The sequence below is a fragment of the Carassius gibelio genome, chromosome A5 (assembly GCF_023724105.1).
Source record: "Carassius gibelio isolate Cgi1373 ecotype wild population from Czech Republic chromosome A5, carGib1.2-hapl.c, whole genome shotgun sequence".
Taxonomy (NCBI): domain Eukaryota; kingdom Metazoa; phylum Chordata; class Actinopteri; order Cypriniformes; family Cyprinidae; genus Carassius; species Carassius gibelio.
In genome coordinates, this window is record NC_068375.1 from 31,178,031 (window position 1) to 31,445,461 (window position 267,431).

Here is a 267,431-nt window from a genome sequence, read left to right on the forward strand (position 1 = left end):
CAAGGGAATTGACCCCTTTGTGAGAAATAAATATATATCCAATATTTCTTAATGAACATTCTAATGTTATGATGCTTAAGCTCACTTTTTACTTACAGAGTATTTATTTTAGGCTAATTTATCTTTCTTTCTAACACATTCAAGCAGCTGAATATTGGCATAAAAAAAAAGTTTTTTCAAATGTTATCAAAAAGATAAAAAGATTTTAGATTTTTTAAATGAATGACATGTTAAGACTAATGGGTAGAGTATGAAATGGTCTGAAACAGACTCTGTAGTAGAGGTCTTCACGGGTCAAAAAATTCGTGCCCGAACCCGACAGAGACCCGTAATGTACTACACCGAACCGACCCGGACCCGTCTATTATTTCAAAAGCTGGACCCGGACCCGTGTAGATCCGAGAAATGCCTACCCGGACCCGACCCGGACCCGTATATTATTTGAAATCTGGACCCGAACCCGCCGGGAAGACACAGACCCGACTGGACCCGACGTTCACATATTCCACCTTAAATTGCTTTTACAAGTCAATAAACATGTTGCGAAGAATACAGTTTTTTGTCTTACCTAATTTAAAGAGTCGTAGTCTCTCTTCCTTGTAGCTGACTGCCTGTGATGCATTACAATCCTCCGACAAGAAAGTTATTCATGTTATTCCTCTTCATTTATAATATTATAAAAATGGGAGAAAATGTAAAACGCGGTTTGGCGGTCGAAGTGTCCCTCACTGCTTGCCATAGAAACATGAAATGCACTCGAGACTGCACATGCGTGCTAGCTGTATCAACCTAAAATGCTTTAATGCAATTTGAGCGTCATAGAAAACATTCATGTGACACTTCACCTCAGATTGTGTTGCTGATTTGAAATATATTAAACATGAGTGTGTCAAGTCTGCAAGCATTAATACCGTGCGTGCACTTGTATTAACTCTGAGTCTGCGAGCGAGAGAGAGAGAGATCACTTTTTTGGCTCACTCAGTTACAAAAAACACAAGCAGTCTTTGATCACGGCCGGATGTTCTCTGAGTCCGATGACTCCGATCGCACGGGTATTACACACAATGTTAAACAGACCCGGGACCCGAGGTAATAGATTCGGACCCGACCCGGACCCGGCTGATGATTTAAAATATAGACCCGAACCCGTACGGGTCCCGGGTCGGGTCCGGGGTCGACGGGTCTCGGGTGCACTGTGAAGACCTCTACTCTGTAGTCAGAGATGTATAGTAACGAAGTAGAACTACTTCACTACTGTACTTAAGTACTAAAAGGCGGTATCTGTACTTTACTAGAGTATTATTTTTTTCTCCTACTTCCACTTTTACTTCGGTACATATTTTCGCTGAGTTTAATACTTTTACTCCGATATTTTTTTTTATGTGCTGCATCGTTACTCGTTACAATTATAATAATGTTACGAATCATTCCATTACAAACCACTGCCAGAACTGTAGATGGCATGTTTGATGAAGCTGGCACATCATTGAGCGAATCAAGCGAGACTGCGCGTGATGACTGAACTGCTGTGAAGAGAGAGATGAACACCGAGCCGAGCCAGATAATGACTCGTTCACGAGTCAAGAACCGGTTGCATCGGTTTTCGGATGACCAGTAACGTTAGTTCTTTCTGACAGTTCGATTCAATAAACCAGTTGAAGAAAACAGTTCACCGATTCTTTTGCGCTCGATGCAATGGCGTCATTGGCGTTGACTGCACCTGGGCTCATAACATTAACACAGAATCAGTTCAGAATCAATCACCAAAAGAATCAGTTCGGTTCCAGACGCTCTGTGTGTCGGTTTGCTTCACGCTAAATCACACATGCGCAGTATCATCAGCTCCTCGGTTCACGAATCGAGATATTGGTTACTCCGGGATATTGGTTTGTTTTAACTCAGAGGGAGTGTCAGACACATTAAACAAGTTAACAGCTTAATTCATCTGTGGATTAATGCGTATTGGAGACGCGAACTGTTTAAAACGATTCAGTTCGATTTGGTGGACTGTTTAAAAAAGATCCGGTTACATCGAATGATTCGTTCGCGAACCAGATATCACAAACTGCTTTGTTTTTAACTGTCTTACAACAGACACGGAAGAGAAGACAATGCTGAATAAAGTCTAGTTTTTGCTATTTTTGGACCAAAATGTATTTTCGATGCTTCAAAAAATTCTAAATGACCCTCTGATGTATTACGGGTTTGAAACAACATGAGGGTAAGTTATTAATGACATAATTTTGCAAATTGGGCTAACTAACCCTAGTAACCGTTTTTTGTTTACAAGAAGTTACAGTCAAAGGAATTGTGATTGTCCTTTAGGTTAATCATTTGAAATAGTAAAAAGAATATGTTCAAACTTTTGACTACTTTCTTTAATAGCTACATAACACAATACTTCTACTTTTACTTTCAGTACTTGAGTAGTAAATTTTAAAATAGACTACTTGCAATACTTAAGTACAACATTTTTTGAATACTTTAGTACTTCTACTTAAGTGTGGTGCTTAAAGAGCACTTCTGCTTCTACTCAAGTCACTTTTTTGATAGAGCACTTGTACTTTTACTCAAGTATGGTTCTCTAGTACTTTATACATCTCTGTCTGTAGTCCTCTACATTTAAAACTACATGTCAGTATAAAGTCCTGTTCACACCACCAGCAAAGCAATGCACCAGTTTTAATACTGCTTCGCTGCTACATTCCTAGTTCCCTGGTGCCCTATAGTTACAGTGTAGAACAACATTTCAGGTGTCTGTAATGAGTTTTTATATTACTCTTATTGAGCATTAATGAGCTCAGGTCACTTTGTTGCTGTTATAAGTGGTGTGTATGAGGCTTGAGGGATATTACTGTTGGCTTCAGAGTGTTTTGTGTGATGATGCATTTAAAACCTTGTGAAAGATGCAACATGTTGGAAAATGTGTTTACTGTATGTATATGATTTACTTTGACCTTGGCTGATCACTGTGTACTCCCGTTGAGTCATTGATATACATATTGATGTCCAAACACAACAGATTTGTTTCCATTAAGTCTTAGAGCATATTGATCCCCCAGTGCAAGCAAACACACACACACACACACACACACACACACACACTAATACCACCAAATTCCAATTATTCATGTTTAGGTCGGCTACTGTATGAAATTTAATACACACACATGCACACTTGTTTGTTTTATGATGGAGACCTTATATTGACATTGTTCTTACAAAGCTAATTATAGCTATTTTTTGTCCCCTGACTTGACCCTGACTTGCCCCGTTTTGCATTTTTATTAAAATCATTACAGGTTTAGTAATCATCTTGTTTTGCATTGGCTGGTACCCACATTGGATTTTGGGTTTTACTAAGCTTGTGGAGATATTTGGTCCCTGACTTGGCCCGAACTGTGAGAAAAGCAAGAGCCCTTATAATAACCGCTCAAGCACACCGAAACGCATGAAGGAAATCTCTCTCTCTCAATAACTGCAATATTATTTTGAAATAGCTTGAGGTACTTTTCCAATAACATGTGTTATTGTAGATATTTATCTAACTAGGCCGCAAAACATATTCCTAAACGATTATTGGCAGTGTTCATCCAGGGCAGCGGTGGTGTTATTAGGAAATCAGTCACACTCTGTGGATGTTTCCTCGGAGCGCGCTCTGGTTGTACTGAGATTGTGCTCGCAGCGTCGGCCGCTCCCGTCGGTAGACACGCGCCACCCGTTCCCAATTCCTGCCGCCACACCCCCTTTCTCACGATCGAAAAAATGGTACGTCCCGGTGATGCCGAATGTGTCAGACAGTGAAAAATTTGCGAAGACTTGAATTTGAATCCTAATCGTTCAGAATGCGACGCTCCCTCCGCATGCGAGTGTGCTTGTGTGTATGAGCTGCCGCATCCCGTTTCACTCAGCATCCGCTCTCGAGCGTTTCCCGGTAACTGAGCACCGCGCTCCCGCAGCCTTACCGGAGCCACCGTGTCTCTGACCGAGGCGCTCTGCTTTCTGAAGGATAAACGCCAGAATTCGGTGTCGGAGTCTTTTCCCACATATCTACCAGAGATTCAATTATCTATCCGGGGATTTTACACTGAATCATGCTCAACAGTGACGAAGGTAAGCAGCAGAAGCCCGGTAAACATGACCGGTTCTCCATAACTGCGTGTGTTTGTGGGTGTTTTCTCGTAACGTATACGCTGAATACAGACGTGAATTCAGTTTCTCAAAGGAATGACCGCGGTCCGTTGTGTAATAAATGCTTCCCTTTTCTTTAAGGAAACCGTTAACAAACAGAGCTCCCGTTAGTAGGCGGCTGAGAAAAAGCTCGGTCATTTTTCCCCCCTGCGCAGCACATCTGTGTAACTGATCCGAGGCTCTCCCAGCCCAGACATCCACAAAAAGGCAGTCGTTAAAAGGTTCCCGCAGTGAGACTTTCTCGTCTTTACAGGCGAGCTTTCCCGCCGTCACCGTCACCGCGAGCAGATCATTCTTGACAGTATCGACTCGGCGCGAGACACCAATTACCCGCTGCTTGTGAACTTGACTGACTGAATGCGACCTTTACGGTCTTTTACTCTTTAATTGTGATATATATTTCTACGTGTTATGTTCGAGAAAATAGCAGACGGATCTGAACGAGTGTGAGGGATTTCACCGAGAAATATGCATACGGTCCGGGTCACCTGCACTTCTGGGCAATATTGTACTGGTAAATATTTAAATTTCACGGGATTTTCTCAATCACAGTCCACTTCACCAGCTGTTCGAATACAGTGTTCTTCATGTGTTGTTCTCCGCTTCCCTGTTAGTGTCTGTGAGTGAATAATGCACATCTGTGCATTATTCACTCCTCCGGTAACATGAAGAGAGTTGGTAGGGAGTTTAAGTGCCATGCTTTTGATTCATTTTTTATTATTATACCAGAGAACAACGAGGGACAAAAGACGATCTGTTTCATACTGTAGTAATTATAATAAATGCTCATTTAGTGTTCTAGATATTATAGGTGAAAATGAGAGGGCGCTCCCCAAATTTACACACACACACACACACATTAACAAATGTTTTAATTTTAATGAAATAAGATTAATTCAATTTATAAGGTTATTTGTTTGTATTGCTTCATGCTTTTAATTTTAGTTTGTATCCCTTTACAAATTTAAATATTTTTTTTTCTTTGAAATTTTGCCTATACTCTCAGTTTGGGATACAGAAACCACACACACAAATTATACATTTATTTGCATATGTAAATAATGTAGTAGTCAATTTAATGTTATTATGTCTTTCCTTAAAGAGGAATTGTAGCCTATGCATTAAAACTCACAACACTAGGGGGAAATATTTTAATGCATATTTAGAGGCAGCTTTCAGCACATTATACAAGTTATCTTCAAAAGAACATCATTAAGTGCTACAATTTGTCTAATTAATGTATATTGCTCTCTATTTACTTGCTGAGGTAAACTGATGTATACTCACGACAGTTAATATTTTTTTTATATTTTAGACAGTTTGTTAGCTGCAAATAGTTGGAAGTAAACAAGATATGTTTGCTACTATTGCCCATCACTGAACATCACATACAATTAGGCTAAGTGTGTGATTGTGTGTATATATTTAAAAACAGCGTGTGAGTTATGGAGGTATAATATGTAATGTTTGGCTTGGTGCCTGTGCATTAGTGAATAAGATTTATTTATTTAACACAAATCCAAGCTGGGTTACAGATATCGCAGTCCTGCTCTATCACTAATGTGCCGTCAAGTAAGACACCCCAGGTTGCTTCAGGCACATTATCTCAGCAAGTGGTTAAGAGTAAGTTGTGAAAAGCAAGTGCTAAATTGCAGCTATGAACATGCAGTATTTGTGTTGAATTTATTCGGGGTTGATATGTCAGTCTGCTGTAGGTGAATTAGCCTAAAGACCTCTTCTAGAATCTCGTTGTTATGCAAAAAATATCTTAGAAATGCAAAACCTGACACCACCTACTTTATCAGCAAATGCCACTGAATTGAATGTAAAATGCCTTATTATTTAGCCACCTTTTCTCTCATGACCTTTTAATTAATGTATATGGCTGCCCATATTTTAGGAATTTCCATTACCAACGATAACGGATATTAAGAGTTGTGAGTTTGACTCTGACTCGAAGGCCTTGCATTCTGTACTAGGATCTAATTTCTTTATTTTGTGTGGATCGTTGGGATCGGGATCATTAATCCAGAAGGTTTTAGATTTATTGACATATTTCTTGATGACTAATTTAGACCTTAATGCTATGGTATATTTGGCATCAGATGTTTGCGTTACTCATATTCTCATCTAAAGTATGTCTAAAAATATATGCTACAGTACACCTTTCTTTTCCCCTTCCCTCTGTCCCTGTCTATGTCTCTCTCTCCTTATGATGTCGAAGTTTAACAGTGACGGTAGCTACCCACGCTGGCATTAACCCCCTGCTATCCCTCACCCTCTTCTAACAATAGAGGTAAAGACCCGGAGGGGTTCCTGCCTGCTCTCCCACTCTCAGCAAATGCTACAGTACTGTGTTCTGCTTTCATTAACGCCATACTCACTGGGAGAGAGTGAATACTGAGAGTTCTTAGCTTTCTGACAGGCTCCACCGGCTTGGGAGGCTAATACATCATAGGCTTGCAGCTACTGCAGCCCAGGGGTACTATTGTTCGACGTTTAACATTTATTAACCGACATTTTTAGAAAAAAATTACTTGTTGCAATAGTAATCAATTGATTTTCAGTTGAAAATAACTGTTATCTAAACAATGCTGAATACATATTTTAACAATGGTTGGCCAATAGGTCTATATCGTAATGGCCAATATATCTTTCGATTTATCAGCCAATGTGCAGAAACGCAAGAGCACCCATTCTTTGTCTTCATTAATTTACTGTCTTGCCCAAAAGTTCTGTCTAATAATAGAAAGGTAAACGCTGTAAAAAAGCTGTGTACTTTTTTGCAATTTCAAATTTTCCTTTCTCTTTGGAGTGTTACAAGCTATTTGTGCATACCTAAAAATGCAAAAACTAAAGTCTCAACCAAAGAGATATTCTTTAAAAAGTTAAGTTAGGACTCGTCCACGCCCTTCAAAAATACTTCGTTTAAACAGGCCCCCGCCTGTCTACATCACTGTGTGGGAAGATTTGCATTACACCAGCCAAATTTTCATGCAAAGAAAGAAGGCCTAACTTTAATTCTCGCTGTAGTATTGTTGTTGCCATCGCCATGTCGTAGAGACGCTGTGTGTTTTGTTGTGAAAGCGAAACTACTTTGTTTGGCCTCCCAAAAGAGGATGATATCCCTTTTGTCATGCCTAGAGCTGATCTGTGCTGGTCACTGAGGAAATACATCAACTTTGCCTTGTGGATCGCCAGATCGGCTTTCACCATAGATGAAGTGGAGTCCAGCCTGTCACATGTGGTTGCCGCAAGCCCATTGGCCACTCCATCGTCGAATTCGCAGCCGCACCGTTCTCAAGGGCACCAGCTGTTCCTCAATCTAGCTTGCCGGCCTGCCATTCACTAAACCCCACCGTGTGTGATGCTGCGTGTTTCGTTGTGAAAGCAAAACTACTTTGTTTGGTCTTTCAAAAGAGGACACAACTAGCAATCAGTGGTTAAGTTGTTTTTACAACAATGTTCCAGAGCCAAATAGTCAGATGTGTGCAGCGCATTTTATGGAGGACTGTTTCCTGAAGCCGAAGAGTAGCCTATAATCACAGCATCAAAATATGTTAAGGGTGTAATATTTCCATCACATGAGGTATTCAGCCAATCACAACTCACTGGATTGCTGGCCAATCAGCATAGACATCACTTTTCTGAAAAAATTAGCTTTGTAAAAATTGACGCATTTCAGAGAGCCAAATAGTAGAAACAATAATGTACATTATCTGGTAAAAAATTATGTTTTTTTTAACCTTAAACCACATAAACACAGAACACAGCATGCATACTGAATTGTCTTTCGTGTCTTGCTTAAATGATTTAAAATCACATTAATTTTTTAATTAGTCTTAGAAACGTGCAAATGATAAACCTTTGTGACAACGCAGCAGTGGCTCAATGGGCCAGTGACAAACTTGTCAACTGTCTCAAGCATCTTTCATGTTGCCCCAAGGCCATCGGGCAATCTTTATCATCCAGCCCTTCTGAAAAATTGTAATTCATGTAGAGTTTGGTGAATTCATCTGAAGAGTGCATGAGAGTGTGGCCTGTGCATGTGAAAGGTCCAAGCTGTGTTAATTGGATGTGGACTGAAGAGTTCAGCTGTCACTTAGACAGTTGACACACATGACTGAGCAACTTCAAACTAGGGCTGTGCAGTTTGGACAAAAAAATACGGTCACAATTTTTTATCATTATTTTGATTTCAATTTTAATCACAATTTTGACAATATTCACTTTGGTGTTTATGAATTTGAACCTTTATCAAAGGAAAACCAATTAGAGCTATATGAAAAAGCTGTTGGTTAACAGTTGAAGTAGTTGGGGGCACTATATTCTTGCATAAATGATAATGGTACGTTTTCTCCCCCATAGAAAATCATTATGAAGATGTTCTTAATTCATTAAGAGAATTATATTAAAAGACCAAATTAAATGCAAACTTTATTAATAAAACATACTATCTACAGGAAAGAAGATAAACCCAGAAGAAGAACATAAACTTTAAAGTTTCATGTTAGCGTTTTCTTTATAATGGATTTCTATGGTTGAAAAAAATGCTTAATGTTAAAAATATTGTCTTTCCATTTGGATTATGAATAAGGGTGCTCCGATCAGGATTTTTGAGGCCGATCACTGATCGCCAATCACAGAAAGCAGTATTTGCCGATATGATCACTGATACCAATCTTTTTAAAGCCTTCTTTTTATCATTTAACTATATATACTGATACTCAAATCAGGATTTTTAGACATTTATTCAGGGCCTGAATTTTATTTTTGAAAATGGGGGGAATTCCCCTCTTAAATGACTCTTGTGAGATGGGAAGCAGCACGGACTGTAGTTTCACAGAAGAGTCCACAACTGATCCGTGGCTGTTTAGCACAAACACAACATTTATCCATTATTATGAATTCAAATCCAAACATTGCCACTGAAAATGATTTTTCAGCCATGCAATTTTTTTTTTACACAGTACAGTAATACAATCTTTAACAGATGTTTAAACACAATTATTATGTAATTACTAGATGTTTACTGAAAACAATGTGCTGTTACTTTATTCAGTGCTTGCAGTGCAGCTATATACTCGGTCCAGAAATTATCTCTGCACTGTTGCAGACGCACCAGTCATGGAACGCACTGCTGGACCACAACCGTGTGCAGAGAATGCTTTAACCTGTTAACATGGGTGCAAAAAAAAAATAAAACGCACCGCAAATGGAGTAATGTTGAACCTGTGTGCATGATTCAGTCACGCTGTTTGTTAAGTTACATCTCACACAAGGTTTTCAAATGACTTATGTTATGTTAAGTTATGTAATGAAGAAATATCACATTATTATAATTATTTCAGCTGCGCCGGACAGAGACTGAGATGGCGCCGCAGCATGTCATGCCAAACCTCTCACAGAATTTTTTTGAGATCTGGATTTTTAGAGACTGCCGATCAATCATCCCAAAGTGATTATCGGTGTATAGCAGTCAGTAGCCGATCAATCGGAGCACCCCTAATTACATTTATCTAAGAGAAATATGTGAGAAAATCCCTGTTTGTTGTGTTAGGGCATTAATCCAAGTTAACCGTTCTTCACGTTAAACATTTTAGAATTTCCCTGATTTGATGTGTTGTGGTGTTCTACTTGCAAATGACCTTTTCTACTGTATATCTAAAATATTTTCACTAGAGGATAGATAAGATATGTTCATTTAGCATTTAATCTCTCTGTTCTTCATAAGCTATGTTCTTTGAGTAAGATGTGCTCATTTAGCTTTTAGTTATTGTTTTATTTGCATAGCTGCAACTATGTAAGTATGGCAGTGAATACCATACTACTGCCCTCTGACCGTCAGAAACTGCTGGTTTTGTTAAGTCATGTAGTGTCACAAGGGGAAATATACTGGACCTCATTACAGATTAGCCACCATCGTCAACTGGCCTCAGCTTTGACATTAGCATGTTAGCACTACTCCCTCATGTCTGGATTAATACTGTACTGGAAACAGGGGATTAAGCAGCATTTACCCAGCCTAGATCTGCCAGTCACACAGCCGGTAATTATACCAGCAGAGTGTCTTTTGCATAATACTTCAGTGCAGTTTAAAGCGCAGATGAGCAATAACCAGGGGACCAACCGCCCGTGTGTTTTGCTGCATATATCTAAATACTTCAAGGTTATTTGGGCTTTATTAAGGTTAGAAAAGGCAGTGTATTCAGCATGGTGGAGTACAAATTTTGGTTTTAAAAATAGGTTCAAACCTATTATTACACTAATAGCTCTTTTTAAGAGTAATTCTCTTCGGCAGGATGTTTATTTGCTTGTAGTAGTAGGTTGAAAGGATAAATTAGTATTTTATATGGATTAAAAAAAACTCAGCAATGGCAATATTTTTTTGTTTAGAGCTTAAGTATTTTTTTCATTTTCAAATGATATTTTAAAAATAATATGGTTTGGGAGGAAGATCTGGGAGTTGAGTTCTCTGACGATATTTGGGATAAGTGACTGGCTACAATACAGGTCTGCTCAGTTAACAGCAAACACCTACTGATCCAGTTCACGGTTGTTTGTCGTTTGCATTACACTAAAACCATGCTGCATAAAATGTTCCCCTCTGTTTCACCAATGTGTGACCGGTGCAAGGTGTCAGATACATCCTCTCATGCTTTCTGGTTTTGCCCTTTATTGTCTGGGCTTTGGTCAAGCATATTTGCCTGGTACATTGAAAAAATTTCTGTTGTTGGGGGTTCATTTCTGGGCCATTTGGACAAGCCAATCATTCAACCAGCCCCTAGTGGCTCCTCAGATTAAAGCTGTACATCTTTCTGGGCACATTGACTGACTGTTTTGCAGGTTTTTACTATGGTACTTCTGGCTACTAAACTAAATATTTATTGTCATTATCATTATAATTTTTTTGTTACTTTATTAGTATATATTTACATTTTTTTATTTCCGCTTGTGTAGTCTGGGACAGTGTTGTTTGTCTGTTCTGTGTTTATTTTTGAAAACGCTTATAATAAAGTAGTTGGAGTTAATGCAAGGCATTAACTCCAGAGGGGCAGGGGAGTAGTGGTGTTATGAGGGCACTCGAACAAGGGCTCATCCCAATGCACGCCACTGCTTATACTCTCTTTCCTTTGTAAGCCCCTCCGGCTTTTATGCCATTCAGATAGATTGTAGTCTTTCTTTCTTAGGAGGGTGGTAATTTTCACAGTCTTGACCACCTCCTTCTCATCCCCAATCTTATTCTTTCTGTTTCTTCATATGCCTCTTCTGCCCCTCTGTTTTTTTTTTCTCACTCCTTTCTCTCTGTACTTCCTTTTAGTTGCCAGCATTAAAGCTTGGAACTGATAGTCACATATTATCCCTGAGATTCTATAGAACACTGCGATGTCGGAATAGGTGAAGTGTTTTATCATACAGCATTGTAGCTTGGCTTTGGTGGTGACTGTTAATCACACGATACGTTCCAGTTGCTCGGTAGTGCCCTATGAACTGGACTACACAGGCTGTTAATCTTGACATCTTAAGTGGGATATCACCTGACATTTTAGCTGGAGTATATGTTAAGTCCAAAGACACTACTAACAGCATAAGATGTGTACTTCAATAAATGACATTAGTTTCGATGCATCACATTTGTTCCACACAATGTTTTATTCAGCTTAATTGACCTTGAGTGGTTTTATAGGCAGTTATGCATGTGTATAAAGCACACAAGATACAGTGTGTGACTGCGTCTGTGCCATTATGATAACATTATGATAATGTTTATACACATAAGCATTAAGAAAACACAGTGCACTCTAACTATTACCATCTGTTTTCATATCACTGTCTAAAGTAGGGATGCATGAAATATGAGTAACATATTGGATTCAGCCAAAATTAAAGATGTTTATTTATTTGTCGGCATAGGTTGATACTGAATAATTTTACCCTTTAGATTAATCTTTGAAAGCACTTGCAATTTAATAAAATTGTTATATATAGTCTTTAGTAAATTCTTGTGATTCCTAAATTCACCTGTAGAATTTTTTTCTCAGTTTCAGTTTTTTGTTGTTATTATTATTATAGTAGCCATTTATTGGTCTCTAGCCATAACCTGAAATTATAAATTAATTAATTATATTACGTATAGCTTACATTATATATGGTGTGACATTTTAAACTAATTTAAATATATAACACATTCATTTATTATTATATATTTGAATTTTTTTGTTTTATATCATATTTATTTTTTGTATATGATAACATTATACATTATTTAAAATATGCAAAACCCTACTATACATTATAAAAACCCTAATCTACATAACTTATTTATTTGTTTGATACTGAGGGCTTTCTAAATGAAGCATTGTATAGTTCTGAAGACTTTAGAGGAGACTGATGTCATACTGCATGCAGAATTCTCAGAACTCCAGAATGCACAGTCTCTATATAGTTTCTTTTTTCTTTTTTTTGTTGATTTTGATTTGTTGATTTTTTTTAAGAGTAGGCTGAATTACTTATCTTGTTCAATTAAACTAATGAATAATAGGAACTGTCTTCCTCTGAAAATAAGCTCTAGAAGTGTGTTATAAATGAGGTTTCTGAGGCACACTCATGAAGTCTCCGATAAGTGGGTTTGAGAAGCATGGACCCTCATCATTCTCAATGTCTTCCACCAATATGTGAATAATGTGGATAAGATTGAGCATGTAGAACATGTCTCAGCAATGACCAGATTGACTGAGCGGCCGCACTCCGTTGAATGATTATATTCATGTTTTTAGATTTTTCACTCCTAGATATTTGATATGCATGAAAAACCAAAACACATTATATTTTACGTGATTGAAAGCAAATATTCTCTGTCTACGCTGCTTTATCCTCCAGCACAAACATTATGTGTGAAATGTGAATAATATTTATCGTATGTCACTGGAGATGGTAAAAATGCTTTTTCTATTGGTTTAACCTTCTGTGCGTTTTAACCTTAGCATGTTAATGTATTTCGTATTGTGCACTCTGTTTTTGATAGTTGGCAAATTGGAAACAGTAATGTATCCCTCTATCTACGTCTGTAAAATTACACATTTCAATAGGACTGAAAAGGCATAATATGTTGGTAAAAAAGCGTCGTCTCACTCTATAGGTCAAGCCACACTTTTCCATCTATTTTAAAAAGGTTATGCTGCCTTTCAGCACAATGGGTAAAAAAGAGGCATTGTCCAGCTCGAGTACCCATAACAGCACCTAGCAGACATGGCCGTACAGCTTGATTTAATGACACATCTTACATTTTAGGTTTAGAGTTATTAACATACTGATGAGACATTTTGGAATATATTCTTATTCTAATCAGCTGACTCATTTGCAAAGGAAGAAACATCATACAGCAGGGTACCGGGGTTGGTTACTTGTCATTTAGCAGACGCTTTTATCCAAAGCAGCATAAAACATGCTAATTTTAGGGGTGTCCTGGGGTCAGGTGTCTCGCTCAAGGGCACCACATTGATGATGGGCACAGTAACTTTCCGGAGTGAAGCTGTCCCCTGCGGTGTGAACCTGTAACCCATCTACAGTAAGCAGGTTGTCCAGCACAGTGGAGAGGTGACAGGAAATCATAGGAAGTTGTGAGAGGATTTTATCTGGAAGTGACAAAAGCTGAATTGAACCCTTCAGGTAGTCTATTTGACAATCATTTCAGATTGTTAATGACACACCAGGAGTCTTCAGGGGGTCCTTGACAGATTAAGAAGTTGTTCAGCTTTAATTAAACCTCATTTTGTTCCAAAACCAGTATTAAAAATGTTCTTCTACTTATTCTTCTATAATTCACTGAGGTCCAGTGTTGTTTTGGACCCTTTCATTGTATGCACAAAAAACATGAAATCAGTATGTGTGTGTTAAAAAAAAAATTAACGCCTGCAGATTTCGAACAAAATGTAGGGTGAATATATAATACTTAAATTCACTCAGCTCACAATGTGATGCTATTCACAGTAATGATTGTATGATTATATATATATATATGATTATATATATATTTGATTATTTTCAACAAAATTAGATTGAAGATTAAATTAAAGGTTGTAATTTTATTTCTGCTTGGACAAAATTCTGCAAATGTCTTTTTGAAATTGAAATATGAAAAATAACAAAAATAAATAGAAATTTTGAAACATATCCCAAATAAAATAAATAAATAATACAAATAAAATGTAAACAAACTAAGGCTTTAACTGTGCTCTTTACCGTATTTTTCGGACTATAAGTCACACCTGAATATAAGTCGCATCAGTCCAAAAATACGTCATGACGAGGAAAAAAACATATGTAAGTCTTACTGGACTATAAGTCGCATTTATTTAGAACCAAGAACCAAGAGAAAACATTACCGTCTACAGCAGCGCAAGTGCGACTTATAGTCCGGAAAATACAGTATATATAAAATTATAAAGTTTTATTTAGTTTTATTATTAAATTATAAATTTCATCAAGTTCCAAACAAAGATGCTGAATACATGCAGCATGAGCAGTTTTTATTCTAAAATAAATTGTATCATTTGAAATGAAAATAAAAAAACAGAATGGTCTGACTTAAATTTTGTGAAATTATGCAACAAAAAACATCTGCACGAAACAAAAACAGTGATTCAGTCAAAAAGAGGGACTGAATAAAAATACTAATTCACTCTCTGACAGCAGGTGGCGCTTATGGAACACCAGCAATACAGCATTTCCTTGGAGACCAGATTGAAACTTTTCTAAAGACAGTCTTTTTCCCTATACATTCATATAAAATCCTACACCCAAATGTATCACGATTTGTTTAAACATCTTAAATGGTTTGAATCTTCACATAGGCTATTTGTATGGCCCGCGGTGCATCGTTACATCCCTAATGACAAGATAAACAAAGCTAATTTTAAGAAGCTTCTCTGTTCCTCCCGCAATAAAAAGTGTACTTAAAATGTACAAGTATATGACTCATCATAATTATTATTGGCCTCCCAATGTACGTGTCATTATAAAGTATGTAAATGCATTAATATAGTACTATATATTCTTTTGAAATCTAGTTTAGTGTGCATAACTAAACTGATATTTCAGTAATTTTTCACTGTGATTATTAATATTAAAATCCTTGATGATTTTCTTAGCTGATGCTCACACTTGTTATTCTCTAATGCAGAGCATTTGCTGTAACAACCATCTCTTAAAGAAAGCTCTCTGGCTACATTGATGAAGCCCATGGAGTGATTAATCAAGCACATGGGCAGTGTTTTGTCACAACACAGTCATCTAATCTGAAGTTCTTGAGACAAACTATAATTTAAGTATTTTATGGGTTTTAGTGTGGTAAGATGATTAGGCGTTTGGGAAAGAGTTTGCTATCAGTGAGACAGCTTTTAAAAGGGGCCCTGCCAGGCTGTCAGCTGTGCCACTGCAGGTCCCATGTTAACCTATAATAAGGGCACTTGAGTGGTTCACCTCAAGGCCAGACTCCAACCGGCCACCTGTTGTGGAATGATTAGGGGTAATTGCAAGTGTGAGTGTGTGTTTAAAGAAGTGTTAAGCCTGTAAAGCCCTCACCTAATCACCTGTAACTGCTTAGCAAAAGATCTATGACTGATTTGTGTGTGAGATCCAAAGCCCCGTAGACCTGATCTGATTCCACTGCCATTCTGTTTCCCTTCAATGCTTCTGACATGGGTTCTGTTAAGAAGCATAGCCCTACGCCGGAAATAAAGCCGTCTGGACCATAAGAAATATTTTATTACAGTTCCTCTCATTTAATTTGGTTCATTTCCTCAAGCTAAACGTAGTTTTCCCAATGCACTTACAAATATCTGTTTGATTCCATCTCATAAATTTGCATTGCTACTGCATGCTTAATGCAAACCCTGTGTTTTAAAGACACTTCTGTACTGGGTCCCATTGAATTAATGTGACCCAACAAAAATGACACCCTTAGTTTCTATGACAATGACATCAGTAGCGATGTCACAGGAATCAAGCTGAGAAAATGCAAACATCTGAATAATTCAACAAGTCATCTCACCGCACTGAATCAGAGGGGTCTCCAATGAAAAGTGTTTTTCATCAGGGGGAAAAACACATGAAAAATGAGGGTTCTTGAAAGAGAAAATATAAAACCATCTCACTGAAACATTGTTCACTTCATTTCGTCGCTGACCTCATAAAGCTGCTCATTTAAATTAAATATTTCATATTATTTAATAGATATATATTTTCACATTCTGCTGCATAATTAATGAAGAAGTACTCTTTTTGTCTTCATCCAGCATGAGTATTTTGGAGGAGTGTGGTTGCTTTGAAATATCACGTTGTGAAATTCTATTAGCCTATGAATTTTTGTCAGAGCCACTATTTGCATGCTTGACAGTAAGTGTTTTTGTTGTTGTAGAAATCATTATGGATGTGTGCTGGGAAGGATGAGAAGCACATTGGGGTCATGGTGGAAACGCTGCGGAGAGGTGTTTATTTAGTATTAAGAGACCGATCAGACTGAAGAGGTTTTGGAGTAGCCGATGGGTCAGTATCTATCGTGCTAGAGTGCACTGATAGTGCTCTACGGGAGCTCCTTGTGTGTCTGTACACTCATCTGGAGTTCTCTAGGAGATGGGGGCTGAGGAGGCGGAACATGAATTTGGAGTGTCTCAGAGAGACCTTTTATTTGGATGCTTCAGCTTAAACCTCATCTGTTTCTGTTGGTTTGGAGGATAGGGAAGAGAGAAGCATTACTTGTCTTCCTGTGTAGCCTTAGCCTGGCATGAATCGACTCCAGCTGTGCCGCATGTCCAGTCTTCAGCTGTGTGTTGAGGTGCTGTCCAAGGTGCTAATTGAGTGTGTGTCCTAAGAGCTCCCTGATTGGTGCACAGAGGGCTTGCTTTAACACAACTTTCTTCTGACTACAGTCAGTGTAAGTAGCTCTGCGTAAAACAGTTAGGGATGCACCATATTAGTTATTGGCTGGTTTTAGAGTTTTTAAAAATACTTCTGTTCAGCAAGGATGAACTAAACTGTAAACATGAAAGTAAAGAGTAAAGACTTTCGCATTACTTAAAAAAATCAACTAAATGTCGATCTAATGTACTTTTGAAGAACAGTTGTAGAAGCATTTTTATTATTAATGATAAATACATAAATAACATTATTTCTGAAGGATCATGTGACACAGAAGAAAGGAGTAATGTCTGTTGAAAATTCAGCTTTGCCATCATAATCATCATAATCATTAAAAAAATGATGATACATTATAATAGTTCATTAGACCTAACTGCCAGTAGCTCTGCATAACTGATGAAACAACTAGGGATGTACCCTATCATATCATTTTCAAATTGTAGCTAATAATATTTTAAGTTATTTTAAATTGCAATAATACTTCACAATATTACTGTTTTACTGTAGTTTTGATCAAATAAACGCAGCCTTGGTTAGCATAAGACTTCTTTCAAAATATATATATATTTTTAACTGTAGTATATAAGTACTGTTTGATACTGATTATATATTGGCTTGTATTAATATTTAATTGTATGTGACTATTTACCATATTTTGACATTTAAGGTACTTTGGCTCCATCTAAGACATGCTAATAATTTGACAAAACTGTTAAATGTAATCTTTAGCAAATCCCAAAATGAATAACCATATTTCATGTTAAGTCTGAGTCCACTTTGTTGAGTTCAAGTCCTTAAGTTTGAATGGGAGACGTTTATTAAAGTCATAGTTACTTATTTATCTTTCATATGGATTTGACTGTACTCAGAAACATTTCAGAGACTATGTCAAGTTTAAGCACAAGTCCTCCTGAGTGCATCTGATTCAGAATTAATTTATAATTGCAGTCTGCGTCCAAGTACCCCAACTCTACTGTACAAGATAACATAGTGATGCCTGACTTTATTAGTAGCATTTAAAATAATTGGTTTTCGTTTTAATTTCAGTCCAAATGGTATATCATTTTAATATCAACCATTTATTAACCATAACGTGAAAAAAGTAGTAGCTTATCAGCCAGAATTCAATTAATATTGGTGCATCTCTAGAAATAACGAGTTCAAGAATGAAAATGTTCATCTTCTTTAATACTAGAGAACGCTAAAGGGAGAAACAGAGAGAGAAAAGCAAATTCAGTCTCATAAAGAGAGACCTTTTTAGGCTGACACGAGCTTTTTATACAAATGAAACTGTCTACAGCATTTAGTTTTAAATGCGTTTCATTATATTACTTTAAATTGAGTTTTTTTTTTTTTTTTCTCAGAGTGTCCACTGGGATAAAAAGGATGAAAATTATGTTTCTCCAAAATGACTCTAAGCTCAATTTGGTTTCCACACTTGCATCATAAAATCACTCCAGCTTATGAAATTATCGACATATTTATTCCGAACCTCATGAGATCAAGGCTGAGCGGACAATACTGTAAGTTAGATCTGAAATTCAATCTTAATTGAATTGGCTCATTATGAGAAATTCAGCAACATTATGCTACATGCACAGAGAAGTTATTCACAAATGTGAAATGTGGCTTACACATGTTTAGAAGGTTAAAAACTCTTAAATTTGAACCACTCTCTGGCTTCTCAGTAACACATGAACGGCTGAATTTATAAAAGCGAAATGTCTAAGCCTGTGATTTGTAGAGGTTGTACATGGTTACCAGTCCATCATATAAGCAGAAGCACATTACATGTGAAAAGGGAGGAAAAATGTGCCATTTGCTGCAGGTGGTGGTAAATATAGCTTATATTTAAACATTTGAAAACATCCAAGGTGTCAAACAGGAGCGTTTCTAAAGGTGATTTACGCATTAGAAATATGAGGTCCCTCGTCTTCCTGCCTCTGTCAGTGACTTTTGTCGCAGGGTCTTTTAGATCAATGCAGAACTGTGAAACTCAACAAAGACAAATTATGGAAAGGGATCTCATTTGCGATACGCCGCGAGGAGGGGAACTTCATTTATGAGCAGAATTAATAAACGCATTTGGAATTTGAATCGGAACGTCCCCACGGGCTCTGGATTCTAAACATTCCATTAGTTCGCCGGAATGCTGTTGCTCTCAGATAAACGGACTCAGCTGCAGCCGAGTTTATTTATTCTTGTCCACCAGCCTGTAGAGATACGCTGCTCAGAGGAGGTGCTCTGGTTGCAACATTAGTATGCAGGTCCAGCACGATTGGGCTGGCGATTAGCTTAGTAGTTACCGATCCACACCGGTAATGTGGCGAATGGAGGTTCAGTCCCAGGTGAGTGTGATTCATGAACTGGAGAGTTACTGAGATCACAGTGCTGCCCTATTACCATCGAGCCCTTGAGCAGGACACTGAACCCCGGGATACTCCAGAGGCACTGTCCCTGCAATTAGTGTACTGTCACTTCGGATAAAAACCTTGAGTTAATGGTCCAGGTAGATGGTCCGACATGAGCAACGCAACTGACTTGTAACTGAGATTCCCACTCTGGGTAAAAGGAGCGGGAGAATATTTTAGATGAATGATTAAACAACACAGTGGTGCAAGTTTGTTGTTTTCACTGTTAAAAGCGTGCGAGATGCATTGGGGTGGTGCGTGTTGTATTGAATTTTTTTTTTTGCCTGTAGGCATATGCAGTTGCTGTGTTTTTTGTTCTTCTCTAAAGACTCATAATTTTGTATGTTTGTATTCTCATGTTGATGTCATTTGTACGTTTGGTGGTTGGGATTGTTTGTGTAGGTATGTATGCAACCTCCTACTGTTTTTTGCTCATCTTAACCAGTCTCCTGGGAATAACTTGATCACTTGTCTCTCCCTTCTTTTGCCGTTTCTCTCTCTCTGTGTCTTTCTGAAATGCTAATTTATTCTCTCACTCGATCTTTCATTCTGTCAGAGTGGGTGCGTAGGTAGGAGAAATGGCTTCTCGGGGAGAGGGGATAAACGCTGGTCTGAGATCAGTAAAATGGAGGGAGCTGGTAATGAGAGCGACTTTCATATGCTGCCGAGACCTGCTGTGTGTAGCTTGTTTTTTGTTTCTTTTATTGACACATTGAAAGTTTTACAAAAGCAGACTTCACCGGTGCCGCAGATAAGCTTTTCTTCCAACACGGAAATTCACTCCACAATAGTGTTTTGTGATTTGTTTAGCCTGGTTTCAAAAATTCACTACTGTGCCAGGACGGCAGCAGTTTTGGGGCGGAGTTTCATTAGGGCGATTGATTATTTCTGAGCAACAGAGCAGGAGTTCATAGCTGAATAAATGCCAGGCTGAAAGAGGCTGTCCCAGTCTGTCCTCAAGCATAACGGTCACCTCAGATTCCTCATCTGATGAAGGAGAATTGAGTTTGAAGGATGGTTTTCTAGAGAAGGCAGATGTGATGTATATGTCACCCCGTCCTTTAATTAGTCAGCAAAGACAAAGACATTACTGCTGCACTCCTCCATTCTCTCTAGTCTTGGTGAGAGTCAATTCAAAACAAGTAATGAAAGAACAATTGAGAAAGAAATGAAAAGGCATTGACACAGAAATGGCGAGAACCGACGATCAGAGAGAAAGAGAGAGTGTCATAGGGAGAGAGAATGTGTGAGAGAGAAAAAGCTTTTCAGGTTGACCGTGACAAGGTGAGAGATAATGATAGAATCCAAACCCTAGAGAGAAGGGTGTGTGTGTGTGTATGTGGTGTCGGGGCTGAAATTCATCATCATGGGTCAGGTGTGTATGACCTAGTCGTTCTTTTGTCTTGAAGGCTCCCATTGAAAACAGGGATTGAGGAAAGTTAAGGGCAAAGCACACAGCCAACAGGTCAATCTCTCTCACCACGCGTACAGATTCTGACCGTTTTCCAGTGTTTGTGGCTTGTTATGGTTGTCGATTATGTTGTGTTTTGTGCTCGCTCAAGCGAGGGAGTGGAACTTAGAGCATAGAGACACTGAATACAGAGGAAGAGATGGATTTGGCTCTGAGTCAAAACTCTTAACTGTTTTTTAACTCACTTAGACAAGCATGTCTGTTTAAAATGTATTTAGTCTGATCTCTTTGGAAACCTTTTAATAACAATTGTACTTTAAACTACGCATGCATTTTAATAAGGCCTGGATTGTATTATTTATATTGAATATTATTTTGTTGGCAATATAACATTTACTAGTATCATAAAATTTTGCTATCGTTTTTAGTGTGTTTCTTGTTTAAATTAATGACCATTCAATGCCAATGGGTTTGTTTCAGATCCATTCCTATTTTTATGACTCATGAGTATAAGAGTATGAAGATATATTTTAATAATATTGTTAATTTAAACTTGTCTTTTATGTGAATCAGTGCTTTTGAACTGTTTAAATGATTCTTTTCAAAAATGATTCAAAAATTAATTTGCATCATCACTAAGAGGTGACGTGTAACATTTTACGCACCTTAAAATGTATATGTGGTTTAGTACAATGTACAGTATGTGCATGTCATGCCATTCATTAAGAATAAATTATATTGTGCGTTTGACAACAGCACAGAACTTTTTATCACTGTAATTCATTCTTTTACTATTTTAGTTCTTGTGTTAAGCTGTTTAGACTACCTTCATATTTCTGAAATGATTATTGAACATAACTGTTTCATAGTAAATATAGCAGATCTGTCATAGCATTAGTGTTATGACTTAAAAATCAGTTAGTGTTATGACTTAATAATCAGTGTATAATTTTATTATGAATAATTGTACTGTAATATGAATGAATAATTGAACTGTAAATAGACTGCATTTATAATGCTTTTTAATTAGCATAGTGCAGTACAAATACAAACTATCAACTTCCAGTTTCATTTGTTATATAATCTTATCATGCACTTTATACTTTTTCAAGTTTTCTGTGTAATTATTAATGTTTCAACCCAATCAGCACAGCAGGCTCTGTTTTCTGGGAGCTTTGTCATTTAGCAAATCACTCTGTTGACATCACCTGCTGAATGAGAGTGTAAAGATGGAGATCACTCCGCAGCAACAGCTAATAAAAAATGTGCAAAAGTCAGCCCCAGGGAGCATGAGAGTTTCCTCCCAGCATTCTCTGACTACAGGTGTATGTCCCCACCTGCCTTTTAAAAATGAGGCCACTCCAATGCAAACGGGGCAGAAAAAGCATTGTCTCTGTCTGAAGTGGCCACATAATTTTAGGTCTGGGTTGCGACGGCTATTTGCATACCGCTTGGAATCAAATTGGCACAAGTGATGCGATCGGTTCTCTGGCAGAAATGAGATTTGCATGTTTTGCACTTATTTACTCTTGAACATTATCAGCGGGCCAATGAAGGAAATTGGCTTTTTATTATTGCAAAGATTTACGTATTTATGTCATTAGAAGCAAAACACCTGCAAACTCTTCTGTTCGCAGTCGCAGTGAAGAAGAAGAGAGAGGGGGAAAAAAAGGAGAAGGGGGAGAGAATGATTTTCTCCTCATGCTCCTTATCAGCACTGAAGCGTTACGTTCAGCCCACCGAGAGACAGACAGCAAGAATAGTCTAATTAAGTCTCTTAGTGATCAAAAAGTGTGCGACTGTCTCGAGTGTGAATGACTCACGCACATCAACACACACTCTCTCTTGTCACTTCATCTGTGGCTTTCGTTAGTTAGCCCTAACAAATTTGCATTGTCTAGATATTGCCTTTTAAAGCTGCCTAATATGAGCACAGTGTGGGTGTGTCTGTGTGTTTGTGTGTGTGAGCATAGACTCCTACGTTTTTACCTTGTCAGCAGTTCCTCAATTGGAAGCAAAAAATCCTATTTGTCTGTTGCTCATCAGGGAACTCTGTATGTGTATGTGCATGACACACATTACATCCCTTTCATGTGAGAATCAGCGTGAATGCCTTCCGAATGATAAGAGGCCGACATCCGGTGATTGAAGAGGAATGTGGCACAAATGGAGCCGCATGTCCCTCTGACCAGAAATAAAAGAAAGCCACACAACACCATTGAAGCTTGCCCTCCAAACATACAAGTATACACATTTACATACCTTTCAGACATATTTTTTCTTTCTGTGCTCTCCCCCGCTGCTACTACAAACTAGCACACATACTCAAAAGACAGTATAAAATGTGTTCCCCACTCTGTATTTATTCTAATTCAAAAATAATGATGCCAGCATATATCATTGGGTACTAGGCACAAACACACATACATATCATTATGCGTTGGCCTAGTTCTGATCATAATGTTTGGCTGGTGATGAATGCTGAATTCTCTGTTTACAGGATTAGTCCTGTAGGGGGGTTATGTAGATACATGACTGACTGTCCTTGTGGGTATGAATGTGTGAAAGTGTGTGCCACTTAAATGATAAGTGATTAAACAAAATAGCCAAACAAATAGATGTGCCTCATCTGGCAAGAGTGTGTGTGTGCCTGTGTATTTTTACAGCATGCCTATAACTTAATATATATATACATATATATATATATATATATATATATATATATATATATATATATATATATGCTCGGTTTCTTTTTATTTATTTTTTCACGGTTTGGTTTGTTTCACAGTTTTAGAGTCACAGTTTTCGGTACAGTTCAGTATGTGCTATGCTTATGGAAAAACTATACTTTCTAATATATAAAAAAAAGAATATTCTATCCAACTACAAGAAACAGCACAAATAAATACATCAGAGTAAAGTTACAAACAATAAACAGTGATTCTCGTTTTTTTTTAGGCAGGTCTAGCATAAGTTTTTAGGTACAGAAATTGAATAAAGTAATCAAATGTAAAACATCATTGCATATTGGACTGTAAAAATTAGATTATTCTTTATTAAAGTTTATTTTTTATTCTTTATTTACTTTATTATAAGCCTTTTACCATATTTTTTTTGAGTATAAGTCGCATCAGTCCAAAAATACATCATGATGAGGAAAAAAAAACGTATATAAGTCGCACCGGACTATAAGTCGCATTTATTTAGAACCAAGAACCAAGAGAAAACATTACCATCTACAGTCGCGAGAGCGATCTATGATATCAAGTGTAGACTACAGAAGCACTGAGCAGCATAGAGCGCCCTCTCGTGGCTGTAGACGTTAATGTTTTCTCTTGGTTCATTTCTCTCGGTGCATGTCAATTAATTTTGATAAATAAGTCGCAACTGACTATAAGTCACAGGACAAGCCAAACTATGAAAAAAAGTGCAACTTATAGTCCGGAAAATACGGTAATTAAGAGCAGTGAGTGATTTCTTTGTTGTTGCTTTTCGATTAAGATAAAGACAGTCACTTTAAGAGAATGCAGTAAGCCTGTGTTCAGCCAGCTATGTCTGCTGTACTATACTTACCAAGACAGGCATTTTGACATAGTTCTTGTGTGAATTTGTCCATTTAAACACAATACTTCAGAGAGAGCTTAATATTTGCGCACGTTCTGAGGTGCGGGTTTGCACACTTTGGGTGTGTGGTGAACCGAACGGTTTGGCTTTTTTTTCAGCGAACCATGCCACCCCTAGACAGTAGTACAAATTACAGTTTTTACACCTAGATGTGAAAATACTAAATATTATTAGATTATGTTAAATGTATATGTAATGCGCGCATACATATATTCTGTAGTACATATTTACATACAAGGAATACATTCTTGAAATAAAGACTAGGGAAAAAACTGAATGCAACGTAGCCTATATACACTGAGTTTAAGTAAATTTTTTGTGACAGGCTTAATTTGTTCAGAGAAAGGAAACTCAAATGGCAGAAAGCAACATCCTATTTGTTTTCTTTATTTTACAAAAGCACAGTGTTTTGTTTTCATTGTGAGTGTTTACAAATAAAAGCAGACCTTTATACAGTAATGCATTATTAATAAGACAATACGTGTTTAAAGTTGATTCTGTTGGTATAAGGAAGCAGTTGAAGTGATCGCGCCGGCACACACACACACGTCCACACACACAACACATCAGCTCCAGCATGGCTAACTTGACAGCATAGTTGGAACAAAACTGGACAAAATTATAGGATACAACAATCTGTATTATTTTCTTTTTTATATTTATGTCCTTTTCCATCTCTCATTATGTTTCTATTAGGGGTGCTCCGATCACGATCGGCTGATCGTTAATGCGCATCTCATCAGTAAAGCCGGTTTTCTAATCAGCAGTTAATTCCATCAGGTGCGTGATTTCACATAGAGCAGCTGTTACTACACAGAGCCGTTGTTAACTGAGAAGATGAACCAAAAAACGCTGAAAATGAAGTGGATTTGCGCATATTCTCTATTAACAACGGCTCTGTATAGTAACAGCTGCTCTATGTGAAATCACGCACCTGATGGAATTAACCGCTGATTAGAAAACCGGCTTTACTGATGAGATGCGCATTAACGATCGGCCGATCGTGATCGGAGCACCCCTAGTGTCTATGTGTTTGTTTGTGCTTTCACTTAGTGCTGTGTGATATGGACAAAAAAAAAACCTATCGTGATTTCTTTGATCAATTTTGCGATATCGGTTTTAATCACAATTTTGACACTCACAGACATGCTTTAGAGTCATAAATGCATTCAGTATGAATTTGAAACATATTTACGAAAGAAAATCAGTAAGAGCTTTATCAAAAAGTTGTAACATGTCTCTAGAACAGACATAAGTCAAAATAATCACCAAGTAATGGTGTGACAAAATGTATAGACATCTGGCAAAAAAAAAAAAAAAAAATCCTGTGTCCTGTTTTTGCCATGCATTGGTCATAGAGCATATTGTAGCTGTGCTTCAGGTGTTTGTTGCACCAGGTTCACACGTACTCCATCTGCAGTGCGTATAAAGTATGTGTATGTGGAGCAGAAGCAGCAGTGAGAGCAAAGGAAATCCATGTACAAGCGGAATTTCTCTGCTTGTACACGGATTTCCTTTGCTCCCCATAAAACCAGACTTAAAACGTGTCTCTCCTCTTGCTAAAACTGTGTCCTGTGCACTCACAATTCTCTCTATGCTCATGCACTAGATATTAATTATTTTTGCACCTTTCTATTTTAACCTTTTTGCATCTTTTACCACGTGCAGTGATCTGTTAACATTGTCTATGGTGTATATTTTTTCTTAGCCCGAGTGTGCATTCTGATTGCTTCGGATAGAAGCTATACTGCGGAAAGACTGGGCCACGGAAAATCATGCTTGTATCTTATAGCTATTTAGAAATCGTGCTTTTATGCAAATTTTATGACGATTTAGATTAATTAGTCTTACTTTCACTTGATTCTTTTTGTCAGATTATAGGATTCATAGTTCATAATCTCGGTTTGCAGCATCAATTCCTGTGAAGGGATCTTTCTTTTGTATTTAAAAACCTGTCTTACTGCCTTCTGTCCCTCTCTTTCTGTCTCACTCTCTTCTTCTCTCCCTACATTCGTGATTAACCCTTATGCTCAGCAAACTCAAACACCTACACTCTCCATATGTGTTCAGCTCACTCTCCACTGGATATCAATTTATTTTAGTTCAGGCTTTATTGAATACTGGTGTAATGTCTTTTGAACACTGGAGTAGTTTTTACCCAAAAATAATGTTGCATAAACAATTTATTGCGTATAAAAAGGAATAATAAAATATTTTCTGATAAACTGAATGATAAACTCTTTCTCTTACACACATACACACACACACACACACTTAAAAAGAGAAACATTTGTTTTGAGCCTGAGCAGACCTGACAGTTTTTGAAGGACAAGCTTTTAGCTCTCATATCACTCACTCACACACGGACATCAGCTAAATGGGACTGTGAGCCACTGCAGTGTGTGTGTGTGCGTGTGTGTGTGTGTGTGTGTGTGTGTGTGTGTGTGTGTGTGTGTGTGTGGCGGAGTGTTTTCACTTGATTCGCAGGCCAAAATTAGAAACACTTCAGAAAAGCCCTCAAGAATGAGCACACCCAGATACTTTAGCCTAACAGGATAGAGAGAGAGAGAGAGAGAGAGAGAGAGAGAGATGGGGTGGTGAGGTGACAAAAAGCATTTAGATACACAAGAGTATTGAATACCATTAGTGTGTGTGTGTGTGTTTGTGTGTGAGAGAGAGAGAGAAAGAGAGAGAGAGAGATGGGTAAGTATGGTTGGAGAGGTAATGAATGTGAACATATGAATACAGGATACCTTTACGCTGCGTAATATCACTGCGGCTGCTGCACCCATGGTATGGCAGCATAGCTCCTTGATTATTACAGTGGAATGAAAGTATCGTTCCTAACTTCCCTAATTTTTAATTTTCTGTAGGTCTTAGTACATGATGCAACTACAGAAGAGACAAAATATTGAAACTCTTTGGTCATTTTTGAGCGAGATGCTTACGTTCTAATCAGATTCAATGATCTATGCTAAAATTCCTACTACCAGACCTGGAGATCGAATGTTTAATTCTAGGGGAGTTTAAAAATTTGTGTTCCTTTAACATGTTGTCTACATGATAACAAATAATGCAAGGAGCTAAAGATAAAATTCAACACCTCCTATATAATTGCATGTTACTCATGAAGAAAAACAGACTGGATGTGTGCAAGACATATGACAACATTTATAGGATGCATTGAAGTGGAGCCCAAACTACACTCAAGGGCCAAGTGATGCTGACATAGTTATGGTTTGTGATATTGGCACAGATTCTGTGTGTAATAAACTTTTTTTTTTTTGACTACATATAGTTCTCAAGTAAAAAAATAAAAAAAATAAATTGAAGTTTAGTTCCCACTTTAAGTGAACCTTAGTTGCCAGGACATTTACAAGATGGATTAAAATGCTAATAATAAACACACGGCAGTATGACTGAAATTTTAAAGTATTTATATATATGCATATATATGTACTAAAAATGTTTAAATATATAGCGCATTTTATGCATAAACAGCATAAATAAAAGTATATATGTATGCATATGCATATATATTAGGGGTGTAACGATACGCTTATTCGTATTGAACAGTTCGGTACGAGGCTTTCGGTTCGGTACGCGGTACGCATTATGTACCGAACGGTTCGTTGGACTAATTAATTATATTTGGGGGAAAGAAAAAAGGGAAATATAATGATATGCGTTCAACAAGGTAGCCCAATAACCCAAACGACGTAACAGGCAACGCCCCTGACACCCCCGAAGAAGAAAAAAAACACCAACTTATATGTTTATGTTAGGCTACTCAGTCAGGAGCAGTTCATGCACGGTACGCGGTGGCCAATGCGTTTAACAGACCAGAAATAGATGATCCTCCAATAACCAACAGGTCTGGTGTTTGGGTGCACTTTGGATTCCCTGTAAGCCATGGTGATGGTAAGAGAGTGCTGGATAAAAAAACAACGGTATGTCGCATCTACATAGGGTACACCAGCGAAAAACAAACAAACAAAAAAACACCAGCGGGAATACTTGAAACATGTCAACTCATTTACGCCGACATCACCTTAGTGTGTCAGTATCTGGGAAAAGACGAAAAAAAGGAGAAACATACACGCAACAAACTATCCCCGCAGCATTTAGGCAGACATTTCCAACGGATTTAAACAGGGCAAAATACATCACCACGGCGATTGGTAGGCTTCATTTACGTTATAGCCGCGGATATGAGACCTTACTATTTACCATTCATTCTATCATCAACCATTATAGCTTACAGGGAATCCAAAGTGCACCCAAAAACCAGACCTTTTGGTTATTGGAGGATCTTCTTTTTCTGGTCTGTTAAACGTATTAGACATTTTGCAACGAGCCTTCAGCGCGTACTGAGTGAGCGAGCGCCTATAGTGGAAAACGCAGGTTTTAAGAACATGCTTAATGTAATTGAGCCCTGTTACAATATTCCTTCACGAGCCCATTCCAGCCAGATATATATATATATATATATGTGTATGTGTGTGTGTGTATATATATATATATATATATATATATATATATATATATATATATATATATACTTGTATTTATGCTGTTTATGCATAAAATGCGCTATATATTTAAACTTTTTTAGTACATCCATTATTTATTTTTATTTTATGTCTTAAATAAAAATAAAAATAAAACTATTAATGTGTGTACTGTGTATTGATGTGGCTTTCACAAACCTAAGTTACATAACATTTGCTTTATTTTGAGAGAGACATATTTTGGTCAGACTGGTTCAGACTTTTTGAGTGATTCATTAAAAGTACCTCAGTGTACATTCAAAATGCCACTTCAGCATTGGATGCCTTTTGAAATTTCAAATCTTGCTGTATGTCTGACACATTAAATATTTGAAGTATTAAATATTAAATTAAGTATTAAATATTTAACAAAAATATCCATGCTCTGTGTTTTCATTTGAAATCTATGTGCGTATGTGTCAGACTTTGGCTGTTGCATCACATCATGCTGAATATAAAACACACAAACAGCAATATTATTTTACTCTTGCTGACCAAATTGATGAAAGAAAAACTGTGTAGTATTGCATGTTTAATATGGCTTATCAAGTTAATATCAAGTTTTCTCAAAGCCATCTAGATGACAGAAAGGCAGAATGCGTCCTGCACGTGTGTGTGTTTGCATGCTTGACAGCTGTTACTGCCCTGGACTGAAATTCACCGTGTGCAGTGTTGGAGTAAATTGCTGTCTGATGAATCTGACTTCAAGATACTGCGATAAATCACTTTGTTGCCAATCAGAAAAGGCTCTTTTTGACACTCTGTTTATCCTTGTCTCTTCATTGTATTCATGATTGATCATTGGTGTCAGTGTTGAATGTCTCAGCCACCTATTTCATGTCCATGTTTCCTTGTTGGTTTGGCTGCCAGGACACCAGCTATATTGCAGCCAACAGATCACCAGCCAGAGGCTTGGAACTTGAGAAAACCAGTGTTCATCAGATGCCCAGTGATTGGTCTGTGAACAATCCACTAGAGAGTATCCTCACCCCACATCCTCTTTACTCTGCTGTGTTGTTCAGTGCACATAACCAGGTCATGTGTTAATCACATAACTGTGAGAAAGTAAGCACATAGTGGAGTCAATAGAGCTGGTTAGAAGCTCATCTTTTGACAGTAGACAACTAAAGGTTTTAGACAGAGTATTTAATATTTTAGGGAAATTTAAATCAAATCAAATCAAATCTTATCACATTCTCAAACTATTTAATACCTTTGTGAACAAGCTATAACAGAGCTTCAACAGCTGCTGTAGGTAACGGCACCCACTGCCAACTTAGCAGACTAGGTTTTTGAAAAATCTTTAGCTAAAGTAAATGCATAGATTTGTCATTGTCAACAATGTGAGATGGTTTTCTTTTTTTTTTCCTCTTTGCATTTTTAAGTAGCCATACTCTTTGGCTATTTAATGTAGGCATGATTCTCATGATCTTGAAAATCTTAGAAATATCAGTAAATTTGAATATTTTGCCTTTCAAGGGTGGTCAATTTTGCATGGAAATGTACTCTGTGTGAATGTTTCTGGTTATGTTCAAATTTGTGCTCTATATGTAATAGTCACATGGATATCATGGATGTTTATTGGCCTAAAGAGGTGGAATTTTTATGTTTTAAATGCTTTCTGACTGTAATCAGTTTCTGTACTTGCTGCAAAATCAGATTTTTTTGTTTGCAAACAAATCTTTCCAGATGACTGGGTAAAAAGTTTAACTGTGCACAATACAAATACAATGAAATTGGAGACTATAGTGAGAGGAACAGTGATTTGTATGAAAACAGTAAAGGAAATAGATGTGAATGTATGTTTCGTAAGTAGAGGGAATGGCCATCCATTTCCTTAGCCCCTCCTCCAGTATTGGTATCCATGGTGATGATCATTGTCATATATGACCCCAAAGATGTCTGACTAGCATCAGGTTTAAGTAGAATGTGTGTGTTTAACATTTTGGGAGCACTGAGAAATGCCACTAGCAAGAAATATTCTTAGCTGACCTGCGCTTGACTTTCATGTTTATGGACTCTGTTTGTGTGTGTGTGTGCATGCGCTGTCAGCTTTTATTTTAGGCAGTATCAGGGCTTTGACACGTTTGTGCAGTTGCTCAGGTCAAGAGCTTTCTCTTGCTGCAGATCTGATTCTCCTCTCAAGAAATTGGGTGTGTGTGTGTGTGGGAGAGAATCGTTCAGTGCAGAAAGTGACTCTGGCAATAGAGAGAGATGGATGAGGGAATGTCAGCTCTTGCTGTGTGTGTGTGTGTGTGTGTGTGTGTGAGTGAGACTGTTTTAGAGAGAATCAGCGCAGGAAGTCTGCACTGATAATCTGAAGATGGATGAATGAATATTATCCACTGTGTGTGTGTGAAAGAAAATATATGTCTCTACGGGCTGCTTGTGATATTGTAAGATTCCCAGCAGTCAAATCATGCTAATGTTATTGTTAAAAATATTTAGAAGCAATTATTTTTACATTTTCAAACATGTGTATTAGTGTGTCTTTGTGATATTCACATGCCACTTGATTGCTACTGCCCCACTCTAGATTATTATCTTTAATTAAATGAAACCTAATTCTGTTCAGATTTATTTGTAAACCATATTTTGCACAAATGATGCAATACAAAAACATTAATGTGCCAGTTAGCAAACATAAGAGATTCAAAGTAAGGTTGGTGCATAATTAATCAGGATGTACTGTAACTATAGAACAGTTAAAGAATACAATACATACATTACTTTACATTACCTTACATTACTTACATTAATTTTGTATTTTGCCAATCAAGAAGACATGCACATACAGCCAGACCAAAAGTTTGGACACACCTTCTCATTCAAAGAGTTTTCTTTATTTTCATGACTATGAAAATTGTAGAGTCACACTGAAGGCATCAAGGGCTATTTGACCAAGAAGAAGAGTGATGGGGTGCTGCGTCAGATGACCTGGCCTCCACAGTCACCGGACCTGAACCCAATCCAGATGGTTTAGGGGTTAGCTGGACCACAGACAGAAGGCAAAAGGGCCAACAAGTGCTAAGAATCTCTTCCTTCAAGACTGTTTGAAGATCATTTCAGGTGACTACCTCTTGAAGCTCATCAAGAGAATGCCAAGAGTGTGCAAAGCAGTAATCAAAGCAAAAGGTGGCTACTTTGAAGAACCTACAATATGACATATTTTCAGTTGTTTCACACTTTTTTGTTATGTATATAATGCCGTATCTAATTCCACACGTGTTAATTCATAGTTTTGATGCCTTCAGTGTGAATCATCATGAAAATAAAGAAAACTCTTTGAATGAGAAGGTGTGTCCAAATTTTGGTCTGTACTGTACATCAAAAATATAAATAATGCAGCAGTTAACCCATATGTAATAAATGCATAAAATAAAGTTTATAAATAAAAAAATAAGCCAAAGGAATAAAGAAAACCATTTTGTTTTTAAAGAAAACAAAATCAGAGTTTAGCTCCAACTTGCCTCAACACATCTGCCTGGAAGTTTCTAGTATGCCTAGTAAGATCTTAATTAGCTGTTTCAGATGTGTTTAATTGGGATTGGGGCTAAACTCTCTAAAAAAGGACACCAGGCAACCCTTTTATTTGTATGACCATCACATGCAAAAAATGTCTTGAAGGGTTATTTCACTCAAAAATTAAAATAAGATCCATAAATTACTCACCCTGAAGTCATCCTAGGGGGTATATGATTTTCTTCTTTCAGACGAATCCAGTGAGAGTTATTTAAAAAATTGTCTTTGATCTTTCAAGCTGTTTGATGCCACTCAGCGGGTGTTGCACTGCATCAGTCCAAGAGAAGTTTAATAAAAAGTGCATCCATGTTACATATTCATGTATTTGTGATTTGTTTGTTCTATGTTATGATCTGTTTGTCCTCTATGGGGTGAGTATGTTGTGCCTTTGTTTTACTAGGGACTGATTGCCAACACCAATCCATAAAAAAAGTGTCTCACACGGCTCCGGGGGATGAATGAAGGCCTTCTGTAGCGAGTCAATGTGTTTTTGTAAGAACAATATCCATATTCAAAATGTAATTATCACTTGAATCTAGCTTGCGCCCCCTGTTGTAAACGAAGCAGTTCCGGGGGAATGACGTATGAGGTCAGCTTTATGCATGCACCGCTCAGAAGTGACGCACATGTAATGCAGGGGAGAGATCAAAACAAAACAATACAAAATACAAGTACAATACAAGTACAAAACGAGGATGTGTAAAGAATGTTGGAGGATTTCGATAGAAGCCAAGAGGAGACTGGGTTTCCTTTGCTAAAGTAAGGCAACTTTGCTTCCTTTGCTCCTGTTAACAAACCTTGCTTTACACGAGACTCACCGGTATGCGCAGTGTTGACCCCATACGTCATCCGCCAATCTTTTTAATAATTCTGACTGGATTCGTCTGAAAGAAGAAAGTCATTTACAGCTAGGTTGATTCAGGGTGAGTAATTTATGGCCTAATTAAAATTTTTGGGTAAACTTACCGTTTAAGCTTAAGCTGTTCACTTCCCTTTTCCGTTTCTTTATTTTCCTTGATGTCTAATTTTCTCACTTCTGTTTATTTGTGTGTGTGATTTTATTTTATTATAATTATTATTATTTTGGCTATTTATCTTGTACCTGTCATTTCTTTACAAGCAGGTCTACTCTTATGACGAGAACTGTCTCCACCTTGTTGCAAAACAGCAACCTCATTGTAATTTGTTTGCACAGAAACTAAATTATTTTAGTAAAGTTCAGAGTATTTACTCTAAAATACTGAACACATTATTGCATTATTATGTTATATATTTTCTGGTATTGCCTGCTCTAGCTCCCTCCAACTATATTTAATACTTATATAAATAACTAATATATATAAATAACTAATACTTATATAAATAACTAAATGAACAAAGACAAAAATACAGTAGCGTATTTACAGATGAAACTGACCTGCACTTGAAGCCCTGAACATATCATTATTTTGCTACATTTCGCTGCTGCTTCTGGCTGCTTTCTCTCCTTTCTCGAGTCCAGCGCAATATTGATTCCTCTGTTCGTATCTAAACCTTTTGGCGGAAGCATGGAACAAACGTGAGTAGAATCGTAGCACTGCCGTCAAGACTAACCGATACATGATTTATTATCGAACATCAAACTCAGTAAAGACCACTCTGGTATGTGGCAGGCAATGATATAAAGTAATAATAATATAAATAAATAAAAACTGGGCAGTGGGCCAAATCAGACGCCAGGCCACTGGGAATTCAGGCCACTGGGCCAGTCTGAGTCTGGACCAGAGAGATCCGTTTGAAACGATCCTCGCAAGCTTATTAGATATGGATTTAGGTGCAAGCCCATTAAGGGATCTGTACACCGGTAACAGAAATTTGAAATCAATCCTAAAATTTACGAGTGGCCAGTGAAGGGACTTGAATAAGACATTTGTAATGTGTGCTTTCATTCTGGTCTCTGTCAGTGTTCGTGCTGCAGCATTAATTTGTAGTCTAGCCGGGCGTTCTGGGGAAGAGCAGACAAGAGAGCATTGCAGCAGTCCAGGCATGCATCAATCTCTCAGCATCTGCTGGAGAGACAAGCGCTTGGACTGTTTCTTAGCTGATAAAAAGCAGTTTAAGTTGCCTGTCGGATGTAGACCTCAAAATTCACATTTGTGCACAATGATACGCATAGTATTTAAACATGAGACTTCGTATTCAAGAGAGGATTTTTGCATTGTAGACAGTTTAATCCCCCCCCCCTCCCCCCCTTTATCCCTTGCTTTGCGAAGAGTCCTTCGATTTTCTCTTTGTTTAGCTGGGGAAAGTTCAGTGGCACAGAGTGTTTATACTGTCCATACATTGATCCATCTCCACATTGAGCTGTCCAAACATTAACACATAAACCAATCTGATTATATGGATAAAGTGATTGGGTGATACAAAGATGCACAGTTGTTTATCAGCAGCAGGAGTATGAAAATCTATCCAGAGTTATAAAACTCTGGATAGATTTGTGTTCCTGTGGTTGAGTGTTCCTGTGGCTCAGTGGAAGAGCATTGTGTTAGCAGTGCAAAAGGTTGTGGGTTCAATTCCCAGGGAACACGTTAGGTAAAAAACGTGTAGCCTGAATGTACTGTAAGTCCCTTTGGATAAAAGCGTCTGCCAAATGCATAAGTTTAAAAGTTTAAGCTAGTTTCAACACCCTGAGAGACAAATATAATCATTTAAACCACAAGCTAAAAAATCTCTAAAACCTGATCCCATAAGAAAATATAGTGATACCATTAGATATATGCTCTCAATGGTAAATGTGACTTTAACCTCCACTGTCCAAGTGAGTGTAAACAGTGTTTCAGGAGAGGAAAAGTTCTTTACAGTTGGCAGCCATTACTCCAGTCTTCAGTGTCACATGAAATCATTCTGTTATGCTGATTTTATTTTTCAGGATGCTTTGATTAATAGAAGGTTCAAAAGAGCAGCATTTATATCTGAAATGGAAATCTTTTGTAAAAATTTAAATGTCCTTATTGTCATGCATCGTTGCAGAATTATAGTATGTATTTCTATTATTTATATTGTTATTCCTTATTTTTCAGTATCTGATGGGTGCAGAATGAAATTGATACCTTTTATTTTTTAAATCTGCTTTAGAGAAAACAATAACCTTTGAATTACAAATAATAATAAAAATAAACACTGGTTAGATGGTGCCTGAAATTTTTATTTTTATTTTGCTGTTATGGAAGAGTAAGCAGACAGAATAGGCAATCATATCCAATACTGGCCAATTCCAGGAAAAATACATATTGTTATATGTTCCATTCATCATCTGTTTTATTTATTTATTCATTCATTTTCTTTGAAAATAAGTAAAACATTGCACTTCTTTTTAAAGGCTTGGGAGGGCTTTACTTTTCCTCTGTTAATGGATTATACATAGAACCAACACACTCACCTGAAGCACCTATGATGAAACATCAATGTTTTATATAATATTTCCAACTCAAGAACTATGTATGGAAATATGGTTCCTAATAAGGAGGAGCATTTTGTTTCTGACCCAGTATGGTGTTGCAGAGAACCACTTGAGATCTTTTATTCTTACTTGTTGCTCAATGATAAAGGAAGATTGCTCCAAACATAAACTGTGTAGACTGGAGCACAAACCCAATGAGGCACACAGTTGTGCATACTGCACGTGACCAATGTTTGTGTCCCCTCTCGGTGGTTTGTTCTCCTACACTGTAATCATTATAATCATCTGATTACAAATACTTATTCAGCACTCCCATAAGAACCATCCCCATCTGTCTACTTCAAGTGTACATGTGTGTTTACTTTTGTTTATTCCTGCACAGATTTAACAGTGGCCTTATACCCTCTTTACATGTTACAGTAAGATCTGTTTTGATCAAAAACGGTAGTAATATTGTTCGATCTGCTTCCTCTGCTAGACTTCACATGAGTCTCATGACAGCAGAGCGAGAGAGACAGATAAAAGGAGTGTTCATCACCACTGCTATTAACTAACAGATTATTAATTGTGTTTGCATGTGAAGACATTGCCTCGAGTCTGAAAGTCACCACCGACTCCAATTGGCAGTTGCTCTGGCATGACATCCAATCAGCAGGCAGCCTGCCAGAGACTGACAGGGATTTAACTCGCATACCCCTCCCACATCACTTAGTCATGTCGTGCATTTCCACATCAGCTAATTAGTAACCCATTACCAAAGCAATACAGAGTATACACACTAACGAGAATTTGATGGTAATATTTAACTTCTATTACATCAGCGTCAGCTTGTGAGCGACTTTCTTTGTCTGTTTCCCTCCTGTCTGCTTCTCACAAAGTCTTTAACCTGTCTGGCCATTTCATGAGCGCCTACTATCCTTCTTCGTTTCTTCATCTGTCTACTCTCATCCTTCCCTCTTTCATTTTTCAGCCATGTTTCTCCCTGTACGTTCTATCAGTTCTCTTTCATCCCGTTCCACCTCTCTTTTTCATCTGTCTCCTTTCTCTTTCGCTCTGTCTAACCGCATCTTGTTTTCCAGTGGCCCTCCCCTACCTGTGCACTTCTCTGTTGAATGCCAAATGTCCCTTTCAGGCTCAAAGGTCATTGAAAGGTCGTGGTCAGCGTTTAGATTCTGGGAAGTAAAAGCTGAAAGGGAGCTGTGCTCTCTGGAGAGAAAGAAAGAGCGAGAGAAATAGAGAGAGAGAGAAAGAGAGAGAGATTGTGTCAGTGCTAGAGCACTGAATAAGATGAATGCAGGGCAATTCAAGCATGATCATGTCTGACTCCAATATTAGTTTCCTTTATACACAAATATTATAAAATGAAATAGAACCATCAAGAACAACAACAATGAAATTACAATAATAATAATAATAAAAAATAAAAGAATAACACATAGGTGCAATATGTTGCCGGTGTATTTTGAGTGTTTTTTTTCCCCCACAGAAAGGTTTTTTTTTTTGGTTTGTTTTTGTTTTATGCTGGAGTGATGTTACTGGTCTAGGCCTACAAAACTCACTAATTGATCATGGAAGTCCTTTGATATTTTCATCATTGATGATCATTTACATTATGGTTATTATTGAATATTGTTTTCAGTATCCATTTTTTTTTTTTTTGCATTCCTAATAATCTAGATTGGTCATGAAAAACCAATAATGGTTAATTTCTAATTAAAGGAGCTCCATATGATGGTTACAACATCATTAAAGCCAATTTGTTAGTTATCATTTTGTTTTCCTTCTTTTGAAGAACTGAATGCATTAAAATTGGATGTACAGTACTACAATGTCATAGGAATCAATATAGATTTATTTAGAGTGAAGTTTCAGCTAATTCAGAATGTAAGATTGATTGGGTTAACCACATCAACAAAAAATGAATCTATTATTGACTGGTGTACTGTATAGTGAGACAAGTTAATTTCATGATTTAATTGGCTTTATTACCAGACAGTTGTATAACTCTTTTTTTTCCCCTATCCTTTCACCCTTTTATCTTCTCTCTTTTCCTCTATCTAAGCATCTCTTTATCTCTTCATCTCACCCTACATCTATCATTCTCTCAATCTCTCCCTCTTCTCTTTCATTTGTCCTCTGAGACCTTCTCTCTTTTTCTTGGTGGTCGATGAATGTTTGGCTAAAACATGGGGGCGGTTTTGGAAAGTGTTTCTGTTTTGTTTTGTCCTTCATGCCTCTTTAAATGTCTACTGAGCAGCCGTTTTTTTTTCAAGCTGTTTTCTTGTATCGTGTTACAAAATTTGCACTAGTGAAATGAAAATTATAGTACATTTGAACTGCTAGTTGTTTTCTGTTTCATCACCTCTATTCTGTTTTTTTTTGTTCTTTGTGTGTGTGTGTGTGTGTGTGTGTGCAGTGTGCTTTGAGTGAGTTTTTGAGATTACCGAGTGTGTGATATTGTGAAAGTAAGGAGAGATGGAAGAGAAGCTGTACCAATCTCTGGCACGGCCCCACCCCGGCCTGGAGCTCAGTTACTCCAGCTCATCTGAGGAAGAGGACGGCACTGACCTTCATCACAAACACTACAGAGAGGCGCACACCCACACCGATTATGAGCCTGACCGCAGATTCACCTACAACAGCCACAAAGTCCGCAGGAAACCCTTGGAGCAGCCCCAGAAAGGTAAGAACTTCTGTTTGTGTCTGTGTGTGTGTGTGTGTCAGGATTGTAGGCCATTCATAATAGAATGATGAATGAAATGAAATAAATAAATCTTTTTTTAAACTCTTTTGCGATTAAAACTCTTTCGCAATCAAAATATGAGTGTACTATAGTAGGAAAAGAATGTAAAAAGTGTTTTTAATTATTTCAATTAATAACTGTATAGTATTCGGTATCACATGATCCTTCAGAAATCATTCTAATATGCTCATTTGGTGTTCAAGAAACATTTCTTATTGTTATGAATGAATTTTAAAAACGTAATAATTTTGGGGAAACCAGGATACATTTTTTTTTCTGAATTTTTTGATGAAGAGAAATTGTAAAAGTACGGCATTTAGATGAAATAGAAATATTTAGTGATTCTAAATTACTTTTGATCAATTCACTGTATACATTCCGAATAAACTTTTTTTTTTCAAATAATCTTTCTGTTAACTAGAAAACCGTAGTTTGTAAAGAGATTATGGCAATAACAAAAAAAAATGTAAATAAAAAAGACTAGTAATGTCTTATTTTGAATTTTAAAAACAAGATTAGGAATAGAATTGTTGCAGTATATAGTTGAATTTTATATTTACAGTAGCTTAATTAATATATTGTAATATACTCAAATAGCGTTTAATGGATGTCAAACTAAATTTCAACAAGGATATGTGTGCGTGCTTCCTTGTGTCTGTGCGAGAGACACATAATTAATGTTCCTCTACAGTTAGTAGACGGGCACTGGAGCTGTTATCATGAGCATCCGACATTGCATAAAAAGATGCATTATCTAAAGGAGATTATAATTTCCAGAGTTGTTTTGTTTGATGTTGTTGATATTTTCTTTAATGAAAGTGATTATATGGTGTGATTCCTTAGTGAGGAACAGGATTCTTTGAAAACACTCACTGGTAATTGAAATGAGCCATCAACAGACACACACACACACACACACACCAAACATCAAACACTGTTGTCATTAAATAATAATGGGATGCATGTTTTACTTTTGAATAATGATTAACAATTTAAATTTTAAAGGAATTGTAATAATATAATTTATTTCACCCTTTATTTTTCTGTCTTTGATTTTCTACATTCATGGAGGCAATTTTGCTGGTCTGAGTCCCAAGGGTGAACTATTTTTCTACTAATTAAAGGATTCCCCGCAACCAAAGAACATACACAAGCAATGTTCCCTTTCATTTGTATTCTTGCTGAATAGAACTTACTTCTGCAGGACCCTCTGGCCACCTGAAAATATACATTAAGGGTATATATTTATTGTATATATTTATAAAAAAAAAACATCTAAATTACACTAATAATATTTTTTAAAACTCATAATTATTATCTATTACATTAATATGTATTATGTACATTATTAAATATGTATGATTAAATTATATATAATTAATAAAAATATATACTTAATAATAAATGATGTTATTCAGATGGCATACATATTTTTGTTGGCATGTTTTCTCAAAATAAAATAAATAGATAAATAAAATAAAAGACAGAAAAATAATGCATGGCCTCTGTGTGTTTCCTTTTGCAAATTATCAACTCCACACACAGCATTTCTCGAAGCTTCATGCTCATACTGGAGAATTTTTTTTTTTTTAAATAAGTAAAAAATTATATATATATATATATATATATATATATATATATATATATATATATATATATATATATATATATATATATATATATATATATATATATATATATATATATGGATCTGCCCATCTCCCCATCTGTTGAAATGCTGCCCATTCATTTAGCAGTGATTCAAAAAAATTGTCAAGTTGCTTTAAAATACTTTTAGAGCTTCTCAGCTGTATGGGTCCAACATCAGGATAGATAGATATGTACATACATACGTACAATATATACACATATATGCATATATTATACAAAGGGCGGTGGTTGAGCAGGTTACAGTGAGGCTCTTTGTTTCCTCAATGGAATTATTCAAATGGTACATGCAGAACAAAACATTCCGTTCCAGTTACCACGGAAACAGCTTTACAAAGAGAGCGATGGATAGAGAGAGAGAGAGAGATGGAACTGGAGACAGAGCGAGAGAAAGGAGGAGAAATAAAGACAGATTTAAAGAAAGGTCTTTCACCAATTCCTCTTTCCTGGGCTTTTTCATCCATGTCTGCTCGTGGACGAGTGTGTATGTGTGTGTGGGTCAGGCCGAGAAGCAGGGGGTCATGTTCTCATTGAAGGACGGAGAAGTGCATCGTGGGCAATTAGTACTGAGATGATTAGAGCAGGGAGAGCAGTGAGTGGGGTCGCCACGGAGACAGGAGTCAGAGAGGTAGAGGAGAGGATTCTTAAGGACACTTGAGTAAAGAGCTCGCTTCTCACACACACACACACAGGTCTGAAAAATCACACTTCTTGTACACACACTAACAGCTGCACACTTCCAAAAAAAAATATCAAGAGCCCATAACCTTTACCTGAACAAATGAAGAGAAGAGATGAGAAAAAAGAATATATGAGGGGAAGAGAAGAGATTAAATGAAGGGACAAAATTAAGAATGAAAAGATGGATTGAGAGAAAAGAGAGAAAGAGATTTTAGTGTGCTATGTGTATACACTTGCTCAAAATGCAAAGTTCCCTAAGTAGTCCAAAAAGACAAGTCAGGATATGATAAGATGAGAAGAGAAGTAAAGAGGAAGAGACAGGATGAAAAAAAGAATGAATGACAACAAGGTTTTTTGTTTTGTTTCTGTTTAAAAAATTATGTATGCTAGAATTATTATTATTATTATAAATAAATTCACACTTTTTTTTCAGAAAGAATGCATTAATCAAAATATATATAAACTGTAAATTAAAGAAATATCTCACTGACCCCAAACCTTTAAACTGTATTGTATGACTGTCATTGAATGTTATCAATGCTATGGCAATCTAAAACATATTTTTCTAATGCCAGTAAAGCTACTACGGAGAATCTTCAGAGAATGTAGTTAGAGTGTGTATGCTAGAATAATGTACTGTAAGTGTAAAAATGAGAGCGAAAAATAGTGCTAGTTCACACACACATTGAGGTTCTGTGTATGTGTGTGCATGTGTGTGTAAACCCATATGTCTCCTACACTCTCTGAGATTCATGTGGGAATTTAAATGGTTTTCACATTTTTTGCGGTTAAAAGCAGAGCTCTTTGTTGTTAAATATTTATTTGAGGTTTTATAAGCCATTCTCCATCTCTGAAGAGAGAACTAAATTGTTTCTCAGCCAGCCGAGAGAAATCACAGCAGTCGGTACACAACTCCAGCTCTGAACTTTAATCCACTAGCCTGTGTGTGTGTGTGTGTATTAAAACTTTTACATTTCATTAATTCATTCCTTTCTCTTTTCTGATTTTCACAGATTTCTCTGACCTCTCCAAGACCGGGTTCCCTGATTTCCAGACAGAGCTTCATGCGGCCAATCAGGACCTTGCTTACCCTAGAGGCGTGTCTGCTGGTGTCCCTTCCGATCCCGAATCTGAGGGCGGAGCCTCCCCTGACCACGCCCTGCGTTTGTGGATGCAGGAAGTAAAGTCAGAGCACAGTTCCTGCCTGTCGAGCCGAGCGAACTCTGTCCTGTCCCTCACCGATACGGAACAAGAGCGCAAGTCTGAGCCAGAGAACGGTACAAGATTATTTTATATTATTACATATTATATTTTAACACAGTTTTTTTTTGTAGGTCAGCCAGATTATGGTGGTGGTGATGATGATGATGATGTTCAAAAATATTTAATTCTTTGTGCATGCATGTGTGCGGGTTACTCTATAGAGTGCTCTCATCAGTGTATGACTTTACAATTTTAATGAGAGTTGCCGCAGAGGGAGATACACACGCAGTTAAACAGACTTCCTAGTATTGCTGCACACACACACACACACACACACACACCATTTTCTCTATGCTACTCAGTGATGCAATATTTATGCGGCGCACTAATAACTACTTCGGTCTGTAAACTACACTCCATTATCTCGCACTCATATTCACACACACATATTAAGGTTATGTTATTGTTAAACACACTTTGCATAAGGTTGTATTTGTTTGACTTCTGCGGGAGCAGACCATTGTCTTGGTGATGATTTGGTACATCTGGTCATGTAGCACTTTCATCTCTCAACACAAAAGGTTCTTACTTCTCTAGATCTAGAGTTTCCTCCACAATCCTTCCTCACACCTCAAGGTTGGTGCTTGTAGTGTTTTTTAGTCTTAACTGTAGTACTTGACTCGGATCCACTATCTACTTTTTTGCTCTACATCTCTCTTCCACGCACGTAATGTATGCACTGTCTTATCAAAGTCGCTTTGATAAGAAAGCGCCTGCCGAGAATATAAATTCAAATGTGATCGCCGACAGTATGATAATGCTCAAACAGTGTTATATCAATTAGTTAAGCACTAAAAAAAAAGAAAAAAAAGTTAAGTGCTAAATACTTGTCATATCAATGTTTTTTCAAAATATCTTTTACTGCGTTTCTCATAAAAAAAGAAGAGTCACACAGGTTTAGAATGACATTAAGTGAATAACAGAACTTTCATATTAGGGTGAATTCTCAGAATTGACTTTGCCGATTCATTTTTCGTCCAATTACAACAAATCATACATCATTCTGAAAGTCTTTTAATGGAGAATTTATACTTATAGAACAAAATTAACTAATTTATGAAAATTTGCTCATTGTTACTCCTTTTGCCAGCACAGGTCACATATAGTTATTTTAGCTGGAAATAAGGTTGTTTTAAAAAAAACACTATATATGAACAGAGAAAAAAAAAAGAATATCAAGCTTATTGAAAACAAGTAAACAGTATTAAAATAAGAATGAACAAATAATCTAGTAACAAACGATAGTACAAATAAACACAATAGAAAACAGATACAGATCGATGCGTGTGCACAGAAATCATGCACCTCCAAATTGAGTTTTCTTATTTGTGTCTTCTTAGACTTGCATGGATAAAAATCACATGAAAGTTTAAACTGGTTGGGCTTAAAAATACATCAAAATGATACATTTTCATAACTGTGCAGCACTGCAGCATCACATGAGCAAAACTTCAATAGAGACAATTCAAAATGTATAACAGAGTCAAATTTTTACAGTATTTTGCCCACCCTTGTCTGCATGGATTTGTTCCTGAATGTGTCACAATACAGGCTTTACAAAAAAGCAAAAAAAAACCCAAACAAACACCTATAATAGGGCAGTGCCCACTATTTTAGACCAGAGGTTAACCAATTATAACTGATTTGCAAATGCTAAACAAAATGCATTGAAAAAGGGAACCTTGACTAATGCTATAAAAGCACAAAAAAGTTACATGATATTGCCCCTTAAGAAAGCATTGGCATATTGAATTCCTTTTTTTTTTTTCATCTAGACTTACATTGGCCTCAGAGAATCTTTTCAGTGAATCATGTTTGGCTTCCTTCTGAGTGGGCAGCGACCATGCTCTCTCGCTCTCGCACAGAAAGATGGATGTGGTATGGATATCATCTTTGTGTCCAGAGAGATCTAATTAATTTCTCCTGATCCAATAGATGCAAATGAAAATTAATTACAAAGGCTGGACAAGCGTATTAAGGCCAATCTGCATTGTGTGCACATCTTTGTGTGTGTGTAACAGGTAGGAGAAGTGAGCTTTCTTCATTTAAATATCTTAAAATCCGGGATCAGTTCATATGGTTTTTAATATCAAGCTTCTCCATCGATGATGTCATTAAATGCGCTGTGAAGCCAATTACACAGTTTATCATGAGGTGTAGATAAGCAAGGGGAAGCAGAGTAAAAATGGTTCCTCTTCTCTAAAAAAATAATAAACCAGGAAAGCACGTATGCATATATTCAGAAATTCTCGAATGTTTGCTTGCTGTATACTGTAGATTTGAGATAGCCTTTATAAGAGCTCCCAGCACCTGTGATCCTGGGTCTCTTGAGATCGCCAACCGTCGCAGGTGCTAAAAGAGTCTTTTCCTGTCGGGTGCCACGAGGTCCCTCGTCTCAGCACAGACTCCCGCCTTCACAGTTCAGCCAGTGTCATGGCTCCAGAGCCGATAAATGCCGCAGTTCATCTTCAGATGACGGCAGACTGCCGATTACACACCCGCAGTAAATTCATTATCATGCTAAAGGTTTTTAATTTACAGAGTCTTGAAATGGTAAAATGAGATTATAATGAAAGTCAAAGGTGACTGAATTGAGACAGACGTGCGGCGGTGAAAGCAGGGTCTGTGATTATCAGACAATAATACAATTAATTCAATGACTGTCTGGAGGAATTGAAAAACTATACATCTGCAGTACAAATTGAGCAAGAGGGAACAGCCGTTCACCACACTTTCTTTTAAGATGGTATGTGTTTCTTGTGAGAGATAGATTAGCTCATGTAACAGTCAATCCTCAAGACGGCAGTGTGTAAATGCATTGGGCTTTCAAGTCTCAAAGCAGGCACTCTTGTGTCTTACCAACACTGTCATTCCACAACATTTGTGTGTGTGTCTGCCTCTGATAGCCTGTGTGTGTGTTGTTGTGTGCAACTTTAACTGTAATTATTTTTCACTATACTATACTAACAGAACAGTTGTTCTGCCATAGTGTTTACTCACAGCAACACACACAAACACACACATCTCAGCAAAGTGAATGTATATCTATACGCCGTCCACGTAACTATACCCCCCACACCACAGTCACACCTCCCCTCTGTATTGAATTATGACTCCCACTAATGCATATGAATACAGAAAACACGGATATATTTCCTTTCTCTTTCTCTCTTTCCATCTTCTCATTTGATAGCATGCCTTTATTTCATATTCAGATAGAAATATGCTTTTATTTGTTCAGTTCTTTAATTAATTAATTTTTTATATTCAATTATTTATTTATTTTGCTTTATCCTCTGAGAAGAAAGTGTCCGAGGTACAAATTTGAATAAAATTAAATCTCTCCCTTCCTCCCTCTCTCTCATCCTTGCTCCCTCACACTCTCTGCCTTGCAGTAAGATTACGCCATTAATTCTTTATGCTTGTAGGTGGCATAGATTCCGGATCTGAAATGATGGATTTTCACCTATGAATTAATTTCATCTGTCATTTAAAGTTCAGCCATCAGAGCTGTCGAACCATCGGATAGCTAGATAGCTAGATAGCTAGATAGATAGATAGATAGATAGATAGATAGATAGATAGATGGATGGATGGATGGATAGATAGATAGATGGGTGGGGCAAGAGTTTACGGTTGCAAAGATGATGTACGTTTTCCTGTTCCTCAGAGAGATGGATGATAAAATTCTTTTGATTTGCGCTACATGCATATATTTAAGAGGTAAGAGTTGCTGTCTTATTATGAATGCATTTATTAGATGCTTTTAAAATGTCTATAGCTCTTTATGTACAGTAGCAGCAGAAATGTGTGTCAAACTAGAAAATTTAGAAAATATATTTTCTATAACTGGAAAGATAGTCTAAGTGGCACCATCTGACGCGGCTGACATTATTAATCTATATGCCCTTCAGAGGAGCAGGAAATGGATCTTTTTTTCTCTCTCTCTCTTTCTGAACATTCTGGGTCACTTGCCCCAGAAGCACTCATAAAAGCAACAGATGAGAATATGTGGGTTACAAGGTGACCACGATGGTAAGAAATCTATAACTGCTAAAGTCAAAGGCCCATTAATAAAATACTAATAAACAGCTGTATTGCTCATAGTTAAGTCGTGTAGGTGCTTATTATTAATGATGGATTGAACTCTTCCTTAGTGTTTCTTTCTTTCTTTCTTTTTTTTTTTAGCTCCAAGCAATGATGAGGCCTGCAGCAGACAATCTAACATTCCAGTCTGGAGAATAATCTCTTGGACATGCAGAGATTTATGAGAGGGCTAAATTCTGAGAACCATTAAAAGGATTTTTGAATAGAATGGATGGTGGCATACGTACAGTTAATCATCTGGGCTTGTAACACAATTACCAGTGAGTTAAAAAAAAGAGGAAAAAAGAGAGCGAGAGAACAGAATGATTTAAAAATGAAAATTGTTTAAAATCAAATTTTCAAAGAACAATCCGTGTTTCTTACATAAGACTAACCGCATAAGGGCAGATTACCTGGCTCTTTCCGATTTTGACATTAAGGAGATTTCTGTTTTTCATCCCTTAGTATTATAGACTACTCTGAATTTAATATAGCAAAAACACAGAATAGGTGGGTTAGTGTACAATAATGAAGGCACTAAGTAGTTTTCTTGTACAGAAACTAGCACTTTAGGTAAGCTTATTTATATACATGAAGAAGGAGGATGACAAAACCACTACTCTTAGTCGCAACACCAAATGTGCCTAATCGGATGCCGTTCAAGCTGTCCAAACATGTACTCATGCATTTATTTGCTCTGGTGTGCCGGGCCACAGTTAATGCAGTTTCCCCTCACACATATACATCAAGACTATTACCTTGTTCAGAAAAACAGTGGAATTGTGAAAGTTTGATAGGTGTTTTTCTAGCCTGGAGGCCTGTCTGAGCTCAACCGAATCTTTAATGATTAAAAACAGAAGAATGAGTTGAACTTTCAGTGTGTGTGTTTGTAGCACTGCACCTCTTCAACCTATTAATTGAACACATGTGGTTTCTAGCAGTCCTTCCTCTCTGTTTTAATGATATCTTTCCTAATGACACTGCCTTTAATCATCCGGCACCCGTAATTATCTTTTAGAACACGTTCGCCGCTCAAACTTTTATGCTGAGAGTATTTGCTGAGCAAAAGAGCGTTATTATTATAGTGGAGATATGCAGCTGTGAACTATTTTAGAAACCGTGTTTCAGTACCTGTGTAATTTGGATGATGTTTACACGGCCGACCCGTCTTCTTGAAGTCTCATTTAGTGTCAGTTTTAATGAGGTTTTTGCAGATTTAATCTCGAGTACAGTCTCTGAAACAATCCCTTTTGAACTGTTCTCTTCCACATGCGTGTAGGTGTGCTGAAGAGCGGTGCGATGAGACATTTTAAAATTACTCCTGTCATTTCAGAAGCAGGAAATGTAATAAATCGTGAGGAGAAAATGGATAAGATTTTCTCTCTCTTTTTCTCTCTCTCCCTCTGTCACACATATGTGTGTGTCTGTATGTTTTAAGACACCATTTTTAAAAATGCTCTCTTTATTCCCTCACACAATCTGTTTATCTGTGTTTCTCTCCGCATCGTCCCTCTGCTCTGCATTCTGTCCATTTCCATTCAGACACCGCTTAGTTATCTCTCATCCTCTTCCTCTTATTCTATCCTTTCCCTCTTAGCATCTGCCACTGGTACAGTTTGTACTTTTTACATTATCATTTTTTACTCTCCCCGAGGCACCTTTTTTTTGTGTCTTTCTGCTTTTCTCTCACTCTCTGCGTTCCTTTCAGTGTTACGATGTGTTTTACTGGCATGACAAATCATGGCATGTTTGTTTTGCCAAAGCACTCGTTAGTATAAAGAACAATGCAAAAGGCAATATTAGGGGGAATGATAACGGTAATAAATAAGTGAGATGTATATGTGTGGATATGAATAAATATACATAATAATATGAAAAAAACAAACATAACATTAGTAAATGAGACTTATACATATGAGTGAATATGAATCAAGATAAAGTAAGAGGCAGATTATTCACTCTAGACCCATGGCAGGCAGAAGACAGAGCACTGGTAGGTGGGAGTCTTTCATTGTTAGGCAGGTTGTCAGCTCTTGAGACCCCTCTTCTCTATTTCTGCCTCTTTTTCTTTTAACGCGTGTGATGCATACACTACATGTCTGCTCTATATGCATGACTTTGTCCATTTGTACAGGGATGTGTGTGTAATATTATACTGTTTCCATATGGCTTCATGACATTAGTTAAGGAATTGGTGTTATTTCCCTTGATATTACAATTGTCTTTTTCAATTTATACAATTTACCTTAAAATAAATGTATTTTGTTGGGTGACTACATTCTATATATGCTATATTATTTTTAAAGGCAACATTAACAAAACCAGATAAGAACTCTGTTATATAATTATTTTTTTTACATACATTAGTAATTAAAATGCTAGTGCTCTTCCACTCTTCCACTAATCACTGAAGCTGTCATTCATTTGTCTTTACACAGATCAACATTACACATGCTGTTTGAGTTTTGCTGGTCAGTTTGAGCTCACTGACCATCCATGCCTTGAGTTTGGGACTCCTGCTAATGTTCCTATTATTATAACCTAAGCTATGTGCTCCACATTAAACCTCTAATTTACTCTGTTTGTACTTGCTGATTATACTGGAAGCATTTTGACATGTTTCTGGCTGGCAGTGTGCTGTGTACGTATATTTGCCTAGTTGGGATGCAGAAGAACAGTTAGCCCATGGTTCAATGTATACTTAATTTGTTTTAACCACAATTTTCAGGTATGGTTCTGATGGTCAATTTTGTATACTGGAGAAAAGCAACGATTATCATATTTCTATTTCAAATTTCTTTTGAGAGAATTTATATGTTTCTTATTTTTACCTAAAATAGGATGGATGGCAATTAATTAGGATGGCAAATAGTCTGTTTCATTCATACTGGAAGCTGGAGGGTGACCTATAGCAGAAAATCCAGATACCTGTATGCATTACAGGAGTAATAGAACTGACATTCCAGGAAATCCCAAATATGGACAGGCATCCAGCTATTGCTGCAGCTGAACAATAATTAAAAGAAAAAGATAGAAAAGTTCTGAATGATGAAACATGAAGACAATAAACACTCAAATGCAACCATATATAGTTTATGTGTGTTCTTCAAGCCATCTCTGGTATTACAAAGTATATTTGTAATTCATTTCTAATTGACATAGGCTTTTTTACAGCATAGCATATATTTTTTGCCTCATTCATCTGTGTAAGAATCTGATCACAAAAGGGAGTCATTTTAGACACTTGACTAATTTAAGATGCTGTTGGCAGCTTTTTGAGCATTTTAAATGGGTGTAGGGAAGTCTGTAGTAGAGATCACTGTTTTTGATGCGCTGTTCATCTTAGTGAAGCAGTGTACCACAAGAAAAGCGGAAGTGACAAAATCAAACAACGATGGCTCTTCTAATTTTACAACTTGCCTGAACATTCTAAAATGCAAATATTTTCAGTACAACATAGCCAGCTGGAACAAAGAAAGTGAAGACCAACTGATGAACATTGATAAAATTAAAAATTGTAAGAAGTGCTGCTTTGTTTGTTATATCACAGTCCTAGTTTTGGTTTCACTTCTTGGAATATGAATGTAGGCTACTGTTACCTCGTGGTATTGGTATAGACAGTTCCTCCTTTATAAAACGCAGAACTTGTGATATTTGGCCGTTGGCTATAGAGCATCACAGTCCTGCCCACAGCTGGTGCCGGAAGTAAAAATAAAATGCAATTTCTGCATTGACATTTGGGGTATAAGCCATAAAAACGTAACCATACATGGTAGACTTAAAACCAGCTACGGCTGTACTAAGCGATAGTATATGCTCATATAAACGCCAAAGGTTCATGGGGCACTAACCTTGTTTTGATATAAATGCCTTTTATTCACGATGTCTTGGCTAAGTACTTCATTACCCACAATCCTGAACAATCCCACAATCCCACAGTGATGCATCTGATTGGTGGAGCTCGTGTGTAACCGTCTGGTTAAACCCCGTGAAGGTCCGTGAAGACTGAAGATCATTAATAAAAAAATAAAATAAAGTAAAAACCTGTGTTGCGTTTTTGCACGGTAGATTATCAGTGCAACCATGATCTCCTTGGCTGCCATAAGAGTTTTGCAGGGAGGTTGGTAACTTTAGTTAGCATTATCATCCACTTTAGCTAGGCTACTGTAGCCTTCATATGGTATGAGTCATATCAAGCATTTGCCACTGTCAAAACAATATTTAGCCTAGGCATACCTTTTTGTGCATTTACTGAACATTTGTGTAATGGCAACGACATGTGGTGACGACTGAGCGGTGATTGCAGTCAGGTACAAAGCACTGCACCATGTTGCTGACGTTATCATTAACCACTTTCACAGACGCACACAATATAAAGTACACGATGATAAATATACAAATCAATACACAATACCTATATAAAACACTATTTATTTACACGATTAATACTGAAAGAACTGCTATAACTGCACATTCACTATATAAAATAAAATTCACTGTTTATGGGATGAGTAGTTCCTGCGCTCGAAATGAAAATATGTACACAGTCTTGTACCTTTGACTTTTTTTGGATTTTCTCATAATTTTTTCACTCGAAATTATATGTTATATGCTTATGAGTTCAGCCGTAGCTGGTTATCCTCACACATGCTCTAAAACTCTTTAGATACGGATTTCTCCAAAAGTCAATGGGAGAAATGAATGGGAAATTTACTTCCGGCACCAGAGCTCTCTCGGACTGTGGGCGGGACTGTGATGCTCTATAGTCTGCAGTGTGTTCAAGCACAGGTTTTTGGCCCTGATGTAGGCGACACGAGGCAACAACACAGTTGTCTTTGATGTCATTTTGGTGTGTCATGGTGCTTTAGCGTAATTTAAACCCCTCTGATTCACCACTGCATTCAAGAGCATAAGGCATGACTATAATTGGTTACAGTGTTTAACTGCAAAAAATCACTTAAATGAAACATTTTAAAATATCAAGAGTAGACTCAAATGGAATAGTGCACTTGACATTTTCATGAAAGTCTTAAGTATGACAGCCTAAATTGCATTCTTTTTTTGGATTAATTATCCAGTTCTTTGATTTAATGAAAGAAAAGTTTTGCCATCATTAAAGCTTCAAATCCTGTGATTTCAATGCATTTCAATGAGCAGCTATGTTATATACTTACCTCCCTATTGCTGGTTGTGCCATTTCGCTTCTGCTGCTTGTGAGTGTCCTCACTTGCTAAATCAAACATGTGGGAGTTGGATGTTATATACAGTATAGCACCATACAGTATAGGTCTAGTTAATCAAGTCCTTCCAATAGTAAAAATAAATCCAATCAAATGCACCCTGCTGCTTAGTGTATTGGAAAGTATAATTGTGTTATAATCTGGGATTTAAGATATTTATTGTCATTGAAAGAATCTTACCTTTAGACAACCTAAACATTTCATACTGATAAGTTTCAACTATTTAAGACACATAAATACAAAGTGCGGTGAAAATCATTTTTGGGGAATTATACACTCAGATTTGGGAAAGGCTAGCATGAGAGCCCAGTTCATCTCTACATTTGTGAATATTTGTTTTCCACAGCGTAATGCAGCTCTCCTGTGTAATGGGCTGTGTCAAATTTCCCTTCACAAAACTCTTGAAAGACAGAAGTTCATCATCTTTGATTCTCTCTCTTCATCCCTTTTCAAACGCACTTTCATTCCTTTTATTTTCACTGGTTTCCCTTAAGGACTTCACAGCATCTTTTTCTTTTTTCTATTTTGTAAACCTATTGCTTTTCACTCTTAAAATGATTTTTCACACAAAAATAAAGACTCTGTCATAATTTACTTACCCTCATGTTGTCTCCTTGAAGAAGGGCAGTGGTTCTCAACCATTTTAACTCAAAGTCCCCTTGTTCTATGCCACAGAATGCCACTAGTTTTGTTTTCAAATCTTATTTTAACCTGTGTGTACTTCTATTTTCTGTAATTTATACAATTAATACATTTCAGTATTCCATAAAACAAAACTCAGTTCTACACAGTATTTTAGAGCTCTATTTTAGTAAATATAGCAAATAAATAAAGTAATCATGCTCCCTGTTTGAGAAGCTCTAACCAGTGAGAATATCCGATGAAAGTGGATGGGGACTAGAGCCTGCCACCAAGGACAAAAAGCACAACAAAAGCACCATAAAAGTATTCTATACTACAGTTTATTATATTTGCACTATATTTCAAGTTTTATGAAGCTGTATGAGAGCTTTGTGGGATGTACAGACTGAAATTTAATGTTAAGATTTTATTCACTTGTTCGACACACATGGTCATCATTCCCTTTCATTGTAAGGAAAATAGCAGTTTGCTCTAAAAAAAAAAACACAGACACAAAAAAACCACCTATCCCAGTTTGAAAATGCCCAATAATTCAGATTTAATTTTGATTACATTTTAATTTTGCGTTATAGAGATGAGTGAAAGTCATACAGGTTCAAGAAGACATGAGAGTGAATAAATGGCCATAGTGCACTTCATTTTTGGGTGCACTATCCCTTTAAAGACACATCACTGGTGAGTCATTGTTTTAACATTCTAAAGTTGTCACTTTACCTATTCTGTCCATCTTTTCTCATTTTCTTCTTCCTTATCGGAACATTATCCCTTCTTCCTTTAGCCTTCACTTTTTGCTCCGTCTGTCACTGTACTTGGAAGGACATTTGATGGAGAAAATCTTCCCTTTCACAGAGAGAGAGACAGAACACGTGTTCCCATTGTTTTGATCACAGAAAACACGCGCAGTGTCTACTCCGTACAGCTGACACTTAAAGGAGGGAGAGAGAGGGAGAGGCACCATGGCCCAGATTTAACTCTGGCTTCCTTCCATAGCAGATACTTGGCAAGGCGGTCCATTCTTGAACACACACACAGGCATACCCACACGTGTGTGTGTTATGTCAGTCCAACTCCAGCAACTAGAGCTGAAGATCTTTGCCCGAACCCGATGGGACCTGTCGGGACCCGACAGGTTCGGTCGGGTTCGGGCTTAATTTCTATCATTTTACGCGGGCTCGGGCCGGGCTCAGGCTTGCGCTCCGGCTTGCTCGGGTCCTGTCGGGCCTAACTTTTATGGCCAGATTACAGCTCTACCAACAACACTTTCCTAAAGGCTTTTTCATCTTGTGCATTAATATCATCACACTGTGGTCTGGAGGATATTCAGCACGAAACATTAGCACATGTGGCCAGCGGGTGTTGTGAGGCATGTGACCGAGCATCTCCTAATGGAGCTATTATTCTAAATATCAGCATCATCACTGCTGCTTCTTCCCTATTTTTCCTTTTCTCACCATTTTTAATGATGCAACAGGAGATATCAAAGATGCATTAAACTGTCCACAGCACTGGAAAAAGAACCAGTGAGCATGATCACACTTCCTTGGTTTTAAATCACACTTGATTTAAATTTGCTGCTGGGCTTTGTGAGAGTTCAACTTCTGACCCAAAGTGCCTTATAAATAAACATGACTCGACATGACTTCAGGTCATTATTGGCAGTGAGTGTGTGCACACGCATGAGGAGGCTGTTAGTTACGTCGCACATTTCCATAGTAGGGATGTGCCGATACTTCCAGGATGTGACATGTTAAGTGTGTAACATGCTGCCAAGATTCATGCTAGAAGATTCATGTTTATGCTGTCAGTGTGGTAGACAATTCTAACACGCACACAACTGGCTCATCAAGAGTAAACTTATTACTGTTATTAAAATAAATAAATAAATATCTTTTTTAAATTGGATTTCCATGTAACCCATGCACAACAGTAACTGTTTGTCTGCCCGTCTATGCTTTTTTCAAACTAATAAAGTTTATTTATTAAAAGCTATTGAAGTTTGAAGGAAACATTTCTAATTCCTTTCAAAAATGATGTTTTATCTATCCCTCGTTAGTCCAAAACATAAATACTGGGGCTGTCAATCAATTACAGTGTTTAATTGATTTCATTTTCAGTTCCAAGAACACAGTTTAATTAAGCCTGTACTACAAAAGGCAGTGGTTCACTGATGGATTCATATTTCACATGTTGAGCTTTGATGATGTATAAATTCCACCATACAAAGAAGGACAATTACTTTACTTTTGTTCAATGTCCTGTCTGGGTTTCATTTATAAATTAATTACCCATAAAATGGTTCTCCATCATTTCCAGATTTACGGGTGCTCCACTGGGGACCTTTGTCTGTTTGCGCTCTCCTATCAGCTCCAATCAGCCCTGCAGGTCCTGATCAGTCTTTAGAAATCACACAGAACTGAATGAAACAGCTATAACGTCAAATTGAATAGATGTTAATGGTATTAAGAATAGTTTTAAATATATTTAACGAATCACATGCATTAACACGTTAACATTGACAGTCCTAATAAATATAGAATCTTTCTCCAAAAAGAAACCGCCAACAGTGCTCCATTCTTACAGTCTCCTACAATTATTTTGACTGCTTTTTTTTTTCCTAATCATATTACTCTCACTACAGCTTGGTTGCCAATGAGAAGCTGCTTTGTTGGATATTGTGATGGGCACATTGTGTGGGCTATCCAGCGAATCATTTTTCGAAAATAGATTTTATTTTATTTTTTCATAATTGATGCCAAATGCATGTTCTGATAACAGACAGCTGAGGGCACGTCCTCCTGTGGAACTTGCCTGCAGCACAAACGTGAACTGTTACTAGGGGAGAGAGGTGGCATCCCCCCGCCCCATGGGGACAGATGCCACGCATAAAACCTCTCAGGCACTTGGCAGGGCTCTATGTGCTACTCAACTGAAAAAACGAAGTATATGAATATTTAGCAACCGATGAGTAGAAGGAAGAAGAAATAGGAAAGGAGACTCAGAAAGCCCAGTATACCGCTCTCCCACACATGCCAGACTTGAACACAACCACTCCCAGCATGCAACAGAAAGACAGCACAAGAGAGAGAGTCATTATATATTCATGTGTAAATCCTTTCCTGAGGCTTGTTAATCCTATTGTGTTAATTGATTGATGGTTTGATTAATTAATGTCAGGGGTAAGTATTTGGCCGATGTGTTATGTTAGAGAGAGAAAAGAAAAGACCTCACACAGTGTGTCAGGTATTTATTGTATGTATGTGTGTAATTTGGTTGTTTATTTAGTTTTTTAGTTTTTTTATGTCAGCAGTGTTTAGATGAATGTTTATAGTATTCATACATGTGTATGTTTCTGTTTATATACACACACATCATATTTTCATACATTATCTATCTATCTATCTATCTATGTTTTTTCATTGATAATGGACATGTTAGTGAGACAGTTTTCATATTTTATTCCTTAATTGTTTTTTTCTGACAGTTGCACTTCACATCATACATTTTTATTAACTTATTACATTTATTGTTGTAATAATATTAACAAGATCACAATTTAATTAGTAAATAAAACTGCATTACACCGAGCGAGTTTATTTGTGTAGATTATGAGTGTGTGCAATAATAAATCATAATTTATTATCCATTATTTAGGGTTCTTTTTAAATGTACATTGGTGTGTGTGTGTGTGTGTCTGTGTGTGTGTGTGTAAAGACTGAAATATGGCAGGAAGGGGGTTGCACTTCACATCATAAATTAAGTGACTGTGAAAGGCCAAGTGCATTATTTAGCTCAAACTCCACAGCAATTAATAAGTTTTAACGCTCTCTGACATGACTTCTTTACCTTTGCCACTCTCTCTCTCCTGTTGGTTAATCATTAAGGACTGTCATAATTTCACTGTGTGTGTGTGTGTGTTTTGGCAGTGTTGTCGGAGAGGTGCTTTGAAGGTAATGTGAAAGGGAACGGTGTAGCTTGGGTTTTAAAGAGCTGATTTGAAGGATGGTGGTTGGATTTACTAAAAATATTCCTTTTTTTATTTTTATTTTTTCAACAACATGAGCTTAGAATCTTTGCCGGCGTTCAACAAGCTCAAGTGACTCATCCTCATAGCTTATGAACTTATTTGCATCGTAATGTTTTAAATATGCCAGACAGACTAAGACATAAACACACAAATTATTCACTTCTTGCTTTTATACAGTAACTCACCCAAAAGAAAGAAATCTTTACACACACTGGTTTCCATCAAAATCATTTTAGTCAGTCACCGAAGATGCAGATGTGCTTTCCAGAGTAATTACAAAGCGATTTCCTGTTATTTCCTTTTTCTTTAAAAGTACATTTTTTGCCACTTTACTTGATGTGTTCCTTTTAAACCATTAAAGGTCATTATTGTCAAAGGGGAAATCACACAAAATAACCAGACCAGCGCTTTCACTCAAACTATATCATCTGTCAATTTTAGTAAAAAAAAAAAGTGAGTACAAAGGTTATTTGACAAACCATGATTGTGTAATTCTCTCCCGAGGTTCAGAAAAACTCCTCCATGCACATTCGCATGCAAGCGTGGGTGAGTGTATGTCAGCGCCCGTCCCATCTCTATTAGAGCGGGGTCTTTATAATGCATGTCATTTTCCTGTCACCTCATTAAATGTCCTGTCATTAAAGTGTGTCACTTTATCTGCCATTACGCCACACACACACAAGCACAGATTTCTCCCAGAACTCCTCCAGGTCACCCTGCTGTAGGATGTCATTGTGATAAGGTGTTTTGACACTGCACCTGATGCATATGTATGTCGCACAACTGACAGCTCAGAGTCGGTAACCACCGTTGGCTTTGTTTCCTAGTGAATACACTTGCAACTTAATCACTCACACTGAGATTTTTTTGAGGTCACGTTTGCGAGTCGCCAACAAGGAGCTGTTTTATAAGCACCATGAAATAAACAATGTCTGGGATGAGCTAAGGTAACCCAGAAAAATATGTTACCTCAGTAACAAGATGTAGGTCAGCGGGGTAACTGTGCATATGTTATGAATCGGGCTACCATGCGCAACAAGTGAGGGCATCTTTGCTATCTATGTTCACATCTGTTAGGCTTTCTCAAAAGATGTCACAAGAGAGAGAGAGGAATTAATCACCCCATCCATTATTCCCCTTTGTCCATCCTCTCTCACTCTCTCTCTCTCACACACACACACACACACACACACACACACATACTCAACATTCTGTCCTTCAGATTGGGGGGGCGTCACCTGCCCTGAAGCATTATGGGAGACTCTTGGGGTTGGGGTGTGTGGAGGAGGTTGAAATGGTTTGTTTGGAATACTTAATATGACTGAAACACACACACACACACACACACACACACACACACACAAACACACACTTTCTTTCAAGCAGATTTGTAAATAGCTTGCGAATTGATCTGTGTGTTCCCACATACATTTTTCATCTCTCATTTTTCATCCCTGTGGGTGTTTGTGTCTGTCCACATGTGCATGTGTGTTTGTGTTTGATTGATGCCTCCCGAGGTGGGTGAGTTAGTCATGCAACTAATTAATGGATTAGCTTGTGAATTGAAGGCTGGACTGGTGTATACCACACACGTGCACATATACATAGATGAGAGAAATGGCGTTAAAGAATGCTGAATTTAATGATAGAGGAAGGGTTGGAGAAGGAAGACATAGGGTGGCGGGTATAACAAGCTCTTGGACCATCAAGATTTCTTTTCCAGAGACATTTAGAGTTCTACATATGGCAGGGAAGCGAATAACTGGCAGAAGATTTACTGTATGTGCTGTGTGTGCGCATGTGTGTGCGCGCGTGTGATAAAGTCTGTTGTAAATAGACTGTGTCGTATCTGATAAGCTCAATGAATAGAGCACTATAAAACAGAGCAATGAATCTATCCAGAAATTTATAGACATGCGTGCACACACAAACACACACATACATATTTTCCCTCTTTCATTCTTTTTTTTTTAGTTCATTTACTCTCTTGAGCTCAGGATCGTTTTTCAGTGAGGGATCTGCCTATAATTGGAGCAGAAATGTTTTTTGGACAAACAAGGACAAACAACTGCAACAGTAAGGGAAGGAAAAAATGGATGGATAGACAGATACAAGGTGTGAAAATAAAGCACAGGGCTGATGTAGATAAAATAGGAGGGATGTCCAGTTGTAAAGTTTTATTGTGGGAGAGTTTGGACGGCAAAGGTCCCTCCAGGGGCCTCCTGCTCCAGCGGCCGGTTGTTAGACTGCATAAAAACAGATGTGACTTAAGCATAAAAGAAGAGCAGCTGAGTGAGAATGATCCAGCAGGCATGTGGGTAGTTGATATATCAGCACGTATAAAACCAAGGTAGACCTTATCTCCGAGGTACCATGGTGGCAGTGGGAGAGCATCTATAAGGTTTCACGGCAGAAGTCACGGCGGTAAAGGTAGAGTCAAAGACTATCACAGAGGGATCAGAGAATGATTCACAGCAGCAGCAGATGTGGTGCCGAAACCCATCGCAGACACCCTGCACTGGGATTCACAGCAGATGTTTCTTTGTTTAGCAGTTTTCCACGAGTTGTTAATATGCCAGAGCCTCAAGTGTGAAATTTAGATTTTTTTGTGGTGTGCGCAGATCAGTGGTGTCAATCAATCCGAAAATAATTAAATAGAAAACAATCATTGCAAGTACGTTTACATTTAATTACAAAAATTTCCCCACAAGGTGCTATATTTGCAGGGTGTGGTATGTGTTTGTATGTGTGTGTTTTATGATGTGTGAACAAGACCAGCTGGTAAGGGTAAACAAAGATAAAAGCTCAGTTAAAGCCAGCGGTGCGCCCTTGAAATGTGTCCCTGTTGAGCCTGACTGAGAGGAAGAGAGAGAGAATTGAATGTTACACTTCATGAAATAAAGTAATAAAGAAAATAAATCATCTACTTGTTTTTTTTTTTTTTTTACAATTCTGTTTTTTGACTTTTGAAATACTAGTAACTAATGATAAAAATCTGTTAATTTACTTCAGTGTCATTAAAATTTTAAATAAACTCTTAAATAAACAGCAGGGCTGGTTGCATTTCTCTATTCAGTCACTTACAAAATTTTCTGTTAGTCACACAATGCAGTAGAATGCAGGCAGACATTATGCAAACGTGTTACTTTGTGACGTAGAGCCATAACAGAATAAGATTCAAATTCCTGACGACTTGTTTATGCGATCACTAGCCGCCACTTTTTTTGACAATAACTTTATTTATCGTACACTGTAGCAGTGGTGTGTGTTCACTTCTCACTGCTGTGTGTGTGCACTTGGATGGGTTAAATGCAGAGCACCAATTCTGAGTATGGGCTACTATACGACTTTCACTTCATTAAGTTACTGCTTGATTTTTACCATACATTTCTGCCATATGTACATCAACTTGAGATAATCACTAGTGATAAGCTATTGCTAAATATAATGTAGAAACATAAACATTGTGAAAAGCGGTATACAAATTTGAATTGAATGTCAAAATCTTGACCCCACGAATAGTTATTGTATGCTATCTGCGAGATTTTTGCATTGTAGTTTTATAGTTTACAAATATATATATATATTTATTTATTTGAAACTCTGATTTTAGAAGCCTGTTGTTATGATAAGTTATGATGAAAAAAAATGCAGAATTTATATGTTGAAAGTCTAGTAACAGATTATTAAAAAATATATGGCAGAGTCTTGGGATTAAGCCATCGATTCAAGTTTTAAATGGGGGTATAATTTCAAGCACACAATCCGTCTTGTGGCGTGTAAAGTGAAACGAGGGATGTTTGTCAGAATTTGCCTCGGATCTATCGAACATGTGTCATAATAAGGTGTCCTCTCTGACAGATGAAGATTTGAGGATGTGAGGGTGGTGGAGGGTGTCATGTATCTGAGGAGACGGCTGTGGGGTCGAGATGGAACTGTGAATTTCCATAAGTGAAACAGATTGATTTTCTTAAAGTCATTTTGTAGTAAGAGGGATATTTAATAACAGTTTTATGGCTATAAGGTTTCCACCGTCTCTCTCATGCACACACACATTACCTCGCATTATTTTTTGATAACTTGATCCTCTCTTGGTTTTTGTATCGGTTCGGAGAGAGCATTGCATAATAAGAGCTAGAGAGGAAGGATTAGATAGTTCTAGAGAAAGGTGCAGAGCGCTTATAGGGCGAGGATGAATTATATAGCTCTGTATTCAGGTGTCTTCAGTGCAATCAGTGTCATACACACGTTTAAATAAGTGTGTGTATGTTTGCCACTTTCAGTCAAAGGTTTCTGCACTGGATTATGAGGGCCAAGCTCTGTTGCCATGGAGACAGCCAGGTTAATGGTCCTTTGCTGTGTGCGTTCATGAGTGCGTGTCTGTTTGATTTTATGTATTAGTGCTTATGTGTGTTAGTCCAACGTGAACGCTGGGTTTTCTCTGTTTATGTCTGTTTTTATGTTAGCAGCAGTTTTACCGTTGCTCTGTTCGTGACACTGCATCTCAAAAAGACAGGGTTGAAGAAACAATTGTGACACTGACACCAACCTAGCGACACACACACACACACACAACACACAAAACTTCACATTAGCTCTGCACCTCGGCAAGACTGATCATAGTGTTGTCTCATTATTGTGACGTTCATTATGTATGTGTGTATGATTGGGCAGTCTTTTATTTTGTCATTAGGAATGCTGTATATATATATATATATATATATATATATATATATATATATATATATATATATATATATATATATATATATATATATATATATATACAGCATTCCTAATGACAAAATATATATATATATATATATTTTTTTTTTTATGCATTAAAAAAAAGATCTGTAGTTGATGTTAAAAGCTCTTTTCATAGAAATCGGATGTGTTTCTTTCAGTAGTATGTGTCGGATGGACTATCATACGCTAGCTCTGTGTGGATGTAATGATAGCTGTGCCAGCTGTATGCTTTCATGCATAAAAGTGAGCAGTTTAAGTGAATTATTTTGGAGGGGGTATGGGTTTACTTAATCTTGACTAACGATAGTCTGAAATGCATAATGGATAAATAATCAGCCATAGGGGTTAATTTTCATATTCTGTCTTAATTCCATTTGGTTCTGATCTACTTTTAAAGTATTACTCCTTTTTTAATCTCAGGACTACAGATGATCACAGTATGTGTATTATTATTCATACAAAAATGCTGTAGGCCTTTTCAAAAGCTGTTTCAGACTATGTGCACAAACCCTTTGATTTTTCTTGTTTAATAGCCAATGGGATGATAAACTGGTTATAACTGAAGCTGCATTGTTGTTGTTCCATGGAATATCTAACCAGCATTCTTTTTTATTATGAAGTTTGTCTTATTTTCATTTAAACTGTATATTTTTTTTCTAAATTAATAGCCACACAACTTCCATACTCTGTTATGATTTCTACATTCTCTTGTCGCATATAAAATTATTGAAATAACCTTTTGTGTAATAAAAATAATGTCTATATGTCTAGAATGTCCAGAGATAGACAGATGGGTAGACAGAACATAGATAGATGTGTGTATTTGTGCGTGCTGGTGTATAAGAAGGAAATGTCTCTGTGTTTTATTCGCCGCTGGATCGATGAAGGATGGTGCTTTGATTACATTATCTTCAGAGGTCTATTCCCATTCAAACCAATGTGCATTTACACTGTCTATAACATCATACATTCTCATAGATCAGAGACTTAATTTAATCAACAAATCCAATCTAAATCAATGCTGTTCGCTCTCAACTCCACAGCCAAGTGAAATACAGTGCACAGTTCTAAGTGCATTAGATAATGGAGAAGTGATTTCAGGAAGAGAGAGGTGTTTGCTGGGTGATCTTAAATCAAGTGCACAGTTTTGGGAGGTTTGTGTGTGTGTGTGCGTGCGTGCGTGTGTGTGTGTGTGTGTGTGTGTGGATTCCCAAAGTTCTACCACCATGCTTCTTGCGGCTTTTGCCCACAATCACATCAGCTCTGTGGCTTTGCATTAGAAAGTGCAAAATAGTTTATAAAGAGTGTTAATTTGAGTGGATTTTATCTAGTTTCTGAGGTGATGGAGGGAGTAAAAGACCTCTTATGTAATGTAATCCTTGAGCTTTAAGAGTGAAGTTTCCTAATTGAATTTATTTTGGCTGCTCTCTTTGTGTCTGGGTCCATTCATTCAGATTGAAATTTAGAGCTTTGTGTGGACATATGTGTGTGTTTTATGTGCATCTTTGCCAAATCTCCAAATAGAAAGTGTTCTTCTCAGATTAGGAAGTAATTTTGGTTCTCAGAAGAGATTGGGTGAAAGGCATGAAATGAAGGGACAAAAAGGGAAGGGAAAAAAATAACAAAGAGAGAATCTCTAGCTCACTAAAACAGATAGATAAAGTCAAGTTAAGTCAAGTCACCTTTATTTATATAGCGCTTTAAACAAAATACATTGCGTCAAATCACCTGAACAACATTCATTAGGAAAACAGTGTGTCAAACAGTGTGTCAATAATGCAAAATGACAGTTAATAAACCCACTGAGAGCAAAATGGAATTAGAAGGGAAGGAACAGACGCTTTTGTACGTGTGTGTGTGTGTGAGTATATCCTTTTTTTTCAGCAGGGTTAGTTCAGCAGAAGGTATAAGACCCTAAGCTTCATTTTAAATGAAAGGGAAGATAAAATGATGGGAAAACGCAGCATGTGTCCAGGTGATGCAACATCAGATGGAGTTTCTCTGTGGTGTCAGATGCAGACACTTGTGGACGCTTGTTCTGATGCTTTTATGGACCATTCAGCTTGTTGTAATTCAAGCTTTAAGCTTAAGTATCTAAGTAGAATGTGTTGTTTTGCAAAGATAATAAGACCACTGAAAGAAAAAAGTTTAAGTAACAACACTTGAAGCCTATGCGAATTATGCGGTTTCAAGATAATTGTTATAAAGATAAGCTATATAAATAATTACATATTTAATGTCTGAATTCTTTATATATAGTAATATATTTGTCTTAATATGCTTATAATGTTGTAATGTAGTTCTTGGGGTATATACTGTGTATAATGTAGTACTTGCATCTTTCAGCAAATATTAGTAATAAATTCTACTTTCGATAACGCATTTCTCAGGTTATGTTTCCCATGAATAAAAGAAAAGTATTTGCTTTAGTAATTTTAATCATATTTAGTTGTAGGCTTCAATTGTTGAGCTCAACAAATGTGCCCAGTGGGCTAATGTTTGTTTACAAACTTGAGTCTTTATGTGTTTTAGAAAGGATGATAAAACTTCCTTAGTATGACAATTTTATGGAATGATCAAACAATTAATTGATTATCAATTTAACACATTAGGTAAAACTTTGATATTGTATGATTTTTATTGTTGGATAGACGAGTGGTGGGACAGGCCAAAATCACAGGTTTCACAATCACAAAACTAATTTCATTTCAAGCTTTGATAATCTTTAGTCAGTCTTTTTGTTAGATAATAGTTTATATAGCATATTTAAGAAAAAGTAAAGGAAAAAGATGCCAATTTGTACCCTGTTCGTAGCCATTTTCAGTACCTATTTGTGGATTCATATTTAAAGAGTTTAATGCAGTACAATGCACATGATAACACATTCAATAACTCAGCAAATTGGATGCTGATTATGTGTTATAATGCATTATACTTTTATATACATTATAAATGAGGCCATACAAATGATTACAAGCTGTAGGGCATTAAAATGCATAAAGAATAGCTGCAAAGTGAAGTGTTACTAAAGGTTTTTTGAGTTTGACAAGAAAATAGAGTCTGTACAAGAAACGGGAGAAGGATTTTTAAAAGGATCCATTTCTCTCTCAGGAAATGGACACTTCGAAGACTATCATTAAATATTATAATTAAATCTCTTTTTCATTTCTTTTCCTATCAAGATCTACCTTCCAGCCCTGTGGCTCAGTTCACCTTTCGACCACTGCCCCCTCCGCCTCCCCCACCCCACGCTTGCACCTGCGCCCGTCCAGCACCGGCCCCCCTTCCAGAGCTGGTGCAGAGGAGCACGCTTCCCGCTCGATGCCAGCCACTGGACTCCGGGAACAAAGCTGGACAGGATGACAACGGGCAGACGCACAATACCTGGGCACTGAACAGCAACATACCACTAGAGACAAGGTGAAAATATAAACGCGTACATTTGTTTTTCTATAGAAGTGGGGTCGATTCGATTGAGGTAATGATTTTTTCTTTTTTTTACGTGTAAGTCCCTTAAAACTACATAACCTTCCTAAATTTACATTTAGTGTTTTTTGAGGCCATTATCCTCAGTTCTTCATTGAAATCTAAATTTGGCCCTTAACAGACTTAAGTTAGGAAAGTTTCCAAAGAAACCCCCAACTGATTTTTAAAGTTAAGCGTGATGATAAAATATACACAGGAATGACTAATTCTTCAAGACAAAGAGAACGTGCATGAGTTGAGTATGTGTTTGTCTGTGAACGACAGATGGAGAGATATTATGATGATGATGGTGATGATGATGATGAAGATGAAGATTGAGGGTTGATCTACTCTTCTGAAAGAGAGAAATGGGAGAGTAAATAAATGATGAAGGATAGACGTGTCTGCTTTGAGGGAGGAAATGAAGCTGTCTTGCTGGGTTGATTGTCTTACATGCACACAAACCCCAAAGATATTGATGAAAATGAAAGCTGTGTGCGCGTGCATACATATGAGCGTGTGAATGTCGGCTTTTCTAGATTTCCAGCAAGGTGAATTTGGCAGTAGCGGTCAAACTTATTTTGATTGAGAAGTTGAGCAAACAAGCGTAGCTGTGTCACATATCCGCTCTGATGCTGACAGCTGTTATGTACCTGGAGAGATGTTTATTGTTTTATGAAGATTTGCCGTGTTGGTCAAGCATGTAGTTTTCTTTGTCATATTGTGATTTAATAAAGCCACCATTATCCAAATCCAGCTGCCTCCTAACAACAACTATTAACAGATTTCAAGTGCTCTGAACTACACTAAGCACTGCAGCACCTTTTCAAAACTCACCGCAAGCAGCAGGCAGCAATGACATGTTTATGCTTGCAGCTATTAGAGGAATGCTGGGTAACTTAACCCTTATGTATTTTTCCAGCAGCTCCAGTCCTGTTTTTCAAACATCACTTAATGCTGTTGAAAGGAGAATGAAGCGTCTGAATGAAGCCAGCAGTAGGAGTGTAGAAATGTAACCTTACACTTTGAGTTGACATGGCCACACACTTTGGATTGAAGCGGGGCACGGAGTGGATGTCACCCATTCAGATGTTTCCTTTGAGATTTTGGGGGTTAAGGAAAAGCAGATTTACCAATTTTGTAGAGTGGCTCGAAAAATCCTGCCAACTGAATGGAAAGTCCTCAGGTTAAAGGGTTTTCTGAGAGATCCGGCTCTTGGCGAGCGCTGGATGACATTGGCGGTGAATCGAGAACGTGTCATCGTCATGGTGATGTCTATACCTGCCGACATGTTGCTCTCTCCCAAATGAACATTCTCAGGTAAATCTGGATCAATAGACCAACATTAACACACAGAGATAAATCACTCCCATCAGCAAATTATTATTCCAACCACTGGCTGATTCAGTCACCACACACTCTATATGTACTGTGTACTGTATATAGTATACATTACGGTACACTATATAGTGAATGATATCAAATTATTTAGCATCATTCCCATGCAAATGTGCCCAGTTGATTTTTAAATGAAACATCCCAAAAAGTTGTCCAATTATTGTACCTAAATTTCTAATGTAGAAAAAAATTATTGTTGTGTATGACTTACACCTACTACTGTACTCAAATTTGTTTTTGATGTGCATGACCTTTGATATTTTTCACATAAACATATATATTGATGATGTTTGTATAAATATATTTAATAATATATAATATACAGTATATTAAAATATTAAATAATTAAATGTTTTCAAATATAATATAAAAAAATTTATATTCAAATATTTATGTTTATCAAGTCAAGTTGAGGCTTGCAGACAGTGGAAATGTGTGGTGATCACTGGCTGGCGTAAAACATTTTTTTTGTCTTTTCGTGCATAAGCCACCGAGAGACTACCATGTTATTTCAGTCTGAGATTTTTTGTCAGTCTTACAGTTTTCTGTGCATATGTCATGTTTCATAGTTTTTTAAAAGTGCTTTAAAAACAAGCCCCACGCTGGCCATGTAAATTCAAGGCTCTGAGGTTTCAGTGAGAAAAGCAGCCAGTGCAAATCTGATCTCTATAACTGTGATCCTCCGCGTTCACACCTGCTCTTTTCTTTCACTCTCTTCTCTTTGTTTTCTGAGTGTTAATTGTTACTTATTTATTCTACAGTAAATAAAGACAGGATTAGTTCTGCATGTCTAAGTGTGAAATTAACTTTCTCTTTTTAATGGCTGAGGTAAACTGTAATTTTTCTCTCAGTCTCAAGCCTCATTTTACCATTGCATGCTCATTTAAACGCTCCTTTCAGGGTTTTGTACGGCATCCCTGTAAGACAATATAAACAAATAACCAGAACTTGCTTGTGTGGTTCTGGGTGTATTGTGTATGGAATCGACTCGTCTTTAGTACTTGACATGTATTTAACCCTGAAACAGTATCTGCACTTTGCGTTTTTTTCTTTACATTTCGACATTTGTATTCTGTAGCTGACTGCTTTGGTTATTTAGTCGCTTTGGCTGAAAATATATTTTATCACTGTAAATTTAATGTATTCATTTCATGAAATTAATTAGATAAAAATAATGTTTACTTTTTTTTACAGACTGGGCACTGACAGGTTGGATTTTGCTAAACAAATAGATATGGGGAACATACAGACAATATATTGACATATAATGGCACTTCTTGCAATGCCACAACAATATTTTTCATTAGGATATATCTAATAAATTGTAATAGATCTAATTAATTATCCAATCTGCACATAATGTATTCAGTTTGATTAAAACTGTTCATCTGCTATCAGCCATAATTGTACTTTTATATAAAGTGCTTTTGTGAGTCTCCGTTTGCGAGCAGGGTTTTGCTAACTTTGTAGGGCCCAAATGTACCCGGAAATATAGTAAAACCTGAAACGACCTATTTTGTGGGGACCTTTGGGAACACACAACAGGGAAAACAACCCCATAAATGGGCTAAACAATGTTTCTGTAAAAATAGAAAAATGCCAGAAGCTGTGTGTTGGGGGTACGGTTTTGTTTTGGGTGTACTAATTAGTTTAATTTAAAGAACAACAGACTTGTGTGTGTGTGTGTGTGTGTGTGTGTGTGTGTGTGTGTGTCTGCGTGTCTGTGTGTGTGTGTTCAGTCTTTCACCGTAATCTTCAATCCATATCGATGTCATCATGCCTTTTTTTTTAGTCTCATCAGCATATGAACTTGTTAAATGTGTTTAGACTGATCTGTTTTTCAATGATTTTGTTCCTTTTTATTGATTGACCCTTTGTGTGTTTAGAAGAGTTGCACACATTTACCCTGGTCCAGCTTTAGCTGATGTTGCAAAGAGATCAATTTGAATCAGTTGACAATCATGTGTATCTTGGGAATTTGAAGATGTCTTCTGTTGCCTTTGGGCTTTTAACCTAAAAGCTGTAACCAATTTCCCCATGGCTATCTGTCAATCTGTCTGTCATCGTGATGACACGACTAAACGGCCATGTTTCTGCGCCCGTGTGCCTCACAGACGAACCGGTCTAGCTGCATGTCGGAATAAAAAAGAGAACTTTTGATCTTAAAATGAAAAAATAACTACAAGGGCTTTAAGAACTCGGGGAACTAACATGACATGAAGCAGTGGCAGCAGTCCTGCATCTAAAACTTCTTCAAGCTACTTTTTTGTATAATTCTTATGAAATTCTTATGTGTGCAGTTTTTATGATCACATATTATTTAAGAGACTAAGAAGTACACCTAAAATATTGCCCATATGCATTTAGGTATATTTCAATCTTAAATCTTAACATTAAAAAGTTGTTGTTTTTTTACTATTATTATTAATTCTGTTTTTATTTAGTAACTGCCCTTCCATTGTAAAATTACTTAGTGCATGACAACACCTCTGAGTAAATTGTTTTTAAGCAGGCACCCTTTAATTACTCTAAGAATGGACTCCTCTGTGTAATTAATATCATAATTAATCTAAAGGATGTTATCTAATAATGGCTCATTAATCTCTTGTGCTAAATATCTGTAATTAAATGCACGTGAGTGCAAATGACTCCAATTAGTAAACGAAGCAAGTCAGAGTGATCAGACACTCCGATTGCACCTCTCTCTTCTTTTCTCACCATCTTGCTCTCTCTATCTCTCTTTGACTCCGTCTTCCAGGTGTAATTTTAGATATTCATAAAGAAATTGATTGACGGATCAAATAGCACATAACACATTGATTTCTTTTCTTTACAGGCACTTCTTGTTCAAGCATAGTTCAGGTTCATCTGCCATCTTCAATGCGGCCAATCAGAATTACCCTCTGACGTCCAGCACGGTGTATTCGCCGCCTCCAAGGCCTCTACCCAGAACCACCCTCTCCAGACCGCTCTTCTCATTCAGCAAACCCTACCGCTGCTGTAACTGGAAATGTACGGCTTTGAGCGCCAGCGCAATTACGCTGACTCTCGCTCTTCTGCTGACGTACATCATCGGTGAGTGTCATATCTCTCCGCCTCAGTGTCTCTCTCTCTTTCTCTCCCTCTCTCTGTCCATGGCTGCTGTCATGCTGGTCGGGGTCATATAGAATTAGCAGAACTCACACTGTGAAAAACTCTATTAGAGAGATGAATATTTATGAACGAGGGATTAGGGAGAATGAGAAATGAAAGAGTAAATATCCCACAAGGCCATTCAGAGGTTAATGGTGTTAAAGTTTTGTTTAGCCAAGTCACCGTATGCGTGTGTGAAAGAGAGAGAGGTGCTTTTGCACCTTTAGTGTACTGACTTCATTTTGTCTGGCTTTCACCCGCTCACAGGCATTTCTCTTGAAAATCTCAGTAAAACATGATGTGTGTTTTACAGAAAAACATTAGGGTAAAAGGTTTCATCCATTAACGCTTGAAAGGCTGCAGTTAATAAAGTCTCTGGTCAGAAGTTCACACGGAAGCCTCTTAAACAGTGATCGTGTCTGGGAGTGTGTTTCTCGCTAATGAAACGAGGACATCTGCGATTCCCAAACACTTTATAATGATTTCTTGTGAATCTGACATTTGTGATGTTAACTTCTGTCGTGCATTGTGTATATCTGTTCCATTTGGAATTATAGCTTTCAACAGAACAACTCATATTTTTTGTTTCTTTGTTTTTTAATATACAATAACAAAGCACAAATGGAATTATTATTATTATCATCAATGATGAAAACAGTTGTACTGTCTAATGTTTTTTGTGAAAACCATGATATTTCTTTTTAGGATTTCTTGATAAATTAGACAAAACATTTATTTGAATTTAGAAATATTTTGTTGCATTATAACTGCTTTACTGTGCCTTCTTATTAGTTTAATGCATTCTTGTTGAAAAAAGTATCAATTTCTTAAAAACAAAATTTAAATAGTATATTATTATTATTATTATTATTAACAGTTGAATATTGAACATACAAGTAAATGTTGGTTTGCCTACATTCTGCAAATGATGTTAATTTATTTAATTTTATCATAAATATTTTTCTTATTATTATTATAATAGTAAATGAGTCATATGTTATTCACAGCTTTAAATTATTATTTATTTTTCTGTCATGACAACTTTACCTTCATGATAACACATTTTTAATATTTGGGTGAACTATTTCATTAATTATGCCAGAGAACCCGTTTGCTGGATGTGTGTGAGTGTGTGCACACTTGTGCTCTGGAGATGTGCCGTTAATGATCGTATGGTCATCTTTCACCCCATCGTTAGTGGCACTCTGTCTAAACAGATGCGATTCGTCTGCTTTGTCTCTTGACTTTCATTCTTATCTAACAATCTAAATGTGTTCTCAGTTCATTTTCTGGGTAAATGAAGGGAAGCTAAGGGATAAAGGGATTAAAGATAAAGAGGAACATAAAGAACGAATGAATCTGCATTATCTTCACATGCTGAACAAAAACTTTTGTCCTGTCGAGTGAAAGCATCACTGATGAGAAGAAAAAGATCCATAAAACATGGTAACTGAAAACGTGATGTGCCCATGCTGAAGTCTAATTTAATTGGTCAGTAGGCGTATCATAAATAAACCTGTCTGAAGTGTCCCATTGTCTTTTAGGTTAATGCTAGGGTTGGGTTAAGGTTAGCATCAGGGCAGTGTAATTCTCCACTAAATCTTCTGGAATACTCCTTTAAACATGTTATAAATTGTAAAAATGTTGGAGCGGAGACTAATACACTTTGTTGTATAACTAAAAGCATTAGAAAATATATATTTAAAAAATTAAATGGGAAGTGAGATATGTGTTATTTTATGGATGATGGACTTTAAAGGAAGTTTAATGGAGTCAAACCATGCAAACTTTCAGCTGTATTCTGTTGGTGTGAATTCTTGTAAGGTATGATTAAATAATTATCATTAGAGAAAGAATGAGGGACAGTATCAAGTTCACTGTTTAGATTAAGGTACGATGTTTTAATAGAGTGTTTATCCTAAGAGAAGGCTTTTAATTTGTCTGTGTGTATGTTTAATTGAATGAGTTTAATGAGGCTGTATCGTCTGGCCTCACCACAATCTTTACTTTAACAAGCACACATAAGCTTCTAGACTTGCACCACACTATGAAGACATTAAGTAGGGTGTGAATGTGTGTGTGTGTGTGTTTTTGTTATGCACTAATTGAGTCAAGGACCCTGCAGGGACAGAGAGAGAGAGGCAATCAATAATTGTTGATGAAAATGTATCAAAGGCATTGAGTGAATCAGTGTGTGAGGCTTTTAGACTTTTAGACATTATACTTATTTTCCGAACATCATGATGCATTGCCCCATAATAACAGTGTGGTGCACAAAACATTTTATTATGTGTGAGTTTTTTGGTGTGTGTCAAAGGTAGCTGTCTGTGGGTGTGCATTACTCACTTTGGAGGGATAAATGGGAGGTGTTTTTGTATGAGTGCAATGACCCAGATAGCTAATAGTATCCAGGGAACTCAGTAAGATGGTTTCAGCCAGAAGAACCTTCATCTATCCAAACTAAGAATGTCAACAGAGAAGGTAAAATGTACTGCCACATCACCCGAGTTTTAATTATCCTGATGTATTGTGGTAAAGGGGCTTCAAAATCAGTCCGAAATTAAAGTTAATATTGAAATTGACAATATTAGTGATTTTTTTTTTGTGTGTGTGTGTCATAATTTAGTTTTACTTATAAGGAACCATTTTAAGCAGCCTTTTAGCAAAGCCTACATTACACTGTGACATGACAAAATGAAATGTTTTTCGTTTGTCATATTATATATGCACTAATAGGTATTGCTGAATAAAGGTGGGTGGTTATATGTTAATGTTTCTGCTATCACATTTAAGGATTTCAGGATGAGCCACTTTTACCACTGAATTTCAATATCTGGTATTTTTGAAGGAGGTTTTTGAGGAAGTTTTGAGCTCTAGAAGTTTCTTTATTTTTTGATCTTAGTACATTGATATTTTATTTCAAAATATAAAAGATAATTTGCGTGGCATTATAGGAGAAGGCGGGGCAGGACACGCACAACATTAAAAGCATAAAAAGGCCATGCAGCAGGAAGCAGTTGACATATGAGTTTGAGTGTGGGAGTAATTTTCTCTCTGCTGAATCTAGCAGCATCTGCTATATTATTCATTTTCACTTTATACACGCATCCTGTTCCTAATATTTCCTTATACCTGACATGTTTAGTACAGCAACCACATTATGTGATCTATTTGTGCACACATATGCATATACATATACACGTTTTTACTAGAGCCGTCAGTCTCAATTGAATTATTCAGTTCATTTTCAATGTCTTTCATCTTTCATAATAATGTAATATAATTTAATCATCCTCTGTGGAATTTTCACAGCAAATATAGATATATACAAGTAATTTTATTAATTAGTAACATTCCTACTGTAGTTTTCACGCACGCACATGCATAGACTTTTGCAATTTTACTAATTTGAATTTGTGAAAAGGGCTTCATAGCTTCAAAAGCAGTTGAAATGCATGTTTATAGATCATAATGTGTCTTTTATGATCAAAACACTAGATCAATGAAAAAAAACTCTCTAGAACCCACAACCCCCCACTCAGCAGTGGCTTTCTTCCATTCCATTATAACTGAAAATAAATCAAAAGGTTGCTTTTTGTGAATCTGTGTGTGTGTTTGCATGTTTGTTTCCAGAAGACGAAGACACACCCTTAGGCTAAGCAGTAGGGGTTTTGTAACTTGTTTAGAGAACCCATATACCCTTGCATTTGTATATGTGATTGTCTTTGTGAGTGAAAAAGCCAGTGCTCGCAGAGAGCTATCCAGATAAACTGCAGCTTCTGAAGTCTGTACTTAAGACAATTAAACAGGTTGAGAGGTGAAGCTGTTTTAAGGTCCTTTGGTTGAAGCTCATTTAGAGTGATTGGATGAATTTATTAATTTGTTAGTCTGCATGAGAACAAAGCTTTATCCCTGCTTCATATGCAGTATTTTTCCCCTGCATTGGGTACTTAATAAGGATGCACAATATTGCAATACTATATTGTATATTGTATATTGTTTTTGTTTTTTTTTACATTTAGATAAGCAATCTAAGTCATCTAAAGTTCACCTTTAAAAAACACTAATACTGTAATATCATTGTTAAATTTAATCTTTAGGGAATCTCAAAAAGAAAATCCTTTTTCACACAGTGTGTTATAGTACTGTGATCTCAATATTTACTTGGAGCGTGATTGATGGTAGTATCTTAATTTTATTATTTTATAAATATATTTAAACAAATGACTGTAGAATTTAACTGTCAGTCATTCACTGTTTATCAGCCATAACCTGAAAATAATTATCATCCTACTAACATCATCAGTGAGTTGTAATATAGATGTATGCCATCTTTTTACTTTACCCCTTTTTATGCTTTTCATCTATCATGTAGATGTTTGCATGAAACTGCAAATTTTACTCTGCTTTTAAGAATACAATTTGTTTTGTTGAAGCTTCTCCAATTTTTCCTTGGGAGACAATAAAAACAGACACAAATCGAGCACAGTGTTAGTTCAGTCAGGCCACGGAGGCAAGGCTGTGAACAGCTGATGCGGTCAGCTGTCAAATTTCTCCAATCACTACCATTCTCCTATTAGACACTGGACATATATATACATGGCACTACTGCTAGGTAAGTATGCTCAACGGCTCGCAACCCTCCCTCCCTCCCCATTATAAGCATGAGCACATTACTGCGCACCTTCTGGCTGTCGTCTTCTTTGTGTCAGATCACTAAGGCTTCCAAAATCTTAGCTGTTTAAACCTCACTGCGGAGAGACACCCATCTTCATAACCAGGCTACAGGATAGACATACCACTGCCACATCTACATGATTATCACTGTTTGCTTTAAAGACTTTATTAAAAGTCTTAATTGTTATGTATTTCTAAACTCATGGTTCCAGGGGGTTAATGTTAAAGCTTTTGTATGTTCAATTATTCTTGGAGCAAGAACCCCCATAAGGAACCATACCGCCAAAGATAAATTGTGTTCAATAAACTCAAGTAAACTTGCCAAAGTGGTTCCTGTCTGAAATGAGACAATTGTTTATATACCTGAAGGGTGTACAGCTATAACAAAATAATGAATAAAAATAAAGATTATTGAATTGCATAGCTTAGAACATTTAATCTGGAAAAATGACTGTAGATGAAAATGTTTGATTTCATATTGAAATCTCTAACTTTCCATTGCAGACTTTGGGAACTTGGTGAGTCTGGAGGCCAAGTGAGATGTTGTTTGAGATCTCTAGAGAAGAGACATATGAGATTACTAGGGTACTTTTTACTTTCTCTCCGAAGAAAAATCTCTGTCCTTTTGCTTTCCATTCTATCTAATAGCTGTCTAGGAGAAACAGTTGAGAGTTGAGATTTGAAAATTGCTCAGAAAAGAACAAGTGAGAGGGTAAGTGAGAGGGTAGAGAATGGAGAAGGCTTTTCATTAACAGTTGTGAGTTGTCTATTTGTTGTTGTTGTTGTTGTTTTAAGGTAGAGAGGGATTCAGCTCTTCTGATGGAGTCAGATGAAAAAGATTATTCCACCATCAAAGTACATTGAATGTGATGGTACGAGAGAGTCATTCTGCACCTCTCTATACTGGTAGTGGTATGACTCTCTCTCATCGACCTCAGATTTCTGGAGGGAACATTGATTTACAGAAGTGAGTGGAGGTAGGAGGGTGCAGATTCGGTGAGTGCCTTGCACTTGATGCAGGCAGTAACTGACAGCTAGTGGAGTGAGACAAAGAGAGACATAACATGTTATCTCTGGGGTTCATTGAAAACCAGATGCTCTGCCACATTCTGAATCATTAGCAGAGGTTTGACTGTGGCTGAAAGAGCATTAGAGTAGTCCAGTTGAGTGAGCTTTGGCAAGGATTTGGCAAGAGATTTCAGTTGCAATTTTTAATTAGAAGTGTAAGTTTTACTTGAGAGTGTAGAGTCTGCATAACTAAATGAAAAAATGTATGGAATCTGTACATCAAGCTGGAATAGAAGGTGTTTTATTATCAAAATAATCACACATCATCTTTTGATGCACCTTTTGACAAGCATTTCATCACCATTTCGCATATTTTTTCCTTTTATCTGCCAGTTTCTGCACGTTGCATGTGAAAACGAATGGGTGTATGCATTCGCAGATTAATTCCACTTCATTTGCATTCGTCAGTTCGTAGTCAGCTTTTATCAGCAGCAGTCACTTGTCATTTAGGCTCCTTTGAACCAGGGTGATGTACAGTGCTCTGGGTGCACAAACAGTCCTGCTGAAGAAACCATTAGTTTAGGATCCCTCCTGCTTTGCTTCTCACCCTAGGTCTGTATATGTTCGTGTTTCTGGCTCAGATAATTCAATACAAAGCTTTCACAGGCCTAAAATCATCAACAATGTATTGATGCTATTGTAATTTGGAGAATATCATCTGGGGCTGTGCAAAGACATCAATGTTGATGTGACAGGCATTGACAAGTAGTGTTGAAAAAAAAGACCAATAATTAACTTTTTTTGGTTTGTTTGTAATAATTAACCTTTTTTTTTTTTTTTTACCATTGTATCTAAATGTAGTGTATTCTATTTTGTGATTTCACTGAAACGGAGAGCATTTGAATGGAGAAATGAAGTATATATAAATTAAGTGTGTGTATTTATCTCAGCATCTTCAAATCAACAGTGACTTTATATTATCTGTCAACACCTTTGTAAATCAGACGTGAATGCTTTCCACATTTACTGAAAACAGAAATAGACTTCTGAGGTTATTTCAGTCTCAGTCATCCCCTTTTATCAGTTGTTAAAAAAAAAGCTAAAGTTGAAGTTATATTTGAAGTGTTAAACCGAAGTGTTGTTTTGTCTATCCTAAGAGACATAGGGTGATGTTGGGCCACAAGTAGTCCTCACAAAACATATTTAATTACTAAATGCTCTCCGTTCCATTGAAATCACAAAATAACATGCTCCACAGTTATTGATATTCATACTATAAATTGACTCACAGATGTAGTTTTCTTTTCTTTCTTTTTTTTTCATCAGTTGTCAGTCAAAAAAGATTCTAACTTGTGACTTCTCACACTTAAACCAGGTGTTTTCCTCTGAGCCAGATCAGCTCATTATCAGGTTGGGGTCTGAGCCCCTCCTAGAACTGAAACTCTAGAATAGCTCTACAATGGAGAAGGTGCAAGGTTCCCACCATGCACTGCATAAATAATAAATAAAATTGCATTTGCTTGCCAGTTTTATTTAAATTTGTATTATTGATTGTGTTGGGGACATGTTTGGTATGTAGATGTTTTGTGAATTCAGGCTTTGAGTTTCAGCTAATAATAATAATAATAATAATAATAATTCATTACATGTATATAGCGCTTTTCTAGGCACTCAAAGCGCTTACATAGTCAGGGGGTACCTCCTCATCCACCACCAGTGTGCAGCATCCACCTGGATGATGCGACGGCAGCCATATTGCGCCAGAACGCCCACCACACACCAGCTTACTGGTGGAGAGGAGACAGAGTGATGAAGCCAATCAGCAGATATGGGGACTGTTAGGAGGCCATGATGGTCAGAGGCCAAAGGGCGAATTGAGCCAGGATGCAGAGGTCACACCTCTATTCTTTTCAAAAGACATCCTGGGATTTTTAATGACCACAGAGAGTCAGGACCTCAGTTTAACGTCTCATCCGAAGGACGAGTTTGTATGCACAGACATCTGTTGTGGGCGTTCTTGGCAGTTTTTACAAGACTTTTTCATATTTTAGTGTTCATATCGATATCGGATTTATATTGTATCGATTGAAATTAAGAAATATATTGTGACATAAATTATAGTTTTAGTTAATTTTGAGACAAAAACAATGAAACCCATAAATGAGGCATTTGTTTTATCCAGTGGGGACATAACTACTGATTATAATGACTCATGCTGTTTTTTTACGCATTGCATATCATGCTGTGTAACCATAAAACCATGCTTTTATTTGTGATTGGAGAAACAAGTACTACTCTACGCTGCTCAAAACTCATGTTTGAATCATCAGTGGCAAATTATTTAACTTTGAAAACGTACTTACAGGCTGCGTTATTTGTCAGAATAGCTGGCATTATAGGCTACTTTCCCAGGAAACAGTTTTTGTCCTCCGTAAAATGGGCGTGGATGATTCTTAACTTTTATAAAGAATATCTTGTTAGGTTTAAATTTACTGTACATTGTCATTTTGCAGACTCTTTTATCCACAGCAATTTACAATTGGGGAATACATAAAGCAATTCTTCTTAAAGAGCCAAACAGACACAGGAAGTGCTTGTAATTTCAAGTTTTAGACATTGTTCAAATAAGTACAAGCAAGAAAGAGAAGGAATAAATAAATGATGAAGCCAAGTAGTTTCAAAAGAGATGAGTCAGTTGTTTAAGATAAGAAGTACTTTTCTCCCCCAATGCATATTTCTTGTAATATTTACATATTTTGAACAATTTTAAGCCAGAATACAATGACAGCAGATGTTAAATCATGCCAACATGATATTTAAAGTTTTGATGAATTATGATTCATTTAAAAATATTTATTTAGCCATTTTACATTTTATTTTTATTTTATTATGTTAAACGTTTCAGTGATTTAGTGAAACTGTCTTACATGGGAAAAGGAAGAGGGTGAAAATCTGATTGTCTGACAGCAGGGAAAATTTGACTAACAGTATTCTGTGTCATCAAATTCATTCTTTTTTTGCATTGTCACCTCCAAGTTTTCCCTAAATATGTTGAAAATTATAGATTTATACTGGCAATCATCTCAGTCCTTAAAGATAGGAAGGTTTTTTTTTTCTTTTCTTTAAGGAAAGTGAAAGTGTAAGTGATGTGACATACAGCCAAGTACGGTGACCCATACTCAGAATTCATGCTCTGCATTTAACCCATCCAAAGTACACACACACACAGCAGTGAACACACACACACACACACCGTGAACACACACCCGGCTATGTTCTCTCCTTAGTAAAAGGGAGTGTTTATCTTCCTGTCTGGAGGAGAAAGGCCTTATCATATTCTTAAAACATTTGTCTTGCCTCTTCATTTTAAAGTCAATGAGTTATCTTAGTTGGGCAAATTGTCGAGGTCAGGCTATGGTGGCGTCCTCTGGAAATACGACCCCGCAGACTGTTCATGCAAAGCATTTTTACATCTTCTCAACAAGCGACGATCAATTCACACAAACTCTCCCCACCTGTCATTGGCTGTAAGCCCCTCCCTCAGAGGCTGTCCGCCCAGCCTCATAACTGCTCTATTAATTTAACCTAAACTGCCCGTCTACAGCATTACTCATCTAAATAACATTTCCATCATCTCAGAACAGCAGCCGGATGTGAAAACGTCCACCTCCTGCCCGTTACATCCCCTAATTCAATATCTTCCAGACCATTCTCTGTAGATGTCCTGAGGGCGATCGGGTTTTTGCCCGGATGTGTAGCTTTTGACTTTTTTCAACATTGACTCACCGCCACAGTGGCCAGCTCACAAAAGCTCATTGTTCTCATTGACCGATAGCCAGGGCACACAATTAACGAATCCATTTCTTTTAGCCCAGCTTCCTAGCCGAGGATATTAACAAGCTGTGGAGTGACAGTAAACTCAGAGCTTAACTATTTCTCATTCTCAGGGCAATCTGCTATTCAGCATCAAGGTTAAAGCCAGCTTTGATGTATGTGGGACTTTTGTCCAGTGAACAGCTCTCAGTCCTTCCCTGTGAAATATGTCTCTTTGTCTTTCTCTTTATATATCTCTCTTTCTCTTTTTCTCATGCACACGCACACGTGAGCAACAGATGCTGTAGTCAATGTTGTATGTTTCCTGTCCGACGCTCAACAAATCATGTTAAAATCTGTTGATTTAACAAAGGTTTGATGAATGTCCTCCTTCTTGCTTTCTATTTCCAGTAGTCCATCTTGTCAAAAGAGAGAATGCGAAAAGTGGGGGAGAAGGGTCAGAGAGAAAAATGGCAGAGAGAGAAAGGGAGAGAGAGATTTTTCTCTTCATTAGTGGTTGTAAAGAGAGAACTAGCAGAGAGGTTAGAGGTTTTAAGGGATCAATGTTTGCTGTCCAAGGCTCTGAGTCCTGTAGGGGAAAGAAATGTGGCCTCCGTGGAATTTATGAGACCTTCCAGACGTGCACCTTTAAAGAGCTTTGTGATCCCGTGCACACACATGCACACAGGACAGCTCTCGCTAATGCGCACACACCTATAGAAAGCTTTGTGATGTCATCGATCCGTCTTTTCAATCAGTCTCACCCACCTCCTTTTTTTGTCCTGTGTGAAGCTCTGGTCTGTCCATATACAGTGTGTGTGTGTGTGTATGTATATATATCTCTCTTTTTTTTTCCAAACTGACAAGTAAACTATAATGAACTGGATAAATAATACATTTTTATGAACTTTTTAACAGGGGATGTTTGGCCACTTATTATTGTATTTTTTTTATTCCCCTGTAACACATTTTTCTTTGTTTTGTTTTTTTGTCACATAAAATTGTCTTTAACTTTTACCATGTTTAATTGGTTTACCCTTAGTTAAGAACTTAATTCTTAAAATATGAAAATCCCTCAAACACATACTGTACATATTGTTCTTGAACTTTATACAATTTAAAAAACTATACTTAAAAACTTTTTATTGTTACCACATTTTATTGTTTTACACTTGTCAAATACCCAGACTTTTACTCCTAAAATATGAAAATCCCTTATAAAATGATTATCTAAACATACTGAAATAATTGTAAAGCATTTGATGATTTTTATATTTTGCATCCTTTTTAACATTTAAACTATTATTATTATTATTATTATTATTATTATTATTATTATTATTGTATTTGTTTTTTTTTCTTCTTCTTCTTACTTTTATTTTGTGTCAGTTACAACACATTGACTGCTATCAGTCCCAGAACATAATTTGAGTGGTGGAAATGAAAAGATGACAGAATTCACTGGTGATGTATGTATATGCACTGTTATACTTCAGAAACATGTCCACAGTAAAGGATGTTAGACAGAGATCCCAAGTAAAGAAAAGGAAAGAAACAAAGTTTTTAAGCACCCCTGCAACCAGGAGAGATGCATGAGTGAGGATCTGAAGAGAGAAACAAGTGATTCTGAGTGTAGTTCAGAGAAATAATTCATGGAATATTGTTCATTAAATTGGCTGAGCAGATCGCAAGAGTGCAATATCTGTTGTCTTTTTCACATTTTGAGAGCAGAATAAAAAGAACAAGTTGTGATATCAGTGTCACATTAAAGTTACAAAGTGTTAAAATATTGTATGGATGGAAAAGAACTACACAGAAAATGTATATCCCAGACCATCAAAGTGATTATTTGTTATGCAACATCTGTATTAGTTTAGCCGTGCCAGAATCTGTCAGCTCTGACAGCTCCAAAACATGTTAATTTCAGACGTGAATGGGACCATCGAGTAACAACTTATGTCCATTCTTGTACTGAACTCTGGACCTTGTTCGTTTTTGTGTTAAAGCTGATCTGCAGTGCTTGGGGTGATCAGTCATTTAGCCAATGGCAGCTACTCTGTGTGTGTGTGTGTGTGAGAGAGAGAGAGAGAGAGAGAGAGATGAGGGCGAATAGGGGGAGATAAAGGAGAGGATCATGTAGATCCAGCTCCCCGCTGAGACACCAATCCCTCTTTATGGCTCGTAAAGACGCCTCCTCACGGCTGAGCCCGACGTGCACACACGCGCTTCCTATACGCCTGAGGAACGGGAGGGAATGAGAGGGAGAAGCTAGCTGGGAGAATAACCTGATTTTCACTCGCCGTTCCAGAACTTGTCTTCAGTATATCTTCTCACCTCATTTCCCTGATCGACTGAAAGCCCCCACACACACACACATGCACACGAGAGGAAGAGAGAGAGGGAAACTGCATGATGAGAGAGCTGGTATCGGGGGCCCTGAGGTGAGCGGAATGAGAGTTTGTCCTTTTTATTGGCTGTAATTAGGATGAGGTCATTACCATGTGCCAAAGGCCTTTCACTGCTGGGAGATCATAAAATGCCACCTGAGCGATTTATATTCCACTCCCAGAATCCTCTGCAGCGTTCCACACACATTCAAGAGATGAGGGGATAAGAGAAGACCTTAAATGTATGTGTGTGCATATACTTGTTCACATAAATGAAGAAAAAACAGTATTGTATGTAACACGTAATATACTGAATAATGTGTGACACAATATTCTAAAATCATTTTCGTTACACCGTAACATGCAATTTTATCTGTGTCAGGTATCATTAATCTATCTATCATTCTATATATCATTCTATTGTTCTTTTTATCATTCTGATGATCGTTCTGTCTGTCTATCTATCTATTCTGTTGTATCTATTATTATTATTATTATTATCTATTATTCAATTTATCTGTCATTCTATCATTCTGCAGTCGTTCATCTGCTGGGGTTGCCGTGGCATCTGAAGCGAGTGGAAGGAGAGCTCTATGAGAATGGTATGAGTAAAGATGATCAGCCTCTACCGGGAGCCGATTTCACCTTCACTCCCATCCACCTGCCAGGACTCAACATCACACAGCCAGGTGTGTGTGTGTGTGTGTGTGCTTCTTAAGTCATCTAACATAAGATTTCTATACAGTGTGATATCAATTCAGTGTTTCACACAGTCTGCCTAAATGTCAAGTCTTTTCCTAAAGCAGGAGCCAAGAAAGGATGTGTGTGTGTGTGTATGTGTATTCAATCAGAGTTTATTTGCTATTTAATTAATAGCTGGGTTTCCATCCGAAATTGCTAATTTAACTTACGTGCAAAACTGGAATGTAGCATAAAACATTTGCGAACAAGCATCGTTTCCATCCAACAAGTCAAAGAGAACAAAATCGTCACTTCCTGGTTAACTGGCACTATAATTCACTAACAAAAGTAGGAGAATATAATAATTTTCATATATAATAAATTACTCGCGCCTCAGAGCGAGCAGAGGAAACACAATAAACGTGGTCATTGCTTTCGGAGGTGGATGCTTTGGATGTTGGATGGTGGATGTTTAGGAACGCAGTCGTGTAAGACATTTCTGGGAGGCAGTTATACAGAAATACTTTGATGACAGACTTCACTTGTGCATTTCCGAATGACCATAACAATATTTCAGATGCTGTGGAATGAGATTGGTCTGCTGGTTAGTCAGGTTTTGCCTTCCCATCCCACAAAGTCACATGACTTTGTTGATGAGCTTGGAGGAATTTATTTGCAAAATGCATTTCCATCTCCCATTATTCGCCCTTTTTCAACCCTTTTTCGCGCAACTCAAAATCCATCTCAAGCAAACGCAATGCTCTACCACTGAGCCACAGAAACACTATGCAACAAAGATGAAGACATTTGTGTTTCTTAATATTTTTGTGAATTCTTTAATACATAGAACGTTCAAAAAACGCATTTATTTATTTATTGCTATATTAAGATGTATTTGTAAATGATGACAAATAAAAAAAACTACTTCCTTGTCTTCATTCGCTATTGTATTTCCTCTAAATATTTGCTCTATCAATATACCATTTTTTACTCTTAGTTCTTACACATTGTTATTTAAATAAAATATAGTCATATTTTTCTGGTAGTCGTATCTTAGGTAAAAAGATAAGACCATAGCCTTTAGTCCCCTTTGTTTCAGTGACTTCTAGCCAATGTCTTCATGTTATGATGCAATGATGTTCCCCTTGGAGCAACGTACCTCAGGTGTTAAGCGTCTTGCTCAAGGGCACAGTGGTAATAGTTCATGGATTGCCCTTGCAGGGCTCAGACCTACAATTTCTGTGGTTTTCTAGCACAGATCTTTGACCACTAGGCTGCACTACCCCAGTTTTTTTGTGCGTTTATGTATTAATGCACAGCTGTGTTTGTTCTGTCAAAACTAATGTAAATAACCTCACACCTGAGAGTCCCGCTACTCGATGCGGCAGGTGCCGTTTCACCTGAATTTGACTCTAGACAGCAGAGCTTTTAAAAGAGTCCTGCAGATCATCACTTTTGATTCACATCAACTGAGCCTCTGAAAAATATATCATTCTTTTTGACACTAAAGAAGATATGGAGACATCTGTGTTGATAGCATCAGAGGCAGGATTCATTCAAAAGCCCTCAGGCACTGTTTTTTGTACTTTTCACATCTACAAACTTTCTGTGACTGTCCATCAAAGAACCTGAGCTCGGTTGTCTTTAACAACTATCATCCTAAAGCTAAATTTAAGTGTAAGCTTTTGTCGTCTACTTGATTTAAGGGGATTATTTTTCATTTAAAAAAAAAAAAATCTGGTATTATTTATTCTGCCTTAAGTTGTTCCAAACCTGTATGACTTTCTGTCTTCTGTGTAGTGCAAAAGGTACATTTTTAAAGAATATCCTGACCACAGTGTTTTACATACTAAAAATGAATGAGGACTCGGCCAGTCAAGCTTCAATTTGACAAAAAAAAACACTGTAGAGTCACGTGTACACTATTTCAGTCTATTTCTCACTCAAAGCTATCATATGGAATGTAAGACTAGGAATATTATGAATGAGTCATATGGACCACTCTGATGAGACTTTAATGGTGCTTTTGTGTTCTTTTTGAAGCCTGAAAGCCTGTTCATTGTAAATGCATACAAAAGAGCAACCAGAATATCTTTGAATATGTCTGATTTTGTATTCCATGGAAGAAAGAAAGTCAGGTTTGGAACGACTTGAATACATGGCATAAACTAATACTTTAAAGCTTATGTTACAGATCCACATGCCAAACACTTGGTTCAATCTTTATATTTTATTTTATTTTTTTCTCTCTATAAATCAAGGTAATTGGATGCTTATGTTATTTTTTTATTTTTTATTTTTTATTGACAGATAAAGAGGTGATTCAGCGAGGCAGGGTGATCGAGAGGGGAGAGGTGGCTGTCGGGACACAGCTGGTCCAGGCCATTCCTCCTGGACTCTTCTGGAGATTTCACATTACGGTTCACCACCCCGAGTATGTGAAGTTCAACATCTCACTCACGCGGGATGCTCTGCTTGGCATCTACGGCAGGAGGAATATACCACCTACTCACACGCAGGTAATCACATGCAAACACAAATAGAAAAAATATAAAACAAGTTCTTTCTTTAAGAGAGCTGCACAATTTTTCATATGTTATTGTGTATTTACTGTATTTATAATATGACTGTCAATCTATTAAAACAATTATGTAAAAAAAAATTTAATTGCAAAGAAGAGCGCCTAAATGGAGATAATTTAAAGAGTTCCTTTGCCATGTTTGCCTTTGGCTTACTCAGTTGGGTTTTAAAAGACAATTAATATTAAGTAATATTATCGATTGACTGTCACACTCGAGAATAAAAATAAAACTTGAGCTGAGCTGGATAATGACACTAACTTTGCAAAAATCGACGCTGTTATTGAACTAATTTGAGGTGAATAAGGACACTGTAAAGCTGCTTCTAGCTGAACTGAACATTTCTTAATGGATGGACTTTGCACATTGACAGTTACTGAACTTTAGTGAAATAAAATTGGACTAAACTGAGCTGAATTATGACACTGTTGTCTTCTGTACAGCTGTTTTACAGCTGAAACTGAATTTATTTCATAATTGGTGAGATTTACTAAATAAATGTGAAGCTGCTTTGAAACAGTAAACCACTGAGTAGAAATGATGAAAGTGGCTTTTAAAATATATTCCCTATTTTATTTACAGATTATTAAACATTAATCCCCTGCATCTGTGTGAAGAATCTTGAGACCCCTGTGTTATGATTCCTTTGTGCTGCAATGTAAAAAATGTGCACAAATACATACATTTTACAGTACGTGCACTTACAGTGTACTTGCAGTGTATTAATCTAAAAAGTTCTGGTAATACAAGGTAACTGGTTTAGGGTTAGTACACAGTTATAACACAGTTATTGTAATTACTATATTAAGTACATAGTATGTACATGAGGAACAGGACTGTAAAATAAAGTGCTACTGAAATTAATTGATCAATAATTGTGTTGTTGTACGATGGCATGTGAGACAGAGAGATTGTGATTCTGCATGTTTGTATTGGTGTGTCAGACTTCTGCATCCATTCCCAGGTTTTGTCATGATTGCTCTTGTTGGTAAATGTTTTCGAAGTACATATTGTTATGAGTGGCGGATAACAAGAAGGATCAGGAGCGTATCTAACGAGGTGCTTCGGATGACCCCAACATACTAATTACATCTCATTATTCAGGATATCATCCGAGATTAACTGTTCACTTTGCTCAAGAAATTAGAGCCCGGTGTAATTCAATTTAAGGCTTCTCATTTTCACCTCATTTGCATACGCGCTTTCATGTGTAGGCGGAGGCATACCAAGAAGACTGGTTAATTGTTCCTGCTTAATGAAAAGCCTTCTTTTGTGTGTGCGTGTCAGAATAGAGATGTTTACGCTGCCACAGCTTCCGCGGTTCTACTTCAGTGTACGTGAGTGAGAGTTTGCGTGCGTGTGTGTGTGTGTGTGTGTGTTCACCGAGGCCTGACAGATCGCTACTGCACTGAGACTGTCAACTCCATTGTGGCTCCCACGATCGTTCCTCAGTTTCTCTGGCTGTCATTAAAAGCAGTGGGGCTCCGGTGCAACTGCTGCCCTGCTGGCTCCTGCCTGTCAGTGTGAGAGTCATTACAGTCGATAGGGTTTCAGTGCCTCCACTGCTTCCAGAGTGACTCCGGAGGAGGAGAGGGACTCATTATAGCCAGAGGGTTCTGTGGAGCCTCAGAGAACGCCGCTCATTGATGTTTCTGATGTTTGTAACAGCTCTGTCTAAACACTGCCAGTCCCCCCCCCCCCCCCAAATACAGACAGAAAGACACACGCGCCACATATCTTTTCCAGTTTCCTTGGAGATAGATACATCCCACTTACAGGATGGAAGTGACACAGTGGTGCGAGGTGATGAGACAGACGCTGAACACAGATATACTGATCGCAGGCTGAGTCAAATGAGCACAGATGGTGAGCTGTAAATGCCTGGATGTAAACGTCTCGTATTTGTAGTGATTCCTGACTTGATCTGGACTCTGTTTGTGTTACTGTGAGCGTGTCTGGCTGTGTTTGCTCAAACTACAGGCATGTTTCTGTGATGTGTGTGGATGTTGAGGCATGGGAAGGGGATCAGTCTTAGTTTATGCCCGCCGTTAACACATTAGTCATGGTAGGGAGCAAATACACATACACATGCTTAATACCATTAACAGTGAAACATTTACAGAGCCTTTCCACTGTTAGTGAAAGGAAACGCTACTGGTACTTGTCGTGCTCAGAACCCTTCAGCTGATCGTGTCATTTTTTTCATTTTCAGTGCTACAGATGTTTTATTTTATTTCTTAGCAGTACTAGTTTGAATTTACATTGTATGATTTATTCCTTTGTTTAAATTTGATTAGGTTCATTGCTACTTTCTTAGTTTACTCTGCAATGTTGCTGAATTTAATTAAATGTTCATGTTGCACTATAGATATTTGATTTGATTTGTTTACATAACTTTTTCACACTGTAGTTATACCTCATTTGAAGTTGTTAAATCTATTAGTCTATAACTACAAGAAGATAAGTGGGAAGCCATGGATTAACCCTGTGGAAACTTCCCACAGGTGCAGACAATGAGTATGTTTGGTATCATGCTTTAAAATTAATGTATCTTGAAATAGATTGCCGGTCATCGAGGCATTCAGAGGGTTTTCCAGACACACTGCCTAGATGAATGTAATGCAGCGTGGTTGTTTCCACTGTTGGGTGGATATATTTGCTTTTCTTTTTCCAGTTCTGTAGGATGCATGTTTTGGCAAGTAAGTATTGGACATATAAATAGGAGCTGGTTTTCTTTGTGGACTATGCCAAGGTTGGCAACATCAGAGACATAAAGTACAGAGTGATACTGAGACACAGAGCACCAAGTTATGGACGGTCAGTGCCAAGGGCATGAATTCAGCTGTCGATCTGTGCTATGTTCTTTTTAACACAATTAAGATTAGACACACAAGTAACTTTACTGTGTGCATGTCCTTTTTCTCCAGTTTGACTTTGTGAAGTTGCTGGATGGGAAACAGCTGATTAAGCAGGATTCGAGGAAAGTCAAAATTCCGAACCCTCCTCCGCGAAATCTGCTGGTGTCTCCTCTGCAGGAGACAGGCTTTGTGGAATACCTTGACGTAGGCACCTGGTACCTGGCCTTCTATAATGATGGTCGCAAGATGGAACAGGTTGTGGTGTACAGCACACCCATAGGTGAGAACACAACATTGATCGTTTTATTTTTTTTCCCTCTCATTTCAATTATTTTCTCTGTTTTTGTTGAAATCAGTACATAAAATAAATTGGTTCATGCCTTCAGAATTATTTAACTATGCAGTGAATTGTGTTGTGTTTGTGTGTTCAGAAACAATAGATGGTTGCTTCACTAACTGTAACGGTAACGGAGAGTGTGTCGCTGGACACTGTCACTGTTTTACTGGCTTCCTGGGGCCAGATTGTTTAAAAGGTACAACTGAGCACAATGAAACACATCATCATAATCACACAATGAAAGACTGTATTATCAAAATAAGATACATAATCACATAATAACACATAATATACACACAACCTGTCCTCCAACCAATACGCTTGTATAGGTCGTTTGTCCAAATCCCTGAAATACGACCCATCAGAGCATATACTACAATTGTGACCCTATCGGCAAAAGGTTTTTTTCATATTAATGTTTTGTACTCTTTTATTTGCCCTCTGGTTTGCGTTAGTGTAGCTCAGTTGGTAGATTATTGCGTTATATCTTGATATGTAATCATGCTATCATGGGTTCGATCCAAGGGAACAGATGTGCGCGAAAATGTATATGCTTAATAAATCATAATTTAGCATGATTTCTTTGAGGGTTAGGTTTAGGGGTGGGGTTAGGTGTGGTCATTTCGAACGAATAAGCCACCTACAGTAGTAAAATATGTAGGAAATACTGTGAGATCGGTGTAAAACGCCCACACATCGCATTTAAATAAACGTGCGTTTTGATTGGTAATGACGTTATACTTCAATTCATGACGAAAGACGCAACACGATACTGTCATTATTTTAAAATTTCACTTTAAAACGTAAATATAGGTCGTAATAAATGCTTGCACAAACGACCTATATGGTCGTTTTTTGTTGGAGGACAGGCTCTATACACAACATGATCACAGTTACTGTATGCACAAATACACAATATAATCACAATATATGTTATTATTACTCAACATTTTATCTGTACATTAAACATTAAACATCATTTAACAACATTGCTGTCGAACCAAGCCTAGAGGCATGTTCACACAAAGAACTATAATTATAACACTACATATGTTTTTAAAAAATAGCAAAAATCCACCTCACAACTATAATGATAACAGCACAGAGGAATGATATGATTGGAATCACTTGCAGAGCGATATGAAGCCAATCAGAATCCATCCTGCTTTATAGAGCTCAAGCATTTAAAGAGGCAGACGACGTAACTTCAGCAGGCTCTTTGAATAAACAGAACATTATTGTGCATTGGTGTGGACACTAATATAGTTATCGATACAGTCGTCTTTATCGTTTTCATTCTTAGTGTGAACAGGTCATTATTTTCACACAGTATTACAATCTTACAGTTACACAGTGTTACAAAGATCAGATTATTTCTTATTTTGTTTGTATATTTCAGATTCTTGCCCAGTGCTGTGTAGTGGTAATGGCGATTACGAGAAAGGTGTGTGTGTGTGTCACACTGGATGGAAGGGGGCGGAGTGTGAGGTGGAGGAAGGCCAGTGTATCGATCCCACCTGTTCAAACAATGGAGAATGTCTCAACGGAATCTGTGTGTGTGCTCCAGCTTTCAAGGGCGACAACTGTGAGCAAGGTAACCCCCCCCCCCCACACACACACTTTCATTAATTCATTTTCAGCTTTTGAAGGACTAGATTCATTTTTAGATAGAAAGACTGAGTTTGAAGCACAAATAACCCTCATCTGCAACATGACCATCATGCTGAGTACGAGTGTGTCTGGGTCTACGTAAAGAGCTACTAGTCTATCTCCACGGCTTGTTTATGATGAATGTCCTGTAATTGGATTTTAAACACACTTTCTCCCTTAACCATTAAGCTGAAAATTCATTGCCCCCATTTCAGTGATAGAGAGAGTTACAGAGAGAGTTACAGAGAGAGAGACTCAATTTAAACCCATGTAGATCCATCCACCAAATTAGCTTTTCCATCAGACACCTTCCCCATCTACACACACACACATACACACACACACACACACACACACACTGAAGTGAACATATTGTTGCTGCTGTAATTGGAATTTACATGTGTTTGTATCTTGTTCTTTTTTGCTATGCACTCTCTCTGACTGTGCTGTTTTCATGTTTCACCTCCTCTGCCTCTGTCTTAAGCACAATTCAGACAGAATTCATTTTCTAAATGACGTTTCAGTTAGGATTATTAACAGAAGATGCCCATTTCATTTACTGACGGACCGAATAGAGATGATTTAATCTAATTACAATATACATTGTTAAGGAAAACATTTAAATACACATCTGATTCTTTTACTACATTTACATTTATTCATTTAGCAATTGTATTACTGCTTCAACAAATATATATTGAGCACCAAAAACAGTTTAAACATTGATAGCAATAAGAACAATTATTTATAACTGAGCACCAATAATAATGATAATAGGAATAAATTGCATATATTTTATATATATGTAAAATGTATATGTAATTTATCATTCGATGTTGGGTATATGCCAACTGATTTTTGATATTTAATTGTACATTTTCTGTGTATCTTGGTTGTCATCTTGTGCTCAGTTTAAAAACAATAATAATTTATCAAGTGTTCAATTCAACCTTCATGAAATCTAAAATAAAAATACATTTTTGCACACACACCGTAGTGTTTAAATTAATGATTTGTTTTATTCAGTAATCATCAGCTTACCAGAACAACACTCAAGTGTAATTCCACCCAGATCGAATACAAAATGGTCCAAATCCATAATGAAGATGCACTAGGCAGCACAAGAAATTCAGCTGTAATTATGGTGTTTGACGTAGGTCAAAATATATGAGAAGTAGCGTTGTGAAAATAATAATATACTGCAATCACACGCTTTCCGAACCGGATGGGATTAGATGTCTCAGAGGTAATTTGCACTGAGTTGTGTGAAGAACAGTTATATTCGAACCGGATTAAAATCATGAAGTACAACAGTGAAGCCCCAATTTTCCAAACTTCCTCTGGGAAAACTAGTTCTGTAACACTTTAGAATAAGGTTCCATTAGTTAATGTTAGTTAATGTATTAATTAACATGAACAAACAATGAATAATACATTTATTACTGTATTTATTCATCTTCGTTAATGTTAGTTAATGAAAATGCAGTTATTCATTGTTAGTTCATGGTAATTCACAGTGCATTAACTAATGTTAACAAGCACAACTTTTGATTTAAATAATGCATTAGTAAATGTTGAAATTAACATGAACTAAGACTTATAAATGCTGTAGAAGGATAGTTCTTGCTTAGTTCATGTTAACGAAAGTAGTTAACTAACATTAACTAATGGAACCTTATTCTAAAGTGTTACCACTAGTTCTGTTTGCATGTGGCTTTATATGCACATACATCCTAAATGCACCTATAATTAATTGTTCATGGACAAATCTGTTATTTCTGTGTGTGTTTGATTGTGTGTGCGTGTATGTGATTGCAGTGGACTGCGTGGACCCGTTGTGCTCAGGTCGTGGTGTGTGTGTGCGCGGTGAGTGTGTGTGTTCCGCAGGCTGGGGAGGTGAGAGCTGTGAGACTGCACTTCCTGCCTGTAAAGAACATTGTTCAGGTCATGGAACGTACCAAGCCCAGACTGGGGTGTGTGTGTGTGAACAGGGATGGAGTGGTGAAGACTGTTCTGTGGGTGAGTAACAGTCAAAACACACAGACATGTGCAGGCTTTTTGCTTTCTTCATATCATTTTTAAGTCTAGTCTTGAAAGTGCTTTTTCATCCTCTGCTCATGCTTTTCTCTCTCTCAGAAGTCTCTGATTTGAGCTTGATTCAGTTACTATTGACTTCAAAACTCCAAATCCAGTTTTGCTCCTGTCTGACAGAGTAAAGCAGGGGCCTATGTGCAGTAGTATGGATCGGCTTTTAATTGTAATGTGATATATATTGCAAAAGGGGAATGTACTTTCTTTAATAGAGAGAAAACGGATTCGTTCTTATTGTCTGATTGATTGTGCATCTTCTAAATGAAACCTGCTAGACTGTAGCATTTCCTTGTGTTTTACAGATGGAGGGAGAGAATTGCAGTTAAATGCATGATATATACTGGGCACTTTCCATGAGTATGGTACACTTTGGTATCCAATTACTATTTTAAAAGCTTTAGAGGCCTAAATATCAATTTTTTTTCATGCAAGAACTTACATTGTGTTTAGCTAGTTGTAGAATTTCCCATCTCTTTCTACAGCGGGATAGGAGAACAACTAAATAATCTCACTTGATTTTTTCAGTAATGCCCTGCTGACTGCATTCATCAAACTCAACCATTTATCCCTGTTACTGTAAGTTACATAAGTATTTTTAGTTAATTTATGGGACCTAAACGTTTAATAATAACCACAAGCTACCATTTGGTCCTGAAATAACTTGCACCAACTGAGGGATAACATAATTTGCAATAAAACTTGTTTTTATTTAAAGTTGTATGTTTATTTAATTTTTATTGCTATAAAACTGAACAAACTGTAGTAAACATGTCCCAGATTTGACAAGGTTACAAGGCTGCAAAAATTGTAGACCTCATTTAAAATGAATAAGAAAAAAACAACTTTTGGGATATTTAGTCTGACCACTCCTGAGATTGACAATCGATATGTTCTGAAGGTTAAACCGTTCCTTTCACTGAACAATTTATTGCAAATGGAACTTCTTATTGTGTGAGCATTTTAGGGCCTATTTTTTACCCTGTTCATGGAATGTGCCACCAGTTTCGTCATTTCCTGGTTAACAATGATGATACTTAAATAAGAACACTTTTTTTATTGCAAAGAGATTGCTCATCTGGAAGATCGACAGGATTTTGTAACTCATTGCCTTTTGCCCACTAGCTAGAATATGAAAGCATTTATTAAATATTAGATTATCAAACTGCAATATTTATCAAAATGCATGAATATTACAGCATGAAACTGGCTGTTTCCATGACCGAGCAGTTAAATTGATAATGTGTATATTAATAAACATTCTGGTCTAATGCCCTTCCTGTCATTTCAAGACATTTATATCTCACGTGTGATTGAGCGGAAGAACTCTAGTCCGATGTGCTTTATGGAACTGCAAGGATAATTTGTTTTGAACGGTACGAGACGTAGAGGGCGATAGGAGTGAGAAAGACAGAGGAGAGGCTGTCGAAGCTCAATGCTCAGTGCTGCAGTTCCAGAGGAGAAAAGTGGCAGCTGATTTTACGTGACTTTTAAGATATGAAAATCTGTCATCTCAGTTTGACCTGTCACCAGTCCTGTAAGTACGCGTGAAGACAGAGCCATTCTGTCTGAGGGCCAGAGAGCAGAGATATCTTACTCGTTCAGGGAAATTGTTTTTGTCATGAAACCATGCTAAACTGTCTTGAATGCAAAACCACAGTAACAATTGGACAGTTTAGGCTGGTGTGATAAAGCAGGCTGTAGATGGAGAGGAGAGAATGTGTGTGAATTTCTCTTCTTTTTACAATTTTCCACATTGTACTCAAGAAAAAAAAATGTTGAACAAAATAAGTCATCTAGGAAAAATCTGATGAAATCAGGGGTCACCTATTTATGAGCTCTTATATACAGCAAAGAATATTGATTACTGTATATATAGTACTTTAAGCCAGTGTGCTCAGATTGTGTGCAATGCGCCAGACAGTCCAAACAGAATGAGTGAAAAAGTCCAAATAAGCAGTCCCTACTGGAGCAATGAAACAATCCGTGACGACTGGCAGCAGCCATGCCACAGATTGAGGAAAAAACGCTGGGACGTCAAGTGCAGAGCATGACCACACCACTAAATTCCTCCGTTCAAGATATAACCACTGCAGGAAGTGAGCTCTCAGCGGTCATGGAGCAGTGCAGAAGCCAGCTGTGAACCAGCATGATCCACCAACAACACACAGAAAATCACTGGATTGATTTCAAGAATGTCCATAAACTGTTTATTTAGGAAAAAATGGAGGAAAACAGACTAAAAGAATGACAACAAAAGTTCGACAGCTTTCATGTGAAGTGGCAAGATTTAATAAAAATGCAGTACTTTGTGCATGCAATAGGTGTCAGTATAGAATCCAAAGACCACTGTGATGAAGCAGCAGAAACATAAACAAAAATTGACCAAGTTTAGATTGTAATGAATAGTAATGATAGCAAATGTTTTTTTTCTCTCTGTTGAATTCTTTTATTTCAGAGCTTTGTCCCGTTCCCTGCAGCACCCATAGTGTGTGTGTTGCTGGGCGTTGCCAATGTGAGGAGGGGTGGGAGGGGACCACTTGTGACAAACAGGCATGCCATCCAATCTGTGAAGAACATGGAGAGTGCAGGGATGGACAGTGTGTCTGCCAGCCTGGTTGGGAGGGAGAGCACTGCACTATTGGTATGTTAGAGTGACACTAGCAATATTATGCTATTATATGACAATATTGGACAACATTAGATATACTATTATACATTTCAAAAGTTTGGAGTTAGTAAGATTTATTTTTATATATATATATATATATATATATATATATATATATATATATATATATATATATATATATATATATATATATATATATATATATATATATATATATATATATAAAATATTTTCTATCTTAGATTTTTTGTCTTGTTTCCCACCAAAATATCTAAAAGATTATTAAATTAAGAGGGATTTTCTAGATAGATAGATAGATAGATAGATAGATAGATAGATAGATAGATAGATAGATAGATAGATAGATAGATAGATAGATCCATCGAGAGATAGATAGATAGAGAGATACATCGAGAGATACATCGAGAGATAGATCGAGAGATAGATCGAGAGATAAGATGAGAGAGATGTAAGTGGAATCGTTGGCAGTAGTTTTAATGTGTAAAATTGTTTGTTTCTCACAATACTTTTTAGTTTTGTTCTTCATGTGAATAGACCTTAACACTGATGTTTTTTAAGTAACATCTCATTTTAGTCTTGAAATTTACCCGACATTTTGCCAACCCTTTGACAGGGGTGTGTCATTTTTGATTAACACATTAGCATAAAAAAAGAAAAATCTAAATTCTCACTGACAATCTTTTGAAATCATGCTGTAGACACTTTGTAAATATCTGATCTTGATGATATTTTTCCTTTTCAACCATTTTTAGCAGTCATTTGACAAGCATTGTGCATTTATCAACTAAGGTGGAGCTGTGTTTTTTTTTCTCTCTCTTGACTGTTAGATGATGATAAACTAAACAGTCTCTCTCTTTCTGCCCGTGTCTATCTCTTCCTCTTTTTACTTCTGTTTTCCTCCTCCGAGCCAAAGAGTGTTCCTTTAATTGTGGCGCTCATGATGAAAACAGTCTGTGAAACTCGGGGGACAAATATACGCTTAAGGCTGCAAACGACAGGGACACTTAAAAAAAAAACACCAATGCACATACACACTTGCAAAGAGCTTCTCTGAAGTAAGTCTCCAATGTAATGTCTCCTCTTTGTTCTCTCTGTCTTTCATTTTGTAACTCTTTTAGCAGCACATTACCTGGATCTGTTTGATAAAGGTAAGTGTATGTGTGATAGAGTGAATAGAGGAAGGAATAGATGACTTTGTGATGTCTTTTATCTGAACAATTTTACTCAAGGCCTGAAGAAAGGACACTGTGATTATTAATGTGCTCTCTCTCTCTCTCTCCCTTAGATGCATGTCCAGGGTTGTGTAACGGTAATGGACGCTGTACGCTGGAGCAGAGCGGTTGGCATTGTGTGTGCCAGTCAGGATGGAGCGGGCCAGGCTGTAATATTGTCATGGAAACTGAGTGCAATGACAGTAAAGATAATGACAACGGTAAAGAACCCTATAGAAGAGGATCTGTGTGGATGACAGATATAGCAGGGATGAATTTAGCTTAAGGTTAACAGACACATACTCACAAAGGTGTTGTTTTAACTAAGGATGACTAGCTTCACTACCGTTCAAAAGTTTAAGGTCAGTAAGATCAGGGTTTTTTTAAGAAATGTATTTTATTCAGCAGTGATGCATTTAAATTGATCAAAAGTGTCATTGAAGATATCTGTATTGTTCAACATTGATAATGAGAAATGTTTCTTGAGCATCAAATCAGCCAATCAGAATCATTTCTGAAGGATCATGTTACACAAGTTGCCATCACAGGAATAAAATAAAATTTTAAATAAATAAAAATAGCAAATGGATAGTTTGAATTGGTACTTTTACTATTTTTTATACTGAGTTCAGTTAGCTATATTTTTGGTGCAAAATTGTCCACAAAAGTTGGCTAAATCTTACAAAAACTCCCAATGGTGACAAATTAAATAAAAAAATAAACAGTATATTCAAAATTAACTGCTAAGAAGAATTGTAAAAATGGAAAAAAGGTAGATAAGTGTATATATATATATATATATAAACAATATGTCTAAAATACCCATGTCCTCTTTAAAGTGTGTAAGTAAACATGTGAGTGAGAGAGAGGTTTCTGGGTTATTCTCTCTGAGACTTTCTCCTGTGGGAGGTTAAAAACACAGATCCCCTTTAATGGAGCTGACAAATGAGATCATGCGCACACAGACACATGCAGGGCAAGGGCAAGCTGCATCAAGGCTACATGCCTCTGCATGTAAAGTGTGTATGTGTGTGTGTGTTTCAGATGGTCTCATGGACTGTGTCGACCCAGACTGTTGTAGTCAGCAGGTGTGTGTGAGCGCCCCGCTGTGCCAAGGCTCGCCTGACCCACGTGACATCATCCAGCAGAGCCACGCCCCTTTCGAGACACTGCCTTCACGTCAGTTCTTCGACCGTGTGCGATTCCTCATTGGTCGGGACACAACACACATACTTCCAGGAGACCTGCCATTTGACAGCAGGTGATAAACAGACACATGCAAATATTAGCGCATACTCAGACAACTCACATGCACTCATAATCTTAAATCAGCACTTGATTATGATCTCTCCCAGATACTCAAAGATTTGTTAGCATGATTGTGACCATATTTACATGCACATAATTTCCTGTTAAAACCGTGAAAGTTAATATATTATTATTATTTTATAATTGTTGTGTGATCGCACTGAAATTTTGGTAGAAGTAAAGGCAGACTGTGCAAAACCAACTACCTTTTTTTAGTTCAGACTTTGGTCACGATTGACAGCATTGACGGGCCATTTAAGGCACCAGCCCGCATCTGTTCTGACATCCTCATTCACATGCGAAATCGAAATGATATTGCACAAACCCAAGCATGCCCTTGTGTGCTAACGTTGCCAATGTTTTGGCTGGAAAAGGGGAAAAAACAAGGTCAGAGTGTCTTGAATTATTTGGGAGAAATAGATCATGGACTGCTCCTTTTTCAAAGTAATTTTGATAAACAATCATAAAATTATCTAGGTAATTCTAATTTCTGCTTATCAAATTTGTATATATATTTAAATATATATATAAAACTATCCCTTTTAACAAATATCTTACTAACCACCAATAAGCAGCAAATTATGAGTTTGTTGAGGCAAAAGTCATAGTTAATAGTGAGCATTGGTCCACAAAATAAAAAGTGTGACTTATGGCGGTTGGGGGCACAGTAATTAATTAGATGTGTACATGTGTTTAAAACAACCAAACAGTCTGAAGCTACGTGAAATGCAATAATGAACCTTCAATTATCCAAAAAGTAAGTGTTATGATATGGTGTTTTTTGGTCCATAAATATGTCCGTACACAGATGAATGCATTCAAGTGTTTCATTAATGTGTGTGAAGTTTTCCTCAGGCTCTCATATGCCGATACAGTAACAGCTAGCTGCTCTGAGCAGTTTGACTCACCCCCAAAATAATCTTCCAGAAGGATTTTTGCCGTCATCGTCTAGTTTGAGGAAGTTTAGAATCGATTGAAGCATGTATTGTATTTTTCTCTGATTACTGAAAAGAGAGTGCTCCTCTCTCAGTTTCGATCTCTCCTTATGGATCCTTTGGTTTCTCTTGCAATGTCTCTCTCTCTCTCTCTCTCTCTCTCTCTCTCTCTCTCTCTCTCTCTCTCGCTCTCTCTCTCTCTGTGCAGTCGAGTGTGTGTTATTCGAGGTCAGGTTCTGGCCTCTGATGGAACTCCTCTCGTTGGTGTGAACGTCACATTTCAGCATAACCCTGAATATGGATACACACTCAGCCGACAGGATGGCAGGTAACACACACTCTTATAGACTGTGTAAAGAAGGTCATGTAATAGAACATGCACTAAAATGCACTGAAGACACTGTATTAACCTCACCTGTATATTTCCTATTTATGAAGTGTACTGTATATGTTCTGCTTGTTGTATAGGGCCCATATATACTTTATACTCTGTTCTTTCTGTCCATTCAGAAGGAGGCAAAAGTCTCACAGTGCTAGTTGAATAGAAGAATTATTTGACATGGACTTCTTAGTATTAATATTTGCTTGTTTTTAAATAATTTACTATAAAAAGTTTATTTTCATATTTATATTGACTGATATTTTAAAAAGTAGACAGACACATGCACACACACACACAAATATATGTTAAAAAGTGTCTGCTGTGAGTAACAGCGTCATTCATTGTAACGGCAGTTTGGGCAAGTGTGCAGATAAACTCGCGATGTGTAACAGCTCCGGAAAAAAAGCGAGCGTTCTTTGATCGCTCTCTGTAGTTAAATCACAATTTAAATAACAGATTTGTTTCATGCTACTAAGAGAAACAACGTGAAGTTGATCGTTTAGTCACTGGCTTGATTCACTGATGCATAAACAGTATTAAATGATTTAGAAAGAAAGTGTGTGAACTTGAATGATTAGCTACCCATCAGAAATCACTGATCACAGATCAGGCATTAAGGAACACTGTTACTCACTGTTTGTGGCGGTGCTGTCGAATCCATATCATAAAAGTCTGTTTGTAACGCCTGTCGCCTGTGCTGACATTGCAACTGAATTATATGTAAATATTTGGGCAGGCAAAGCAGAGAAAGGGGAGGTAACAATTCTCGTTGCAACGTCACAACGAGGAGATTCAAGATCAGCCCGTTTGAGTTTCCATTTTCTCAAAGGCAGAGAAAGATAGAAAAATCTCGATTTACACCGATTCAAATTTCTAGAAACTTGGGGACCATATACAGGCTTGGGGATCTTGTATTAAACTTAAAAAACCTCAGAAAGTGAAATTTTCATGTCATAGGACCTTTAAGACTCCTGAAAAAAACAAATTATGGTTTCCACACAAATATTCAACAGTGCAACAGTTTTCAACAGAAAATAAAAATAAATGTTACCTGAGTACCAAATCAGCATATTGGAAAGAGTTTTGAAGGATTGTGACACATAAGAGTGGAGTAATGGCTGCTGAAAATTCAGCTTGAAAAAGCATTGAAATGGAAACGAGCTATATCAAATTTTAATTATATTTTACAATATTAAAATCTTTACTGTATTTTTTATCACATAAATGCAGCATTAATGAGCATAGGAGACTTCTTTTCATGTCATTAACCAATTTTACCAACCCCAAACTTATTATATATACATCATAGCATACATTATGTCCTGTCTTATGTATATCTACTGGATGGAAAAACTGTAAACCTTTGTTTCTAAGTGTGTTTGTATTTTGGTTTTTCCTGCTAGCTTTGATCTTCTGGCAGTGGGCGGAATCTCTGTGACTCTATTGTTCCAGCGAGCCCCGTTTTTGTCCCAGATTCGGTCTGTCTGGCTTCCCTGGAACCAATTCATTGTCCTGGACCGTGTTTTTATGGAAAGAGCCGAGTCCAAATCACCTGTCTGCGACTTGAAAAACCTGATCAGTCCACACGCCATTGTTCTCTCCGCCCCCCTCCCGCGATTCGCCGCTGACTGTGAGGACAGAGGAACTGTCCTACCCGAACTACAGGTGCAAGACACACTCACTCTGAGAAAACACTGGATGCAATATCTTAGCCACATACTGTGAAACCGTACCACTTGTATACTTCAACTCCATTTATGTGACACATGAAACTGTTTGCTTGCAGTGTTAGACCTGTAATAGCTGTTATACACTGCGAGCTGGTGCTAGAAAAAGAAGAATGTTCCTATTATAATCAACAAGGCATAAACACGGTGTAAAAATAAGATTTCTGCACTGTAGACATTTTTTTTAAATGATGAAGTGAGCATTCGCAAGAGTCCAAATCTCAGTTTCGTGAAACGGTGTAAACTTGACACCTTTGTTGATTATAATATGAGAACGTTCTAATATTGATGCGTTGCTCACTTCGAGTGTATAATTTACTGAACGGCTGAAGAAAACAGACTCTCTGAAGTTGACTGATTAAAGAAACGCCAAATAATTCAGGAACACAGTTCTCAGCTAAATTTAGATGTGTAGCCCACAGAAACAATATAACTTTCAGTCGCCCACACAAAATCAAGTGTTCTTATTTGTAGTATTAATAAATTGATTGCAATATCAAGGGAAATCAAGTTTTTTTTTTTTTTTTTTTCACACAGTCCTACTGCTTATGTAGAGCGTTTCAAAACAGTCCCTAATGAGAATTCATTTGAGTTAAGATGCTGTCTGGGCTGGAGGGCAGTAGCCTATGTAGGCAGTAGACAGCGAGACAGCTTACTCAGTTTTGGAACAAAGCTTTTGTGTGTCTGTAGGCTTATAGAACTACAGCCTGTGTTTATGGGACATTTATTTGGCAGCATTATGATCATTGGCTTGGGTTTTGTTCTGTATAGAAAGTGCATGCAGTAAATAGAAACACAATTAATTTCTCTCACTCTGACCGTGCCCCTGCCTAATTCATCTTTGTTCTTTGCGCCTGCATGTCTGCTTCTGTCTCTCTCTCTCTCTGAAGGCGGTCCAAGAGGAGGTGGTTATCCCTGCTACTATTCTGAAGTTAAGCTACCTCTCTTCCAGAGCTCCAGGCTATCGGTCTCTCCTGAGGGTGGTTCTGACCCATTCCACCCTCCCGTTGGGCTTGGCCAAAGTCCATCTGTCTGTGGCCGTCCAGGGTCGGCAGCTTCTGAAATCCTTTCCTGCAGCTCCAAACCTCATTTATGTTTTCTCTTGGAATAAAACCGACATCTATGGACAGCAGGTCACGGGGCTAGTGCAGGCACACGGTGAGGGTCTCTGTGCATGTGTGAGTCAAAGCTAAGTTTTTTTTATTTTGAAGATAAGCTTTCAAACACGATCAAAATTGACAGTAAAAGACATCTAAGATCTCTATTTTAAATAAATGCTGTTCTTTTGAATGCATGAACTTTCTGTTCATCAAAGAATCCTGACAAAAGTATCACATTTCACATAAAAATACTGAGCAGAACAACTTTTCAAAGTTGATAATAATAACAAATATTTCTTAAACACCTAATCGGTGTAATCAGAATGATTTCTGAAGGATCATGTGAAACTGAAGACCAGAGTAAATGCTGCTGACAAATCATCACAAGAATAAATTACATTTTAAAATATATTGAAATAGAAAACAGTTATTTTTAAATTTAGTTAAATGATTAAACCTACAAAGCTCACACTTATGTCCTGGATATATCAATGATGTAACTGACAACTGTTTGTCAAGTGTGCTTCCATTCAAACGGCACAAATCATTCGAACTTGGAATGTGTGACCCCTGGAAAATATAAGGAGCTAACTTGAATGTGGTTGTCATTGTCTTTTGTAACTTCATTTTGTATGAGCAACCATTTAGTGCTCCAAACAGGACTCACAACTTTATCCTTCTGTTGTACGATCGCAGCCCCACTTTCTCACTGTATCCCTTTCCGTTATTTCAAGATCCATCACAATGACAGCAATCAGACACTGCTGAGAGTCTGATTCCGTCATCTTTTGCTCATTGAAAAGACACTTACACTTACGTACTTACTGAATAATGCCTAAAAATGAGTAATTACTGGCTATTATGGAGGAAATTAACTCCTGTTTTAAAGTAATAATCAAACAGAATTAAACGCAAACATTTCACGGTTCTAATAAACAAATGTGTGAAATATGTGTGAACAGCTGATTATTTGTTTTCACAAATAGAAATTATTTATCCTCAAATTACAGGATGCTAATGTACTGCTTATAACGGTTTGACAGTAACATATTATTAAAAGGTAGAAAGACGATAAATAAACATCCTCATGACTCAGGATCTCTGCCTTGCAAATAGGCAACTATAATTATTGTTTAATAATAATTGTTATCTCTGTTTATGTTGACTACAGTTCAGGCATTGCTATTGTGAAGCACCTGACTAATTAAGTTCACAGTAACACCATGGCAACACAACTGTAACTGAAGCAAATATAATTCATCCACATATACTGTGGCAAACTGCTGCTCTCTTAACTCCGAGGATGGATTCAGCTCTTTAAACATTTTCCTATGACGTGACACATTTATAGAGTGAGATATTTATAGATGTTGTTCAGTTAGATACATTTTTAAATGATAAATAGCATCAAGATTTTATATATTAGCTCATATAAGTATAATTAATCTAGTAAAATGACTGTAATTATTGAATATACTTGGTAGTTTATGCATTCAAATTATGCAGTTTCACTTAAAAAAGAAAAATTACCAATGAAACTGTGTATGAGTTGGTAACTTTGTTTATTCTGATGATGGTGATGGTTTGTCTCTTTTGGGTCTTGATGATGATGATCATGATGTTATTTAATGGACTAAGTCTGGCATTTACATGTGTGTGTGTATGTGTGTGAATTAATGACAGTCTCTGTTGGATATGAGTATGAATCCTGTCTGGACGTTGTGCTCTGGGAGAAGAGAGTCGCTCAGCTGCAGGGCTTTGAGCTGATGCCCTCAAACCTGGGCGGATGGACACTGAACCAACACCACGTCCTCAACATGGAGAGTGGTGAGGGATTATCACACACACACACACACATACATACATACACACACTCTCACACTCATGCACATAGGTGTTTTCTTCAATTATATTAAAACACATTTAGATGATTTGTTTATTTATTTCCCTTCTGAAATGTCCAACAAATAAACTGCATTTCTGGAAAATCCTGTCATATATTATTTTTTTTGTCCCTAAAACTGTCATAAATTAATTTCATCCATGTCTCAAATCAACATTCATTTTGTGGTGGGAATTAAGAAAATAAAATTTTAAGCATTTTTGGAATAAACTGACAGGCTATGTTTCCTTGTGCCCTGAAAACACACAATTAGTTAATGTTTTCACAGTTTTAGCATAACAAAATCACAGCTTAGTTAGAGATGATGCATAAAATATTTACATTGATTTTTCACATCTTATATTTCATCTCAAGCATGCTCTTCACCAACGCAGTTTGTAACTAAATACACTAACATTCGATAAAATGGCATTAGTGCAAGATTGTTGGCCATTGTCCTTACTGTTGGATAATAATAATTTGTGTAAAAAAAAGTCATTTTCACAGAGTTAATTTTTAATTAACTTTATTTTCACATGATGATAATTTCATATAATCTTTGAAGAATTGTTTTATGATGAATTTTCATGTTTTAAAGGAGTTTACTTCCAGAATGAAAATTCTGCAATCATTTACTCACCCTCCACTTGTTCCAAACTTGTGTGTTTATTTTTTCTGTTGAACAAAAAAGAAGATATTTTGAAAAATGTTCCGTATCCGAACAGCTGATGGGTGCCATTGGCTTTCACAGTAGGAAAATAAATACTATAGAAATGAATGATGCCCATCAACTGTTTGGATTCCAACATTTTTCAAAATATCTTCTTTTGTGTTCAGCAGAAGAAGGAAACTCAAACAGGTTTGGAACAAGTGGAGCTTAAGTAAATGATGGCAGAATTTTCATTCTGGAAGTGAACTACTCTTCTACTCTAAGATTGAGAGCTAAAAGAATCTATTCATAATACCAAAATCATAAATGTTTCCAACACTGTTTTAAAATGAAATGTTGATCCCTTGACCTTCTTGTGCTCGTGGAAAAAATGAGCTTAACCCATGACCTTGAGATAGCAACATGTTTACCAAAAAAGCCCAACATAGAGCGCATTTAAATCTAACATCCTCCTGGTCAATAAAACCTTTGGCTCCTGAGAGCTCCCTAGATGGCCGTTTGTATCATTCTTTTCTTCAGTTTGTTTCTGCGGGGTCTTCTAGCAACATCACATTTCATCATTGATATATAAAGGCTTCAATCTAATATTCTGTTTATTTTCTCTTCTGCAGGTATCCTTCATAAAGGTAACGGAGAGAATGTCTTTATTTCCCAGCAGCCTGTTGTCATCTCCACAGTGATGGGGACAGGGGTGGTTCGTACAATCCCCTGTCCAAACTGCAACGGGCCGGCCGTGGAGCAGAAGCTGTTTGCCCCCATCGCTCTGGCCTGCGGTTCGGATGGAAGTGTGTATGTAGGGGATTTTAACTACATCCGCAGGATTCTGCCCAACGGATTCGTCATTAGCATCTTGGAGCTCAGGTCTCTGCCATCTTCCATCAGCAAATGATCAGTCATTTCTGAACCCCGTTGATTTTTTATTATTATATATATTTTTAATAGGTAACTGTCGTATTTCATTTCTTTTTTTGTTTATTAATAAAAAGATCAAACGTTTTTTATTTATTTATATATATTTATATATACCCATTTAAATAAATCAAATCAAATGGTCACATAGTGACATTTAAAATTATACTGTTTTGTTAAAATATTATATAAAATATAAAATATAATATATGTATAGAATATTTAATTATAAGATTTTGTAAAAATTACTTGAGGTAAAAAAATATATTTAAAAAATCATATCCACTGTTCATAGGTTATAAACCTTTTCATCATAGTGAAATGATGAAATCATCTTCTGAGGAATATGTTTTTAATTGTTGACTTAAATTTTCTCCATGTTATGCTTCCAGAAATCGTGATATTAGACACAGGTATGTTTCTTTTGTGAACCGATATCACCATGTAGTCTTTCAGTCATTCATACACTGCACCTGAGCTTGAATTCATTATTTTTATTTTGAATCTCCATTCATTCATGCATCAACCTTGGAGTGACTCGAGTCTCAAATGCAAAACAACAAATTTAGAGGCAACAGCCCCTATAGTAAGTCAGCAAGATCAAATTCTAAAAACTGGATCTTTTCTCTTAAAGAAGCTTTAAAATAAAGTTAACATATTTTGTCTTTTTTTCTCTCTCATTAAACTCACAATACAGTACTGCTCAAAAATACATAAATATTCCTATTTATTATAATATTAATGCTAAAAAATACTAGTAACCTCAAAACTTCAGTCAATAAATACAATCCTTAGCTTTAATGACTAAAGCCTTTTCCTTCAAACCTACAAATAAAGCTGTGATTGTATTCCTTTGTTGACCTCATTTGTCCCCTCTTTTTTTTATCCATTTGATTTATTTATTGTTTACTTTTAATTACTACTGAGCACATCGCCTTTAATTAACTTCTAATAGAGACCATCTTTTATCATTTCATTTCAGTGCATGGTATTTCAATGTGTATATGTCTGTAATTATGTATCCATCTGTGTATATTATTCTATGTTTATGTGTGCACCCACATATGTGTGTATTTGTGTATCTGTGGATATGTTTTTGAAGCCACACAGTGGTTAATGTTGCTTGTAATCTTCAGTGTGTGGTCAGGAATCCAACTCAGGCGTTGTTCTGGTCAATGGTTTTGAACACTAACAGCTTTTCTCAGCAATCCGCTGGCAGCGTCACAGCGCAGTCTCCCATTTATCGTCTCTAGATCTTCCTCGTTTCATGTGAATTTAGAAACGGTGCCCCCCACAGAGAGGAAGTTAGAGTGTGGGATAGACCTCTGCTCCACAGACTAACACTGACAAGCGCACTGTAATCCTTTATCTTTGCGTTTTTATGTGTGTGTTTGCACACAGCATTACATCCCACAGCAAGGGGGAAATCCTACCTTCAGCCTTCTTTTGGAGATAACGCTTCTGATCAAACCAGTGTCTGATTCAACATCGCAAAGACTCAAAAGAACCTTATAGTATTAACATTTCAATTCCAATTGTACATTTTGTACATTTTGTCAGTCACATTTTAGGAGCTGAACCCATGACCTTGGTGTTGTTAGCAGTTGAGCTACAGAAACGGTTCCTTTTTATTATTACAAAAACAGCTTTTAGAGAAATGATAATGAATTTACCATTTCAGTATTGATTTAAATTTGGTTAATGGCTTTGTGAGCTATTAATGCAATTTGTGAGTCTATTTTAATTGAAAGCAACTTATGTTAGAGCACTGTAAGAGTACACTTTTTCTGATGTTGTTAGTGGTTGAGCAACATGAACTACTCCCCTTTAGCCTGACCTCACAGTCCCTACACAATTCTGAGCACTCTGCTGTCCTTAAACACAAAAGAGTGAATCAACTTCCCTTCAATGTCAGAGCAACAGAATTCCTCAAAATCTTCAAGCACAAAACTTAACACAACTCAGACGCCACAGGTGATGTGTCAGAGGATGTGTTTGCTTTGACAGAGACACAACCTGAAGAACGTTCTGACAAAAAGACAAAAAAGGCCTCATCAAAATTTTTGGGAAAAGTGTTTCGCTCTTTTAGAAAAGGTTTTTTGTCTTGTTTTGTTTTGTTTTTTTCTGCCTAAGGAACAATTGAGAAAGAGGCAGCAGGTAGATTTTCTCTTAGGGCAGAAATGGATGGAAGGAAAGGAAAAGAAGATTATAGACCGGCAGGGGTCCGACACACTGGTGGGGCTCCGAGTTTTGATTGGGGCACGAGTTCAGAATAATTGAAATTTCTGCATGGCACTGAGACCTGGAGGTTTTTTTTTACTCTAACCTTGTGTGTCCACAAGTCTTTGTGTGGTTGTTTTTTAGTATAGATTCAGACTTTATGAAATAGTTTAAGCATAAGTATGTTGCCAATATGTGTGTGTAGCCCTGCTTCATCATAAAGCCTTTTTAAAATTCTCTTTCTCCAGCTCTAGTCCGGCTCATAAGTACTACTTGTCTATGGATCCTATGCGTGAGTCGCTCTATCTGTCAGATACCAGCGGCGGGAAGCTGTACCGCCTGAAGACTTTGACTGAACCAATAGATCTCAGCAGGAACATGGAGGTGGTGGCTGGCAGCGGGGAGCTGTGCACACCCTTCCACCCGAACCAGTGCGGCGATGGAGGCAAGGCCACTGAAGCGGCACTCAGTAACCCCAGGGGTGAGAATTCAGTGCACACACATGCTGCTTTTCCCAAGTCAAAGAGAAAGAGCGAGGGAGTGAGGTGGTGTAGTTATTGAAGGTGGGAAGAGAAAAATAGTGGCAAGTTTCAGTCGAGAGAAATGGGAAAACTAGAAGAATAAAGATAAATCAAAGATGCCTTCCCTCTTTGCTAAATCAGGTGGAGCGGCTATTAGTCCCGCCTATCCATCACTGCCACTGTCTGTTTAAACCTGTCAGTTAGGCTGATGGACAGACGGGGGCGTGGCTTACGGGCACATATGTTCTCTTATCCTTCAAGCTTCATTGTGCACTCTCTCTCTCTCTCACACAGGAACTCACTCACTCAACTGTCGCAGTTAAAAGCCTCCACTTACTTGTAAACCCCTGAGGATAGAATTCATAAAGAATCCCAGAGCAGGAATGTTATGTGTGTGTGTGTGTGCCCGCAAGCTCTTTGATTTCGGACTGTGTTTCAGATCAAACTGTAAATCACATTTAAAACGGATTTAAGACTTTTAAACTCACTTCAATGATTCATATGCATTTTTTTTGGCAAACTGATGGATAAAAGCCTTCCGTTGTGCGTGTTGGGTGGAATGCCTGTAATCTCCCTTTGTTAAAGTGTTTTTACTGAAGTCTATTATCTTTAACTGGCTTTGACCGAAACGCTGAGAGCTTCAGTAACTGCAATCCAACCTTCTATGTTCTCAGGCCATGAAGGGGTCCACACAAATAGACTGCAACCAAAGTATTAACATCTCTGCATGATGATTTGGATAAATTCTGCTGAACTGATCCATAATGCTGATACTATATGTCACTTACATATGAGCTTTGACAGTTCTGTATGTTGATGTGTGGCTTGACTTTGGCTCGCTGTTGATTCAATTAATCTCAATATACAGAATGTTTTTATAATCAATATCTCTTTATACACATAGAAACTCAGAGTGATGCAGTATTGATCTCTGCACCACGGCAGCATCTTCCATGACTATGATCTTTTTAGTGCAGTAAAAACAGATAGTCCTCACAAGCTTCAACAAGCAAAGGCTCAGGGCTTCATGCTGAGAGCCAAAATAAAATCAAAATTGAGATCTTTTAAAATGCCCTGTTTGTTTTGAAAAGGAGTTTTTATTTTCAAGAGATTTGATGGAACATTACAGGAAGATACAGTATACTGGTAGGATTGACACTTTCAGCATCTGTAAATTATGATTTTATTTTAGCATTTTTGGATGGTAAAATACATATTTTACCACCTGCTGTATTTGTTGCTCAAAGATCAAGTTGAGATCTTGGCTCACTCTTAAGGCCTCAAGCCTTTTCCAGTATTTCGTGATTTATTGGATAAAGAATTAAGGATAAGATTTGTATTTATTTATATATATATTTTTACTCAATTTCAAGCTAAAACATATAAATAAAACATTTAAAAGTTTGATGACATTAGAAAAACATAAATTCATGCCCATACGTTTATATAAAGTTATACAATTTTAATATTTTACATTAATTTTCAGGTTTAAAAATCAATATTCTAAAATTAGGCTACCTCACATACCCAGGTTTGACTGTGGGAATCCTGTTTTCAAAGAGAGACAAGAACAGATGTTTCATTTGTTAATTAAAATCAGTAATATTTTCATTGAATAAATTTGGCTTATTTGTATGTTTGTTTTGTCCAATTTTAAGTAGTTTTAAGACATCTTGAGTAGTGCATCCTTCATGTCTCCAAAAAGTCTTTAGTTTTATCATATTTATAATAGAAATATACATACTGTCCAGAAAAAAAGCAGAGCTCCTGGAGGCGCGTCGAGGGTGGAGCTAAAGAGTGACAAGCACTTAAGCACCGAATGCCTACAAAACAGACATTTGATGCGATTTCACTTACTGCCGGCAGTTCTGAATCATGACCGGGATCTTTTATAGCTGCAACTGCTCTGTCTTTCAGTATCAAACTATGTGCAAATCCAGCGTCGGACTGGGCCTGAGCAAAGTTATCATCCCTGACAAGCAAAAACACACTCCTTTGTATTGGAGACATTCTTACTGAGCAAGTTCCATGCAGCGCTGCCACCAGATGAAGCCGCTCTCGCTCTCGCCCTCGCTCTGGTTGATGTTTGCACGGGCACGCGCTTCCGGGAGTAATATGTACTGTGTATATGTGCTGTACAAGCTCAGAATGTGGGTGAGTTTGTGGTACAGATGCATCACTCTGTGATTCACTGAAATCTTGGATTCACGGCGGAGAGAGATAGGAAGAGAAAAGGGCATATTAACTGACAAGTCCCTCTAGGATAGGGTGCTCACTGTCTGGTCTGATTTCAGCCGAGAGTTTAAGAGAAATAGAGGGAGGCAAGGAGCAAACAGACAGACATGCTCCATTTAGTCTGAGTCCAGTAGGTTCAGAGAAAAGAAGATCTCCTGCAGTCTAAATTAATGTGGTTTGCTTTTGAGTTTTATATTTGTGTGAAGATTAGCTTCTCCTCTGACCATTTTCAATCTAACCAGCATTTTCCATTTTAGAAGATAAGAAAAGGGGCTTCTGGACCTGGAGGACTCTTTGTGCCTTCAGGACCCCGAAGGGCAGAGGGAGGTATCCCCCCTCCGAAGGCAGAATAAATAATTAAGCTTGTTATGCTCGTTAAGTGGGTAATTTCCCTTGTAATTAGCACCCATAACAAGATGCATTTGTAAACAGGCTTATTGAGGCAGATAGAATTTCAGAAACAATGGTAGTGTGTATGAGTGTTTGTCTTCACATGTATTTGTGTCTGGTTTACAGCACAACATGATCTGTATTGTTTGCTGCACACAGGTCTGAATGGATGTTCAGCATTTAAAGGGCTGTATGCCTGTCATAGTATCATTCAGTTTGAACTTTGTTTCCCTTTTGCGCCATTTCTGTTCTTTGAGTTAATTGTGTTATACCGTTCAGGTATGTGTCATCAGTGAGTCTAATATATGCTTGAGTATTTACAGTAAGTTGCTCTCTTTCTGTTAAATGTTGTCTTGTCCTGGCAATGTTACGTGTCTTGCAAGCCTTCCCTTTTTTGGATTCACTTTTTCCCCACCACGGACAATCTGTCTGTTTTACTATTATGCCTTTATGCCAGGGAACTCGCTCCCTTGAGTAACATGTGGAGGATTTCCTGTTTCTAGCGCATCCCACTACCTGGACAACTGCTTATGCTCATTTCTACACCCTGGCTTGAAAACCGCCACCAAGGAGCAGTTGTCCGAGGAGGGACCTCAAGGGAGCTTCACTGACTACTTGAAGTGGGTGCTGGTATCCTGTGGATCATCTCTGATCGTCGGACCATCTGATGATGACAGAACCTCACTTCTAGCCCAGTGCCCAGCCAGCATCCAACCATCTATTCCGGAGTGAACCATTGGCCATTCAGCCTTGCCGGGCTCCCTCAGTCAGTCGCCTCCACCTGGGTCGGACTTCACCATGCCTCCTCTGCAGACTTGCGGGTCGTCCGCTGCTCTCCAGCCTTCCATCCCTATGGCTACGGCTTGCTCTGCCGTCCCTCAAGCTCCACCTCCTTCCTCTGATTCTCCAGCTCCAGCTCACCCTCTGACCTCTAGATCCCCACCTACATCTCGAGCAATCATTGCTACAGCTCCATCGTGCCCCCCTGGATCCTCGGCATCGCTCCACCTCCTCCACTCTCTGTCTGTCCATAGCCCCTTTCACACTGCGATTCCGGCAAATACACAAGTAAAGTGTTCCATCAGTTGTTCCTGGGTCGCTAGATTTTGCACTTTCACACTTCCAGTGATTACCCGGCATATGTGCGTGCTTTCACACACAACCCATAAAGATCCCGTAACGACACGTGACATCAGGGCGTGACGTGTGATGTACGAGTCGAAAACGTTAGGCACTAACTGATCTCTGCTTCATTACAGTTTGCACATATTTTTTTGTCGGGAACGTTGATCTTCCTTCAAAACAACCGGTAAAAGAGTGGCGGGATAACGCGCGTCATCACTACGACACGCCATTGGATCTGGCTTTTGTTCACACAGCGCTCATCCTGGGATTGAACCCAGCAATGTTACTAGGTCCTGAACCCGAGTTCAATGCCAGAATCAATCCCGGGAGGTGTTTGCTTTCACACAGAAGGCGACCTGGCAATGTTTTGGCAATTTGCCGGGTCAAACGTGCAGTGTGAAATGGGCTTATCTGTTTTCACCTCCATTGCCATTGTCACTCCTGTCGATCCCATGGTGGTTTGTGTTCCCATCATACCTTGGCTCTTCCCTTCAGTGACGCCGTCATGGAGTGCAGTCCTGGCTGTGACCTGGGTCTCCACCTACCCTCTCTTGCTCAAGGCTCTTCCCTGGTCATCTCCGTCACCTGCTCCTCCCTGTTGTCCGTCCTCCTACTGAACCTCTTCCTGCATCTTTCTGCCGGTGTGCCTACCTTTTGCCATCCCTTCCCCATCTCCTCATCCTCCTTGCCATCTCATCTTTCTCTCTATGGTGCGAGGTCACGCCTTCCGGGAGGGCGGTGATCTGTCACCATATCATTCAATTTTGACTTTGTTTTCCTTTTACACCATTTCCATTAATTGTTATTCCATTACATAAGGTGTGTGTCATTGTCATTGATTAGTCTAGTCTGCTTGTGTAATTAAGTGGCTCTCTTTCTGTTAATTGTTTTTTTCGGGTCTCGTCGATGTTATGTGTGTTCCAAACCTTCCCTCTGTTTTGATTTTTACAGTATATGATAGCACTTGTGACAACTGGCCAGGAACTCCCTTATGTAGCAATGAAACTGGTTTATATCACTTAATCAATCTCTTTTGAAAGCTTGCCAGATGTATATGGAAATGATTCATGATTCATTTGGATTTGACCAAATTAGTAAAACAATGTAAAATTAGTGCACTGATTTTTGGTAGTTTTTGAGGTGAACATAAATGATTAATGTGCTTGCTCCAACATATGAGTCAAAATATTGTTTAAATATGATTGTGTCAGCCCGACTACATTAGTTTAAGTCATTTTAAGGGTCATGACAGGTAGAAATAAGCTCCTCAAGGGAGCAACTGCATATATTCATCAGTTTTTACAGTGGGTTGGGAAAGAAACAGCCGATGCAACTAGTGAAGTACTACTCTGTGTCAGCTATTATAGGCAGTTTATCCATATGGAGAAGGTGCTCTTACCACTATCCATACTGACATGTGTGAGCTGTCATTTACTGGTGCTGTGTTGAGATGCACTCTGCGTGCAGATTTTCTTGCCATATACTGTCTCCAAAAATATGTGGTTCCTGTTAGTATTATATAAATTGTGAATCCAAAGAGCCATTGAAATCTTCTGTGACTGCATGCATATGTGTATGTGTATGTGTATATGTGTATGTGTGTGACTCAATCTCTCCCAGAGTAAATCAGAATGGTGAGAACAGACCAATATGTCTGCTTATCTCTGTGATTCTCATTAGAGGGAGAGAGCAAGAATAAAGAGAGCAAACTAGAGAAGGGAAAGGAAAGCCGCAAACACACACATTCACACACAGTGCTATTTGCCATTACAAACTCTGATGTGTGTGTGTGTGTGTGAGAGAGTAAGCTGGTTACATAAGCCTGTTCCCACTTCAGAGTGAAATCCCTCTGGGGGACAAAAATATCAGTAAGCGACATACATACAAAAAAAAAAAAAAGGCACCTCCGTGCTTATTTGTGTGGAGGTGTTCAAAATAGTATACACTACTACTTTACTACTCTTATATTTTGGGCAATATGTACTGTATACTGTGCACATTTGTTGTATGCATAAAATACCTGGATTTGCCAAAATTTGCAGTATACAACCTGAGGACACTGTACAGAATACTGTTTCCCACAATGCAATACACTCAATTTGATCTTCAGTTTCCAGTGTGACAGATTAGCCAGAATTAATATTAGCTTGTTTCTTGACTCATTATTTGATCCGACTGCCAAATTTTAAGACTCAAAACTGGATAATAATTGATAAATAATTTTTTTTTTATTATTATTTTAAATGCCTGAGTTTTAACATGCCAAACAGTTTACTGTGAAATACTGTCGAACTTATTCTAAATAAAATTAGATGGAGTTACTGTTCCATTCAGAGCGGAGTTTGCTCCTTACAAACCGTATGCTTTGAAAGACAGACGTCTTTAAAGAAACAATAACAATAAAAAAACAATAAAGTCTTTGACAGCAATGAGAGTGGCGATTTATTTCCTGATGTTAGTGGTCTGGAGGTGTTTTTGTGCTAAAGATCAGTTTTAATTGTTAAATACTGTAACAATGTATGTTTGTGCACTGCTCAATTTAAATGTAAAACTTAGTTGCCTTGCACCGCTCAAGGTGATTTGCAAGCATTTGAATAGAACAAGACAAATGAAAGAGAGAAATTGGATGAACAATGAAAAGAAATCCCAGATTTTTTGCATATCTGATGTCATTTCGCATAAATCTGCATATATAAGTTAATTTGCATATATTTAAGATGCCGTGAACAGAATGATCACACAGAGGAATATACTGCCTGATTCAGTGAAATGCATCTTTCTTCATTGCACCGTTCCTCATCATCTTTGGTTAAGCTGCGATTGCATTGGCAATACAAATGTAAAGTTATTTGTTCCACCAATAAAGCACATTTAAACTGAAAGAGATGAAATGACTGTGTGTGTATCCTGTTGTCCTGCAGGTATCGCAGTGGACAAGCATGGGTTAATTTACTTTGTTGATGGATCAATGATCCGTAAGATTGATGACAAAGGAGTGATAACAACCATCATTGGGTCAAACGGACTCACGTCCTCCCAGCCAATCAGCTGCGACTCTCGAATGGACATCAGCCAGGTGAACAAAACACACACACACACACACATTTACATATGGAGGCTCCTAAAAGAACTTAGAATAAACCAAATAAAACGTATGAATGTCCGCAAACAAGTAATACTTGACCTTTTCTCAGAACTAACTTCATTTTACTTAGATATTTGTGCAATTACTTTTAATCTGCTGGTCTCAAGATGATTTTGTAGTAGATGTATGAAGCAGAATAGCAGATTTCAAATATATACTGTACTTCTCCAGGGAGAAAAATAAATAGGGCCAATTTTTCATGTTCACCATAGATTTCTAAAAATGGGCATCAATGCAGATTTCCCGATTTACTTTTGATTTTCAAGCTGTCGACTAGATTTAAATACATTTGGGTATATTTTGCCATAAGGATAATTTTTGTGTGTGTATGATTAGGGCTACACTTTACATTTTTGACTGAACAAAAAAAAACTGTTAGTAAGATTTATTTCTTTATCAGATTAATACTGATCACACTATATTTTGTTGATTGTTTGTGAACCAGCTACACTGTTCATTTTGGATGTCTGTCGTTGTGCCACAAGGACAACTCATTAGAAAAACACTTTCTTGCAGTTATTTAGATAGTGTTTATATATTCATGTTCACAAGTCAAGTAAGACATGATTTCTCTTGCCATGACATTGAAGATTTGACACTGCAAACAATGCATTCTTGGGAGTTAGTTGAACAGAATGCAATACAGATTTTTTTTTGAAAAAAAAAGAGGTAGATATTGTTGCTTTGAAGAATCAGTATCATGACTGTCCAAATTAAGTTTGAGATTCATTGGAAAATAGATATTTTTACCCAGCCCTGTACATTTAAACACTCAAATTTACACATAATTTGTGTGCGCATAAGATATTTCTTTGATATGGCCTACTGTACCATTTTCTGTATTTTTCAGACTATAAGTCGCATCAGTCCAAAAATACGTCATTATGAGGAAAAAAACATATATAAGTCGCACTGGACTATAAGTCACATTTATTTAGAACCAAGAACCAAGAGAAAACATTACTGTCTACAGCCACGAGAGGGCGCTATATGCTGCTCAGTGAAGGCTACAGGAGCACTGAGCAGCATAGAGCGCGCTGTAGATGGTAATGTTTTCTCTTTGTTCATGTCAAATTAATTTTGATAAATAAGTTGCACCTGACTATAAGTCGCAGGACCAGCCAAACTATGAAAAAAAGTGTGACTTATAGTCCAGAAAATACGGTAATTTCTTAAAGGCAGTCACACACTCTTTTAACTTTTTGTTTGCATGCAGACATCAGAAAAATGATCAGCATGCTCAGTTTGTATTCTGAAATGCTCACATAAATGAAATGAATAACAGCACACAGAAGCCGAAGAGCTGAAAGATGAAGGAAACCCTACATACACACCCCACTCTGCGAGAGTCTTGACTAACCCTTTCGCTCTTTCTTTCAACCTTTTCCTTCAGCTCCACACGATTCACACGCGCACACACACACACAGTTTTCACTGTTCACCTCAAGAGTGAGAAAGTGCTGATACCGAAGGTTTCTCTGGTGCTACAGAGTTACTGTACATTATACAGCTTGCAGCAACATCCTCACTTTTCTTTTATCTCTCTCCCTCTCTCTTTGCCTTTCCCTCCTTTGAGGTTTCTGCCTTTTCTGTTCTATCCATTTCGAACACTAAAATCGTAAAGCTTTTCTCAAACATAAGGCAATTTCACGTCTTTCTCATAAAGTGCTCTTAAAAATCTATTTTACTTTCTTATTCTGTCTCGTTCTCCCCCTGCAGTTTAACTCCGTGTGTCCTCATTAAATCTGCAGGACCGCTCTCCCTTCAAAGTCAGACACAATTCTTCCCGCTTCTGAATTGCATCAATTTTTGGCAGACTGTCCCTTGATTTCCCTTTCATTCTCTCTCACTCTCGTTCTCGCTCTCTCTCACTCCCATCTACACACACACACACACTCGCGCGCTCCACTTCTTCACAGTTCATTCGGTGGGGTGTGTTGTGTGTGAATAAGAATCAGACAGTGAGGAGAGATGGAGAGAGAGAGAAGGGGAAATGAGGTGCCGGAGGCCACTGGGTAAAAGAAGCACTGAAATCTGCATAATTCCCAGTATGTCTGGGATATGACACACTTCACACTCAATACTGTCCGGCTGTCGGGCAGCTGCAGACACACACACACAGAACCAAGATGGGTTTTTTTTTTTTTTTTTTTTACCTGGCTGCGCATTAGGGCTGGGTGGTATGACTAAAATATTATCTTGGTAATGTTATATATCACAGTGTAGTTATTTTTGCAGGAAATTTAACTGGAAATGGTTTATATGATGGGTGTAGAAAGCCAAGGGGGTATTTTTTCTCCAGAATCAAACAGTGCTGCTCCCTGCGTCTGTGTCATTTGATTAGCCTGCATTCTACATGGTTATTTTAATGACAGTAGACCATAGACTTACTGAGAGTGACTACATTTTTTATTCTAATTTTTGTTTTAAGCAAAAATAAATTTATTCATAGTCATTCATGTGACTTCATACTTCATACATATATATATATATATATATATATATATATATATGAAGTAAATAATATATATATATATATATATATATATATATATATATATATATATATATATATAATTTTTCTTTCAGTAGAAGATCTTTGCTTTAGCTTTATCTTAATTAAGTCCCCAGTGTCCTCAAATTCGAGTTACGCTGGTTTATGTTAACTAACCATGTGTTAATACTTTTTTAAATAATCTTAAATCTTAAATTACAAATGAAAGGTACTGCATCTCATTGGATCATTTGAACATTGTATTTTCATTTTGGTGGCAGCACATCACCGAATATACCCTGTGTACTATATATGTAATTATTATATATAATGTTTTTATTATGTATAATATAATCTATAATAATATATGTGTACATATATAATATTTGTATTGTGTAATATATAGAATTTTTATATATATATTGGTGTATATTCATAACAAATATGTCTGGCATCAGTGCAAAAGCAGCTTCACATTATGTATCACTAGAGTTCAAAACAAAAGACTCAAAGCAGCAAACTAATGTTTTTAAATGGATCATTGCATGCAGAGTGCATCTTTTGGCTCTCATAGTGTAGAATAGTTATTGTTTTGTTGGTAAAAGAGGTTTTTCTACCTCCAAGGGTGAAAAGTAGTTTTGGCATTTCCACCTCCAGATGACCGGTGTGAGAAACAGTTTGCAGAGAATATTTTTCTGCTCACTCTCAGACTTTGTAAACCCCAACCATGTCTACACAATACAAGTCACAGTATGATATCGAGTTATTCCTCTTCTTCACTTGCTTGGTACTTTCACATTCCTCTCCGTTTCATCTCTCCTCTGTAGTTATAATGTAAAACAGTCCCACTCACTGATGTTACATGTAAATTGGTATAATATTAGTCAAAAGGATGACAAAATAAGTCTCTGTACTTCATGTCAGATGTAGAGAGTACATCTGAATAGTCCATGACTGAGCAGATGAGAGCGGCTGTGAAATCGGTCATGAAGAAAATCACACTTTTCACATTCATAGCAGTTAATAATATACATTTGTGTGTCCACAGGTGCGTTTAGAGTGGCCCACAGACCTGGCAGTGAGTCCACTGGATAATTCTCTCTACGTTCTCGATAATAACCTTGTGCTCCAGGTGAGCGAGTCCCAGCAGGTGCGTGTGGTTGCTGGACGACCCATCCATTGCCCGATGGCCAGTATTGAACCGGTCCTTCTGGGGAAAACAGCGGTGCGTTCTGTGCTGGAGGGAGCGAAAGCTATCGCTGTCAGCCACCAGGGGGCTCTATACATTGCAGAAACTGATGACCGGAAGCACAGCCGAGTCCAAGAGGTGTCCACAAATGGAGAAATGGTCATAATCGCGGGGGCAACCAGTGAATGTGATTGTAAGATTGACCCCAACTGCGAGTGTTTCTCAGGTGAGATAAACATACACCAAAGTGCTAAATGCCGTGATTTTCCTTTGGTCCTCAGAGAGAGTTATTCATGTTTATAATGTGTTATTTTTCCATGTTAAAAATACTTTGATAAGCCACAGGTTATAAAAATTAGGAATTTTTTTTTTTTTTTTTTTTTTTTTTTTTTTTTTTGTATTGGATGAGTTTTGAAAAAGTGCTTAAAGGTTGCAAAATTTCTCGACTGTTATAATAAAGTATACAAATTGGCTTATTTGAATATTTGAAAGTAGTTTTGTCTGTTGTTTCCGAATCGAGTAATAAAAGTAGATTGGTGTGGCAAGCTAGGAGGCTGAAATTCAGAAATGTTAATTTAGGAGCAATCTTCTGACGGACTCTAAAATTTCATAATCCCGGAAGAATTACCTCCAAAAGCATACAAGCCTACAGTGCAGTTGCATTGACTTCTGTAAAAGCCTTTCCAGTAAGCTAGATAGCTGAAACTTGAGTGTGTTCATCTGAGAGCATCATCTTACACTCGCTAATGTTTTATTTGCCTATGTTGAAAATAATTAGGAATAGTTTATCCATGATTTACTCAATTGTCTCTCCCTCTGTATATTATTTAGTATACTACTTATATACCGTAATGATATTGTTACAACATCATATTGTTTGGACTTTGTTTGCACCATTTTCTCTAGTTAGTTGTCATGGTTTCTGATGTGAGTTCTTCATTATGTTCAGGTGTGTCTTGTTAATTATATTAGTTTGGTCTGTGTATTTCAGTTCCTGTCTGTTCAGTTCCTGTTTGCCGGGTATTGGTAATATTATGTGTGTCTCTAGCCTTCTCCTGCTTGGATTTACTGTATGTGGACTGCTTATCGTCTTCGTAATCTTAGTCTTTGTCTTCATGTGTGTGTTCAACATGTTTACTTGACGGATATAAAGAGGAATGACAAAATGTTTAGTATATGTGTACTGCACCGTGTGTCCAAGACATATTTCCCTTTTGAGACAATATACACTACTGTTCATAATTGTGATTTTTTCTTTTTTTTTGATGGAAAGGGTTATTTTTATTTGTCAAGTAAACATTAGAATTTCATGATTCTTTGAGCAGTGTATCACACTCAGTTTGAATTTGAATAATTTCTGAGGGATCATATGACAGTGAAAACTGGATAAATGGCTGTCCTGTTTAATTGTCATAATATTTCACATACAGTTTTTTTTTAATCAATTAAATGGAAGAGCATAACAGACTTCTGTCTGTTTATATATATATATATACTATTGACTAGATACTACAGCATATTACAGGTCTACTGCAATTTTGTGCAAATAACTTTTTTGCTGCATCCGATCCAGACCAGTTAGCAGTGTGTCAGTGGGCAGCTATGTTGTGTGGCTTTAGCATGCTGAGAGATTCAATTTGTAAATATCTTCCTGCCAAACGGGTTGCTATAACACATTTAAGAGTCTGAGCTGCTGTTATAGACTGGTTTAATTACTGAAAAATCTTTATTATTTAACTACTGTAGATCAGTGTTGCGATTTTACTGCAGTGGGTCTGTGAGGGTTAATCGTTAAACCTAACACTGAATGCCTAATGAACTAGACTCCACATCTCTTTCTCATTCTCTCCATGAATTCATCCCTAGGTGATGGAGGTTATGCTCGTGATGCCAAGCTGAAGTCTCCCTCTTCTCTGGCAGTTTCTCCTAATGGCTCCCTCTACATCGCTGACCTCGGGAACGTGCGGATACGCCGGCTCACGGCTAACCATCCTCAGCTCACTCCCGAGGGACTGTACGAGCTCACCTCGGTTGCAGACCAAGAGCTTTATCTGTTCAGTCCAAACGGTACTCATCTGTTCACCCGCAGCCTGGTGACGGGGGACTACCTGCTTAACTTCACATACACCCCCGAGGGCCACCTGAGCAGCATAGCAAACAGGGAGGGCACGATAGCGCAGTTGCGGCGGGATGCTAATGGCGTGCCCCTGTGGCTCGTAGCCCCAGGCGGCCAGGTTTACTGGCTGACCATCAGCAACGCTGGAATGCTGAAGCGCATCTCGGCTCTCGCACACGACCTCGCGCAGCTCAGTTACTACGGCAACACGGGCCTGCTCGCCACCATCAGCAATGAGAACGGCTGGACTACTGTCTACGAGTAAGTGATGCCCTTCTTTTACTCTCCCTTTGTCTATTTCTTGCTCATCAGGGCGTTCAACGCATTGCTTGATTTTTAGGTGTGCATAATAGCGTGATCTGTCTTCAGTTTTGTATGTCATATATCCTGTTGTTGCTTCCTTTAGAGTATACAGGTCCTTCTCAAAAAATTAGAATATTGTGATAAAAGTTCATTATTTTCCATAATGTAATGATAAAAATTAAACTTTCATATATTTTAGATTCATTGCACACCAACTGAAATATTTCGGGTCTTTTATTGTTTTAATACTGATGATTTTGGCATACAGCTCATGAAAACCCAAAATTCCTATATATAAAAAATTAGCATATTTCATCCGACCAATAAAAGAAAAGTGTTTTTAATACAAAAAAGTCAACCTTCACATAATTATGTTCAGTTATGCACTCACTACTTGGTCGGGAATCCTTTTGCAGAAATGACTGCTTCAATGCGGCGTGGAATGGAGGCAATCAGCCTGTGGCACTGCTGAGGTGTTATGGAGGCCCAGGATGCTTCGATAGCGGCCTTAAGCTCATCCAGAGGGTTGGGTCTTGCGTCTCTCAACTTTCTCTTCACAATATCCCACAGATTCTCTATGGGGTTCAGGTCAGGAAAGTTGGCAGGCCAATTGAGCACAGTAATACCATGGTCAGTAAACCATTTACCAGTGGTTTTGGCACTGTGAGCAGATGCCAGGTCATGCTGAAAAACGAAATCATCTCCATAAAGCTTTTCAGCAGATGGAAGCATGAAGTGCTACAAAATCTCCTGATAGCTAGCTGCATTGACCCTGCCCTTGATAAAACACAGTGGACCAACACCAGCAGCTGACATGGCACCCCAGACCATCACTGACTGTGGGTACTTGACACTGGACTTCAGGCATTTTGGCATTTCCTTCTCCCCAGTCTTCCTCCAGACTCTGGCACCTTGATTTCCGAATGACATGCAAAATCACTGAGCAACAGTCCAGTGCTGCTTTTCTGTAGCACATTTCCTGCACACGCCTGTGCACGGTGGCTCTGGATGTTTCTACTCCAGACTCAGTCCACTCCTTCTGCAGATCCCCCAAGGCCTGGATTCGGGCCTTCTCCACAATCTTCCTCAGGGTCCGGTCACTTCTTCTCGTTGTGCAGCGTTTTTTGCCACACTTTTTCCTTCCCACAGACTTCCCACTGAGGTGCCTTGATACAGCACTCTGGGAACAGCCTATTGGTTCAGAAATTTCTTTCTGTGTCTTACCCTCTCGCTTGAGTGTGTCAATGAAGGCCTTCTGGACAGCAGTCAGGTTGGCAGTCTTACCCATGATTGCGGTTTTGAGTAATGAAACAGGCTGGGAATTTTTAAAAGCCTCAGGAATCTTTTGCAGGTGTTTAGAGTTAATTAGTTGATTCAGATGATTAGGTTAATAGCTCGTTTAGAGAACTTTTTCATGATATGCTAATTTTTTGAGATAGGAATTTTGGGTTTTCATGAGCTGTATGCCAAAATCATCAGTATTGAAACAATAAAAGACCTGAAATATTTCAGTTGTTGTGCAATCAATCTAAGGTATATGAAAGTTTAATTTTGATCATTACATTATGGAAAATAATGAACTTTTATCACAATATGCTAATTTTTTGAGAAGGACCTGTATTTCGACTGCCACACAGCCTCACTTGCACGCTTTGGTGTTCTAAAGCTATTTTATTAGCAGGAATACTAGCAAGTCTCTACTGTATATAAAACAATATTCCCACCCAGCATAGATTAAACTTTACCTGCGTCTAATCTAATCACACTTAATCTGAATTTATCAAAAGGAAAACAATCTAATACAGGCAAAGAGTGCAGTAGTTCGATTTCTCAAGCTGCATGTTTTTCTGCTGCAATGAAAATCGCTTAGCCTTAATCTATCCAATAAAGAAAAGAACTCTGTATCTTCTGATTTCACTATGAGCCCGGGTACCTGTGAGTGTGTGTGTGTGTGTAAACTGTTTGTATGGGATTTGTGAGACTGAGCTGCAAGTTCTAATTTAGTGTGAAAATGTCAGGAGCTTCTTTTCCTCTCGCTCTTTCTCTCCTTTTTGTTTGATCAACTCTGTGACCTTTCACACACTGTGTTTACACACACATATACACGTTCTCATGCAGCTCGTGGTGTAGTGTTGAGGCAGATCACATGCTGGCTCCCTGTGTTTGGTCTGCTGTGAGACACTGCCCCCTGCTGGTGCATGCTAGTGCATACTCTGTTATTACACTGATGTCTTGTGGTTCGCGGGAAAATCATAGTTTTGTTTAATTAATGTCCTGTAAAGCCTAATAATAGCCAAAAGCACAACTCTAAACAGCTGTAGCAGAAAGCATCATTTTTAGGGCTGGTAACACTTTAAACATTAACATTACGGTAGTTAATTCATTAAGTGAAGTGACATTCAGCCAAGTATGGTGACCCATACTCAGAATTTGTGCTCTGCATTTAACCCATCCGAAATGCACACACACAGAGCAGTGAACACACACACACACACACTGTGAGCACACACCCGGAGCAGTGGGCAGCCATTTATGCTGCGGCGCCCGGGGAGCAGTTGGGGGTTCGATGCCTTGCTCAAGGGCACCAAAGTAATGGTATTGAAGGTGGAGAGAGAGCTGTTCATGCACTCCCCCCACCCACAATTCCGTCCGTTAGATATCTAGAGCTAAAATTAAGTGTTAATTTTAACAGCATTTATTAATCCAGGTTATTACTAATTTATTTAAGTGTATTATGTTATATTGTGTTATAATGTGTTGGTATGATGTATGTAAAAAATAACATTAAACTAGAAGAATAAATGCAGTAAAAATGTTGTTTATTTATGTTAATAATAATTAAATCGCATAAACTAATGATGAAGAATATAATTTTGGGGCTGTATTTTGGGGTCGGAAACAATTTACAATTGGTATTCATTAACATTAGTTAAAGCTGCAGTAGGGAACTTTTGATGCTCTAGCGGTTACTAAAAAGAACTGCTTGCGTCTTGCGGAAGAACATTGTAGCCGGAGCTACTTCTCTCTGTTTATGTCTATGAAGAATCACAACGGTACTGGGTTACTCCGCCGCGGTACACCCGAAGCAATCTAAAATAGTCTGAATATAAACACTTATTATAGGTGCACCCTAGTGATTCAGGACAAGCTAAAAACACGGTTTGGAAAATGGATTCATGGTGTACTCGCTTATTATGTTCATTTTTCTACATTTTGAACACAAACAAAGTTACGGACCGCAGCTCTGATTGGTTGTTTTTTACCGGGAGCGCATGACTTTCTGCAAATGGCAATAGGACCACTGGGAGGAGCCAGAGGAGCTTGATTTTTTCACAGATTATCTGTCTCATATTCTACTGTCAGGACATAATGACAGGTTTAACAAATATGTAAAAAATATTTTTTTACAAAAGTTCCCTACAGCACCTTTAATGAATGAACTAAAAATAAACTAATTTGAACAGCATTTATTAATTTACAGTATGTTGTTTTTTATTTATTTAAATATAGTAAATATGTGTTATTATTTTATTTTGTACAGTCTTTTTAAAATTTGCTTTTTCAAAGCACTTTACAACAAAGACAAAACAGCAGAATGAAACGAAGCATAAAATTTAAACAAATACAATAAAGAATAGTACATAATATTACTGAAATGTTAAAATGTGGCCTAGTAGTATACATTGAAATTAATATAATCCTAAATTAATAAAAGGAGTAAAAATATAATTTTCATAGTTCGTGATACTGCTAACAAAATGTATTAACTAATGTTGATGAATTGAATTTTACTGTAGAGTGTTAGAATTTGTATTAATCTGTTTGTTTGTTATTTGCAGCTCTGTAAGCCTGTAGCTTATTCAGCAACAGTGAGGAAGCTTCTTTAAATTATGTTGCAACAATCTGTTCTGCACACAACACTGAAGGAATTAGAGGAAATGGTGTGTTGACTTTGATCAGTTCCCTCCATCCAGAAGAAATAAGTACTGAATATTTCAGAAACAAACCTCAAAGCAGAATATGCGCCAACGTAGGTGTTGTAAACACGTCAACAAGCGCCTCTGGTACAGGGAAAATTCTTAGATCTGCTATGAATGCAGTAATGACTTGAGATAAAAAGTGTTTTTTATTATTATTATTATTATTATTCAGATCAGATAGGCTGTCTCAAAACCTGGCAGCTTATCTAAACTTTGTTTTGGGGAATTTTCATTTTTAAAGGCATTTTATTTCTTGCAGTTGTTCATTTAGCCACTATCCGAAATGAGGAAGACAGCACAAATGATTCAGCAGTAATGGTGCCATGAGAAGTACTGCCCTTTTCAGAATTGCTTCGAAAAGTCCAAGCTACAATTGAGATAAAAGGGAGAGGCACTGTGAGAATACTTGTTTTTTTATTATTATTATTATTATTATGATTATTGTTTATGTTTTTCAAAGCCAGCTTGTGATGTTTTTGGTCTTTTAATGGACGACCTATTGTATCTGACAGATCTATAAACAGCAAAATGCAAGAATACAATCTCAGTCGACATTAGTCAGCGAACCATGCAGAGCTATGCTTAATATGAGGGGAAAGAAGAATCTCTTAACTGAAAACATATGGTTTTAAAAACACTTTCAACTGGCCCTCTGCATGGCTGGTGTTCCCCAAGTCTTTTTTTAATTTGAGACCCCTAATTTAGACTTTGAAAGTTGTCGAGGAATTGGAGGGAGCTGAAAAGATCATTCCACCATTGAGGAATAGTGACATTTCAGCAAAGTGATTTTTGTGTCTGTTGATTTGATTTGCAAAAGTGAGAGGCTGCTCAATATGCACGCATTAATGTCTTGGTGCAAGTTTTCTGGCAACCAGTGAGGTGAGACGAAGGCATTAGAATGATCGATTCAAACATTCAAAAGCACCTATGATGCCCAAAAATGTGTCTAGGTAGGCAGCTCATTAACTTTTGACACATAGCCATATTAGTTGTGCTCGCTAAGGTAAGCATCACTATCACTGTTTCTCCTACTAAGAGAAACCTAGCAACCGCATAGCAACTACTCCCCTCATATTTTCTTCAGATATAGTTTTAGAACAAGAATACAGTAGAGTTTTAATGAGATAACCCACGTGGATTAGATGCTTGTGCCTGCACATTCAATCCATTTAGTCCCTTTTGAATTCAGGTTTATTTGTTCAGCGCCTTTTGCAATACACATTGTTCCAAAGCAGCTTTACAGGAGGTGGAAAAATAAAGAAGATAAAAGAAAATAGTGGCTTACAACCCCCCAGTGAACAAGGAAAGGAAGGAAGAAGTCCCGAAGATGTTTAAATAGATGAAGAAGAAGCCAGCATTTCAAGCAGGCTCAACATTTAGAGTAGAGAAGAACACGGCGGCTGATGTCTCTTGATCTAAACCGCAGGCCTTTGAAAGCTCAAGAGTTTCATCAAATGAAACGCTTTTGCTCTTTTACATTATTGCGTTTGGCCAGACACAAGTGTATGAAGTAAATTGGCACTGACATTGATCAGACATGAATAAATCAGGGGCAGAGACGATGAAGAGGCTTGAGCCGTTTTCTTCTAAAAACTACTCTAGAAATAGAGAAAGAGAAATGAAACGTGTCAGAAGTATTTCACCCACTCATTAGATCACATGACTTGTCCACAAAGATTCAAATGTCAAGTCGTCTGTTCCTCTGTGGTGCAGCAGCAGATTTTAACATTCACCTTTAAAATGTGGCTCACACCCACACATTTGTCTTTCTGTCATTTTGAGGACTTTCATACTGAGCTAATGATATTTTCTATCCTATAACCTTTTTGTAATTGTCATTAAGACATTTAGTGCAGTTAATAAGCTGTTTAAGCTGCTGTGTTTGTAGGTTCAGTCTTTACTTTCTTTTAAAATGCAGACACAGTCCAAAGTCCATCAAAGGAAACCAATGCTGTATAAAACTGTGTCCTGTGTGCTTAACACAGCGTTCATGAGTTCACTAATCCCTGCTTATAATGAAAGTAAACAGATTTGGCTTGCTGTCAAAGACGGGACTGTAGCTTGAGACCCGAATAAAGCTCTTAAGAACCCCTGGACTACTTAATAATGAAGTTAGTAATGAATGAGTAGAGGAAGAGGTGGAGTTCAGGGTTGGTGGGATGCTGGAGAACTATCACAGCAGTGAGATAATCAACTGTTTATGTACTTTTGCATTATGACTGACACGATCAGACGAAGCACATCTCAAAACTTTAGTTAGATCTGCATTTGAGGTGATCATATCATGAAAGTTTTACATTTCTTCGATTAATTGAAATAAGTGACTTGTGACTTTGTAAATATTATTTTTTATAAACATTAACAGTAAAGAAAACAAAGAAAATGTAACTAAAAAATAAAAACATACAGTACATGTATCAGAACAATAAAACATTGATTAATTTTTATTTTTATTTTTTTGACCTGCACACCATAACATAACAAGGACGAATCAGAATAGACATACTGATGTTCCAATTTGTGTATAACTAACAATAAAAACATCTTTTACATTATAACTTCAGGAAAGTGTGATTACAATTTATTTTTAACAAGGTCCCTGATCATTTCAGTTCCACCTTCACAGTTCAGCACTTTTCAGAAGATAGTTTTATGATCCTGTCAAAACGTAATTCAGTCTTTGCAAAAATTTCCATTATTGATGAATTCAGCAGCATTAATTATATTGGACCCAAAAGCAAAAGGAAACCCGACAGCAAGTAAGTGAAGCAAAGCGTTGTTGCTCATTTCACATGTGAAGAGGGCGTTTACACAGAGGTCTCAAAGGCAGGGCAGCAAAAAAACAGCCTGTTTACTGCTGTCGTAAGGGTCAGGAAGAGAATAGAAAATTGTCATGAAAAACTAAATTATGACACACGAAACCTTGACTGGTGTTTCAGATGTCGTCTGGGAGGAATAAAAGAATATAGAAAATGCATGATATGAACCCTTTAAACTCCCTTACATGCACATTACACTCATTTAAACTTTCATACATCTTTCAATCTCTCTCTCTCTCACACACAAACTAACAGAAAGTGTGTTTATGAGCAGATATAACTCTGATGGACACCTCATCAACATGACCTTGCCGACTGGAGAGGTCAGCAGTTTCCATGGAAACATGGATAAAGCTGTCAGAGTGGAAGCCACTGCCTCGAACAGAGAAAACTTTATTATAATTACAAACCACTCTGCGGATAACACGATCTACACACTTCGACAAGGTGAGAGAGTGTATGTGTGTGAATCTCCTGATTAGTTTTATGATAGTGTCAAAAACAGAGGCCACCAAAAGTACTTGAACACATCAGCCACATTTAAAGGGACAGCTCACACAAAAATGGAAATTCTGTCATTATTTGATGTAATAAATGTGGTCCTCTTCAATCTGATTCTCTCTGTCCAGCTCACTCTGTTAGTGTGTACGGCGTAAGAGATGACGGCTCTCTGTGGGTGACATATGCCAGCGGGATGGACCTTACTCTCAGCACTGAACCAACAGTGTCATCCGGGCTGTTGGCGGGGGCATCGGCAGGCCTCGTCCATCCCACAGTTGGAAGGTGCAACATCACTTTGCCGGGGGAACCAGCTCACAGCCTGATAGAGTGGAGACAGAGACGCGAACAGGCCAAAGGGAATTACACAGCATATGAACGGAGACTTAGGGTAATACACAGACACACACGCAGCATATGAATGCAGACTGAGAACAATAATGTGTTTTCTGGATGGGGTGACCAGGGTATAGCATGTAATACAATATCATTTTCCATCCGAAACTTCCAATGTGTGTCACACATTGTTTTGTGAGGTGTTTACAGAATGAGATTGTAAAATTAGAAATCTTTGTTAATTTAGGATGGCTCTTAGACTTCAAATGCTGTAATTATTTTGTGTTCCCCTTTGTGCTTGAACAGCCGAGTTTTTTAGGCTAAGTTAACATTAGCGCATGATTAGATTCAAGTGAAGCTGTCACAGCAAATGCGTCGTTCATCACTGAGGTCAAGTCAGTGAAATCGCTAACTAAAATGGAAACAAATTAGATCCCAACTCCTCTTATTCATCCACCGCCACATAATTGCATTTCTTTCATTATTTAGTGAAAAAAAAAAAGATAAATCATTTTTTGGAATTGAACCCAGGTCGTTCTAAATGAAGAGTACTAATCTTACCTCTGACACTGCATATTTCTAATAGTGGTGCTACATTAGCACCATTGTGCTTTAAGCTTTAATTGCATTATTTTTTTTGATACCCTACATTAAAGTAAACTTTATTTATTTGATTTTATATGCACATTTTCTTTCTAAAAAGGAGGGGGAACGTTCTGACAGAATTCAAATATTGGATATTTATTTTGTTGGTGATTTGATGTGTTATTGAAACTTAAGCTTGAAAAACAGTTTTGTCTTTTGGTCTTTCCCCATTCAGGTATTCATAAGAGTTATCTACTGTACTTTCATGACTACTAATAGCTGCCCAGGATGTTACCAAGATGGCCGCAGAGCCTTATACCCTGCGTTTCAGACACTGTTCCAACTTCCCTTTCAAATAAACTCCAAAAATCTTTCTCTTCTCGATTTCATTCTTCCCAATCTTTACTCTTTTTCTGTTCAGTTTCACTTCTTGGTTGCAGATTCAGTATTGCTGTGCTTTATAGGAAGTACAATAACACTTACTTATCTTTTTCTTCACCAAGGCTGCATCAAAAATAGAAAATAATTAATTAATTAATTTCAAATACAATCTTTATATATAATTCTTAATTTCCTAAGATGGTATATATTTTTTTTTTTTTAAATTAGAGTGAAACAGTTACATTGGCTGAAGCAGTTATGGAGGCTGCTAGCATTAAAAATAACAAATTAGAAAAACAATCTAAAGGTAGGTTCATCTGAGAGTAAGACACAAGGAAACAATAGCAGTTTCTCACTGTCCCTCATATGGTGAAAGGCAAAGACACAGTGTGCTGCCAGTACAAAAAAGTCTGCCACAGTGCAGTATTATTAGAGCTAGACAGCATTGTATTTTACAACCTTTATTTGGGTTTCCAAACGTGATATAACCATGTTTTGATTGTGTTTGTAAAAAGGTTTATTTTAATTAGGCTCAGAAAATGACTCTGGTTGTAGGGGGCATGTGTGTGTTAGTACAATTAATTGTAGGGCTCAGGACCGGCCCAGCAAGGGGTCAGTTTTCTTTACTCAACTCTTCTCATTGCAGGGTGTTATAATGATATGGGGATCACTGAATTAATGTTATTGGCCTAATTCCACCCTGCATGTGTTATTTGCGGTGTTCCCATTTGCTTGTAAGATTTTTTTTTTACTGAATATTGCATGCAACGTCTCAGTTGGATGTTTTTCCCATTTGCCTAATTTCTAATTTGTTAGTGGACACCACACCTCGCTGCCGTAAAGGGCAGCCGACTCAATTACTGATTCTTATAAATTCAGCCAAATTCTAACAGGTATCTCTACAGGACATTATCTTTTTATGGGAGCAAAATCTTCTTGAAGGTCCAGACTCTGCTGTCTCCCCTTTCAGTGGGAGACGGCCAAACTGCTTCATCTGTGAAATCAGGAGCTTCAAACTGTTCCACAATCGTTGTCAATTCATTGATGTATCTGCTGAATAAAGTTGGCCATAACAGCATTGCTCCCTCTGTGCCCCTGAGAAAGAAATTTTCTTCTTTTACTGCCAATTTTATTGCCCATATGTTTCTGTGTACTCTGATATAATAAGATCATAAGTTTTTCCTTCTTTCTCATCCCCTTCTCTCGCTTAGGCTCACAACAGGAACGTGTTGTCTATAGATTATAGTCAGGAGAGTCGGGTCGGGAAGATATATGATGACCATCGCAAGTTTACCCTGCGGGTTCAGTACGATGAGAAGGGAAGGCCTGTGCTCTGGACTCCCAGTAAATACAGTCAAGTGCGAGTAACATACTCAAGTGAAGGTCTGGTCACCAGCATACAGAGAGGCAACTGGACAGAGCGCAGAGACTACGATAACGGACGCATCATCACACGGACCTGGGCCAACGGGAAGATCTGGAGCTACACTTTTCTGGAGAAGGTGTGTACTGTATGTGTGAGAGGTGCAACTACGTCTGTGTAAATCTAAAATAAAAACGGTCAAGAACATGTCCAAGTCGTATTTGACACCAAAAACGGGATGAAAGAAATCATAACTTGTTTTATTTCAGGATTTTTTTATTAAAAGAAATTAACATATTGCAGATGCCCTATAGTTGTGAGATTTTCTTTTTGTTTTATTTATGTTATTGTTTCAACATTAATATTTTACGTTTGAAAATAAAGCCTTTTTTCTTTTCTTTTTTTTTTTTCTTTTTTTTCTTTTTTCTTTTTCTTTTTTATTCTAATATGTTTTTTTATGACAAGTGCCCTAATGATCAGAATCAGAAAGAGCTTTATTGCCAAGTGTGTTTACACTTTGTGTCAGGAGCTTCCAGTACAGAAAGTACAAACATACTGCAGACAAACATATCATTTAAGGTAATAAAACACTAATAATAAAGAGAATAGACGATAAATTGTAAATAACAACAATATAGTAATACGATATATAGAAAAAGAAAATGTCAAGAGACAGAATTGTGAATATGCATATGTGCTCTTTACAGATGAAAGTTTTGATGAGTTATTACAGATGTACAGTCTTGAGGTGTGTTATCATTACCATAGTGGAAAAAATCTCATTCTCTTTACTATAATGGCAAATTATATCAGTATTAAATTTAACCATTTACATTTTATTTATAAAAATGTATTTATATGTAATTAATTTCCTTGTTAAATTCTTGTTTGTGCTATTTTGATTTGGGGGTTTAATGTGACATGTTTTCATGAGTTCACGGTTCTTGTTCTTCTCGTAGTCTGTGCAGCTGTTGTTACACAGTCAGCGCCGCTATACGTTTGAGTACGATCAGACGGACTGTCTGCTGTCGGTCACCCTCCCCAGCATGGTGAGACACAGCCTGCAGACCTTTCTATCTGTGGGCTACTACAGGAACACCTACACCCCACCCGACTCCCCCACTTCCAGCTTCACGCAGGACTACGCCCACGATGGGCGCCTACTCCAGAGCCTGTACCTGGGCACAGGCAGGCATGTGATCTACAAATACAGCCGAGTGGCCCGGCTGGCTGAGATCCTCTATGACTCAACACTTGTTACCTTCACCTACGACGAGGCAACAGGTGCTGTGAAAACCATCCACCTGATGCATGACGGTTTCGTTTGCACCATCCGCTACAGACAGACAGGTACAACACTTTGACAATGTCATCTGACAATCATTTTGACAGCAGGGTGGGCGGTGTGAACAGAATCTTGTATCACAGTGTGAGAAATGTAATATTATGGTATATGTCAGAATTGGAAACCGAGAACTGCTTTTTATTCTGATTTTCTGACAAATTATTTTTAACCAATGTCAATCAATGTCAGTGTCTCTTTTGTTACCAAACAAATGACTCCTTTGAGTGGACAATTTTAGTTAATTAATAACATGCAGAACAATGACTTTAATGTGTTGATTCTTTTCTGGTGAATCAAACTGGCTAAGTAGTTTTAATTAAAATTCTATTATTAGATAGTTATTGGAATTAAATTTTCCTCAAAATATTTATTTCTTAAGAGAATTGTTATAACTGTAATAATTTAATTATTTATAATTCCAATCTGTAATTATTTTTGCTCTTTTAGAAAAAAAAAACAGAAAGAAAAATAAATAAATGAAATAACAATGTGGTGCCAGTTTTGGTTAATCTAGTGCAGGGGAAGGCAACGTCGATCCTGGAGTGCCGATGTCCTGCAGAGTTTAGCTCCAACCCTAAAAAAAAAAACTCACTTGTCTGCAGCCTTAGTAATCCAGAAGACCTTGATTAGCTTGTTCAGGAGTGTTTGATTAGGGTTAGAGCTAAACTCTGCGGGACAGCAGCACTCCTGGACCAACGTTGCCTATCCCTGATCTAGTGAATTAAAACAAAATCCCTACCGGTTGGCACATTTTGTCATCACATTATATATATACTGTCATAGTAATCAGCCCTAATTGACAGAAATCCAGGTAATTTGACCTTTTTTTCACATATTATAAAGTTATGCTGTAGCCAGTAACTAGGTGAAATGTTTAGATCGATTAGAAAAGAGACAGGTAGCACCATGGCATATTTGCACAAATAAACAGGTTAGGTGATAGTCCCATGAGACGGAGAGACAAGTAAGAGGAGTGAGCAGTTGGACAGGTATTGCACCAGTAAACATAAGCTGACGTTTAATCTTCCTTTTGTCACTTCACTTGCACTCGCCTCCTGCTTGGCTGATCTGAAAGTGCTTTGAATCACAATCAGCCGTCTGACAGTGGGGGAGTTCGGCCTATCTCACACTGTGGCATAGCTGACTCATGCTTTACCTCACCTCTGTGTGGCCCTCTGCTAACTTCTCATTATTTCTCGGATTCAGGTCCTCTGGTGAGTAGACAAATATATCGTTTCAGTGAAGAAGGATTGGTAAACGCTCGCTTCGACTACAGCTACAACAACTTCAGGGTCACCAGCATGCAAGCTATGATCAATGAAACGCCACTTCCGATTGACCTCTACCGCTACGTGGACGTGTCGGGACGAATCGAGCAGTTCGGGAAGTTCAGTGTCATTAACTACGACCTAAACCAGGTCATCACCACGCATGCAATGAAGCACACTAAAATCTTCAACCCTGAAGGGCAAGTGATCGAGGTTCAGTATGAGATTCTGAAATCCATAGCCTACTGGATGACACTGCAGTACGACAGCATGGGACGTGTCACAAATTGTGATATTCGCATTGGCGTGGACAACAACATCACGCGGTATGCGTACGAGTATGACGCAGATGGGCAGTTGCAATCGGTTGCCATAAATGACCGGCCACAGTGGCGTTACAGCTATGACCTAAACGGAAACATCAACTTACTGAGTCATGGTAACAGTGCCCGTTTGACACCACTACGCTACGATCTCCGCGACCGGATCACACGCCTTGGTGAGATCCAATACCGCACGGATGAGGATGGGTTCTTGCGTCTCCGAGGCAACCTACTCTTTGATTACGGTTCGAATGGACTTCTTTTGGGCGCCTATGACCGGGACAGCGGACAGAGGGTTTGGTACCGTTATGATGGGCTCGGGAGGAGAGTGGCCAGCCATAATAGTGACGGAGCACAGCTGCAGTTCTTCTATGCTGATCTGATGGAACCGACGCGGGTGACGCACCTATACAACCATAGTAGTTCAGAGATCACCTCCCTCTATTATGACCTTCAGGGACACCTCATTGCCATGGAGATAAGCAGCGGCGAGGAATTCTACATTGCATGTGACAATGCCGGAACTCCTCTTGCGGTTTTCAGTAGCCGCGGCCACGTGGTGAAGGAAATCCGGTACACACCTTACGGAGACGTTTACAGAGATTCCAATCCCACCTTTCCTCTCGCCTTCGGATTTCAGGGGGGCCTCTATGACTCTTTCACACGGTTGGTGCATCTCGGTCGACGTGACTATGACGTGGTTGCTGGAAGATGGACGATGCCAAATCATGAATTATGGGCGGAGCTAAGTGTGAATCCCAAGCCATTTAATTTGTATGCATTTAGGAATAACTATCCTCTGGGAAACCTACAGGATGTAACCAAGTTCACAACTGGTAAGAGACAAGTTGTTGTTGTTTGTTTTGTTTTTTTTGACTATTAAAGGATCCACTTTGAAAGTGTATAAGCTAAGTTACTGTATCTTTATCATAAAAACAGAATTAAAATCTTCAGATTCACTTCTGCTTTGGGTTGAAATTAGAATTAGGGGGGCGATGGCAAGTCATCATGCTAATATCATGCTTTTGGTCTGGCTTTGTGAGCTGTGATTGTGCTCTTATTTCAATGACATTTCCCTAAGGCGAAATGAACAGCAGAGAAATAGCACTTGGCAGATCTGAGATTCATTAGTTAGAGCCGAAGCAACTTGCTGTAGTTTAATTACTAGGACAGTCTCCCTCAAGCTAACAAGGGTCAAGTGTTTTGCTCGAGGCTACATTGGCATTACACCAAGATCTTCATAACCTCAGGATCAACTCCATTTTAGAATAGTCCTGCTCTTTTTAACTGTTAAACTCCTGTTGAATGCAAAACAAAACAAAAATATTTTTTTATATGTAAATGTGTTCCATATATAACACAAAGTCTCAATGAATACAGGGGAATCATGATAAATATTTTTGGTCACAGTCGCACTACATTAAATGCACTTGTTGCTCTCAAACCTTTTAGTTTGTTCTGTTCTTTTATGTAGCTCACTATTTTCTGAAATTACACTCATATGAGCAGAATAGTTCCTTATTTAGTCTTTTACTATGACCAGCAAGTTCTATGAATTAACTTTAAACCATTATCCGGCCCGGCTTTCATGATAACAGTGTTTTTTGAATCTGTTTCTGTGCAGATATCAGTAGCTGGCTGCAGCTTTTTGGGTTCCAGCTTCATAATGTGGTTCCAGGGTTCCCCAAACCAAAGGTGGAGAACACAGAGCAAACATATGAGATGATGGCCACACAGATCCGCACACAAACATGGGATACCAGCAAGGTGAGTTGAGGTATCCCACAGCATGGTATTTATTGGCAACACAATTTTTTTGAATACCTCTTTATTTTAGTCTTATAGAAATAATTTTCTTAAAAATATATATTTTTCATCATTTGTCAAACAGTTGGGCCTGTTAAGGTTCCAATTTGACCAAAAAGCACCCTAAAAGTGTCTACAAAGTATTATATTCTTTATTATGCCTATGCGTCATGTTCCAACTCTTCTGAAACCATGTGATAGACATCTTCTTGACGCATTCATGAAAGTGTTAGCAATGTCAGATTCGTAAACGAATCACACTTCATAAATCAAATCTTTTTTAATCAAATTAATGATCCAGTTGACAAAACCTAAATGGAATGTGCACAAATCATCCATTTCTCCCGTTTAAATCTCGAATTCAATTCAGTTGTATTGGTACATTTGTTGACAAACTTCCTTTAGGAGTTAATTTTGTGCATCAAACAACACTCGTGGTAACTATTTCATAACATCTCCCCTCACCTCAGATTGTACTCGGCATCCAGTGTGACCTTCAGAAGCACTTGAAAAACTTAATTTCATTGGATCGCCTTCCCATGACGCCAGCCAATGGGAAAATCGGAGGTCATCAGGGCCGCAGACCCATTTTTTCTGCCCTTTCTTCAATTTTTGGCAAAGGTGTAAAATTTGCAATCCGTGAAGGAGTAGTGGCGACTGAGATAATCGGCGTGGCCAGCGAGGATAGCCGGCGTGTGGCTGCCGTACTGAATGGTGCTATATACCTGCGCGGCCTCCATTTCACCGTGGAGGGACGTGACACACACTATTTCACCAAGGCCGGCCCACTGGAGGCAGATCTGGGAGTGGCTGGGGGCGGTGCCGGAGGTGGAGTCCGAGTGTTAGAGAACGGCGTAAACGTCTCAGTGTCCCAAATAAGTGCTATGGTTGGAGGGGAAATGCGGCGATTTGCTGACATTGTGCTCCAGCAGGGGGCGCTTAGCTTTAACATTCGTTATGGAGCAACACCGGAGGAAGAACGCACACGTGTGCTAGAGGCAGCACAAATGCGAGCTGTGCAGGGGGCGTGGCTATGGGAGCAGAAGAGGGTCCTGGAAGGGGAAGGTGGAAGTTTGCCATGGACTGAAAAAGAAAAGGATGAGCTGGTTGCAGAGGGCCGTGTCTCAGGGTATGATGGATTCTACGCTCTACCTGTTGAACAACACCCTGAGCTAGCAGACAGCCCCTTCAACATTCACCTGATCAGACATGTGGAAACTGGTCGCAGGTAACAGCGGCACCTCAGCACACCTCTACATGCCTACACACCCCTTTATACACCCCAAGCTACCACATATCTCTTCAGCTTTTTCTAGAACCCCAACCAAACGAAGCGAGAAAGACTCTATTGCCTTTAAAATGTGACAGATGATGGTATTGCTTTTGATTTAGCATTTGTTTATGCACTCTTTGCAAGTTTGGATTCCTGTTTTTGGTTTCGTTAGGTAGAGTTTGTTGAAAGCCGTTCTTGTTTTACAGTGGCTTAACCGTTCTTACAAAAGAACAAGCCTTGCTTGCCAATCTGAGGGCGCAGAGAACGATTCACCTGTGACTATTCTTGGCATACATTAAGGAGTCTTCTTCTCCACACATGCTGATTCTCTCACTTGAGCATGTACAGGAATCATTCGACTTTATGGGAATCTGGAATCAAACTGACTATGGCATTAAATCTTGCGAACCTGAGGGGTTTCCTTGTGATTGAGTTCTGTGTTAAACATTTCTCAGTCGATCCAGGATTCCAGGATTTATGTAGACAGCTTTCAGAGCCCTCGCAGTTCGAATGACCTTCCAGAAACCCAACGTTTCAACGGAGCTCTAAGAACTGTCATATCACAACAGCTTTCTGGAGTCCTTGAGAAGTGTCTGAATCAAAACTGCCACAAAACCTAACCCCTGGGCTGCAAGGGATTCGCAGTGTTTGGAGTTTTACACCACCTTGTGTTGTTTCTGCTTAATCAGTTGACAAAGCTGAGAGAATTACGCCGCTGCTGTGGAACACAAAATTGTTCATTTTTTTGTTGTTGTTTTTTTTTTTTGGGTTAAAACTGTACAGTTAAACTCATTTTTTCCAAATGTAGAAATCTAAAAAATATTATGTGTGGAAATTGTGCCTTCCTGGTCTGCTAGAAACGATCACATGAAACAGGCTTAGACATATCGTACATACTCAACTTCAGTATTCATCACATGCCTTAGTTATATGCAGTTATTTATTTTGGATTATTTATTTTAGTTTTTATTTATTTATTTATTTTTAATGGGGAGGGGTTTGGCTAGCGGGAGCCAAAAACATGAATGCTAATATGCCTGCGAGGTGAATTCTTGTAAACAGACCCCAGGATATAAACACATTGGCATAAACATATCTGCTCATATTTATTTGTTATCATGTGATTTCACTCGTTTTCTGTTGCTTTTGCTTTTGCTGTACCCTTAATTGTGAAACTCACATCACGTGTTTGTCATTTCAGTTTCTTCATGAGTGTCAAAGATCCAAACGTGTTGAATATTTCCAGTGCTTTGACAGGTCCTTTTCCTTTTTTCTGATCCCTCTCGAAACTAGTAGGAGACCTGAGGAGGAAGATATGTAGGGAAATGAAAGAATCACCTGCTGAAGAGTGGTATTTTTGTCTTTTCCAAACTATTAAAGTCTGCAGCACTGTGGGTAGACGTTCTGTGTGTAGGACTCTTGATATGAGCTTGTATATCATTAATGGACAATTGTAGACTGTTGATAGATACTGGACTATTTATACATCACACTCAAGAGAATTAGGAGTAAATGTATTTTCTTGTGAATTCTGTGGATATGCTGTACCATCAAGCTTTGTAATCTTAATCTGAGATATATATTTGCACTGAATATAAGGTGAAGAGACAAATGCATTAGACTGAATTTTTAGAGCGTGCAAATATTAACAGATTCGTGTAAGAGGTGCTCTGAAAGCACGTTATGTTTCCAACATTTTGCAGATGTTCATTTCAATCGAAGTATGATTATGTTGCACGAAGAAGAAAAAAAATTGTGGCAGAAATATTTTTCTTTCGGTCTCAGTTTGCATCTTTGCCATAATCACCATCATTGCTGAAGTGAAAAGGGAATATGTAACTTTTTTTCATGATCAAATCATATTCCTTTCTCAAAAGTCAAGTACTAAAAAAAACTTCAGTGTCCTCTCCTTGGCCAAACAAGTTCCTGTGGTGTATATTTGGCGCATAGGCTTTATGTACACAGATTAATGCAGTTCGTTAAACATGCCTATTTAAAAACAAAGTACTTTGGGCAGTGGCCTTTTTATAAATAAAAAAAAAGAAATGTAACCCTTTCTTCTGTGTGTGAGTATTTGCACAGAACAGCTGAAGCACTTGCTAACTCCAGATTGACATCTTTCATTTGTATCATTTGCACCTTTTTTCCCTCTCGTTTTTTTTTTTTTTTTTAAACAGTGGAGCATTCAAACACAATGGAATGCATTGTTTTATATCAGTTTAAAGAATCATAAAGATTCAAATAGAACATTCTTCTGCAAATATTTTTGTAACTTTGAAAAGAAGTCAATTATGTTTTTGTTTTTTTGTTGATTTTATTTTTAACATCGGAAATGCTCTGAATTCCTTTAAACACAATCCTTTTTTTTTACATTCATGTGATGATATTATTGCAGAAATTGCAGCACTAAATGAAATATATTAGAAAATGTGTACACAAAATTTCCAGAAGATCGTCTAAAACAAGTTTTTACACAGAAACACTTGGCTATTATCAAACCTTCATTAAAACAAGATAGCATTCAAGCTCATGAAGGATCTGACATTTTATTCAAGGCCTAAAATACTGAATATACTGAATACAGAGTGAATCTGTAGTGATCTGTATTGCTGATCAAATCTGAGGTGAGGATTACTGAATGGACTGTATAGCTAACATGAGTTGGAGGGGGTTTAAACAGAAGAAAACATTCAGTTTTTGTTGACAGACAGACGGTACAGTAGAGGGGATGTATAATAAGTTAATATGCTGGCCAATTATTTAATCTATTCTAGCAAAGCATTTATTGTTTCTTTACCTTGTGAATTATTTCCAGCTACTTCTGTATTTGAAATTCATTTGATTATAAAGGTATATTTCTTCAGCATAAGACTCTAATACACTTAAATACACTTTTCAACTTTTCAACATTTTTACAATTTACAGGACTTTTACAACAATTCTACAATTTACATTAAGAGACCCCTGAGAAAATACTCTTGTTCACATTTAAAGCATGTCACAACTGTTCTAAGGTGTCTGCTTTGACTTGTGTGTTATTATTTAGGTTTGTTTACAGGATACAAAAGAGGAACAAAGATGCCTTGGTCTGGGATCTTGAAGGCAGCAATGAGATTACTGACTTTCCTAAAGAGTCTTTCCTTTATTCCAGGAGCCACCTGATGAGAGAAAAAAAAAGGTTTTCTTAAAAACTTGATGAACTATTAAAAAGAACTTCAAAAGCACAAAGATATGCCTTAACTTTTAAATGTTTCCGTTGAGTCACTGTAACTTTTATTTTTTTTAATATGTATGATCAAAGAAGTTGTGTGGTATTTTGCTCGTGTGGCTGTTGGTTGATGCTGATCAGATACAGGAAGCTAAATGAAGTCAGATAAAATGAAGAAACATTTAAGCTTATCTACACTGATATGATCAGTAAAAAAATACCTGTTTAAAACAGGATTTAAAGAGGCCTGTCTAATGTTACAAGGAGCTTGGTCATTAATTAGTCAATACTGTAGATCATTGTTTTCCCATTTAGATGATTTCAATTAAAACTGTTCTAGGTTTTGAACCAAAATGCAAATGTTTCACAGCATCTCGGGTGTGTTTACAAGTTGCACATCTTGCCGTTTCCTATGTGTGGGTGATACTGAAACATAACAAATGTGCATGGCGATTCTCTGGCTGTTAATTTATGTGCTGGTTGAGGCTACAAATACTGTACATGCAACACACTGGCCACAAAGAGAAAAAAAATCTACTGTATGTTTCTGTATATAGCGTAGCTCTGCACTTGTTTTTTTGAAAAATAACACTGGCCTTAAACTGCTACCAGAAGTAGTCACATGAAACACATTGTACTATATTACAAATGGCATCACACAAAACACGTTAAATGTATAGTTTACCCCCCAAAAAATTTTAATTACCCCATGATTTACTCACCCTCAAGCCATTTTAGGTGTATATGACTTTCTTTTTTCAGAAGAACACAATCTGAGTTATATAAAAAAAATGTCTTGGCTCTTCTAAGCTTTATTATGGCAGTGAATGGTGGTCAAGATTTTAAATCAAAATAAAGGGTATCCATCCATAATTAAAAAAAACGTCCTCCACATGGCTCCGGGGGTTAATAAAGGCCTCCTGAACCAACGCGTATGTGTAAGAAAAATATTATTTTTTAAAATTTTGCCGTTATATCTAGCTGTCATACAGGCGTTGATGAGAGAGTGGCGTTCCAGCAGATGACGTATGCGCAGCCAAAGACTATGGCATGGCGTAATGTCCGGTGAGAGGTGAGGAATGCAGATTTATTTGTGTTTTTTTCTGTATAACTCTGACTGTATTTCTTCTGAAAGAATAAAGTAATATACACCTATGGCTGGAAGATGAGTAAATCATGGGGTAATTCCATTTTGGGGGAACTATGCCTTAAAGCAGAAGTATGTTTTTTATCAAAAGACATGTAATTTCAGGTTTTACTTGAGGAAAAGTACAAAGCTACTAGGTCCAAAAATCCATCCATACCTCTATTGTCCAGAGACCATCCTTTTTTTTGAAAACTCTGTAGGTGTAAACCCATCCAGCACACCTGAAGATTTATACACAATCATTATATATTTGCAGCACAGTATTTAAAATTGCAGTTACCCCATTTTGCAGTTGAATATGTGCCCCAGCCTGTTTAAAGGTGCTTTATGTAATTTTTTTTGACTGTAGGCTGCTAAAGCATAAAAATACCATATTTTTGCAGATATTTAGGAAACATATTCTAAGTTCATATACTTTTTTCTCAGAAAAAGCTGGTTATTCTACTTTAAAATGTGCATTCCGTGTCAGAATGTCTGTTTTTGTTTAGTCTGTGATTCTGCCCATTGCCAGTTTGCCCGATAGTACTGGATTTCAACAACCCGGGTTGCTGACAGAAGCCATTCACTTGTTTCAGTCATTTGATTCATTTCTGAATGAATCAGTCTTTTGAATGAATCGGTTGAATGAATGACCGAATGACTCACTCTAGACAGTTTCATTTTTTTGTTTCATATTTAGAGTATCAATTCTTTATATATTTTGTTAATCATTTCATATATCAGTATTTGTTTTATGTTGAATCAAGAAATGTCTTTCTAAAGCTACTTTTTTTGTAATGTCTATAGTTTTTTTTTTCTATTTTAACCCAATAATGACTTGAAATTATCTTTAATCGTGACTTGAAATGATCATTAATCAGCAAGTGATGTGCCAATTAATTAATCTAATTAATTTGAGATTCATTTGAATGATTTCATTTGACTGAAATTAGATTTTATATGTTGTTCTGTTACACTTAATTATTTTAAGTGTCATTTTGTATTTGTGCAGATCATAAAAATGATTTTTCAAAGTTTTCATTTTGATTTTGATCTAAAGAGATATATATATTCACCCTGAAGGGGTAGCCTACATTCTTGAAATAATGACCAACTGACTGTACAGTCTCAATTACATTAACATTATCGGTAATGTTAATAACAGCATGTGGACTACATAAAAAAGTTTAACTCATTCATTCAGTAAAGTTACTCACATATATAGGCTTACGTACTGAATGGTCAGAGTTGGGTAAACTATAACGTGTTACACACACTATAATCTAATTACACTTTCTAGTAACGCAGTAATGTGACACATTACCTTATTTTTCGGACTATAAGTCTCACCTGAGTATAAGTCGCGTCAGTCCAAAAATACGTCATGATGAGGAAAAAAACCATATATAAGTCGCACTGGACTATACGTCGCATTTATTTAGAACCAAGAGAAAACATTACCGTCTAGAGGGCGCTCTCGGTTCATGTCAAATTAATTTTGATAAATAAGTCGCACCTGACTATAAATCGCAGGACCAGCCAAACTATGAAAAAAAGTGTGACTTTGATCGCACATATAAGTGTAATTCATCATATTTCATATACAGCATGCGCTATTCATACAGTAATCATCCACATGAGATGCGTGAATCTGTAAACGCCCACATACCGTAAACAAAGAGGCAAGATACATTTGTAGCTTTCAAATATGCACTGTATGTTCATTAATACTGTTTTCAAATGTTATCAGAACCATTTTCAATTTGTAAAGTATTTCATGCTCACAGTTAAACCAGCATAAACATATACCCTACACTCAGCAAGCAATGTTGTATGTAAAACACTGTATAGGCACATTTAAAGATACATTGTCATTATTAGGCAAGTTTAAACTAAGAATGTAAAATTTTAGAAGTTGGGTTAAATCTTGAAGTCAGGTTGCTGTTTTTTTTTTTTTTTTTTTTAGGTTTAATATGTTTTCAAAGTAAAGTAATGAGTAATCTTATTACTTTTTGCATGCAGTAATCAGTAATGTAATCAAATTACAATTTTCAAGTTGTAGAAATTTGTAATCAACTTTTCTGAGTAACTTACCCAACACTGTGAATGGCACAAGCTATATTTATCCTTGTTGCAAATGAGTCTATAATTTAGTTGTGCATATATGGACTAAATTCGGAATACTGTCCATCCAGTTGGGACCCAAATACACCAGAATTCGACTGGACACAGATTTTGGCATCAACAAAGATCTGGAAATCATTTTATCCTTTTTCTGTTATTTTCTGTTGTCTTAATATGAGCATTTATACAGTTAACTGCATTTAATTATTTGTACTTGGAATTGTTTTCCCCCCGCTGTCCCAAATCTAAAATCAGACCAGATTAGTAACACATTTTTGGTCACAACTACCAGATGAGAACCACAGCCTTGTTACAGATTACTGCACGGAATGAAGCCAGAAGACTGTGATAGAGTAATGTTACTCACAGCACACACACGCAGTAAGATCCTGCGGAGCTCATGCTGTCTCTGATCAGATAGCTGCCATCTCTGCCCGCACGATTCAGGATCTCTTCTGCTTGCCTCTTGCTGATGGACCCATGATACTCTGCCAGATCCTCCATTCTGTTTCACTGTCTCTCGCAGTTACACACAAACAAATACACTGACACCACAAGAGATGACCTAGCTGTAAAGGAAGTCAGGAGAAGAGAAGAGTGAATGTATCTGATCTAGGATCAGCTGCAGATATCTTTTTGATACATTAATGTTTGCACAGTGTTAGAGTTTCTAAGAAATATAGTGTGAATTTTTATACAATTTACAATTTCTGCTATTGGTACGTTAATATACTTATATAAACAATACTTTAAATATCAACAATATTACATATTAGACAGTTACCAGTTTGAGAGAGATTTTCTTAAAAATAACTCCTGCTACTTTATACAGATTTATCTGCATGTATAAGAATCAGTTTACCTGCATTAAGACATTTATAGCCACATTATATTTATATATTACTGATGCAAGAAAGCACTCCTACTCCCAGCAACTTTAATAGGCAACCTGTTTTATTTTCACATTTTTAAACTCTTTTAACAAAGTACCTGATATAACACACGTTCATTCCAACTCTTTAAATGGGCAATGATAATTACATAATGTTGTCAAAAGATGAAGTTTAACATTTGAAAATTTGAGCTTTTAAGAGTTATCCGTGCACGTCCCACCTTCACAAGTGAGATGCTGCACTAGACCACTGTGTCCACGCGGGGGCGCTGCAGTTATGTTGTAGTGACCTAGAACCAAGAAAATAGTCGTCTAGTGATTTTCAGGTCCCCAAAATTGTGATTCATTTTCATTTAATTTTACAAAAAAAAATATTAAACTACTTTAATTATTTACATGCAGATTTAACATTTTCTAGTTTATTTATTTGTCTGTGTGTGTGTGTGTGTGTGTGTGTGTGTGTGTGTGTGTGTGTGTGTGTGTGTGTGTGTGTTAGTGTTGGAGCCTTATTTATAATTTGGGAATTATTAAACTGCTTTATTAAACATTGGGTAAAGTCTTAAATAAGGTAAATTCTTTGTAATTTCATTGAAATTGTAATTTTCTTCAGAATAACATGCCTTGATTAATGTAGCCTATACTTAATTTGAGAAAAAAATCATCTGTAATATTGATTGTTATAGCTCTCACGAAATTTAAGAAAAGGATCAACCTGAAATTTCAATGTCAACTGAGCTATTAAATGGGATTTGATTTGTCTCTGTCCAGAAACTGAGCATGAGGGTTGAGTCTTAAGAGTCTGTCCTGCATCTTTCTGGTCTCTCTCAACTCCTGTTCAGCTCTTTTCAGCTGTCTGTCTTTTTCTTTGCATGCCTTAATTAACATATACTGAAGCTCCTCTGAAAAAAAAGGCAAATTTAGTTTAGAATCATCTATTAATATTAATTTGTTGCTGTATTAATAAGAGATAATCTGTTTCTTGGATATAACCTTTTGTGAACTTGCTAAAACAACAGTCTCACCAGCCATTAGAGCAGATTTATTCATTATGTCTGTCTCCCGTTTAGTCCATACTTTGTCTATCTGTAAGGTAAAGAAAAACAGACTGGGGTCATATAAACTAATTTAATACATTTTTTAAATAAATTCATTTATCCTATTGTTAATTCTGCTGATTTCTTACCTCAAACAGCTTTAGATGAATACTTCGACCTTGAAATCTTGGTGACTGACTCACAGGTTGGATTCAGGTTTTATGCTCACTAAGAAGACAATGTGTTAATGGGTTTTTGATAAAACTGTTATCTTAGATACCCAACTAATAACTACCCAACTACACTAAATGAATTAAGATTGGGCATATATAACACTACAGCTTAAAAATGCATCCTGTCCCAGAAAGTGGTTTCATTGTACTTGTACATTGTACTTCATCCTGTCAAAAGATTGTTAATCAGCACTCTGGGATGTAGTAGTATAGACCTGCAGAATACTCACCTCCTACTGTAATCTGTTTTGTCTCCACTGATGACCTGACAGTAGTAATCACCAACATCTGAGACACTGAAGTTATTGACATGTAAAGACACATTTCCTCTCTCCAGTACGTGAGTGTCCAGACTCGCTCGGTCTCTGTAGCTCCTCCCCTCGATCACATGTCTGTTCTTGTAGATGCAAACACAGTCTGTCTCCTTAAACCATTTGATCTGCATGCCAATGGCACAGATTTCAGGAGTCAAGTGACAAGGAACAATGATTTCAGACCCCATAGAAATCTGTGCTTCTGTTTGAGGAATAACAAGCTGAAAACCACCTGTGAGGAAAAGAGAGAAAGATGCACTCAAACACCACTACTTTCACTTTTACTTACTGTACAAAAACAAAACCCAAGTAAAACTGATGAAGTGTACATGATTTAAGAAACTTACCAAAGTATGGGTTGCCCATGTCATTCTAATTTAGATGAAAACAAAAGTGTAAGAAATTGCTAGTTTTTAACAATGTAACAGAATGACAACGTTGTGGGATGAATACTGATGAATAATCAATTAATTTATGCTTAATTTATTACTGTGCTGAAGACTTTAATTCAATAGTGTGAATGATTGTATGAACTGTATTAATGTGCATGTTCTTTCTTATCTGAATCATGATGTGATGTCTGGCTTAGGGCTATGATACAGACAACAACACATGAACACTCAAGACGCAAGTCTCAAACTACACAGAATATACAAGTTATACTACCATCAGATTTTATGGAGGTGCAAATTGCAGTTATGATAAGATGGTCGTTTAAAATGTGGAGATTTTACTTACTCTTGACTGCCTTTCTTCTGAGTTTATCCTAAGATATAAATAATACAATGAAAGAGTTTTATTATTTCACGCTGTCTGGCCTGTATTTTTACAACTGAATATTCCATCATAATACAGATTGTCAGAGCTTTCAAAATGAAATCAGATCATACTTAAATAATAATAATAAAGTATTAGAAATGAATAATTTATTATTTTAAAAAGAAATCTAGAAGAAGTGCAAGCAGGAAGCTGATTGTTAAATGATTGTCTTTCGATGTCTTATTTAAAAAAAAAAAAATCAAATATTGGATACAAACGTCTAGTTTAATACTTTTGAAAGCAAGATAATTTACTACTATTGATAATGTGAAGGAAGAGGTTATGCTCTCTTACCTCATGTTGCATTAATTGGCAATAATTTGATCTTTGTAAATGGGTGACTGACTCACATGTTGGACACGACTTGTCCTTACTAAGAACAACATTACTCATTACCTTTTGTGGAAGTTTTGTTCTTTAATACCTGAACTTATTTACCTATGATGATTTCCAAATTGCTTTTGCTATAGTTTACCTTGCATAATGCATACATGATTACTAGTTGTGTTTTCAAACATTGATTTGGTTGTCCAATTGTACCACTGTACCCTTTTGTGCAGTTAAATAAGTCTCCTGAGAGTTCTCTCAGTTCTCAGTTTTCTGGCCTATGTTGCAGCCTGGAATGAAACCACACCGTCCTGGTTTCGTCTGGCCAGAGGAGAAACGGTCCCCCGACTGAGCCTGGTTTATCCCAAGGAATTTTCTCGATTTCTGTGACCGATGGTTCCTTGCTACTGTCTCCTTTGGCTTGCTTAGCTGCGGACGTTTGACTGATGGTACAGACACTATTAGAAGAGAGCTGAACTAGATGATGACATCACTGAATCATCAATGAACTGACTTTAGCTGACTCTTTGTTATTGTCTTCTTGCATTATTGAAAAACTATTTTCCTGTTTGACGACACAGTGAAGCTGCTGTGTGTGTGCACGTTTGTGTATATGCGTGTTTAAAAGTTACAGTGATGATGACACAAAGTGATCATAACAGAATTCTCTCTGCCTGAAAAAAAAGCTAGACCATTTTTCTTTTTTTATTAAATATGATTATGAGAAAATTACTTTTGAATGTATTGTATTTTCAAGGTCCACAGTCTCGATTCCTTTTTATTAAAACTTCAGTAAAATTCGATAATATATATGTATATATTTCTTGTAGCTTTACATGATTCTTTGTGCATTTTAATCGTAGCCTAAGTATTTATGTGACACAGGAAGACACAGAAAAGTACATTGTAAATCACTTGTGGAATAAATAAATTCTACTTTTAGAAGGGCATGGTTCATTATCAATTATTCCTAAATAAATCAGCGTTTATTAAGCTGCTTTATTTTAGTATTTGGAAGGTTACAAATATACATTAAGTACAGTATCAATTCATTGTAATTACACTTATCTTCATGATGTCATGCCTTAATGTACATGTATTTTGTAAATACATGTAAAAACAAATCTGAAATATTGATTGCAATACATTTTAACAAATTAAGATAAGGCATTAATCATCAACCTGACATCTGTATGTTCTAGGTATCTAAAGGGATTTTTATTTGTCTCTGTCCCACAACTGAGATTGAGGGATGAGTCCATTCTGGTCTCTCTCAACTCCATCTGAGAGAACCTTCTCTGTAAGCCCTGATCATCACTTGATGAAGCTCCTGCACATTGTTCACTTTCATTTCTGAAAAAAATAAATAATGCCCGGTTATGTTTATAGTCATATATTAATAGGTTTTAATTGTTGTTCCAGTTTCAGAAAGCAGAGTCTGTTTCTTGGGTCTAAATTGTTTATACACGTGGTGAAATTATGCTTCAATTCCACTCACCTGACATTAAAGCAGATTCATCCATTATGCCTGTCTCCACTTCAGTCCATATTTTATCTATCTGTAAATTGAAGAATATAGTCTGACTGAAGTTATACAAACTAGATATGAAAACATGGTAATTTATTAAATTTCTTTAATAAATATTAGTGTATTAACATTATACTGTACATTAAATACACTTCATTTAATAAATAAAGAAATCTCATTCTATTGTATGAATTATTTTTATTTGTTATTTTTTTTACTGACTTTGCACAAATTATTTTGGTCTTACTGAACTCACTAAATGCATGATCAACCTGTAAACTTTCTTACCTCATACAGCATTAGCTGAATAGACTGATCTTGAAATGCAGGTTGGACTTCAGGTTTTATCCTCACTAAGAAGATGATAACTCAAGCGTGAATATAGGTTTGTGTGAAATCTTAGACACACAAGTTATCCTGTTAGAAAACTGATTAACTTAGGATTGAGCTTCTCTCACTACTATAACACACTTTAAAAAATAAATAAATAAAGTTTCTTTTTGCTGAAAAACACAGTTTCAGACATCATCCTGTCAAAAGATTGTTAATCAGCACTCTGGGATGTAGTAGTATAGACCTGCAGAATACTCACCTCCTACTGTAATCTGTTGTGTTGTGTCTCCACTGATGACCTGACAGTAGTAATCACCAACATCTGAGACACTGAAGTTATTGACATGTAAAGACACATTTCCTCTCTCCAGTACGTGAGTGTCCAGACTCGCTCGGTCTCTGTAGCTCCTCCCCTCGATCACATGTCTGTTCTTGTAGATGCAAACACAGTCTGTCTCCTTAAACCATTTGATCTGCATGCCAATGGCACAGATTTCAGGAGTCAAGTGACAAGGAACAATGATTTCAGACCCCATAGAAATCTGTGCTTCTGTTTGAGGAATAACAAGCTGAAAACCACCTGTGAGGAAAAGAGAGAAAGATGCACTCAAACACCACTACTTTCACTTTTACTTACACAAACACTACATACCAATTGTTAGAACAAAAATATTAGAACGAGTGAGCAAAACCAATGAAGTGTTTTAAGACAACTTACCAGATACGCTCTTGCTGTAATTCTAATTTAAGGAAAACAAACAGTGAAGAGATTTTAGACTTCTTCTAACATAACATCCAAGAATTCATTTCACAGTGATTCTTTATGAAAGAGTCACAACATAAAGCCAGTTTTGGCAATGTAACAATATGCAGCATAAGAACATTTTAGGTGAATGAATATTACATTTGTCTATACTTCATTTATAAAATATAAAACAATGGTGTCATTTTAAGGACAGTATTAATGTGTACACAAAGTCTACCTCATGTTGTTTCTCATCTGATTCACTTTGATGTGAAGTGTGCCTTGATTCTTCTATAATGAATAATAAAAACACAATGAAATGCAAACACTCATCACAAATATGTTCTACACATGTTACAATACTATACACACACACACACACAATATACATATATATATATATATATATATATATATATATATTTATATATATATATATTATATATATATTTAAACGGTTTACAAAATAATATAATTTAAAAAGCAGATATTTTAAGACGACTTACTGTTTGTTGGTGCTCTTGTCCTTTTATCCTAATTGAGATTAAATGGTTTTACAATGTATTTACAATTATATTTACAGTTGATATTATAATAAGTTTCTTTGTTTTTGTTAGGGTTACTATTACATCAAGCAAATTTGCACTTTAGCTATTTAGTATTTTAATGAGCGATAAAGAAGATCTGCAGGAAGGGTGCTGATTATTGAAAAACAGTTCATCTTTTAATGTCTTACTTTCTAAACTGTTTTACAATATTACATTTATAATAGTAGCTTGATATAATTTGAAGGATAATTTACAATGGATAATGGTAAGGTAAAAGTTGTGTTCTTACCTTATTTTCTTCTGGAAATATTGGAGACTGACTCGTAGACTGCACGCCGGGATTTATCCTCACTAAGAAAAACATTACTGATGTGTTAATAGGCTTGTATGGAAATTATGTTCTTAGATAACTTAAACTAATAGACATCTAAGTGGAATGAATCCAACACTACATGTTTGCATCCAAGAATTCTGTTCTAATATTCTAATCTTCTAATATTCCAATTTCTTTTGATGATTCTTCAAACAGCATTTGTTATTGTCTGCCTTGCTAAATTGAAACATGATTATTGGTTGTTTTTCTGCGCGTACAGCACAGCTCTTATTATTCATGTACAATACTCAAACTCACTATTTTATATAGTTCCTGTGAGATGAATGATTCATTTTGAATCAAGTATTAAAACTGGTTCAATGCTCCAGGGAAAATTATAATAAGTAAATTGGATAAAGCTGAAATATGCCCATATGTATTAGTTTCAGAACAGTTTACCGATCACATACTGATGAGGATCTAACATATCTCTAGATTTCTGTTTCAGTTCAGATTCATTCTGATGTGACATTGATCTGAAGTAGAGGACTACTCACCTCTAACTGTTATATTCTCTCTTCTGTCTTTACTGATGACCTGACAATGGTAATTTCCGATATCTGACAGCCTGAAGTTTTTCAGTCGTAAGGAAACATTTCCTTCACTAAGCTTGTGAGTGAATAGACTCACTCGGTCCTTGAACAAAACCCCTTCTGTCACCTGCCTGTCCTTATACAGGCAAACACAGGCTGTATCATTAGACCACCTGATCTCCATGTCAACAGCACTGATTTCAGGAGACAAGTGACATGGAATGATCAAATCAGCCCCCAAAGAAACCTCTGGCTTTTCTGGTGTACTGGGAACAACAAGCTGAAAGTTCTCTGTGAGGAAAAGAGAAAAAATATGGGCTCACACTCATACATCCGCAAAATGTAACATTCTGTAATTGAATTTTTTTTTTACTTACTTTTCAAGTCTTCCATCTTGGCATTCCAATTGAGGTGAAAACAAATGCAAAACTTTGGTTATTTTGTAAGTGTAACATTAAACGTTTTTATTGAGTGATATACATTTTATTTAAGCTTAATTTATAAATGATTCGCACTATGTATTTATGTGTGCACCTACCCCATGCTGGCCCTTGTTTTCTTCACTGTGATATGAAACTTGGCGCAAAGAATCTATAAAGCAGGAAAAAGCACTCTTCTCAAATAAGATTTACACATCACATGGATTATGAGATATGTGTGTAAAATGTGTAAATAAATGTAAAACTCCACATGTTCATATGCATATATAGACAGAGCAATGTAATAACCCCAACCTAAAGACAAATGAGGTACACAGTAATGTACTTTTAAAATAGACACATTATTAACCAAATACACACAACATTACCCACATATGTTCAATCTATAAAGAAATTATTTTATATCATAAAGCAGTCTTTAAACATCATATCACAAAATTATTTTTAATGAATAATGCACACTCATTTGATGACGAAGACAATAACTTTAAAGCAGTTTACCTTTTCTTTTGGTTCCCATTATGTCATCCTAATTTGGATTAAAACAAATAAAGTTTCATTTGATTTATGATGTATTGTATGTGTGTATATTAACTGTATGAATAATGTTTTTAAAATGCACATATACCCCAGGCTGCTCATCTTTATGGCTTAGATCTAATTTGCTGTACTGTGATGATAATTCTATAACAAAGAGAAAAAAAAAAAAAATTCCACTTTAAAGGCAAGATTCAAAAAAATATATTTTCATACTTTCAGTGTGTTAAATTAGTGATTTTTTGCATAGAACTTCTACGATCAATACAAATTATGAATTTAGATCTTAATTTTTTATTTGCCAATGCAATGCAAATACTACTTTTTACAAAGTCAATTATTTCCAGAACTTACTGTTGTCTGTTTCTCCCTTGTAATCCTAAATGAGATTAAAACAAATAATTTTAATATACAGTATATGTATATATATATAAGATATTGCAGCATGTTGAAAAAATATTTTTTTTTTTGCTAAACATTACATTATATTACATTATTATATTATATTAAATAAAAGAAGTTATATTCTATTTGTACAAAAGGTGAAACATGATCTGAAAATAGCCATTGCCAAAAAAGGAAAATATAAGTGTCCGGTTGATTATACCTTGAATATCAGAATCAACTGCAGACAGATTATTTTTCTATTTTAGCGCAGTCAGTTTAAAACTTGATTAAAGACCAATCTTTTAACATTAAATATGCATAACACACCAGCACATATCCATAATTTAAAGTTATTTGCCTTCTATGACACTGACACACTTACGTGAGCTGCTTTATAGCTGAATCAAATGTTTATAATTGTCAAATTTTGCAATTATTGGACTGAACTGAATCAACATTGAACTGAATTGAGAAGAATAATGACATCTTCATTCATTGAACTTTTTTTTATAATTGAACTTTGCACTGTTCTTGATCTAACTTTAATCATATGTTGAGTTTGACAGGAGCTGAATAATGACACTATTGTCTTGTTAGAGCTGCTTTACAGCACAATTTAAATTTGTTTCATATTTGTCTCAAAGTTGGCATCCTTGATTCTGATTCATACTGTGAGGCTGCTTTGAAACGATCTCTGTTGTATTGAGCACTATATGGCTTGACATTCACACATACCTTACACTGATCCTTCCCTGAAGCACTGTGATATACAGAGTGGATTGATAACTCTTTATTGCAAAAAATAAAAAAATTATTTACCAACAAGATCCACACATTACATAGATTATGACAGATGTTTATCAAAATGTCAAATAACAGTTGCATCAAGGGCAATGGGCTCCAGGAAAGAAATGGTGAAAGAAAGAAACAAAGAAAGAATAAACCAAGAAATATACTCAATAGTACAGTAGTAACTTCAAAAACAACTTACGATATATTGGCTCTCCAGTCTTGTAATCCTAATTGAGATGAGGGAAAACATTTAAAACATTGTTAACATAACATCGTCACACAAGAGGGATTCATTTTATAGTGATTCTAAAGTGGTCAACTAAATTATGAGTTATTGTTGTGAAAGACCAATCTGAAGGAAAAAAGCTGGGAATGTTTTGCAATACTGTAAAATTGTGTTTCTTCATATTTGTTTGGCAATGTAATCTACAATTCAAGAAAAAAATAATGATATGTCTCAAGTTGATACAAAGTGATTGACATTACAAGTGTCAATCTAGAGATGATGACCTTTACTGTATTTATACAGTAAAACAGAGATATTTAAAACAACAGTGTGTGTGTGTTAGCTAATAATATTAATGTGCACACAAACCTGAAGCTGATTGTCTGAATCACCCTCATGCTCTGACAACTCTACAAAACAGAAAAAAATACTCTTCTCAAATATGATCTGATTTAGACTATCATACAATCACACACACACACACACACACACACACACACACACACACACTTATGAACTCACATAATGGTTTTGAAAGAAATCTTATTTGATCAAAAATACAGTAAATCCAGTAATAATGTAAATTTATTTGAAATACATTTTATATTTTAATCCATTTTAAATTTGTATTTTAAATTAATCTGTTTTTGTATTCTATTTTAAAATATAATTATTTCCTGTGATGCATGGCTTTAAGCAGCCATTACTCTAGTCACGTGACACTTCAGACATCATTCTTATACACTAACTTGGTGCTCAAGAAACATTTCTTCTTTTATATATATATATATATATATATATATATATATATATATATATATATATATATACACACACACACACACACACACACATAATATATTTGCTGAATCGTGGTACATTATTTTTGTACTTTTTTATGAATAGAAAGTTCAATTTGTTTGAAATACAAATGTTTTGTAGTATTATAAATATCTTTACTGTCACTTTTGATCAATTTAATGTATCACGAGAGAGCTCAACGAGCTGCAATTTAAGAAAACACATGCAAATTGAAAAAACACCAGCAAAAAAACATCATCAGTTTGACAACACAAGTGTTGCAAATCCTCACAGCACATGCATATAACGAAACACACTGCAAAATCTCACAACACAGGCGTATAACAAAACGCGCTACAAATACTCACAACACATGCAAATTAAGAAATTATATTTATTATTTTTCTGAGGATTTGCAGCACGTTTCTTAATTTGCATGTGTTGTAAAGGATTTGCAGCATGTTTCATTATATGCATGAGTTGTGATGATTTGCAACACTTGTGTTGTCAAACTGATGAAGATGTTTTCTTCATTTGCTGGTGTTTTTTCAATTTGCATGTGTTTTCTTAAATTGCAGCATGTTGATCCCTCTCGGCCACCGTACGAATAAAAGTAAAAATCTCACTGACATCAAACTTCTGAAAAGGGTTATATTCCAGAAAGCACGGTTAACTTACCATATCATATACCCTGAACTCTCTGTTAATTAACACAGACCTTGCTTGAGGTATGATGGTTCCGAAAACATGAGTTCAGTCAACCCAGAGTATGATCACAGTTAACACACAAGACTTTCTCAACAGAGTGAGGAATCGACAAGTCATTATTGCATATTGCCACCTATTTGATGGCTGTGCAATCTTTTTTTTTTTTTTTTTTACTCTTTTAATCACTGAGAATAAGAATTATATTGTTTGTTTGATGGTAATTATATAATAAGAAATATCACCTGTATTTTATTATAAAAAACACATTTATGAAAATGCAGATCCTCAATGTTTGAGATGACATTTATGATATTATAAGGTCACACAAGTGCTGAGGTAAACTAACCATGAAACATAACCCACTCCAGAACAGGTTATGTTCAGGGAATCATTTGCTATGGCTACTTACATACCCTGAGAGTTACCTCCGCTCTTGGAACCGAAAGCGGAGTATATCTGCTTACTTACCCTTAAACATACACGGGTATGTCACATAACCTGCTAGGGGCATAACGATACCCCCCAATAGTGTATGTTTAATAAGGATGACAAAGTGTTTAAGACAACTTACTGTTGCTTGTTTCTCCCATTTTTTTATTCTGATTGGGGGAAAAAAGAGTTTACTTCAGCTCCTCTGAACATATAACACAAGGATTTATTTACAATGATTCCTTACAATGAAAGAAAAATCACAACACAGCTTAAATTTCTTGCAACATTGATATTTATGTATTTAGCAGAAAATGTTTCTATTGCTAGCCTTATATTGCAAAGAAAATGCTATTGAGAATAATAATGTATATATTATTTTATATGTTTGCCTTATTTTTATGAGTGTCACATTAAATAATTAAGCTTGTAGATATTTTTTATTCTTGACTTCTGAAAAACAACCCAACAGTACTTTTTGATTATCAAGAATGGTTTTGCCAGTTTAGTCTTGGTTCCTGTATTCAGCCACATCATCTCAGTAAGCTTTTCATAACCACAGTTCCCCAAAATCTTTGTTTAATCTTTGCATATTTTTCTTATTTTGAATTAATATTGTTAGTATCCTGTTGAGGATACTGTACTGTATTGTCTTGGTTACCAGTTAACATACTTCTACACAGAGGTACTGTATGCCTATTTTGGCAAGATATATAGATATAATTAGTTTGAGCCTTGTTTCCTGTTTCAAGACCAGTGGTATTCCAGTTTCATAAATGCATTTTGTATAAAATGCAATGTACATAATACCTCTATATTTTCTTGTATATTGTGTTATAGTGTGCTATATGTTCATAAAAATAATGATAGGTACTGTCTTACCACTGTAAAGAAGTCCTGGTCCTTCAAAATAGCAGAGACTGCATACAGTATGTCAACAAAAGAAAATTGTTAATTGGACATACACAGCTATTTATTGAAGTCTAATTGATTAATTACTATAGGTATGTTTGGAACTGCAGACTACCATATACCACTACTTATATTAACTCTACGCAGGAATTAAGGCATATTTGCACCCAACTTAATCTCACAACCGAGTGTACATCTAGCTGGTGCAACCAGAGCATTAGTGGAATAATGCACTGCTTACCTTCTTCTGCTACATTTACTGTTATCTGCTGTGTTTCATTTCTACCGATGACTCTGCACATGTAAACTCCCAGATCTGACTCTCTGAAGTCTGCCACTCTTAAAGACACATTCCCTCTCGGCAGGTCATTAATGAAAAGACTGGCTCTCCCCTCGTAGCCAACACTCTGTGTCATCTCTCGGTTCTTATAGGCACAAATACAAGACATCTCGCCAAACCAAGAAATCTCCATGTCAACGGCACTGAGTGCAGGAGACAGGTGGCATGACACAGTGAGAGTAGATCCCGCATTAATCTTAACTCTTTCACCTCTTTCAGGAATAACAAGCTGAAAGTCATCTGTGAGAGAAAAGACACATGGGCAAGATTCAAATATCACCTGTGCTGTATTTTGTTTAAAAGGCTTATTCCTGCAATTCAGTCTTTGAAGTACGTAGTTTCTTTGACTAAAACTAGACAAAAATGTTGACACTAAAACTTGACAAAAACCAGATAAGGTTGACTAAATATGATAAAAACTAACAAGGACATTTGACAAAAAAAAAAAAAAAAAAATTGACTAAAATAGCTGACAAAATTAACACTGATCAAGATTTCTGTATTGACCTCTAGTTCCTCCATCTATAAAGGCAGTGGCTATCTCGAAAGTATAAAAATTTCCCCGCTTCAGTACCAAACATTTCAAAATGTCACATTGATGTAGTCAGACAACACATTAGGAAGTCACACAAGAAGTCTTACACAATTACACCTTAACTGTCACCCGCCTTTAACCACTTTTTTGCTGTCTGTAGGAAAAGTAATAGATTAATATACGACAAGAGTGCACCTAAAAAAATTCTACATCATAAAAGGAGGTTATTTATCATGCTTTAGAATTCATAAGAAATTATATATCACCTGAAAACATAAAATGTCAAAATTCATCCTTTGACACCAGATATTGCATGTCACATGTCACAACATTTTTTCGTTCATGAATTATAAAAATGTAAGTTTGTTTGGATAGTGCACTTTCATGTCTATGTTCAAAAATGTGAGTGACAGTTAAGGGATTAAAGGCTAAAAGCCTAGTAATATAAAATACAGAAATATATGAAGATTCATACACCAAAAGATACAACCCAAATTTATGCAATACAATAATGACATTTTACCAATCTCAATCTGTAATTGTGCTGAAACAGAACTCCCACTGCACCCCAAACACACCCCACCTTACGTTTTGATTAACAACTAAAAATAATGAGAAAAGTAGATGAGAATTAATTGAAGAGAACTTACTGCTACTTCTCGCTGCCATGCTTCTTTTCTAAAACAGGAACAAAACACATCCAGTGAGAGAGAACTGATTTCGGTCCCACACAAACTGCTGACTTAACTACACTGAAAAAAACAAACAAGTTTTATTCAAGCCAAAACAAGTTTTTCAAGTGCTTACATATGTGGAAATGAGATGACGAGATCATGATAAAAAAAAAAAAAGCTAAAGATTTCCACAACATTATACACAAGATAAAGTTTTTTGCTTTTACACTTCATTTTATTTTTGATAACCCACAATCAAAATGTTTGCAAAAACACTCTCAATAGTGATATCTGGGTGAACATATTTATGGAAATGAATAAGTATTTCCAAAAGGCAAAACAGTGTTACACAACAGTGTTATGTGTTATTTATGTTTACTTTAGATATGAGCTGTGTCTTAAGAGAATACAATACTCAACTGAATATTGTTCAAAACTTACTTTATAACCATTGACAAAGTACATTATTTTGGTATGCAGGTGTACAGCCCAACATGGTGTCCTCCTGGATGTGGGGCACCTGGACATGAGCAGAAGTGATATATGGTGAATTTAGGCATGATGACAGCTCTTTAGCTGTTGTAACCTATATCTACACTATAGATTGAACAATTTAAAATCTTAGGAGAGAGAAACAGTCTGTCATTTGAGTATTGTTTGCTTACTTTAACATGAATACTGACTATTCAGACAATATTTGGTGCCCAGCTTTTTGTATAAGACTAGGGAAGTTTACAAATAATTCAGAACATGCATGTAATCTATGCTTAAAATATTTTGCTCTATTGACTTGTTTTGGTCGAAAAGACAATTGCCAGTAGCTTCTTTACAATTAGGGAGTATTTCTTTATTGTATCTATTAAAAATCCTGGACATATATTCTATTGGATGCCCCTCCTGCAGCAGGCATGATCCTAAGCAATCTTTGGATGCATCTGTTTGCATGGCGAGTGGTCGTAGTACCTGAGAACTGGTGTGTTGGTCAGTACTGTTTTGAGTTCAGACAGGGCCTTGTCATATTCTGGTTGCCACTGGAATGCAATGTCCCTTCTCAACAGCTGTCATATGCTTTCACACCCTAAAGAATTATCACATGGCCCATGAAATGTACATTGCTCACCTTGAACTGGATCTTGTCGTGGTTGAATTTCACATTGTGTTTTTTTGCTCTCTTCATAATTTTAGCACCAATGACATGGAGAAAATGTTCTTTCTAGTAAGATTGCACAATCTTCAGTTGTCGGAATGGAGAAGTGTTGACATAGACAAATTTTTTAGGTCATGGGAATCAATGCATACTTATAATGACACGATATTTTTTTCCTATTTGGAGGAAGAATGCTTGATCACAACAGTTTCAATTCTTTTTAGCAGCTGCATCCGTTCACATGCTTCCTTACCAAACACTGAAATGGATGAGTGTCTGGTGATGTAAAAGGGAAAGCAAACTTGCACTTTGGTTGTGACACACTGAAGGTTGGCAACACCTTCTGGCTTTAATTTAGTTCCACCATATGCCACCAGCATAGTTGAAGTCAGTTGCAACAACACTGTTTTGTGCAGAGAGTGATAAATGACGTTGAGAGGTATAATATTGGCTTCAGCTCCAGAGTCCAATTTAAACTTCACTGTCACATTTCCAGTGTACCATGCTTTCTGTACAGAGCTGAGGGTCTCTTTTAGTTTGACTGACCCAATGAATAATGAATCAACAGTAGCATTTCTGTTATGTTTAGGCTTTTGTGTTATTTTGTTCAGACATGCACATCAAGGCATGAGATTTTCCACACTTTTTGCAGATACACGAATCTGCTTTGTGCTGTTGAGATGATGTTCTTTCCTATCTCGTTGTTTTGTATCTTTTGTCTTTTTATTGGCTTGAACTATTTTACTCTGCTCTCCATTGCTTGAATCTGTGTTTTTGCTGCCTCTGCTTCTCTCCAAATGTCTACTGGTTTATCAAGGGTCCGGTTTGTTTCTCTTAAGAGCGTCTCTTAAGGCATTGTTTTGTATTATCCTCTCATGCAGTTATAAATGCAGCATTGTGTTTAAACCACTTCTAATTTTCTGAGTCATGAAAAAGTCTGCTTTTGTGATTCCTTCTTTCTTTACTTCAAGAAGTTTGCTCTGTCTAGATGCACTTAAATCTGCACTAACGATGCGTTCCTGTCATGTATCACACATGCCACTTCAAGCCAACAGAAAACGTGTTATTGTATTTACATGCCATGTGAAATCAGAGTAAGAGGCAAAAAACTACCTGTTGCTAATGGTTCATGCTTAAGCTGTTTATGAGCATACTTCTGTAAAAGAAAATGGGTTACCATGTTTACATGACCAAGTGCATGTGTTTTCAGCTTATTAAGCATAATTGGCTTAAGAATGCACATGTAAACATGCTCATTGTTTCATTCTCCCCATCTGGCTCAGTAGACAGTGAATTGTAAACTTCTAAGGCCTCCTTTCCTAAAGCATGAAAGAGAATGGTGATTTTTACTTTTTCACTTTTTGAAAACCCACAGGCCCAGGACAGAATCTTGCGGGAGCAGGACTGAAAAATCCATACCGCACAGGTCTCCATGCATGCCACAGTCTGGTCAATATAATAATGGAGTCAATATGCATTACATCATAAATGCAAATAACATTACACAACAGTTGTGGTCAAAAAATAAATAAAATCCTTCTCAAGCAAGTCCTGTGCAGCGCTGCCTTCGACTTAACCTGAATGAAGCAAGTTGATTGGCTGATCTTGTTCTAGCTCTCTTTGATGTGTGAGCGCTATTCTGGGAGAAGTGCCCATACAAGTAATCCCACCCTTTATGACGGCATACAGGGCCACACTCGAAAAAAACTTTCCTGAATGAGTGTCTTTGGCACAGAAATCATTTTTTTAAACTTTGACATGTTTAGCATGAGAATCCAACTCTTTATCAGTTTACATAACGTAGAATGCATAAGATAGGCTAACCTTAGACCTTCCCTTTAAAAAAAAAACATATAAAACATATACATTATAACATTATTTATGTACTAAAAGGTGGTCTGACGAAAAGTGTGAGGTATATCTTTATATCTTTAAACAGACTTTATACAGAGATTTTTATCTTTATAGATAAAAAAAGTTTTTATTTCTGTTTAGACATTAAGTAGCATCGTGTGTCTTAATCTAGTTACCGTTAATTTGACCCATTCAGTTTATCAGTCCATAAAAATGGCTGTATAGCGTCCTCTAAAGGCCACAACATGTCATGTCAGGGTACTCTACCAACTCAAAAAAATAATATACCGGTATATATACACACACACACACACATACACACACGCATACATACATAAAAGTGGGGAAAATATTTATTTGATCCCCTGCTGATTTTGTAAATTTACCCACTTGCAAAAAAATTAAGGGTCTGTAATTTTTATGGTAGATTTTTTTTCACATATAGAGACAGAATATCTCAAAATAAAACCCAGGAAAAAAAACAAAAGGTTAAAGGTTAGATAATAATATAAAGGTTCGAAATTGATTTGCATTTTAGTGAGTTAAATAAGTAGTAGCAAAACATGACTTAGTACTTGGTGCAGAAACCCTTGGCAAGATCTTGAAGATTATTGCCTTAGCAGCAAAAGGTGTGCAGTTCAAACTTAGTTCAAACTAAGTAACAATAACTATAATTGCAGTCTGTTTTACACATAAAACTATCATGTGACACCAGAAGACTTGGACTATAATACGCAAGCTGCATTGATTACTTTTATGACACATTTATGGGATTTTTTAAAGCTTGACCGTAACCAGTCCTCATTCACTTTAATTAAACTGACATTACACAGTCGCACAATTTTGGAATCACATGATGGTGAGTAAATTGCACCAGAATTCTTAGAAACAAGAGTTTACAATTTCACTGTTTTGAGATTATGGGTTGGTGATCACAAGAAAGTGAAAGTGAAGAAAGTGAAGTGACATTCAGCCAAGTATGGTGACCCATACTCAGAATTTGTGCTCTGCATTTAACCCATCCGAAATGCACACACACAGAGCAGTGAACACACACACACACACACACACACACACACACACACACACTGTGAGCACACACCCGGAGCAGTGGGCAGCCATTTATGCTGCGGCGCCCGGGGAGCAGTTGGGGGTTCGATGCCTTGCTCAAGGGCACCTAAGTCGTGGTATTGAAGGTGGAGAGAGAACTGTACATGCACACCCCCCACCTACAATTCCGTCCGGCCCGAGACTAGAACCCACAACCCTTCGATTGGGAGTCCAGCCCTCTAACCAATAGGCCACGACTTCGAAGGTGGCTCCAAATCTTTGTTAGGCTGCTTGCAAATGTCATGTTTTACACTATGTAGGAGCCATTTTGGGGATGGTAAAGCTTTTGTCCACTGGGTGGTGCTGTGGCTAGGTTTAATTAGAGCACCTGAGTAACAAGTGCATTTGGTAATTGAGAGGCACACAGTTTTTGATCTTACGACAGAGTAGTTTGAAAAGTAGATTGTTATTTGTATGCGGTCCATAAGGTATGACTTTGTGTGTACATTGGAATAAGGAGAGGCCACATGAAGTTTGAGATCATGTATAATGAGCTCACGAATAAATTAGATTTTTTTTATGCATCTATATCCGTCTGCATGGACTCTGTTTGTACGCGTACCAAACTTGCTTTCTCCTATTATCAACGGCAACGGCATTGGAAAGCCACATAAAGTCAAAAACTCTGCTTCATTGGAAACAGGAGATCGTCTGGAGTAAAAGTCAACACGTTTGTTTCGAGGGACAGAGGGAGGCCGTTTGGATAAAGTGTTTGTGTTTCTGCACGTGAGGATCGTCTCGTCAACACGTCGTATGGATTATATTCTCCCCTTGCTGGTTTCATCGTTGGATTAATGCTGCGCGCATATCTGGCTGTTAAAGGGCTGATCGACTGGATCATAGGTACGTTGTTTCAGCATTAATGGCCATGTGACATTGTGTGAACACATTTGCATAAATGCAATGCTTTGGTTGCCATAGACCGACGAACACTGTTTGTGTGTTTGAATTGTATGTTTCGGTCACATATAATCACACACACAAACAAACGTAAAGAAGAATATAATTCATTTATCTGTACAGAATTTATACATACATATTATGTACACAACCCAACCCCATTTATGCAAACCCAACCCAGTCCATTTAGTTAGGAATTTGCGGGCATATTTTTTTCTCTTTATTCGCCATGACTCTTCTTTCTTCCTCTTCCCCTTCTGCTTCTTTTTCTGTTCTGCCGCGCTTGACCGGAAGTTTGCTGTCACACCGCTGTAGCCAAGAACGTAAAAATCACTAAGCAATGGTAAACAGGACAGCGCAATGCGGCATTAATTCACTTATTGAGATACAAAAAAATGTCATTTAAAAAAGCAAGAGAAGGATTGCTTTTGCCATTAAATGACAATCTTTTGTCAGAAGATGAGTTTTTAATATTGTATGATGTAAATAAGTCCAAAAACCTAGATTTACCATGTAAGCAATACTTGCCTTTTAACCTTGATTACATGGAGGAAGAAAAATGCTTCAATGAATTTCGTGTCAGAAAATGTGACTTACCAATTTTGGGAGATTTTTTATTTTTATTTTTTATTTTTAATGCACTAAGCAGACGCTTTTATCCAAAGCGACTTACAGTGCATTCAAGCTATCATTTTTTTTTGTTTTTTTTTACCTATCATGGTAAAATAAAATATTTTTTTATTACCTATATAGATGTTCTCGGGATTCCCAATGAGATCGTTTGTGATCAGACAATCAAACTGATGCAAATTACAGTGTCATATGCCATAAAACATAACATTTATTTACCTATTCTCTCACGTTGTAGCGACTCCGGCAAATCATCTGTTCTCCCATAGTAGATGTTAAAGTAGAACATCACAAAGTAGCAGTTAAATTCGCGCATGTGCAATATAACGCCAGAATGGCGTTGCCGTTCCTCCCATAGACAGTAAAAGAAATAGACACAGCGACCCCATTGGAACTCAATTGAGACAAATGAAGCCCAGTTTTAGCGTTTTTTAGCACTTCCGTTTCTGACACGCAGACTCAAACGAAGCTTGACGACGTCAGCAACCTGTCTGACAGATGTAAATCTTCTAAGTGGCTGTGCGTGCAAACTGCCATCGTTAATCTTGCAGAGATGGCAAGCTTGAGCGGGGAGTTTTTTGTCGTGAGTGAGCAGGAGTAAGTATTCTGATTAATTATTTTGTATAGTATTTTAAAATGTAACGCCAGTACGGCATATTAAGTTAATTGCCTGCGAGCTTCTCCTCCTGTCTGTACGGTAATGCGACAGAGCGCCGAGTGGTTATGACGCAATCGTTAGCCTATTTTTTACAAAAACGGTTTATACGGGGCCATAATGTAACATAGAAGGTAATGGAGCCCTTTATACATTGTCGTGTATCTTTAGAAATAAATAATGGACAAACAGAGTCTTTAAACGCCTCAGATGTAAAGTTATTCGCTGTCAAAGTGACGCCAAAATGAATGGGAGTCAATGGGAATGCTAACGCAAGTGAAGTTCTGCTAAAAGATGGCAGCCCCCACCCGACTTCAACTTCCGGTCGAGTTCCTTGCCCCTTGGTTCCTCTAGAGGCTGTTGCTAAGTCCCTATTGTTCGGTCTGAACAAGGGGCAAGGAACTCGACCGGAAGTTGAAGTCGGGTGCCTTTTTCCCTATCACTTTTTAGAAATCATCAGAAGTTATATATCACTTGAAAACATAAAATCTCAAAATTCATCCTTCAAACCCATTTTAAAATCAAACATTGCATGACCATGTAAATGGTACATCAAAATCATGTTACAAAATGTTTTCAGTCATGAATTATAAAAATTTAGGTTTGTATCATGCACATTCATGTCTATCTTCAAAAACGTGAGTGACAGTTAACAGGTTAAGATATTTTAGATTTAGTCGGAGAGCTCTCAGTCCCTCCATTGAAGCTGTGTGTATGGTATACTGTCCATGTCCAGAAAGGTAAGAAAAACATCATCAAAGTAGTCCATGTGACATCAGAGGGTCAGTTAAATATAAAAAAATAGCAAAAACTACGACTTTATTCAGCATTGTCTTCTCTTCAGTGTCTGTTGTTAGACAGTTTAAAACAAAGCAGTTTGTGATATCCGGTTCGTGAACGAATCATTAGATGTAACCTTATCTTTTTTAAACAGTTCACCAAATCGAACTGAATCTTTTTAAACGGTTCGCGTCTCCAATACGCATTAATCCACAAATGACTTAAGCTGTTAACTTTTTTAATGTGGCTGACACTCCCTCTGAGTTAAAACAAGCCAATATCGCTGAGTAATGCATGCACTCAAAGTCTAAAACAGTACTGAACTGATGTGAAGAGAGAACTGAAGATGAACACCGAGCCGAGCCAGATAATGAACAAAAGACTGACTCGTTCACGAGTCAAGAACCGTTTACGAATTCGTGTCTGATTCGAGAACCGAGGAGCTGATGATACTGCGCATGTGTGATTCAGCGTGAAGCAAACCGACACACAGAGCGCTGGACCGAACTGATTCTTTTGGTGATTGATTCTGAACTGATTCTGTGCTAATGTTATGAGCCCAGGTAAACTGAAGGCTTGCAATCATCGCCAATGACGTCATTACGTCGAAAGCAAAAGAACCGGTGAACTGTTTTCTTCAACCGGTTTATTGAATCGAACTGTCAGAAAGAACTACTGGTGATCCGAACACTGATGCAACCGGTTCTTCACTCGTGAACGAGTCATTATCTGGCTCGGCTCGGTGTTCATCTCTCTCTTCAAAGCAGTTCAGTCAGCACGCGCAGTCTTCTTAATCGCTTGATTTGCTCAATGATGCGCCAGCTTCATCAAACCTGCCATCTACAGTTCTGGCAGTGGTAATGTGGGTAACGAGTAACGATGCAGCACATAACAAAAATAACGGAGTAAAAGTATTAAACTCATCGAAAATATGTACTGAAGTAAAAGTGGAAGTAGGGGAAAAAAATAATACTCTAGTAAAGTACAGATACCGCCTTTTAGTACTTAAGTACAGTAGTGAAGTAGTTCTACTTCGTTACTATACATCTCTGGTCCTGGAGACAGTGTCTCAAACATGTCTCATGCTACCTCTAAACGTAGTAAAGGCAGCTCACACCGCAGTTCATCTATCATCTACATGCATTCAAGCAGAGGCAGAAAAGTCTGCACTTATGGCACAAGCTGCTGCATTGAAGTCCAAGCATGCAATTGAATCTAAGGAGGAGGATTTGAGACAGAAAAAGGAACAATTGGAGTTGGATGCTCAAATAGCAGCTTCAACCGCAAAGATCGCTGTGTTGCAAAGGTCTGATAATCAAAGCAAATGTTCACGTAATTCAAGTTCAAAATCAAGTGGTATTAATATAACTGATAAACTCAAGTTTGGTTCTTCTCGGCCAAAGGGTCTTAATCCCAATGCAAATAAATACATACCATTGAATTCAATGCCAATAAATATAACTGGAGCAGCTGATGTCTCTGCATCTCGCGTCATAACAGTGAATCAAAGGAAAGGATGGAGAAATCAACAAATATTCCACACAGCTCAACAGTCTGATTTCCAATATTCTTCTCAAGTGCAACAAAGCAATATGGGAGTCGATCAGATGTAACATGTTCTTCCTCCTCATGGTGATCCACTGCTTGAAGTCTTAAAAAGACAAGAAGAATTAACCTCTTATCTCATTCAACAGCAAGGAAATTCTCGTATTCTACCAAAAAGAGAAATCCCAGTTTTTGATGGTGACCCATTGCAGTATATTGCATTTATGAGAGCATTTGAACATGGCATTGAAGAGAAAACTGAAAATGAAATGGATCGTTTGTATTTTCTTGAGCTGTTCACAAGGGGAGAGCCTAAAGATCTGGTCCATAGTTGCCAGCATATGGCCCCAGACAGAGGCTATGCATTGGCCAAAAGATTACTTAAAGAACATTTTGGTAATGAATTCAAGGTATCTACTGCCTATCTGGAGAAAGCCTTGGGCTGGCCCACTGTAAAGGCAGAGGATGTGCAAGGATTACAGGCTTATGCTTTGTTTTTACGAACATGTTGCAATACTATTGATGAACTTGTATGCATACAAGAACTCAACATGCCTAGCAACATGAAGATTGTTGTAACAAAGTTGCCTTACAAGCTGAGAGAGCAATGGAGGGTTTAGGCTTGTGAGATTATGGAGTTCAGGCAAGACAGAGCAAAATTCTGGCACATTGTTGAGTTTATTGAAAAACAAGTCAAGTTGGCATCTGATCCTGTGTTTGGAGAGATCCAAGACAAACAGGGCACAGGTATATTCAAATCCCAAGTGCGCAAGACTTTTAGAGGGAATAGTTTTGCCACTGATGTTGCTGTTTCAATTCCAACTAAGACTGACATTGGGTCAATACAGCAAAGACATTGCTCTGTATCTAAGTCTAATGGAAACTGTTTGTTCTGTGCAAATCAACATCCATTGGAAAGATGTTTTGCTTTGAATAGGAAGACTCAACGAGACAAGATTGAATTCTTGAAATCCAAGGGAATTTGTTTTGGTTGTCTAAAGACAGGACATATGAGTAAGGAGTGTGACAATCGTTTGATTTGTGAGGTTTGTGGAGAAGTTCATCCAACTATCCTGCACAAATATCGTAAGGAGGTAATTGGGAATGAGTTGGAGGAAAGGTGTAAGGTAGTGTCTGCTAAAACTTGTGTTCATACAGGGGCCGGTAATGAGAGGAGTTTAATGCCAATCTTACCAGTTCAGGTGAAAGTTATAAAAGGTAACAACTAGTTGTTGAATCGCTGCAATGACGCCATCGACACATCACACTGTTTACATCTCACAAAAACAATAGGAAAACATACTGGCGCTCTCCGGTGTTACAGTTTAACTGGTTACCGTGTTATCTAGGCCCCGTCCACACGGAGACGGAGCTTACCCCAATCCGATCTTTTTTTTCCTCGTCTCAAGAAATATCCACGTCCACACGAAACCGCAAAATGTAGTATACATGCCAGACCAGTATGTGGCGCTGTAATTCTTCCACAGAAATACACTAAAAACAGAGAAGACTTGGACTATGCTCATAAACCATGCACGTGGTACACAAACGAACATGGAACAATACATTTATTAATCAGTGTTAATGTTAGTTAATAAGACAGTCGTTCAGTGTTTGTTCATGTTTTTGTTGCTGTTACGTGACGTAGAGGTGTCTGACTAGGGGGGAGACGTGGGATGATGACGTCATTGTTTCAGAAAATATACGGATTAGCTGTCCAGACGAAAATGCAAAGACGGCGTTTTCAAATTTATCCACTCTGGGACCCGGTTTCAAAAAATAGCGGTTTCACCTTGCGAAAACGCCGGATCCGTGTGGACGAAACGCCTATCCGATAAACAATTTGTGCGTATTCACAGAAACGCGTCTCCGTGTGGACAGGGCCCTAGTGACCAATTTCCTGGTTCAGGTCTCCGCTGCAGATGTGATGGAAAGACCGCAGCAGATTCAGCGATTCTAAAAGCACAAACTGATGTGATATTAAGTGTCTAATGCACGCAGACTTGCTCATTGTATGATTCTGATATTCTTGTAAGGATTACAAGTTATTGGTATGATCACCCGTAGCGGCTGAAGTAAGATAAAAAAATAAAGTAAGTCTGTGTTGGCGCAGGTTTCGAACAAGCGTTAAAAGACAGCGCGCCGCGAGACAACAGTCACGAACCACCGAACTACCAATCTATACCAAATCAGCTCCAGATCTCTGGATTCAAGACAGGACTTACGGTGGAACATCATGCAGCCTCTGAATCAAGGAAATGTGATCATGTTAACTTGTGACCTGTGTTTACCCATTATGAAAATAAACCATAGCAGAACCCTGACTACATTTTATGGTTTGTGATGCTAAAGAACATTTCATGACATCTCAGACAACTGTAAATTTGTGGCTACTGTGGTTTAATTATAAACGCTATCGTTAACTCATATTTACTAGTGCTGCAACGACTCGTCTACGTCATCGATTACGTCGACTACAAAAATACGTCAACGTACGTGGAATGCGTCGACGCGTCACACTGTTTGTTTACATCTCACATAATGGCATACTGGGAATGGAGAAAGTTGCATTCTATCACAAAAACAGAGACCACCAGGGGCGGACTGGACGTCGGGAGCACCGGGACATTTCCCGTTGGCCTGACGGTCATTCTGGCCTGCCGGCTGCCGCTGTGCAGTCGATCAGGCTGACGTGCAATAGGCTGTTATGCAACTGCGAATTAATTGTGATAATACTTATGAATCTACGAATCAGGCGATCGCAGAGTGATATGAACCCACCACATGACCAAACATCAGCGAAGCACTGCCTAATTAGCTATATCCAGAGGCAGGCTTTATCTTAGAAAATCGCGCAAAAAATGGAGTGCAAAGGAGGAGCAGAGAGGGAAAGGAGAAAAGCCCTGGCCACAGACAGGGCAAGTTGCTGCAAAATCCCAGCCATTTTCGCCAGTAAGTCGGTCAGAATTACATTTATATTTACTATGGTTCACTGAAAAAACCAAACTGTTCAGTTTAGCACACACGGTTCGACACGCGCTGGGACCGCTGTTCAACTTAAATCTGACAAAGCATCTGTAATATGGTTTAAATAAATAACACGTAAAACAAACAGGGTTCAGATAATATATGTTTCGGTTGATGCATCCGCATTCTGGATTCCCAGACATTACAACAACAGCGATGGAAAAAAACCTCTACAAATCATTCACTCTTGTTCAATACTAATACGAACACTGTATCAGTGCATTCTCCTAACCTGTTAAATGTCACCCCGTCCCGTATACGGGACGCCTACGTTGACTATACTATATTACAATCTAATCTAATCTTGACAAACTATATATCGTTGGAAAGGTCTAAGACTCCCAAATATATTTTACCAATATTTTTTGTTAAACATTATGTAGGAAAAGTAATAGATGAATTTATGACAAGAGTGCACCCTCAGAAATCTACATTACAAAAGGAGCTTTGACCTTTGTTTAAAAAAAAGACTTCCTCGTTGCCTTTTTCTCTACCACATTTTAGAAATCATCAGAAGTTATATATCACTTGAAAACATAAAATCTCAAAATTCATCCTTCAAAACCCATTTTAAAATCAGACATTGCATTACCATGTAAATGGTACATCAAAATCATGTTACAAAATGTTTTCAGTCATGAATTATAAAAATTTAGGTTTGTATCATGCACATTCATGTCTATCTTCAAAAACGTGAGTGACATTTAACAGGTTAAAGTAACAGTCTTTAATCGAACAGCAACAACCGAGAAATTACTCACTGCTCTTGATTAAAAAGCTTTTTTTTACTTAAAGAATAATCTTTAATTTATAGTCCAAAATGCAATGCTGTTTTACATTTGATTACTTTAATTTACTTTTTGTACCTAAAAACTAATGCAAGACCTACCTAAAAAAAAAAACTGAAATTCAGTTTATTTTATTTGTATATTGTACAAATAAAAATACTCTATTGTATTTATTTGTGCTGTTGCTTGTATTTAGAATATTCTTAATAATATGATAATATATATTTTTTGAAAGTATAGTTTTTCCATAAACATAGCATATACAACTATACCGAAACCGTGACTCTAAAACCGTGAAACAAACCAAACTGTGAAAAAGTTGAACTGTTCCACCCTAATATTTAAATAATCCTTTGGCAGACGGAAGCTTTCATTCAAAGCGACTTACAATAGATAAAATCAATTTAAAATAAATGTATATTACAAATGTATATAATGATAGATGTTTTAAAAGAGCATCTTAATGACAAACAAGCACACTGTTTTACATATGAAGATACAATATTTTTTTTAGTGCCAAAATTGACCAGAAACTGATTTTCTATTTCTAGCCTACCATATAGCCTAGTGTACAATGCTTATTTATTTTGAAGGTGACGAAGGAAGCAACAGTAGCAGTAGTATTGTTAGTGCTCCTGCTTTGAACAAGAGGGGTGGACAGTTCAGCTTTTGAGTCAGAGCAGGAACCTTCAGGTAAAGTTTAAGTTATAAGCAAAACTAAACATGCTGGCTATACTCTTAAAAAAATATGTGCTTTTATGATTTATAAGGTCATCAGTAGTAGGACTGTGATCATTGGGACATACAATTGATGGCTGCATAATATAGATTATTGAAAGTTCTTATTTGATATTGCAGAGAAACTCATTGTGCAGAGTGAGAGAGAGGGGGATTAAGGGAAAGATGAGCACTAGATTATTTATTGTAATACAAATAATCGTTAGATTAGTCGACTAATTGAAAAAATAATCGTTAGTTGCAGCTCTAATATTTACCATAGTAAACTAATTTTCTTTGCTGCTTTATTTTTGCATACTGTAAAAACTTCCACATTTAATTATTTTTTTGAAAAAAAATTAAAAAAGGTTTAAATATTATATTAGAAGTTGTGCTTATATTTTTTGTAAAGTTATCCAAAGGATTCATTAGCTAATCAAAAAAAGAACACTAGATTAATAATTTATTTTAATAAAAATAATCGTTAGAGCAGTCGACTAATCGAAAAATAATCGTTAGATTAGTCGACAGAAACATTAGTTGCAGCTCTAGTAACAACGTGATACATACCTATGCTTTTCTGGACCCGGAAAGCTCAGCTAATTTCTGTTCGGAACATCTAATGAAAGTGTTGAAGTTGAGCGGAAAGAGGGTAATCATTCTTCTTCGTACCATGGGTCAGGAAAAGTCTGTCTCCTGTAATGTTATGGATGGACTGGAAATCAGTGGCATAGATACGAACCATTTCTTCCCTTTTCCTGCTGTATATGCGCAGCAGAACATGCCTGTTGACTCTGGAAATATCATTACTCAGGAGGAGTTATCCAAATGGTCATACTTGGACAAGGTTAAGATGCCACACATTCAAGTAGGTGTTGATTTATTGATTGGAACTAATGCAGCTAATGTTATTGAGCCATATGAAATAATAAGCAGTCATGGTAATGGGCTATTTGCCATAAAAACCCTACTGGGATGGGTTGTTAATGGGATCTTGGAGGAAAACGAGAACCACAAGAATGAAGCTGAGCATTCTGCGGTTACTGTTAACATAATTTCTGTTGTTAAATTGGAGGAGTTGTTTAACAAACAGTTCAATTATTTCAGCGAAAGGACTGCTGATAAAGAAGAAATGTCAATGGAAGATCTTCGGTTTGTGGACATAATGAACCGCACAGTCATGCTCCAGGATGGACATTATAGCCTACAGCTGCCATTCAAGACTGGTAATGTCACATTACCTGACAACTTCGGTGTTGCTAGGCAATGATTAAATGGCCTGAAAAGGAAACTGGAAAGAAACAAAGGTTTTCATGAAAAGTACTCTCATTTTCTTGCTTATGTTGTCCTTAAAGGTTATGCAGAGAAGGTAACATCTCACCAACTAGATCGTGTGGATGACAAAGTTTGGTACATTCCTCATCATGGGGTGTTTCATCCCAAGAAGGGATCACTGAGAGTTGTGTTTGACTGTGGGGCAACATATAAAGGAACCTAACTTAATAGTCAATTGTTGCAAGGCCCTAACCTTACCAATTCTTTGGTAGATGTGCTGATGAGATTCAGGCAAGAGCCAGTAGCCTTCATGGCTGAGATTGAAGCAATGTTTTATCAAGTTAAAGTGACTGAAGAAGAGGTAGATTTTCTTCGGTTCTTGTGGTGGCCTGATGGAAATATGACGAGAGCCCATTGTATTTAGGATGACAGTTCATCTTTTCGGAGCAGTGTCTTCTCCAAGCTGTGCTTGTTATGCCTTGAGACAGGTACATATCTAACTGTTCTCTGTCAAAAGGGAGGTTTCTGTTTAACAAAATGGATCAGCAACAGTCGCAGAGTGTTGCAGTCAGTTCCTGAGGAATAACGAGCTAAGGATATACAGTAGCTAGATCTGGATCGAGATAAATTGCCTGTTGAGAAAGCTTTAGGTCTTCAGTGGAGTGTGGAAGCCGATACCTTTCAATTCAAGACTTCATTGAAAAATCAACCATGCACTAGGAGAGGCATTTTATCGGTGGTAAGCTCTGTCTATGATCCCTTGGGCTTTTTGGCACCTCTTCTTCTGCCTGCTAAAGTACTTTTGCAGGAGTTGTGTAGACAGGACTTGGGCTGGGATGATGCCATACCATCGATCCACCAGAAGAAATGGAATCATTGGATTTTGGAATTGCACAGAATTGCCCGATTCCAGGTGAACCGATGTATTAAACCTTTGTAATTTAAATTGCCTCTCCACGCTTGTTTACATCACTTCGCTGATGCTTGCGAAGATGGATACGGCATGGTTTCGTATCTTAAATTCCAGAATAGTGTAAACCAGGTACATGTGGCTTTCTTGCTGGGCAAGGCTAGAGTAACACCACTGAAACCGGTGACCATACCTCATTTGGAAATTACAGCGGCTGTACTGGCTGTCAAGGTTGACCTCATGCTAAAGAGGGAGCTGCAACTTTCATTGGAAGATTCTGTCTTTTGAACTGATAGCATGACTGTCCTTAATTACATCAAGAATGAAGACAAACGGTTTTATACATTCGTTGCTAATAGGGTGTCCTACATAAGAGACACTACACAACCTCAACAGTGGCATTACGTGCCCACTAAAGAAAATCCAGCAGATGATGCATCTCGTGGTTTGAAAGCAAAAGATTTTTCTGAGCAATACCCGATAAATTGATGGTCCCAGTTTTCTCTGGAAGCCAAAGGAGACATACTTTCCAACAAGTGATCTGATATCGACTGATGACCCTGAGATTAAAATGTTGAAAGGCAATGCTGTGGTTCTACAGAATGGACAGAATGCCACAAGTAAACTTATTCATTTTTTCTCAGAATGGAAATGTCTGAAAGTTGCAGTTGCTTGGTATTTGAAACTGCAGAAACTTCTAATGGAGCGGAGATGTAAACGAAAGGAGCTATCTTTGGAACAGATTGACAGTGTTGCTGTGGATGTAAGGTTAAAGGAATTTAAAGAATCTCTGGGTAGACAAAATTTGACTGTGGAGGATCTTTCTATGGCAGAGAATGGCATAATTCGGTTTAGTCAACAGGAACAATACCAAGAGGAAATTGCTGAGCTCAAGGGTAGAAACGTTAGTGTTAAAAGAAACAGTAATGTTTATTGTGTGTATCCTGTGTTGTGTGATGGATTGTTGCTAGTGGGAGGAAGACTTGGCAAGTCAGCTATGCCAATTGAAATAAAGCATCCCGTCTTGTGACACATGCTGATCTTTAGATAACATCTCATACTTCGTGACATTCATGAAGAGTTGGGTCATAGTGGCAGAAATCAGATGCTTTCCTAGCTCCGGTTTAAGTATTGGATTACAAATGCCAACTCTGTTGCCAGAAAGATAATTTCCAGGTGTGTCATCTGTAGACGTTATAAAGGGAAGTTGGGTGAACAGAAGATGGCAGACCTTCCGGTGGAAAGGATCATCCTTGACCTGCCACCTTTTAGGTTTGTACATTGGAAGAAGAGAGGCCACATGAAGTTTGAGATCATGTATAATGAGCTCACGAATAAATCCTCTGCATGGACTCTGGTGGTAGTCAGTACGCACTAACTAATACATGCAGTACCCAATTTGAACCTAAGGGCCTTATCATAGGCTACATGCGACACAAGGCGCGGTGCAAGTGTTTTTGTTCTTTACAGCCCGACGCAGTTCTCATTTTCCTGTCCTGAGCTGCGTTGTTTAAATAACAAATGCATTTGCACCCATTTGTGCTCCCATGGTCTAAAAATAAAGGGGGGTGTTAAGGAGCATTGTTGAAGAGCACGTTAGTATAAAATGTGCCTCTGGGCGTGTCCAAAACGCACGTTTACTTTGCTTATTACACATGGTGACGCGCAGCAGCACAAACATGACAAATATAAAAAATTTCAGTGTAAAATAACATTATTGTGTAGGCTACATGAATATAAAAAAGTCATAATGGATAGTCACTATGTGTATCAGAACTAGCCTACCTATTTGCTTGCGCACGAGCAGATCTGTTTGCTCCCTGGAGATGCGTTCGGTGTGTGTGCGCCTTAAAATTCCTCCGTTTAAAAGTTTATTGAACTTCATGCCACAAAACACACCAATTACTAATTTTAACTGAATTATATCACGTTTTACATACCATGCTCAATCTGCACAAAACTTCACGTTTGATAAAAGTCCTGGCCTGAAGACATCTACATGCCAATATTCAGTTGCAGTTATAGCGCCACCAGCTGTCAGGAGAAAGTTTGTCATGAATAAATTACTGACATATTCCTCCTATATTCAAGTATAGGTTTCTTCAGGAAAGTAATGGGAGTTACCAGATCAGGGTGTTTTTACACCATGATACCTGATTGGCTGACGTCATAGTGATGTTAGGTTTAGGGGTGGGGCTGGGTAAGGGGGATCATTTTGACTGCATGATTTTGAAACACCCAGCAGTTTGAAAACACCCACAAGGTGATAAACGCCCTCTTTTGCTCTGCAAAGACCGAAGTCTCCCTATATTTACTGTTTGCTTTTGAACCGTTCACTAGAGCTGAAGATCTTTGTCCGAACTCGACGGGACCCACTCCGGTTTGCGAGGTAAACGAGTGGTCATGTTTTGATTAGCACGAGAAAGATGCGAAAATGGATGCTGAGTAGTTGTAACGGAGGCTTGCCTCTGGCGATTAAGTTTTGGTTGCACCAGCAACTACAGCAAAGTCTGAGGTGTGGAAAAGTTTTGACCATGTTTATAATGAGATTAATGAGTGAAGAATAACTCACCATCAGTGAGCACAGGAACGCGCTGAAGCCATCTACAGTGGATTCAATCATTTTCCTCCTCAAAAACATGTAGGCTTAGCCTAATCTCTGTGAGTAAAAGTTTTTCAAATGATAACTAAATATTCATTGAGTCTTAAATGCATAATGTGTACAGAGTATATATGCTATTGTTGGCATTATTCATTTATTAAATGTCAGCTGCTAGTGGCGAAGCAAATCCAGCGGAGCCTTTATCTTAATTTCGTAATTGTCAAATACCCATCTTAATTTAAAATGTATCTTAATTTAATTTAAATACTCGTTTTTATTGGTGCGTTGGTCTATTTATAGGCTAAATGAGCCTATGTCTATTTACAGTGCTGAGATGTTAAGATGTCACAGAGGACTTATTTTATTTCATTATTCCAACTTCCAAGTGTTTAGGTATGAATAAATTGTTAAAACATGTATAAATGACTCATTCTTGATAAAAGGCAAAAGAGCTTTGTGTGCGCGCACATTTGAATAATGTCGGGCTGTAAACAGGTTCAGGCTTTTAAAAAGCTGTCAATCAAAATGTACTTGTCGGGCTCAGGTCCTGTTGGGCCTTGTCGGGCCTAACTTTTATGGCCCGATTACAGCTCTACTGTTAATTGTTTTTCAAAGGCCACTGAGTGGAGGAGACTCCTGTTGCTAGTCCTTTCAACACTATTTGCAGCTTTAATTATGGTTGTTGTTCTTTTTTTAACAAATTATTTTATATATATATATATATATATATATATATATATATATATATATATATATATATATATATATATATATATATATATATATATATATATATCTAAGAGCTGTTATTCTTTGTTATCTGTGCAAATGTTTTAAACCTGCATTACTCTTTGCTCAGTTTATATAACCTAGTTTTGGTCAATTTCTTTTTCTTTTTTTCTGTTATCTTTATATTTTTTATACATTTGATCTTTTCATTCATCTATATAATTTTGCAGACTCTATATAATGAGAATCACTATATACTAATCACTAATCACATGAAATTGGAATGTTTCGAATTTTTTTTTTTTTTGCTGCTGCTATTTTTAATATCAATAGCAAGTTTGTTATCATCAGCACATGCTAATAACTTCCTCTGTCAACACAATAAATGAGCAACCGGAATTAGATGACAATATCCAGACACAAATGCTTCTGCAATTTGTAAATAGCTCATTAATAGGACTCAACTCAAAGGCTTGTGTAAAATTGGTCAGGAGGTCCTGAACTGTCATCATTCAAGCTCAATGAACATACTGGAGGGACTACATCGTTTCTCGTCCTTGGTTTAACTTTCCTGACATAGCTTTTATTGCAAGATAAATAAGAGACAACCATTAAGTCTCCACTTGGACGTCAACAGGACTAAAGTTGACAGAAGAGTATTGTCAGTGATACATTTATTAATACTATGGTAAATAAAAATAAAAAAGAACGTCACAGAAAGTTTCTTCAAAATATTATTTTATTTACAACATTTGTGCGTTTGTACATAATAATAATGATAATAATACCTGTTTTACAATGGCAACTGGCATTTACCAACTTCACATCTTAAATATACAGAAAACAAAGTTAAATAAACACTTCGTAAGCTCCCCTACCCCAAAAAAGAACCAAATGTATCTGCACAGTCTCAAGCCACAGAGCAGATGAGTTTGTGTGCTTGTTAGTTTCCAGTCAGCTTCCCATGGATGTGGATCTGTTTGACACTTGTAAACTATGGGCCTTTGAGCTGCTGGTCTTCAATGGGAAGTTTAATTTATGAATCGCTCCCACACCCGATGTCTAAACAGCGAGCACTGGACTGATTGTGGCTAAATATATCTTGTTAAGGAGTTATGGAGTGTCTGGGTACAAGGGACAAGAGGATCAACAAACTAATTTAAAGATATAAACAAATCCTAACAAGACATCGGTGCTTAAAGCGATTGATTAAAGCACATACAACATCATTAGTATTTCAGCACATACTATATGAGACAATGATAAATTATTACAATTAATAATTTGATTTTAAATTTAATTTATATACTTGTATACCCTTATTATTTGCACAACAACATCATACAGTATAAAATACTCTGGGGGGGAAAAAAAGCGAAAGTGACATACGGCCAAGTATGGTGACCCATACTCAGAATTCGTGCTCTGCATTTAACCCATCCAAAGTGCGCACACACAGCAGTGAACAGAGACACACACACACTGTGAACACACACCCAGAGCAGTGGGCAGCCATTTATGCTGCGGCGCCCGGGGAGCAGCTGGGGGTTCGGTGCCTTGCTCAAGGGCACCTAAGTCATGGTATTGCTGGCCCGGGACTCAAACCCACAATCTTAGGGTTAGGAGTCAAACTAAGCACTAGGCCATGACTTCCCACTACATACACTGTATAGTTTATGTAGTCCTATGTACAGTATTGCTATACAAAGTCACCTAAATAATAATAAAAACAAATAAATTAATCAATAAATAAGCTTTATAATCATTCAAAGCAGCAGACACAATTTGTACTCCAACAACAGTAAAGTTTATAATAAAATCAGTAATGCAAAGTATTCGTCAGGCATGGGAATAATCCTGGCAGAAATTATCAATCTGAAAAGTCTTGTGAAGGATATCTGTGGGTGGCATGACCTCGCAAAACAGTTTCCATTCATCCTCCTGCCCTAACGGTGATAAGGGTCCAAAAGGAATAGAAGAATGACAGAAGACTACAGGAGGAGAGCGATAGGGAGTAAATTATGTGTCTTTTGTGGGGTCAAAAAGTAGATATGACCTATAACTCTCTCATTCCCAGGACTCTGTTGTCTTCCGGCCTCCGTGCAGCTTGGAATTGTCTTTGGTCCTCAAACACATGTTTTTTTGGACCTGACACCTTCTTATCATGGTCGTGCTTAGGGGTTGGAGCATAGCTCACACGGCATGTGGTGCAGGAGGGGGTGATAGCCCCCTGTATCCCTCTTGTTGATGTCATCTGTTGCCAGTGGCACGAGGCGGACAACCTGCATCCTTTGTCAACTGTCCCATTCTCATATCTCAGCAGTGACATGCTGAATTGTAAATTAATTCCATACTAAAATGCACATAAGGTTTCAGTATGGAGAAATGTTACTGAAGCAAAGAGAATGGCAGGATTAAGAGTAATTCTAGATGGTTTGAGACATTTTAGAAGTTCTTTTTCCAGAGTCTCTGTTTCATGATCATCTATTTACTGATTTGTTTTTGGGTCTCATTCATTCATAATTGCATGAATTATTTTGTATTTATTCCCACAGGAGTGCTTCTAACAAAATGTTTTTGCATAATTCACAACACATACATATGCACATGAATTTATTATTTACTCTTTTTGAGTTTTCGAAATGATGAGTTGAATGCCTGAGGTTACTTATTTGCATAAAACACACCTAAACCATTAATCATACTCCACACAACCTTTCCTTTACAGCCTTTCATCAGTCTCAGCAGCAAATGTCCATCCTTAAAACCAGTTCAAATAAAATAACCACCTTTTATACAGACCCAGATTAAAAACTCTCAGTAGCCAGCTGTATATACAGGTTCTGTTTTTCTACAGAGAAACCCAAAAGCTCAAAAATCTGTGTGTATGCATGAGTAATGAATGAGACCCATTGCCGTAATAGGCCATTTCACATGCTTCTTGTCTCTGGTAGTGTCACTTGACTGACCCTGTGGTGCTTGAGTTCGCTGCCATTACTATGAAATGCCCACTTAGCGAGGGCTTTGCTGACGCAAACGATATGGCCAAGTATGTAACAAGCTGGAGTTGATATAATCTCTAACTTAAACTTCAGTCTTTACTGATAAGAACAGCTCATTTATCCCGGCTGATCTTGAGGCATGTCAAGTGGTTCAATTATTGTCTTATGTTCCACCCAATCCTTATTCAGCAGGAATGAAATGGACCATTTCCCACCATTCCCACTAAATCTTGTATTGTGGCCCCTCGTCACATGGGTCCAGAATTGGCAGATTCCACTGATTTCATGACTCCTGCTAACGCTGTTAAGGTTGGGAGTAAGAGCTTATCCACTGCCATTTGGAAGAAACTTGGTATGAAGGCCGTAGACAATAACTGTCTTTTAGCTTCCTTCCAATTCAATCGCTAAGCTTTTGGCCCAGCTTCACCCCACTCCACCAAGTCCATTAAATACTATCTGCATCCACACTTAGCTACCACCATACCTTCATATTTATACTGATATGTAACCACACCTGCATCATCTAGGTAGAGCAGGGAGATGGGATCTAGTTCAGTGGGTACGCAACAAGCCTTGGACACTCTTTGTGGACTTTTCAGACTGACCAATGTTTGCACAATGGCATGTTTTGTAGGTGTAACGTGATTGGTCAAGGGGTACATGCACGTCCCCGTACACTCAAAGGCTTCATAACCGGAGGGAGCTAGGATCCAACTGTCCCAGCCGATGTCTTTGAAGTCCACATAAAGGGAGGTCTTTTTACACTGGTTGCCCTTGGCATTGCGTCGGAATCTAGACGCCGTGTCATAGATGAAGTTGGAGCGCATCTGTAGGAGAGCTTCCTCACTCTGCTCCTCTTTCTCACTCCCATCTTTTTGTCCCATAAGTTCCAGGTCATCCCAGAGACCGTTCAGTTCTAGCTCAAGGTTGTTTTGAACACCCGGCCCAGTGGTCTCATGCTGGATCAGTTCATTCAACTCTCGTTTGTCTCCACGGTGGTCTCTGCTCTGGTCATCAGAAAAGACGATCATTAAGGGTTTGTGTTTGTCCTCAGGGCTAGTGTCAATGTCCATTTCCCCTCCTCTGGTGTTGCCTTCATCCTTACCTTCAGTTGATGTCAAACTCTGGGAGTTCAGACTGGCTATGTGGACCTCCAGCCTGTGGGTGGTGCCATAGTCTGATTTCCGCCAAAGTTGCACAGCAGAGGTCATGTCAAAGGATTCCCACCCACTATCTGTACCGTAAACCTGTCGAGACGCCAACTCCACTAGTTCTGTTTCTTCCTCTTGCTTGGTTTGATTTCCTCCCTCAATAATGTCCTCTCCTATTTGCTGACTGCTGTTCATTTCAAGAAGTTTGACTTCATATATGGTAACTTTTCTGTCAACACCAGTGTATTTGTTGCGGTCAGTCTGGACCAAAGTGTACAGTCGGAGCTCAGCTGCGGCAACTCTCTCGTGATGTGGGATAGACACGTTGAAGATAAGAGGGTGTCGTCTCACCCCACCAGGTCCCACATTACATGAGGAAAAGTCTGTAAAGAACAACACACATACAAAAAAAATAGGGAATTCAGATTCTCATGTTGTCATTAAATCTACCATAAATAATGCACCAAAAACATCACAATTATATATGTGTGTGTATATATATATTCAAGATTCAATTCAAGATTCAAGATTTTATTCGTCACATACACAATTATATATAGCATATATAACCAGCAGTGAAATGTGAGTCAGGTCCGCTCCATGGACAGTGCAATTATTAAAGAAAACAACACAAATGAAAATATACATAAATAAAGCGATGTAAGAATTAATTAAAAGTAAACAATAAAAATATAAGAATAAAATATAAAAAAATGTATATTGTAGAATTAAATATAGAACGCAAAATAATGTGCATGAGTGTAAACTGTAGTCTTAAATATTAAGATGTACAGGGATGTACAATGTGCATATTTGCATATTTTATATATATATATATATGTATATATGTATGTGTGTGTGTGTGTATGTATGTATATATATATATATATATATGTATATGTGTGTGTGTGTGTGTGTGTGTGTGTGTGCGTGCATTTGGACAAGATCAACTGTTCTAGACAACATGAAGATTAACTTTAACAACACAAAAATGCATTTTAACATTTCTTTTAATTGTTCAAATAGTTATTCATATAAATTACATTTGCATCAAAGTGCTATTATTTATAATGATACACACCCAAAAGAGCCAGCTATTATTATATTTTCTCCATTAATTGTACGTAATTCACCAAGCATTAGTATTATATTTTAATTGAGCAAATAGTGCACAACCAAAACTTTTCTAGAATTTTCTAACATTATTCATTGATTATTCATTTACTTTAAAAACAAAGACACCAATAATTTGTCTTTGTATTACATCCACCTAGAAAATAATTTTTATTGCAATCACCATATTTTACATAAACCAACAAAAATGTCCAGAATACAAACAGTTATACAGTCCTTCATGGAAAAGTAAATATGCAGTTACCTTCATTTTTAAAGCTGCGTACAATGTTTGCAGAAGGCATTGCTGTCCGGTCACTGGCAAAGCGGTTATAGAGCTCCAGCATGTATTCAGGGGGCTCTACTCTAGTGGCCCCTGGCTGCACAGGGGGGCTGGGTTGTGTCAGGTTAAAAGTGCGTAGAAACTGTCCTTTCAGGGTCTCCAGCAAGCTCTGCATGTCCATCTCACTGTCCTGCTCCAGGAGTAAAGGATCCAGAACCCCTCCATGTCCGTCATCCAACCCTGGAGCGGTGCGGAGTTTCTCGGGGGAGCCGATAGGGCTACTTTGTGTACAGAAAGGCCCCCAGGAAAACAAGAAAAAGGCCAATAATACAGATGTGCTGGATGTACACATAACCAAAAAGTTCTTCCTGCTGCCACCCATGATGTGAGGCATATGAGGTGTGTATCAGCTATAGGTGCAGAGTTTCACAGGAGCAAAAACTAGATCTATAGATTCAGTGACAAACGCCCTTTTTTTGAAGAACTCAACCCTTTCTTCTGGATAGAAGGTCAATGGTCGCTCCAGTACAGAATGTAGGGAAGAACAGCCGTCGTATGCTGTTTTGTTTCTTATATGTAGCCGCAGAGTAGTCACTGCATTAAGGAGCCTCTATTCCTGACCTCTTAGCATTTATTCTTCTCACCTTTTGATGTCTGAAAAGTTGAGGGTGGTTTCATTACGTGAAAGAGATGTCCCTCTGTGACATATTTTTTCAAATGTTTTTTCCTCTCTCTCCCTCACTCTTGCTCTCTGTACTTTCTCTCTCTGACCCTTATCTACAAACTAGGAAGCTCTGCATTTCTAGTGTTCATAGTGTTCCAGTGTGTGTGTGTGTGTGTGTGCGCGCGCGCATGTACCGTTATCTGCTTTCTTTTCCTTAATGAGGATTTTGTAAACATTGCTCTGATACGTGCAGAAGCCTCTTCCTATGTTTGGGTGGGTTAGCCAGGGCAGGATTTTGGGTCTAGTGTTTATTTGTTTTTCCCATGATTTCCTATGAATGTCGGGACTTAAGTTTATTGACCATTTCTTTTCGACAAATGTCTGAAGAGTGCCTCCATATCTTAGAACAAGAGGGGATAAATATCTGTGGCGACGGAAATTGAAATGAAATGAGGTTTGAGAGGTTGCAGGATAGACTGAGACACTTTTTGCCATTGCTGTGCTGTAATCAGTAAATCTGTGACTATCTCCGAGAGGTTTGTAAGCATCAATTGCAATGAAATGAGTACTTAAAGTCAAATACTTCCTCAAGGGAATTTAATAAGTTGTTCAAACTGTGGACAGAAGACTGTAACTTTGACTCTGTAACACAAACAAAACCTACTAAGAATTCTGTGCATGGGATTATTTAGTTTGTTTTCCACTGACTTCTTAAGCATTTTATCATATGTAGGGGTGTGCAGCAGGGTGCCCGCTGAAGAGCTTCTGTGCTTAAGGGGAAAAACAAATCACTCATTTGGAAGTGGAGGGAAGCCCTTATCATCCATTCTGAGGGGCTGTCACAGCTCTGTGGCCAGTGGAAAACGTCTCTAAAGGCTCAGGATGTCAAGTACTTAATAGAGGGACTTCATACAGTGGCATACAATGCTGCAAAACTTTGAGGTAATTATCAGAAGAATGCTTCAGTCAAGAAAAATATCTACTTCCAGTACTTGCCCAAGATCATTTTCAGCCTGTCCAATCCAAATCTGTGTTTCCTCTAAACTGGCCCAGGATCTAGAGCAGTTCTCAAACATGTTGACTCCAAGGCTATTCAATAACAATGGTACATATAAATGGACAACAGTACTGCATATTCATATAAAAATGCACATGCTTTGCAGGTCTAGAAATCTAACTTTTAAAATTAGGCAAAATAACAGTTTTATATCAATATACATATTAATATAGTTTACTCACCCGATGCTCAAAACCTCTCTGCTGTTATTTTTCCTTGTAATACAAAAATATATTTTTTAAACATGTCCATACTTCAATTGTTTCCATAGACTGTCAAGTGTCTAAAAGAAAAGTTGAAGTATTTCTTTATTTGTGGTTTATTTCCCAAATATGCTGAAGTCGTATTGGTTATACCGATTACAAAATACAGCACTTATCAAAATGCGTCGACCAAAATTACAAAAAAATATATAACAAAGGGAATCGGAATTCAGAGTAGGGAGAGAGGGTAGTTCATCGCTAGAATGAGTAAGGCTCTGAATAACCCATTTATGAGCATGTTTCGCTCGGTTTAGCTGTAAAGCTGTGTTAACAATGAACAGCCATGTAATTTTGCATCACACTACCTTGATGGAAAAAGTAACTGGTTTTAAAATATAGCTGACATTCTGTCAAACTATGGTAGCTGAAAATGTAGTTAAATGTAGTTAGATTCAAATTATCGTTTTTATTGGCTGATTAAAATCAGTACTTACAATAACTACTGACGACTTGGGTCCGAAAAGATTCGAAAAATATTTGTGTATCACAATTCAGTCTGAATCATATGATTCAATCGTTTACGTTTAAAAAAATAAATACAATAATAAATAAAAATTGTGCTAATAAGTCACCTGTTAGCAGCCTATATCATATTTAGTGATATACATGAATACAAAAGAAATAAATAAAATAAACACACAAACACACACACACAATTATAAAGAACAGCATGTGCGTTGTTCAAAATTTATTTTGTGTTCCACAGGTAAATACTGGATAGGTATGCACGTGTAATGTTGACCCAGTAATATGAGTAGTATCACATTCTAATGCTCAAGCTCACCCTCTTCCTCACACTCAGTCTTTCCTGTATGTAGGAGATTCTCTTGATGACAGTGTTGTTTATCTTTGAAACTGTGGTGCTGCTATGAGCTCAATTTGTGAACGAGAAACATCGGAAAGATCCACTTAAAAGCATCACAGAACAAGCTGGAATCCACCACATGAATGACTCACCTGATCATATATTCTCAATATCAGCTTTGTGTTGATTTTGAGCAGCACATTGTCTGAATAAGCCAGCCTGATCGGAAATAGGAAATACCTTCCCTATCATTTAATCAGCATTATGACAGCTGACAGACACAATGCTATCTGGTCTTCTCTTCCTTACGTAATTCCTAGTCTTTTTTACCACTTCCCCTAAAACACACATGGGGTCTCTTGTGTGAATTCTGATCTGAAAGCATTCTTCCCATTTCTCCCTCACACTCTGTCACATTTTATCTCTTCTGACTGCAACCAGACAACAGAAGTGAAGGTGCAGGAAAGAAAAGCCAGATAAAAACTGTTTATTTACTGACAGCAAATTTTTTTTTGTCCTTTTCACCAAATTGTTCACAGACTCTAATGTAGTCTAGTGCAGTTTTGTGATCACAGAAGCAATAATCATTTTGAACCTCTGTCACAATAGTTTTTAAATGTATCTTTAATAATTAAAGGTGGGCAAGACTTCTCCATGTAGAAAAAACAAACAGATTAAACCAAACTGGCCTTAGTTGGATCGAGGTACTCTCTGGCAGACTAGCTGTCAAGTGCCTTAAAACTCTTTAAAACCAAATCTGATTAGCCTGTTCACTTTTGTTGGCAAGTTATTTTTTGAGATCCATTAGAAAATACTATAAAATTTCAACAAAAAAATTAAATATTCTTCAAAAAGTAGATCAAATCTGTAAATTCTGTACACATACTGTAGCGGTGTTACTTATGTCACATCATAGACAAAATCTGAGATGGACATTACCACTAGCTTTACTTTGAAGACATTAATCAGAGCAGTTCACGGTGTAAAACCTGATGGAGTTGTCCAGATTGCTTGTTTTGTACAGGACTTATCTTGAACTTTGTTCATTTGATCGAGTCACTATGACGGTCCAGCAGTCGGTCTGCTGAGGAATTCTTGAATCTCTCTGTTCAGCTGCTCATTGCGCGTGATTGCTTCGTCCCTGCTGCGCTCTGCGTTGCGTAGTAAGATCTCTAACGCTGCTTTGCTGCGTTGCTCTGCCTCAAGTGCTGCCTGCAACTCTGTCACTGTAGCACTCAGCTCTTTGTTCTTCTGCTGGAGACTGAAGGTACAAACACACACAGGACTTTATATACAGCCTATACATATGAGGTCAGTAAGACTGATCAAAGTTAAAGCCATTTATGATGTTATGATGTTACAAAAGATTTCCATTACAAACTTTCCTTTTCAACTTTCTATTCATCAAAGAATCCTGAAAAAAATGATCACCGTTTGCACAAATATATTCAGCAGTTTTCAATATTGATAATAAGAAGAAATGTCACTTGAGCACCACATCTCGTTCAGTGACCACGTTTTTGCTTCGCAGGCTTTTATCCTCACCCTGCTTCATTCTACTACATTAATAAATCATTAGCTTATCCATGAACATGATTTCTGCACTCAGTCATGGAGTCATCAAACTACAGCTTTGTTTCTTTGTTTATTTTGAATACGTGCACTCTAGAGGCGAAAAACTACATTGTGCCTTTAATAGTTAAAGGGTTAGTTCAACCAATAATCAAAACGATGACATTAATGACTCACCCTCATGTCGTTCCAAACCCGTAAAACCTCTGTTCTTCTTCCAAACACAGTTTAAAATATTTTAGATTTAGTCCGAGAGCTCTCTGTCCCTCGATTGAAACTGTGTGTACGGTATACTGTCCATGTCCAGAAAGGTAAGAAAAACATACTCAAAGTACACTGACTGAACTGCTGTGAAGAGAGAACTGAAGATTAACACCGAGCCGAGCCAGATAACGAACAAAACAAGAGTCAAGAACCGTTTCTGTAAGACGCGTCCGATTCGAGAACTGAGGAGCTAATAATACTTCGCATGTGTGATTCAGCGTGAAGCAAACACACAGAGCGTCTGAAACGGGCTGATTCTGAACTGATTCTGTGCTAGTGTTATGAGCGCGGGTAAACCAAAGGCTTGAATGAAGGGCAAACATTGCAAATGTCGTCATTACGTTGAGCGCAAAAGAACCTGTGAACAGTTTTCTTCAACCGGTTTATTGAATCGAACTGTCCGAAAGAACTACTGGTGATGGACTACTTTGATGTTTTTCTTACCTTTCTGGACATGAACAGTATACCGTACACACAGTTTAAATGGAGGGACTGAGAGCTCTCGGACTAAATCTAAAATATCTTAAACTGTGTCCCAAAGATGAACGGAGGTCTCACGGGTTTGGAACGACATGAGGGTGAGTCATTAATGACATAATTTTGATTATTGGGTGAACTAACCCTTTAACAGTTTTTTTAAATTGTAATATTTTTTCACAAAATTAGTTTTTACTGTATTTTTATTCATATAAATGCAGCTTTGGTGAGCATAAGTGATCCTTAACAAACTCTTCTAATTAATGCATGGCAAAATATGAACACAGGTACACTTGTATTGGGCCATACCTGTTGATGATAGCTGAGTCTGTGTTTTCTGGTTGAGCTGCACTGATTTTCTGTAGAGCTGGTGCTGAAGGTGCCGCTGGCTTCTCTCTGCTCACAGCTGCCGCACTCACTTCGTTTCTCAGCCGAGGTTGGGGCAAGGGCGTTGTGATCTGTGCCTGTGTTATTTGAGCATCTATCTGTTTGTCTACAACATCGCTGGCTTTCTTATGCAAGCCTGTGTCCTCTGTGTCCTTGTGTCCTTCAACTTTTTCCTTTTCACTTTTCTGCCCACCAGAAAATAGTGTCACGTTCTGCAGGTCGAGTAACTTAAATATGTCCTCTGAGAATGTTTTCTCTTCGTTCTCATTAAAGCTCTCCTGCAACTTGCACCATGAAGGCTCGCGGACTGTTTTTCCCACTGACGGACAGCCCAAGCTAGGTAGAGTTTGAGTCCTTTTTCTGGGGCTGTCGGGCCACATGTCGGGTGTAGATGAAAATGGAGAGGTAGGAGAAAGAGGGGTGCCTTCTGACCCCGTCTCAGATGACCACAGGTCCTTCCTCTCTTCCTCAAGTGTGTCCATTTCCTCTTCCTCAGGAGATTCAGACAGGGAGGACACCTCACACTTTGAGAGAAGAGTGGTACGATAAGTTAAGAGATACAGGTGTGAAAGTTATGCAGTGACAGCTCCAAAAAAAAAAAAAGCCACAACCTTGGCAAACAGTAAGTGTGTCTTCATCAAATATGACTGTATTCTCTAAACAATATGTACAAATTTTCTAGCTGAATAATTTAAAACTAATAAAATATTTCAGAATTTTTAAATGTCCTTACCAAGCATAAGGCCAAATTAATTTTTTTAAGTAAGAGCATTTTAAAAAGACATCAATACTTTTATTCAGTAAAGACACATTAAATTGGTCAAACATGACAGTAAAGACATTTATAATGTTGCAAAAATGTTCTATTTCAAATAAATTCCTTTAATCAGCATATTAAAGGGATTTCTAAAGCATCGTGTGACTGAGACTGGAGTAATGTTCCATGATTTTGTTATTTTAGATTTCTCCAGGCTTATAAATAGTGATTTTAAAATCGTCTGATATTTGCAAGTTTTCCATGGATGTATGTGCTTATTTTACGTGATCGGTACCTCTGCAGACTCCCAGCCCACAAAACTGCGAGGGTTACTGTTCTTCTTGCTTTTGTTTTTCTTGTTCGGAAGAGGAGATGGCTGCTTGTCTTTAGAGGGTGGGAAAAGCAGCTCATGGTGTCTGATCATCACCGTCATTACCTTCTGTATCATGGGCGTTCCTGTGTGTGTGAGGAGAGAACAATTATCATCGCTATAATGTGTTAACCATAAACCCTTGAAATCTCATTCTTACTCATTGGAGTTCAGATTAAATTCCCCATAAACAACCAGTAAACCAACCTTTTACTGTCTGACGTTAAAACAGGACGTTATGGGTGTGATTTTTAAAAGGATTTGGTTTTGAATATAGCCAATAGTATTTAGTTTAAACCATATTACCCAACAGTTGAACTACTAAATATATAGTATGAAAAGTTTAGTGCAGAAAAAGTAGTATGCTAGTATGCCATGATATGCTTCTTGCTTTTGCAAGGGATATTTTCATTCTAGAGACCATTTCGTTGGACAAAAATGCTTCTAATTGAAGCAAGGGATTTCATTAATATTTTTGGTTCATTTTTTCCAGAAAATTGTCTGCTTAATATGTTTAGGTATATTTAAACAGACATGGACTAAAAGACACAACATTTTTAATTTATGAGGTATTTTAAAAACAATATACAGTAAATGACATAGAACATGTTTTATATGTCTTGGGATGATAAATGACCTTTCATCATACTGATGGCATCCTCCACTTGCGGCTTGAACAGGTTCACTCCCATCACCGTGGCCAGATTCTCAACACTCATCTTATTCACCTTTGAGTTCTGCTGGACCTCAAAAAGGAATCTGTGGGAATAAATACGGATATACCAGTGTTAGCCTTCCACAGCTTGCTTTTGCTCCTATCAGTGTCTGATCCTTTTTCATTCTTATAGAGACTTGTACCTGCAGATGTAACTCAGGAGGTTGTAGTTCACTTTTGGCAGAAGGCTGATTTGTTCCTCCAGCTTTTCTTTGCCCTGGGATTGATCAGATTGCAGTTAGTCAAAGAATCATTACTCTTCTGATGTACTCTTTGTGAATGCGGTTCTCACAGCTGCAGTGGCGGCATCCAGCATCAGAGTGCTGTCAAGAAAGTCCTGATATTGAGTCCAGGGCACAACAGGTTCTGGAAGCTCTCTGAGGTACAACTTAAGTAATGACGCCACCGTGTGGACATCAGTGTCACTGCAGGCAGAAGGAATGAACAAATCGAGTAAAAAAAAATGTTTAATTGTGTCATTACAGTCTATTCATCTTCTTTGCAATCAGAAAGGATGAAGATGAAATGCACAAACATTTGCTTGTCAAATAGATACGTGCGTGTGTTGAATGGCAAGATCTCTGTTAGACGGGACAGGATGTGGCTAAGCCACAGATCACCAGGTTCCTCTGAAATAGTCTGCTTTTGTATTTCTCTTTCGCTATCTCGCATGCTTTTGCATGTTCTTTCTCTCTCTCTCTCAAACACATGCATCTAGTTCAAACTTTCTGGGTCAAACTCTTTACCTATTCTACTTCCTCAAAACAGCAATGAAGACTTCAGTGTCTATAAATTCACCATAAATGGTCATGGAGAGTGTGGTTATCCGATTAAAAGCCCAATTTGCATGCAAACTTTAAAGAACATTGCATGGTCACAAAATCAGGTACAAAAAGTCAAATTACAATTAAATCATTAAGGAGATTATGGATATTTCTTGACTGTTGTGCATTTATTTAATTATTTCATTTAATGCTTCTCTTCACCAAATGTAGTGAAGAGTATTCTGAAGTTATTGCAAACAATTTATATGAATAACTTTTTTGTTTTTTTTAAAGTCCCGGATCAGTATCATTTTTTACTAACATTTATTTTAATACATTTTAATGCAAACGTGAATGTAAAGATATTTGTACAATGATTCATTTATTTTTAACAAATATCAAAGAATCCTGTTTCCACAAAAATATTAAGCAGTCCAACTGGTTTCGACATTAATAATAATAGGACATGTTTCTTGAGCAGCAAATCAGCATATTACAGTTTTTTTGTTTGTTTGATTTCTAAACTACAGTGAGCACTACTGGAGCTATGTGCAAAACTCTAACTACAGTCTGCACTAGCAACAGTCACCTGAGCTAAACAGTTTTCATCACCTGCAAAACTTCATTCCAAGTAACACAACTCTTAACACATGGCTCACAACAGGCTCAGTGCAGCCAAACACTACACACAACCCTAACTGAGATAACACGCACCGTCACTCAGAACACACTGAGAGGAAAAACACTTGCATCAAACACCAATACAGAAAATACTCACTTTTCACCTTTACAGTTTGAACAATTTCAGTGACTTCATACAAAGTAATATTTTCTTCAAAGAAAGGAGTGACATTCTTTCACATGATTTATTTATATTTTTAGAACATAACAATTATATTAGGTAAATGAAAATGAGCAGTTTGCTTCAATAGGCTGTAGAAATTACAGAATTACAGAAATGAGAAAAAAAAGGTAGAAACTAAAAGAACATACTGTAATTTGAACAAATAATTTTCAGGGCTAATCCTGAAATTGCAATCAGCAGTGTTTGAAAGGTATAAGGCTGAAATCTATTCTTATTTTGAATGTGTGGTTCACAGTTTTGACAGCAGTGTGTTAGCATTTGAACAAGGTGCTGTAAATCCACAGTGTTGTGCAGGTTGTGGTTAAAGTCATGGGATAAGTGTGTAGAGTTTTGAAAACTGTGTTCAAGCAATGAAAAAACGAACTACATGAACTGCTGCTGTGCAGACTGTAGTTAGAGTTTTGCACATGTGACTCCAGTTGTGCCCACTGTCGTTTAGCAATCGAAAAAAACTGTAAAATCATTTCTGAAGCATCATGTGGTACTGAAGACTGGAGTAATGCTGAAAATTCAGCTTTGCCATCTGAGGACTAAATTATTATTTAAAATATATTAAAACATATATAATAACATTGTAATATAAATATACAGTAAGTAGACATTCAAAAGGCCCTTTTTACCGCTGGGGCATTTGTAAAGTGCATTTGCAGCTTTTGACCACTGAGTGTGTGTGTGTATATATATACGCACCCACTCTTTATTTATTTATTTATTTATATATATATATATATATATATATATATATATATATATATATATATATATATATATATAAAATAGTATTTCACGATATTTTAGTTTTTACTGTATTTTGTACCATACTATACTTTATTTGACCAAATAAATGCAGCCTTGGTGAGCATAAGTGATTTTTTTCAAAAACATAAAAAAACTCGTAACAGACTCCAAAAGTCTGAATGGTAGTGTGCTGTGGTAATATCATCATATTCTTTGAAGTTCTTTTTAAATGCCATAGCACATGAATGAATTGAGTATTCAATAGAATGGTACATATCAGTATTACCATTGCATGCCATTACTGGACTATAGTACCATCACAATACTTTCTGTAAACAACATGCTTTATTCAGATCATCAGTTCTCTACCCCATCCTTGAGTCGTTTCACACAGATTTACACATGTGAAGCTTTACCTGGGGAATGAGGGTCTCTCTCCGGCATCAAAGGCCTCTCTGAACTGTTTGACCTGGTTGTCCTGTCCTGGCAGGCGAAAGATGCCCTCCTCGATCAGACCGTGTTCTCGGATGAATTCAGCACACTTCTCCACCAGGATGGGCACGAGACGTGAACCAAATTTCTTCTCATATACCATGATGTCTGAAAGGCTCTTCCCAAATACTTTGGAGAGAGAAACATAACAATTTGATTGAATTGCAGTGGCAGTCTATGAAGTCATAACATTATGAATAAGACAGCCTTCTGGATATTATACATTATAGTGTGATACAATACAGCAAAGTTATAATAAACAAGAAACATTCTTACAGTGATTATTATGAGAACCTCCTCAGTCTATAACAAACATATTTACTGTATATTGTTTATTTGTATGGTGAATGAGATACCTCCACTGGACCGTGATCCGATGGCTTTGCGAATGGAGCGCACCCACTCTTCCATCTCGCTCTGACTCGTCGCCATGAGAACATCCCGCTCCCGATCTGTATTGCTACCTGCAGCATCAGGGACACAACAGCTGTAGGATTTTACCCTCCAACATAATACAGTAGTAGCCCATGATATCTTACACTATACAATATAAACAAATAAATAAAAATACTTACCTGGGATAATCTCAAATAGGAATTTATCATCTGCATTTGATGGCAGCTCATTAACTTGGCATGAGAACAAAGGTATAGTTCCCTGAGATCAGAATGATACAAAAGGGAATAGTTGCTGAGTGGAAAAATATTTAGTAATATTTAGCCTTGATGAAATATTGTAAATAAATACTAGTAAATAAATGAAGTAGAGCAGTAGATAAAATTGTCATAAATATAATAATAATAATAAATATCAGAATGAAAATATAGAAATAAAAGGAAATTTCACTTTAATAGGGGAAATGAGCATGCACAATTTCACTTAAAAAAAAAACATTAGGTTATTCGTTTTGAATGTCGCTAACGGTTTAGAAATATTTATATGACGTTCAGATAGAAAAGTCTAAGACCACACACAAAATCTAAAACTCAAGAAAATTTATATTAAACCTGAAAACAAACAAAAGAAAATGATTTTGAAAAAAAAAAAATAGAAGAAAATATTACAATTAAAAATAATGAGCAAATATAAACAATTCTGGATAACATGAATATCACATGACCAAATACCTGAAAAAAAAAAAAAACTAAATTAAAATTTTCATGACAGGCCTGGCATTGAAAAATAAAATATTCAAAAACCAAGGAAAGAACAAAAAGAAGGATATTAAGAAAGAGAGAATTCCTGCATTAAAAATAATAACAAAAAAATGTTAATTAAAAATGTAATATTTCTATTGCTCATGCTTGCTTCTGTCTCCTACCTGGACGGCGCTCTCTCTGTCATCTTTATGGTATGTAAGGACATTTCCTCTCAGCACAAAGAAACGCAGCTGCCAGTTCTTTACGATGGATCTCTGCTTCTTCAGCCAACCCGTCTTCAGAGGTTTCTCCATGGATCTCTTTAAACCAGTGTGAGTGGATCCAGGGCTACCTTCCCCTGGCATAACACTCTTGGAGCGAGCTGAGGTGGAAACCGATAAAAAGCAGGCATAAGACACAAACACGTCGAGTCTGAGATTGCTGAAAATCCTGTCACTGAACTTATTCTATTTTTATATCATGAGAACATCATGAATATATTGTTGTGATGACAGTAGGTAACTGTCTGAACCTAATAGCTTCCTGCATGACAGATACATGCAGACTGGCTGTGATTGTCCTAATGCTGAAGAAAATGTCCTGCTGTGACTTTAGGGTGGTGAAAAGATCAGTTCTGACAGGAACAATACCATGCACTTAAGCAGAAACAACTTTCGATGTTACTGTGCAATGGGTTGTTTGATAGGTCAAAAGGGTATTATTGGATTTTGACTCTTTGCCACATGAGTTTGAGAAGTGAAACATCAAAGAGAAACATTTTATTGTTCAGAGACTTCACTTTTATACATTGAGAGATCTAATAAAGTTCTCAGTTATGTTTCATTCAAGAATCAACCTGCATGGTTTTAGATGTTTATGTATAGAAATCAAAATAAAATAGAAATAACAAAAACACAAGTTAACACAATAGGTGCACAGAGCTTTAAAGATTTAAGTGGATGTAGCTTGAACAATTCAAGATATAATTTAAACCTGGAAATAAACCTAAAATAAAAAAAGTAAGATTCAAGATCACATGATCATTAGGTTTTATTCACAAGTTATAGTTGATCACATGCTGTCAAAGTATAAAAGGAACAAACCAAATATTTAAAAATAAGCATACTTTGACAAATGTACAGTGTACAGATCTTTAATATTTATGTGGATATTTGGTTTAAAAAAAAAAGGTGGTTTGCTTGTTTAAGCAGGTCTTATGGCCTGGTCAAACTGGTTTGTTTGACGGTTTTAGAGTGGTTTGGGACACTTTTCCACTGGTCAGGCTCAGACCAGATCACTGCAAGGGTGAACCAGGTCTTACACCAGCTAAGACCAGCAAAACATGACTAGCATTTGTATGTTTTCTTTGTTTTTTTTTTGTGCGTGTGATTTTGTTTTCTGGTGGGATAATCCATAGCAAAGGGAGGGTGGAGTAGAGACCCCTGTGATTGAGAGATATGAAACACGGAGAAGTTCAGAGAGGCAGAAACTAAGAAAATGATATAAGCATCCCAATCAGCCCCACATGGAAAGAACCTATATGTGGATATATGCGCATATATGAAACCCATATGCAGTTTATATGCACATATACAGTATGTTGCATGTATGCACATATATGATAATATATATGCTGCATATTTGCGTATATATACTGCATATATGCTGAATATATGCGTATATATGCCACATATAGGCAAAATTTAGGCGCATATATGTGCATATACAGGAAATATAGGTCTCCTGTATTGCTTCTTCATATCCACATATAAACCCTAGTATACATACAAGATATTTCTTCTATATAGCTAATGTACATATATGTACTCATATGTGTATATATATGTGCATATATGTACATATAATAAAGGAAAACCGCCAATTTTATATGTCACATATATTAAAAACCTATATCAAAACCTATATTGAAACATATATGTTTATATAGGTTTTTTCCATGTGGGGCTGCTTAGTGAAGCCCCAACTTTGAGAAGAAAGCATCTATAACAAATATATCTCTAGAAGCAACAAATCACCCAATATCTAATTGACAAAAAACAGTGTCACAGTGATTTAAGTAGCTTAGCGTTTTTTTTTAAGTCAAATTTTCTATAACCCATTGAGATCAGAGGAAAAGGCTAGAGAGAGATCTAAGATAAACAGGAAGTTACAAGCTCATCAGCTACAGGAAGTAGCATTTTGAAAGATCCCCACCTAACGCTAGCCTCTTTGATCTGTTTTGAAAAGATCTTCCCTGATGGAGAGCACAGACCACTGTTCTCTCTCCTGGACCACAGGCCCACACACAGTCCGGGGCTTCAGACCTCACCCATTTCAATGACACACGCTGGGATCAGGGGAAGGGAAGAGAGTAGGTTCAAGCTCCCAAAGAATTATCAAGGAGATCATAGCAGAGATGTAAGAAGCTGTTTGCCCCAGGCTTAAGTTTGTGACATTAGTAAAGGAACTGTTGATCATTTCCATTCAGCAAAACAGCTCTGCATAAAAATGTCTTAGCATACTTTCATTAAAATAATTGGCTAATAATAAATGGCTAATAATAAATGGCTGGTAACTTAAATGGCTGATATTAAATTTGTTAAAATCTAAATAGTTTAAATAAATAAAACTGTAATAGCTTAAAACTATCATTTTAAAAGGTACAAGTGAACTTAGGCAAGGCCCGTTCATTTATATAGCACATATCATACACATGGTAATTCAAAGTGCTTCACATTAAAGGAAGTAAATCACCACATTAAAACAAGGAATTTAACATGATTTAAAAAAAAAATAATTTAATTAAAAACAATTAAAAATAGAAAATGATTATACATAAAATACAGTGAAATAAGTAGCACAGTTCTCATTCAGTAAATGCACAGCTAAACAGATGAGGGATTTTTTAGCAATTCTGATCTTTTCTGGAAGCTGATTCCAACTGCAGGTGGCATAATAACTAAAGGCGGACTCCCCTTGTTTTGTGTGAACCCTTGGTATTTCTAACTGACTTGATCCTAATGATCTGAGTGCTCTGTTAGGTTTATATTCAGTGAACATATCTTTAAATGAGTAAAAGTACTTTAAAATCAATCCTAAATGTAACTGGAAGCCAGTGTAAGGACCTGAGGACTGGTGTGATATGCTCAGATTTTCTGGTTCTAGTCAGAATCCTGGCAGCAGCGTTCTGGATGAGCTGCAGCTGTCTAATGGTCTTTTTGAGGAAAGGCCGTTGAGGAACCTATTACGATAGTCCACCCTGCTGGTGATAAAGGCATGAACAAGTTTCTCCAAGTCTTGGCTGGAAACAAAACATCTAATTCTTGCAATGTTTTTTTAAATGATAGTATGCTGATTTAGTTACTGCTTTGACATGACTACTGAAACTAAGGTCTGTCTCCAGAATCACACCAAGATTCCTAATTTTGAGAGTATAAATAATTAATTTGTTTGTATTTTTTAATTATTAATACTTTTACAAATTCAAAGTGAGTGTTAGATGATGGCAAAAGTAACCTTAAATGCAAAAATAGGGGAAATGACCATGCTATAGATTAGATTATATTAAATATTAAAGCTTGTATATTAAAATCAAAACAACAGTAATAAAATGAAATAAATAAAAGCTCCAGAATTGAAAGAGTGGTCCAATGCAATGCTAGAAATCACATCTTATGAATCCATGCTTAATCGAATAAATGGTGTTAGAGAAGAGGGGTTGTCTTCCTGGGAAGATCCCTAGACATATATAACAGTAAGGTCTCAAAATTAATAGACAACTATTTTATGTTCATTCTTGCACTGTATTGTATTTCATGGTCAAAATGTGCCTGTAAAAATGTGTATCCCTGTATTTCTGTTATCCGTCAACCTTCCAAAAATAAATAAATAAATATTAATGATAATAAAAAAAACTCTAGAATACCAGTATATATATATATATATATATATATATATATATATATATATATATATATATATATATATATATATATATATATATATATATATATATATATATATATATATGGAAAAAAATAATACCAATACTGTGCAACCCTAGTTGTGAACACTGTTGTTGCTGACTTTAAGAAATTAGGCTTTACTAAAAGATGCTTTGAATAAATAATGTCAGCAAAATATTAAGTAACAATACACTTTATATAATAAGAGCAATGTGAAGCCATCAGAAAATGATCAGATGGTGAGAAACGCCTGCTCTCTTAACCTAGGATACTGCTGAGCGAACGTTAACCAAAGACCTTGTAATAGGCCGCATCGCAGATAATTATCTAGCATTTAACAGTATGCTGACAATTTTGAGCAGAGAATGAACGTTTCTCAGAATGTCGCAGCATCTTCCTGTCTGCAGCATGTGAAAATTACACACTCGGAGGAAATCACGAATGCTTTGCATCTCAAACAGAGAGTGCATAATGAGACCAGAAACACCACGAGTCACCGCATACAGCTGTAAAACTGCCTCTTTTTATACTTGATTGCACTATAAATCTGCTGGAAGTTATGCTTTTACTCTTAACAAGAGTTTTTAAACAGCCCGGAGATTAATGAGAACATTTAGTCAAATTAGAAAGGAAGTTCTACAAATAATCCTGTCACAATGACTATACAACACATCAAAAGGTGCGTCAGAGATTCAACACAAACTGTGAAGCAGACGAGAAGTGCTTATAGTGAATTATATAGCCTCAGGGTGAAGTCTTTATACCATCACTATGCCAGTTAGGTCTATGATTTACACATACTGTAAAATCCCTCTGTTAACCTAAGCCAAAACCGTAGTTCCTGTAGTGACAGAAGGACTGTTGTGTCAATGAATCAAAGAATCACACATAAATCTAAACACCTGGACATGTGAAATTCCTAAAACAGGAAAAAGACTTTTGACATTTGACCAAAAGCATAAACACACAGTGTTACTCACCTATCTTGGCAGTTTCAGCTCTGAAGGTGCTGAAGTCCCAGTTGCGAGGTAGTCTCAAAGACATTTCTTTAAAATCGGACCAAAAGGTTACACACACACTCTCGCACACATTCTCTCGTTCACACACACACTCACACACACATACACACAAAACACAGTGTACTCTAAGAGCACATTCTCTCCAGTCAGCCTCTCTTCTTCTCTTTACTTCCTCCTTCCTCTACTGATCTGATTATTCTTCTTCTTCTTTTTTTTATTAACACCTCTAAACACGTTGAATCTTGCCCCCTAGCTCGCCTGTAGTGTTTTTGTTATTTTGAAGTTCCTACATCCAGCATTTCTGTCAGGCTGCAGAGAAACAGCAGAGCAGCACTGTCACTCCTCGTACCCACAATCTTCATGAGCAGAGGAAGTGAGTGAGTGAGTGGCAAAGTCAAGACTGCCACAGAACAAATAACAGAGGTGATGAATTTTTACACAGGCGAAAACGCAGACTACAATTGTGCTGTACGTACCTCAACCAATAGGGCTACTTTCTTCTCAGACATTTGTCATCATTCTCTTGGAGAGATGCACCATGGTGTTTCTTTGTTTGTCACAAATCAAAAAAATTAATAAAATATTTTAACATCTAAAATGAACACAAAACTGTTTCTGTCATTTAAAAAAAACTGCATCTGACACAAAAAAGGAAGTTCAAACAGCAGGAGGCATAGACCAAATTTGAGTACATTTCTATATACTGAGCTTTCCTTTTTATTAACCATTTACAAATGAGCAAATCACTGTACACAAAGCAGCAGGGAAAGCACATTTATCTGCTTTATCAAAATTACAAATCCAAATACAACAGAAATACAGACCATACTTAAAGACAAATAACATATTGAGCTGTTGTTGTTAATTTGTTTAATAGAGACAAGGTTTTTTTTTCCTATCAGTGGCAAACCAAAAGAGCTTAACATGTCTGAGTGGGTTAAACATTTCTGTTTTTACTTTAATGGTCATGAATAATTTTCCAGAAATACAGAGAGCACAATCGCACTGTGGTCAGTTTCTCTCTGTGTATGTGTGTCATACTTTCTAAGAAGGATGAAAGGTCATGGCAGTGTTTATGAATAAGAGAAGTAAGGCTGCACATTAAAAGGGTCATAAACTGAGAATTCAAAATTCCCTTTATCTTTTGACACATAAGAAGCCATTGTACTATAAAAACCTCCTGTGAGTTTCAGAACTCAAATCTTTCCAGTTAGTCTAAAAACAGCTTATCTTGAAGCCAACCTGCCAAAACTACAGCTTGTGGAATAACCCACTTTATGACTTAATAGTTTGGTTAAACCCCGCCTCCTCAAAAGAAGATCTATGACGGTTTCTTGATATGCAATTACTGAGTTTTTATGTGTTTTAACCTAAAACACACTATCTCTGAAGGATATAAATTAAGCTGTCAAACATACACAACCGTTAGCCAGAAACAACAGTAGGTGTCTACAATCCACCACGGGACAGAAACAGCCTATTACTTTTAAATTATAATGTTTTTTTTTTTTTATGTAAAAATCTTAATAACATTATAAGTGGGCAACAACATAAAAAGGAAGTTCATGACCCGTTTAAAACCCGTTCATAACATTGTAATGAACCGTGTTAGTTGCTTTTCTCTAACACTTGTTAAACCCTACCCACACACACACACACACACACACACACAAAGATGGTTTGGTGCCCACTAGTGGCTATGAACGGCACGCGCAAGAGTCTGAAGATTCTATCAGAAGTGTTTTACTTCAGCATGCAATGTAGGCCTATCATCACAGAAACAAGAGCTAGATATTTTAGCATGCATTTAAGACTTTATTTAAGACAAATGTGTCTCTTTATAAATGTTTACGGTCACCACACTCAAACGCATTATGTCTCTGCTCACCCTCCTGACATCAGTGACTCTGTAACTCTCTGTTGACTGTAAAACTTTGAAATTGCTCTGTTAACATCTGGAGTTTGTACAGTACGGGAATGCTTCAGCACAGGGGCCTAATACATACACAGAGCACAGACTGGCTTAGAGGAAAAAATAAGAATAGAATAATCTCTACGTCAAACATATACTATATAATCTTATATTCTAATATAATGTAATTCTCTATATAAAATAAGCAGATTGTACTGACTTAACACAAAATCATAATGAATAAAATAACTTAAAAACAATCAGCACCACTTAACAGATGAAGATAATGTGTTTGTTTACTAGTTGAAAAAAATAAATTAATACATTACAAAACATGCATTGACGGTGGATGGAGAAAATATGGAGGGGCTTCAAAATGTGCACACACATTTATGGTCATAACTCTTCAGCAGCGTGACGCAGTGTTTATTATTGTAACATCACCACTCTGTGCGCCATACTTAAGCTATTTGGCTTGAGCTGTCCATCTAAATCATGCTAATGAACAAAAGCAAAACAAAAGTGAACATAACTCAGGTAATAAGCTACCTATGTATCTTTCAAGACCTGTGGTCATTAAAAGAAAAATAAATTTGAACTGAAAAACAAGATATGACTCGCCCATCAATAGTTTATCAGTCATGTCAATACACACATGTCTGAAAGTATGTGCTCATGGATCTTTATTGATGAATGGCAGTGGACTGTATGTACAGACTATCCTGAGCCATTACGTCCTCATACAGCTTACTGTATAACACTACTGTGCACTACTCTTTTAAAGCTGCTCGATGGCACCCATTAAGGTTAAAATAAATAATGTCTATGGCACGTGTGTTAATGACATCACGTATAAGAGGGAAACAAAACACCTTACACGAAACACACAATAGTTCTGACCCTTTTTTTGTTAGAGTTTACACAGCAGGTGATGGTAAAAACAAAAAATGAAATAGAATTCTAAAATGAGACGTGGTGGACGTGGTCTCATGCAGTGAAGATGGCCCAGCCTGATCATGAACCATTTAGTATGTAAGAGTTCACAAACACACACAAAAACAAGACCCGTAGCTTGACTAAGATTAGCTTGTAACTGCTTCGTGACAATAGAACATTCAAATAAAACTAGAAATGATAAAACTATGATTTAGACCACAAACAGTAATTCTTAAAACATTTAACATTCAGTGTGACAAATGTTTGTCAGTGTCTCTAAATGGTATTTTTCAGTGCGAATTCTTATTAACTGTTAACAATATAATTAAAGTTACTTCATATTTGTTGGGCTTACATGTTTCTTTGTAACAAACATTAAAGCCAAATAATTATAATCTGATGAGGCCTTAACTTCCTCTCAAACATTGAATAATGACATCTGAATCTTCTCCTTAGCTCCAGGAGCTACAGCATACATAGACCAGTCATCTCGCAGTCATTTTGAACAATGATGGGGTATGGAAACACCGGTTAGCAAAAACTAAACAAAGGCTAGCCTGAGGTTGAAATTACAGTGTGATGAGCAGTGCATTAAAACAAAATGAAACATAAGAAACACTATAAAATATCCAGGCAATTAATAGGTACAGAATATTTGCACACGAGTGGAATTGTACAGCTCAACTCACAAAGAACTGTAACAACAACGTCAATGTTATCTTAATATAATATATAGAATATTTTTTTTATGGTGTAAGAGATAAACATAAAACATTCACAAAAAAATTAAATAAGCAAAAACACAGAGGTACACACACACACACACACACTCACTCACTCACTCACACACACACTGAAAATGGAATGACCCTAGGTTGTGGTTCAGCTTTCCGTTGTTTCCCTTCTTATGTTCTTCATCTCATCTCCCACTTCCATACATTCCTGAATCTGCTTCCGTTGCATTCTCAGCCCACTCTGTTGGGATGTCCCTTGGATGGTCTGAAAAGCTAGGCTGCTTCTTCCAGGGCAGGGAGCAGGCCTTTCTCTGTCAGATGAGCCTTGAGCGAGTTAAAGATGTGGAGCTGTTGGTCTGGTCTCAAAGCAAGAAGCTGCTGGATGACTTTAGAGGGGTTTGGGCCTCTAAAAGAAAAGAAATGTTTTTAAGCTCAAGAGATACTCACATGATTAATATTACACTGATTATAATAGTACAATGATGATATTTTACACTTTGAAAAATACAAAAAAATTTAACCTAGCAAGGCACTTATTAACTCAAACTATCCAAAACTAGACCAAACAAATGAATATAAAAACATTTAAACATACAAAAAAAAGATAAATAGATTATAGAAAATATCACAATAAGTAAGTATATAAATGAATAAATAAATAGACAAAAGGACATGTCAGTGCTTCTGAAATGCTGATATAATGAGCATAGGCCAGGTTGACTAGGACAACAATCAGTTATATAATGTTATCCAAGTTATTTAAATTCCAGAATGTCTAAATTCGTTTCAGTCAGTGCATAATGAGTAATAATATCAAATACAAATGTAAAAAATCATATGCATTCAGTTTAGGGTCAGTAAGATTTTTTATTTTTTTTGGTAAAGAAGTGAATACTTTTAGCTTTGCTTTCAGCAAGGATGCATTAAATCGTACAACAATGTTACCCGAGAACCAAATCAGCATTTTAATATAATGATTCTGAAGGTTCATGTGACACTGTGACACTGGAGTAATGGCTGCTAAAATTCAGCTTCGTCATCACAGGAGAAAATTACATTTTCTAATATATGCAAAGAGTAAACAGACTTTTACACACCCTGAACTTTGGATTGGTTCTGTATTTAATTGATCAAAAGTCAATTAAAATCCACATACAACTGTACCAGAAATTCAGTAATAACAATCTTACCTGATAAAGCTGGCGATGTAAACATTTACAAATGTAGCCATAAGGTACTGACAGTCAAAACGGTCCATGATTCCTCCATGTCCTGGAATGGTGTTCGCAAAGTCCTGCAGTGATGGACATCAGAGAGACCGTATGACCAGAGTGTAAAACACAGGACAGGAAACTCCTCAGGTACACTAAAGCCTTGTGCGACATCTAAATGTGTCTTTTACTGTTGCTGCACAGACGGCCCCCTTAAGCTGCCTTGTGGTGAAGAATACTGTAGGTAATAGTTGAATCAAGACTGAACCTTCTTTTTTTTCAGATCTGTATGATCTGTGGGTGCTCAAATTACACCCACCTTAATTTTAAAGGCCCTTTTGAAGCCGCTGGCAAAAAAGCCTCCAAAAGGTCCCATGATGGAGGCAAAGGCAGACAGGGCAATGCTGTGGATCTGGAATGGGTACAACTTTACTGTGGTCTAAAAGGAAAATGGGAGAGAGAAGGAAATGTGTAAGACACTGTCTTTATTTGTATGCAATTTCAAAATATGTTACATTTAAGGGATTCTGCTTTCAAGTCAAGTAGAGCTGTGACAGATTCACAATGTTGGTAAAGTGAGCAGATGGCTGTGTCTGAGCAACTGGTAATCACAGACACAAAGGACAGAGGAAAAAAAAAGAAACAAGACAAAGAGAGGAGAAGTGGACAGACCGAGTGAGAGACATGAGATGTAAGTGTCCGACAGACTGTGTACGTGTGTTTGTGTGTGTTTGTGTGTGTGTGTGTGTGTGTTTTACCCAGCCCGTGATGGACTGCAGAATTGCCGGCAGGCCATAGTCCTGAAGCTGGAAGAGATCAGATGGCTCACAGTCCACTGTGAAACGGTTGGAGTCGTTGTTAAACTCCACAGGACACACAAAGTAACGGTAACCTGACATCACATAGGACAGCTGGAGAGGGGACGAAATGTGATTTGTTATTGTTCAAACACATCGAATACATTTAGAAAAGAACTAATCAGCCCCTTCCAAGTGTCAATCAAAACAATTCTTATTTTCACATCACCAAAGTTTCCAAATCTATATAAAAACAATCAGAGAAGACCAGACGAAGAACAGGAAGTGGGTTATTATTACTCACTAGGATGCCAAAAACAATGGTGGCGAAGAAGCCACCAATAAACCCCTCCCATGTCTTCTTAGGAGACAACTGCAGAGAAAAATCAGGAGTCAGAGAACTGTACTAAAGATACACATTACACAGAAAGTATTTATATAGTTAAGCCACACTCAAAGTATGAATGTTACTGCATAAGACAAAAGCAACTGGTATTTATTCTAAAGAAAGAAGACACTATTCAATCCAAATATTTTACAAAAAAAGTTCATTAGGTTTTTACAAATCTATTTCAAATAAATCCTGTTATTAATTATCAAACATCAAAGAAGCTTGTAAAAAAGTGCAATGCACAATTGTTCATAAAATTCTGAAATATTTTTTGAGCACCAAATCAGCATGTTAGTATACTAATCAGACTGAAGTAATGGCTCAAAATAAATTTTTGCCACTAGGAATAAATTACATTTTAATATATTTCAAAATACGAAACAATTTTTTACAATATTACTGCTTTTACTATATTTTTGATCAAATAAATGCATCCTTGGTGAGTTCTTTCAAAAAAATGTTAAAGCCTCTTACCTACTCTAAACTACTGAACAGGAGTTCAAATATTATACAGCCATTTTATTATATTTTTGATGTAACAATATTTGATTTTTAATTCTATTTAACTGGGGTGTTAAAAACACAAACCTTGATGAGAGGGGTTCGACCAAAAAAGAAACCAAACATGTAAGCCATGATGTCATTACAGATAACACAGGAAATGGGCACAATAAACCTGCGCACACAGAAACAGATAATCTTATATAAACAGATCACCCACACCAGAAAACCAACTGTACTGTATCTAATATTCTTGACTGACAATGGATTGTAAAATTTAAATGCGTAAATGTCATATGGGTTTTGATTTTACCAGATCATCCCCTCAAACAGGTTATGAATGATTAAGTGGGACTGAGTCACCACAATCAGCAGGGTCACATGAGTCCAGCCGAACTGGGGAGAGAAGAAAAGAATGGTGTGAATAGCTCTATTCACTTCAAATCTGGGACTAAAGACAGTGCTATGATGAGGAAAAGAACCGTGTAGTCTGTGTGAAACATGTTTATAACGCTACTTTAGCAAACTCACTCACCATGTAGAATTGCAGGCGATAGTGTTTTTTCACCAGGCTCAGAACAAACATGCAGAACCCTGGAAAAGACACACACGAACACATCCACTCACATCAGTAAAACACAAAGTTCCACCAATGCTAACCCAACATGTCTATGGGACTATTTTAGGCCAGTCACACGGTGTCACTAATTATATCCTGTTTGACAAGAACCAGCCAGTGACCAAAAAACCCCTCCAAGCAAATTTAGTACGAACCAAGCACACTGAAAAGATTATCTGAAACTACATAATCTGACATGGAAGCTTTATACCTTTTTTAACAGTTTGCCTAACAAAGTGACAACACTATATTGTTTATAACTGATGATCTTGTTTCACTTTACACCAATAAATGTTATCGTTACACTTTATAAAAATAGAACACTGATAGACATTTTAAAAAGACCTGTTTACATTCCAGCTCAGTCACAATACATATATAATCGTAAAGTATACAGCTAGCCATGCTATGCAGAAAATGAATGAAATGAATAATTGTTATTACAAATACAAGTAATCAATAAAGTACTCATATAGCAGGGAACTTTGTCGATATTTCTTACTCTTGAACCACATGTGATTCACACTATTTTGTTACATATTGTAGTTTGGTGTGTGACAGTTTGTCTTTTTTTGTACTTCTTGCTTCGATAATCATCGTTAAAACGTTTTTTTTTTTTTTTTTTATAATAAGAAAACAACATTATAACTTGTTGCTTCTCATTAAGCTTGTGATGAAATCTGCCGTGTTGCATCTTTTTGAAAGAGAAAACGAGCGAGGGGTGCACAGACAGGCAGAGCCTAACCACATCCTGGATGACATTAACTCCACGCTTATGAAAAACCATCACCCCAAAAAACCTCAAATCATTATGCCTGCATTTCAACTTGACATAAAACACTTCTTGAATACTGCATTTGACTTTCCCTTTAACATTCTGTGTGGAAAAGTGATTGAGCTGTTGGACTGAGCAGTAACTGTGAGAACTATTAATTATAAAAGTTCCCAAAGGCCTTGGGACATCAATAATCAAATGAAGTACCACACTTGTTGGAAAGAGAAGGTTCTAACCTGTGAGGTACAAGGCAAAGGAAATGAAGCGGTGGTATTTGCTGAGGATGCGTAGAGGCTCCTCCCTCTGCACCAGTGTGAAGAAATAATCAGTCACTGTTTCACCATAGAAGAAGTAGTTTACACACAACAGGAAGTACCTGACAAAAAAAAACGTTACAATTAGCAGTCAGACATTACTTTGACAAAGGCCTTTCACATCCACGCATCAATCAAAGTGTTTCTTATGGTTGTCAAAGTAATTATGAATTACAAAACCTAAAGACTATTTCAAAGAAAAATTCAACCAGTTTAAACAGGGTAAATTAAGAAATGCATGCCAAGGAATGTCATACTTTATCACAAAAGAAAATAAATGAAGGTATTGTGCATTAAGAAGGTGAAGCCTGTTTAGAAACGTAAAAACATTGTTTAGAAAGATTTTTTTATTTGTTTGTTTTTGCATGGCAACATTATTTAATACAAATGAAATTAGGCATGCATCCCTCCTTCAATTCTCAGGAATCCAATGTAATAAAAGTAAATACATATTATTTAAATAAACTGATAGATAAATAAATAAATAGATTTTCCCAAAGTAAATCCATTGTATTTTGGTGCATTTTAAAAATTACTATTTTAAAATGCTTTTGTGTCTTTTAGTAATGAGAATTGGAAATAAATTGCTTAAATTATGATGAAAATGTTATGAATTATTTTTAATTGTCTGAAATATAAGCTAATGTTGTTTATAAAATTGATTTAAAGTCTTTTCTTATTTTGGAGGTAAAATATGACTTTTTTTCAACAGATGCACAGAAAAACCTTTGACTTAAATGTATTCAGATTAATTACTACAAATTAACACTAACATTTGGCATCAAGAAACCTGATTTTTGCCAGATTTTCCAAATATTTCAAGTGAATAGTGATGTCAATGATTAATTGACGATCGATTAATTGTCATTAAGAGATGTAATCGATTAAAGCTATTGATGGTGAACTTTAAAAGTACATTAAAAAAGAAACTATACAAAGTCCATAAACATGGAAAGCAATAAAAATTAAGTAACCAAGTCATACGTTGTAGGAATGAATTCTTGATTCTTAACGAAAGCTTTCATTTCCCCCCACATCATGTTAATCTCCGTAAAAATAAACTTGACGTGCCTCGTTTAACAAGCACAAACTGTGTTGAAATTAAATGAGATGAGAGATAAAGCCTTAAACCCATGAGATTTCTATAACATAATTAGGTTAGTTTAGGCGCTCTTTGTCATTTTGGCAAGTAAAAAGGATATTGTCTAATTTTATTTTTTTAACCACACTAACAAGGATTAAAAGTGAATGACAAGAAAATAAACCTGCAAAATAATAAATATTTTTTAAATTTGTGATGAACCAAAACATAACACAAAGTTGTATTAATTTAAATGTATGGGCTCACAGGCTACTCAAATGATTGCAACGGTGGTTTTGTCCCGACCAGTGTAAACAGCCTCAAGCTGTTGCGGCGTGATATAGACAATGTCTTAAGGTTAACAATTAAATTATTAATTGATCTTTATATCAAATGAAGATCGTTCATGGGAATGATCGAAAATTGACATTCCTAAAATCAGCACTGAATTTTCAAACTTCAAAAGGCATTCAGTTGGATTTTGATGTTAATAAAACTTGGTGAATCTTTCCTTCAACATTTAAAACAAACTACACTACAGTTTGACTGTGGTCTAAACCAGAGTGATTTTCCATACCTCTATACAGCTGGTGATAGCATGTATGGCTGGATGAATAAACAAGTGCAGTATTTACAAATTTTTACACCGAAAATGAAAGAACTTGTAAGACATCAAGACAGCCATATTATGATACGATGAAAGTAATGATAATGATGATGCCATCTAATTATAGGCAGTACACAGTGGGAGAGAGAAAGACAGAGAGATCAGGGGTGACAGATAATGAGAAAAGGGAGCGAGGGAGAGACAATGAAGCGAGAAAATGAAGGTGGCAGCTACGTGTCACAAGTCTCACCAGCTTAGTGTTCTGAACCATGGCAGGTGGTAAGAGTGATACACGCTGTAACCAATTGTGATGATCTCATGGAAGCACTTGATCTGAACGCACAGCACCTGTGGAAGACACACAGACAACAATAAAAAAGAAAAAAAAACAGGCAACCTACCAGTTCTACTCTGATGTGCTATTTCTAGTTGCTTTTGAAAGCAAAAGTTCATCCTGTGCATTTGCTGCTATAACTGGCAGTCAATAAAGCTCATTACATCTTTTGTTATTGTCCTACATGGCATGATATATCAGGACCATATTGGTTATCGGACAGTATAAAAAAATTATTCACCATTATGGAAATGTATTGTTTGTTAAATCTGAATAACACATTTTGTAAACTCTTCCATCTGTTTTGGGATTTTAGATTATGCAACGCCACCTGCTGCTAATATAATGGTGAAATTTAAAGGGGTCATATCATGTTCCTAAAAGGAACATTATTTGGTGTATTTGCTGTAATGAAATGTGCTTATGTGGTTTAAGGTTTAAAAAAACCCCATTATTTTCCACATAATGTACATTATTGTTTCTCCTCTATGCCTCACCTTCTGAAACGCGTCAATGTTTACAAAGCTCACTGTTCAGAAAAGCGAGGTGTGGAGGAGGGGTGGGGTGGAGGAGGGATGCTGATAAACTTTCAATGGATAGAGGTAATTTAGAGCGATATTTATACTATAGTACCGATTACTTGATTGTGGTCCACCTGTGTTGATTAGGCTAAGAATATGACGCGCTCCTCCCGAATCTTGTTACTAAAACATCATATGTTTTAAGTGACTGACAGAAATGTTACGCCCCTCAATAGGGCTGCACGATATTGGGAAAAAATGACATTGCAATATTTTATTTTTCTGCGATATTTTTTCTTACAAACAAAAATGGGATGAGCACACTTACATTCTAATTTTAAATGATTTAAACCATCATGTCAATTGATTAATATGCACGAGGGAGAAAGAACAAGACAGCGCTCGTGTTGTTTGAAGACGGCTCGCTGCCTCACTCTCTCTCTGTCTCTCTCTCTCGCGCGCGCTCTCTCTCTCTGTCTCTCTCTCTCGCGCGCGCTCTCTCTCTCTGTCTCTCTCTCTCGCGCGCAGCTCTCTCTCTCTGTCTCTCTCTCTCGCGCGCGCTCTCTCTCTCTCTGTCTCTCTCTCGCGCGCTCTCTCTCTCTCTGTCTCTCGCGCGCAGCGCTCTCTCTCTCTCTCTCTCTGTCTCTCGCGCGCGAGCTCTCTCTCTCTCTCTCTCTCTGTCTCTCGCGCGCGCGCGCTCTCTCTCTCTGTCTCTCGCGCGCGTGCTCTCTCTCTCTCTGTCTCTCGCGCGCGCTCTCTCTCTCTGTCTCTCTCGGTCTCCTGCGATGTGACTATCGTGGATTCGTACATCGCGATATCGATGCTTAAACGACACATCGTGCAGCCCTACCCCTCAATATAAACTGTTGTCGCTGTCCCAGTCATAACACTGCCATGACAGGACAACAATAATAAAACCCATTACAATCGAGGCAGTTGTTGCATCCAGTGGGAACATAATTACTGATTATAATGACTGATAATAATCTTTGCGTGAACATTTGGCCGGCGTTATGCAAATCTTCCCACCTAGTGATGTAGAGATGTGGGGGCGTGTTAAAACTAGACGTTTTAGGAGGACCTGGATGTATCTTAACTTTGATAAAGAATATATCTTAGGATTTGAGACTTTAGTCTTTGCAACTTTACAGATCTTCTTCATGCACCAAGAGCTCGTAAACACAGCAGCATTATTTTACTATTATTTATATATTATTACTGTATTTATTAGCAGTTTAATTTTAGTTAAAGTATTTGTAATTTTGTGATGTTTCCATATACCTTTAAAACATTTTTATTTCAGTTTTAGTATGAGTAAATTTAGGACTTCTTTCAGTAAGTTGCCATGGCAACATTTCTATTTTACAGTAAAATGTTTCATCTAAGATTTATATTTAATTGTATTTTTTAGCATTTTTAGTTAAGTTACCAAATTTTTTTTAGCAATAACAAAACTGAGTTAATCTCTGACGTGATCTGAGTGTCTTTAGAAAAGTTTAGATGATATTTTATTTTCATCTTGTCTCTGTATAAAACATATTAAAGTATAAGCGCAGCTCTGCTTTGTTTACAGCTTACCTAGGGAACACTGTATCGCTGCTGTTCTATAAGCGACCATCTGCTGTCAGAGAGTGAATTTGCATTTTCATTTAGTCCATCTGCAGTTTTTGTTTCGTGCAGATGTTTTATATAGTATAGTTTCACACAACTAAAGACAGACCTTTCTGTTTTTGTTTAAAAGTGCAAATCATACAATCTTAGATTTATTTATTTTTAAATCATGCTGCATGTACACAACGTCTTTGTTTGAATTGTGATTCAAATGCAATGGTTGCCTCTTAATTTGAATGGAAAGCATACAGGCAAAGCCTTTATTTATAAGAAGAGATTTTTTGTCTTATTTGTTTGATCAGATTTGGGGTTTGTTTTAAAATTTCAAGTTAGTCTTGTTATTTGACATATTTCTGTTTCACGTAAAAATGTGCAGCATTTTGTCCAAGCAAAAATAAAAGGACAACTTTCCATTTATAATTTGTCTTAAAGAAAACCATATAGTGAATCAACTCGTGAGTTGAGTGAATCGTTACGTCCCCATTGAGGTCCCAACTATTCAGCTTTATTGTCAATTACTCACCTTGAAATTAATAATTGTGCATATTTTATAATATTGATTAAAACAGTGTGTAGCCTGAATTCACTTAAGCATAACAACACAACACTGAAAAAAAAACCTATTAATTTGAGTGCATTTTATCCATATATTTATACATAATAGTATAGATTAATACTGTTGGCATTTGTTGACATGAACATTATAACAGGCTATAATATCTGAAGTAGCCAGATTATGGATCAAAGTGGACCGTGTTTATTCAGAGTCTAAATTCAGGTCTCACAAATATATCTGCGGGCCTGCTCGAAGACAACTCAATTTAGCAGCTCAGCTGAGTAATAATGTTTAATAATATTAAAAGAATAAATAAACATCAGTACTCATCTGTCATGCTTTAAAACAGCAAAGAAAAAATATCTCAACATTAATTGGTTTATGATTCTTCTATGGAACATTATCTGTAGTTGTAACTAGATGTTTCCATAACTTGGAATCTGGCACTCTCCTTTATTTCCCATCAATGTCATTAAATCTGTAAGACCATGACACACCAAACATTCACAGTGGTGATTTTAGAAATTACCAGCACAACTCAAGACAACTCTTAAGATGCTCCCTATATTCTATTACAAATGTCTCTCTGATTGCATATTCACCATGCACTTAATTTACTCTTGTCTGTGTCTGTGTCGTGCTCATCAGACTGAAGAAAGTGCAAATGCCACCAAAACACGAGAGATTGGACTAATTTAAGATCCACACAAGCAGGTGGCTGATACTGTAGACATAAAATAGTAAAAATACTAAAATAAGTTAAAAAGAAAATAAAAACCAAATGTTGGACGCTGCATTTGGAAGCTTCAAAACCAGATGTTTTGTCCCCAAAAATATGGAATCTGAGCAGCCTGTTTTTTAAGTCTTAAGTAAAAATGTCCCTTGGTGTTTACAACAACAGCATAAGAACATACTCACAATCATCATCAGCACCATCGGACCAAGATAAATAATGATAAAGAAAAAAGAAATCATAGCCAGAGTGAGGATGCCCCTCACCCACCAGTTCTTCCATCTGCAGAAGAGACAAACACATTAACGCAAAGCATATTGGATGGAAATATAATCTTTCTAATGCAAGGACTAAAAGCTCCGGTGGCCTTTTTATTGAATGAATCATCTGTTGTTTACAATAAAATGCCAATAATCTGCTCTGGAGTGGGATGCTTTAAACACACTTTGTATATCACGTCACATGATGCAAGTGTGTTCTACTTTACTATGAGTCATTTTAATTGTTGATTTAGAGGTGTTTACCGTGAGGAAAGGCCCGAGAGGGCTTTGTTGAGAACCTCTGGTGTGTCATCGGCAGGAACGGGAACCTCAGGAACCCCAGAGTCTGACTTAGTCTCATTATCCGAGGCTCCATCTTTCTCCTTGCCCTCCGTCTCAGAGCCCTGAACACAAATACAGAACAGATTAATTCATTTATCAAAAATCATATTTGCTTGTTTGCAAAGAATTCTGGATAGTGGCTACTATATAAACTACTGTTTCACAGTTTGGTATCAGTAAGTTTTTCAAACAAGAAATAATACATGTATTTTCAGTAGTGATGAAATACAATTATCAAAAGTGACAGAAAATAAATAAATTGTTGATAAAGAAAATGCTTTTCTTTTCATCAAAAAATCCAGAAAAAAACATTACAGATAATATTATGCAGCACAACTGTCTTCACCACAGATAATAATAAGAAATGTTCTTGAACACCAAATCAGCATATCAGAATGATTTCTGAAGGATCATGTGACTCTGAAGACTGGAGCAATGGCTGCTAAAAATTCAGCTTTGCCATCACAGAAATAAATTACATTTTAAACCTTTAAAATAGAAGGCTCTTATTATAAAATTCCATTAATATTTCACAATATTACTGCTTTTCCTGTAATTCTGAGCAGATAAAGGCAGCCTTGGAAGTAAGTAGCCTGTTGCACAATTACAAACAACCTGTCTTCATCCCTACAGCAACACGCTGTCATCCTCAGATGGGTCTGCACCAGCTGGTCCAGTTGTTAAGACTGTTCCAGAAACCTCTTTCTACCCATTTGACATAAATAATTTGGATCTGATTACGAAGAGCACCCTCAAGCTAACGTATATTTAAGGCTGACACTCATCTGAAAGCAAGAGCTACAGAATGATCCAGGGTTTCCATGGAGATGGACTACATCCTGTTATTTAAGATGCCAGAGTTAAAAATACCCTCCCTCATCCAGCCCACCTCCTCCCCCGTCTCTCAAATGCTCCGCCGACTGCAAATAGCTTATCAGGAATCCCACTCTTCCTAAGAGAGACATTTTCAGTCTTTCTGCCAGATCTGACCCATACCCATCTCAGAGTATGAGCAACACTTCGACGAAACTGGCGGACAGCAGAGTTAGCCATCTGGAAATGTGGAATTCCCAGACAAACACAACATCAGTGACAGTCTACAAAAGAGATGACTGATGTAAGCCTGTGTTAAATTTGTCACATTCATAAAAAATGTAATGTCTGATGAGTTGATGTCCTGGCAGAGCAATTCGAGCTCAGTGACTTTCAACGTGGCAATATCACTGTAAAATGATTTGGTCTGCTGTGGAAGAATTTACCTAACCTTATCCGGTACAGGAATTTACCTAACCTTAACCCTAACCCAATGTGGACAGATGGGTCCCTGACAACATTCAAAACACAACTTAAAACCCATATCTTCCATGGTATCCTGGCCTGCTGACAAAGAAGTTTGCTTCCAAATCCCTCCTTCTTGTAGTTTGAAACTTTGTTTTGCTAGCACTTTACATGTTATTGCCTCCTTATCATTTGGATGCCACTTTGGATAAAAGCTTGTAAATGTAGATAAATGTCAAATAATCTGACTAGTCTGCATAAATAAATACCAGTCATGAACGCCTTTGATACAGACTGAAACGGCAAAGAGGGAAGCTGTTACAGCCACAAATTAACTATCAATGCCCATGTTAAACAAGCACATATGGGTGAGTTGTCTACATACAATTGGCCATGTAGTGTACTTCATTCTAAAACAGGGACAAAGCATCTTTCTCTGTTTCATTACAATGTAATAAATTAGTTTAATGTAATAAACTCAGCAGGCTCTCTCTGGCCTCTTGAATGAATTCTTAAAATTCTTTAACTCTCACAGCAACACAAATACAAATCTGTTTGAAAGCTTGGGAAAAGGGTTAAAAATCCACTGTTTGGTTACCAACATTCTTCAAAATACCTCCTTCCACAGACAAAAGAGAGTCATACAAGTTTGGAGCAAAATGAGGGTGAGTAAATGATGACACAATTTTGTTAATGGGAAAACAATGATGAAAAAACAAATCTGATAATGCAGTGTCTTTTTTGATTCAATCGATTAGGAACGGACAAAAAGAACAAAACCTATACCGAAAATTCTATTTTGCTCTGAAATGTCAGATTATGAAAGCAAAGTGTGTTGGAAACTTTCATACTGACTTTTAAAAACAAATAGACAAATACTTACTGTAAAAAGAAAAAAAAAAAAAAAATGGTTAGAGTCAGACCATGACCACATTCAGTCAATTTGCCTGAGAGTTGATATGCGAATGAAAGCAGCACAATGTTTCATTTGCATGATCAAGTATTAGGTCTCAGTGTTTCATATGAAAAATGAATCTATTTAGTATAATATAGACCCTGTCATTGCACTAGTAAGCACAGCTACAATTACACACGCTTGCTTGGCTTATTCATTCATCACTCCAAGATTTTGGCAGTACTAAAGATAGAAGAGGCTGTTGTGCTTAATTCTTCATTTAAAATACATTTATGACAATAATACAACATAAAAAAAAAAAAAAAACGAATTACCAAAAAAAATTCTCAAGAACTATTGACCGAGTATATAAAGGTTGCACATAAGACAGTTTACCCTACAATTCCTTAGACTGTGGTCCTTTCAATAACATTATCACATACTACTAACAAAATCTGACATTTGATGGTCAAAAAAGGAGGACAAATACAGAAGAGAACAAATTACTAAATATTCACAAATAATTTCTATTAACTTATACTGTGATCTCTCTATCAGGTTTGAGACCATGCCTACAGGTCAAGACACTTTACACAATGTTGACTCACCCATCTGCCCACGTCTCTCTCAGTCTCCATGTTTTTTACCTTTATTTGTACACAGCATGAAGATCAGTCCATGCACTCCAAACACTGTCTAACTCTGCAGAAAGCACAGCTCATCCAGAAGACTTGTACCTCACTGTCCTGAACTGAACAGAGCAGGGATTGTTCATGCAGATTAACTTCATTTCAGCAACATGGCAACTGCAAGAAATACACTGGAGCCTTATAGGTGTGTTTTTTGTTTGTTTGTTTGTTTTTGGGACACAGTCAGAAAACATTCAGTACATGAGAAGTTCAGGAAGAACATCAGACCCCTGATGATGCTCTGACTTTCATCACGAGCTCTAATCTACTGTGTTACACACTCATGAACGATACAGTTATATCTTTTATCAACCCAAAGCATTAAAACTGCTTTCGTGCTGTGACAAGACACTTGCACGCGGGAATCACAAAAATATAACGGCCTATAGTCGATTTTTTTTCTCTCTCTCTCTTCATATATGACAGTTTGTAGCTCAAATGATAGCCATAACAACATGCATCTCTCCACATCTCTTTCTTTATTCGGTAACGTTACCTTATCCTCCGAGTTTTGATGCTGCAGCTCCGTTTCCGTCCCTGCTCGGTGTCGTAATTCTGTCATGATTGGCTTGGTTTGATGAAAATAAAGGCCCGATGAAGCAGCAATCTTCGGGGGTTGCTGTTCGTTTTTAATGATTGTTGTTATTAGGACGGGAAAGGGAGCGACTGCGCATGCGTGCGCCAAGAGATAGCCATCTAGTGACCAGTGCTGAGAAGACAGTCAGATAGATGGATGGATGGATGGATGGATGGACAGGTATCTGATACTACTGAACTTCTATATATTAAAACGACACTGTCAACAGTAATTAAATCATTTAGATTTTTAAAGCAAAATTATTGTTTTATAATTTAGAAATTAAAAGTTATTTATTTGTTGTAATATATATTATATATATATATACATATATATATTTTTACTTTATACATTTCACACATCTTCATTATTCATTATAATCTATACAGGCTAACTGAGCATTATTCGTAGTCTACAGCTGTTATGACAATTACAAACAATAACATTGTAACTTTACATATAATTCATGCATTAGCTGACTTTTCAGTCTCTTCGACTAAAATTCTGTCTGATTTGTCTTTAATTAATTTATTCAGCTAAGCTGTAAAATACATATATTAACATATACTCTTATTTAGAATCTGAATTCGAATTTTAAATGAATGGTACCATTTTTCAAAAATAGAATTTATCTAAAATAATGTATTGTATTTATAGTAGGCCTAACTTGTAGAACTTAGATGGCAGTTTAGTAGTGGGACACGATGCCTCCTTTTCATTATTTTCCTTACATTTTCTTCCCTAAATAATATATTGCAAATAATAAATAATATATACTAAACATGCTAAACGAACAGCTTTACAATTTAGTTTGTCATTCATCATTAAATGCATATTGTTATCTTAAAGGAAGCACCTTTCGCTGATGCATGGCCTTTCTGATGGCTTGTCACGTGATCTCAAACTATTGGACCTGTCTTATCTGCTGTAAAATCGATTTCTCTAGGCCTTTAATAGTTTTAAACATTCAACCTATTTCTTTCTGTATATGTGTTTTTAAGCAGAGAATCTTCTTGGTGTACTTTTACATTTTGATGAACGTTTTGACGCATATCCCAAGAAGTAGTAAGAAGTAGTTCAGAACACCTGGCTCTGTTGTTTTCATCAGCTATACATATCAGATGAAACACTGCCATCTATCGGACATGTGTGCTGACGACATCTACAGGATCCTTACCTGTTCATATCGTGAGAGATTCAAATGGCAAAACTCCAGGCTTAGCTGCCTTTGAAGATGTATTCATGTAAGTTGTATATTAAAAGCAACTTCTGATTATAACATAGCGTGGTGACAGTAAATGTAGGTTTGGGAGTTTGACTCTTAAAAGGTGTATCAGTCGTTATGTAGCCATTAAAATGTTTAACCCTTACGAAGTTAATACTATATGCTTAAAATCATGTACACTCAAATGAGATGTAGGTTAGATGAACAGATGCTTTATGTACATTTATTGAATAGAAAACAGTTTTGTAGTGCATTATCTTAAGACATTATGAAATTATCTCATTAATTTAAAGAACCAATTAATTTAAAAAATAGACATTTCAATTCAAAAATTAAAGTAAAATCTTAAAGTACAAATTAGTAGATTAAACATGAGAATTAAATGATTAGACCACAATAATTACATCTTGCAAAGAAGTATTTTTGTACAGTGCTTCAAGTGCCGCTGAAAGCAACCATTTATTTTTAATCTTATTATATGCAATTCTTGGTATCTATCCACATTCTGTCTTTTTTTTTCTATTAGAGAAAACCACTTTTTCAAGTTCAGTGTCTTCAGTAACTTGGACCTTGCCGATCTTTTCGATCACACCATCACCTTATCAATAGTGTTTGAACTGAGACTTTTGGATTCAAAAGTGCTCCAGAGAGTTTTTAAAGCATGAAGTCCTGCAGATCTATTTTATTTTCCACAGAAGACAAATTGTAGACTGTAGGCCAGATGTATTACCGTTCAGAACAGATTTTGATGCTGGTCTCTTTGCTTGGCCATCTTGCAAACTGGTTGCTGTATTTTTTAAACATATTCCATTGACACTCTTTTTACAAAATGAGTTTTCAGTAGTAATTTAAATCTCATTCTCAGTCTCTGTAAGAGCTGTCAATAATTTTTCAGCTGTCTTTAGCACCAGTCAAACCTCTGTCCCACCATTCTGAAAAAGATTTGATTGGGTACTCGCAGGTAACGGCAAAGCTTCTGGAAAGCCTCGCTGCTAAGTGGTGCATGTGGTCTTCCTTTAGACTCATCCAGACACTTGTCATGTCCCGCAGACAGCAAACAATAAAAGCCCTTCGTGACGTTAAAGTAGAAATTATCTGGCTTTATCCGAGGTGGAAGTTCCAAAAACTTCTCCGCCTTCTGCAGCTCAGGGAACGGATTCTGAATCAGCGCCTCTCCATCCACGATGTGCATCTGCTCTCTGGGAAAAAGCTCCAACCACTTGGCAAGGTGCTGGTAGTAAAAGCTCCTCTGAAGGGCTTTGTATTTGGGGTTGATGTGTTCTTGTGATAATAGCAGCTCTTCGAGTGGCTGATATGGCTTGTTTTGCTGAATTCGGTTGTGGAGAACTTGTGTGTAGTCTGATACAAGTCTCTCTGCAGGGTCACGGACGATCAGCAGCAGTTTCACAGCTGGATTCATGGCCCATATCCTCTTTGGGGCCAGTGGTGCTGTGAAGTAGCCAGGGGTCTTTTCCACCGTCAGCTGCCCAGGGAGAGTGATGGGCATCTGGGCACGATACCAGTCCAGACCTTTCCGAAAATTATCATCCAGGTTGAAGTAGTGGATTTCGTTTTTGGCTACTTCCACATCTGGATGGAGGTTGAGCATCTCCAGCAGGGCCCTGGTGCCTCCTTTGCGCACCCCGATGATTATGGCTCCTGGCAGACGTTGCAAAGCTGAGGCATTGGAAGTTCCAGAAGGGGTCGCTGAAGTCACTTTGGCCAGAGAGGATCGGAGTTCATGCAGACAAACAAGCAGCTGTGCCTGGAGCAACAGCAGGAGGATCAAAGCCAGGAGGAGCGTCCAAAACATGCCGTCGGTCCTGTCAGGTCAAGGGTGGCACACAAACCAAGTCAAGTTCTGTGAAGTCAATTTCTAAAGAGAGAGAGAGAGAGAAAGTGCACAGGAAATTGATTATTTTTCAGAGAAAATCAATAGTAAGATCAGCAGAAAAAAAAATTAATCATAGCATTAATCACGCATTAAAAAAATATCAAAATGTATAAAACATTCAGTGTCAGGCAAATTTAAGTTACTAACATGAAAAAATAGATGTAAAACGTGTTAAATGAACAACAGCAGCAGGGCAGGAGTATGATTTAATTAGAAGAATTATTAAAACCAAGAGAGAAGAAACACATTAAATATTCATGAAACAATAGTGTCTCAGAAACCTCCCTGGGTAAATTTACTCATCCCAATCTTACTTTCTTCTTCTCACTGCTGTCCTCTAGTGCTCACTGTTGGAGCAATCCTCATGAGCCTGAGTCATTCCAGTTAAACTACATGAGCCACCCTTTGGAGTTAATAGAGCAGTTCATCATAACAAGAATAAGATTTACTGGTAACACTTTATAATAAAGTCCCATTAGTTGATGTTAGTTAATGGATTAATATATTGCCCATTGTTACAGTATTAAAATTAGTTAATAAAAGTACAATAGTTTTCATTGTTAGTTCATGTTTTTGCAAATCCATTAAAAACATAACACTTTTTGATTTGAATAATGTATTAGAAAATGTTAAAATGAACATTAATGCAACGCTCACATCACATGTAGCAAAGACACCTCATTGGAGTTTTAATTTTTTTTCTCAGATTGAAAACAAAGATATGCATGTTTGTTATTTGTCCTCAGAGTCACAAAACTGATGCAGTGGTTACATATTTGTCTTTTTAGTGCAGGTTCAACAAAAATGTAATAGGTATAATCTTAAAAAGTTTCTTAGAATAACTATTCGAAATTCGAAATTACTCACATTTTTGTTTAAAACACATTTAAAACGTGTTTGTTTAAAGCAGAACCTCCAATCTGCTCTTCCCAAACATTGAAAGTGAATGCTGGCCACGGCTGTCACGTATGATATTTCATGTCTTCCTCACACAAAGTTATAAAAAGGCTTGAAAATACTTGGAATATGGTGTGCAAATTATATAGACTATTTTATGATCCTTTTATATTGCCTTAAATTGCTTTCGGAGTTCGACGACCTCTGGCCCACTTTCATTATATGGATGTTTTGAAAGGCAAACTCCTTTTGCATTCAGTGGAGAAAATCATGCATGTTTGAATTGACATTAGGATGAGTATATAATCAAAGAATCTTCTTCTTTGAGAGAGTGAAAATAAATAAAACTAAAGAATATGAGGACAGATGTCAGTAGGTGATCAGGACAGTTGGCCACGTCATTTCTGACCTCTATACTACTTTAAAATGATTCATTTTCCATGTTTAGTCTCCTCACAGTTGTGATGTTATTGTACCCTGCTGCTGCTGCCGGAGTCATGGGTTATTAATTTGCTCCTCATCTAGTTTTGAGCAGTCAGCCCTTGTAAACGAGCTGTGGTGTTGCTCTGTACGTTGTATAATTACACAGTTGGGAGTAAGTGTGGAGCCCTGTGGTCTTGCCACTCCTGCTCCAGCATCAGCGTCATCATTACTGCTAAGCCTCATCACCTCTGCCATTACGGGTCTGAGTGGCTGTCTATGTCTCCCACTTTATTCCCTCATCTCACAGCTTTAATCCTCAGAATGTGCTGCTCCTGGTCCTCGGGTTATGTTGTCTGTTGGTGGTGACATTTAATCAAATAGTATAAGAAAATAATACATTAAAAGGAGATTTTCAATATTTCTGTCTTAATAGTTCTGTTTTCTGGATTGCGCATGAACAGTGAGCTGTAGGATATTGTGAATAGAAAGCTGTATGTGTGTCTGTTTTGAGTCTGCGTTATATTAGTTTTTGTTCTTGGTGACAGGCAAAATTGACCTTTTTTGCAAAGAAAAGATTTCTATGTTCTCACCAAGGCTGCATTTATTTGATCAACAATATAGTGAGAATAGAAAATATTATTACTATTCGAATATATTTTGAAATGTAATTAATTCCTGTGATTGCTGAATTTTCAGCAGTGTTTACTGCAGTCTTCAGTGTCACATGATCCTTCAGAAATCAGTTTAATATGCTGATCTTATGCTTAAGAAACATTTCTCATAATTCTCAATGTTGAAAACAGTTGTGGATACGTTGATACATTTTTTAAGAATTTCTGATGAATGAAAAGTTGAAAAGAACAGCCGTTGCAGTATTTGAAATAGAAATCTTTAGTAACATTTGAAATGTCTTTACTGTCACTTTTGAACAATTTAATACATCCTTTGCTGAATAGAAGTTTACTTTTTTTTTTCTCCAGAAAAAGCTTGACCCCAAACATTTGAATGGCCGTGTAAATAATCAAACTTCATTGAATGAAAAAATTTGCTAGATTTACAAGTGTTTATTCTGTTAAATAAAGACATCATCATCTCCATCTTATGAGAATACATTGAACGAGTCTGTATATTTGTATGTTAAACTTCATTGTGAAGGTCCATCCCTAGACTTAACCATCAGGTAAGCTTAAGCAGTAAAAAACTGCACAAGTGAGATCATACAAATTCATATGAATTTGCAACCAGCTTATGTTGGCGACTAATTCCCTCAGACACACAAGTTGTCGTAAAGGGATCTATAATGTGTGTTTCATCTTTATCGGGGACTCACAGACCTACTGATTAAGTAGGACTTCCAGTTTTTTTTTTCTCTCTCAAGCAAACAAAGCTAGTCTCTCCTTTCTCACACATACACAAATTCTGTAGCTGGGAAAAAACAAACATCCACTGTCACCTCTCACTGTGCAGTATAATCCTCTTTTCTGAATGCCATTGCACACCAAAAGAAAACCCAGCGACGCACATACAGTGACACAAACTTCTGTTGGTTATCTTACACATTTTTGCATTTAGTCTCCTCAGCTTAGCGCAGCACGCAGTAAATCTGCACAAGACCAGCAGACTCATTCATGAACAACAACCACAAGACAACTGCAGTACCGCACACACACACGCAGACACGTATAAATATATGCACACACTACAAGAGTCTTGGCCTCTTGTAAAAAAAACTAAACAAAAAAAAAGAGGACCTGCAGTGTTTGAGATCAAAGGACTTCCTGTCACATATTAGCATTTTATCTCAGTTCCTGATCCGAGTGGATTGTTCAGAGCTCAGTGGCACCTAGCAAAACTAATGCATTTAGTCACTTTCTTTGGCATATCAAAAAAAAAAAAAACATTTCAGAAGTGACTTTTCATACCTATGCCCACCAAAGGCCTTTTTCTACAGTGAAGGATTAAAGATTATTTTTTTAAAGATTATTTTTTTATCTTGTCTTACCATACTCCTATAGCTCTACTGTATATATTAGTTAATTATAAAGGTGAAATAGACCTGATTGCTAGTTAGACATTCTAAATAATTGTAGCGTGTATGTTCAGTTATGTTCAAAATGAAATATTTTGCTTCAATAGTTTTTTCCTTTCTAAACCTCCTTACTGTAAAAAATATCCTGTCAAGTTTACAGTAACTGTGGTTGCCAGAAATTTGTCATTATGTTAAAAAAAAGTGTTTCAGGTGTTATGGGATGGCATATTAATGTTCTAATAACTTAATAACGGTATATGTAATTAAGTTTCTTTAAGTAATATATCAGTCTACTATCTGCATTTTGCCTGATAAAGATAATAAAGGTGGTACAATAGAAGGCCAGTTGAACAGTATATAGAGTCATACACACAAAGACAAAACACCATCAGGGTAACACACAAGACGCTAAAATAACGCAAAACAAAAACCCATCATAAATAATAGAAATTGTGACATGAAACGGCAAATGTACATTACTAATAATGCAGGGGCTTTTGGGAATGTCCTGTTACTATTTTTCACCATAAATTATTTGGTAATTAATCGTTTTTACTTAACAGTATTTTACAATAAAATTACATGTAGTGTAATGTTAAGGAAGTAGTAATGTTAAACCATTTACATTTTTTTCACAGTTTTTGTATATGATATGGTAAAAGCTTTTAGTTTGCAGATGCAAATGGTTTGATGTTTTTGTCACATTTGGCAGATGTCGTTCTTTGTTTACTGCTGTCTTTAAAGAAGCACTTTTGAATTTCTTAGTTCTTTTTTCAAGAAGAAGAAGAAGAAGAAAAAAACTGGGAAATAATTAGTTTACAAAAAATCTGATGTATAATATCTAGCAGTACTGTTTTCTTTTTATTTTTTTTTTACTAATTTGGTAAGAACACAAATATTTCAAAAGCATGTGAGTGAAGCATGTGGTTGTGTATTGTAAAAATGAAAAGATTTGTGTGTTTGAGGTGACTCGGCAGCTCATTTGACTCTCACACAAGTATTACCGTGCAAAGATTCACCAGACGTACTACAGGGAAAAACCAAGTGACTTTCAAGATTTCCTCCTCTTCCTCTTAAGTAAATGCAAATGGAGAATGAATGAAAGGATTAAACAGTGTTTGAGAGGATGCAATTGTCTCTGCCGCTGGACTGAAAGAAACAGGGAAAAATGTCCAGAAAGTGTCCCTTTGGATGCTTCTGAAAGATCTCATTCAATCTGTCCAATAGACACTGACCTTCAGTAAATCTGTTCAGTTTTTAGCACACGGACGCCCCGCTAAGCCTCAAATTAGTCTCTTCATGAACCTCCCCGCACCCCGCCAGTCTCTCACTCTTCCTCACTTCCATCTCTCTCCATCCCTCCCTCCTCTCCTTCATTCTCGCTCTCATTTGCAATTGAAGATCTGGGTCAATCGAATCACACACTCTACAAGCCCCCTCTGGTTTGCATGTTCCTCGCATTGATAATGAGGAGTGTGTGTGTTTGGGGGGGAGGGGGGGGTAGTCTCGTACCAGCAGAGGGGAGGGGGAAGTTGAGGGGGGCTACACTCTAATTAAAGAGGTTGTTGGCATGGAGAACATGGCAACATAATTGGCATGAAAATGTGTCTGCGTCTTGTCAGGTTTAGCAGCTACTTCGTGACAAGCACTCTTCTTGTAAAGTATGTGATATGGAAATTTAGCATGTACTGTAGATGAAAGGAAAGAGAGCATAATGTAATAATGGGATGATGGAGAAATAATACAGTCTGGTTTGGTTTGTGTGTTCATTTACAGTCATGTCTGGCTTTGGATGTTGTCAAGAAATTGTTGTCGTATAGATTCTGTCTAGTGCTCTTCAGTTTTTATAGTCCTAAAGTCCTGTGAACTGCCATTTTTACTATGGGTTCTCTAAGGAATTTTGCGAATGGATTTCGATTGAGTACAGTCATTTCTGTAGTTACCATTACTCAAATAGACAATGTAAAAACATGTACCACATGTGCATTTTAGTTTCTTCAAAATAATTTTGAAAGCTGTGGTTGCCAGAATAAAACACATTTACAGAACAAACTGTACATTTTACAGTATAGTAACAAACAAGTGAATTTGAATGTAAACCAGTAAATTCAACATCGCAAGCAGGTGGCAAAAGAGAATGCAACATGAAGAATTAAAGTTCATCACAAGTAGCTGAAGTAAATATTAATATAAAAACACAAAAAACCATCATGGTAACACACAACACTTAAATGATGCAATAAACATTCATTAAACAACAGAAAATGTAACAAAATGTAGATAACTGATACCAAAGACTATTAAATAACATGATTAAACAAAATACTTTCAAATGTCATGCAGGGAATTCTGGGAATATGAGTTTAGAGTTTTTGACTAAATTGTATGTTTATTTGTTCATTTTTGCTTCTAGAAACTGTACAATTAATAGCATTTTACCGTAAAATTAAATGAAATTTCTGGTTAGATCTTTTACATTTTTCCCTGTATAAAGTATAGGAACTTGTTAACTTATTAACATTTTCTTTTCTTTTTTCAATATTTTACATTTAGAATTACACGACATTGTTTTTACAGTGTGAGTTTTAAAGTAATAGTGTTGTTTAAAAATGCAAGTTGACAGAGTATGCTACAGTACATAAGGATTACAACTAACAATCGGAAATGAATTTACACTACCAGTCAAAAAAAGATATATCTTTTTTAAAGAAAAATTATGCATTACATTTTCAACAAAGAAATTTACATTGCTACAATTTTTAATTTCAAATAAATTTTATTTATTTACTTTAAGCTTTCTATTCCAGGGGTGGCCAATGTTGGTCCCTGAGAGCCACAGTCCTGCTGCTGTAACGCCGGTTTTGGGTTTTCATGTCTCTTATGTTTGAAATTGTCATGCGCTTCCCTGTATACAGCATATTAGAATGATTTTAGAATGATATTATAGCGAAGTCTATTGGCTTCTGAAAATTCAACTTTGCAATCACATGATAAATAACATCTTAAAATACATGAATATGGAAAACAGTTATGTGAAATATTTCACAATATTACTGTTTTTAACTGTATTTTTGATCAAATAAATTCTGTGAAATGGTGAGCGTGAGACACTTGCATAAACAAAACAATCTGTCCAACTGCAAATTTACACACAGCGGTGTATGAACTTAATTAATGTAGTGCTAAGCATCTTAAATCCACACAAAATGTAATTCTGAATAGTGGAAATTATTTGTGGTTGTGATTTCTAGGTTAACAATATTATCACATGAAAAGCCCTGACGAGAGTTAGCAGTTCTTTGTGAAATCATTTCTGTGGTTAACGTTATTGAAGAGAAAACATTACCTGAGTTACCAGGAAATATACATTTTGAAACTGTGTGTTTTAAAAACTTTCTAAAATAATTGCTACATAAGTACCACACACATGCGAGTTTATTTGTTTGGCAGATCTTAGCTTAAGCAACTTGTTAGCAATTTTCATTCTAAAAGCACACTCACAAAAATTAAAAAAAAAATGCTATTCCAGAGGCAAATAAGCTTTTAAGCTTAGAAATACTATCACATATTATTATGTGAAATCATGCAGCCAATTAATGTTTCGCTGTTCCTCTCTCCTTTACTCTCTGCCCGTATGATTTTGATATTTCAAGGACTGTTGACTAAATTATGTATTATCATTATACATTTAAAATATATTAACTAAAATCGCTGCTGTGAGCCAACAGCCTTTCATTTATCAAACTGCAATTTTCCAATTCGGTATGACAAGCAAATCATTCAGTGATTAGTAATCTGGACTGTGCCACAGGGGGCAAGAGATTGGGTTAGTAGTTCATGTCAGTTGACTTGTGTTTGGCTTTCACTACAGGGGAAAGAATCCATCTATTTCCTATCTCTTTGTGTGTGGGCAGTATAATATTACAGATTTGGAGGGAAGGGGTAAACATTGAGAGTCAGTGGTCACATCTATAATCTGTCTCTCTGTAGGGGTGGATGGACAGATGGAGGTTAGACCGTTCATATTAATACAACTCAGAAATTGAGCATGTGGACCTGACAGCTACTGCAGGGTCACGGCATGCATGAGGGCTGAAATGACACATCTAGTATGATTTCATGTTGTATAGCAAAAGAAAATCAATAAAAGAAAAGGGATGGATGAAATGAGATGAAATCAGCAACAACATGTTCTGTGCTGTAGGCTATAAACTAATGCTGATCAAAAGTTTGGGGTTTTTGAAAGTTTTTGAAAGAAGTCCCTTATTGTCATTCAAGGCTGCACTCATTTGATCAAAAATGTAATGTTGTACATTTGAAAATGTAATTTATTCCTGTGATGCAAAGCTGAAATTTGAGCAGCCATTACTACAGTATTTAGTGTCACATGATGCTACACAAATTATTTCTTCGTATCAGTGTTAAAAAAGATTTGCTGCTTTAGTGGAAACTGTTTTTGTAGCTTTTTTATATTGTTTATTTAAAATATCAATCTTTTGTAACAATGTTTAAGTTTGAGTTTAAGTAATGTTTGATGCTTCAGATTAATTTCTCTCAAAAACAAAACAAAAAATTGTACTGACCCCAGACCTCTTAACAGTAGTGTATACAGTACATGCTACTAAAATATGCAATAATACAACATTTTCATATATTTTAATTTCAGTTTGAACATGTCAGTTAAAATGCACTACTATCAACTAGTTTTACTTCAATACATCAAATTTTATTAAAATGTGGTTTGTCCTAGAAAGTTTGAACTGGATTTCACGAGTTCACCCTTACATCTAATCTGAAGGCAAATAGTAGGCATATTTTGGCGTGCTGTCCTGGGGGAGGGGTCCGGGCCCGGAGCATAGCCCGAACCTAAATAACTCCCCCTATCCCTAATTTGGGATAAATAGATTAGAAGTGAGGAGTTGGGGTGGAGGAGGGTTGCCGAAAAACTGTCGTGGGACAGTAGGTAGGAAGACTGGATATATATACGCTTGCGTGCTATTTAAGATGATTAGCTAAACGAGATGCACCTGTGCCAAATTGGATGATTATCTGATCGTGCTTCTCCCGAACTTTGTTAATAAAACCACATTTGAATGAGAGAAAGATGTGGAACTTCTCCTGATTGCAGATAATGCAATATGTTAATGCTTATTAAAGTTGGGGGGGAAATGACAATTCTGTCATCATTTACTCACCCTAATTCCAAAAGCGTATGACTTTCTTCTGTGAAACACAAAAAACCATCCTGTTTCTTACATAAAACAGACTTAAAGGGATAGTTCACCCATAAATGAAAATACTGTGATCATTTACTCAGCCTCATGTTGTGCACGATTTTCTTCTTCAGAACACACACACACAAATAAAGAAATTTCAAAGAACCATTCATTGATGTTGTAAGAACAAAAAACATTTCTCAAATTGTCTTTTTTATTTTCCACAGAAGAAAAAATGTGATACAGGTTTGGAATTACACGAGGGTAAGTGATGAAAGATTGTTTTGCAAGTCTACTTTTAGAACTACTTTTTTCGTGTTTCTTTTCTCCTTTTTTCTTTTTTTTTTCTATCACCCAGATCATCACCTGAGATTTTGTGCTAAACTTTTCCTTTTCAGTTCCATGTGAAAAAAAAAAATGTTTGAGGATGAGTAATTAACAGATTGTTTAGATGAACTAGTCATTTCAAAAATTACAGTGGATTATTTAAGGGAGTAGAACATTTTACAGTAGGTATGAAATGTATTAGCCAGCTACATCATGTTGGCTGTGAGGTGTCTCTACAGTCCAAAACTAGGGGTGATTCTCACACTCTCTTTAGTTTTAATCTACTTGTCTGGTAAATCCCAAAATGGAGAGATAGATAGGGAGTGTTTCTACAAAACAAACAGCAAGAGGGTGAGAATGAACTTGCGCCAGAAATCGTTTTTTCCAGATTTGTCTTTGCAATTGGCAATTAATCCCTGGAAAGTAAAAAAAGTAGTTTAGAGGCCAGATGAATGGAGCTGTCAGTCTCAGAGCAGGTGGTTGTGTGTCTGCATGCGAGCTTGCCATCTTTCAGCTGCGCTAAAATCTCAGAAGTAACATCTTTGGTTCTGCTTTTTTGTCTCTCCTCGTGCTTGCGTTTCCACACCAGGTTGTTGCTTTTGATTCATCCTTAAATCCCCTCACATTCAAAGATTAGTGAAAAACATCTTCTTTGTGATTCTTTAAATGCTCACATACTGAAAGGGCCTTAAGCTCACAGCTATATCCTTTGCTTATAGATATGCATGCGGTGAATGGATGTGTTGTGCACAGAGGGATTTTTCTGCATCGCTGCCTGTGTTTTTGTTCTTCGGTATTGTGAAGAAACAGTGGTATGTTCTGTGTGTGTGTGTGTGTGTGGACAAGAAAGGGGTCCCGTCAGGCCCTGCTGTGTTGTGCCAGGCAGTTCTGTACTTTGTAGGACACTTGGGATGCAGAATAAGATGTTATTTTTCTTATTTTGCAGTGTGTTGGTTTTTCTTGCATATGTGGCAGAGTAGAGACCTCCACTATATTGTGGTGTGCAGGGATGATCTAATGCATAATTCTGTATCAGGGTACACCAAGGTGTGCTTGAAGATGCAGTCGAATTTGCTGTTCTTTTTTCTTGATAGGTTTTGCAATGCTTTTGTCCCGTAGGAGAGAAATAAGTCTATTTGTTGTTTCAATTGTTTCTTCTAGACAGTAATGAGAAAAAATGGAATGCAAATGAAGATTTCTGCTTAAGTCTGCTGCTTAGATTTTACTCCGGACAAAAGACTCGAGTAACATCACATTTGAATTTTTAAAAGAGAACTCAACAAATGATGTTTCAATTTGACAGAGATTTCAGTATGAACTCCAAAACGTATCATCATCAAAGTTTTCCAAGACTGTATTATTTGAGCTGTACAGTATTATTCTGTTTGCGAAGGGACTACTTGAATCATTTTTGTAGCATTAAATTTAAATGGGCAGCGGATTTATAGTTCCAAGCATGCTTTGCATAGAACTGTATCAGGAGTGTAAATTAGGGGTGGGAATTGTCTTTGACTTCCCGATTCAATATTACAACAATATTTTTTGTTGGTGTTATTTTTTTAGCCTTTTTCTCAGGGATGTTCTAGGGCCTGTGGTAATGCGCTATGCACCTCTGTGACGTTACAGTACGTGTTTTACTGTTGTGTGGTTTCATTTTTTCCTCATTTTTCTTTTTCTTGTGTTGTGGTTCGACTCTGTGAGACTACAGGGGAGAGAGTTGCATGAAGGGTGGTCAGCAGGAGAGCAGTAGCCTGTCATCTTAATGGACTAAAACTGTCAACACTAATGACCCAAGAAACAAACCAAAAAGACTCCTCTATACACAAGTAAACACACACATACAGTCATATGCATATAAGCATGCACGCACACAAATCTCTGTCTTCCTATCCAAGGATACGCCAATCTAATGTTAAAAGGATCAACTGTTTTGTCTTCATGACTTTATCTGGATATTTTCCCTCCTGAGAACAGAGTGGTTTTGTCTGGAGTACAGTCCCTGTGACGTACATAATGACCTTCACTCTCATCCATATGGCCTGAGGTCACTAATTTTACCGTAAGATGGTCACAACCGAAAATAAGTGCTTAAAGTCTGATTAAAAAGATACTTTTTAGCACAAGTTGACTGATCTAAACCGGTACATGGTTTCCATTCTTCTGTTTGAATAGGGAACCCCACTGCAGATTTGACCATCGGTCAATCAATGGGGTTTCCAAGCTGTCTACTTTGGACTTGGCCCTTTCAGTTATTGTAGTCCTAGTGTGTGGGTGAGGGTTTGTTTTGGTGTAGTTTCTATATGAGTTACGAGAGCCTAATGTCTGTGTAGGTGAGTCACTGACAGATAAATGACCCACCAGCCACAGTCATTTAGTTATCCATGAACTGAACCAGTTCAATGCTAGCTTACTGTATAGAGTATGTTTGATCTTTAAACAAAGTTTGAAATGCAAAACTTTAGGTCGCAATAATAGAAGAGGTGCTCGAGATACAACACAGGATGTTAAGATTTTTATGACAGAAACAAGACTCACAGACTTAAATATGGCGTCAACTGGGTCCATTAAGTAATTTATTTCTTTTGTGGCTTATTCTGCTTCTAACAGATTTTCAGATTATGTTGTCCTCTATTGCCCATGTAATGTGCTCATAATTTAATAATATCTATTTTTAATGCATTATTGGATCTGAGTTTGAAATGCTGTAAGCATTTTGATAAACTGACTAGTTATTAACACTGGTTATTATCTTATTCAGTCATATTTAATATGTGACCCTGTCTGTGAAATCCAGACTAAAGTCTCAAAATCTAATTATGAGATAACAATCATCAAAGTTTGATTTCAACCATTAATTCCACTAAGAGTTCAATCTTTGACATGGCCTTACTCAGTCAATATTAAAGATATAAAGGTTACATTTTCACAGAATGTTCTACATCTTTATGGAGATTGATTTTATGTAGAAAACAAATGACTTTAGACAGGGTCACAAATATTATTGTCTTTAACAATATAGTGAATTTCTATTCCTTATTCTAGGGATGTTAGGATGCGTGTTATAGGATAAAAGCAGACCACCCACGTCTGAGTCTTTTGTTTTAGGTAATCGTACCGATGTAATGCTTTGGAGTGAACCTGTTTGATCTTGTTCTTAACTAATCTTCTGAACAGACATACAGGATATAGGCAACTCTTTTCCTCTCGTCTCTCCTTCCTTCTTTAGATATGTTTCATTGCACTTAGTAGAGCAGTTCTGTGCTCATAAAATCTGATATCTATTATTCACATCTTCCTCTATCACTAATGCTCCAACATTTTATGCCCCCATGAAGTCATGCTAAGTGACAGAGATTCATCTAATCCAGATCCATCTGTTTTTTTCTCATTCCTTTGTCAACATCTTGCATTGACCGTATTAATCAAATATGTTTATGTAAAGCAAAGCAGCTTACTGTGATTTCGCCAAGTAGGACATGTTTCTAGATCAACATCCTTGGTTTGGGCACAACATTATTTTCAGCCAATCAGATTTTATGGTTTGGGGTAGACCCAAGGCTTGAACAACATCCATATCAACCTTCATGTTATCCATCTGATTTAGGGATGGGGTTTAGTAAAGTAAATTTCACCACACTGACTTGTACTGTAAGAACAGGGAGAGTTTTATCATTATATTTTAAGGCTTGCATTACATGGCAGAACTGCCAACAAGTCACAGAACAGGTCACATGCTGCATTTATGATTTGATACAATAAATTCAGCATCATGTGTGAAGTACACAACATATTAGCCCTATTAACTCACTCATCCATTCACCCATCTGTGACTCCCATGGCCCCACAACCTTCCTGAAACCACCGACTCACATACACAAACATACACATGACAAACATACACTGGGTCTATTTTCTCATAGAACAAAACTTGCAAAATAATCCACATGTCTATTACTTAATTAAACAGTGTCATTATATTGAATGGATTGATAAATCTTCTGCCTTTTAGGGGTATAGAAAGTAGCATTTTTAATTTAAATCTACAGTAGCTTCAGTACACTCTTAAAATTAAGGTTTCTTTATTGGAATATGTGGTTTACTGAAGAATCTTTAACATCAAAGAAAACTTTCCATTGCATAAAAGGTTTTTTGATGGTGGAAAAAAAAAATCATTCACTTTGGAAGAACAATTATTCTTTTTAATAACTTTTCACTGAAAGGTTCTTTGGAGACCCAACATGTTGTTTTCACTTTACCAGGGGATTTGACGCAATAGACATTTGTTAAAGTAGTTTCATAAGCATTTACTTGATAATTTGATGAGAGACAATATAAACACCTGTGTATGTACGGTGTATAACAATAAAGACTTGCATCAATCATCTTGAAAATGAATATATTCTAAAAATGTAAATAAGTCTGATCTTAGTCATACCTGGTTTGCAGGAGACATGGGTCTCTGAAGTTATAGTACCTCTTCTAAGAACAATACCAAACATCTCTTTATCAAAACAGTTTCTTTGTCTCTGTGAAGGTTCTTTATTGGCATCTATGGTTACATAAAGAGCCTTTCTATTCCACAAAAGGTTTATTGTAGTCCAAAAAAAAAATGTTTTCAATGTTCCTCATACTAGGAAAAAAATGCTTATTTTAAGTACTGTTCATTGAAAGGCTCCTTGGAAAACCATAATGGTTATTTTATGGCATTGCTGCTAAAGCTTTCTTTGGAACCTTTATTTCAAGAGTGCTCAGTTAAGAAGTGGGTTCACTTTTTAAAGCACGTTTAAAATCAGACATGCTGTATGCAACCATACACATGAGACATTTAAAGCACAGTTCAAAGTGCTGGCTAAAATTCAAGATTTGCTGAGGAACACAGAATGTGGTTAATTCTACAGAGTTTCACTGACCAAACACTCCGGTCAGCCGGGGGCAATGACACTAAGAAGTGAAACAGTGATAGAGCAGGACAAGAGCTTACCTCAGCTTTGTCTCCTTCAGTCAGTTTCTCTCATAAAGTGTGTCTGAGTCTTACGTCCTGATGTTTTCGGGACTTTCATCCTTCTCTATTCCATCCTTCAGAGCACTTCAGTGACTTTCCAGCCTCTTTTTTTCTCTTTCTCTTATTCTATTCTTGCTGTCCCTTCTCTCCTTCTCCTGTTCTCTGTAACGGCAGTTTTAAAGTTGAGGTGGCGTAGCTCCTTCTCTAGACTCTAGGCAGGAAAAAAAAAAAGTGAAAATAAGACTCAAGGTCGTAAAAAGATTCTGTGAGTGTGTGAGAGAGGGAAGTGAATGAATTAGAAAGTGTGTCTACATGCTGTGTGTGTCTGTCAAATATGTGTGGATGGAGTGTGTGTATGAGTGAATGAGCAACAGAGAGAGAGAGAGAGAGAGAGAGAGAGCACAAACACATTGCCCCTGAGGGAAATTCCTCCCTCCCTCGTTCTCTCTCTCTCTCTCTTTCTCTGTTTCTAACCCCCCTCCTATCATCTGTACTATCACTCTGCCTCTTCCCTCAGCCCGTCTCTCTCTTTCGTTTCTCCATATCGTTTGATTTGCGTCTCATTGCCTTCTCTTATCCAAATACAGGAACTTATTCTTCACTTTGTCTCCAAATGTCATTTTTTCCTCCTCATATCCCACATTCAGAACAGCCTGTTTCTTTTCCAGCTCTCTGTTTTTCTGTTCAAGGTCTTTGGAATGTATTTGCCCCAGAAAATCCCCAAAATCATGAATAACTTACAGGGTGCTGGCTCACAAACACACAGGGCACAAATAGATGGGCAGCACGTATAGCTCTAGTTTCTGTTAATCTCCAAATGCGCAGCACACATTCACTGTTTGACGGTACATTACCCACGCTGGAATAATAATCATGTGTAATGCAGAAAGTACATTTGGAATTTTTCTTTATTTTTATTTTTTGGCTTTCTCTCTGTACTTCATGACTTGTGTGGTGAATAAAACATGAAAGGATTTTTGACTGTTCTCCTATGAGCTAGTGCAGCAGAAATATTTTGGTGGAACGTGGATACTTTCATCATGTCTGTGAGCTTTAACTATTTAACTGTGAGCTTTAACTAGAATTAACTATTTACATTCGTTTCTGTGACTGGTCATCATGTCTTGTAATTATTCACTTATTTTTGGTTACTGTTTTTTTTTTGGTTATCACTTTTTGGCTACCTTAGTTAATCAAGGGGGAGCAGAAGCTGTGTACATATATATATTATATACAGTATACACATTTTTTATCTCCTACTTCATTAGTAATAGTAAAGGGTTAATTGAGATTCTATGTGATGCTAAGAGTTCAGAAAGAACATGAATATGAATCTAAATCTTGAAATTCTTTCTTTGAAATTACTGCAGTACCTCCATTCCCGGGTCTGACTACACCTTCCTCCACTTCCGATGAGGTCTCAGTCGGATTATGGATTACTGCGGAGTCTTATTATCTCTCCCACCCATATGAGCAGTAATGTAGTGTGAAGGGAAGGGGTTGAGAGTTTAAATGAAGACCTCCTGCTGGTTAAGATCTCAGAACACACACCCCTTCCTCGCTCACTCGGCACATTTGGGTTCTTGAATCTCTGCTTCCTACTTCCAGACCTGGGGGGGGGGGGGTAGTTAGGGGAGAAAAAAACGGTGCCCTGTGATGTCGCACCATGAGGGGGGTGAGTTTGCCTCCCATTTCCCTCTTCCTCCTTTGAGACATCCAGGAGCTCCTCAACCCCCCAGCCTTGTTAGTGAGCATGTCTGATTTGGCCCTTTCACTGTGTGTCTCACACTTTTTTTTTGCACTTTCAGTGTCGCTCTATAGAACCTACCGTCAGCTGTGATCACAGTCGTCTTTCATATTTTTTTCCCAGTTCCTACAACCTTTTTATCTGTCTTTCTCTCTATACGTACAGGGAGCACTCTGTTGATTTCTTTCTCCATCTCTGGCATCATGTTCTTCATCCTTGTTGCTTCCCCCTTTCAGAGAGATGCTCATCTCCCATGGATTCTGAGTTCCTTTCCTCTTCCTTCATTAAAGTTTCTTTATGGTTCTCCTCCGTATAGGCTGGTTTTGGAGGAATCGGAGGGGGGTCAGACCACAGACTCGTAGAGGGTGGCTGTTCTTTCAAATAGAGCGATAGTTTGTGGAGTTTCACAATGCTCCTCTTATGAATCTTTTGCACGTCCATCTTTGCCTGGCTGTCTGAAGACTTCAGTGAGTCCTGAAAATAGCATTACACGGCTGTCAGCTCAATTTTCACTCTATTTTGTCTGTTTTATTCTGTTAATTCAGTTCTCCTGATCATCCATATACATTTATGCAGTATATTATCATTTTTTTATAGTCAGAATGTCTTTTATTTGGCCAATACAATGGCGATAGCAGAGTGCAAGTCTTAATTTTTGAAAGTCTTAATTTTGTACATTTTGTGGCACATGAGTAAAGACGGAACACAATTTAAGAGACAGTATTTTGGATGAAACCGGTAAGCTTGAGACTGTACCATAGACTGGCAAATAAATAAAAGTGTCAAGGTCCAGGAAAGTATGAAAAGAATAGTCCATCTGCCATCAGTGATTCAACCGTAACGTTATGAAGCGACGAGAATACTTTTTGTACACAAAGAAAACAAAAATAACGACTTTATTCAACAATTCCTCTCCTCTGTGTCTCTCCAAATTAGCTTTTATAACATTATGATTGATCCATTGATGGCCGATGGACTATACTGATGAAGCTTTTCTTACTTTCCTGGACCTTGACACTGTTATTTATTTGCCAGTTTATGGGACAGTCTCATGTCTACAGGTTTTCATCCCAAATATCTTATAGATTATATAACGAAACTTTTACGGGTTTACCCTTTAATATGCATCAATGTAATTTCAGGGTCCCAGACAGTGTAGGAGTATCAACATCCGGTTGACTGTGAAAGTGTAGAATTAATAATGCAAGTCAGGATAAAACCTCCAGACAACATGTCTTTTTTAATGCCCACATAACCAAGAAATGTACTTCAAGTTCACCATTCAGACATAGATCAATCCTCTAAAATCCATGTGCATTAGAACACAGTATAACAGCCATTCTTTATATACAGTACATACTGGAAACGAAATGGAAATGTGATTGCATCCAGCTTGTAGCTTTAAAGCTTTTAAGAGCAGATACATAGGGATATATTCTTGATGGAGTTATATAGATGCTGTTTGTTTTCCTTAAAGGCATTGTGTGTTTACAGTAAATTATGTAGATATTAGGGTGGCATGCAAATAAAAAATAAATTAAGAAAGAGAAATCACATTTTTGCACATTAAGAATCTTTTGTATAAATAAACATTGACTGTGTTTTGAAATTCTCAGTGTCATTGTGATTGTATGATTAATGGGTAAAGTGTTGTTGAGCGGTGTAGTGCTATAGCAGCACTTTGAAATGTATGCTTCCTTTCAGTGTCAACATGAATTTATGGCATAAGCTGCAAAAGGGCACAGTTTAAAGGTATCTCTTTGTTCTGGCATTGTAATGATATATACATTATACTGTACATAGCAAATCACTTTGAGATTTCTAGTATCTGCTTGATTTAAAAAGGATGTGCTGCTCTTTTACAGCCTGCAGTATGTGCATTAGCAGGATAGTCGTAAAATCTATGCTTACAATGCACTGCTGACCAAATGTGCAGGGCAACAATAAGAAAATACTCAATGTGGTACGGTTTGCTTTCCTCTGAGACAGTGGGCCTCATAAATAATATGACTGAACATACTTGCAAACGTGCTTCAATTTCTTTTTCAAAGGAAGTATCAGGAATGGGACAATAATGTCTAGATCGCTGACTCAGTATAAGGATCATTTCTGCTCACACTAGTACACTTATTGTTCTAAAGGGACCAATGGATGCCAGTAATGTAATATTAGCATAACATAGGCACATACAAAAATTTGGTATTATGAGACTTTCTAAAAGGATTTGCCAAAAATGTTGTAAAACGTAAAAGCCATTGTTCCTCAAATAACCTCCCAGCATTTGCCTAATTCTTTCAGAGGTTTTAAACAGCAAACATTAAAATATGCAGCTATTTATTGTGATTTTATGGCAACTAAAAGATTGTTCTTGTGAGTTAAAATCAACACTTTAGTAAAACATTTAGTTTAATTAGGTTCTGTCAATTATATCCAGTTCCTTTAAAGGGATAGTTCACCCAACATTGGAAATTTGAGAATTTACTCACCCCTGCAGGTCAGATGAATTTGCTTCTTTATCAGAACAGATTCTGAGAAATTTAGCATTACATCACCTGGTCACCAATGGATCCTTGCAGTGAATGGGTGCCGTCTGAATGAGGCTCAAAACAGGTGATAAAAGAATCACAATATCCCACAAGTCCATAATAATACACATGACTCCAGTCCATCAATTAATACCTTATGAAGCAAAAGCTGTGTCTTTGTCAATAATTTTCAATTTTAAATATATGTGAATATATGTAAATATATTCTTTCTACATAAAAAGTATTAAACATTACACGGTTTACCTGATGCAATTAACAAAGCACTTATACTGACTATGCAAAGCAGACAGTGAACAATTTGATTTAAAAGAGGTGTCTGTTTTCTTTTGATTGTAGCAGCGGTAATTCATCAAAAGATGGAGAAGAGTTTCATGACCAGGCACACTTCCTAATTCACTTCAGATGTCTGGTTGGGGCACTGATGCTGTACAGTCCCTCCAAACTATTCCAGATCAGGATAGTATGCCGGATCCTCCACAAAACCTCCCAAAAACTCTTATAAATGACCTCCAAGACTGGGAAGTGACCACCAATTCGCTTGTTAAGTCTGACGTCACGTAGAAGCGCTTCCGTGTCCAAACGCTCTATCAGTTACCATGAGAAAACAACAAAAGGTGCTAATATAAACTCACAATGTGATAGAATACTAGCGAAAAAGTTATAATCTTAACCTTTAACTCCATACCGAAGTCCCAGATAGGCAAACAATGAAAATATAAATAGAAAAAAATTTACATAAAAATGATTTGTGTTTGGGATGCTGTGAGCACGGAGACTGTAGTGTATACCGTAAGTTTGAAAGCGTTTAGCTTAAATTATTAATATGAATAAACAGTGCTCATAAACGGCTGCTGAGGTCGTATTCTCAAGTGAAGCGAGTTGAGGCTTGGACCCGGAAACAGCGCTTCTTACGTCATCACTTAACAACCGAATTGTGTTCAGCACTGATTTTATAACTGGTGCAATGTAATTCTTAGTGCATTCTCCTCTAATATGTTCTTTCCTGCATGTTTTGTATTTTTGCGCAGTTTCCCTTAGGGATTGCTAAATTAAATCTCTCTATGTCTATAGCTACCTTGAGGTTTTAATTATCATTTCATTCTAGTTTGCATGTTTTAGCATCCAAGTATAATTGTTTCATGCCAGTTGAGTGAGTTTTCATTAAATATATTTACAGTGAGGAAGACTCCAGGAGTGTTTGTAAACCTAAAACAATCTCTTCTCTGGAGAACGGCACACTGAGCTTGTTATTGCATCAAGTTGCAGGCAAATGCCAGGATTGGTCCTCAGATGAACAGGCCCCAGGGCAATCAGTGGACAATAAGCTAATAGGAAGCTAATAGTGCTAGGCTAATAGTTTCTGCCAGAAGACATCTGATAACAAGGGTTTTATTAACAGTTACATTAGTTAAAATTTGGAAGTTGTGTTGTAGTGTAGGGTTTCCTGTCTAAACTAGACACATGCAGCTATCATAAATAGAACTTTATGCTAGTAAAGAAATAAACAGGTTGTGCTGAGAGAAAGGGGCAGACTTACACACCTGTGTGCAGGTGTGACTAATTACCTTGTTTGTGTGAGAGTCTGTGGCTTCTTTCTCAGAAGGAAAAAAAAGCCATTTGGATGGAGAGAAGTGCGTGTTCTGCTACTCTGTCACTAGGGCCAGTACGAGGGGCACTGCAGGGGCGCTGGACAATTACCACAAGTCACACAGCATCACCTCAATCAGATGTGCCCTGGAGCAGCGCACTTTCCTGTGGCTATATTTCTGGGATGGTGCAATAAAAGGTGACACATGCAACATCCTATCAATGACATTTCTGCCAGATGCATAGACATGTTCTGAAAGTAAAAGCATTAACAAAGGAGTGCTAAAATGTACCATGGTTATACCATGTTTTTGGACATGGTACAAGTGGTCATGCCAAAATTGTATGGATTTGTTTAATGGTAGTACAATGATATTCTTTAAATTAACATATGAATGCAAATTAACTTATATGCTAATCGTTCAGTACCATGGCTTGTTGTCACAGTTATTACAATGATTATATATGAGTAAACTGTGAATAGTTTGTTACATAATTGTTGTAATTTTTTTACACTTCATTGTCTGTGATTTCTGTTTGCCAAAACAATGGTTTTTAATAATATTAGGTTTAATGCATTTCACAACTTTAAAGTATGAACCTGTATAGAATCTTAATTTGAATTAATGAATTAATTAATCCTATTTTCACTGTGGTAAGACAATCATGATTTTTAATAGTATTTATATACCACTACAGTTTGCATATATATATATATATATATATATATATATATATATTTTTTTTTTTTTCAATTCTTATTTTAATTTTATTTTTTGTACTTTTGTTATGTGCTTGTTTAATTTTAATTAATTAGTTTATTTTATTTTTTCTATTTCTATTTAATTTTTTTATTTTTTTTGTTGTTTTTATTTTTATTTTTTTTAGTACTTAAACTAGTAATTTTTTATTTAAGTTAGTCACCAGGGAAACGTATCTCATTTTCTGTTTAAGTGAGAAGACATATAACTTCATATGGCATATAACTTCTATTGCATTGCTTGAACTGTGGACATGAATAATAGCTCAAAACGTTTACATTTCATCTAATATTTATTTCAATTAAAGAAAAATATTTTTTTAAGTAGTTTTAGTTTTAGTTAACAGTAACAACACTGGTGACAACAAACTATAGCAATGTCACAGTAACTTGGTAAGGAAGAAAGAGAAAGTGGGAGTATTTGTGCATGTGCAGGAAAAAGAAAGCATGTGAGAGGAATAATGAAAGAGAGAGAATTGTCAAGAGTATCATTGTGTAATGCTAATGGGAACCATTCCCCTTACAGCTGATATCTAATGAGTTTTCATCAATCATCTCCCTTATTGTTTCATTTAGGAGATTTGATAAAGAGCTTGTTTTTGTTTTTTTCAGACATCTCAATCCTCCTATGTTTCTCTGGTTTCTTTAGAGCTTCACACTGAAGCCTCTAGACCTCTCATGGACGTCATTTTGGAGCCCCTACAAGGACACGGCCCCACACTGGAACTGGTCTACTGGGGAAATGTGTGAATGTGTGTGTGTAATGGAAAAGGTGGGACTAGATCCATCATACTACAATACGCTTAGAAGGTGCAGGTGTTCATTGTGTGTGTGTGTGTTTTTGTGTATGTGTATTTATGAGACATTTCAATATTATACATATTGCACACTGAATGTCCATTTTCCATGAAGTGTTGGATCTTTTTTTTCCTGAGATGAAGCTACACAACTGCTCAAAACTGTTGTTGTAGCAAAAATATGCTAATGCAATCCCCAAGTCACCAAATCATAAATTCTCTCTCCCAACCATCAAAGGTTTTCAGAAATCCCTGGCAACCACATAAACAACCCACAGCTTGTGTGGCGGTGTGTGGTTGTGCATGTGTATAATAAAGACAGACAGTCGAAGAGAGAGAGAGAGTCTGGTTTCAATAAGGGAACATAAGCAAGTGTCACATATACCACCCTTCCCTTGAAGATTAGCTTGGGGAGGAGGGTTTGGGGGGGGGGGTGTAAACCATGCAATCATTTTTTTAACATGAGACTTTACATGGATGCAAAGAGAGAGAAAGAGAAACCCAGATTCAGAATGAGACAGATGCTATGACCGACCTATGAATCCCTTTATTAATGACACTCACAGTACATTCCTAGTTATGTGCTGTAGCTTGTAATGAACCAAAAGGGTGAATGTTTTGAGGGTGAATGGGATTTAATCCAGACAACAGAATTTATTGATGCTACATGTAGCTCAGAAATACTAAAATTTGGCATATAACTTCTATTGCATTGCTTGAACTGTGGACATGAATAATAGCTCAAAATGTATGACTTGAGGAGAGGTGCATTATCATTAAGCATTTTAAGTTGACTAACTATCACTAACTATTCTAAGAATTCAAATTGACAGTTTTTACCTGTCTGATTTTGAGGGGGTGGGGGGGGGGGGGTTACCTGGCAGTTGTTGTTATGGTTAACCACAACTGAAACTATTAAAATAATTTTTTTTGATTGAAATTAAATGTAAGTATTAAAAGAAAAACAACAGAAATCAGGAAATGTTGCTTTGGCAACTTACTGAAATAAAAGAGTTTAAGTTGATAATAAAATAATAAAAATGAAATAAAGCTAAATAGAAATATTAGTAAAATGATGAAAAAATTCAAAACATAAAAATAAATTATAGTTCAAAATTCTAGAAAATTCATCTAGAACACGCTAACAAACATATAGCATGTTCTTACAATGTCTGAGAATATTAGCATTTAACATTCTTGACCTTGAATCGGTCTTGCATGAACTAACCAAGAATCTGTATACAGGTGCCAATGTCCTCTGGAGGAGAGAAAGAGTGAGAACACTACAGTACTGTACCGTATAAATGCCCACTTTTAGAACAATATTTGTCCTTGGCCTAGATGTGCCATTACTCAAATCTCCCCACAGGTGAAACCATACAGTACATCCATTTAATGCAAAACTCTCAAATGTCACAGTCTAGCGATCTAGGGCATTCAAGCTAAGTCAAAGTGTTTATTTGGTCACCAAAGTCCCTTTCAAGGAAAGTCAGTTCACTTGGCAGCCATATTTTCAACACCTCCAAGCAGCTACCTACAGTATACTGAATGAGGAAATACCAAAAACTGCTTGCCAAAACCCACATTTTAGTAACAAAGCAACAAAAGTTCATATAAATTTTGTTGTTTTTTAATGCTCAAATTGCATCAAAAAATATATATATTTCAGGCTGAAGCAGCCATGTCCACTAACAAGTGCATATCTCACAACACTGTTTCTGTGGGAACCGGAGCCTAAAAGCAGCTGATGACTTTACCAACTGACAATTTTTTTGGAAAGCGGGACTTATTCCACAATAATTTGCATTGCATTTTCTCTAGTTCATAGTTAAATGACTGAAACATCTATAATCTTTGTGCTGGGTTTCAACACTGTGGAAGTGTACTGATCTGACACTCAAAAATGACTTTGTTGTGCCCTAATATAATGTAAGTGTTTTAATCATATTACATAATGCTACAGTAGCAAAACCAGTTAATTCGATTTTTTACCTAATGGCATCCAGATAATTTTTCCATCTTATTTGTTTAATTTGCATTACATTATTTGGATTTTCATGTACCAGCCAGTAAGATTTAATATTCAAAATGATTGAATGTATATTGGAATTTCAGCATTTATTTTTCCTTGTCAATCTTTGCTTGTTTTTAGCATAAAATCACTTTTCTCACGTGCATCACTCTCGGGCAGCAGTATATGGTGGGCATTTTCTTAATATTCAGTCATGAAACAAAGGTGTCTACCTCACTTTCCCTAAACCATTACCCTGCAGTGAGTCACTGTTGCACCTGAGAGAAACTGCCATTATTTGTCTATTATTTTGATTTTCAAAAACGTCACTGCTATTTGGAATCTGCCTTTTTATTTAGCTAGTGAACAAGCACATTACTAATATACTGCCAATACATAGCTCATCTGGCATGTGTTGTTGACTAATAATAGTAACAGGCATTTTACTCTCCTAAAACTCTTTTAGGGTTTATTTAGGGTAGAAGCTCTCAGTTGAACTATTAGACCGGTGAGGTCCCCTGTTCTGTTAGAGTAAAGAGTGAGTTCAGAGAATACTGGTTTACATCCAGACTGGAGTCTTTTGGGATTGAGCTTGGAGCCGTTGTCAGGCACCCCAGTCAGCAGGGAGTCTGTCTCTGTCACCGCATGTACATGTGGAGCAGGAGCCTTTTGACAATGTTGTTTGAATAATTGTGTTTGATTATGCTTGTGTGCACATCTGTCTTCTTGGCTGATGCTTTCCTAAAGTATTTTCTGTGCAGTTATATGTGAGTTAACTGAAAGTGCATGTCATTGTGTGTGTGTCTTTGTGCATTTATTGTGTGTTTGTGTCTGTTTTCCAGTTCATAACTGTCAGGTCCTGGATGGTGGCCTGTTCCCTCGTGGTAAAAGCCGTTGTTTGCTTGATGCATCTGTCGTTCTGTACAGTATGTCTCTCCAGACAACTCTCGCAACACGATACCTCTCTGTTAACTTCACCTCAGCTTTAAACAAACAGTGCAGCTTCAGAGTGAAAGCTTCTCTCCTATATATGGTCAAAGACCTTTATTTCATCCGACGTCATAGCGTCATGTGGTCCTCACTTTTCGCCCTGGCCGATTTTGTTTCCATCGCTTGCTGCATGGAGATATATATATGTGTGTGTGTTTGTGTGTGTGTGTTTGTGTCAGTAAGATATTTTAATACTTCAATTTAGTGAGGATGCATTACATTGCTCAAAAGTGACAGTGGAGACAATATTCTGAAAGATTTCTGTTCTGTTGAGTTTTTTTTCTACTCCTCAAATAATCCTGAAAAAATGCATCATATTTTCCACAAATATTTTAAGCAGAAAAACTTTTTTCAACATTGATAATAATAATGTTTCTGAGTCCAAGACTAACTTTCTAAATGATCCTAGGGCATCAAATCAGCATTTTAGAATGATTTCTGAAGGATCAGGTGACATTGATTACTGAAATAATGGCTGCTGGAGATTAATAAAACAATAAATAATAATAATTAAGAATTAATTACATATTAAAATATATTTAAATGGAAAACAGTTATTTATGTTTTACAAAATATTTCACATTACTGTTTTACTGCAGTTTTGACCAAATGAGTCTTGGTGAGAATATATAAATAAAAAATGTTACCGATCACAAACATTTGAATGTTAGTGTAGTTCAACATTTCATGACAAGCTGCACCTGCACCTTCCTCAGAACTATCCCCACCATCTTTTAAAAAAAGAAGACACACTATAGTATAGTGAAGTGGTTTCTTAGTCACATAGTGTATACATGAAGATTAGTTTTCTTGACTAGAGTGCTTTAATCATTTTATAAAAGCATAATCACTTCAATTCACAGTTAAGGTTACTAAAATGCTATGAGAACACTCTCATCCCAAAAGCAGCATTATTGCCTGGTGTAACTGCAGAAAACTTGTGGTGGCCTTTGTTTAAAACTCCCTTTGTACCTAAATGCACACTACTCAATTATTCAGTTACATTTGAGAGATTTGATGGTCTGATGTGAAGTGGCTTTTCATTGCTTTCCATACAATTTTTTCCTTTTTCTTAGAATCGTATGAATAGTTTTGCATATTTGCTGTATTATTTACCATACGGCAAAGGATTATTTATAAATGCTGTAATAATGCTGCCTAAGACACCTTGTTTTAGTCAAAGTTGCGTTGGGCTAAATAAGTAGTTTTCAGACTACTTGTATTTTTTATTTTTGTAGTGGGGTTTTTAGGTAGAAGGTGAGTATTAAAAATCAGATGAAACTGATTAAATCCATGCACGTTAAGGATGCTGACTTAGAAGGTAGCTGTCTATGAAGACAGTAGTACACAAGGTTTTTGTTTTGTTTTTTGCAACAGTGAAAATTATTTTAGTGCTGATATAAAAATCATGAGATGATAAAGAGTGTAACGAGTATGTAAGTCAATTGCTTGTTCCTTTTAAGGAAATTACCTAGTATACAATGATTTACCATTGTTTAAAGATTCAGGAGTAATGGCCAAGGTATTACTGTACACCATTTGTTTTTATAATGGCAGTAAATCATGGCATTTATGCTGAAGTCCTCCTCTTCTCTCTGAAAAGTGTGTGTGGAGAGGACAGCACGGAGTCAAAAGCTTCACTTTGAGATAGCAGTTGGGAGGTTAAGTGCTGTAATAAAACTACAAAGGACAATGTGGTCACCCTTCTTGGGGCGTTCTTGTGTGCTGCCAGGCTTGAGCGTTTGGTATTGTGTGTATAATTACAAAGAAGAAAGATAACTCAAGACTCTTATTAGCCACATGTTTAAAGTAGAAGTACAGCCCACTGTGCTTGATGGTGTGATTTTGTGTGTGTGCATAACTGAATGTATTAAGCAGGTGAATTTTACAGTGTAGCCTTCAGCCCACTTGACCTCATGAATATTGCATCAGTGGACTGAGGGCATGCAGAAGCGTGGATGAAATATTTACTGCTGTACCACCTCCACCTCCATTCTTGTTTTAGGCAAGTGTTTGTTCTAACTATGATGAACCACTGTGTAAATAACTGGCCTTTATGTGCACATTAACCCTTAAAGGCATGTGTGTTTTACACATTATTAATACTCACATTTTACCTCACATTTACAAATTGCCCAGATGCAGAAATGTCAAGCATTTTAGTCAAGAAAATAATAATATTGAATATATTTTGTTATATTCTGGTATTTTATTTGTCACTTATCATATAGAAATTATAGAACAGGATTCATTACTTGTGTAGTGCATTTATAGCCTATTTTAAAACACAACAACATATAGGCCTATCCACCTTATTTTGCAACGTTTCCAGCTGTTTTGTGAATGTGCGAGACTTCATCAGCTACTATAGGGAAATGACAAGTTCATAAAAAAGACAATACAGTAAAATAATACAGTAAAAAAATAAAATAAAAAAAAAGTTTCAAGCAGCATAATGAGCTGTTTTTTACAGCTAAAAATAACTGGAAGCAACACCATGAGCCAGACACATTAAAGTTACAAATGGCTGTGACCGATCTTATGGGAAATATTAGGTGGATACATAGAGGAATACTGTACATTGGAAACTGCACATTGTTTACTTATTGGTTTAACTGCACACTAACAACATATAAGAAATAGTAGAAAAAGTACATGATCAATGTTTTTTTCTCTCTCTCTTAGACACTTAATCACAGAAGAAGTGGTAGGGCCAAAAAATAAATAAAATGATGAGGTAGAGGGTGGAATGAGATTCTGAGTCACTAAAGGGTTAATGCAGTATTTTTGCTTAAATATACTATATTAAGAACTGTACTGATCCAAAATGAAGGAGGTATCATGTAAACACAGTGACTGTGTAGTGTAGGATATAGAAGATTTAAGTTAATTTAAGTTATTTACCCATGTACGAGGTAAAAAAAAAATAATAATAATAATAATAATTTTTGTAAAATAATTTTTGTAACTGATCTGAGTAACAAAACTTGTATAACATTTACTTTTGTAGATTCAGTGATGAATTGTATTAATGTTAATCATATTAATTTGAGTAAATATTCTGAAACATATAAACCTTACAATACATTTCACATAACGTTCATATGAACAGTATCTTGAGTCCTCATTCGTCACTGGTCCGTGTAGCCCGGATGTCCACTTTGGCGTTTGGAGACCATGTTGGTGACGCAGTTCTGCCACCTTGAGGTCATAATAGTGATATTGCAGCAACAATTGTGGGGAGAGACGCGCTAACTGCGTGCACACACTACACACTTTGAAGACGGTGCTGGAAGACAGAGGGCATTTTAGAATATTGAAATTGCATATTATTTCCCCTTCTGAGATTTCTACCATTTGTGTAGTGATGGAGCTGAAGACTGTAACGTTAACCCAGGCGAACGGTTTCTGCATCATACCCGTATTCCTGTACGAAAAGCAGCAACAGTGTCTCTCTCAATTTTAGCGCGACTCGTCCTGAAATATTCTAACATTACGCATCGCATGGTAAAAATGTATTTTTCTCTCCTACAGTGCAATCAAATACATGCGACAGACGGACTAGCGCTTTTACCGGTGTCACGAAATGCACGGTCAGCTGATCACTGTTTGACAGCAAGGCTGACATGTAAAGAGACCGAATTTCTATATATCTCTTTATGTGTATAAACAAGCTTTTTTATAGAAATTGCAATTACATCATGCCAGAAAGGATACAGTATACATACTGGGTTTTTAGGGCTTAATCGATTAAGAAACAAAATTACATTGTTCTGTAATGTTGTCTTTGATTAAAAAGGTAGATTGAATTGTTCATAGAATGGAGGTTCCTGAGTAAACCAGAGCTATACACATCCACCACCTCAGCCATGGTGCGGACAGAGCCCCAGGACCCCGACCATGCCTCCACCCATCTGTCCTCCTCAAACCTGAACCCAGATCAGCAGAGTGTGACCCCGATGACCCACACATCAGGAAGCTCAGCAGGTCATCCGTCTTATTCACTGTATTGGGCCCTTCACAACAAATCTACCAGGGTAAGCATAATTATATATTTCACCCTTATCTGGTATTAAATCATTTAGATGTCCCAGATTAATGTGCATTTAAGTAAAAAATTCTCACTGTAAATTTAATTTTATTAATTCTTTTTTTATGGTAAAATACAATAAAATATATTAAAAAATACAAGTAAAAAATATATATTTAAAATATTGTATTGTTTCTACCAGTGAGACAGTGTAAGCATCTGTCATTCTGGTTCACTTTTATCATTCATTTAATTGTAATTAAATAAAACAATTCAAGGCGTTCACGACATAAGATACCATAGGAAAAGTTCTGGAAATTAAAAAATACCTCAATTAAAAAGTTGTTACAATCCCACTTCTTTTTCCCCAACAGAGATAATTTTAATGAGCAAGTGCTGAATATGTGTCATGATTATGGCTTGTATGTGATTGATGGAAAGCTTGTATGTGATGGAAATTTAGTGTTACATTTGCAGTCTGTGTTAATTGTCTCAGTCTCATCTATTATAGAAGCATGAGGCCAACTGTATTTAATTTACTGAAGGATCACAATCTTTTCCTCTCTTTTGTCAGACAAGTCCAGTGTCTGACAAAACTTCTCGGTACAGCCTGGATCCTCAGCTTCTACGCAGTATGGTAAATCAGCTTGCCCACTTATTCTCTAATGTTTCTTTCAAGACAGCTCAGGTTTGGTTGCAGTGTTGTGTATGGCTGAGTTGTTTTGTCTCAATGTATGTGTCCTCTGTCTCCAAAATGTTCAGGTCCATATGATTAAAGAAGACAGGATCCAGTGGGAGGGGAAATATTCAGTTCCCCATCTCTGCTCAACACAATGCACCCTGGAGGACAGAGGTACCATCACTGCTGCCCAAGGTAGCCATATTACCTTTTGACTTCATAGATTCACATGAAAAATAAATGTGATACACCTGGCTTTTGTATCACAGCAGCTTTTGTTTGTACTTTGTTGTGAATTATTCTGACTTTAACTGACTTTCAGACAATAATGGAGCTAGGCACACAAAGGCAATGAAATCTTGACAGCTGCTGTTCTTATAATCAGACATCATGATAATCAGCTGTTGTTTTCCAGTCTTAGAAATTCAGCACCACATTAATGGCGGAGTCATGCTGACACTAGGACAAACATACATTTCCATTACAGCTTCACTTATCTTTTTTTTTTAATTATGCTTTTATTAAAGTAATAATGTGTGTTTAGGGGAAAACATATATTATTTATCAGTTATTTAATATAACTATTATTAAGTTAATAATAATTTAGTAATAATTATTTAGTAATCCACGTCCTACACCTATGTCACTTTTATTTGTCTTATTTGCCAGGATGTTGAATTGTGTGGGTGTGAATCATGTTGAGAAATTTTGAGAAATCTCAATCACCTTCACATACTCTTCAGTGCTTTACTAATTATTTTAAAGATGAAATACTATTATACACGTGTTGTTCGAATGTTTTCCACAGCGTGATGTGCCAGTTTGAGGCTGAAGATTGTGTTAAGGGCTTTGCACACTGCGGGGCCTTCATGAGCCCTGCTATGAGCTAGCAGGACTGCAGGCAAAGATTCTACTGTCCTTTCTGCTACAAAATCACAGAATGTAAGTCTTGTTTGGCCTGCAGTCTTTTTTCACATTTCGGTTAAAGATGTGCACATATGTGCTCCCATTTTTGGTCAAACTTTCTTTTTCTCATAGTGCCATGGCAGCAGAAAAAAGACCTGAGATCAGTCTTGGCCCATATGATACTGCAAAAACAGGAATGGCGTGAATTTGTTTTGAACTTAAATTTTTCTTGTTTTATACTATGTATTGTAATACAAACAACTAATTCAAAGCATGATCATGTTTTGTTTTTATTTTAAAATATACACTACAGTATATATTTATCTGTCCAAAAGAAGTTAAATAAAATGCATCTATCTATAATAAAAAGTGCCTCACATGGTTCCGTAGAGTGAACAAAGGCTTCCTGAATCGATACGTTTTTGTAAGAAAAATAACCATATTTAAAACGTAATAATCAGTTTAATCTAGCTTTTGTTCTCTGTTGTACACGGAAGCAGCTCCAGGCGAAGACATATGAGGTTGGAAAGTGACGAACACAGAATCGCAGGGTGAAGAATAAAAAAACAAAACAACGGTCATGAATTAGTATGAATTATATGAAGTACAAAACAAGGATTTGTAAAGAAGACTGTCAGAGGATTTCGATATAAGCCAAGAGGAGACTGGTTTTCCTTTGCTAAAGTAAGGAAACTTTAGCCCCTTTCACACTGCACGTGGGTCCCGGAAAATTGCCGGGTCGCCTTCTGTGTGAATGCAAACAGGTCCCGGGATTGATCCCAGCTTGGGGACCTAGTAGCATTGCCGGGTTCAATCCTGGAACGAGTTCTGTGTGAACAAAAGGCAGAACTAATGCCATAAAGGGTGTGTCGTAATGATGACGCATGCTATCGTGCGACTCTTTTAACAGGTGTTTTGAAGGCAGATCAACATTCGCGATGAAAAAAAGATGTGCAAACTGTAATGAAGCAGAGATCAGTTAGCTCATCACTATCCACGCTTAAGCTGAGATCGTTTGCCAGCTTAAGTGAAAGTTAACGTGAACTAGCGTTTTCGACTCGTAGTTTAGAAGATCATAGTGAAGAATTATCGTTATAGCAAGAGGCAAAAGGTTACCAATAGTCCTTTCTTCTTGGGCAGAGTTCTACAGGAAATTTCACTTTTCAACCCTGAATCGGAAGATAGATCCAGCTCACAAGAGCTTCCTGTTTCTGCAGGACTGAAGATTCTTCAGGCAAGAGCCTTAATATGAGTCTTAAACATGCATGTGCTCTTGCTGAAAAATTCTACATCTGTGCTGCATGCCTCACCTTGTTTCTGAAAGCACAAATCAGAAAAACTCTGGTTTCTTCAGCTCTAGCAAAGTGAAGGTGATTTAGAGAGCATGTATTCTTTTCCACAATATTAGACATAAAGGTAGTTTTGAGGTTTATATAAAAGTTTCCTCTTGGTTTCATGTTAGTCCATCTTCCAAGGACCAGATTCCTCGATCTCATTGGCTAAAGAGTGTGTCACTCAAGGCTGCAGTGTGCACATCTTTGTGTTCTCCCATCAGGAAGTAGGCGGGGCTTGGCCAAGACACATCCCCTTTCTCACAGGGGGTGGTGTCATCTGCTATAACAGACTACAGGTAATAAATGCCATCTGCACTCAGTCAACATCAGTAACACCCTCATGTCCTATTACATCAGATGTAGAAAACCTTAGAGCCCAGTTTCTCTAAAACTGCTTTACAGATTGGAAATTTCAAAACAACCCTATGGCTGCCTCGAGAATTAGCCTGGAATGTCATAATGGTTGGTATTTGTTAAAAGTCTCTGCTGCTAATACAAGGTTTTTCTAGACATCTTATTAACTGAAAGTGTTACAAAGTTCGCCTTCCTGCTCTATTATCATAGTCGCCCTGAGCAAGCCACTTTATCCAGTGCTGCTTTGAGAGGACTGTTCCTGCATTTAGAGCACTGTAGCAATGGACAAAAAATATTTTTTCTTTTTCTTCATAAACAAAATTGAAAAAAAATAATAATAATATTCTGTCCACTTCCATCTGTGTGAAGAGAACTGGATTGAGCACTCAGAAGAGGAGTGACAACCATGTTTAATGTAGTGTGAACAAACCTTGTCAATTCATACTGTCTCTTTCTGTGTATTTTTCCTTTGCGGTAAGAGATGGAACAGGAATGCTTCCGAGCTGATTTGAGCAGATGTGTGAGCATGCAGATGGCCTTCAAAGTTCAACTCCGAGTTTTTGTCAGTAAAGGTCACCACAGGGGCATCTAAAACCTAGATTCTAAAACAGGGAGGAACTGAGACTGAGAAGAACTAAATATAAAGACTGTAGTTTAGCTTTCAATTAATTTTATTGTATGATGCTTTCTTTTTGAGATGTAATCAAATTAGACACAGAGCATATGGGTCATAGTCTAAATAAAACATGACGATTTGCCAAATATATAATCTTTTTTTTAGTACTAGAATGGATAGTCACTTGTTCATAACTTGAATTCAATGTGTGAATACCAGATATTATTGGTAGATAGCTACTATATATTATATTAACAGCTCAATCACTGTGTTTTGCAGAGATGCGCTTATCTGGTTGCTATGGCTCCTTCATCACGGATCCTGACTCTTGCTGTGTTGCCATGGCAGCGCTTGATTGGCGCACAGCTCTGGCATTTGAGTTCACTCACAAGTCTTTGGATGAAACGAGGGGTGTAGCCTTACAGGAAGTATTGATGTGATGCGGTGAATGTATGGATTGATATATAATCATAAATTATCATATTAAATCATAGTATAACATTTTGTTTAATAAATTACACTTATCTGAGAGTAATGGATATGATAAATAATTTAATATGCTGTTTATTTAATGTATTTGTTATTATTCATCTGTTTGATTCCCTTCTCATTTGCTGGTGTAGTTTGTGCTATCATGTAGTTACTCTTCTGGAGAGAACATGACACGGATGCACACTGTTATTCTGTCCACTTCCTGTCAGCTGCTAGATACCTTTAGAAGCAGCTAGGCCGAGACGCTCCTCACATTCTACTGCAAGAAAAGTATAAAAACAGTGTTTGTTGTCTGTTGCATACAGTAATGTGACCATACTGCCTACAACATTCTTAAAACCAAGATGAAATCAAAGTTGAAGGTGAAGGTGAATTAAAGAGCATGCATTTTTTTCCACAATATTAGCCATAAAGGTAGTTTTGAGTTTGAGTTAAGTTTTTTATGTATCTGCTTCCGCTTGGTTTCATGTTAGTCCATCTTCCAAGGACCAGATTCCTCGATCTCATTGGCTAAAGAGTGTGTCACTCAAGGCTGCAGTGTGCACATCTTTGTGTTCTCCCATCAGGAAGTAGGCGGGGCTTTGCCAGGGCACATCCCCTTTCTCACAGGGGGTGGTGTCATCTGCTATAACAGACTACAGGTAATAAATGCCATCTGCACTCAGTCGACATCAGTAACACCCTCATGTCCTATTACATCAGATGTAAAAAACCTTAGAGCCCAGTTAGGCTGCCTCGAGAACTTATCATAATTAACAGTTTATAATCAGTTGTTTTTATTCCACTGAGCTCAGTGTTTATAACTTTACTTTGTGTGTGTGTGTGTGTGTGAGTGTCAGTGTATTCACTAGCACTGGAGAGTCCGCTGCAGTCCCTTTTTAAAATGATAGATAGTCTAATATACTGTTACCCCAGTCTCAATTAATTTTACCATTCATTAGCCATATTAACGGTGCAGACACAGATAATAATATTGAGAAGTTATTCTAAGTGAATCCTATAAATGAATCCTATTTCGTTTGAATAATAGAGTCTTGAATATTATTCTGCTCTCTCTTTCTCTGTGTGTGTCTTTCTTTCTGTCAGCTGGTGTTGCCTCAGTTTCTGAAAGTCCTACCTGTCTACGTTTACAGTTTTCGCAAAAGTGAAGTGCTGCTGCCTGGTCCGCGGAGCTCTGTACATCAGCATCTAAGACTGCGAGGCCTCATTGTCTCCATGGACACGCTGAGCACTGCTTCCCAGTTCTACCCACTTATTCTGCCTCTGGTGAGAGACAGACATCTAGAACATTCTGTTCATCCAAATTAGTCACTGAAATGAGACCGTTTCCTTGTCTGTAAGAATTTGTAATTCTCTGTTGGATTGTTATACACATGGCTGGATTTAGAGATGCCACATTCTTCACTACTCTAGCAATAAATGCATTTACTGTACTCTCTCTATTTGTAGCATTTTATGTTTTACTTATTATTTCGAAAGTTCTGGCAGCAAAGACCGTTATAATTATGAGTGCACAATATATTAGAATAGAATATTAGAATCACATTGGATGTCTGCTGATATTAGAAATTTATTTTGTAATTTATGATGAGTATTGGATATATATCGATCGATACTGAATATTTAATTGTCTGTTTTTAGATTTGGATTTTCTTTGTTGTCACATAATGCCTGCTTAAACTTGATTTAAAAAAAAAAACTAATTTATATTATTAAATGTAATCTTTAGCTAATCTTAAAATGAATGTCCATTTTTAATACTGTATATTTCAGTGTTGTAATGCCTACATTCACTTACAGCATTTAAAATTATTCATTTTAGTTTTAAAGTTGTATTTCTAATTTATTTATTTAGACAAAATTGTATGAATAGAATAAAAGTTATCATCTGCCATTTATTGGTTATTTACCATAGCAATTATATTCTGATATATTATATATATAATTATATCAGTTTTTTGGTATTGGCCAGATTTTTTATTATACAAAGCATAATGAAAAATTATGTATTTCATTGTACGAAAAAAAAAAAAAAAGAACAGGGAAAATCCATGTCAGATTTAAGGCCAATTCAAACTTCCTCCATCTCTTCTGACGGGTTGATGACGCCTCTGTGCTGTGTGCTGCCCTGTCTCTAGTCTGGATCCAGGGGGTTTGTTTCTGATCTACTGCCCACTGGCACCGCTGCTTTGAGTGGGCAGCTGTGTGCCTCCTCCTACTCTTCTACAGCCTTTCAACACCAACTCCCTCTCCTACCTCACATCTGGAGAGGTGAGGCGGGGACACATTTAGTTGGTGTCTACATTAACATTTATTCATTTAACAGAGTTTATCTAAAGTGACTGACAAATGAGAACAAGTCGTAGAAGCAGTTCATCTAAGGGAGAACCTCAGAGTTGGATAATAATAACAATAGATAATGCGTAATTGACAAATAAGGTGTCCATGAACTGCATATAAGAATAGATGTGGTAAGATGGCCCCCACACCTCCCGATTAATTTGATCCTTCAGAAGTCATTCTAATATGATTATTTTGTGCTCAAAAAACATTACGGTTTACTATCAACAGTTGTGCTGCTTAATATTTTTGATGAAACTTTGATACCTTTTTATTTTCTAAGAATTTTTGATAAATAGAATGTTCAAAAAAACAGCATTTATTTAAATAGAAATCTTTTGTAACATTATAAATGTCTGTACTCTCACTTTTTATTAATTTAATGTGTCCTTGAATAACACACACACACGCACACATGACTCACACCCTTCATTTGCACAGAATTTAATGCAGGGACTGACGGGGATTAAGTTTTTGCAGCAAAAAAATCTGCACAGCTAAAACCACAGTACTGGATTTGACAGTTTTTCTTCCCAAATTCAGATGTGGCATTAAAATGGGTTTAATTGTGTAAATAGTTGATTTATATATTTTTAAATGTATATTTGTTTTTGTTCAGCTAAAACTGGTTCGAGAGGGTGACAGCTGTGAGGGGTCTCTGCAGCGCCTCCTGCTGGAGGACTAGAGTCCTAACGGTGGAGCTTTGCATATGCTGATTTCCTTAGTCACCTTCATGTCAATGCATTGCGTCTTACTGTGGGACAGTCTCTTTTCATAGACAAGGCAGTAGAATATACGTAAAGCCCTTTGTGTCTCATTGAATTTTACCTTTTGCTCCCTCTGTAGCCATTGCTTTCATTATAAAATCAACGAGGAATGAGAATTTTTCTTGTATGGATTTACCTCTGAAATATTTAGATTTAACAAATTTAGTAAATACAAATTCGATGTGACCAGTGTCACGACCGGCTCAAAGCTGTGACAAATGAGGAAGACATAGTCAGATTGGTAGGTTGCAACAAAGATTTGTATTAATATAAATAGAAAACTTAAAGAAATCAACAGACCAAAACACTATTCCGTCAAACAAACGAATGGTCCAAGCGTCTGACAAAACCCAGTTAAACTAATCATAACATAAGAATAAACAAAGCAAACCAAACCGAGTTGAAACTTTATAGGGAAGGAACCGGTGTTCACAATTCCGTTGATGAGCCCTCCAACCACACCCACCGACCGGTCTTAGTGGAAGCAACGAGGGACTTATTATAGGAGAAATGCTGAACACTTAAATTAGTCCTTTCATTTTCAAGGGCCCAGAATGACTGAATACTGTTCGAACTCCCATCAAAGACTCTGTGATTAATGATTCTGTATTTTAAGTATGTGTGTGTGTGTGTGGTTCTAAACTTGGGTTTGATTTAACATTTGCTCTTGAGTCATGAATATTGCACTCTGAATTGAATTCATGAATTTGCCCAACTGACAGTGATGAGTAAGAGTGTGCATGTTAATATTTTTCAAGCAATAATTTATTATTATTATTATTATTATTATTATTATTATTTTTTTTCAGTTTGGTCATTTACCGATCATTCAATATTGATAAAACCACAAATATTTTTCAGTGAGCCATCATCATGTGAGCCTAACAATGAATAAATAACTGAAAATGTGTGACTGGCTCTAAACCATTCTCGGCCGAATCTCTTTTGCATTGATCTTCATGATGTTCTTGTACATTTCTGCCCCTCCTCCACAGAGAACCAAAACACTCCTAATGAGTCATACCAACTCTAATTAGTGTAATTGGGGTTAATGATGTTGACATTGAGCTGAATATTAAATATCCGAGTGGGTGTCCAAGTTCGTTATCTAATGGCTGAAAACATACACACACACACACACACACACACACACACACACACACACACACACACACACACACGCACACACACAGAACCAAATGAGCAATGTAAACATAATGGACCCATTAGCTAAAAAAAATAAAATAATAATAATAATCATTTCAGTGTAAAAATAAAAAATAACATTTTTTTAATAATATTATTGCGAAAGATAACACTGTGTATTCCATATACATGTGAAAGGTCAGTGGAAACCAACAAAAACCATGCCAGTCACCAGCCATTCAAGGAAAACTGCCCTTTTCAATTATACTTGTCAATGTAAAAGAGAACATAATAATATATCAATATAAAAATTAACAATAATACACTTTATTTATACACTGAGCTGTTCATATAATAGAGCTCATAGTGCTTCACAAATCAGAGTATGAAACAGAATTTAAAAAAATAAAAACGTAAATAAAATATTTTAAATACAAATTAATGAATTTTAATGAATTAAACTGAATTTTAAAAATGGTGTATTATATAATTTTCTTAATGTTAAATTTACGATGTTTGTATGAATTGAATATTTTATTCTCGTCTACCATAAATGCTTTATTTATTTTTACGTCGGTTTACACCACGCTATCACGATTACGTAAGAGCTCATAGAAATACAAATAGCCCCCCTCATGGTTTGTCCCTATTTGGAGTTACAATAACAGTACAGCCGCGCGCCCACGCACGCTATTTCTGCACGCGCCGATAGGTGGCGAGCTTGAGTCAGCTGTCAGCGCGCTCTCGCAGTCTATTTTGAAGGCAGGCGATTGGAGCACAGCGCGGGGGTGAGGACGCCCGCCGTCAGCATACACGTTATCCTACTCAACCATAAAACAGTAGTTTCAAGACATATCAGGCTTTTTTTGAACGCAAAGACGAGGTGAATAGCCCGGACGCTCTAGCTCGCTGAATCGATTATTAATTCTTAAAACGTGTCCGAGTTCGAGACGGGAAGACATGGCCACGACTACATGTACGCGCTTCACGGACGAATATCAGCTGTACGAGGAGCTGGGCAAGTGAGTATCACGAGGGTAACGGTTGTGCATGTGTGTAACTGTCCTGCATGAAGATTGCACGATGATATTTGGGCAGGGTTACCAAACTGACAGCAAGCGCGAGGTGGTGGTGCCCCGATAAACGTGTTGTGACAGAGGGACACACGCAAGTCCTGCCAAGATCCGCTGACCAGCACTCAGACCCTCTAAAATGATTTCAAAACAACCCACTTACCGCAGATGCAACAAAATATTGATTAGTGCAACGCCCCTCGAGCAAATATTCCATGATCATTAGATCTAAAACTAGAAATGCAAGAGCAAAATTTAGTGGCAGTTTGCTCTGGGCAGTATTTGACATTTCCACATAATCAACATCTTGGTGCTTTACTATAAATACTGTATTATGATATTGCGATGTCAAATTCTTGAACTAATCGTGCTGATTCAGAATCCTTAAAGGAATCGGTTGATCCTGTTCACAATCTGAACAATTTGTTCACGAATCTGACTGAATCGGTGCAAATGGTTCTAAAATGAACTCTGTTGTCTCTGCATTTGGAGTGAACTGATAGAACACTTGCAACTTGAGGCAAACTTTATTTCAGTAGCAGAAATATAAACAAATTAAAACGTACTGGAATTATGTTTCCGTCTTTACTGTATGACGGGTTGATTACAGATTCGAAAATTCCATTTGTGTAAAGTCTTTTCAACCAAGAGTTTTAATTGATTTAGAATTTTAGGATTGCAAATTAAATTTATATTTAGGCTATAAGTGACTCTGAGGTGGTGAGATATGACTATTTGAAATGTTTTTGAGCTTGTAAAATGTTATGCTGGAATTTCAGGGACCACGTGATGACGTGATTAAATCATGGCCTGAATCATTGAATCGTTATTTTGAATCGGTTCTTTGAAAATTAATTGTTTGGAATGGACAATAGGAAAAAACGCTGCTACTACTACGATTGCCTATTTCATATGCTTACATTATTATCATTCAAAAAAACATTCTTTGTAAGAACCGTCAAAATAATGCATTGTTTACCACGAGACGAGTCATAATGTGTACAAATATGACTTCCTTTAATCTGAGTCTGGATAGTCAGTGCTTTACATGCGTTTAAGTGCATAGTTATCTCTTTTCTCGTTCTCAGCCATCTCTTTTTTTTTTTTTAGAACTGGGATTGAATGTAGAGGTTATGCAATTCTCCCTGGGAATCAAGTATTACAGGAACAATGAGTGAATGCTGAGATAGAGAGGAAGAGGAAATGAACAGCAAGGATTTAGTGATGCTTTCATGGATCTGAAGGGGCAGCAGGGCAAAAGCATTTGATGAGGGTCTCATCATCCCTCAGGCCTGAGGTCTAGCAGAAAACAACATTCAAATTGCGCACTGCTGCTCAAATCAGCAGAGATATGCTGAATTTGTGATATTATTGCACATGACCTCTGACGGCACATTATAGTACAGAATTGCATGTGACCTGTGTGTTTAGTTCTCTCTTCTACACTGTAGCTCCAGTCAATTGCATTAATGCAGGGAAAGGTGGTTGTAGAGGAGGAACTGGCATCTTTGTGTCTCACACAAACACACACACATACTTGCATTTGTGGTTTATGAAGACTCTACATAGGCATAATGGTTTCATACTGTACAAACTGTATTTTCTATCGCTCTACACCTAAAACCTACCCCTTTCAGAAAAATACTGCCAATTTTTAAATTTCATAAAACACTGTTTTGTATGTTTTTTTTTTGTTTGTTTTTTTTTTGTTTTTTTAAACCGTTTGTTTTACAGGGTTCCATGTCATTATACTCATTTGTGTCCTCATAAACCATGTATACCAGTACACACACACAAACACACACACACACACACATCCAGTTCTTATAAATCACTGTAATAGACACTTTAACTGGCCTGACAAAAACAGGCCCCATTGAAGAGCACTTACGGGTGACTGCGGTTTGTTAAATACTGCCTAGAGACGACCCCTGACACGATTGGCAGTGGTTTTGAGATTTTTGAAATATTTTTTTTAATGATGTCAGATTACTTTTTTTCTAAAGTATTTTTGATGCCACCAATGGATTTTCCACACTAACACAAGGGACGTATTAAAAAATTAAAGTAAGGGTCAATGGGGGTATCTGGCTGATTTACACACTATTAAAATTATGCACTTCAACTTTTAGTGTACATTCTAATAGACCCACATATAAGGCTGCAGGATGAATAGAATTATGAAATTGCGAAGGTCGGCAGTTACATTCAATGTATGTGCAAAACATTTCAGAGGGAAGCACAGCACTTTGTTCATTTACTCGCTAACAGTTGGTAGTTGCTCGGTTCACAGTAAATTTTGAAGGAAAAAAATCATAATATAGAAGTAATGGGTTATTTTCTATCTTGTTTTGGATCCTCTCTGCAACAAATCCTATTTTTATGAGCGGGGCGCATTCAAGGCTCGCAAGTAAACGGCTGCTGCTATGGTTGGCAACAGTTTTGTTTCTTAAAATAACAGATGGATGCTGCTGTGACATACTCTGAAAACATTTGTCTTAAAAATGTATAAATACTCCATATAAATCAAACGGTATATATCAAATATATATAAAACAGTAGCCTTTATATAAAAAAATATTAATGTTGCAATAGTTACGCTATTGTAACATTTCAAATTTTTTAAATGTATTAGATTTAGTATTAATTAGTCATTTATTCATATTTTATTATTAATTCTTAATAATTGTTGCTATTATTAAAATTGCAATCACAATTATTATCAGAAAAATCGCAATTTGATTAATTTCCTCCCAATCATTCAGCCTTACCTACCTATATGAGTTACGCGTATTTGTGCAATACTGCCTATTTGGATTTTATTACAACACATGTATGATAAAAATAAGAGATGCAAACTTCAGCTACATCAGTGTTTGCATTATTGCATAAATGTAGAATTTGCGAAAATGTTGTTTTAGGCCCAGTCGTCTTTCTTGCCATAAGATGTGAAAACCTATTAAACATGACAAACCTGCTCTGCTGTTTTATTCATATAACACAAACCCAGTTGAGTATAATTTATTAATACAGGCCGCCAGATTTAGCTCTCGTTTTAGTGACGTTAGCCTTCACAGTTGAACAGCTACTTCTGCAAAAGAGTCCGACAGTGTGATCATGTGATGCAGGGACATTTGCGATGAATAAATATTCTGCTGTGTTTAACCTGGGGGGGGGGGGGGGGGGGGGTTAAACACACAGTTTTTTCCCTTCTGAAGTTTTAGAAACAAACACATGCTGCCAGGGTTTGAGGCAGTCTGTCTGGTGTTTTGAATTAGAATTTTCATACTACAGAAACTTCACTGTCAGCATGTAGAACTATTATGACTATGTTGCTATTATACTGTCAGGTCTACATGCTTAAAGTCTCAATCAATCTGTCTTTTATTCCAGGGGAGCGTTTTCAGTGGTGCGACGATGTGTGAAGTTGAGCACGGGCCAAGAATACGCCGCCAAAATTATCAACACGAAAAAACTCTCCGCCAGAGGTTAGTCAATTCCTGAACATGTTTTTCTTTTTCGTAACATTATAATGGATGGGTTTTAATTCTAGGAACAATTTTACAACTAATATACAACGTGGTAAAACATTGTCCTTTAAAGTTGCAATGTTACCAAAGTATTCTTCTGTATTGTGACATACTTGTGAATGAAAAGGATTATTGAAAAAGAAAAAAAATGTTTTAAGGGAATTTGGCTCTATCCATCAGTTATGGCATTTTGATTAAAAATCTAGAAAAAATGAAAATGCAAAAATGAATGAATAGTTCACAGTAAGATCTTTAAGATGCATTTAGAAAATGGATGATGAATTTCCAGCTTGTTCCATCTTCACTATGTGCAGTGATGGTAGATGGTAATAGTATGATTCTTTTATATGCAGTATGGTTCTCAAAAATGATAAGTTTCATGTATTGTTGTATTTACATCAAAGGATACTATGGTACCAGTAGGGTACCACTCTCAGAAATTCAGTTACAGAACATTCAAAGTAGACTCAAAGTTCTACAACATGCTGATAACTATATTTAAATCTGCTTCCATGGTTACTGTCAGTGCCAAAGGCAGATACAGACATCATGGTAATGAGACAGAAACTACACCAATGAAATGGCAGAAAGAGATTTTCAGTTTTTACGCCATCCCGCTGTTGAGGGGTGTGAATCTTTTTATGCCCTTTTGTCCTCCCTCCTGAAACTTGAAGCCAGCAATTGCTTTGCCAAAGTGTCATCCTCCTCATGTCCCTTCAGCTGTGTGGTCATTGTAGTGAGAACGTGTAATGTGGAGAACAAGCACTTGACATGTACTTGATTCCGCAGGCACTGAAAAACATTTTTAAAATAGACCCAACAACCCTCTAAATACAGCTTGTGTGGAGAGACACAATGCTTTCTGATTTCTGGTCAGAGGAAATCAAATTAAGGTTGGGAATGTACTGTAGATTAGTAAAATAGATTAGTCTTTTAAGTGTTTACTTTTTTGATGCACTCAAGACTGGTTATTATAAAACCTGTCAAGATTGTGTCCAGGTTGTCTTTTCGTTTGTGTGTGTTTTTTACTGTGATATGATGTCATATACACTACCATACATAACGGTCAAGATGATTATTTTAAATGCTTTTAAATTCTCTCTCTCTCATTCATCATCTCTCATTTTTCTTTTTTGTAGCTTTGTGTTTTTGTACCATTTTGTCACAAAAAAGCAAGTATAGGATGATAAATGTTTACAGTGTAGAATTTGACATTTATTTGACAAAATATAGCGCTGTGTCGGGTCGTGTAGATTAGGAGGGACTGTCTTTAGGCTGAGAGTTACTCTGAGGAGAGAGAAACAATATGATCTGTCAAGAGGTTAGAAGGAGGGTGGGCATGAGAGAGGGAATGTGACCTAGATATACTGAAAGGGAATGTGTGGGAGAGAAAGAGAGAGAGAGATAAGGAATCATCATGAATGACTGTTTGAAAGAAAGACATAAAGAGAGGTCTGACAGTGAAAGCACCTTTGGCACTTGGCAACTGTGTGTGTACGTGCGTGCGTGCAAAAGAAGCAGAGAACAAGCATAGTTACATGCCTGGAGCACGGGACTCTCATCTGACCCAGAGAGATGGACATAACCCTGGAAAAACGAGCAAATAAGTTCATGAAATGTAAATTGTAATAAGACCCATTAGAGTTGCGTCGTAGTAATAGTCTAGTAGTCTAACCATTGATTTGTCTACTGGTTTATCTTACACTAATTATTTTAGTTATTATTATATTTTAAGAATGCTGCAGTTTAGTTGTATGGTTTGATGTGCACTTCACCCTGTACAATCTTCTCAAAAATAGTTGGGTACTTAAAGGGATACTCCACCCCAAAATGAAAATGTTGTCATTAATCACTTACCTTCATGTCGTTCCAAACCCGTAAAAGCTTCGTTCATCTTCGGAACACAAATTAAGGTATTTTGGATGACAACCGGGAGGCTTGTGACGGTCTCATTCACTGACAAGTAAATTACACTGTCAAGGTCCAGAAAAGTATGAAAGACATCGTCAGAATACTCCATCTCCCATCAGTGGTTCAGCTGCAACGTTATTAAGTGATGGGAATACTTTTTGTACGTGAAGAATTAAAAAACAAAGACTTTATTCAACAAAGCGTAAATGGATGTACAAAATGTATTCTTGTTTCGCGGCTGACACAGAATTGTGTACGCAGTTTGCGTTCAGCAGATGTTCTTTGAAATGGCACTGCGCTAATGGGGAGAGACACAGAGGAGACAAATTGTTGAATAAATCGTTATTTTTGTGTACTTTGCATATGGAAAGTATTATTTTTGCTTCATGAAATTAAGAAGGAAACACCCAGGGGAATCACTGCTAGATGTTGTTCATTTTGAAAATATCTAGTTTTTCCTTTTTTTTTTTACTAGCAAGGCATGGTTTTAACCTTGAAGTTTATATTTTGTTTAGGAAATTAAGTGTGTAGTGGTTTATTAAAGGTATTATGTAAAAGTGGTATAGGAAGAGAGCTTCTGTGGGGAACTCATTAGCTCCACTGGAGCTCTATAGCTGGGTTGACAGTGTTTGGTGTTGGCGTTCTATTGTTGCGACAGCTTCAGGAGTATGTGTACAACTCTGAGAATGCCCAGCAGCTGAGTTAAAGGTCAGTGCACATCAGCAACAGACAAAGGGGTGGGATTCCAGAGACATTTTTTTGTTGTTGTTGTTGTTGTTAGCCAATCAAGAAGCCTATCTCTATGGTAGGGGATAGTAAGAGTAAGATAAGGCATTGCAAAGCCATTAAAGGAGTCCTATTATGCTCATTTACAAAGTCTTGATTTAGTTTTGGGGGTGTACTAGAACAGGCTGTCACACTAGGTTGTTTGATTAAAAAAAAAAACATTATTTTTCACATTTTATATTATAACAATACCTCTCTCCCTAGTCTGGCATGAACGGCTCGAATAGTTCCTGTATCAAATGAAGGCCGGCCTTCTGACATACGATATGTGCTGTGATTGGTTAGCTGGGCCAATGTATGTTGTGACTGGCACTACTTGACACCTGGTTGGGAAATGTCATGCTCCTTACCATAGCCGCCTGCAAGCTTCAGTGTAAATATTGAGTCAAAATCAAATCAATTTGAGTGTGATTTAAACCCGGATGATTATAAATTTGTCTGCCTTGGGAAAGCTAGAGTGTTTTCGACACTTAGTGACAAAACGTAGTGATATCACAAATCCCTGGAAAATATGCGTTGTAGTCCAAACGAGTTGTTTGTTGAAAAGGGATTTCTGTTAACAATAAAATACTGAATAATAGGTAAAGGTGGAACATGATTAAATGAAGAAAAAAAGTAATTCTGAATCTGAACCGTGTAATTGGCTCTTCATATGAAACTCCCTATGTCACTGTGTGATGTATGCCGCGTTTCCACCGAAATTACCCAAAACAAATGTACCAGTAACTTTTTTTTATCGCAGGAAATCCCCCTTCCAGACCTGTTGCTTTCTGCGTTTCCACCACAGTCAAAGTAACCATTTTCCTCAATTTATATTTACAATAAGATGAAATATGATATAAAAGAACACTGCCTCCTTTTGTTTTCATTTAAACATATTAATAGCTACAGAAATGTCGTTCAGAGAAATATGTAGACTAGGGCTGCATGATATTGGGAAAAAATGACATTGCGATATTTTATTTTTCTGCGATATATATTGCGATATGAAATCTAATAAAAAAAAATTCTTACAAACAAAAATGGGGTGAGCACACTTACATTCTCATTTTAAATGATTTAAACATCGACACCATCATGTCAATTGATTAATATGCGCGAGGGAGAGAGAGCAAGACAGCGCCCATGTTGTTTGAAGATGGTGAGAGTGCGGCTCTCTCACTCGCGCTCTCTTGCTCTCTCTCTATCTCTCTCTCTCACGGGCGCTATCTCGCTCTTTCTTGCTCTCTATCTCTTTCTCACGCGCGCTCTCTCTTTTGCTTTCTCTCTTGCTTTCTCTCTATCTCTATCACGCATGCTCTCTCTCACGCTCTCTTGCTCTCTCTCTATCTCTCTCTCGCGCGCGCTCTCTCTCTCTCTGTCAAAACTTTCACTCTATGATAGTTTAGCTGTGCAATTAATCCGCAAATCACATTCGTCGAGGGCCGGGGAGCAGCTGGCCCGTACAGTTAATGAATAACGGATGAACTATGACAGCCTACATCACACATCCTACGATGTGACTATCGTGGATTTGTCCATCGCGATATCGATGCTTAAACGACACATCGTGCAGCCCTAATTTAGGCCTGTATAGCCTGCGTTACAATGAAACGAAATATCATATCGAACAGTATTGCCTCTTTTTATCTTAATTTTAACATATTAATAGATTAATTGAATAAAGACCAAAGATTACCTGTTAGATTTGCCCAAAATTAATTATATGTTGTTTAGCGACTAAAGTCAGAAGGACTAGCCGAGTCGAGGCTGCTTTCGTTGGTAAACATGAGCACTGAGCTCCCACTGATCGTCTCCAAAATTGACAAAACAAATTTTTAAATATGCGGTGTCTTCAAAAATAAAACGAATATTTGAGTTTTAAACAACTTTTTTTACCCCCAACTTTATTTAGATCCTGGTTCCTGCGGTGGAAACACACCGAGTACCAGCCCAAAGTCTCTAGTTCCTGGGTAAAGTTCCAGTGGTGGAAACATGGCTATAGTCAGAGGCGTAAAAAGTACTCAAACATTTTACCAAAAACATACTTGAGTAAAAGTTAAAAATTACAACTTTAAATTGTATTCAAGTTTTAAAAAAGAAAAGTACTTTTTTTTTCTGACAGACATACAGAAGTTTGAATAAAGGGAGAAATCAAAACAAAATTCACTGGTCAAACATATATCTAGGGCAACAACAAAAACAGTTCAAATGAAGCAAAGTGGAACACACAAAACAAAACAAACAAAAAAATACAGGGAATGGGATTAAAAGGAAACTCAATCCTTCCAACCCTCATGCCATCTCATATATATATGACTTTCATTTATCAGATGAACAAAAACAAAGAGTTTTAGAAAAGAATATCTCCCTTCGTATAATGCAAGTGTATGGGGCATCCAAAAATGACACTTCAAAAACTACTAAAGTGAATATGACAGTAACTCATACAACCACTGTTGATGAATCAACATATTCTTATGCAAAATTATAGACATGTGTAAAAAAAAAAAAAAAAATTAAACTAATAATATTTAAAGAGTGACTGTCTTATTACACTTTGTGTAGTTTCTGAAGTGGTCCTGTCCCCTTGTATTATATGGACTAAAAATCTTTTGGATGACATGAGAGTGAGTAAATGATGAGAGAATTTTCCTTTTTGGATGAACTATCCCTTTGAAAAGCAAAATGTGATGGAGCGGCTAGAAACATATTCCAGGCAGAATTCAATAATGTGTTGAGTCATGGAATTAAAAAAAATGCAACATTAATGTTTTGAAAGGCCACTTTTTTGTGTTGTCTATTCAACATCACTGTCTAAAAGATAAATGAAACTTTTAATTGTTTATTTAGGGCATTTAGAGTTTTTCTAAACATAAACATCACTAAACATGAATTACAATTAATTTGATATACAATGTTCATTTAAACACTTTTTTTGAAGGTGTGTAATATTTAATAAAAAAAAAAAAAACAATAACTCCCACAAAAATATTGAGTCTGTGTCTGTCATTAATGAAAGCTTTTTTTTTTATTATTGTTTGTGTTGCTGTTGTATTTCGTTTTTCTGATACGTCTTGAGGCGTTATTTGTGCTGCTATCAGTTTGCGGAAACATTAGACGCCCTTCTAGAGCATGAATAATAAGCTTAAGACACATTTTGTCGCCCTCATCCATCTTGGGCTTGATGGGGTTTAATGCCATCTCTCTTAATTTTCTCTGTTGATTTTCAAGAAGGGAGCATTTATTCCGCTCTTATAGTAACTCATCATCATTTGCATCATCATCATTATTGTAATTAACAGCCTAGTCGGTGCATTGTCTGTCGAGATGGGCTAGTTGAGTGCTCTTCAACAACCATGACCTATATTGAAAGGTTTGTTGATATATATATATATATATGAGACATATGGACAAATGAAGGGTTGAGATCAAGCCTGAGATGACTGATCAGAAGAAATATAGATTATATATTAGTAGGAGTGTAACAATATTCAAACGTAATAAAAACCTGCGATACATAACCCAAGATTACTGTTAAACACCCAAAATTGTATCTTTGCTCTATTGTTTTTATTTGTTCTGTTGCATCTACTTTTATTTTATTATTATTTTTTTATTGTTATTTTTTACATTTTATTTGAATATAGTCCTTTTTCTTTTCTTTTTTTTTAGCATATCAAACATATGAACCACGAGCAATTTTTTTTTTTACTGTCTGAACCTTAAATCTAATCTGCAGTAAAAGTGAAGGTGTATATCTAAACATTGTGCTGAGTCTCCAACCATCCTCAATTCTGGGCCATACTGACCCTTTTATCAAGACTGAATGAGATCTAGGACGTTGATTTAGCGCAACTGTGACAAGCTTATAGTTTGTGATATCTACCTCCTTTTATGGTTTTGTGCCAAATGCTCAAGACTCGACACAGGAAATAGTGATGATGACATATTTAGAAAACATAATGGCATATCAGGTTGGTGATTATGTCATTACCAATGGAAACATGGCCTGTAAGTCTTTTTGAAATGCACACTTTATTCATACCATGTCAAGTCAAAGATTTATTTCATTTTATTTTAATCAGTATTTATCAGTATAATGTGATAAAGAGATTTGATTTTTATCATTTTATTGTGTTAGGACATGTAGCTTCAACATCAAAATAAGTACAAAAAGAAGGTTTATCAATACCGATACCTGGGCAGTTTCTTTACAGCTGATATCACACCGTTCAGTGATTTATAATTTCTGCTTTTCTGTGTTTGACCCTCAGACCATCAGAAGCTTGAACGGGAAGCTCGAATCTGTCGTCTGCTGAAACACTCCAATATCGGTGAGCTTTACCTCCACCAATTAGAATTAGAGATATGTATATTATTAAACAGCATTTTAAGCATTTAAACTCTTAATGGGCTTTTGACACAATAAAATCTAACTTCAATTCTCTGTTTTTGTTTTAGTTCGTCTGCATGACAGTATATCAGAGGAGGGCTTCCACTACCTACTGTTTGATTTGTAAGTGTCAGTGCACTTCCTGTCAGAATGTTCCTCAGTTTCCTGTCATCAAATTAGCTTTGACGTGAGGAAGAGCGCAGCTTAAAATGGTTCATACTTCATATGTTATGTGCCTCCTGAAGCCTTTCATCAACATTCTGATTTTCTGCACTGTTAAATGGATAGTTCACGTCACTGAACACTGAAAGATCGTTAAAGGAGCACTGCAGCTGAATGATTGTATTTATGATATAGGACACATGCACAAATTGTTATTGATCATAAGTTGTAATTGCTGATTAATTTTACAATATAGTTTATATGTATTTTGTGCACTGGTTATGAAGACCAGTGATCAAATTGGCTAGAAAATACTATTCATTTGCCTGTTTATACCCGGTGAAAGGCTTGCATGGAAAAACTGGCTTTCATGTGGCAGCACAAGTGTGATAAAATACACTGAAAAAGCATAAATTCCACACCTAAAATGCATCTAATCACCGAAGTTCTATTTGCTTTGTTCTTAATTTTGCTGTACTATACTAGCTTATACAGTATCTTTGACAGAAAGTATGGGTGATAAAATTGGCCAAGACATTTGTTTTTTTATTTTGATTGATTGGACATACATCCCATCGTAAATAGTTTTTTTTAAGTAGGAAATTACCAAGAGGACTTTAAAACA

The 267,431-nt window shown here is 36.9% G+C and overlaps 8 protein-coding genes across 75 annotated transcripts in view; 3 read left to right on the forward strand and 5 right to left on the reverse strand.

Annotated features, from left to right (window-relative positions):
- Window positions 1-3,713: 3,713 nt before the first annotated feature.
- LOC128012115 (teneurin-1) lies at window positions 3,714-138,376 on the forward strand. Of its 4 annotated transcripts, none has more exons than XM_052595124.1 (32): window positions 3,714-4,113; window positions 38,486-38,752; window positions 42,175-42,438; window positions 64,348-64,585; window positions 68,865-69,103; window positions 81,585-81,734; window positions 84,037-84,245; window positions 87,233-87,443; window positions 87,595-87,696; window positions 88,900-89,094; window positions 90,969-91,169; window positions 93,697-93,882; window positions 95,013-95,039; window positions 95,177-95,323; window positions 96,147-96,363; window positions 97,554-97,673; window positions 99,131-99,392; window positions 100,345-100,612; window positions 102,238-102,381; window positions 103,718-103,967; window positions 104,408-104,428; window positions 106,484-106,716; window positions 113,428-113,582; window positions 117,194-117,560; window positions 119,201-119,711; window positions 126,827-126,999; window positions 127,182-127,441; window positions 129,564-129,854; window positions 130,675-131,065; window positions 132,267-133,487; window positions 134,276-134,418; window positions 134,928-138,376. In XM_052595124.1, the coding sequence occupies exons 2-32, from the start codon at window positions 38,545-38,547 to the stop codon at window positions 135,687-135,689; spliced, it is 8,166 nt and encodes a 2,721-aa protein (XP_052451084.1). In that variant the 5' UTR covers window positions 3,714-4,113; window positions 38,486-38,544; the 3' UTR covers window positions 135,690-138,376. The 4 variants fall into 4 exon arrangements, with proteins under 4 accessions (XP_052451084.1, XP_052451100.1, XP_052451075.1 ...); XM_052595115.1 differs by having other exon boundaries at window positions 3,715-4,113; window positions 95,010-95,039; XM_052595140.1 differs by lacking the exon at window positions 104,408-104,428.
- Window positions 138,377-143,121: 4,745 nt separating this feature from the next.
- Window positions 143,122-156,726, reverse strand: LOC128012137 (butyrophilin-like protein 2). 7 transcript variants are annotated; one of them, XR_008182712.1, is made up of 22 exons: window positions 156,625-156,726; window positions 155,341-155,679; window positions 155,070-155,107; window positions 154,330-154,357; window positions 152,619-152,659; window positions 152,223-152,250; window positions 151,967-152,019; window positions 151,199-151,223; window positions 150,936-150,991; window positions 150,809-150,836; window positions 150,406-150,458; window positions 150,245-150,269; window positions 149,832-150,158; window positions 149,251-149,312; window positions 148,920-148,947; window positions 148,652-148,704; window positions 148,387-148,408; window positions 144,578-144,893; window positions 144,264-144,342; window positions 144,103-144,163; window positions 143,793-143,979; window positions 143,122-143,370 (listed from the first exon to the last, which is right to left on the reverse strand). XR_008182712.1 is itself a non-coding variant. In XM_052595162.1 (21 exons), exons 1-21 carry the CDS (start codon window positions 156,641-156,643, stop codon window positions 147,081-147,083), a joined length of 1,743 nt encoding a protein of 580 aa, XP_052451122.1. In that variant the 5' UTR covers window positions 156,644-156,726; the 3' UTR covers window positions 146,502-147,080. The 7 variants fall into 7 exon arrangements, 3 of the variants coding, with proteins under 3 accessions (XP_052451122.1, XP_052451113.1, XP_052451133.1); XR_008182710.1 differs by lacking the exon at window positions 144,578-144,893 and adding an exon at window positions 147,928-148,248; XR_008182714.1 differs by lacking the exon at window positions 143,793-143,979.
- A 19,312-nt stretch (window positions 156,727-176,038) lies between these two features.
- LOC128012152 (bone morphogenetic protein 10-like) lies at window positions 176,039-183,037 on the reverse strand. The gene is made up of 2 exons (XM_052595203.1): window positions 180,849-183,037; window positions 176,039-179,853 (listed from the first exon to the last, which is right to left on the reverse strand). Exons 1-2 carry the CDS (start codon window positions 181,258-181,260, stop codon window positions 178,772-178,774), a joined length of 1,494 nt encoding a protein of 497 aa, XP_052451163.1. The 5' UTR covers window positions 181,261-183,037; the 3' UTR covers window positions 176,039-178,771.
- A 1,089-nt stretch (window positions 183,038-184,126) lies between these two features.
- On the reverse strand, window positions 184,127-197,555 carry LOC128012158 (rho GTPase-activating protein 25-like). Its single transcript, XM_052595215.1, has 11 exons — window positions 197,141-197,555; window positions 192,378-192,577; window positions 191,632-191,713; window positions 191,413-191,520; window positions 190,981-191,185; window positions 188,490-188,622; window positions 188,341-188,414; window positions 188,120-188,241; window positions 187,408-187,568; window positions 186,278-186,879; window positions 184,127-184,916 (listed from the first exon to the last, which is right to left on the reverse strand). Exons 1-11 carry the CDS (start codon window positions 197,202-197,204, stop codon window positions 184,715-184,717), a joined length of 1,953 nt encoding a protein of 650 aa, XP_052451175.1. The 5' UTR covers window positions 197,205-197,555; the 3' UTR covers window positions 184,127-184,714.
- A 307-nt stretch (window positions 197,556-197,862) lies between these two features.
- On the reverse strand, window positions 197,863-214,940 carry LOC128012165 (phosphatidate cytidylyltransferase 2). 2 transcript variants are annotated; one of them, XM_052595238.1, is made up of 14 exons: window positions 214,773-214,909; window positions 214,235-214,338; window positions 211,337-211,476; window positions 210,998-211,094; window positions 207,308-207,405; window positions 205,292-205,431; window positions 204,197-204,255; window positions 203,975-204,057; window positions 203,749-203,836; window positions 203,074-203,142; window positions 202,731-202,883; window positions 202,292-202,411; window positions 201,952-202,055; window positions 197,863-201,167 (listed from the first exon to the last, which is right to left on the reverse strand). In XM_052595238.1, the coding sequence occupies exons 4-14, from the start codon at window positions 211,052-211,054 to the stop codon at window positions 201,035-201,037; spliced, it is 1,104 nt and encodes a 367-aa protein (XP_052451198.1). In that variant the 5' UTR covers window positions 211,055-211,094; window positions 211,337-211,476; window positions 214,235-214,338; window positions 214,773-214,909; the 3' UTR covers window positions 197,863-201,034. The 2 variants fall into 2 exon arrangements, with proteins under 2 accessions (XP_052451198.1, XP_052451189.1); XM_052595229.1 differs by lacking the exon at window positions 214,235-214,338 and having other exon boundaries at window positions 214,773-214,940.
- A 1,345-nt stretch (window positions 214,941-216,285) lies between these two features.
- On the reverse strand, window positions 216,286-232,463 carry LOC128012177 (heparan sulfate glucosamine 3-O-sulfotransferase 1-like). Of its 3 annotated transcripts, none has more exons than XM_052595267.1 (2): window positions 231,846-232,463; window positions 216,286-217,939 (listed from the first exon to the last, which is right to left on the reverse strand). In XM_052595267.1, exon 2 carries the CDS (start codon window positions 217,889-217,891, stop codon window positions 216,980-216,982), a length of 912 nt encoding a protein of 303 aa, XP_052451227.1. In that variant the 5' UTR covers window positions 217,892-217,939; window positions 231,846-232,463; the 3' UTR covers window positions 216,286-216,979. The 3 variants fall into 3 exon arrangements, with proteins under 3 accessions (XP_052451227.1, XP_052451210.1, XP_052451217.1); XM_052595250.1 differs by having other exon boundaries at window positions 216,286-217,954; window positions 231,846-232,462; XM_052595257.1 differs by lacking the exon at window positions 231,846-232,463 and adding an exon at window positions 218,840-218,959 and having other exon boundaries at window positions 216,286-217,954.
- Window positions 232,464-245,489: 13,026 nt separating this feature from the next.
- On the forward strand, window positions 245,490-252,154 carry si:dkey-13n15.2 (protein transport protein Sec24C). Of its 16 annotated transcripts, none has more exons than XR_008182750.1 (9): window positions 245,493-245,812; window positions 246,105-246,342; window positions 246,910-246,972; window positions 247,098-247,188; window positions 247,823-247,956; window positions 248,053-249,290; window positions 249,383-251,084; window positions 251,190-251,357; window positions 251,803-252,154. XR_008182750.1 is itself a non-coding variant. In XM_052595290.1 (6 exons), the coding sequence occupies exons 1-5, from the start codon at window positions 245,810-245,812 to the stop codon at window positions 247,825-247,827; spliced, it is 417 nt and encodes a 138-aa protein (XP_052451250.1). In that variant the 5' UTR covers window positions 245,498-245,809; the 3' UTR covers window positions 247,828-247,956; window positions 248,053-249,916. The 16 variants fall into 16 exon arrangements, 2 of the variants coding, with proteins under 2 accessions (XP_052451250.1, XP_052451240.1); XR_008182774.1 differs by adding an exon at window positions 245,840-245,933 and having other exon boundaries at window positions 245,493-245,734; window positions 246,125-246,342; window positions 248,053-251,084; XR_008182744.1 differs by having other exon boundaries at window positions 245,494-245,812; window positions 248,053-249,550; window positions 250,504-251,084.
- Window positions 252,155-255,713: 3,559 nt separating this feature from the next.
- Window positions 255,714-267,431, forward strand: part of camk2b1 (calcium/calmodulin-dependent protein kinase (CaM kinase) II beta 1) — a 56,438-nt gene continuing 44,720 nt past the window's right edge. For 12 of the 41 annotated variants that reach the window (XM_052595314.1, XM_052595312.1, XM_052595319.1 and 9 more), the window contains exons 1-4: window positions 255,715-255,991; window positions 259,436-259,530; window positions 266,526-266,585; window positions 266,713-266,767. In XM_052595314.1, the coding sequence (XP_052451274.1) occupies window positions 255,930-255,991; window positions 259,436-259,530; window positions 266,526-266,585; window positions 266,713-266,767 (272 nt within the window). In that variant the 5' untranslated portion in view covers window positions 255,715-255,929. Of the gene's footprint in view, window positions 255,992-259,435; window positions 259,531-266,525; window positions 266,586-266,712; window positions 266,768-267,431 lie in introns of all 41 variants that reach the window. The other 29 variants (XM_052595301.1, XM_052595311.1, XM_052595315.1 and 26 more) reach the window with 5 other exon arrangements.

What these genes read in the sequence shown, in the direction of transcription:
- LOC128012115 (XM_052595115.1), top strand. Translation starts at nt 38,545, where the DNA reads ATGGAAGAGAAGCTGTACCAATCTCTGGCACGGCCCCACCCCGGCCTG. An exon ending in TACCACCTACTCACACGCAG is followed by an intron (nt 84,246 to 87,232) that starts GTAATCACATGC and finishes CTTTTTCTCCAG; the next exon opens with TTTGACTTTGTGAAGTTGCT. An exon ending in GACCTGCCATTTGACAGCAG is followed by an intron (nt 96,364 to 97,553) that starts GTGATAAACAGA and finishes CTCTCTGTGCAG; the next exon opens with TCGAGTGTGTGTTATTCGAG.
- LOC128012137 (XM_052595153.1), bottom strand. An exon ending in AATGGGAGAAACAAGCAACA is followed by an intron (nt 152,660 to 154,329) that starts GTAAGTTGTCTT and finishes TCTGTTTTGTAG; the next exon opens with AGTTGTCAGAGCATGAGGGT. An exon ending in TTCAGCTAATGCTGTATGAG is followed by an intron (nt 147,367 to 147,623) that starts GTAAGAAAGTTT and finishes TTCAATTTACAG; the next exon opens with ATAGATAAAATATGGACTGA.
- LOC128012152 (XM_052595203.1), bottom strand. Translation starts at nt 181,260, where the DNA reads ATGCCTCACATCATGGGTGGCAGCAGGAAGAACTTTTTGGTTATGTGT. An exon ending in ACGCAGCTTTAAAAATGAAG is followed by an intron (nt 179,854 to 180,848) that starts GTAACTGCATAT and finishes TGTTCTTTACAG; the next exon opens with ACTTTTCCTCATGTAATGTG.
- LOC128012158 (XM_052595215.1), bottom strand. Translation starts at nt 197,204, where the DNA reads ATGTCTTTGAGACTACCTCGCAACTGGGACTTCAGCACCTTCAGAGCT. An exon ending in TGGATGCCGCCACTGCAGCT is followed by an intron (nt 188,415 to 188,489) that starts GTGAGAACCGCA and finishes GATCAATCCCAG; the next exon opens with GGCAAAGAAAAGCTGGAGGA. An exon ending in GACTCAGCTATCATCAACAG is followed by an intron (nt 184,917 to 186,277) that starts GTATGGCCCAAT and finishes TTGTACCTTCAG; the next exon opens with TCTCCAGCAGAAGAACAAAG.
- LOC128012165 (XM_052595229.1), bottom strand. Translation starts at nt 214,838, where the DNA reads ATGACAGAATTACGACACCGAGCAGGGACGGAAACGGAGCTGCAGCAT. An exon ending in CTTTGCCTTGTACCTCACAG is followed by an intron (nt 204,256 to 205,291) that starts GTTAGAACCTTC and finishes TGTCTTTTCCAG; the next exon opens with GGTTCTGCATGTTTGTTCTG. An exon ending in GTCGAACCCCTCTCATCAAG is followed by an intron (nt 203,143 to 203,748) that starts GTTTGTGTTTTT and finishes TTTTCTCTGCAG; the next exon opens with TTGTCTCCTAAGAAGACATG.
- LOC128012177 (XM_052595267.1), bottom strand. Translation starts at nt 217,891, where the DNA reads ATGTTTTGGACGCTCCTCCTGGCTTTGATCCTCCTGCTGTTGCTCCAG.
- si:dkey-13n15.2 (XM_052595280.1), top strand. Translation starts at nt 249,222, where the DNA reads ATGCCTCACCTTGTTTCTGAAAGCACAAATCAGAAAAACTCTGGTTTC. An exon ending in TCAGCTCTAGCAAAGTGAAG is followed by an intron (nt 249,291 to 251,189) that starts GTGATTTAGAGA and finishes GTTTCATGTTAG; the next exon opens with TCCATCTTCCAAGGACCAGA. An exon ending in TCTGCTATAACAGACTACAG is followed by an intron (nt 251,358 to 251,802) that starts GTAATAAATGCC and finishes TCTTTCTGTCAG; the next exon opens with CTGGTGTTGCCTCAGTTTCT.